The sequence below is a fragment of the Triplophysa dalaica genome, chromosome 20 (genome assembly GCF_015846415.1).
Source record: "Triplophysa dalaica isolate WHDGS20190420 chromosome 20, ASM1584641v1, whole genome shotgun sequence".
Taxonomy (NCBI): domain Eukaryota; kingdom Metazoa; phylum Chordata; class Actinopteri; order Cypriniformes; family Nemacheilidae; genus Triplophysa; species Triplophysa dalaica.
In genome coordinates, this window is record NC_079561.1 from 17938823 (window position 1) to 18227180 (window position 288358).

Sequence of the window (288358 nt, forward strand, 5' to 3'; positions counted from 1 at the left end):
CATTCCCATTTGTTTCAAAGCTATGATAAACAGTTCCGCTTTGTTTAGAAACTTTGTTCCCTCGTCACTCAAATGAACAATTTGTATTATTTGAGAATTAAGTTTAAAAATATTTCACATTAGAATGATTTTTTTGGGGCCTTTTTAGAGTTTGGTTTCTAGTTGTTTCTGTTATTCTAGTGTAGTTCAATATTTGTCCAGTGGATGGCAGCAGAATGTCAACCTATGTTTTAGAAAGCTAGAAGACAATTCACTCCATTAGTCTAATAAAGAAATGCTAATGCTAGGTGTTTAACATATTCCCCCTTTCTTTATTTTTTCAATGTCACATTTTTGTCAAAAAAACAGTAATACATTTCTCATAATTAAATAAGTAAGTTACCCACATACAATAGATCTATTCTCTATTATTAAATTAAATACTAAATTTGAATCGATTTTGATGCCACGGGCAGCTAAACGTTCTTGTTGTGCGTTATTATCATGATGTACTGTAAAGTGAAATAAAATAAAAATAAATGTAGACGTGCTCATGGTCTCCATCGGTGTTTGATTCCTCGCGTCTGTCTTATGGCGACAGAACCCGGAAGTAAAGTTCAGATACAAATGTTACATTTGCTGTTTGTTGGAAAGCCAGCGGCCCTTTGATAAGTGTGCAGGAGTTTGTCTGCTGTCCGTATACAAGAACCATGAGAGTTACAAAAGTGACAAGGTGAGGATGATGCTGATCAAAGCTGCATAACGCCATTTATGGTTTTGATGTCATTTACAAAGCTGTAGCAAAATGACAGAGCATGTGGAGGTCGTCATACTCGGTGTGTATTTAAGCGTGTGTGTTAAAACAAGATTTGAGTTTCTGATGGTTTAATTAAAGTCATTCATTAGAAATGCGACCTGGGTGTTGTTTCGATTCGATGTACTGTCAAATGTAAAAAGTTTGATCCAGTAATCTTGTCTAATACTAACTATTAGACTATTATTACTATTATTACTATAACTATTATTACTAACATTAGTATTCAGTTCAATTTAAATATATTTCAATGGCCCTTTCATAATTTTGCATTATGGTAAAGCTGATTTACAAAGTATATCTTTCGATACATGAGACATGAGTGGGGGAACTGTACAAAAACCAAGTGCTCTGGCTATAAAAGTAAAAAATACATAGTTGTACATATGTGTTTATGGTGGATTTTGTTCAGGTATTTTTCAAAGTTGCCCATTTATGCTTCAGAATCAGAAGTCATGGCACAGAATAGATTCTGTCGGTGAGTTTAAGAAATTCTGTGCCAATCTTTTGATTTGAATAGAAAACAGCTACTTTGTCTGTTGTCCATGAGGCGAAGGACAGAATGGCTGTGCTATTGTGAAGTTGTGTAACTTGATAAATGTGTAATTTGTTAAAGACCACGCTTTGTAAAAAGGCACATGTGTGATCAGTGCAGCCTGAATATCATCCTGTGCTTAAATATTAATCAGACACAGACAATATGAAATATGTCTATAAACTATGATTTCTTTTTGAAGAAAATGAGAACAAACATCCAGGCAATACATCCAATGTAGGCAGTCTCTGCTTTTATTGAATTAGTCACTGTGGAATAAATTGTAGGATCGAAAGTACAAGGATGCAGGTATCCAAGAACAGATCAAATAAATATGATATTTCACTATGTTTCTCATGCAAATCCATTGCATGTCCCTTGACTTTGAATATAGTGCACTTGGCTTTTTATAATTGGTTACTTTTATTTGTGGGTGTGATCATGCATCATTCATGTGAATCTATCTTTTGTTTCCAGCTCTGAGAGGATCCGTGCAGCTTTGACCAGTGCTTCCTCGGGCCTAGAGGGCTTTAAAGCTCACGCTGTCTTCCAGGAGATCAATAAAAAGCTGCAAGAGGTACGAGGAGCAGGGCTCGCTTAATTGATCTGAATTCAAGGGCTATGGTGGTGAAACCTTCCGTGTGTTTGACGTGGCTGCTCTGAGAACAAACGTGCTGCGGCGAATATCTCTGAAGTGTGTTATTAAAGGTTTAGTGCTGTATGCATTGATCCACTGTGTGCTTTCACTCTTTAGTGACTTGTGAAGTTTTATTCAAGCTTGAATTACTGGATGCTGAACCGATTGTCTTTTCTTGTGTATCACAAAATCTTCAGATCTTTCTGTGACATATATATACGTCCGTTTTTACAGTATTTAAAGTACTAAACTTTTATATTATCTTTAAATAATCAACGTGAAATTCTTTACGTCTGTGGTTGATGAGCCAAAATTATGTAAAACATGCGGATAATCTGTTCTTAGAGCTGTTGTGGTGGAACGGTTTTCTGGGGGTGAGAAACTGACGTCTCCTGTGATCTGTGTTTGTGTGTAGGATGGAGAGCAGTTTGTAAAGAAGATCGGAGGTGTGTTTGCCTTCAAGGTGAAGAACGGTCCAGATGAAAAAGAGGCCACCTGGATCGTTGATGTAAAGAACGGAAGGGGCTCGGTTCACAACGACACAGGTGGGTCCGAAAGGGATCTACTGCTTCCGCTGAGATTTCTGCGTATCCATCAGATACCATCACTCTATTCTGTCCTACGAGGTCACTTTCCCTGTAGTGCAGTTATTCTGGTAGTTGTATGAATCTGCTTTGCCTCAGCTACATTTTTATGTGTAGGTGGGCAATTCCAACGTTATGGATGTGACATAAAAACGACAAACTTTGTGGGATTTCTGTTAAATAAATTTCACAAACCTCAAGCAATAATGCCCAACAAATAGAGAAGAGATGCCCCTTTATAGAACATCAAATACTTTATTTTACTTTTTATGTGTCCATTCACAATATGTATCGTATTGGATGTGACAACAATCCTGAAAAATGCACTTCCCTTTAAAATCATGCACTAAAAATAAAACAAAAATTCTTTAAAAACTTGGGAGACCTCACATGGGTATTTGAACCACCAAATGTTAAAGCGTAGGTAACATGCTTTTTCATGCATTCTGACTTCTTTACACTGGTTAATGTGCCAAGACTTCTCACGCTTAACATGGTCAACTTGTCATAAAACGAGTTGAACGTATGACGTACCATTTCTGTGCTCAATTCACTCCGCCATGGATCGTACAGGTTTCAAGTTTTTTTCGAACATGGATTCCTGTTTACGGTTCTAAGTCCCTTATTGGACAATTCTCCCAGGAAAAACACGCCCATGACTCATCCAGCGAGCCAAAGGGCACTCCCATTCGTCACCCATCTAGCATGAGAAAGAGCACGTCCATCAATGCCGCTTCACTCGGCTGACAGAAGTTTAGCTGTGTTTGTTTGGTCACTGCATTCAGTGTTGAATGTTATATAAACGGTGGATATAACTCTGGGTTTGGAGATCTTTTGAAACTGATAGATGGCGCGGTCCCAGCACTAAAAGATGTCGGACATGAACCGCACGCGGTGAGTCAAACTGAGTCATATGTCTTAGTTTTGTTGGCAATCGGCACGTACGTGCATTATGTAAACAATAGATCTTATAGTGAATCAACAGCTATGTAGGGATAATGTGAAGATGTGTTGGGGGCTCCTGCTTCGTCTCCCTTGCATGCCTCCAGGGCTTTCTGGAAATAAACGTACAGCTGTATCTGTCTTTTATAAATCCTAAATACTCTATGAATATACAAAGTATGAAATACTACTGCATAGGTACTCAAGATTAATATGAACTTGACATTTTCATGGAAACGCCCAGGTGTGTGTCCACAGCGTCCTTTGAGGCAGATTTTCAGGATTCAAATATTTTTTTTTATGTGGCTGGATAAAAAAGAAAACAAAGAGAAACTAAGACATGATAGTGTGTTTGTGACCTAATGATCGAGATCATGCTCACACGTCATGTGCCAGATGCCAGATGCCAATGGGAATTCATTACTCAAACGAATTCACAAGTAATTCTCCTCTATTTAAGTTCATTCTTGTTCATTTGCTCCCGGTTAACCTTCTTCTGTGTCTTTTCCCAGAAAAGAAAGCTGACTGCACTATTGCCATGTCTGACTCTGACCTGCTGGCGCTTATGACTGGAAAGATGAATCCACAGACGGTGAGTTCAGGAGGACCAGATGTTCGAACCCAATGTTTGTCTGTTGCAGAAATAAAAAATCCGTCACAATTGCCAGTGCAACAATATTTTTTTTGTTTTGTCTTCCTCAAAACCATCTGTTTACTTGAGAGGAGAAAGTTGCGAGATGCCAAAATGTGTTTTAGAAGAAAATATTGAATTCGGTTATTTTCCTGCTTCGTTGGAAAATTGTGTTTAACAATAGAACACAAGCACATCTCGTGAATACAGTATGATTTTGGACACTTCATTTGTTTATTTCAATGCATTATTTATTTCTAGTTTTGCTTTTGTAAGACTGTTACAGATTTTCACTTCACAGTAATAGTGGCCGTAAATTGTTATTAACAATATTAGCAAAATATCAATATAAATGTTTTTTTAATGAAAAAAATATGCATCAGTCTTGGTTCCAAGGCTCTCTTCATTGTGTTTTTCCCTGATGATGAAATCAAATTATCTTATAGCTTTTGTTGTCTAGTTTTACATTGTAACATGTCAACAAAACGTTTGCGTCATACAGTACCTGAAAGAAAGCGAGACATTGAGCCACATCACCAGCCAGAGCCACATTGGAGTTAAAAGTAGTTTTCTCATTACGCACTTTTTAGTGAAGGCTATCAGAATGAATGCTGGTTATATTTAGCTATAAATGAGTGAGGTAATTGTATGCGAGCAGCTAGCCAAAAAACATTGAAGAGAATTCATCAAGGTCTACCCGAGTGCTTCTGCACGAGGCGGTTGATTTGTGTAGTATTTCATCTTACAAACAAAGCTCTTCTGAGCACCACGCTCCGCATCAGCATTCTGCCTTTCAGGAGGAGTAGATCTCACATCACATTTTTTTACTGTTACATCACAAGGTGTTTTTCTGAAGCCATTTACATTTACTGGGGATCTAACAATATCAAAATCTCAATGCACGATAATACCTGGGTGTGATATCCACTGAACGGTATTTACAATGACAAATGATGACTTGGAAACGTGTCATGAGCATCCTCTTTTCTTTATCCTCTAAACATAACTGTTGCTTAGAGTTATGAGTTATAGCATGAGATGGGTCAAATGACCAAAAAATCCCTTTTATCCAAAAATATCTATTAATTTTTTCCGAACATTCTCTATATTAGGGCCGGAAGACCTATCGTTTCACACGGTCATGTGGCCACGGTAATATTGAGACAATTTTGCTATTGCGATAACACAATATCGATAAGTTGTTACTTCACTAACATTCACATTGATTTAATTAAAGCGGCTGATTGAATTGAACCAAATGAGTTGAGTCACAGCTTAAGAGTTGCGTGTATAAAACCTGCATGCAAAACCGGAATATTCAGGGCTGTTTTAAAGTGTTCATTGTGGAAAAAAGGGCAGGAATGCTTGTCTTCAAATTGTGTGTATTATTGATCAAGTGTTTTTCTTCCGGGACACAGCATGCAGTCATTGAATTAGTTCGAGCGTACGCAACATGTAAATAAATGTTTTCTTGTATTTGATTTGCACAGTTTGTCCTCTGGAAGAGGGATAGGGTTTTGCAATGTGCAGTGATTCATGTCAAAATCCATTTACAGATTGTACATTATTTCAAGTGTCTCTTAAATAGTTTTTAAAAAATATGTCCTTTTTTAAATCATTTTGCTTCATGTTTTAAACGTTTTCATAAGGAACAAATAAAAAAATCTATTACAATTCATGCTGAATCCAATGTGATATCCGCCGTTTTTAAGAACCAAACTGATGATACACATCTTTCTTCTGTCCATGCAGGCGTTCTTTCAGGGCAAACTCAAGATCACTGGAAACATGGGCATGGCCATGAAACTTCAGAATCTCCAGCTGCAGCCTGGCAAAGCAAAGCTGTGAGAGGCGGAGCATCATGTGGGTGGCGTCTAGAAGAGCTCCGCCCACAGTCTCATTAGCGTAGCTGCACGAGCGTCACTTTCTGCGCTGTAGTGTTCAGCTCGTCTCTAACAAGTTAGATGTGAAGCTTTCCCGAAATCAACAACTGCTGTCATTTACTCGCCCTCATTAGTTTCAAGCGGGATTTTATTTTCTGTGTGAATTTCCTGGTTACAAAATTTCCTTTTTCCATATACAAATCAGAAAAAAGACCATCACAGCAAGTCATGTTTCCAGTCTTCTAAAGCTTTACAAGAGCTTTGTCTGAGGAACCAAAAGAATTAAACATATGTTTTTGATTGTAGTTCTTCCCCTGTTAATTTCTTCATTTTTGCTTCTCATTTATTGACAGATCATAGACCAATTTCACAACGTTTTTGTAATAATAACCTCAATTGTACATTTACATGTATGCATTTGGCAGACGCTTTTATCCAAAGCTACTTACATTGCATTAAACTATACATTTGTTTTTCTAATTATGTGCAATACCTCGGGTCGAACCCATGACCTTTTTTGTTGCTAGCACCATGCTTACCACTGAGCTACAGGAAAGCTTATTCCATTATTGTATGCAAACAACTGAGCATTTTTCAAAATAATAGTAAACTGCTGTGTGGCGATGATGTGAGGGCGAGTAAACAGTGATAGGAATATCATTTTTTGGGAAAGTCAGAAAACACTATGAAATAATATTCTTAATATGTTATGTTTGATATTTTTTAGTTGGCCCCCATAACCGTTATCATTGTAAACGCGTGTAAAACTACGTGTTATAACTCAGCAGTACTGTATTGGTCTGAATGTTAAAGTGCCTATGGGTTATTTGGGGAAAATTTCAACACACAACTCAAAAACAGAAGTGTCAACAACACTCGTACTACAGTATTCAACACTTTAATGCATGGACCCTGACTTTAAAATATTCAACAGCAGTAAGAGAAAGTCTATTTAGGATTTTACAGGTGTGTTTACAAAACAGTTAAGATTAACACCATTTATTAATCATTTAGCAGATCAATAGACAGATACATCTTTTATTAATATCCTACAGGTTTGTTGCAGTGCGTTGTCAAAACATTGAATGCTTTCATCTGTCTGTGTGTGTTCATCTCTCATGCACCTCGCTGGCTTCTGCCCACCAGATTTTAAAATGATTTTGTACTAAATAAACTTGAATCTTTCGCATTAAAATGAATGGTGTCTCTCTCAATTTCTCAGTTTCTTTAAGGTCAAGTTTGAGTCTGGCATATTTAGTATTTGCTCCGTCTAATTCTTTCACTGTGCATGTGGGATTATTGCAGATGTCTCTGAACTTGTTTTTATATATCGATTTTTATTTTGGAAGCATTCTCAGAACCTTTTTATGAACTGTGTTGGATCTAGTCTGTATGTTAACGTTAAATATTATTTGCTCTTCTTGTGAAATGATCCAGAGTAATTCTTACATCAGCACATATGAGAACTTCCAAACTTTCCAGACCAGGCTCTTGTCCAACCTGCCACGCTTTTGTTTTCCTTTGAAAACTTTGGTTGAAGCACTAAATCCCTAAAGTTGTTAATGAGCTCTGACCTAGATTCTCTCACTCACTCTCACTCTCTCTCACTCACTTACTCACTCTCTTTTGTAGAAAAAAATTCTAAACTTAAATAATTACTGAAATGCGATCTTACTTTAGAATCTTTATTTTTATCAAACAACAAAGTTAAAATATTTTATTACATTTATACTTTTAATCTTTTATTATTCAATTTATTTATAAATATATGTATATATATATATATATATATATATTGTTTGTATTAATTCATGTATGTATTTATTTATTTTACATTATTTTCATGTTATTTATTTGTACTTATATTTATTTGATACATTATCTATAAAGTAATATTTTCAGATTGCGTTGACACAGCAATGCCAAGTTATTGCCACTGAACGCAGCCTGCAGTTTTATCTGTTGTTTCTTAAAGATAAGCAGACTCTTAGAACACAGACAACATTTATTTCTGCTTATTCAGAATGTCAAAGGCTTTAACATTTATTTGATTCAACAGGGCCATGCTGATAAATCTATATGCACATATTTTTGTGTTTCGAGATGAGTGTCCTTGTTGAGCGTTATTCAGGTCCAAGTGGAGAGATCTCTCAATATGGATAAATGCACGTGTTTTTTGCCAATAACGTTAAACCGTCACTATTTTTACAAGTCTCCTAAAATTCTCTCATCATTAAGTAACTCGTATGTCTTTTATACAGCTAATACCTGTTGCATACTTTCTTTAAGTAATACTAAGAAATGTTTTCATTGTGAATATGCACTTGAGCCTTCGACTGCGAAATGACTGTCAATAGTCTTTCTAGAGGTTTTATATATCATTCATTGCATTCCTTTTCTTGTACTTTTACAGCGAGTTTAACTCAAACGTATATCTGCTGAAATGAATATATTCTGCTATGGTCTTGAATAGTGTTTGTTTCGAGGCCTTAACTGGTCTCCTGTTCGTTTCAGGGATGTCTGTGTTATTTACTGAAGAGAGAAGGTGAATGGGAGCGGCTTGTGTGACCTCCTGGAAATGTTTTCCGCCTCTCTGCGCCTTGATCGCTCATCAGGAAGAGATTTTCTAGGGAGTGCATAGGCCGTAAATTCAAGGCCATCAATTTAAGGGTCTGTTTCTCTCTATCTGACTTAACAGCTACCAGAGCAATAGCAGTAAAATAAGGGAAATCTGCAGATCGCTGCTGGTGTGAGCGGTCACACAAAACGCTGAAGAATCCTAAAGCCCCTTTATTTGATACTAAGTATTATAGTAGCTAAGATTTTATGTTATGCATTGTCCAGACATACTGTATTGTGTCATCTTTCAGGAAAACCTAATAAAACAAGATTTGAGAAAGTCTGTGCATCCTAAAATGACATGCAGCTGTTGTTGTATACTTTCTGGGTCTTGGTTTGATCATCATTCACAATCACTTCACAACTTCAGAGATTCTGCCAAACTTCTGCCTTTGTATTCTACAGAGCAGAGGTCATCATACATCTATAAAACAAACATAATGCTGATAGATTTTTTTCAACAAACTGTTTCTTTAAGAAACAGCAGGCCTCTGGTTTTTGCTCTGTTGCTTAGGTCTTATGATCATTTTTAAAAGGTGCTTTGCTATGTGTATATAGAATCTTTAAATAATTCATTACAGTGTGTTAGGGAAAGCAAGATAAATGTGTCTGGAGTAGGGAGAGGACTATAAGAGTACAAATGTGTGTGCATAAGTGGGTGTGTATTTGAATCATATTATTCCGAGATGCTTCTTTGTGATTGGGCACGCAGATGCAGGTACTTTATTCAATGAAACCCTAGTGCTTCTTTTGTAAAGCTTGATGAGTTATTGATACACTTATTAGACATAAAATAATCTCTTCATATCAATCTTAATATTTCAGGAGAGAGGGAGAGATGTTAATTTCCTATACGTGCTGACCTTTGTGCGTGTAAGCAGTAGGCTTATTCATTATTGCCATATTAATATTGTCACACAGTCATATCGTGACCATGATCCACAGAATGACTACAGCAGTGATAGAGCTCAACTCATACCAAAAGAACAAGGTCGTGTTTATCTTTTCATAATAAAAGAATTCAAATTGAAAATGTCTTGAAGGGGCTTCAGGGCTGTGTAATCTTTAAAGACTTGAATACATTTACATTTAGTCATTTAGCAGACGCTTTTATCCAAAGCGACTTACAGGTGGGGTAAGCAATTGAAGCATTTGGGACAGCATAAGGACAACAAAAAGCATAAGTTCAATCAAAAAAACAGACTGGTCTCATATAACCTAACACAGTATACAGAGCAAGGTTCGTTTTTTTTTTTTATTACGTTCTCACAAACCAAAAAAGCAATGATCATTTCTGCAGAAACTCCTTTTGGATGTCTTGAGACAACTCTTGTGGATTGCAGTATCCTTTAAATGACACATGTGCATTTAAATTATATTAATATATATATAAACCTCTATATATATGTTCTTACGTCCCTTTTTAAATGTCTAAAGATAAATAAAACAAAGATTCTTGAAACCAGCTTCTGTTATTAAATATGAGCGTGTGGTGTAGTGAATCATGAAGAGACAGATGTAAGTTTTAGTTAAAAGGCTTCAGGAGATGAAATGTTATATTTACAACAGAAACAACCAAACAAATGGATATTTATAAAAATATAAGAACCAAACACAGGAGAGAGGGAAAAAAGTGATGCTCATCAAAAATGAAAACTAATGTCAGAAAACAACAGTTATAATTTTTTTTATATTAAGTTATTATTGCTGCTTTAGAATTATTGAGTGACTTTGTGGCGTTGATAATAAAACATGTTAATAAGCCTATAATTAAAAGATCCCCCATGCAACAATCTAGTTTTATTTATATTAATGAGAAACATCTGTGATATCCAAGTTCATGTGAAATATGTTTCTTGTTTTATCATCATATCTCATCTCTGGCAGCATGATGAATTATGTGTTTGTTCATCCTGAACAAATGGAGAGAGTTTTGGAACATTTTGTTAAAAGCTGGCATAACTAATGTTATACTCTTGATGTTTTTCTATGTAAACAAATCGATTTTCCACACATAAAATTTCATTTTAAAAAGGAAACAGGTCCAGTTTTTGTGTTCACTTCAATGCAGTATGTGTACAATCACAATAACAGCAAATAAGAAAAGGTTTGATGAAGATGTGTTACCATGGCAACACGTGAAGAGGTTACACCTGACCTTCAGCCTCCATGTCCAGGTAGAAAACCAGTTGTGGGGGTCTGATGTTGAGGGTCCGTGGCAAACCAAAACACAACTGGGTCAATTCTGATTCCATGGTTAAGTAAGTTCCCCAAAATATTCTTCTTGTTGAACGTCCTGGTTACACAAGTGAAACGGTCGTGTCATTTTTATTTCAGAGAATATCTGTGACACACTATAAAGCATTTCTTCAGGATCTACACCGCACGCAGCTGGAATCAGCACCATCTCAGCAGATGCTCTCTGAAGATAACCGATGCGTTTTAAACCCGAGAGATAAATGAAAACCACATGTTTTACTGGCCTGACCTATTTGTTTCCCACACGAATCACAACATTATAAACTTGTTTATGAAGAGTACTGAACATTCTCAAACATTTCCCTCAGCTACTTCTCTTCTGATGTATCCCAGAAGCTGAAATCTTTAGCCTGATATTTCCACTACAAAAATGCAAAGCTTGTTTTCCAGATTTGAGATTTTTGGCCACGGCACTTATTACCCCTTTCCTGCCTTTCTCTCCCACCCTCGCGCTCCTCAGACATCTGGAAGGTGCCACGGTGACCGTCTCTTTCCAGAACCGCTGCTCTTAGGATGGGATTGGACTTGTTTAGGAGGCTTCGACCCACTTGCCGTCTGCTTTAGATCCTGAACGTCGGGCATTTGGATCCTTGAGAGTGCATTGAGGTATGGAATCTGTTCATAGTTTCTGCTGCACAAATCTCTGGAGACTCTAGTTTTTCCGTCAGATTCATTCTGCTTTTGCCGAATGTGGGAATGTCCTCCAGATGTGTACTGAATGTAATGATGTCAAGCAGGTGTGGTGACTTATCCCATATCATGTTTTTATAGTATGTTTACTACTATTTGACCTGTGGATGTTCTTAAGTTTGTGTTACGTAACAGCAAACGTAAAAATGAGTATGTGTGCATGAATCTGGTTTTGTTTCAGAACACACTGTACATTCTCTTTTTTAATATTAAGGAGTTACCATGTAACACTTAACAATAAGGTTCTATAGCCACGTTCGATAACTCTAGTTTATTCATCAGCTAACATGAGTTTATACGGAACAATATAGTGTAGAAGTTTCTACTTCAAACTTCAATATAGAAGTTTGTTAATTATTTTTAATACCAATCGTTCATTATTGTTCTTGGTAGTTTGTGCATATACACCACAAATCATATCATAATCTCATATACCCATTTATTCACTCTCCTTTTGTTCAAAACCTGCATATGACTCTTTGAAACACAAAAGAAGAAATTTTGAGAAATGTCTCAGTGTATTGTGTTCATACATGTAAGTCTTCTTCAAAATGTTTTATTTTTTGGGTGAACTATCCCTTTAAAATGTATTTATTATAAAATAAACAAAAAATTGGGGATTGTTAGTTCATGTTAATGTTAACAATTAAAAAACCTTGTTTAAAAGATCAGTTTAACTTTTACTTGAAGTTACTCTTGCCGATTTTCCATAAGTACAACACACAACATGTCCATTCTTTTGTTTATAGTTGAAAGCACAATTATTTTAATTACAAATTCAAGTGAAAAGTTGAATTTAAAAATGGATTGTGATCAGTCATTATTAGCATATCTGGTTTGTTTTTTTGACAGTCGAGTGTCCAGATGTTCGAATTGTGAATGTTTGAAGAGCATCTTGTGTGCTTTTATTAAAAGCATAAACATCTGACCTCTTGTAGAAAGGGCTACACTTTAACAACATTCTTATCATTTTTAAGAAGAGTGAACTGATAGTGTTGGACGTGTTTGTTTCTTTGACTGGAATGCGAATTTTCAAGGACCAGCGAAAGATGTTTAACCAGGAACGTGTCCAGTTACGATCGCTTTGAAGCTGTCAGGAGAATTAAAACAATTGTTTTCTGACTGTAATATTTGAGAATGTTGGATGGGATCTTACTAGAAGCTTTAAGCGCTTCAGACCCTCCTCTCCCACTCTGAACATTTTTTTTACAAGACACCTGTTTATCAGGGTGGGAAATCTATCCAGATTTTTTTTCTGGAAATTGACGAACAAGGCTTTGGACAGGAATGCTGTTGTTTTGAGCATGCTGGAGAAAACTTGTCGCATATCAGTAGATTGAAAGTATTTCATGGATGAAGAATCAACCCTTTTAATAAATCAGGATCTGTTTTCACTTACCGAGGTGAAATGAAGCACATAATTATGTTTTGTAGTATTAAATGTTGTTTGTTAGTAGTCACCATCTGTTCTATGTCCAGAGCAAACCTTTCACAAGTAATAAATCAAATCACAGAGTCATGTTTGGATTATAAGAAACTTGTTAAGGATGCATACATCACAGCGTTTTCAAACATGTTTTGTGTGTTATTTTGTTGTGTTCATTTACACAACAATAGCGCTTTGACAGAAAATGAGAAATGTTTTGGGTTGTTTTTGGGGATCATTTTGACAGGGTTGTGATCATTAAGCTTATGTGAAACACGAGGGAAAACGTTTTCTATATTTGATTGCAAACAATGTTTGTTCATCCAGCCAGATTTGGTTTCATTCTTACCGAAGTCTAATTTGATCTCTTGATTTTTTGAAACGCAGTTTTAACTTTATTAAAAGTTTCATTGTGTTATGCCATTTTGCTTGCATTGATCTTGTTTTAATGAAGTAAGAAAATGAGTGAAAATTATTCTTCTCCTCTTGTATATTCATGCAGGTTTCTTTGGATGTCCAGTGGCTGCGGTTTGATTTAGTTCTGTCTGGACCTCTCGACATATTACCAGAAATCCAGAGCTGGGAGGAAAATCCTATTTGGCCCGAGTAAAAGTGTTCAAGCCCGGAAGCGATGGGTCACCGGTGCGGCCTGTTGGAGTTGGTGTTACTGGTGCTTCTGGGCTGCACGTTTGTGCGAGGTCAGGGAGAAACACACCTGGAGATTCACCTGCCTGAGGAGGAAGACGTGGAAATGGACGGAGAGGAGGAAGACTCGACCGGAGCCGTGACCAATCCAAAAGTAAAAATATCTTGTCCGGAAAAGTGCAGCTGCACAGTGGAGGGATCGGTGGACTGTAACGGAGTCAGTCTGAATGAATTCCCAGAAGAGTTATCAGAACACACCCGTCAGCTCTCTTTGCAGGTGTGTGTGTTCTGAATCTACTGCTCTTGTCCTCACCATTTGACGCTTCAATCAGGGGAATGAAGGAAAAATGGAAGATGTTCAGAGGTCTGAGATGTTAAGGCCTTTTCCTGTCATGAACTAATTCATTTTATAACTAAGAGTTCAGCCAACACAATCTTGTTGTCTTGTATGTCATTGGTATGTTAGTGTTGCCAATCAACACCTCATAGTTTTCATGTGTTTCCAGTGTCTTTTGGTCACTTTGGTGCCGTTCCAAACCCACATGCCTTCTGCGGAACACAAACAGAGATGTTGAGCTGTTTGTTCACTTTTTCATACAATGAGAGTGAATGAGACTGATGCTGTTGAGCTCCAAAAATGACAAAAGAAACAACATAAAAGTATCATTAAAGTCGACGTGTAAAGTCATACACAAGCATTGTTTGAGAATTTTTTTCTTTTAAAATGAGCTTTTTTGGTTAAGTTGGAGCACAAAGATCACAGGTTTGAATTCCAGGGAACTGATCAAATGTACTCGCCAAATGGAAAACTATAAAATCAGAGCTACAAAATTTATTTCATGTGTGTGTTCAAGCAATTCCATGTAGAAAATGAGTGGGATTCAAGCTCATTAAAATATCATTGGCTGTCACACCTGATCATGACATGGCAGTGTAAATATTTGAAAGTGTTCAACAGGCAAAGGATTTGGTCTTTTGCTCATCCAAAGTAGCGGTGTGTCCTCAGTGGACTTGAGATATCCTTTTTGGAGCTCGGAAGTGTCCGCTCTTATTTCTCTTTCAATGTATAGAAAAACCATCAAGGACGTTCTGCTGAATTTCTCCTTTTGTGTTCCACAGAAGAAAAGAAAGTCCTACGGGTTTGGCACGTGACAGCGGTGAGTAAACCAGGACTGAATTTTCATTGCTGGGAACTCATAGTTCTTTCAATAAAATCCTCACACGTTCCAAGACCTACTTTTCTTTAGAAATCAATATAGTAAAGATACATTCCAGAAGGAACCTACTTTATATCCATATTAAAAAGTTTTTTCTATGTGTTTTTCCCCCCAGAATAACCTTATCACAGAGGTCACACTGGAACATCTTTCACATCTGCAGCAACTGGAGACGCTGAACCTGCAGAACAATCGTCTTACAACACAAGGTACACATGAGGAGAAAAGAGAGAGGCGGCAATAATGTCCTGCAGATGATCAACATGCGAGAGAGAGAGAGAGAGAGAGAGAGAGAGAGAGAGAGTAGATTAGTGAGAGACGGACGGAGATGGAGAGAGAGCAGGGTGGGGGATGTGTTTGGGGTCTTTGCCAGAAGAGGAACTTGACCGTTTCCTGCATGTGTGGTCAACATGGCTGTTTTTTAGGAAGACATTTTTTAACTACTTTTGATTAATAACAAATCGCAAGTATTTTACAAGGTGCTAAATTTGTATAAATTAATTATAAAACAACTATGGTTATAAGAAAATGAATGATGAACCTAACCATTACTGATGCCAAAGCAGATTGCATTAAAATGTGCAAATGAGATTGCATGAGTTTATTTGAATTGACCACATCGTAAAAAAAAATCTTGAGAATTGCCACAAGATTGTGTTGGTTACACACACAAAACTTTCGACGAGTGTAAATTAACTGCTATGAAAACATCCATAAATATAGTCCAGAATGTCACCATTTCTGACAACTGGGAAGGGTTGAATTTACAGAATATATTTTTGAGTGATATGTTCTTGGTGTAATGTTAATAAACACTGTCTCTCTTACATTCGCTATTTAGGACGTATTCTCTTCATTGATGATAATTGTGTGTGTGTGTTCTTCAGGTCTTGACGACGAAGCGTTTCATATTCTGGAAAGGCTGAGTTATTTATACTTGGCAAATAATAAGGTGAGTCACGAACATGAATTCTCAAGGCTCTCAGAGTTGAACTTCATTAGCCGGTAACGGGTGCCAACTTGGCCATTGCCCTGCAGCTCCCCACATTTCGTGTAGATTGTTCATATGCCATCCTGCCAACAGGCTGGCTGGATGAACCGCGCGAGCTCTCTCTGTTTAATCACCCAGCTGCGCGCGCCAGGGGATATCGCCACTGAAACTCCAGCTGTTTCCATGGAGAGTGCGCTAATGGGCAGATTTGTGGCTGATGGACTTGTAGAAGGATATCAGGAAGAGAGAGAAATCTCACTTGATCTCAGCTTTTTGATCTCTGGCGTGCGGACCACCCTGATGGAAACGCGCGGAACGCAAAGAGGCGTTACGTGTCACGTGACCTGTTATTAAGGAAGCAATTCAAATTAATTTACATTTATGCATTTGGCTTTTATCCAATGTGACTTACAGTGCATTAAGGCCTATGCAAATCTTCAGCAATGTTAATATCATGCAGAATGAATGAGTTACTGTTCACGCACGCAGGACGCAATTTCTCGCAGATATATGGGAAAATGATGACGTTTAACCTCATTGCTGAAAAAACGTCATTGTGCGCTGAATTCCTGTTTATGATGACACACATCACCAATAACCTTGCAGCTCCATAACCTTCATAGTAAGTTCTTTAAAACATACTGTTGTGCTCCGAAGGATGACAGTATGTCCTTTTGTACATTCTGCGGCCCTCTTCAACCCAAAGAGAAATGATGGAGGCCTTGATAGCAACACAGAAATTTAATCTTGAGTTAAAGGGAAACGGCACAGAAGGGCTCCTGACTGTTGGAGCTCTGAATGGCCACTAACTGTCTTTTTTAACAACACATAAAAATAGCCCTGTCACAACTTGTTTCAACACTGTGCTCATTGAAAAACATTTCACTTTGCGGATGTCATGGTGTTGTAAATTGCAGTCTCAGGGTAGCAAACATCCCTGTGGGACCCAATTGGATGTGTTTTGTCAATATTGTTGAGTGATGTTTTTGTGTTGCCTCCGTGTTGATTGTTTTTTATAACTCTGTCACAACCTGTTTCTGTATTGTAGTCATTGGATGCCATTTACTTAAAATACAGTTTTGTGAATTTTGGTCCTTTTTGGAAATAGGTGCTGCATCTATTTCAGTGTGATAAATGTTGCCTGTCACACAGTTGTTGTACAGTAAACAAAATGTCTAACAAGCATTTTAACAGATCAATAATTCCATGCAGACATCATAAGAACAGATTATAAGAATGAATAAAATGTCAATTTGAACAGCTCACAGCCGCTCCCAGACAGCTGCCGGCTTCTCTGGTCAGTGCTGACTTCGCTGCTAACCACCTCACCAAAATCTACCCCGAGACTTTCGGCCAAAAGCCAGCTCTGAAGTAAGCATCGACTCTGTTTTGACATGTATTATGATGTGCTTTATGTATGAGTCAGTCATATGTTTTACATAACAGGTCAGTGTATCTTCATAACAACAAGCTTACGGATGCCGGGCTACCGGAGAACATGTTTAATGGATCCGATAACCTTGAAATCTTCATTATGTCCAGTAATTTCCTCCGCTATGTTCCCAAGGGTCTGCCCAGGGCCCTCTACCGCTTACACTTGAAGGTAAGACCACCACACTACTAAAATATCAAGAAGTTTATTCAAGTGTGCTATGACTATGCTTCTTTTCAACTCAAAATAAGAAAGTAGGTCAAGAATATACTTCTTTAAGTATTTTGACAAAAAAGTCAAAGCATATTTGGTATGTACTTGTTCTTAATTATACTTAGGTATATAGATATTTGAAAGACATTGCATACATGGATTATGAATAGCTTACTTTTCACTTTTTGCTCTATTTTTACTGAAAGTAAACTTTGAATTGTACTTTCACAAACAATTTTTTTGCATACTTAGCCAAATAGTAGCCTACTTGAAAAATTGTAAAAACATAGTTGTATACTTAATGCTTACTACCGTCACACCTAAAGTACACTTAAAAGTAAACTTTTATCAACTAAAGTTACGTTTAGTGTCATGCATTATTAAAATAGTACACTTACAAGTATACTACTAGCACATTGATATACCTTTACATAAAGGATGCTTCAAACATACTTGAACTTATACTTGAAGTATACTGCAACATTCTGACCATCAACAAAAACAATGTAAACATTCAATAATAAATCAGTTATCGTGTAGAATAACAAGTTGGAGAAGATTCCCTCGGGTGCGTTCGATAATTTGTTTCATCTTCGAGAGCTCTACCTACAAAACAACGTCTTGAGTAATGATGGCGTCGACAACGAGACCTTCAGGTAACCAAGAATTCCTCTTTTAACTGCTCGATCTTCTGTGCAAATTTACCCATGCTGTCATTGATGAAACCTATCTTGCTCTCTCGTCAGCCTTTTGAACAGTCTGGAATATCTTGATCTGTCCAACAACAATCTAACTGCGGTTCCCCTCGGACTCCCTCGAAATCTCATCCTGCTCCACCTGGAGAAAAATTCCATCCAGGGCATCGGGGCCAACGCTCTGACGCCCATCCGTAACCTGGAATACCTCCTCCTCCACAACAACAAGCTCCGCTCTCGCTTAATCCATCCATCCGCCTTTCACGGCCTCAAACGTCTGCACACTGTCCACATGTACAACAACCTCCTGGAGAGAGTTCCCCGCGGCCTCCCACGGCGAGCCAAGACCCTCATGCTTCTTCACAATATCATCAGCGAGATCGGACGCAACGACCTGATCACGCTTTACACGCTGACGGAGCTCAACCTCAGTTACAACCACCTCACCAGCGCCAAGCTGCACAGAGAGGCCTTCAGGAAACTCAGGCTTCTGGAGACCTTAGATCTGTCGGGGAACCGGCTGCAGACGCTTCCCATGGGACTTCCTAAGAGCCTGCACGTTCTGAAGGTGAAGGACAATCAGATGACAGAGATCCCGGAGGGGTCGCTGTCGGGGATGAGCAAACTGAAGGAGCTCAATGTAGCCAACAATCAGCTGAAGTTGAACTCCATCTACCAGGGAGCGTGGCAGGAGCTGAGCGCCCTCACGGTGAGATTCAGCGTTGTTTAAAAAAGATGTACTATCTGGAGGTTTGTTGGGATAACATTTCCTTTCAGATTTGGCTCGGCCTACCGGTGTTGCGTAAATACCAAGAAACACACAACGGTATGAAACTCTGGCCCAAAAATAACCAGATGTTTTGTTTGGAAGCCCCTCGAGACCACCCAAGAGCTATCACAGCAAACAGCACCACAACATACGAGTCACATGTTAAAAAATATGAACAAAACTACCATAGTTAAACCATGTTAACTTCAGGTTGGTTTGCTACAGTATAGTTTACCATGGTATTTTTACTGTAGTTAAACTGTGGTTATACAAGTCAGTCTGCTAAAAAAACACGGTAAATTATCGTGATGTCGCAACGCAAATCTCAACAATAGAAAAGGATTATTAGCCAGAACTGCGTCAACATTGTTACTTTGTTCCATTTAGAATAAAAGTTTGTGTTTACATAATATACGTTTGTGCACTGTGCATATTTATTCTGTATTTATAAATTCATACACATGCATGTACCTGTATATATTTAGGAAATATTTGTATGTATGTATAAATTGATACGCATTAATATTGATGCATTGTATAGGTATCTAACATAAGTTGTGCGTGTTTGTGTATCAGACGCTGGATCTGTCAGTTAACATGCTGTCACACATTCCTGCCGACCTGCCCGAGTCTCTGGAGTATCTTCATCTGCAGAACAACAGAATCAGTACAATCACAGCAACAGCCTTCATCAACACACCCAACATCAGAGGAATCTTCCTCAGGTCACAGTTTTCTTTCATCACTTCCTGTTTAAACACTTGACCGTTAAAGACGGTTTCAGCAGCAACAACATAAAGAAACGTTATATGGCGCAAACAAAACTTCTGGTATACCTCCGCAAAGTATCAGCAACTAATTAGTTTTAATTTCATTTGATACAATTAATAAACAAGAAAATATTTAAGTAAATTAATATATATCAAAAACAGAGGAAATCGTTATATTTTAAACAAAAACAAACCGGAAGTTAACTTTGAGCCAGCGCAAGGGTCTGATGAAATGTCTTTAAAAAGTTAACCATATCCCTATTATTTAAAAAAATAAAAGTGTCATATTAAATCATATTAAACTGACTTAAACTGACAGCTAAACCTATATATTTCAACTTCAAAAAGTTGAACAACTTAAGCTTTTGAAGTTTTTATGGTGGATTGATTATAATTTTTAATACTATGGTTTTACCACAAATACTATGGTTACCGTAGTTGCTTTGTGGTAGCCATCCTGTAACCTCGTTATATAAATTGAATTTAATTATTTTTAAAGAAAGCCACTCATTTCTTTGAAAAGGATGAGTTTGTTGTAAATCTATGCGGTTTCACAAGGAATTTTTTTTTTTTAAATGTCATATTCTGGATTATTTTATGCACATACATACATACGTCGTGCCCTAGAGTGATTTGCGAACCGATTTACATCACTAGATATAGTCCGGCCTACATTTTGCTAGGACTGCCTACGAAAACGGCACTCTTCTCCACATATCAAAGAGCATCATTCGCGGACCAATCACAGCAGACTAGACCATCTGACCAATCACATCAGACTAGGCTAGCAGAAAGGAGGGGACTAGACAGATGAATCGCGGAACAAATCATTTGAGAGTCAGTCAAGAAGTAATTGGTACGAAAAACTGCCTATTATTACGACATAATAGTGTTTTTACACCTTTTATGGGCATAAACTTGCTATTGGACACTCCATTAACCAAAGTAGGACCTTAAAAATCCCTACTTATGTATTCTTTAATCATTTTCAAAAATCATGTTTATTTTGTTAGTTAGCTGAATTTTTGGAGTTACGATCAAAACGAACCAACTGCAGTTTGATTGATATTAATTGGAATACACAATAAAAAAACACAGGTTGTCTCATTTTGGAACTTAACTCTTCATAAATATATATATATATGAACCCATTCTCATCAATTGCGTATAAATTCCACGCACGCAATTGTTACATAATGTAAATACACGTAAAGTACATAATGTACTGTCTTTGCTTCACAGACTCAGCAGGTCTGATGAATTTCGACTCATTTGCTCTTATAGAACTCATTCATGAGCTCTTACGCCTGTTCTGACTTCCTCATGAAGCGGTAACATTAACTGCAACATCATAAGTCCAGAATGTTCAGGCCGGTAAATGAGTCAGAGACATTATGAAGCAAACTTAATGATGTGATTTAATAATACATTTTTGACGGATTGCTCAAAATAGCTTCTGCACTCTCTGAAGCGCTCAGTTTCCGGAACGTGACAGGCGCTGGGGTCATCGTGTGATGTTGTGGGGTGAATGACGGACACATGAAGCTCAGCAGGAGCTGCCGCTGACGCAGGTGCTGTGGAGATTAGATTATATTGTTTCCAGCGTTAAAGGAAAAGTTCAACCAAAAACGAATATTCCCTCGTAATTTACTCATGCCATCTCTTTCTTCACCATGAACTCAAATGACTAATTTCATACTGAAATGCTGTTGGAACCAATAGAATCGTTGGGTGAACTGGCCCTTTAAATAGCTTACCTGCATCTTGCGACTTTCTATTAGCTTATTCCATTTTCAGCTGTATCAATAAATACATAAAAAAAGAGTTCAATTGCAAATTGAATTATGTGAGTCATTAAAACGTTGCATTTCATCTTGAGCGTACAACATCCTTAACTCATTGAAAGTTTCCTAATGGATATCCCTGAAGCACTAGAGTCCATGTCAGTGTAACCTTTTTAGCAAAAAGCCAATCTACTTATATAGTACAGAACAATTCCCATCGTCATTGCCCAGAGAACGAGGAAAAACATACTGTACATCAGGATCCATCCACTCAGCTTTTCCACGAAACTCACTGAGAACCGTAAAGTTTCACATGAATCGTTCTTTATATAAACAGACTCTCTCTCTCTCTTTTCAGATTTAATCGACTCTCAGTCCATTCGGTGTCCGAGGAGTCTTTTTCTCACCTGTCTAAGCTTCAGGTGCTGGACATCGGCCACGGCAACATTTCTCCTAATCGAGGGCAGGAAGATGAAGAGGGGGATTTGCCGTATGGAGATGATGAAGAGACGGATGTATGAGTCAGCCGAGAAAGATTTTCCCAAGAATAACAACCAGAGTTGTTGAATGATCAGATTGTGAGCTGGTTATTGCTGCTTAAGGGACAGTTTACTCAAAATGAAAATTCATAGGTGGTTGAGACCGTTCTTTCAGAATCATATGGCTGCTCTGTTGCATACGATAAAAACTATATTTGTGGGTCAATTGTTCTTCAAGCCTGTGCATGTAACTACTGCATTCATTTTTCAACAAGCCACCTGACTCTCTAAAACCAAAGTCTCAACACAACATCCGGTGCATAAGAAAATATCTAAGAGCCCACTTTAAATTGTGCTTTATGCTAATGTGAATTCAGATTAAGGGGGAAAGCTTGGATATAAAAATGGTGCAGGATACCAGAAAAGCATATATTTTGTGTTTTGTTCATGTTTGTTTTGCAGCTCACTCATTAATACTTACCGATGTTTATGCTTCTCACAAACGTCTCCATTAAAGTTTCAGAAAAGTCAATATTATTAAAGATCTCAATATGAACTCAAACATTTCTCATCAAATTGACCCAAATCCATATTAGTTTACTTCTTAATGCATTTTCTCAATTGTTTCATTTGCTTCTTATTTCGTTGTATATAAAGGGCCACATAACTGCAAGTGGAAATGTTCATATTTTGGTGAACTTTTGAAGCATGCTTTATGTTTAGCAAGCTGTGCTTTGTTTTAGAGCTCTTCTATGGTGACGTGCAGGTTTTTCTAGGAAAACCTTAATCAGGAATTCACAGTAATGAGCTCATATGAACCAGCCAGAGTGTTTAAACTTGACAGCTCAACGAGTTCCTGGAAAGATTTTAGTTGAATTCGCTTCATGTCTATACTAACAATTTGTGATGGAAAACACAAATGTGACAGATGCATCCCACAGAGCCAACTGTCATTTGCTTGTTTGTTCATTCTTTAAAACAAGATTTCAAGTTTGCGAGCTTTCAGACTGATCCTCACACAAAGCTTCCTCTAACATGTTTTGAAAGCAGATGTTGTGCTGATAAAAAAACAAAGAGTAAACACAAACAACATATCATTCTGCAGTCTCAGTTGTGCAATCTTCAGAACAGCACTTTATCATACTACTCTTACTATTCTGCAGTATGTGGGTATGTAATGCATAAAATATGGAAATGACCTACAGCACTACGCAGAATACAGTATCCCACAATGCAATGCCTTTCTATCTTCTGCTGGTAAAGGTTACAGTCAACAGCTCTTGTTTCGGCTCATTATTTTATCGCTGAGGCACTTGTGTACAATAATCATTTTGTTTGATTTTACAGTTGACATCTGCAATGTTGCACAATACACATACACATTTTTAAATATGGCAATATTAGATACATAAGAATATCAAAATCTCACTGTATGATAATACATGTGAAATCCATGGTACGGAATTTCTATGACTTGGAAATGTGTCATGAGCATCCTCTTTTCTTAATCCTCTTATCATAACTGTTGCTTAGAGATATGAGTTATAATATGATATGGGTCAAATCCACTAAAAATAAAATATTAAATAAAATCATTGCACCTGATGGACCATGACAAAGGTAACATCTATTATTTTTTCCTTACATTCTCTATGATAGGCCCGGAAAAACGTTTCACACAGTCATGTGACCATGATATTATTGAGACAATTTTGCTATTGCAATAATACAATATCTATAATATTGTTACATCCCTAGGCAAAATAGAAAGTACGTTGTACACTAGAGTGTAAGATGTAATACGAGGAAACGTATTACAGAAGAAAAAAAGGAATGTTGTGAAGTCGGAAATACTGGCCTGTATTACTGTATTTTAATGAGCCGGATGTGTGTGACAGTGTGTCAGTACATGCATCTACACTCAATGGTTGTGTAAAAAAGGAAAAACACATCCGTTGGGTTAAAATGAACCTGTGCTGGATTGTTTTCATCTCATGGGTCAAACCATTTTATTTACATTTTATACCCAAACACAGATTGAAACAACATTTGTTAACGTATAAATGCAACTGAGAAGCATTCAGCTTTTGTACACAGACCCTGTTTTAACATTTATTTTACTACCAAATAAATCAACCCTACCTCAAGGCAGATTTCAGAAAAAAAACTTCTGGAGGGCAAAGTGCGAAAACTGTCATTTTAAGCACTTCACAAAATCCCTTTTGACATCTAGAAACTGCAGTCAAATCAGTTTCCACAGCAAACCCTCAGCGACTGAGACTTCTCAACATGTGTATCAGCGGCAGAAGCTGAGTGAGGTGAATTCAACCTAACTGAGTTAATCTTAAATGAAGAACACATGAATATCAATGAGAAACAGCAGTGAGGCGTGACAGCAGATGTTTACAATCTCTGTTGTACTTCACTATAGAGACATGAAACTGCTTTACATTTTACCCTCCAACATACTTGCTGGAACGTCAATGAATTCTTTGTTAGCAATGCATGCACATTTTTTGATATTCTAGTTGATGTAGTGACAGGTTTGGATGATGCTGCATAAGCGCCATAACATACTCGACGCAAGCCCACAAATACAAATCCTTTAAAATCTTTAAATAAAGTAGTACTTAGGAATTTTCACCTTTTTCTCCAGTTTTGATTTTCTGCAAATAAATGCAAATAGAAACTATATTTTTATTTGAAACTTAGAAGAGAAATTGTTTGTAGTTTAGAGAATGAAACAAAAATCATATTTTTACCTATAACAAATACCTATAAATAGTACATTTTAATTTTTCCCGTGAATGCATACAGTGATCATTGGATCACATTTTCATTTTCTTTTATTTGTATGGATGTGATCCTGTATGATGAACTGGCTATAGCACCTCAAAATGAAAATTATGTCATCATTTACTCACCCCATGTCACGTCAAACCTAAATGACTTTCATACTTCTGCAGAACACACATGAAGATATTTTGAAGAATGTTAGTAACCGAACAACACTGAACCCCATTGACCCCTATTGTATGAACACAAAAAAACACTGAAACATTTCTCAAAATATATTTTTGTTCCACAGAAAAACAGTCATACAGGATATGAACAACATGCGGATTAATAAATGATGGCAGCATTTTTATTCTGGGTTGAACTATCCCTTTAAATGGTTTTCTGAGTGCTTATTGGTTTAATATGGAAATAATTTGCCGAACACAAACAGCGGGACTGACCCAGATTTGATACTAATAATGTCTGAGAAAACATAAGGGAATAATTCTCATTCTCATCACGCGCAGAGAATGACCAATACACCTGACTCAAAATGCTTAAAAATGAATAAGAATAAATTATAAAATGATATTAACTTGAAATAGAAATAAACAGAGTTCATACAGTACAGTCGTTACTGTATTGTGAATTTACAACTGCAAATTCACTCACACTTGACAACAAACCATTTTACAAAATACATTTACAGGAAAAGCTTCGCTCTCAAGGCCATAAATATATTGCCATCTGCCAGCTCTATTCAACCCAAAGAAATGGATTGTTGGATCTCGACCTGCTTTCTATTCTCATTATATCTCATTATCTAATGCACAGAACGGATCAACCAACATGTGCCGCCAATAATGGCATAACTGGGGCACTGGCCCATATGTGCAGACTCTCATCATGTGTAACATCACAATATCTATACTGTGGACTATAACCTTTTTGAAAAGAAAAAAAAATGCTGTTCCCCAAAATATAACAGGATATAATTTACATCCAGACACCCACTCTGAAGTAGTAGCTTGGGTTTTCATGTTGTCCATATGATATTAGTCTTAAATCTCTGAAGGGTTGCTATACGTTTGTCTCCAGACCGTTCATGTCAACTGCACAGTGGTCCTTGTCTCTATGTTTCAGGTGGCGGGGGGGCACCGGGGGCTTTTTCCGCTCAGTGGGTGGTGGGGGAACCCCTTCTTCCAGCTGCATGAGACGGGCCACATCAGGTGGGATGTGCTCCGGTTTGCCCCCTGCTGGAGGGGGCTGGAAACTACCATTGTTCTGTTGACAATTAGGCAGGGTCTGGTTATTCAGGGGCTTTGTTTCACAGATGAGCGGGACCTGAAAGCAATGAAGAATAAAGGCAAATGAAAATTATTTTTTTCAATCAAAATGTCGTACGGTATATGAAAATTCTAAAAACATGCCCAAATTCAGACTTGAATAAGTGAAACCCATAAGCAATCTATTAATCAGAGATGTCATTACAAATGATGAAATGATCAAGTATAGAAGTATAGAAAAATATAAAAGTGTTCAGTAAATGATGAGTGAAATACTAAGTGTAAAAAGACCAGCAATGGAATTACATTCTAATCAAAACGGTCCTTAACCCCAACGGTTTTTGGCACAAAGCTCAAGGACCGATCGATACCCCGTTGTCCAAATCCTCAATGTTTCCTTAGGCTGCATCTTTTATTTGTACGTCACAGCCACACATTTAATCCTGCAACTACATTTTCCCCATTAAACATGAGATGTCTATGTGTTTTCTTAACACGCGCCCGGACATGATTCACACTGCCATATTCATCAAGAATTAAACACGGGCAAATCAGGAGAACATGTTGCTTAAAATACATTTCCGACAATCATTTAGGTATCATTGGGTAGAGAAATTAAATAGGAGATCCATTAACCTACTGTCTGTCCCTATGAAATGACAGGCCATTAACTATAATTCAGAGACTGCACTTATGTAGCTAAACTTGAACGAAGCATAAGAAAACTAACCCCATCTCCCTCTTTGATGAAGTCTTTTCTGCAGATATGAGCCATGATTCCTGTAGCCAGCGCATCTCCCATCACATTGACCATAGTGCGAAATCTGTCGCTGCAAAGAAAAGAAACCAGACATGATTTTAAACCTAAAGTCTTTACGTTAAATTCATTCTCCGTGCCTTAAAGTTTGGTTTTTAAGATCTTTAATAAAATCTTAAGATAATAAGATATTTTATTCAGCTCCTTAAATTGAACATTGAATGCTGAAGTGACACCAAGTGGTTTAAAATAAAATCAAGTATAAGCATCAAACATGTCTTTACTTACAGGGCCCAATCAACAGCGATTATAAGAGTGATGTCATCAGTGGGTAGTCCGACAGATGTCAACACTATAACCATGGTGACCAGGCCGGCCTGTGGGATTCCAGCCGCACCGATGCTCGCCGCCGTTGCTGTGATACTGGAAGACAAGGTCAACAAATCTTGAAACTGGAAAAGAAATCATGTTGACCATTGCATCATGTGACTCATGAGCGTAGGTAACATGCTTTTTCATGCATTTTGACCTCTTTACACTGTTAGACATGCTATGGCTTCTCAGGCTTAACAAAGGTCAACTTGTCAAAAAACTAGTTGAACATATGATGTAGTATTTCTGTGCTCGATTCACTTCGTACAGATTTCGGAAAGTTTTTTTCGAACATGGAATCCCGTTTCGTAGCGAGGGTTCTTAGTACTTTGTTGGACATCCTCCTGGAAAAGCACGCCCAGATACGAAGATACGAAGTATGCAAAAATGCGTGTGTTACCTCATCTTTAACATTTATTTATGCAAACTTTATCATTATTCAACATAAACAGTATATACTCTGTCTCTGTATGTACTGTAGATTATTCAGATAAGTGTTGTGTATGCTAAGGGTTTGATATCAGCTAACAAAGTAAAAGTGTTCTCGGCCAAAATAAGATGCAAATTGGACAAAACCAAAGTGGTGTGAGCTGAATACAGAAAAAGATTGCACATTTACAACATAAGACTGAATTATTGACTACAGGAGTTGAGAGAATAATGTTAAACATATACTTCAATCAACTGAGGGGTTTTGCTTCCCATCAACTTATATTCAAATATGCAATTTTAAAATGTAACATAATTCTTTTTATAGTTGAGAAAAAAAATTATGAAAAAATATCTCAAACTTAGGCCGACAGATAATTATTGAGAAAAGAGATATAAAATCATGTTCTTTTAAATGAGTGTAATCCATTTCTAAAGCTTTTCAGTGGCTCAGTGGTTAGAACATAGCACTAGCAACGCCAAGGTCATGGGTTTGATCCCAGGGGATTGCACATGGTCAGAAACAAATGTATAATACAATGCAATGTAAGTCGCTTTGGATAAAAGCGTCTATCAAATGAATAAATGTATCGTAAATGAGTAGTGCTTTCCGCAGTTGGCATTGTTGCAAAGCACAATTAACGTAAAACAAAAGACAACTAAAAATGAGAAATATGAAAACAAATAATATTGAAAATTGAAAAATTATCTGGTATTAGCAACAATAACTGGGAAAACATTTCATATCAGTCAAATCATTATATTAACATTGATATTAACAATCAAATATAAAACCTTAAACAAACTGTCTTATTTGACAAGTATTTGGAAATATTAAGTCATAAATTGATGCAACAAAGTCTGGCCTGAGCGAATAAAGAGTCTAAAGAGAGTGGAGAGAGAGTTCTGGCGGTCACAGGGATAAAAGCGGGCCGGTGTTGTGCGGGGGGGATGGTGATTTACTCCGTCACATGTCATCTTACCAGAGGATTATTGCCCAGTTCTCAGTTTCTCCCCTCCACCTCTTTGATCTCTGGCTTTCACATCACCACTGTCATTTCATTTCACCTTTGAGCTCGAACCCACTGTCACACCAAACATCAGCCTATATGTTTATAGCACAATATTTGTTTGTTACACACACATACATTAGGGTGACCATACGTGCCATTTTTCCCGGACACGTCCTGGTCAGGATTTGTGGGCGCGTCCTTAAGAGGCCGGATTTGTCCACCGCATACGTTACCGAGGTTTATAATTACAGTGGTGGCTCAAACCAACAATTTCATTAAAAAATGGTTTGGGGCTGCTATTTAATAGCCTTAACCTAGCCCAAGCCTTGACCTTAACCTCACAAATTTTTGTTAGTATTTTAGTAATAGTCACGCCGTTTTTAAATAAACTACATCATGACGTCATATTTCATAAAAAGTGGGCTTGATGGCCATGGGAAAATGTGGGTTGAGAACCAAACCAGTTGAGAAACGCTGGTCTATACTCAGGGTAGTACCGTAAGAATCATACATCCGTAAAGCATTTCATTGACTGGATAATTCAGAAATGGGCATCAGCACAAGATGTCTTAAATAGAATTAAAATGAAATTAAACAAGGTTTTTCTATTGTATGTTGTAAATTGTAAGTGGGGGGGTTTCAAATGTTGTTTTTAGACAATCAGTGGGGCCTTGAAGTCAAGGTTGAAAAGTCCTCATTTAAATGGTTTGAAAGCACGAGACTCATGAGAGACCACATTACTCGGACTGCACACTGAAGTTTGACATTCATTTCTATTCTTCCCCACTGAAGATGTTATCACTGCAAATACAGAGAAACCTTGAGTGGGCATGTGTGAGCTGTCCCTGCACATCCGTGTTTCAATGTAAATGTTTTTGATGTGTGAATGCTCTTAGGTCAAGTGTTTCTGAGTGGGTTTATATTTTCTTCAACTTGCAGCTATGACAGGAATCTGACATTCAGGATTGGTATGTTATGTTTACAATTTGTAATTTCAGTGCATAGAGCTTAGGGCTCTATTACAAAATAATAAATAAATATATATTTAAGTGTTTTACCCATTGTTGGTGTCAGGGCTTTCACACGCCTGGTTACACAAGCGTTCAACTTTGACAATATAGTCACAGAAGGCTGATTTACAGACTCTCTTGACAGCATGTGAAAAGAATACACAGTAAACACAGAAAGCAAAATAAAGAGGAACATGTCTTTCACAACAGGAATGCATCATCAAAGAGGCAAGAAGAAAATATTCTGGAGATTAAAGAAATGGTGAAACTACCGAAAAGCATCAATAACAAATCCATCAACTGACTCTGTATTATTGTTTTGTATTATTACTATGCATTATTTTGAAACATCACTGCACATTTTGCGGGGGGGGGGGGGTTTAACACAACTGACTCAAATCATATGAGAGATTTATGAACTGAAGTGAACTTTACTTGTTTATATGTCACAAGCTAAATAACACAGGATGCAGCAGAGCATCCAGAATCTTCAAACACTTGGGTATTTTCATTTCAATGGTTTTCAATACTCAGATCCATCAATGGACAAAGAGAGCAGAAGTGCTTTTCATATCACTTTGTAGTTCAATCCATGAAGCTGTGATTCTAAACACGGGCTAAATATTAATAAAATAAATCTATCTATCTGAATAATAAATGAATATTTTTTTTATTTATTAGTAATATTACATATCAAATAAATAAAATGAATATTTGTATTACATACAAAATAAATAAATATTGATATGTAATAATTATGTTGCATGTTAAACACATGAATACATATATTTTTTTTTAATCATTTATATGCAGTGTAAGCAAAATAAAAATGTAACACAGTCTTACATTGAAACCTTAACACAGGGAAACATATTTGTGATTGACATTTTTGCTAAAATATTTCTTATTGTAAATAATTCTTATTCTCCACTTTTTTCACCCACTGTATATATTTTTTTCCATATGTGAGTTAACACAAGCTAAATAATAAATAATAAATTAAATTAATATTTTAGTGTTTTATAAATTAATAAAAAATGTTTTATGAAATGAATATTTGTATAACACACTAAATAAATTCATCTTTATATTTAATAATTATATTGCCTGTTAAACACTTTTTTTTAAAATACTTTTTATTTGTTATAATTCATATGCAGAGTGAAGCAAAATAAAAATGTAACACAGTCTTATGATCTGTGTGAAACAGTGAAACTTTAACACAGGGAAATATATTTGTGGTTTTACATTTTTGCTATAATATTTGTTATTGTACAAAATTATATAATTTTTTAATAGTTTTTTTACCTTAAACATTTATATTTATTTAAGATAAGCATGTTTTTTCACCTACTGTAAATCATTTATTTTTCAAGACAAATTGTAATCACATATGCTGTGTTTGTAACTGGAATAACGTGTAACACCGCATCCTAACCAAAAACGATGCAATGAGATTCCAGCGAAAAGCTATTTGTCTGTCCATACTGAATGCGAAAAAGGGTCGGGATGCGACAATGAATCACAAAACACAGCCAATCAGAACAGTTGTTCTCTGTCCACGCAACCTCTAAAACTGCAGCTGAAGAGTGCACATAGAGAGATGCGTCCTGTTCTCATGGCTTCAGTGATGCTTTACTGAACTCTATGCTGTAATTTTAGAATCAATTGTATGTAATCAAAGGTTTATGGCCAGTACTCATCCATGTTTGACGAATAATATTCATGAGGAGCAGAACTTACATCGATTGAGATAGTTGTGTGGGCGGAGCTGTCAGCTGCAGCGTCGCCGAAATAGAATCCGTTTATTAAATAGAAACAGCCCTTGGTCGTCGAAGCGAAGACAAAAGCTCTGATTAACATGGAAAAGATTCCTTTTATCGAGTGTGGAGGCGTGGCATCACGTATGTTTAGGACACGGTGTAAGAAAAAGCTGGACTCTTTCACATTGTCTGAGTAACAAAAACAAAAACCATACAAGGGTTGAACTTTTTGGTACCTGATGGTGATGATTTGGCCGAAATCAAGCTCGTAGTTGTTGACCTGGGCAATAAAAATGGCCGCCACGGCCTCGTAAAGCGCAGTCCCATCCATGTTGATGGTGGCGCCTACGGGCAGCACGAAGCGAATGATCCGCCGGTCGATGTGGTTGTTCTCCAGTAGGCACTTGAATGTGATAGGCAGTGTGGCAGAACTGAAAATAACCAAAGTATACCGAAATAATTGATGTAAAATGTAAACATTGGCATTTTTAGACAGAGGAGTACAAGTAACTATTCATAATTCAGCTATTCATAATTTTCCCCTTACAACCAAACAATCTACAATTGATGTTCACATCCCTCTCACACAACACATCTATCGCAATAACAGATGTACAGCATCATATTAGATGTAAATTACAGATGTGTTGCAGAGAAGCAATTTGTTGATGTGTATAATTCTAGAAAATAGCAAAAATTGTCCTTTTAGTGTGTTGTGTGTACACATTTGTGTGGCACTTATATATGAACATCTGCCGTGAGCTGTGGATGAAAGCACTGCTGTTTGTTTGTGAATGTATAATGTATGTCATGTATTTTGCGTGTTTTGTCTGTAGGCACGTGTTGACCTCTCCAATCAGTCTACACTTACACAAAACCCATCAACCCACACCAAGAAGATCTGGTTTGTTTCTCATGAACAACAGAAACATGAGGTTGGTTGTTTATGTTATGCTGCACCTTCTGAACTTTTGCACCTCTCTGAATATGGCTGTAAAAACCAACTTTCATCATTGAAGGTCATTATAATATTTGTGTCCGTTTACCTTCACCCCCGTGTTCCCTTATTTGTGATACTGTGATAAAAGAGATTTGATTTCCATCTTTGAAATGGTGAATTTTGATATCTTCAGAATAAGAGGATCTGCAAAGATTTATAGAAATGGATGTGATTTTGAACTTTCCATAGGTAAGAAAATCCTAAACATCACTGAGAGCAAATGGGAACTTTTGTTTAAGTCTCATCTGTGTCTCAGATATTTCCCCTGAGAAAAGAGTCAGAAATGTCAGAAATGTCTCCGTCATTATAGTTTTAGTAGAGATCTTCAGATTTGTCAAGTGTGCAATCAAAAGTCAATATTATTGAAGATCTCAGTATGAACTCAAACATTTCTCATCAAATTTACATTTACAAAAAATAAATTACAGCTCCATACTATTCATGGACTTCAAAAATGACTCTTATTTGTTACTCTTTTTATATCTCCCAAAAAAGACACGTGTGCGATTAAACTGATGGGACAGTTCACCCAAAAATAAAAGTTCTGTCTTCATTGACTCACCTTCGAGTTGTTCCAAACCTGTATATTTGATTTGCTCTGATGAACACAGAGAAAGATATTTGTAAGAATTCTTACAACCAAAACCATTCTTAGACCCTTATTGACTGCCATAGTAGGAACATTGCTCTATATATTTCCTTGTTAAACACAAAAGATGATATTTTGAAGAATGTAGCAAGCAGTTCTGGGGCAATTTTGACTACCATTGACATTATACTACTATTGAGGTCAATGGGGTCCAAGAACTGTTGGGTTATATGTATACAGGTTTGGAACAATTAGTGAGTGAGTAATTCATGAAAGAATTTTCATTTTTGGGTGAACTATCCTTTCAAATGAAACACAACTGAGAACTCCATCAATTCTACTGAGCTTTGAAAGAGTAACATCTGAGAAATATACATCTTTAGGATGACCAGGAAACTTATCAATCGCATGTTTTTCCAGGTGGTGAGTGATTTACCTGGAGGACGTGGCCAGCGAGATGAGCAGAGCCTGTAGGATTCCTCTGATGTACACGATGGGGCTCTTTTTGGTGATGAAGAAATACATGCTGGGCAGGATGAAGAGGCCGTGCAGAATGAGGCCCATCACCACGGTGATGGCGTAAAATCCCAGCTTCTTCCCCATCGCAGACGGGTCGCTCATCTCCAGAATCTTTCCGGCCACCAGAAACACGATGCCAAACGGGAAATACCTGCAGAACAACAGGAAGTTTACACACTTGTTTTTATTAAATGTGCTCAATAATTTCAATGGGTGGAGCCAAACATTTTGATTTCTACCGTTACCTGTAAACCTCATACCTTGGTCTACAGGTAAGGTACAGTAACATACCAGATGACTATAGCCACGATTTTCAGCACAGCTTCATTGAGACTTTGGCAAAAGTTCACCAGGGCACTGCCATTAGGACCCATTCTGCCCAACATTATGCCTGATCGGAAAAAGCAGATGAAAAATTTTGTAAAAATAACAAAAAATATTGAAGTATATATAAGAGGACAGTATTGTTACCCATAGTGGCGGAGAAAATCACTATTCCCAGGACGTTCATTCCCTCACTGGTGCCGGGAAGTGTTCGGAACACCACGTCGGGAGGCGGGGTCAGATCCAGCTGAAAGTTCTGGATGTCTGTACCGTTATCATCCTGAATCCCATAGATGAGAGCCCGACGGGTGGTGCTCTCTGTCAGACCCGGGCTCGCGGTGGTCTTCTGAGTCGTCATTATGGGTACGCTGTTGGTACGATACTGAGGAAAAGGTAAGAAAGACATTCATCTGATTTTCTTTAAATTCACAGTCAATAAGCTTGCTATATCTATAGCTCAAACAAATGCAAGAATGAAAGTTTATCATTTTTAGCAAAAAAATATAAACTAAGTGATTCCTTATAAATAGCTGAAATGTTAACGTAAGATGGCAGTTTTACCTGCTGAAATGTGGCCTGAACGAGATTTGCAGGAAACATGTTTCTGTTTGGGAACATAAACAAATTACAATGAGCTACTGCATAGCTACGAGGAGTTAATGAATTTTACGCGGCTCGTCGTTGGAATGCTTGATTCTGATTGGCCAGTCGCGACATTTGCAGGTTCGTATTGATTGTGTGCATCTGTGATGACACTGATTAATGATACACCACACAAAATCTTTAGCTTTTAGTAGAAAAAAAACAACCTTTGGTTGAATAATGCCAAATTCTAATTTTATTTATTTTTTATTTTAGACAAACTTTCTATTTTTGTTACTGAGTTTGAAGTTATGATGGTGATAAAACATCCATCCATCCATTTTCTACCGCTTTTCCGAACTACCTCGGGTCACGGGGCATCAAGGCAGGATACACCCTGGATGGAGTGCCAACCCATTGCAGGGCACACACACTCACTCATTCGCTCACGCACTCACACCCTACGGACAATTTTTCCAGAGATGCCAATCAACCTACCATGCATATCTTTGGACCAGGGGAGGAAACCGGAGTCCCGGAGGAAACCCCCGAGGCACAGGGAGAACATGCAAACTCCACACACACAAGTCGGAAGCGGGAATCGAACCCCCAACCCTGGAGGTGTGAGGCGAACGTGCTAACCGTTATATACCCAGATAACAACCTCTCAAGACAAATAACATACGGTGACCCGGATGCAAATTAAATATAAACATGTCTTTCAAAAACCTATATGACATTATATTGACGAATGATTACAGTTTTTCTCAGTCGCTTTGGTGCATTTCTCACATCACTATTAACATTTGCACAACATTTAGTTCAACCTCCACAACATTTAGTCATTTGTGCACATCATAGTAGCATAGTAGACATGCATCAATTGCTTTGATACAACTCTATGCTGTTTTATAACATTATCATTTGCTTATGTCATGTCAGTCGAAATTAACTAAACTTGTGAATGCTGAATAGTCATTCCATATAAAACGAATAGTCCTCATTTCATTGTTTGAGTCACCACATACAAAAATGTTGAACTAGTTGTCAAAATCTACATAATCCCTGAGAATGAGAGGGGTCTAACTGGAGACCATCTGAATAAGCATGTTGTTGTTTGTGATAATGTGTGTTTTCACCACTCAGATGTTGTCAGACAGTGGTTTGCAGCACATGATAGGATGCTGGTGGAATATCTCCCTCCCTACTCACCATTCCTAATTTCCTGGAGGTGGAAGGTATATGACCTGCATGCACATACCCAAATGGCCCTGCTAGTGGCCATGGATGCAGCATGTGATGACATCACAGCAGAGTCCTGCAGAGGGTGGATTTGCCACTCGAGGAGATACTTTCCTCGCTGCATTGCAAGAGATGATATTCGCTGTGATGTAGATGAAGCTATGTGGCCAGACAGAGAGGAACGTCTGGATGTGCATGAATGATTTACAGTACTATGTATGTTCAGTTCCAATACGTACTGCAATATTGTTTACAGTTGTGCACAGCTCTACCCAAAGGGAGATTATGTTTATTGTAAATCAGGGTGTATTTATTCTTTTGCACAATGCTGTGAACAAATTAGAATTGCAAAGAGCATATGCAGTAAAAATGTGAAACATACATATTCAGTGTCTTGTACTCAGATACCTCACTAAATACAGTAATGTCTAACTTTACTGTAGTATTCAAATGGCTGTGCAAATAGTATATAGTGCTGTCTTGAGCATTTTCAGGAAGTGTCACAAAAATCTGACATTTGAAAACCTTTACAGAGTAAACTGTCATAATGAAAACATGACAAAGCCATTTGACTATCTTGTTTATAAACAGTGGTGTCAGGACTTTTCATCTTGATGACACTGACACTTTCATTGACATGAATACTTGCTTTTGAGGAATGAGCTATCCGTTTTGAGCAATTGACACGCTTTTGGAGGTTATCAACTAGGTTTTGCAGTTTGTAGTAATTGTTTTGAGAAATGCATTAACTGTTGGGTAAATGTAAATAGTGATGTGAGAAATGCACCAAAGCGACTGAGAAAAACTGTAAACCAAATGCCTGTTCGATACATTTGGACGTCATTTCTTATCTTAAAACCAAAAGTAAACATCACCTTCATCGCGGAAGGTCTGCATACGGTGAATATGAGCTACTAAAATATTTCAAATTCACATTTTATGTCCAGTTTTTTTCTCCTGTGGCAAGTAGCCATGTAATAAATGGGATAATGTACAAGCAGCCGGCTGTTATCGTGAATAAGCCGCTTCTCGTCGGGTCCTGATCACACAGGGCTTATTTCTGTGATAACAAACGGCTCCCTGTACATTATCCCTTATATCAAATTCATATGAAATGTCATTCAGGAGGTGTCTGCTCATTTATGAAGACTGAAAAAAAAGACTGAAGGCCAATGACTGACAAAGCACAGATAAATAGATAGATAGATAGATAGATAGATAGATAGACAGACAGAAAGACGGAAGGACAGACAGATCGATAGATAGAAACAAAGAAAGAATCTTACAGAGAGCAAGAAAGAAAGAAAGAAAGAGAGAAAGACAGGCAAATAGATAAACAGAGTAGTTAAGCCTTCTCTTGATGCACATGCACACATTTACAAATTGTCCATCAGGTTGAAGTGCCCTCATAGCAATATGTGGCAATATTCTTTCAATCAAAAACCCATTCTACTGCCTGGAGATCGTATCCGTGACGACAGTTCATTGTGACATATTACTGACCTACCCCGTAGTTAAAGGTAATTCATGAATCAATTCTTTATTCACTGGTGGAGATTTCTGACAAAAAATTTGAGACTTAAAGAACGAGAAACTACTTTTCCGCATCGATTTCCACCATTCAGCTTGTGAGCAATGACAGCGCCATGCCAGAGATTTTTTTCGCGCACACACTCTTGAATAGCACCGGAAGAAATCTCTTTTGAAACACATTTAGACTGTCACTGATGGAAGCCTAGTTGACACTAATCAGAGAAAGACACGTTGTACATGTGTTTCAGCATAATATCAGAAGAGCCGTCTCACCGTATGAGATCCAGGAGGGCATCGGCCGAGCTCATGATGGGTTTTCCACTGTCCTCTGAGTCTTCCTTCTGTGCCATTCCGCCGGGATGAATGATTAACACCATGACGATACCCACCACAACCGCCAAGAAGGTGGTCCACAGATAATAGGAGACCGTGATGAGGCCCAGTCGACTGGAACATTTAGCATCCAGCGCCGCCAGACCGGACATCAAACTGAGAAGACAGAAATACACATTATTGTTTATGATTTATTAAGGTGTGAGGAGGATCGATTGAGATCTATGTCAATATTATCAATTCAAAGATACATTTATAACTCATCTAGAACATTTATTGATTCATGATGGAAGTTGGTGAGAGAGAGAGGCTCGACCAGGTGTCATGCCATCATGTCTCTTGCTTTCCGTGGGAACAGGTAAAACTGAAACACTGAGACCATTAGAAGAGTGTGGGTGGCCACTGTAACCCCGCCTCTTACCTGGATCCATCCATTCATCGCTCCCTCATCTTTACTGAGACCCTTGAATACTCATGTTTATTTTGTTGAATAATAATGCGTGTAAATCTTACTTCATCACAAGCAGTCATCCACACAAAAGCTCATAGATTAGCACGAGAGGAGGTCTCCTTCAAATGACCCGAAAACAGCTGGCCGCATCAGGCCGAAGATTACATATTCATGACAGCAGGACTCCTCGCATGGAAAGGTCAGAGCAAAAATACTGCTTTTTCACCCCCATCCAGAACTTTTATTTCTCTGCCTGGGTTAGAGGTTTTTTAACTCAAACGCAACTTCAAATGCAAAAGTGTCATACAGTCACATAACATTGAGAATAATGTTGACTTTTGGTGGCAGATTTGGCAAATGTGAGCTTAGTTTGTGACATTGTTGAGATCTCTTCTGACATTACAGAAATATGTATTTCTTATGGGAAACGTTAAGTATAAATGATGCCTAAAATGAATAGCACCATAATACCCTAGCTACTGCCTGCCAGTGCCATAGCAACCGCCCGGTATACCACAGTATCTCCTTGACTTGAGTTGCACCGGGAAGGACGACTCACATCGTTTTCTTCAAAAACACAAAATGTTGTTCACCAGAAAGCAGACCAGACCTATGATTTTCGTTTCCTTGTGCATGTATCTTACATCAAATGAACACAAACTGCATACAAAACAGCCGTTTACACAATTTATTGACAAAAACACTCCACGATAACCTTTAGAACTGTGTCTAATTTTCTTAATGAATTCAGCAATTAAACACTTTCATTTTTTATTTGAGATTAAACAGCTTTATACAGAACACCTGCGATACTCCATACGGATGAGCTCTAAAAGATCACAGCGCACTCGTTCATCTTGAGAGGTCTGCCTTTTCAATTGCTCGTGAACCGACCTCATCTTTCTGAACGAAAGACAGCAAAGCTCATATCAGGTCAGTTTAAGGGGCAGCATATGTGCACGGTCTGTCTTCTTGTATAAGATCATGACCTGTATAGCATTGTGGGTAATCCATAGGAAGCTCAATCTGAAAGTGCATGTGGTGCTGGATTTAAGATGTTTTTAACCCTTAGTAGTCTTTAAAGGAGAGATATTTTACAATCAAATATCATACATTTTAACAAAGGCTTGAAGTCAACATTGATCAAAATTAACTAAAAAATACAGTGCAGGATTCCTCAGTGGATTTTACTTCTCATGAACGACTTTCATCAAGACATGATGTTTTATTAAAAAAGTCCGGCAGGAGCACATATAATTAACCCGGCTGTCTAAACAATCACACCAACCATCCTATCCGCTCGGGAGAAAAACCCTACAAGTAGACAAGCCTTCTTAACTTAAATCTCTGCATTTTCACAGCATCCCTCCTCCCCCTGACTCCTCACCATGAGCCTGTTTTACAACAGTATTACGGGGGGAATGCTCTGGGTTCAGGCAGGTACTGGGGGACAGCACGCCAAATACGCACACTATCTGTCCCACTTTATTATCTGCGAGTCGAACTAGTGAATTGCTGTGCAGTTACATTTTTGCCTGACATCCCAAATGCTTTCCTCACCTCACAATCCAATCAATTTCACACAGATCAAATCTAATTCACTCAATTCCCAGTATGCAGTAAAAAAGAATCACAGCGAACAGTAGATGTCCGTTGATAACTGTAATGAAACTGCAAGACGAGGACTGGAGAGATGAGACGGTTGTAAATTTGATGTTGTTGTGGGTGTTGAAGGCTCTCTTTAGGAGATCAGGATGAGATGACCTGATTAATGCACCGCCACAACTGAAGAGACAGAATACCGGAGGAATTACACTCACACATAAACTACATATTCTGTAAATGACCTTCTTTCAGGACGAGTTCATCAATTTGGAGTTGTATTGCTTATATACAGTGGCAAATAACCCCTTCACACATATCAGCAGCAGGCACGTATTTTGACATGATGCACCACACACATGACGGGCTAAATACATGTTTTGCCGAGCTTTGCATTATTGCATCCCTTGAAGAGGAGTCACGGATTGCCACTGATGCATGCCAGTATTGAAAATGAATAAGGACACACATGCATCTTCATCACTATAAACTACAGTATATACTGAGAAATTGTTAAATAAATGTAGGTACATTTTCAAATAAACAATTTAGTTTGATTTACAAGCTGTAGACCCAAAGAATGTCCCCACGTGGTCAAAAATAACTGTTAAATAGGCAAACACACGCGCATACATACTTCAAAGGAATAGTTCACCCAAAAATGATAACCCTCCCGTTGTTACAAAGTTTCAAACCTGTAAACATTTATTTGTTGTGCTTAGCATAAATGAAGATATTTGAATCTTCTACTATCTGAGTCAATGGTGACTCAAAATGGCTTATAGTTAAAAACTTTCTTTAAAGATGGGATAACATGCTACTACATGCGTTCTGAATACTTTACAATGTTAAACGTGCTGGTTTCTCATGCTTAACATGCTCAACTTATGCTCAAAACACTCCCCCAGCACTCCAACATGTTTCGGAAAGTTTTTTATAAGTCTGGATCCCTGTTTCGAAACAGGATTCCTATTCCTTTCATTGGCTATTCTCCCTGAAACGCCCATGCTTCATCCACCGATCGAAACAGCACGCCCACACGCTAGCGTGAGAGAAAGAGCACGCCAACGCGTCAACCAGCCAGAGTGAGAAAAGCAAGCCCATCCACCCCCTTCACTCAGCTGACGGAAGTTCAGCTGTGTTTGTTTGCTCACTGTATTTTGGTGATGAATGTTATATAAACGGTGGAAATACGCTGGATTTGTTGATAGATGGCGTGGTCCCAGTGTTAAAAGATGCAGGACATGAACCGAACGCTGTAAGTCAAACTAAGTCATATGTCTGTGTTTTGTTGGCAATCGGCGTGTACGTGTATAATGTAAACAACACAAAGGGATAATGCGATGATGTGTTGTGTGCTCGTGCTGTATACCCTTCCACCCCTGCATGCCTCCAGCAGCTCGTATTTTCCATAAATTATCGTAAAGCTGTATCTGTCTTTGTTAAATTTGATCAAACCAAATACTCATCAGAGATATGAACTATGCAATACTACCGTATAGGAACTCAAGATACAGCGTTGTAGTAACTGGAGAATCAGCAATTTTTTGGGTGAAATTTTCCTCTAAATGCTTCAAGCCATGTTTGTGTGGCCAGAGTGAAATGCATATGATGAAATGGTAAAAAAAAACAGGAGAAGTTCTTAAATTATTCTGTGCCATTTCTGTATGAAGTTTTATTATAATGTTCAATATTGCACTCCCAGATAAAAATCCCACCAGGGAACTGAATTTTACAGCCGCTGTAAAGCACCAAATGGAGATTTGCACTCCGGTCCGCCTGCTTGTTAAACAGTTTACAAGACCAACAGCCGCATGTCCAGAAGATTATGGAAATGCGTCACATCTGCATGTTTTCATTTGACCCGCTTCACTGCCAAGACTTACTGACATCAGTCATTGACTCACAACATTTTGGGAGATAATTTTTTTTCTCACCACCAAAAGAAATAACACTGAAATCGAGCTATTAATCAATATTCATCATATTTCAAACATGGGCAGATTCTTATGAATTTAACTAATATGACTTTGATTTCCCTTATGAATACAAGCGAGACAACGTTGCGCATTTAATTCATGAGATCTGACTACTGTCTGATCAGACCACCCACTTTCACCCCTTGGGGTCATTTTGATCAGTTCAAAACCCGTAGCCTTATCTACTATATTGATTGTTTGGCTATTTTTCTCTTTTATTTTTTTTCCAATTGCAGGTTTTTGAGTGAATGTCAGAGAGATGAACACACCAGCTGATAAAGAATCATCTATCTGGAAGATCATCTTCCCTTTTCCATTTATATTCAGCCCATCGTGGATAATTCCACCTCGCAACATGCAAAGTTCCCCGAAAGACCACATCACTGATGCTGTCGCATTGACTAAAGAACTCATTTTGGCTCTATTTGTCATGTTTTTAACATGCACATGAGAGCACTCATGCAGTGCTTTTCGTAAGAGAATCTATAATGAAGACAAATAAGAAACTCCTTACGCTGAACGGTAAGAGAGATTTTCAGGCAAGGATGCTACACTAGAAGTAAACTTGAAGTAAACACTTCACTCAAACTAAAATACGCATCGCTGAGAGTTGTATTATTTGTCTAATGGATGGAGATAAGAGCGCAAATGAGTGTTAAACATTTGGCCATTTAGCCTGTCATTACTATCACTTAAATATGAGTCAAACAGACCCAAGAACTAGATATAAATCAGATGCTATTTGAACCCTTAAGAGCTTTCAAGTCATCCTGTCATGAACTCTCATGTGAGACATGGCGTGAGAACCCAAGTGCAGGCAGACACAGACGGTATTGATGGAAAACGAGGATATTTATTAACAAATAAACACTAAACAAGACAGGCAAAACAAAACCCCACGTGGGGGGAAAACAAGACAGGGATATATATAATTTTAACAAGAAACACTGACTTACTAAACTATAAACAAACACTGGTAACAAACACTAAACTAACACTTACTAGACAAGGAGACAGGAACAAGTAAAGACGGGTGCGTGAAGCAAACAGCAGACAGACTCACAGGTACTGCATACAATGCACGAGCAACGAGACAAAGAAACATGAGGACTCTTTATAGGGGAAACAGACAAAGGATAGTTAACGAGAAACAGGTGCTGGGGATTAGCACTAAGGAGAGGCTGACAAGGAACGAGATGTAGGGAACAATGACAAGACACGAGAAAGATCACTCAATCTCACACAAAACCATAGGTTATGCCATGACTCCACTCAAACAACAAGAATAAACATGACATGATAGTGGAATCATGACATAAGCCCCCCCTTTAATGAGCACCTCCAGGTGTTCATCAAGGGGTAACTAACGAGACAAGACTGACTGGGAAACAGACAAAAACCAGACAGACAAGGTGAACATGACAAGGGGCATACAAGATATGATAACAAAAGGGTTGGGGTGAGATAACAAAAATAACAGACATGGGAGGGGGGGCGGGGGCAAACAAGAAAACACAGGAAGTCCAGAAGGGGCAGGGCCGGGCGGGGAAGTCCCAGCCCTGGGGGACGCGCCAGGGCGCGGAGCCCCAGGAGGCTTGACAGGGGTAGTCCTGGGGGGAACTGTCCTAGTCCCCTGCAGGACTGCAGGGCTAGTCCTCGGCTGGAATGCCGGGCTGGACCAGGGCTGGAAGGCCGACTGGATTGTCGGCTGGACAGGGCTTGGTGCTGACGGCGGCTGGGCAGCCGGACTTGACGGCGGCTGGGCAGCCGGACTTGACGGCGGCTGGGCAGCCGGACTTGACGGCGGCTGGGCAGCCGGACTTGACGGCGGCTGGGCAGCCGGACTTGACGGCGGCTGGGCAGCCGGACTTGACGGCGGCTGGGCAGCCGGACTTGACGGCGGCTGGGCAGCCGGACTTGACGGCGGCTGGGCAGCCGGACTTGACGGCGGCTGGGCAGCCGGACTTGACGGCGGCTGGGCAGCCGGACTTGACGGCGGCTGGGCAGCCGGACTTGACGGCGGCTGGGCAGCCGGACTTGACGGCGGCTGGGCAGCCGGACTTGACGGCGGCTGGGCAGCCGGACTTGACGGCGGCTGGGCAGCCGGACTTGACGGCGGCTGGGCAGCCGGACTTGACGGCGGCTGGGCAGCCGGACTTGACGGCGGCTGGGCAGCCGGACTTGACGGCGGCTGGGCAGCCGGACTTGACGGCGGCTGGGCAGCCGGACTTGACGGCGGCTGGGCAGCCGGACTTGACGGCGGCTGGGCAGCCGGACTTGACGGCGGCTGGGCAGCCGGACTTGACGGCGGCTGGGCAGCCGGACTTGACGGCGGCTGGGCAGCCGGACTTGACGGCGGCTGGGCAGCCGGACTTGACGGCGGCTGGGCAGCCGGACTTGACGGCGGCTGGGCAGCCGGACTTGACGGCGGCTGGGCAGCCGGACTTGACGGCGGCTGGGCAGCCGGACTTGACGGCGGCTGGGCAGCGCTCTCTGACGGCGGCTGGGCAGCGCTCTCTGACGGCGGCTGGGCAGCGCTCTCTGACGGCGGCTGGGCAGCGCTCTCTGACGGCGGCTGGGCAGCGCTCTCTGACGGCGGCTGGGCAGCGCTCTCTGACGGCGGCTGGGCAGCGCTCTCTGACGGCGGCTGGGCAGCGCTCTCTGACGGCGGCTGGGCAGCGCTCTCTGACGGCGGCTGGGCAGCGACCTCCGGCGGCTGCTGGGCCGGGCTCGGTGTCGGACGGACCGTCACCTTCCCACAGCGCCCCCCCAAAAAATATTTGGGGTTTGACACCACCGGACTCGGGACCACAGGACTCGGGACCACAGGACTCGGGACCACAGGACTCGGGACCACAGGACTCGGGACCACAGGACTCGGGACCACAGGACTCGGGACCACAGGACTCGGGACCACAGGACTCGGGACCACAGGACTCGGGACCACAGGACTCGGGACCACAGGACTCGGGACCACAGGACTCGGGACCACAGGACTCGGGGAACCCGGAACTGTTGCCGGTTGCTGAACTGGGCGACAGGACAGCAATTTCGGCCTGGGACGTCCTCCACGTGGCCTTCTCCTCCCACTACGGTCAGTCTGGCCCACGGCTGACTCAGCCGGGCCAGTGGGGAACCGAGGGAGTACCGGGAAGGAGGACTCCCGCGACGTCGTCCTCGAGTCTCTAGCCACCCACTCATCTTGGACTCCACCAGAAGGGCTGGCGACCGTGGAGCTCGAGCCAGAGGGTACTGACTCCCCAAGGGCAGCGGCGGCCAGGACGATACCCTCCGCAGCGCTCGACCGTGGGGTGAAAGTCCCATGTGGAACCTCACCCCCGGGATCGCTACGGTTGGCCACGTACCTGACCATGTCCGCAAACCCCAAGGGAGCCAGCAGCCTCTTCTCTGACGGTGTGAGGCGCCGGGTGAGGCAGCAGTTGAAGATCGTCTTCAACTCCGCCTCACCAAACTCGGTCACCTCCGCCACCGCCGAGAATGCCCTGGCGAACTCCTGGTCACCATAATTCCCCTGGCGGAATCCAAGCATCAAGTGGGCCTGGCGAGACCGCAAGGACAACGTCGTACCGTCCATGCTGCCTACTGGGTTCTGTTGTGGCTCGTGCATTCTGTCATGAACTCTCATGTGAGACATGGCGTGAGAACCCAAGTGCAGGCAGACACAGACGGTATTGATGGAAAACGAGGATATTTATTAACAAATAAACACTAAACAAGACAGGCAAAACAAAACCCCACGTGGGGGGAAAACAAGACAGGGATATATATAATTTTAACAAGAAACACTGACTTACTAAACTATAAACAAACACTGGTAACAAACACTAAACTAACACTTACTAGACAAGGAGACAGGAACAAGTAAAGACGGGTGCGTGAAGCAAACAGCAGACAGACTCACAGGTACTGCATACAATGCACGAGCAACGAGACAAAGAAACATGAGGACTCTTTATAGGGGAAACAGACAAAGGATAGTTAACGAGAAACAGGTGCTGGGGATTAGCACTAAGGAGAGGCTGACAAGGAACGAGATGTAGGGAACAATGACAAGACACGAGAAAGATCACTCAATCTCACACAAAACCATAGGTTATGCCATGACTCCACTCAAACAACAAGAATAAACATGACATGATAGTGGAATCATGACACATCCGCTGATATTTTGAGCTTCATGTTAAATCAGCACTGCAATTGAAATAATTGTCTAAATGATCTCCCTAAATGGTATTCATTTAACAGACTACCAAATCTACATTCACATGTAGTCATTTAGCAGAATATTATCCAAAGTGACATATAAATGAGGTAAACAACAGAAGAAGTCAGAACAACATATGGACGACAATGCATAAGTGCAGTAAAACCGGTCTCAGTAAGCCTATCACAGTACACAACGCTAAACACAAGAGGTACAAACATGCTTTTATCTCCTGCATCTCGGATCTTTTTCTACAGAAATCTCCCAAATGTCTCTGTCATCAGATTTTCAGTTGGGATTTCAAAACAACTGAGCTCGGATTTGCCAAGTCTGCATTCAGAAGTCAATATGACTGAAGTCAATATTTAAAAAGTCAATATGAACTCTTACTGTAATTCTTACCTGGAAACAACGAGAGGCAAAATCAACATCTTCAGCATCCTCATCAGCAACTCTCCTGGAAACTGGAAATATTTCACCTCCTGAAGCAAAGCAGAAAATCAGAATAATAAATACAATATAGAGACGCCACAGAACTCAAGACAGTTTTCTAAATATGAGAGAATGACTGACGTATAGGCCAGATATTTCTGTCAAAATAACACATTCAGTATAGTTATGTTCACCAGATTCAAAGCGATTGATGAATATAAATCCGATGTCTAACTGTGTGGATCTTACAACAGTTTAACTATTGAGCCACTCTGCCAGACGCTATATATGATTTGGATTGTGAAAATAACACAAGAATCAATAAGTTTGAGTTTGACAGAACTTTGTTACACAAACCAACTCAAAACCATTCATATACATAAACATCAACAAAATTATATAAGAAGGAAGTGAAAGAGAATCTCATACATCTCAAGTTTTTCTCTTGTAAGAGACTCCAGGAATCACGCATGTCTCTTGTGGAGTTTTTCATAAAGGATTTTGAGAACATATGATTAGTTTTCTTGATTGTCAGTTGGTTTTATTTAGAAATAAGACATTTAGAGACATAGCTGAGTAAATTTAGAGTTGCACTACTTGTCCTGAACTATGAGAGCACGTCTGTGCAATGCATATCGCACAACCTCCCTCTCTCTCTCTCTCTCTCTCTCTCTCTTACTCTCTCTCTCTGTGAAGTTGGATATTTGGCTGGAAGTCAGAGCTCCTCTTTGAGAAAGCCTCTTTGCTTTAAGCGCTGTCTGTTATGTGCTTTCAACTGCCAGAACTGAGAAATTAATCCTTTTTAAAACTCTGACTAGCACTCTATACACTGATCACACACATTCTGAAATGGCATGAAAACACACACGTTTCTACACACTCTGGGGACTTTCCATACACATAATGCATTTTATACTTTACAAACTGTGCCTTCTATCCCCTAACCCAAACACAAACCATTCTAAATTTTTATTTTTTGAATAGGCATTATTGTTTATTAATCGATTTACGTTGTACAATGCATAAAACCTGTGCACGCACAGACACGCACTTTCATATCTCTCAAGCACCGACACACACATACAAACCTCAATAAACATCTCATTAACATATACACACAAACTTCCATGAAAAACTTAATAAGGGGATAAACACACACATACAGACTCTCATATATATATATATATATATATATATATATATATATATATCATGGCCACAAACTGTTAATCCAGAGAAAAATGCAGATTTTCAATTGCGTTATGTGAGAGTTCAATGCACATTAGATTGCAATTCAGTTCAACTGAATCTAAGATTTTCTTCTTTAATTACCTTAAAAAGAAAAGAAAGTAAAACATAAATATTTATTCATATCGCATATTAATTATAGCACTGTGACGTGAAGGTGAATCGCACAGCTTCTAGATAATTATGCAGAATTTGATGAATGAATTCCAGGCAAATTTATAAGCACTGTTTAAAGTAATTGATGGGATCGACGTGTTAACAAGAAACATATCAATGATGTAACTCGTGGAAGATTTAAGTCCTATTAACAGCTGAGTTTCAAATCTACAAACAAAATCTAACATTTCAATATGAATACAAACATACAGGTATATTGTACATTTTTTCAAAAACCAAGCTGTCTGAATAATGCTACACTCATTTTAACTCTCTGTACTACTAATGTATGTCAGTAAATGTTCTCATTGTGTTTATTTTCTCATATATAATCAAATGTGATAATTAAGTGAAATATAACTGAGATGGATCTCATGAGAAGAGCAGGTTTGGATCTAGAGTGTGTGAGAGAGAGAAAGAGAGAGTAATGTGTTCTTTGATCGAGCTGTTGACATGCTACCCAGCAGTCAATCGAGAGGACTCTCCGGACTGATAATATCTGATACCCAATGCAGAGAATGCTATCTGTGGTCATCCAGTGTTGCCAGGAGAACTGTTTCTTTATGTGAAGTGTGTTAGTATAGGAGTATAAGAATCTTGCATGGCAATGTATTATTAAGATGACTTCCAATGAGCACAAAAGAGCTCTTTTTATCTGCTTACAGCGGCTTCATATACTGTACAATCAGTCGTCTTTCACAGACTTTAAAAAAACAACACAATCTTGAATGAATTATTTTATATGTTGGCTTACTGGTGTGAATTTGTACAGTACAAACTTCTTTCACGCAAGTGATGTTCAGGTTAAGGGGTTGGACTTCATTATTGCTTTTTTCAAACAACTGTATGTTTTTCATGCAAATTAGCCATCTCGTAAACTAGTTACGAGTTCCTGTGAGATCACGCTAGATGGGGAAACCACAAAGGAGCCTGCTATCATTCATCAAAAACATCAGGTGTTTGTTGTTACCTTACAAAACTTTTGAGGTCACTTTAATTAGAATGTGCGGCTACTTCATCGCTCAGAAACTCTGGAGAAATGATCAAACAAAAGCCCAGATGCAGAGATTCTTCATTTACAATAGAACAATGATTACCGTGATTTCTTCGTTATTTATGACGCTTCTTGCTTTTCTTTGTTTTTGAATGCTCAATGTTCTCAACAGAACTGTAATGATATGCTTTTATACCCTCAATGTGCTTTGAGAAGAATTGTACAATTGTTAAATGTCCCATTGATTTGTGTGGAAGTGTTTCAACTCATAATGCGCAACAAGGAACCCTTTTGGAGTTGGGTGGGATTATCATACTGTGTGTAGTGTAAAACTATAGAAATGACAGAATTTGCTTTACTGTTTATAAGCTCCAGTAGAAATATCTGCCTGGCTATCAGTGAAACTTATTTACATTATTCACGACTCGTCCAATCCAGTGTGAAGTGAAATTACTTTAAAGGGATAGTTTGGCCAAAAATGAAAATTCTGTCATCATTTGCTTACCCTCATGCAGTTCAAAACCTGTATATGACACTTTCTCCAGTGCAACACAAAAGAAGATATTTTGAGAAATGTCTGGTGGTTTTGTTTCCATACAATGGAAGTCAATGGTGTTGTTCTGTTATCGACATTCTTCAAAATATCTTCTTTTGCTTTCTGCAGAAGAAATAAAGTTAAACAGGTTAAGTATGATATGACAGTGAGAAAATGATGAAAAGATTTTATATTTTTGTTGAACTATCCCTTTAAATCTTTTTAGCCTATGTGTTTTTTGGTTGCCGCTATTACATTGCAACAAAAAATAGAAACAAGAATCTTAATTTAAAAACGCAATTATCCAAAATTCACAAAATAGAACTACTCATACTCCCCCCCCAAAACCCCCCAGCAAAAACAGTGATCTGGTCACATACAGCAAGTTCGACATATCATCCAAGAGTCCAACTCCCGGCTGAATCCATGTCCCCAAACTTTCTGTAATTCTTGCCTGTTTGTGTCTCAGCAGGGTTTTAGTGAGGCCAGGGATGTTTAAAAGCATTAACAAAGATTAGCTTTCTGCTCGTCTCCCCTTAAAAGCCACTTCACCTGGCTTTTGGAATCTGATTTTTCTTTTGCTTTTATACTCTATTAGTCTATAAAAGCTGATTTTGGACTGAGCGCTCCAGTACTTCTGTCCTTTTACATAATTAAAGTACAAAATCAGGCCTGAAAGTATACATGCAGAGTCAGTTTTCCTATAAACCTTTGGGTGCACCTCAGGACATTTCCCCGCATCATGTCATCTTATAAAACAAACCCACTGATTTGCTTGTAAGACGAGTTGAGATGAGAAACAGATGTTAATCAGGGAACATTGTTCCTCAATCAAAAAATGAACAGGGCACCGATATTCTCACACCATGAGGAACTTTAGACCGCAGAGCGGAAAGTTTTCACTATGTGTTCAAAACAACTCTCTTTATGACGTGCTGTAGAAAATGTCCTGAATCTCCTTGATGCTTTTTGTCAGTTACAAAGTGTCCTGGACATCAACAGAGATCTTTGTGTTCTGATACGGAACTAAAGTATTCTAGATCTGAAAACGGAATAAATGGTGAAGGTCGTCCTAAATGTTTAAGATGCTGCTACTTGTTACAGTTTTGTGTAGGTTATATTTTCTTGTAATCCTATTTTTATACGTTTAAGCTTTTGGTTAAACAGTCTTACATTGGCAATTTTTTTAACTGAATTAAAAAAATACAAAATAGGAATTTAAATTCACAGCAAAAATGCTTCGAAATGAAAATTCTTGGCTGAAGCCGAATCATAAATGAGACACTTGGCTGTAGGCCGCATACCAAACATTTGCATTCCTTTTAATTATTTAGCCATTTGTTTCACTATTACATAAACTGAATAATCCAAATGTCTTGCTTTTCAATAAAATACAATACAACTTAAAATAAAAGTGTGCAAAACAAAGTCAATTAAAAAAAAAATGTACCCCTCTCCCTTCATGAATAGGCTTCACGCATTCGGCCGAACGCGAACATGCCTATTTTCGGCTGAACATGTCGGTTGTTGGACATTCGAGGCATCTCGAGTTCGAAAGATTTGGCCAGCATGGATTTTTCTTTTGTTAAGGATTATTTAAATATACACACAAAAACAGCAAAACACAAATGAGTGTCGTCAATGGAACACTTTACATCGTAAGTTATTTTTTTATCTAAAAAACAAAATGTAAAATTTAAACTTTTGTTGAGCTCGAGAGCCAATGATCACTTAACAGCAGGGTAAAAAGACAAACAACCTGACAATTAACATCACTTAAACCTCCTGTTTGCTGTCAGATAGTTTGAGATCTCTACCTATACAACCTTTCAAATGCATGAAGATCATATCAGGTTTCAGACAAATCACAACAAAAATGATGAATTGACCTTAAACCGGCCCAACACCTTTGACATTGAGATATGAGTTCAGCCCCTAAAACAATTACAGAAGGCAAGCAGAAGGCTCTTCAAATATTGAAGAGCATAATGCATAGTGTTAAGGACTAAAAATAACCTGTTAAAACTTAGCATCAGTTCTCACATTAACATTTTTATGTGTTAATAAATGCAGAACAAGAATAAGATGTGAGATTTGAGAGCTACAAAAAAGAGGGATATTTTTAGCTATTTAAATCTCAGTTTCACTCTTCTGTAGAACACAAAAGCAGATATATTGAGAAATGTCTCTGTGCTTCGTGTTCATTCAATGGTAGTCAATGGGGTTCAAAGTTGTTTGGTTACCAACTTTTTTTAAAATCTCTTCCTTGGTGTTCTTTAGACGAAAGAAAGTCAGACAGGTTGCAATGAGGAGAGGCAAAATTTTGTGAAACTTTGACTTTAAAGTCCCAGTGAGATTAAAAATAACAAGCTTCCAGCTTCATTCAAAAATCAATGCAACAGCTGTTTTTACATATTTTACATATGGTTTTACAAAGCCACGCCCACTAATTTTCTCCTTTGAAATTCCTTTTCACTCGGAAATGTAAATAAAACATTCAATGATAAACCTGTGAAATGTGGTAATTATTTCTACAAAATTTTAGCTCGGTATAAATTTGCATCGTGAAAAGCTACATATACTCTAAACTGAACTGCACTGAACTGACTGTCGTTATTCTTTCCATTCTCTTTTGTTGGAAAAGTGGAAATCTCATCCAGGTTTGGACCAGTGAATGATAACTGACGCACATGGTGATGTAACTGATAGTTATACATACATTCCCTGACATCCATTTCAACAGCACTCACGACTTATAATGCAACAACACTTTCTGTAATCAGAAAGATGAAGCATGTAAGATTATGAATCTTACACATCTCATTATTCAGATGGTTTTACATTTGCTGACAAAGGAATCCAATCCGTACTAAAGAGTGCAATAGACATAGCGACATTTAACTGTCACAAAACTTTTTTTTGTTTGCAGAAAAAAATCATGAAAACATTCATTTATGATACAAATTTGTGACGCACAAATAACCCTTACAGAAAAAAACACATGAAGTGAACACACAGAAATGTACACTCTAAAAAACACTTATTTTCAGCCAGCCTTGGGTCAAAAAGGGACAAACCCAACCGCTAGGTTAAATTAAGCTAGAGAATGTTTATTTTTGACCCAACAATCTGTGACCTAACGGTTGGATTTGTCCCTTCTTTTTCAAACAAACGCTGGGTTAGAGATAACCCCGAATTTTCTAGAGAACTCATTTCAAAATCACATTTATGACCACGCGTGTTTTTGCACATTTGATGCATTTATGTATGTATAAATAAGCATTAAATCCATTTGGGTTAGCTATACGTTGTTCAAGTTAGATTTAGCTTCAAGACACTGTTGCTATGAACAATGTCCTCAACAGTAAAAATCCTTCAAAATGCCATATTATTTTTATTATGGATTCATTATTTTCAGGGATGGGCTACATTTTAGGTTATGTTTGGTCTGTTATACATAAAAACTACAAGTGTTTACACAATGACTAGTTAGAAACACATCACCTGCAGTGTGAAGACAAATGATCTGAAATCATTGCGAGGACCAGCCGAGGTTTTAAACATGACATAAAACTAGTGTGCATTTCAGATGAGATAAATTCTTACCTCTTAGCTTAGTTTGCAGGTTGCTTACGCTTAGAAAGTAATGAAGAGACATCAATGTCCTTTATAGAGTGTACAATATGTGTGTGTACTATTGACCATGAGTTTGAAAGAGAGCTCTGTGTATCAGCTTTCAGTACTTTCAAGTGTTTTCTAAGAAGCCTGCTCTTCTATCTAGTGAGAGAGTGAAAACGAACGAGAAATGGGATCAGAACCTCTTGTTCTTTCTTTCTTTCTTTCTTTCTTTTTTAAAAATGGCCCTCTCTTTAAAAACTAAGCCAAGTTTTACTTTTTTTAAAGAGCACATTGTAATTTAGCTGAAATGGCAGACAGCAGGATGGACCTGCTTTAAATGCTGTGACACTAAGCAGCTCTTGCTTAATGTACAATTACTGAGAGCATTTGTATGATTGGACAGTAATCCCTGGCCGTCACAGCAAATGCCTCTCGCTGAGTTTATTTTTAGCCGTATTTCAGAATGATAACAGAGGTTTTAGTGGAAGTGACCGTCGCAAAATAAAAAGGGAAAAACGCAACCTTTAGCTGCCTGTTTTAATCTTAATCTATATACATAATCAAATAAACTGCACTATAGTGTTTTGTGCACAAGTGCGCACCGAATTTCCATTCAAGTGTTTTTCTCAAGTGTTGGATTCATTTCTGAAAACAATCACCCCCACTTGATCTCTGCAAATCTAATCTATAAACCAAAAGCGTCAAAAGTGCTAAATCAAATTTTGAAAATGCAATGAATGGAAAGAACACCCATCTGTCTTACAGTCATTGGAAAACATTGTCATCAGGAAAAATTGGGCTGAGGGCACTGATGGTGGGTGTGTTTCTACGGGAAATATTAAAAAAGGAGACAAAAAGTTTATGCACATGAAGGAGACCTTGAGGAGATGTTTGGACTCTACAGTCACTGAAGGAGGGTTGGGAATGGGCTTTAAGGTTTTGAGGAGAGCTTGTTGGGTGCTGCAGTACGGGTTCTGCTGCATGCGAGAAGTGGTCAGGTGGACTAACCTGCTCCGAGAGGTTCTTGGAGCGCAGGAAAAATCCCAGCAAACATCCGATAACAACGGCCATCACTGAGAGGATGAGCAGGCCGTTCTGCTTACAGACCCCCTTCACTCGCACCCACATGGCGTCCAACGCCACAGCCATTGCGTTTCACAGGCTTTCAACTACACTAGAAGCTCTCCATAAATCCAGCGCCAGGAACCAGTCTGCGGAGCGACCTGAAAAACGTCAGCAAGGCAGAAAAGACCAAATGACAAGATAACACGTGCGGTTTCACTCAGGCCCTGCGTAAAAAAAATAGATTCATGCTCTTTGCATTTCACGCTTTATCTCTCTCCTGTGCTATGCAGTGACGGACTAAGATGGGTATCACACTGTCAGAGCATCCTCGGTTTTTCCCAGCCCATTTGGAGCAGATCGTCTCTGCCCACTTTTTTGTTCAGCCAATGAGATGATGGTGTTGTGCGCAACGCAATCCTATTAATGAAGGCGCGCTGTGTAAATGGGTCTGTGGCAGGGATTACACACACACAGCATTGTGTAATGAGATGGTGTGGTGGTTAAAGGTTGTTATCAAACGTTCATGGAGCAAGCCATGGAACATGTGTTAAAGAGGTTTAGATTGAATCAAGGAATTAATTGTTGGCATGGTTAAAATTGACAAATGTATACACTATTAAATGTTTTTATTTAGCCTCAAATAAATGCTTTTTTTATATATATATAATTTTATGGCTGATAATAATTGTATTTGCATTTTTAATCCAATTCTGTGTCGTGGCAGTAAAATGAAATATGAAGTGAAGTATAAAATATAAAGCGATAAAATAAGAAAATAATGTGGGAAAATATTTGCACATTTTTTACTAGCAAATCATTTTTGTTTTCAATTTAAATAAAACACATACTGCACAAATTGTACACTGCCAAAATAAATTGTCCAGGACACACATAAAAAAATCTTAAATGAAGATATAAATATTGTTTTCTGAAAATAAATGAAGTAAGATGATGCTTGAAAGATGAAAAATATCTCCCAAAAATAAGGTTGATTCTAAATATGAGTTTTTAAAAATAAATATGAGGTTTTTTTTCTTACAGCATTCACAGATATTTGTCTTGTTTTCAGCAAAAACATTTATTATAATACATATTTTTTTTTTTTTTTTAAACATGACTGATTTGTGGTCATTATGCTTCTTAAGTGAATATATCTTGATTTAAGAATTTTAGATATTTGTACTGGAAAACAAGACAAATATACAAATAAATTATATTTTGCTGTGTAGCACGAGAACTACAGAATGATGCTCCACTGAACACAAACAATATAAATCAACATATGAAATTAAAAGATAAGTTAAAGATTATTCAGAGTCAGTGATTTTTAAAGAGAATAAAAAAGCGTGAGATATCATAATCCACAGCACGTGCTCTCATTCACAATTAATCTGAAGACTGAAGGCTAACATTTGTCTCCAGCTGTTTTACTCATCAACGACTCTGAAGGAATTCGAACCCATTCTCCCTCCACACAGAGGGCAACGAATAAAAAGCTTGAAATAAACCTCAAATAAAGGAGCTGAAAGATCTGCTGAAGTGCATCATTAACCGCTACAACCTCCTATACGAAAGAACCCACAGCGTGTCCTCTCTGACCTTGCCTTTCTATACTCACAGATAATGGGATAATGGGACCAAGATAAAGTGAAAGATCGTAAAGGTGCATAGGAGACTTAACATTACCTTCTTGAGTCTCAAAGAAAATATTAGCAATTGACACCCATCATCCTGTCCGAACGTTTACACCTGCAACATCATACAGAACCTGGCTCAAGACAAACAAGAGAATTGTGAGCAACTTCCACAAACAGAAAACTAAATCACTTTATATAAGCGAAAGCATCCGCTTGAAGGCTTTATGGCTATAATCATTTAGAAAAATTATGTCTCATATGGTGCTGGACTTGGTGCTTATAGAGCTGTACCCGTGAAGAATAAAAGCCGATCTCACCGATCTCACTGTTCCGCATCAGAGAAAAAAGATCGTCTTCTTAAGACAATTTACTTAAATTCAGTCATTTTCATCACCATTTGACATTATTATGTACTTTTCCCTAAAAAGGTGAGATGACTGTTAAAAGCGCTCAGAATTTCTGTGTCTGTATCCCTGATCTATATAAATGACTGGATTGCTCATGACGTCATTACACTGAAACTACCACGCCGCCATGTTGGTATGCCCAAATGCTCAAAATGACACTTAAGTATACTTGACTAATCCTGCAGTACCTAAAATCTACACCAAAAGTACAGTTAAGGGGATATTTCAAGTATTACAAAATTTCTAAATTGGAACATAGTAGTTTACTTTCAGTGCAAAAATTGTACTTAAATAATAAGCCTATACTATAAGTACAATGTTAAAGAATACTAAAAGTAGACTTTTATGAACTAAAGAGTCAACAAGTCTTTGCTAAGTAGTCTTGAAATAGTACTCCAGTACAAGAATACAACAGCGCTTGACTTACTGTATAAAATGTACTTGATAATATACTTGAACTTTACTTAGGTATACTGAAATTAAATTTGAATCATACTTTTTTTAAAACAGGACTTGTGCGTCATGTCGTGTTTCAATCTTGACAGTTGCCAGCGGATGGTTACTAGTGTAAGAATAATCCGACACAGTCTGGCCGTCAGACATGTACACCTCTGTTTACCGCAGCCTGAGACAGTACATGATCCCTTTGCCAGGTACAGCGGCAAGACTTATTTCCCAAGTGGACAAAATAAATGCGGACAACCAGAGTAAATGCACATGTGTTGCATTTGCGTAGGTGCCAATGCGTATTTGTCACGGTTTACGTCACAACTCCCCAGACTCCATTCTCTATAATCCCACTCTTTTGCCAATATTTCTGCTCAATCTGGTTTCATCGGGTCAGGATTAGCAGAGATTAGTCAAATGCCCAGCGGCTGGCGCACACATGCACACACTCATTAATGATGTTAATGTCTCTGTCATAAGATGAACAGCACGCCCACTAACATTGTGTTGATTTCACAACTGTCTTTTTTCTAATTCAGTTTATTTGCAGTAATTACACAAACTGCAAATACAATCTGTCTGTCTGAACAATTTTTCCAAGCAATGGGATTTACGTTTCTTGTCTGGTGGATGAAAATATCCAATAGATTTGCATTGCACACAGACCCGATTCTATCTAGAGACCAGCAGGTCCCAGCTGCAATGAACAGCCTGCACCAAAAATCTAAATCCTGTTATGAATTCATCCTTAAATTGTTCCAAACCTGTTTAAATGTCTTTGTTCTGATGAACACAAAGAAAGATATTTGGGTGAATGTCAGTAATTGAGAGTTCTGGGGCACCTTTGACTATCATAGTAAAAAAAAGATATTTTGGTTCTGTTAAACACAAAATGAGATATTTTGAGGATTTTAGAACACATGTACATCTTTCCAAATATCCTTCTTTGTGTTCAACAGGTTTGGAACAACTCGGGAGTGAATAACTCATGACATAATTTTCATTTTTGGGTGGAGTATCCCTTTATGACCATATTAGAAACCAAATGCTAACAGTTACAGAAAGTTATAGGCATAATTTACCAAATCCAGAAATGTTTAAGAACATACAGTATGTAACATATGTGAGTGTATGAGATGCCATAACTTGCTAAACAATGCAAAATTAAACATGTTATATAATAATATTTGAAATTTGTATGAATTTGAACTATTATTTTGAACTAAAATGTATTGTAAAATGATGCAACGTGTATGCACAGACACTGACGTTCATGCACCATTCTCTATACTATTTAATTCAACTACACTATATGAACCACTCTAACATGCACATCTGCAATATTTCGATAATCTTAATATATTGTGCAACACTGTAGTACTGAGGTTTCTGTACAGCAAAAGATAAATACCACCCAGAACACCTTCGAAACCACACATAAAACCTCCCAGACAACAACCTATCACCGGCAACACAATTATTTCATAAAATGTAAACATCTTATTATACAATTCATGTCTCTTGCTTATTACTCTCTTAAGACAATCTGGTCAGCTGCGTCAAGATGATTAAAATAATTGTCAAATCCGGATACAACATAGTGTGCATTGGACTCACGATGGTTCGCGATGATGTTTCAGACCTCTTATTAGCCAACGGTACACCTACACAGACAGCATTTTACAACATTTCACACTATAATGAACATCAACATGTTATTCATAAATAATTAAGACTCATGTGCTAAAAATAATTTATAAATTTGTTTCCTGAATCCATAACAGTTTCATCTTCATCACATCTCTGTTTGAAACATGAAATTGCAGGTTACTTATGTACTGTTGTAAAAGTGACAGTTCAACCAAAAATAAAAAGGTCATCATTTATTCACCTTCATGTCGTTTAAAACCTCTATGTGACTCATTCTTCTGTGGAAGACAAAAGAAGATATTTCGAGCGATTTCTCTGAGGTTTCGTGTTCATCAGTTTCAAAGGGGTTCAGTGTTGTTTGGTTATCAACATTCTTCAAAATATCTTCTTTTTCGTTCTGCAGAATACAGAGAGTCATATGAGAGTCTGAAATGATGTAAGGGAGAGTAAATCATGACTCTCCTACTTACCCGACAGTTCAGTTTTATAAACTTACCAATGTGAATAGTTATACTTGATTGGCAACTGATATTTGTTCATTTTTTAACCATTTCATAAAATACAAATTAAATTTAGACCAAGTATTAACTTTTGTACAAACTTACAAATGAATCAAGATTTCTACGGGAAAACGTCTGCACAGGTTTTACGTACAAAAAATAAATGGCATGTCGCAAAGCTGCATTTCTGCTGATTGTGTGCAACATGGATTGAGTGCAAAGACATGAATCTGTGAATACAGTGGTTGACCACAAGGTCAAGCCGACACCAACATCACTCAACTTCAATAATTTCAATCAACAGCTCTTACCCCCTGTACTCATACACGGGCTTAATGGTCTTTTTCTCGCTGTGACCCTTCTCCAGCAAACATTCCTTGTTTTATTTTGCCGGTAACTAGCCTTGCTCTTTTGCCACCCTTTCCCAGCCCTGCCATGTCCTCGCTGAACCACATCATTTTTTAATCTCTCCACTGAGCACACAGGACCAAATCTCAGCAGGCTCATTAAACGGGTCAGAGTCTATCCGTTGGTCTCAGAACTCAAACAGGTTCTCAGGTAAAAAGAACCAGCACACATTACCAGCCCGGAGAATTTTTTCTGATGTTACTGCTCAACTACCTCTACCCTATAATTTTCCTCTGGATGGCACTTTGGACCCATCCTTGCATGGATGCTGCCTTGTTACCGTGACAACGTTGCATCGTAATGTGGGCTTAAGGTGATAGTCCGGAAGCTTTACAGCCAATCTGTGGTGACAAAACACATCTGCCGCTCCCAACCCCTACAGCATATGTGGTGACACACCACGCCATCAATCTTCTTTGGATTCTAAAATTGGAGAAATACATCAATCACTTTTGTAGACGCTGAAGCTGGAGCAAAAAATCACTGAACTGAACTTTAAAAAACCCAAATAGTTTGCTGTATACAGTTATTTATCAATTATCTTGTATTAAAAATATTTGCCTCTTTGCTCTGTTGAGCACCAGCAGTTTGTTGTCGTTTCCCTTTAATAGATCAGAAAATTAATTATGTATGTCTCTAAATCTTACATTGGGTGTAGTCCTTACAACAGAACCAGAGATGGTGACTTTCAACAGAGGTGGAGAGAGGGAGAGAGAGAGGGAGGGAGAGAGAGAGGGGGGGTCGTTAAGGATGCTTGCAGTCGTTCGCGTGCAGATGTTCGCGCGTCTTCTTTTCAGTCGCCTCAGATGAGTCTCGCATCAGTCGTTGCCGATGGAGTCACGTTAGGCAGTCTGGTGTAGCGTTTCTTAACAAGTGGCAGGTTGAGGGTTCGAATTTCCGGCAGCATGAGCGCGGATTGCGCGGACTATTATAACGCAGAGAACGTGTTTGTCAGCGCCTTCACGTGCCCCAAACCTGAGGGCGACGAGCTCGCGATCTTCTGCTGCGGGTTCAATGACGTCAAATACTGCTGCGACGATCCAAACAGCTTCTTCCCATATGAGTATGGATACATGTGGTGGCTCAGGTAAAATCGCTAAAACTTTATTACAGTTTATATATTTCTAGAAAACACTTACGTTTGTCCACGGCTGTCATTATTAGCCTCCACTGTCGTAGGAAAACTGACCAACATCAGTACATAAACCCTGTTATGAGAAGCGAAGTGTGCAACTTATAGGCTACAAAGTTTTAAAATGTGCATCATTTTTATAACTTCCGGACAAACAAGGGAATGTTTGCAGAAAACTTGCTGTAATGTACAGTATAACAATGTGTCTTTTTGTTCTTTTAAGAATGTGAATGCATTATAGGAAGTGTGCATTATTCATGAGTGACATGCATTATAAATGGACAATTTAAGAGTCGATTCATGAATGGTTTACACAGAGATTTGTATGCACTTCTGTTTAATTCTGAATAAACATTTTGCATTCATCATTCATATTCATGGCTGGAATGAATCACACACTTGGGAGTTCATGTAAAGTGTCTGTTTTTCGGCAATAAACACCTGCCCTCAGGTGTCAAATAAACTGCGTGCACACATACATTGCAAATCTTTATTGTTCTTCTTTAAAGATGGTATGGAATCAAAATGGAAAAATCTGTTTTTTTTTAATGAAATATTGTAGCGTAAATATTCATAAGTGACCTATCTATGCACTTCATTATTTATTTTTAAATTCATGTGCCCCGATAATGTTTAATAAAAAATCTTGAACTCCTACCCCCTCGAAATTACTTCTCATCACTTCCTGTCACGAAGTTGCCAATCGTGAATCGGGAGAGTCAATTGTGTGATCTAGGGATGCACGATTTATCGACCATGTCTGTATGAGATGATATTTGGACATTTAGCAGTATATCGGTTCGATAATAATAGGGTATAATAAAACCTTGTGTCCTGCCATCAGTGTTTTAAAATAAAAGCAGTTGTCCACGTTTTGCCTTTTGTTTAAGTGAAAATTTATATAAATATTTATATATATTGACCAACATATCAGTTATTGGCTCCCAACGTTAAATAATTTAGTTATCCTTATCGGCCAACATTTACATGTCAGTACATCCCTCGTTGTATCCAGAGTATATAGATATATCATTCATAATTCAGAGTTCTAATTATGTTCCTAGACAACAACTTTGATCTCCCGCAGGTAAGGATGTAACAATATTATTGATATTGTGTTATCGCAACAAAAAAATTGTCTCAATATTATCGTGGTCACATGACTGTAGGTTATGTAGGGAACGATAGGTCAAAACATAAAAAATATGAAATAAAAGATGTTACCTTTGGTCCATCTGGTGCAATTATTTAATTTTGTAAAAGGTATTTTTAGGTGATTTGACCCATCTTATAACTCATACCTCTAAGCAACAGTTATGATTAGAGGATAAAGAAAAAAGGATGTTTATGGCACGTTTCCAAGTCATCATTTGTCATTTTAATTATTGCAATAAATATCGTACAGTGGACTTTATACCAAGGTATTATCGCACAATGTTTGCTTGTAAGTGCATACGTGCAGGAATCATATTTTGGGACAGATGATGAGCCGTGGTTTTATTCTTCCATGGTACTTTAATAAGGAAAGGGAAATCTGTGTCTGTTGAACTTTCCATAATGCTGTATTTCATATATGCTCCTGCAGATCTTAAAGGGCAACGTTGTTTAATGCATTCTGACTTATTTAGAATGTTATACATGCTGACTTCTCATGCTTAACATTGTCGACTTGTCAAAAAACAAGTTGGACATATGATGTTGTATATCTGTGCTCGATACACTCCCCCAGCATTCGTATAGGTTTCGGAAAGTTTTTTTCGAACATGAAAATCCGTTTCGTTACAACTTTTCTTAGTCCCTCATTGGACAATTGTCCCGGAAAAGCATGTGGCGTCCACACATCAACCAAGGAGAGCGGGAGATGGAGAATGAGAGAACACAACATTCGCGAAGTTCAGCTGTGTTTGTTTGTTTGCATTTGGGTGATGAATGTTATACACTGCCCATCCAAAATATGTCGCCACCTGGATTGAACTAAGCAAATAGCTAAGAGCCTCCCATTGGATTGGAGGTCTGGATTCAGCAACGTTATGTACCCAAAGAATGAGGTCAGCTGACTACCTGAATGACCATCTTTCCATTAGGCCTACTGAGTTTTACTTTCCTGATGGCACGACCATATTCCAAGATGACAACACCAGGATTCATTGGGTTCAAATTGTGAAGGAGTGTTTCAGGGAGCATGAGACATCATTTTCACACATGGATTAGCCACCACGTAGTCACCAGCAAAGATTTGCATTAAAGAACACAGGAGTACTATAGGAAGAAAAGACATTCATTCTCCTGTGGCAAGATATTTTGTGGAAGATGCCCACAACCTCAGTGACACGAGATTGTGTGATATTCAGAGATTGATCAATTCCAGAAGAGGTGTTAATTGTAATAAGAGACTGGTACAGAGTGGGGCTAAATGGATTTATTATATAAACTGTGTAGTGTACATCCCAAGGGCTTGAATAAATAACGTGTACTATCATGTTTCCTATAGAATAAAGGTTTTTACAATTGTTGTTATTTATAGATGTTAGACCTTGAGACGTTACTTATATTGTATTTTCCTTACTTTTCGTTTTGGAATCGTGTTTGTTAGCAGTAAAGTATGTAAAGAATGCAGACGCTTACTCTTCTGAAATGCCTATCTGTGCTTTCACGCTGTGGACTGCTGGAGGAAAAGAAATGACAGAAACCAAATCTTTTAAACAGAAATCAAACAATTGAAAGTTATAGTCTTATTCTCTTAATGAAATTATGGATTTAATTAGGATGGAAATGTGCATATGAAATATGTGGGTTATTCTGTTTCATTTCCCCATTTTATTCGCTTTTGTACATTTCAGCATTCGCTCTGTGAACTAATAAAAACACACAATCCTACAGACAACTGTTTAAACAGCTATCACTTATACACATATACAGATGTTATTTCTATACTGTTTTTTTACTTTGTGTTCTTTAGAAATAACCTAAATTAAATTTGTGTTTCGCACATGAATGTAAACGCTTTGCTATGTCATACATATGATTTATTTTACAGTATTACTTTGTATACCACTCTGTTCCTCTCGCTCTAAATTTCATCTTGTGCTTTAATTTCTATTTGTGCTTTTAAAGCTCTTCTTCACATACAGATCAACATTTATCGGTATCAAAATTCATTGCTTCCATGGAACACAGAGTTCTGCTTCTTTTCTATGTAATGAAATGTTCCGTAAAAACACTTTTCTCTTCAAGCGAACATGCTTCAGTTATTCAGAAAAAGAGCATTTGGAGTATTTTAAGTAAAACGCTCATTTCAATGATGGTGACCTCAAATAAGATGTCTTTTCCTTTCCATCGCCATCTTTGTTTGAAACAAAAAAAATGCAGCGTACTTTAATACACACTCATTTCAAGCCGATTAAAAACATGTTTTCCTGCAAACTTGACAGCTTAAAAGCTCCAATCATTATTATAAGATGACCGCTGTGATAATAAGCAGATGCTTTCTCTTCTTTAAGAACATCTAAATGTTACTCATCCTGTACGCAATAAAACTTTTGAGTATTTTCTCACTCTCTTTCTTTGTAGTTTGGGGGCTCTGGTGGGTCTGTCGATTGCGGCCGTGGTGCTCCTAGCGTTCATCATAACTCTCTGTGTGCTTTGTTATCTGTTCATTGCCACTAAACCCAGAGGACTGGACAACGGACTGCCTCTGCGAGCTCAAGGTATGAGTCAGACACAAATACACAACCACATCTTTTTTATTATTAGGTAACACTTTTCCTAAAGCTTTCTGCATTTGAGGAAAAAACCCTACGCATTTATATATTTCCTTTTTACTGAGCAAATCTGTCAGACTTTCTCGAGAATCACGGATGAAAAAAATCTGTTCTACTGCAAAGTTCAGCAGGTTCAGAGTCTCTTGGTAGGGGGTAAATGGTTGAAAGGCATTGGTGACGCTTCAAGGATGAAAGAAGAGTAAATGGACTGTTTCTGGTTGAAATGGTGGTCCTGATGTTGTCTCTCAGTCGCCTGGGAAATGGTCTATTGTTGAAGTTTTTTTCAAGTGGCCTCAAACAGAATATTTGTGGCCATGAGGAGATACAGAATGATATGGGAATTAAGGTGGCAAAACAAACTTTCTAAAATGCCAAATCGATCGCTTTTGTGCAAGAAAGGTTCCCAGACCGGCGAGAGTCTCACATCAAAAACCATGATTTCAGCAAGGGCATTCATTTGATGGAGTACAGCTGTTGGCATCACGCATGGTTCATGATGGATGTGTGGCGGATGTTTTTATTAAAGTTGATAAAGTAAACCAACAAATGGCACACAGCACAGGGATAATTAATAGCAGTTGAAAGACCTTTCAGCAATAAGAGGTTGGTGAGTCTGTCTCTGTCAGTGGATTATTTGTCTTTATTTACTTCTCCACTGGGAACATCCCCTGGTACCTTTTTTTAGTACCACCTTGGTTGAGGTTCCAAGCGTACTGTACCGATACCAAAATGTGATGTGTTTACACACAGATCACTGACTGGGCAGAGAGAATCATAACCAGCGTCATTGGACTTGCAACACATGAATATGCATTTTAAAACGTAATATTGGCATTCAATTATGCCTTGTGACAGTAATATCAAAAAACCCATATGATGACTACAATTTCGAGGACCGTGACGTCGCCCGGTATGGCGCAGCCGGGGCCCCACCCTGGAGCCAGGCCCGGGGTTGGGGCTCGTATGCGAGCGCCTGGTGGTCGGACCTTCCCCCATGGGGTCCGGCCGGGCTCAGTCCGAAGGAGCGACGTGGGGCCACCCTCCCGTGGATTCACCACCTACAGGAGGGACCGTAAGGGGCCGGTGCAAAGTGGATTGGGTGGTAGTCGAAGGCGGGGGCCTCGACAACCCGATCCCTGGACGCGGAATCTAGCTCTAGGGACATGGAACGTCACCTCTCTGACGGGGAAGGAGCCGGAGCTTGTGCGTGAGGTTCAGAGATTCCGACTAGAGATAGTCGGGATCACCTCTACGCACAGCTTGGGCTCTGGAACCACACTCCTCGAGGGAGGATGGACTCTTTACCACTCTGGAGTTGCCAAGGGTGAGAGGCAGCGGGCTGGTGTGGGTTTGCTTATAGCCCCCCAGCTCAGCCGCCATGTGTTGGAGTTTACCCCGGTGAACGAGAGGGTCGCTTCCCTGCGCCTCCGGGTCTGGGATAGGTCTCTCACTGTCGTTTGCGCCTATGGGCCAAATGGCAGTGTAGAGTACCCGACCTTCTTGGAGTCTCTGGGAGGGGTGCTGGAAAGCGCCCCGACTGGGGACTCCGTCGTTCTGCTGGGTGACTTCAACGCCCACGTGGGCAGCGACAGTGACACCTGGAGGGGCGTGATTGGGAGGAACGGCCCCCCTGATCTGAACCCGAGTGGTGTTCTGTTATTGGACTTCTGTGCTAGTTACAGTTTGGCCATAACGAACACCATGTTCAAGCATAAGGGTGTCCATCAGTGCACATGGCACCAGGACACCCTTGGCCGGAGGTCAATGATCGACTTTGTTGTTGTTTCATCTGACCTACGGCCGTATGTCTTGGACACTCGGGTGAAGAGAGGGGCGGAGCTGTCAACCGATCACCACCTGGTGGTGAGTTGGATCCGATGGCGGGGGAGGAAGCTGGACAGACTCGGCAGACCCAAACGTACTGTGAGGGTCTGTTGGGAACGTTTGGCCGAATCGCCTGTCAGAGAGATCTTCAACTCCCACCTCCGGCAGAGCTTCGACCAGATCCCGAGGGAGTCTGGAGATATTGAGTCCGAGTGGACCATGTTCTCCACCTCCATTGTCAACGCAGCCACTCGGAGCTGTGGCCGTAAGGTCTCCGGTGCCTGTCGAGGCGGCAATCCCCGAACCCGGTGGTGGACACCGGAAGTAAGGGATGCCGTCAAGCTGAAGAAGGAATCCTAGCGGGCCAGGCTGGCTTGTGGGACTCCCGAGGCAGCTGACAGGTACCGACAGGCCAAGCGGACTGCAGCCCGGGTGGTTGGGGAGGCAAAAACTCGGGCCTGGGAGGAGTTCGGCGAGGCCATGGAGAAAGACTATCGGTCGGCCTCGAAGAGATTCTGGCAAACCGTCCGACGCCTCAGGAGGGGGAAGCAATGCCACACCAACGCTGTTTACAGTGGAGGGGGGCAGCTGTTGACCTCGACCGGGGATATCATCGGGCGGTGGAAGGAATACTTTGAGGATCTCCTCAATCCCGCCGTCACGTCTTCCATTGCGGAAGCAGAGGCCGAGGGCTCAGAGGCGGACTCGCCCATCACCCGGGATGAAGTCACCGAGGTAGTCAAGAAACTCCTCGGTGGCAGGGCACCGGGGGTGGATGAGATCCGTCCTGAGTACCTCAAGTCTCTGGATGTTGTGGGGCTGTCTTGGCTGACACGCCTCTGCAGCATCGCGTGGCGGTCGGGGACAGTGCCCTTGGACTGGCAGACCGGGGTGGTGGTACCTCTTTTTAAGAAGGGAGACCGGAGGGTGTGCTCCAACTACCGGGGATCACACTTCTCAGCCATCCCGGGAAAGTCTATGCCAGGGTACTGGAGAGGAGAATCCGGCCGATAGTAGAACCTCGGATTCAGGAGGAACAGTGTGGTTTCCGTCCCGGTCGTGGAACACTGGACCAGCTCTACACCCTCTTCAGGTTGCTGGAGGGTTCATGGGAGTTTGCCCAACCAATCCACATGTGTTTTGTGGATTTGGAGAAGGCATTCGACTGTGTCCCTTGCGACATCTTGTGGAGGGTGCTCCGGGAGTATGGGATTCGGGACCCTTTGCTAAGGGCCATCCGGTCCCTGTACGACCGGAGCAGGAGCTTGGTTCGCATTGCCGGCAGTAAGTCAGACTTGTTCCCGGTGCATGTTGGACTCCGGCAGGGCTGCCCTTTGTCGCCGGTTCTGTTCATAATTTTTATGGACAGAATTTCTAGGCGCAGCCAGGGGCCGGAGGGCGTTGGGTTTGGGGACCACACGATTGCATCTCTTTGCGGATGATGTCATCGTGCTGGCCCCATCAGACCAGGACATTCAGCATGCACTGGGATGGTTTGCAGCCGAGTGTGAAGCGGCTGGGATGAGAATCAGCACCTCCAAATCTGAGGCCATGGTTCTCAGCCGGAAAAGGGTGGCTTGCTCACTTCAGGTAGGTGGAGAGTTCCTGCCTCAAGTGGAGGAGTTCAAGTATCTGGGGGTCTTGTTCACGAGTGAGGGAAGGATGGAGCGGGAGATTGACAGACGGATCGGTGCAGCTTCTGCAGTAATGCAGTCGCTGTACCGGTCTGTCGTGGTGAAGAAGGAGCTGAGCCGCAAGGCGAAGCTCTCGATTTACCGGTCAATCTACGTTCCTACTCTCACCTATGGTCATGAGCTGTGGGTCATGACCGAAAGGACAAGATCCCGGATACAGGCGGCCGAAATGAGCTTTCTCCGCAGGGTGGCCGGGCGATCCCTTAGAGATAGGGTGAGAAGCTCGGTCACTCGGGAGGAGCTCAGAGTAGATCCGCTGCTCCTCCACATCGAGAGGGGCCAGCTGAGGTGGCTCGGGCATCTTTTCCGGATGCCCCCTGGACACCTTCCCGGTAAGGTGTTCCGGGCATGTCCCACCGGGAGAAGACCCCGGGGAAGACCGAGGACACGCTGGAGGGACTATGTCTCCCGGCTGGCCTGGGAACGCCTCGGTGTCCCCCCGGAAGAGCTGGAGGAAGTGTCTAGGGAGAGGGAAGTCTGGGCATCCCTGCTTAGACTGCTGCCCCCGCGACCCGGCCCCGGATAAGCGGTAGAAAATGGATGGATGGATGGACAGTAATATAGAGAGTGAGAACCGTAACTTATTGCTTAATGCTACATTAGCTTACCCACGTGCGCCATCGAGCAAACAAAATGATCGTTGTCTGATCTTTGCTGTAAGATCCCCAAACCCCCTGGTATTTTTAGCAATATTTAGTTTTTCTGCCATCCGTAATCGATATGCTCCATTACTCCTGTGTTGTGCAGTGGAAAAGCAAACTGAGCCGAAGAAAAGTGAGCTACCGAGCCGAGTCGTACTAACGGTACCATGCAGCGGATAAGGGCCATTATATGATTGGCTGAGGTGCCTCACTTGATTCGTGTTGTAATGCTTTCTCCAGACCTTGCATCTCCCTCATAACACAGTCTCTGGTGTTAACCTTGGTTTCCACTTTCACTGCCATAGAAACCATAACAACACAGTTTCGTGGACAAATGTGAAAGCATTAGTCTGTAGCGTCTATCAAGCATCCATCTTGTTTTTTGCTGTCGTTATGGAACACAATTATTTGTTACTGTTTGCAGCTGGTTCTGTCAAAACAGACATTTTTGCTTGACAGAGAAGCTTATCTTGCATGTATTTTAATTGACAGGTGAGCAGGTGTTTAGATTCCTTTAACGACTGAAAATATATGATTATTATATGGATCAACAATGTTAGAATAATTGTTTTAATGTTTTTACTCAATTTAGCAAGAGTGTCATGTGTATGTTTACTGAACAAGCAGTAATCGTTTTTAGATCATCTGACTAAATAGTAATACATTAATTTAATGAATTACATCTAATTCAGTATAATGAAATATAATCACGTCAACAAACGTGTTTATAAAACTTATTTACTTAATCCATAAACTTGATTTCTCATTTACATCTAATTGATTATTAGTGGTGGAGTTAAAGACTACAGTTCCCATTATTCCACGCGCCTTCACAGCGTCATTAAGATACACCATTGTTGTTGTTTTGAACACACCTGTTTTGAATGTGCGCCCTCTAGCTGGGATGTTACAAACTTGTGTGTTTAACATCAACATTTGAGAAAGGATGCATAACCAACATAATATCCTTTAAAAATGACTCAATTGCTGCTTGTCTGGGGGTTTGTGTTTTTACACCCTAAAGGTTTTTGCACATACAGTCTGAAATTTCAGTGTGCGTTTTTTCGTAATTTTGCGCTCATTTGAATGGTGTCTCTGAATTTTTAAAACACCTCTCAAAATGCTCACTACGGATGCGGAAAAAGCGGAAGAGGATATCAGAGGCAGTGTGTAAGTGATTGATACAAAGTCGTATTGATTTTTTGACGTGCGCAAATTTCAGACCCAAAATTGATGGGCTTGAGTGTTTTCATTTTGAGCCATAGTTAGATTTTAATGCAAAGGTGTAATCTGTATTTTTTTTGCAGGATCGATTGACAGAAATGCAATGTTATATACAAAAATATGTCTTCAGAGGTTTATAAGAGGTTTTTTTGAAACTAGTAACTTGGTATTAGCACGTTTTGAATTATTTCTCCTGAATGACATATCGCTTTATTGCTCCATGAACTCTCTGTAAATCGCTTTGGATGAAAGCGCTGCTAAATGGCAAAATGTAAATGCAAGACCATGCATAATGGAGTGTTATGTTTTTATAACCTTAGAATGTAAGACCTTACATAATGAAGTTTTATGTTTTTATAACCTTTGAATTAGCTATTTTTATCTACATACACCGCGGGTCCCTTACATGGAATTCGCCTTGTTGTTTCTATAGCAGCATAAACGGACAAACTTCTTTACAGATCGCTTTTTGGCAAGGAAGTGAAAAATTTACGACGTCTTCGTGCTGTGTCAGCCACTGTAATGCTTCGAAAGGTAGGGGTGGAATGAGCCGTTGGTTGCAATTCACAACCTCACTGCTAGACGGCGCTAAATTTCATACACTGGATAGAAATGGTTAAAATGTTACGCTTGATTTATTTCTGACTTCTGAGAGAAGTTGAATGTGCCGACACAGATTTGTCTAAAAACATGAATAAAGACCATTTAGTTGTTTCATTTTGTTATTTGGCTTATAAATGACAATGACACTTTTTGATAGATACCTAAAAACTACCTAAAACTAAAATAGCTCTTCATAATAACTTTCTCTATATTACGACAGGTGGTCTAATAATCCTTTTAGTACTGTATGGACCTTATGAATGTGATGTGTTGAATCACAGTTAAAGTGCCATATCAAGCTCTTTATGTTGAGCTGTGATATTGTTCAGAGAACTGAAGTTTAATTATTGCTTCTGTTAACACTTCAACATGCACAAAAGCGTATTTGTGTTCTTATAATAACTTCTCAGAAATGAGAGGGAGAGAGAGAATGACTCAAGCGCTGGTATAAGATGGTTCATTTACAATCGACAGGCTCTCAGAAGATCTTGGTTCACAGGTTTAGGAAAGCCAGGTGAAAAGCGCTGAACAGATTCAGATGCTTTTGAAATGTTTATTTAACATGTTGTTGTAAGGTAGTGAGATTGGGTTAAACAAAACAACTTTCTTTTGAGGTAGTTTCACTTCATGTCTGTTTTTCTATTCAAACTGAAAGCTTTTGCATTGATTTTAAGGACAAGTACCACTTTGACGCTGTGTTTTCAGTGCTACTTGTGCGTGTCGTTCGTCCCTAGTAGTTAAAGAATTGTACCTCAAAGAACGCTTCAATTGCAACACTCAACCACAGTTTCATGATGATGTAAGTTTTTCTCAGTCTGCAGTCATCGTCAAACCTCAATTTGTACATTTTTACGTTTATAAACTACAGAGTTGCTGTCGTAGGAATGCTCAAAATACACATTGTTTGTCTTCCCAAACTCTGAAACGAGCAAACATCTACAATTCATTGCTGAGCTGGGCTGTAAAGATGGGCAGTTTGTCTCACAGGCAAGCTTCTTTTCTCTTTATAGGACAGTGTTTGTTCTGTGCGGCACGATTTGGTCTGCAGTGTCGTCTTTTATAGCCTTTCCCGTCTTGTGTTTTCTTTGGTGAGCGGTGAAACAGTATTATCCCTTCCTGTGATTTAGCAGACACCCCCTCCTTTATGGTTTTCTTACTTTTTGTGTAGGAGATAAAAGGGCTTTTATAAAGGCGCTGCAGATCGATTTGTTAGGAAGAAAGCGGTTTTTCTTATTCGTCTTGCCTTTTTCCAACCTGGTCTCATCAATTTGCGTATTAATAACAGGCTGTTGCATTATCGTCTAATAACTATGCCAAAGTTCGATTTTGCGTGCATATGATACGCCAATGTTTGCTTGTACCTGGGTGGAGAGCAGCCATTTTTAAACGTACATGAAGACGAAACACTGAAATAATTAAAATAATACTGTTAGGTTTAGGCTTTGGGTTAGGGTAGAGGTTAGAATATGCACGGACGATAACATTAGGTTTAGGGGACAGGTTAATGAGACAAATTGCTGTTTAATATGCACACACACTAAATTGGCGTATCATATGCACGCAAAAATAGGCGTATTGTATGCACGCAAAATGGAACTTTGGCGTGTGTATAACACGATATTGCACAGCGAGTGTTATTTATATACGCAATTCATGTGAATGGGCTGCTTTTTCAAAGCCTCATGTGTCTTCCTTTTTCCTGTCTACGCAAAGGCCTTATTTAAAATGACAAGGAAAATATGGGTTATAAAAAACCTGTGTTAGATTTTCATGAAGGCAACAAAACTTTTGTTTCCTCAGCATTTAACCAAGAAAACAGCCTAGACGCAAAATAATATACATGCCACTTTTCCTTTTTTCACAAAGATCTGTTTGTCATTTTTTCCCTTTCAAAGTGACATAATAACCCTCAAGGTTACACTATAGGAGATATACTGGCCAACATTGGGGAATTTATCGAAAGCTTCTTTCATGTGATGTATAGACCATAATTTCTGACGTGTGACAAAGAGACCAAAAATGCCTTTCATGACTTTCATTGTATGAACACAGAACACTGAGACATTTCTCAAAATATCTTCTTTTGTGTTCCACGGATGAAAGGTTTTGAATGAAATGAAAGTGACTAAATGATGACTGAATTACTGTGTTTGAGTGAATCATCCCTTTATTTGCAGTGTTTCGTAAATGCTATAATTTGAGCTTTATTTGAATAAACTAAGAAATCTATCTGATTTTACTCTCAGTTAATCCTTGGAAATAAAAGCTTACAAACACATGACAATATTTCAATGGTTGTAAATGAACACAGGTAAAGTGGATTTTGTTATTATTATTTACATTTACATTTTACATTTACATGCATTTGGCAGACGCTTTTATCCAAAGCGACTTACATTGCTTTATCCTATACATTTTACATAGGTATTTGCAATCCCCTGGGATCGAACCCTCGTTGTTAACGCAAATGCTCTTACCACTGAGCTACAGGAAAGCTATTATTTCTGGTAGTGGCTCTTTTTTATAAAATTGTCTTATGTGACTCTCATGTATGGTAATGTTTGTTTTTTTAAAGAGGTGCTATAATGTGAGCCAGGGACACTGTTGTGTCCTTGAGCAAAATACTTAATGTTGAATTGCAGCAGGTATAAAATGATCAGATGATTAATGAGTGTATCAGTTCATTAGAAACCCGCTTAACTCATCTAAAAGTATGAGTAACTCATCTACATTTCTCTAGATCCACATGCATGGCTTTTCTATCCACAAGTTTCCTACGCCGTGTGACGCTTTGCGCGAATGATGGGAGTAACTTCCGGTTCAATGTTAACAAACGCGTTTCTGCTATATTCCAAGTCATTCGTTTTAAGCAAAATGTAAACTTACACATTGACAGCACTTATAAACTACATCAACATACCGTCCACTACTTAACAGAGGAATGGGATGATGATTTTAAACTTGATGATGGATATTAATGGGTGAAGTGTGTTTGTTTATTGTTTTATACTGTTATATTAGGTCTACTTATGACATTTGCGTGGTTTTTACATCAAAAAACATGAAATTAATTGGCAGTAATTGGCTATTTTCTACACAGGTTTTGTGGACAGTTCTACAAACGCTACTTTCTAATGGCCGTGCCGCATTGAAGACTTTATAAGTAAACGCCCACTGCTTTGATTGGATAGTGGTTTGCGTAGTTGGAGGCTTCTGTGAATTTGGATAGAGACTTAATGTTAGTTTACACATTAGCACCATTCACAGTTTTCGCACGGCATTAGTATTATCTGGAGACCTCCTGTGATTTAAAAATGACCTCCCCTCATCAGTATTTCATGTGACGCAATAGCACGTGATATTGTGTATGTGTGCGCTTACCTCTAAAACACTTATATGAAACGTCCTCTGAAGTCCTGCTTGCAAATGTCTTTTATCCTTTATTATCCAACTCGGGTCCAATATAAAAAGTACAAATACAAAAATCGAATGCTTCTATTATTATTGTTAATTAATATAACCGGTCTGACGCCATTCGGTCCGATGTCATTCCCCTCACCATTGTATGAAAAATATTTGAGATCTCTAACAAAGATTGACGTTTGCACATGCACTAGCAGACCTCCAATACAGTTCGATCGATCCGCATGTTTTTAACTGATAAGGGTGGTTGACGCCATTGTTACCGTTTATTGCTCAAAGCCAAAGTTTATGAATACACATGCACTGAGAGGCTGAAACGGTATGGGTGAGACATCTTCACACACACTCTAAGCGGGGAACCAATAACGACAGACATGGCCCTGTTGGCTGGGCTAAAATTTGCAGTGTTTAAAATTATGCTTTGTTATATGCAGGCAGGTTGATGACGTACTTCCACTAAAATCTCAACCGACTAAGGTTTTGATGCTTGTATTGGTGTGTATAAGAATAATTGTATGTTATATGTTAATGTTAAATCTTATTTTATTGTATTAATGCTTGTGCCTTTCCGAATCTGTATGACTCGTTCTTTTGTGGAATACAAAAGAAGATATTTTGAGAAATGTTTCAGTGGTTTTGTGTCCACACAACTAGAAGTCAGTTCGGGTCAATGTCGTTTGGTTCAAAAATTCTTCAAAATATCATCTTTTGCGTTCGGCAGAAGAAAGTCATGAGTAAATAATACCTTTTCATTTTTTGGGTTTTAAAGTATTATTACTGGTTTATAAATCATTCAATGGCCTAGGACCTCAATACATTGCAGATATGCTCAATGAATATAAACCCAACAGATCACTCAGATCACTAGGATCATATCAGCTAGAAATACCAAGGGTTCACTCAAAGCATGGCGAATCTGCTTTTAGCTATTATGCCAGCCGCAGCTGGAACCAGCTTCCAGAGGAGATCAGATGTGCTCCTACAATAGTCACTTTCAAATCCAGACTCAAAACGCATCTGTTTAGCTATGCATTTAATGAATGAGCACTGTTGCCAATGTTCGTCCGACTGTCTGTACTGTACTGTATTTTACTTTTATAAACTGTTTTAATTACTCTTATTTCTTTTTATTATTTTAATTTCTTCTATGTAAAGCACTTTGAATTGCCACTGTGTATGAAATGTGCTATATAAATAAAATTGCCTTGCCTTGCCTTGCCTTGCCTTGGGTGCACCATCCCTTTATTAATAATAAAATAATTGTGTATGTGAAGTATTTTGTATGATACAGTTAGAATCATTACTCGAGTAAAATTGTTAATGAAATCAGTAAATCTTCAATATCTCATAGTTTTCTTTTAGACCTAAGTTGCTACAGTTTGTGTTTTTCATCTCTAGGTTCTGTTCCAAGTCCTCAAGAGGGTCCAAGTCAGCCTAGTGCACCATCAGGACCTCAGGGGTTACGCAAGCATTTCCTGAGCGGCAAACTGGACTGTGACAACCAGCCACCAGACCCAGACCGCTTGTTCCAGCGCTGCTTCATGGCCACAGTCACCACCATCAACGTAGAGGGTCCTTCATAAATTCAAGTGCCCATACAAAGAGGACATTACCCATAAGTCACCTGTTTTATCCAATGATCAGATGTTTAAACCTGGAAGATGTGGTGTGTTCCAACAAGTGCTGTAAACTGTCAGACAAAGTAAATGATATCATTAAACTGCCTCAATGACTTGCCTTTAAACTCATTTTAAACCAAAAAAATTAACTCTTGTTTCTAAGAAATTTGTGAGACTCTTTGAGAGACGTTCAATCAGTCTCTGAACTTCAGGAGGTAATAATTGTGTGTTGGCCTTTGGAGCTTTGTTACCCTTGACTCAAACTCATGTTAAGTGCTTTCTCAACAGCGGAACAGAAATGAACCAGATGAGAAGTGTTACAGGTTCCTGCTGTGGCCGTCAAAAAGAGTTTAGGAAGCTCATTACACCAGCATGTGTCCTCTGCCTGTTCTAATGCCTTTAATTCAGCTTTGAACTCAAATTCAACTGCAGCAGGAATCCAGAGTTTCAAAGATGTTTTACTTTGTACTGCCTTTCTTGATGTGTTTGAAGTATTGCTTTGTTGACACGTTTGGCACCAGACAGTTAAAAGCTGTTTTTCCAAATGTTACACCTGATGTTAAATGTTAAACAAATGTTTGGTCATTCTACTTTTTTTTTGCATTGAATGTAGAACTGTGGTTTCTTTAAATGAGTAAAGAATATGTGTGGCTTTTAGACCCAAGTGTGCTATCTTCTAGAGTACATACAATACTGGCCAGAAGTGATTTGCGAAGGACCTGATACGTCTCTTATACATTCAAGATCAAAGGAAACATCTGAGATTACCTAATCCCGCTAATCATGATCTGGATAATTTGGTTCTTCAAAAATATTAGTATATCAGCTCACACACTGTTTGAAAAGGCAGCATATATCGATAGAAGAACCATGAGCTGGGCTGCTATTGGCTGGTTGTTACGTCAAAAGATGTGGTTACGTCCATATTATTTTACAGCTGCATGAAGATTATGACAACATTTTAAACCTTATTAAAATGTCAGGAACACTTCAAACGATGCACGGACAGATTACTTTCAGAAGTATTCATTACATTTTAAAGTAGTTGTAAACTGAAGTTGTATAACTGATAAATTAACATTGTTTTTACAAATGATCTTTTGTAGTGGTTAATTGCAACGCGATGGTGTTTCCCATTCCCCCCACACAAAATAAAGTGTTTATACCCATTAGTGTACTGCATAGGATACTGAGGAAAGTGTGTGGAGGTCTTTCCATATCAAAAACATTTCTTAAATTGGATAAACTCAGTAGCAGGAGACCACATCATCTGAAAGGAATTTAACATCTGCAGAGTCTGCACAGAAAAATGGTACAAAGATGAGAAAATGTCACGGTCGTGGTATGACATGGACAGAGGACCCAGGCGCAGACAGCCTTGTGAGGGGTTAACAACACATTTGTTAACAAAAGACGAAACAAAAACCCACGAGGAGGTAAAATACAAAGCACAAGGTAAAACATGGATAAACTAAAGTGGACAAGACTAAAGATATACATTGACATTAGGTATCAATAACTGGACTAGACTTCACTGAACTCACCACATGAAACGAAATAAACCAGCACAAGCCGGAGAATACAGGGGCATTAAGTTAGGGATCAAATCAAGAGGGAACAGGTGTAGAAATAATGAGGAAACGAGGGGATGGGGACAAAGAGGAGACCGGAGAATATGGAAGGCCACAAGGCCCTGAATGGCCTCTCTCCACATAAACATGAGGATCTGCAATTTTGGTGAATCTGATTTTGGTGCTTTTTATTGCTTTTAAGGTATTGTGAATTATTGTTTTCTATTATTGTTTTCAATTTAAAAAAATTGATCCATAAGACTGGTTTTGTTGTCCACGGTCACATATCTCATGATGCTCAGTGTAGTGATTTGGGGTCATAATTAGGCTGCGCCTCCATCAGAGATCTCCTCTCTATTTTGACAGGCGTAGTGTAGCACATGCAACAGTATTCCTTAGATGTTATATGCACTGAAATCCTTCATTCCTATCAGTTGCCCAAAGGTCATTTTATTACCCTGTCCTGGCTAGAACTGCTGTTTAACAGGTTTGGGTCAGGGAATGGTGTCTTTAAACGGAGTCCCATCATAAATCTAAGAGATTTAATCAGTCAACTTCATTATTGATTCAATTCCTTTTTGCTCAACACTATAACTATTCAAATTAATATTACCTGCAAATATTATAATTTATTTTCAGAAAAGAACCTAATGCTGTTTATGATATCAATCACGTTACATGACCATGATCATGACTGCATAATCTTTAGTTCCCTTACATAATATTTATTGGTAGAAAAAAATAAAGTATTACAAGGTTGGGTTTTAAGAGACTAAAATTCCACAAATCTGCAAATGGCAGAACAGACTGGATTGATTGCTTTAATTCCCTGCATCACACATACTTGTTAAATCCACACAACGTTCCCTATTAATCCTGTACCTTCCGCAACAAGTTGCTTTTGTATGAAAGAAGCCGACTTGACTGCGTCATGGCAGCAATCTAATCCTGTTTCCATGAAGTAAGCATGCTCCCGAGCAGGTTTAAGCTAACGGACCCATTGCTAAGACAACCAGTCGAGAATGGGCGTCGAAGAACCAAACAATCCAAGTTCATGCAAAATTCAGATCCAGCTAACTGTGTTAGTGAGATACAAAGAACGGGATCCAGGTTTGATTGAACCACCACATATCAACATATGATATGCATACATAACAACAGCATATCAGGAAATTTAGTTTTTATAGACAACAAAATGCATAGAAAAACAAAAATATGACAGGAAATAAATCAAACATTCATTACAGATTTATCAGTTATTAAAACTGCTCTTATTTTGTCTACAGCAGTCATTCACCTGGGTTTTGCTCATGTGTTGTGTGTTATTTTTTGCCAAGCCTCATTAAATTATACTCAAAGCTGAGATTCAGTTTATACTCCAAGCACAACAACATGCGCACAAAGTTTGCAGACATTTAAAAATATATATTTGCCGTGTTATACAAGTTTCCCTCCTCAAGCAGATAGATGCATGTTCATTAATCGCATGCCCAATGTGAACTATGATGAAAGTGCACCTGTTTCCAACTGCAATATTCTGGAATGAGTGTTTTCATAATAAACTACCGCATTTTCTCACCTAATTTGTAGATAAATATGTGTGTATGGCTTGATAATGGGCACACATACAGGACCTTCTTTTCACGAAATCGGATAGGGATTTTTGGTTTCTGGTTACATGTTGTGTAAATAAGATGAATGATTCCTGATAATCATTTGGCTGTGATTGAAAAACTTGACAAACTCTTGAATAATATTCAGTACAGAACCGCAGCACAACATTTCTTGCCGTGATAACCACAATCAGTTATCTACAAGAAGCTGACAATGAGTTGTTTAGTGGCGGGTTTTGGTGACAACTTACCCCATATGACAAGACGATGTACATACATGAAGTTGAAGGGACAGTTCACCCACAAATCCTCTGTTTTCTGTAAAACAAGAAAGAATATATTTTGAGAAATGTCTCAGTGGTTTATACAATGGAAGTCAATGATGGTCAGTGTTGTCTGGATACAAACTTTCTTTAAAATATCTTCTTTTGGGTTCTGCATAGGGATGTCATACAGGTTTGGAATGACATGATACTTTTTTCATTTGTGTCCCTATAAAACATACATACACAAAGTTTAGAACCAGTTCCCCATAGTCTCTTATATTATGCTGTAAATGTCTATAAACTCATTGAAATACAGCAAGCAGTCTAATTTACTGCAGATTTAACATCTATCTTTTTTTCATGTTTCAGCGAACCCACTCGTGATTCTACTTGAGTTAATAAATGCAACTAAAATATATAATCTAAGTTTAAGAAGTTGCAGTAAGAGTGTATTTCTTAATGTGAGGTTCAAAAATGAAGCAGTTTCAATACTGATAGTCTATCCTTCAGGGTTTGATCAAGTTTCTAGGCGTTTGCTTTGAAGCAGTTTCACCACATCAGACAGAAATTGTATTCCATGTTCAGGAGGTGAAGTTTGTCAGCTAGCTGTAATGGGATTCATCTTAAACCTTTCATGGGACATCGGCCACTGTTTATCACAGGCTCAACACAAGCATGATGGGATAGCCGCTTAAAACGTTTCAATGACAACAGCATGTTTGCCCATCATAAATTCTTATACTGGTTTGATCTATAGTTGGTATACACTGGTTAACCGAGGAAAGCGTTGTCTTTTTTAACCTCATCAAGATGCCTAACACACACCAAACCATCCAGCATCACATATAAGCGAATTTTAAACACGTCTGAAAGATCTAAGAAATTATCAAAGTCAGACCTTGTACTTTAAAAAAAGATATCAAAGTGAATAGAAGCATGCTGTGTCTATGTTTAGTCTTTTCCTCACCTTCCTCGTTTGTTGAGAATGATGCCTGGGGATGGCCACGGGCACAACTCAGTGATTAAATATGAGTTTTCTGCAACCTGTTGTTGCTAAGAAATGGAGATGAGAGACAATAAAGGAGAGAAGATTGTCATCAAACACCAGTTGGCTGTCAAAACCTTCTGCTCTCATGAGCTGACCCTCATCACCGGGACCCGCTCGCCCGCGGGCACATTGTCACACGTGTAAAATGACTCAGCCTTGAACAATACAGTGTTATGAAGGAGCCGTTCGCAGTCATCTAAAACACTGACCTATCATTCTGTGGAGACAGCAGTCTGTTCTGTTTTAAATCAACTGAAGTCAAATGGTATCTTAATTAAGTTTATTTACTGATAAAGCAGGAAAAATGTTGTCCCAGGTTTCTCCTAAAAAGGAAAAATAAAAACAACTGAGACAATTTTTGAAATACATAAAGAAGAGGATGTGTAGTGCTTTAGACTGTTGTTCAAATAATGACGAGGTTTGCTCAATTCTCCACCAAGATGGAATCTATATGAAGGGATTTGGAAATGTAAAAAAATCAATCATGGTAAAGTTATTTTGAATGTACCCACATCACTTGCAATAATACTAGACGGTTCGGCGGTACAGACTTCTTCCGCTTTTGTCTACAACAGTTTCACACGGTTTCTACGTCAGTAATGGCGGTAACAAAGGGTAACACGGACATGACACCGTTGACAGGCGACTAAACGGCCCCGTTCCAACGTTTAGAATGGCGATTTTCTCAGGATTAAAAGCAGTTGCATGACAAGGGCAGCAGTCAAGAATATGAATAGAGGAAAGGAGGTCCGAGGTTTCACTGGGTTCGTCTGGTAGGCATCCTCTATGTTTGGGGGATATATGATTATAGAAATACATTGCAAATTTATACTAGCCTTTCCTTGCTTTTATCAGAGACTCATCTCATGTGTCCGATCCCATTTTCATCACATCCATTATCCTTGGAGAAAGATGCCTTTTGATGAGGTGCTGCTGATAATAGCCTTTGGCTGGTGACACATCGTCAGTTGTACACGTCAGCCTCATTTAGACTCTTGTCACATGACCTCACTCAAGGGAGGCCCACCGTAGGTTGACAAGACCTGGAAAAACAAACCAAAATAACGAGTTTAATCCTTATTCTCTCCTGTCTTGCCTGTCTATGGTGCACGCTCACGAGAGCACTCCGACGCATGCACATTCGGTTTGTGCTGAAAATGCCAAGACCTTGACAACAACTATAACCAGGAGGCCTGGAAATCTCTCGGATGTCCCTAAAATATCTTTATTTGTGACCTGAAGACGCTGGAGGTCTTATAACATGTTGAACTTCTTGTGGGTGAGTAAAAAATAAGGCAAGGGCAATTCAAAGTGCTTTACATAAAATGATTGACAGAAAGAAATAAGCTTTCAAATGCAAATAATTTAAGATCACAATTACTTTTTAAGATTTGAAGAAACAATAAAACAGCAATAAAATGTATTAAAAATGTGAGTATATATATAATAAGAGCAAAATAAAAATAAATTAGAAATAGAAGTGCAGTTGATGTAAACCAGCACAGTGCTCAGGTTGTAAATGCACAGCTAAACAAGTGTGTTTTTAATCTGGATTTAAAAGTAGCTACTGTTGGTGAACCCTTGTTATCTCTAACTGACTTGATCCTGATGATCTGAGAAGTCTGTTTGGTTTATATTCAATAAGCATATCTCAGATGTATTTAGGTCCTAGATCATTGAGTGATTTATAGACAATTAATAATACTTTGAAGTTGATTCTAAAAGTAACTGGTAACCAGTGTAAGGACCTGAGGATTGGAGTGATATGCTCAGATTTTGTGGTTCTGGTCAGAATCCTGGCAGCAGCGTTCTGTATGAGCTGCAGCTGTCTGATGGTCTTTTTGGGAAGACCTGTAAGGAGTCCATTACAGTAATCCACCCTGCTGGTGATGAATGCATGAACTAGTTTCTGAGACAAAACATCTGATTCTGGCTATGTTGAGATAGTAGGCTGGTTTGCTTATTGCTTTGACATGACTGCTGAAACTAAGGTCAGACTCCAAAATGACCCCAAGATTTTTTACCTTACTTTGTGTCTTTAGACCTCTTAAGTCAAGGTATGTGTTTACCTTGCTAGTTTCATCCTTGTTACCAAAAACAATGAATTCAGTTTTGTTTTTATTTAACTGAAGGAAGTTTTGACGCATCCAGCTGTGAATTTCATCAATGCATTGGCAAAGAGAGTCAATAGGCCTGTAGTCATTGGGTGAGGGCTAGGTAGATCTGAGTGTCTGAGAGACCAGGACCAAATGGAGTAAGGGTTTATTATGGCTCTTCTTTTAATGATCCAGACATTTGGCTTTGCCAGGCTATACAGGTGTTAAATAAATGTAGAGTTAAAGTCATCTGGATTCATTGGCGGAACGACAAGTAGGACTTTCTGTCAAAGTCCAGAACGGCCTATGGCCTTGACCAGTGGCGAATTGGCGGACATATTATAAACACAAATGTACGTAACGCGAAGGCATTAGTGAGTCGGACACGTATGCATGTAACCTAATGCGAAAACACCCCGATCCCATCAAACACAAAATTGGTGGAGAGCCAATGTTGCCCAAATTTCCTGGGCTGAATATTCTTCCCAGTCCGCAACTGTCTGGATTTGATGAGAAATGTTTAAATTCATACTAAGATCTTTAATAATATTGACTTTTGATTGCGGATTTGACAAATCCGAGCTCTGTTTGACACATTGTTGACATCTCTTCTGGAACTCTAAAGACAGACACGGTTGAAAGACTTCTGACTCTTTTTCGCAGTAGAATCTTCTGATACACAGTTGAGACTTAATGCATTGTCTCCATTTGTTCTCTATTACATCTTATTGACGCCTAGGATTGCACCAAAGTGCTCCATAATATAAAACAAAACAACAAATAGCATCAAAATAAAAAGCGGTGGACGAATGAAATTCATGCACCCTCAGATTGAATTCAAAGCTAAGGAATAAAAGTGTGTGGAGATTAGTATCATTTCTCATCTTTTTCAGGAGGAATGCCCCAGACATATTTTTGACAGACTTTGTGAGATTTGTGAGAATATTTCCCTTCTATCGTGTTTCTCCTCATTATGCAAATTCATATTCATATTAGATTCTGCTCTACATTCTAATACCGAAGTTTTGAAACACCGAAAATTCTGGATTTTAAATATGCAAAACTTCAACAGTTCAGTAACGTGACATGTTTGCAGATCAGGAAGATTTTATTCATACTTTATTCTTCTGTGTTTTTTCGAACGTCTCCGCTCCCCATAACAGTGCAAATGAACAGGCTGATTTCTTATCAGTTCTATCATCCCTTATGTCTTCCACACTCCCTTTTTTATACACTTTTCATCATGGATTTTGGAGTGCGGCGGGTTAACAGAGCCATTTGTTTGTTCATTTCGAATGCATGCTGTGTTTCCTCTCATGTGTTCAGGGTTTGTGCCTAACATGAAATGTGCTTCATAAATCAATGAACGTGTGGCACTTTTGTGCGTCATCCTGCATACATTAAACCACAATCAGTGCCGTTGACGCTTGAAAACACACAAAAGCAGTATGTGGATATACACATAAATACGGATGAGATATGAATAAGATAAAGCTTCTCGGTTTATTTTCAAATGGTCATGTACCTCCATGTGACTGGGCACATTTGCTTGATGGTTTTAAGTTCAGTCAAACCAATCAAAGGCTGTTTCCTCCAACTGGCTAAAAATAATAAAAGCATTAAAAGCATTTCAAATGTCACTCAAATCTATAATAATTGTGTTTTGAATTGATTTTACCATGTGTGCTTGAGACGGTGCTTTAAAGTATTTGTGTCAAAGAGTATTGGGTGTTACTAGTTACTCAGTTAATAGTTTTACAGTATAAGCCGTTTCATATCCATCCTTGAATCAATTCTAATCAAGGTTGATTAAGAATATAGAATGTAATGAGTAATTAAAAACTTTTTGGAGAGAATCATTTGTTCAGTACTCTAATAACACCATTGAATATGTAATCAGTTAGTAGTTGTTAAGAACTTGAGAAGTGGTACAATAAAACTCAAGAAAGAATCTGTGTATCTAAAATATTAGTTCTGATATTGGAGCAAACAGGGAATACACATTTCATTTTTCAATGTTCATTGTGGACAAAAGATGGTTATAGATGAGAGCTTTACATTATACGCAACTCAACCCATCCTGACATCCTGATTCAAGCCAAGAGCATTTCTTTATTAACTGTTATAATATGGGACTCAAGAGAACAAAATTTTGATGTGGTACACATTAGTACTGGTAAACAGTAACTTGTAACTTATGCCTTTTCACCACTAGTTATCTCAAATACCACATGACTTGTTAGGTGTAGATGACACACTACATAAATAAAAGGGATAGTTCACCCAAACATGTTTTTTCCATCATTTATTCGCCCTCACGTCATTGCAAACCTGTATATCTTTCTTTCTTCTGCAGAACACAAAAGATATTTTGAAGAACGTTGGTAACCAAACAACATTAAACTCCATTGATTTCTAGTGAATGAACACAAAGAGACATTTCTCAAAATATTTTCTTTTGGGTTCCACATCAGATGAAAGACTCATACATAGCATATACTGTACATTCTGAACCTCATAAGGGTTAAAAGGTGATGACAGTTTTATTTTAGCATGAAATATAATTAAAAACATAAGATGGTTTAAGCCCATTCTTTCTGTGGCCTTCTACATTGATTTGCTGTATTTTTCATCATCATTGTATCAAAGAGGATAAAAATTCCCTTTTAATAACTTAAATCTAAGTAACGCATAGTTTAATTAAAAACACACAGATTTCTATAAAACATTTTTCTTTATTTGGCACATTCTTGCAATACGGCAATGTTTAAAGATGTTCGTTCCTTAAAACCTCTGTGCAAGAGGGATAAAAAGATTTGAACCTGTCCTTGATTAAGTCCTTAGCAAATGTTCTGCTTCAAGTGTGCATAAGTATCTACCGTACAGCTAAGCCTTAAAAAGACACAATAGGTTTTGTTTCTCAATTTTGTGCAGATTAGAACTCACGTTGTGCATCTTGCAATGATCAAATTTATGATTTACATGTAAAAAAAGGGCAAACGGATTGCACCTGGGCCACAAAAAATACAAATAAAAGACAAATATAAGTAGTTTGGTTGCTCTCATATTTTGTTGTTCAATAAGTTGTGTGGTCCTAAAGTGGTCCTAAAAAGTGATCTTTTATTGCGGAGTTCCTCAGTGCTTCTTTTTTTTCATAAATCACCCAACACGCCCAAGAAATCCCTCCGACAGTCTCTAATCATTGAATAGCTTGCCCCAAACTTATCTCACAATTTGTGCTTTAAACAGACTTGAATTATCATTTGTTTTTTCAAAGACATCGATTTCTGAGGTCTGAGCGTTGACAGATTTCAGAGTTTCTCGGAAATGAATAAAACACTACAGCTCCTCCTTTCTCTTGATGATAAGCATCCGAACCATATCCGCTATGCGGGGGCGGATTTCCTTCACGGAGACGTCATGACCCCATGCATCCACCACTTTACCATCTGTGTCGATGAGGTATTTCCAAAAGTTCCAGGTTGGCTCTTTTCCTGATGCATCTGTGATCAGAAGAAAGCACAGTAATAAGCAGATCAGATGTACTGTAAAAACAAAAAGTCCTTTTTTGTTGTGCTAAGTAATATAAGGATGCAACAGATATACATAAACAAAACATACATACACGTTACATCTTAAAGAGAACAGATTCTTAAAGGTAAAATGATATCATATAATATCAACTTGCTAGAGAAGAGTAAAGGTAGTTCTGGACAATTTAATTCTGAGAATCGAATTTGCTTGCTTGCTTTTTGAGGTTGCAGTAAAATCGACCTCTTGCTGTGGTTATCAAACCTATAACAACTGTACAGTTCCACTCACCCACGAGATATTTGTAAGCATTATTGGCCCCTGTACCGGTCACAGCGATCTTGCTGAACAATGGAAAGGAAACCCCGTAGACTCGCCGCACATAACTGTCGATCTCTTTATCGCTGCCGGGCTCCTGCTGGCCGAACTGGTTGCAGGGGAAAGCCAGCACGTTGAAATGGAAAGGCCCGAAGTCTTTTTGCAGCTGTTGGAGATCTCTGTAGTGTTCATCGGTGAATCCACACTCACTGGCCACATTCACAACCAATGAGACCTACACAAACACACAACTTTCATTTTTTGATAGATAGATTATGCAAGACCAATTATGGTCTAAAAGCCAAACGAAGCCATTAGAGCAAATCTCCAGCCGCACACTGATTTACAAACAGATGAAACAGACTTGCGTGCCACTGTGCCATTGCTAATGGTGCCCTCATGCTACCTCTCCACCCCCTGTTATTTCATCTCTTTTTTACAACTTCACTCTCCTTTGTTTTCACGATGACATTAGGGTATATAGTAATGTTCATAGTAGTAAGACTAGTTATGATTCTTGTAGGATTGGTAAGACTATTCAAACACATGCTGGGGGTAAGATAAGGACAAACTCAATTGTTGGTTTATACCCAAACTGACCCAAACATTGATTGAAACACAGTATTTGAGATACAATTTTATTTTAATTAGAGCCTGTGTGTTTAAATCAAACGATTATTGACAAATGGGCAATTCCAGCATTATGGATGTGACGTTAAAACTCTCAGAGAATGTGCTTGTTACCAACATACTGAACCCTTTGGTCATATTTTGAAATATCGGACTTTGCACAAGTTTTCTATTTTAAAAGGGAAATGAACATGCCTTATGACAAGGTTTTATGAGACAACAAACTTTGAAGGATTTCTGTGAATTCTAATGCACCAACCTAAAGCAATTAAATCCAACAAATGCAGAAAGGATGCCTCTTCACAAAACATAAAATGGTTTTGGTAAAAACTATTCTTTGACATTTTCACTGAATTTTCTTTTCTATAGACCCTGACCTTCGAACCCTTATCAGCCAATGAGATGCCAGTGATCTCACACTGCATAATGAATGATAGGCAAAGAACATTTCTTTTTTAGTTATTAGTTCTTCATTAACAAAACTCAGGGTTAACAGAACATTTCCACACAAATAATGGGCCTACGTAATAAAATTCAAATCATTAAAACATTTTAAATCAAAACTCGCCACACAAAGAAAAACTTTTAAAGAATAGTATTTTAGCGTTAGTCAACAGCGACATCTAGCGACTAAACATTTAAAATATGCAGTTATTTTACAATCGTTAGACTAGAATTTAAGACTTTCTCTGATTTTTTTAGTTAAGTTAATTAAAATAATAATAAAAGCCTACTTATTTTATGCATGTTCAATAAATAGGCCTACTGTGTTGGCTACATGACGTTTAAACAATAGATCAAGGCATGCATTTGCTATGTGAATCAACGTTTCATGATTTTACCAGCCTTTACATTTTACATGCATTAGCATTATTGTTAACAGTATTTAATGTAGCAGTATCTGCTATCGTTTTTAATGTTGTGAAAAATACGTTTTTTAATTATCACCCAAAAGAAGTAACCTCAGATGCATCGTAAGATCGAGCCTGCCACGTAGACACACCGAAGAACAGTATTGAAGGAAAGCACAACTCCAGAGTTTATTCGTATTTTATTAAAACTGAGGAAATCACACCATGCACTTCAAGTGTCATGAGAAAACCAGAGGCAATATTAGTTATAAAGTCTTACTTACATGCATGTTAGTTGCAATCTCATGCCTGTACCAATAACGTCGTTTCAGTTTTGCACACTTACCGACCCTCTGTATTTTTCCAGAGAGACTAATCTCCCTCTACTGTTCACGAGCTTAAACGTGTAAAAGTCTTTCTGCTTGGCTTCAATCAGACAAGAGAAAGTGAGTATTATAAGCGCCCTTACAATCATCTCCATCGTGCTACAGGATTCCTGATGTAGAAAACTGTACAGAAGTGAACGGGACAGACAGAAATTTATCAACCTGGAACGGAATGCGCGTTCTTGACTCGTAGCCCAAACCAACCAATCACAAACGCTTCCGGTGGCCAGAGGTGCGTCCCAAATCGCGTACTCATGCACTAATCTACGCCGTTTTGAAGTATAAATAGCGTCAGTGGTGCGTTCACGTTGAAATTCTCAAAAAAGTGACATTAAAGTACCCGGATTATGCACTTTTCAGCCAATATATGAAGTGAGGACATTTGTAGCATCTTCCGGTCGAAGATTCGCTACGTAGCTGAAGGGAGGCGGGGCTATCAGACGCTGCTCTCGAGGAAAACTCTCCTGCAGAGTGATACCGCTTCAATTTGATAATTACGACGACGTTTTAGTGCCACGTTAAAAATAAAATCCAAGATTTAGAGAATAAAATCGAAAAGTTACGAGTATAAAGTCGAAATGTTACGAGAATGAAGTCGAAATGTTACGAGAATAAAGCCGAAATGTTACGAGAATAAAGTCGAAATGTTACGAGAATAAAGCCGAGATGTTACGAGAATGAAGTCGAAATGTTACGAGAATGAAGTCGAAATGTTACGAGAATAAAGTCGAAATGTTACGAGAATAAAGTCGAAATGTTTCGAGAATAAAGTCGAAATGTTACGAGAATAAAGTCGAAATGTTACGAGAATAAAGTCGAAATGTTACGAGAATAAAGTCGAAATGTTTCGAGAATAATGTTACGAGAATAAAGTCGAAATGTTATGAGAATAAACTCGAAATGTTACGAGAATAAAGTCGAAATATTTTGAGAAAAATCACAGAATTGCTAGAAACGATGGATGTGGAGGATTTGGTTAAATCCTACTTTAGATTATGATTTAGCAATAAGGAGATTCTTTGTCTTTTGGCGCATCATCATGGAGTTATAATTAGTAAAAGGACACTGCAGCGGTTGTGGAGGAAACTGCATTTATTCAGAAGAAAAAATCAGAACTAACTCTGGTTCAGATGACGTGCTTAAACATAATTTAAACTCTTAAACTACAACTTTCACGTAAACAAAATAGGTGTCACGACGACTTTATTCTCGTAACATTTCGACTTTATTCTCGTAACATTTCGACTTTATTCTCGTAACATTTCGACTTTATTCTCGTAACATTTCGACTTTGTTCTCGTAAGATTTCGACTTTATTCTCGTAACATTTCGACTTTATTCTCGTAACATTTCGACTTTGTTCTCGTAACATTTCGACTTTACTCTCGAAATCTTGGATTTTTATTATTTTTAACGTGGCACTAAAACGCCGTCATAGATAACGACTAAAGTAATGATGGAAAGACATGACAACTACATTAAATTGACAAGTTGATTTTTATTCACACGCAATCTACCGTGCGATTGACGTCATTTGAGCTTGTCTGGGAAACCGATATAACGTTACTATTTAAAAAAATAAACGTCTAATTCTAATTTTTACATGATTTATTTTCCCCCTTTTATTTTGTTTAAGTTGTTTCTTCATGCAAATTTATGAGAAGAAATACATTTGAATTGAAGTTCAATTTATAGACCTGAACAACATCTCAGCACACTGAGATATCTGTCTGAGAAGTCTCTTTAAGTATTCAATGTATGTATTTTGTATTTTATTACATTAACATCAATGAACACTTCTTTTCATGTGGGCCATAGCGCGCCCCCTGCAGGCGCTGCCGTCGTTATGATGCGTTGAAGCGTCAGGTTGGAGACCGCGGTTGCGTTTTTTACAATGAACAAACCTTTTTTAACAAAGTTAAAATGAACCATATAAATACATACAACCGTAAAAAAGGAAAGGGCCAAAAATAAACATTATATATACAATGTATGGGTTTCTGCATCAGGAATACAAAAAGTGACTTTAGGTTTAAAATAACAAACATCTTTAATTCATAGACATGTTTATTAAAAAAACAGTAGAAACTCAGATCATTTGAAGACACATTACATGAAATAAAATAAGTGACAAATGCTTTCATTCTCACTACTAAGTGCATATTTAATCTATATCAAAGTAATATTTACTTGCCCAAAAATTCATTGCAAGGCTAGATTCTATGCATAATTAAAATATGCACTTATTTTATTGGAAAACAGTATTTGGATGGTATTTACCACGCTTTTCTCCATTGGATGACCACTGTTGCGGTTTCGATTTCTCCGCCTGCCGCAATGACGCGGGCCGCGACCCACAATGCTTCGCGCGAGCTGAGTTAACATGGCGTGCGTGCTCGCTGTCTCGAGCAGGGCCGAAAACAACAACAATCTGAGCGCAGCGATTTACGGCGTTTAACGCGCCGCCGAAGCGACAGCGCTCACCAACGCACCCCCTGACGCCCGCGTTCGGCATGTACTGTTGATTGATCGCACGTTAGAGAATTCAGGTAAGAGGAAAAGTCAATAAACGATTTAGGGGATGTGCGAGGCGTATGTAGCGCGACGCGAGAGCTAAGTCCGTATAAATAGACAGAAGTTGTTAAAGTGTTCACAAAATTCTTTTTCGTGAGATGTTAGACTGCTGTAAGTATACATAACTCTCACACAAATAAGTCGTGAATGGAATTAAAGCGACCTGTTGTCGTCGTGTCTATGCATTGTCAATGTTTTCCTCATTGCAAGGTTAACGTAGCGTTACATGAAGCGAATGTTTTTAGCATGCTAGCGGGTAGTCGGTAAACAAACGACACTATTCTGACTGATGAATCTGGACGGATTCATTTAGAAATGCCATCATAATTAATTGGGCAATATGAAGTTTTTGTTTACCTGTAGTTTTGTATTCCTTGGGGCCTACAGGTCTTTACTCTTGCATCTGGCCGGAGATGAACGGATACACATTTGTGCACCTGAAACCAAAACTCAGATGTTCAAAACTAAAGCAAACTCTCAAGTTGAACTCCTAACCATTTTGCTCTTTTAAACCTAATGCTTGATTTTTTGAATAAGTTTGTGATTTATGTCATCTTGCAAAGTTCTAATAATCTCGATTTAGGTCATGGATGGTAATGTTTATCATCCTTTATCCCTGTTTGAATGTTTAAAATTACTAAAAAAATGGGGTTTGACACAGGGTATGTAATAGCTGTCAATCAGCATTACATCATATGTGTAAATGTATAAAATACCTGTACTGTGAGCACAATGCGTTGAATGGTGTATGCAACAATACAATGCATTTGACTCGACTCCTCCTTTCCATTGTGATATCATGAACCGAAAGTATTATAAGATCTAAGATCTGGCTTTCACTCAATGTTTCCATTCTATTGACATGCTTTGCACACATACCTTATTTACAAGAATATACATTCTTCCATAAATTCCACTATTGACCATGAGCTTCTGCATTTGAAGACAACACGACATATGCGAGTGTGTTTGTATATATGCTATTATTTAAATACATTTTTTTTTGTAATTGTTGTCATGAATGTCAGGGCCTCAGATCATGCATTTCAATGTACAAATGACACTGATATCTTGTGCACATTTCGAAAAATCTAAAAACTTCCTGATAATGAGGTCATATAACAATAGTTACCAAAACTGGGCTATTAAGCACTGTATTGTGTTGCTATGTGATACTCTATTCCAAAAATAGCCTGAATTTTAAAGATTCTTGTCCAGTTCTATTTACAATTAAATATCTTGATTGCAAATCTTTATCACGATTAATGCTTTCAACATTTAATTGAGCATAATAGTTGTGATATTAATGTTTTAAAAGGAAGCACAAAAATCCCGATAAGGTCAGAAAATCATCGCAAAGCTTGAATCTTTTAAACTGCCAGTTTACAGGAAATAAAAAAACAGCATTTTCTACTATTTTAATACTTTTTTGCAAAACCCAGAGACAAACATGAAGGGTGAACAATAGTAATGATTTATAAAAAAACACAAGAGATTAAAAATGGAGGTTACAAGATTTAATTCTGAAGGTCACAAAATGTTAATTTTTTGTGGTTGAGTGTTTAAATAATTGATTGCTATGAAATACGGTGTTGAAGTTCAATGGCAGCAGATTACAACGCATTCATCGGCTATAAAGTATAGGCCTCATAAACTTGCTGAAGTGAAATGAAAATCAAAAAGTCAGAATTTACAAAATAACCGTGATTAAAATGTTGAGCCAAATAATCCTGATTTACATTTTACCTAAGATCGTGCAGCCCCATCTCTTTCATTGGTCAAACATTTGTAGTTATCCATATTCTAATTCTTTCCCGTTTCATTGCCAGAAATCTTCAATCCAGAGCCCTTTGGGCTTTTCTTCAGTCTCGTCAGGTGAGTAGTGGAACAATATGGAGGACCCCAAGAGCCCCGTGAAGGGGGTCAAACCATCCCGTTCAAACCGGGGCAGTGGTTCTTCCTCCAAACCACAGAAGGACAATACAAAAGCCCCTCGCCAAAGTAAAGATGCTGTCCTCCGAGTGAAAGAGGACTTTCAGGGCGGCCATAGCGGTGGCAGGACCAACACTGGCAGCACTCAGGAACAGGGTAGGGGCAAAGCCCGCAGGCTCACGGGCAGAACCAATTCTGGGGAGAGGGGGAAGGGGAAGACCCAGCAGAGCGACACCCGTCAGCAAACCCCGGAGAGCAAAACTCCTGGCCGAAACAGTGGAGCGAGTAAAGACGTAGGAGCAACACCACTGACCAGCACACCAGAGGGGAACTCAACACAGAAGAACATCATCATGGCTAGAGGCAAGATGCCCGGTGAGAAAATGAAAGCTGATTCCCTTGTTTTTGTGTGTGTTATTTTAGCCAGCTTACTTAAATTGCTCATACACATTGAAATGTCTCTGGTTTTGTGTCCAAACAATGAAAGTCAATGGGGTTCAATGTTTTTTGAACATGAACATTCTTCATAATATCCAGATAACTTTGTGTTCCGGAGAAGAAAGTTATACAGGTTTGGAATGACAGGAAAATGGAAGAATTTTTATTTAATGTGAGCTTCGCTTTAATGGTTTGCTGGTTCCTTTAAATCTCAGGTGTGGAGGCAGGTAGACAAAGGGGCGAGACTGTAGCAGAGGTCATGGAGGTGGAAGATCTGACCTCTGACCAGCAGCTGGGACTCAAACAGGCTGAGGACAGACTTCAGAGAGACTACATTCACCGCCTGCTCAAGGTCAGACATAACATAGATGTGTTCAGTCATTACTTGAGATGTCTTGTCACAATGTTAAGGTACAGGGTTATAAAATTATAAAACAGATAACACTAACTTGGTCGCTTTAAATCCTGCAAATGGTGCTTAAGGAAAGGACAAGCCTCATACAAGTGAACAGAAGACTACTTTTTAACCTGCTAAATTAGAAAATGTTTGAGCTCGATGTGCTTGAACATAATGACAAGTTGCACATTTCCACTTCTAACACAACAGGCTCTTTTTGCTTCCATTGTAAGTGCTGTTTCTTTGAATGAAACGTCACTTTCTGCCTCTAAATCCTCAAACATTCATTTAAGGTTTTAGGTAATCTGTTATTTGCAATGTTTAGCCGCAAGTATAAGTTTCATTTGAGGGGATGAAGTGGCTACTATTACCAAAATATCATTGTTTTCGGGGCTGCTATCTTTGACCTTTAACTGTGCGTTCAGACCACCAGCGACAGTGTCTCTTGCTAAGAGATTGTGAGAAGGCGTTCCTTGCTCTGGTTGTTCTAGTAAGATTTATAAACAAACCCTGCAGTAACTGACAAGAGACTGATGACGTGAGCTCTTCTGCTGTACGGAAGTCCCAAAAGTCGCTCATCATTTGCATAAAGTTGAGCAAATCTCAACTTTGTCGCGTCGCTTGACAAGCCCACTTCCTGTTGCCAACGGTCACTGTCGCAGGTAATCGCCGTCTCTCCGTTGAAAGGAATGACATCGCCTCGCTTTGTCGCTGGCGGTGTGAACGCACAGTTTGTGTAACTTCATTAGGAATGTAAATCAGCTCAACAGAAAGTATCTTTCAACACTCACAGGGTGATTTGTTTTTGAATGACTTGATCAATCACTTTTCTGAAACACACAAAATCACATCAACGGGCCATTGACACTCTCCCATTTGCACGTCTGCTGAACATTGCATTTCTGATCTCTTCCTTGCGTTTTGATGGGTTTCCGTGTCACTGTGTATTCCCACAGCAATCTCCAGAGTACCCAAATTTCCAGTATCTATGCAAACTGTGTTCAGTTCACGTGGAGAACATCCAGGGTGCATACAAGCATATTAAAGAGAAACGACACAGGAAAAACATAATGGTAAGAACACTGGGTTTCATCTTATCAAGTCTAAACTATGATCCTGGATTGAGTCTTAAACGAATGAGTTTTCTTTAATTATTTACATTGCTCACACGTGTTGTTTAGTTATACATTCTCACTGTGTGATTTACTGTATTGTGTCTCTTTGCAGGAGAAACAGGAGGAGAATGAGTTACGGGAGCTTCCTCAGCCCTCTCCCGCCCAGCTGAAGGCGCTAGACTCCGTCGTGCTGGAGGTGGCAAAGGTACACGGCATCTCAGAGGAAGACTTTCAGCAGAGGCGTGCCGTGGCGCTACGCATGGAGGCCATCATATGTAAACCACTCACCGGTACGCAAAACGACTTCCCTCATGCATGTCTATAAGCTCTATATCTTTTTTCAACCGAAGGTAAGGAATCTTTCTCTTTCTCATTTAGAGTGTTCTCTTCGCCTGTACGGCTCCTGCCTCACGCGCTTCGCCTTCAAAACCAGTGACATCAACATCGATGTGTCTTATCCCTCCACTGTGAGTCTGAACATATATATCACATATATGACCTTTATCTACTGCACATAAATCACTGAATGATCACGTGCTTGTTTTGCAGATGACTCAACCTGATGTGTTGATCCAGGTGCTGGAGATCTTAAAGAACAGTGGTGGGTGAGCCTTCATTTACCCACAGAAACTTTTAGTTTACGTTAGTCAAACATCTCTCCAAACGTCCTAGAGAACCTCACATTTAATCAATGTTTGAATGCACATCAAACAGTCAAATATCGGATATGACTAGTTGCGTTTCTTTATTTAGGAAATGATTCCTTTACTGATGTTAAAAAGTTCTTCATATTTAGCTTGACTACCTATCACTTTACTTGCACAAGAAAGTTTCGAGAGCTCAGTTTAACTCCAGTTTCACTTTTGTTTCCAGAGGAGTTTACAGAGGTGGAGTCTGATTTTCATGCCAAAGTCCCTGTTGTCTTCTGCAGAGATGTGACAAGGTCAGTGTTACAATGGCAACAAAACAAACAAACGTACTTCAGAGGCAGAGGTCTTCCGGGCCTAACATAGAGAAAGTTAGGAAAAAATAATAGATGTCACCTTTGTCATGGTCCATCTAGTGCAATTATTTTATTTGATAAAAGGGATTTTTAGGTAATTTGACCCATATGATACTATAACTCATACCTCTAAGCAACGATTATGATTAGAGGATAAGTTAAAGAGGATGCTTATGGCACGTTCCAAAGTCATCATGTGGACTTTATATACGGTGAGATTTGTTACATCCCTAAAATATTGGGATGGGTGTATTAAAATAGTTGCTCAAAACTGATTGTTTTGTCTCCACAGTGGGTTAATGTGCAAAGTGAGTGCAGGCAATGATGTCGCATACCTTACCACCAATCATCTCGCAGCTTTGGCTACACTGGAGCCGAGACTGGTGCCTCTAGTGCTGGCGTTCCGTTACTGGGCCAACGTATGATTCCCTTACAACCTCACCTAGGATGTTTCTCATTGTGACTGTGGACTAAAGTTTTTTTTTTTTTTGTAGCTGTGTCACATTGACTGTCAGACAGAAGGTGGAATACCGTCATACTCCCTCTCTCTGATGGTCATCTTCTTCCTACAACAGAGAGAAAATCCCATCCTGCCTGTTTACTTGGGATCTTGGGTGAGAACCGGCATCTCTCAAATTCTTCTGCCGATATTACACAACCTTAGTCTCAACACGCAACATCAGAAGGGAAAACGAACTTCTAAATGTGTTTGGCTCTTTTGTGTCTGATCAGATTGAGGGCTTCGATGTAAAGCGTGTGGATGAATATCACCTGACAGGGATGGAATCGACTTTGTTTGTTGGATGGGAACACAGACCCGCTCCTCCATCTGAGGGCCGTGGGGAGAACAGAGGTAAACCAGGTCCCAAGAGCTCAGCAGTTAAGACCGAAAAGAAGGGAGACCACGCGACGGGCAAGGTGACCGCCTTGTGTGATATCTTCCTCATCCAGACTCTTTTAAAGACTCCTAGAAAATGACAATGTGGGTTTCGTTGTAGGCTCGTCTGACACTGGAAGAAGTAGAAAGTGTGTCTTTGGGTGAGCTGTGGTTGGAGCTATTGCGTTTCTACACGTTGGAGTTTGCTCTGGAAGAACACATCATCAGCATCCGTCTGAAAGAGCTGTTGCCACGGGAACTGAAGAACTGGCCTCGCCGCAGGCTCGCCATCGAGGGTAAGAGAGTTGTGGTTAGTCAGTGATTTTCCAAATTGAATGTATATGTTAAAAGAAAGTACAGTTTGTAAATTAGCACATTGTGTGGTTTGATTCTTTTAGACCCATTTGCCTTGAAGAGGAACGTGGCTCGCAGTCTGAACAGTCAAATGGTGTTCGAGTACATACAGGAGCGTTTACGCACGGCTTACAAGTACTTCGCCTGCCCTCAGAGCAGGAACGGTACGAACAGCAGCCGCGGCTACCTGAGGAAAAAAAACAGACGCAGAGCCAGGGTTCCTCGGCACGTTCGCCGTGGCAAAGACGCATCCACCAGCCGGGATGTAAAGAATGCCGGAGAAGAGGAGTATGAGGAAAGCAGTGATGATGATGAGGAGGAGGATGAAGATGATACACTAAGGGCAGGTTTTAGGAAGTTGCTGGCGAATGACGTTCAGACGGATGCAGGGCTGCCGGATGAAGCCCCTTCTCAAGAACTCTCGGCCACTATCATGTCCTCTTCGGCACAGAACGGCCTGATGATGGAAAGTGATGAGGAGGAGGAGAAAGAGCAACATCTGAAGGTTGAGAGTGTTGCTCCGGAGGACATGCATTATATCTTTGACAGGATGATCTTCACCGGGGGGAAGGTAACTACTGCCGACAATATTACAATTATATTACCTTTCGGTTTTTGTTTTGTAATGAAAGAAATTGATATACTATGCTTGTCAAAAGGATGCACTTTATTTATTTTCTGGTAAACATTGGGTGCCTGGTTTATTCCCTAGCCTCCGACAGTCGTGTGCAGCATCTGCAAGAGAGACGGCCACCTGAAGGACGAGTGTCCTGAAGACTTTAAGAAGATTGAGCTGAAGCCCCTGCCGCCCATGAGCGAGCGTTTCAGAGACATCCTTGACGGCCTCTGTCTGCTCTGTTACCGTAAGTGCCCAGCGTTACACCTCGCACCAGATGAAACACACGCACCAGTTTGTCGACACGTTCACATGTGATGCTTATGTGTTTGTAGGTGAGCTGTCACCGTCTATCATGGAGCAGCAGAAAAGAGAACAGATCCTGGCCAGTCTGGAGCGCTTCATTAGAAAAGAGTACAACGGTGTGTACAAAGGTTTTCCTGAACTTACAAATAATCAAAAGATCCAGAGTGTTAACTGATACTTGGACTCTGTTTATCCTCAGATAAGGCCCAGCTCTGTCTGTTCGGCTCTTCAAAGAATGGCTTCGGCTTCCGTGACAGTGATCTGGATATCTGTATGACGCTTGAGGGTCATGACACAGCAGAGGTGCTTAACTGTGGCTTGTTTTTACCCCCTTTGCTCTCCCAGTGTCATTTCTTTGTTAATCTCCATGTCAGTCTGTTCATGTCTCCACTTCCCTTTTTTATGGTCTTGGATCAATAAATCTCTTTCTCTGCCATAATATCCTTTAAACCAGTGGATCAGATTTTCTTTTATCCATTTAGCAGATGATTTTTTCCCCAAAGTGGCATAAAAACCAGAGAGAACAGTAAGATTTTGTCATCAGGTACCCGCTTTGTTAAAATTAGGCATTTCAAATAGAACCCACTCACTCCCATTTAACAACAAAAGCATACTACAGAATAATTAAGTGTAGAGTTCATTTTACTGTTTTGTAAAACTTTTATTACAGCAGAGTTTGATAAGACGGAATAATATCATGACTTTTCCCACACTACTTCAGTGCTGTTGCACATGAGTTATGATTATCCAATGGTAAATAAAAAACTGCATAAAACCATATTGAAATTGCACATTAAAAAATTCTTTCTTCAAACTATTTAAATTTCCTGTCGTGTCACGGACCCTGGTGGGTCCACAAACAACGGATATAACCAAGAAAGTCTGTTCCTGTTTCCAAACAATCAGTTTTGCTGTTTTAAATTACAGCCTAATCTCTAATCTCTGTAGTACATGTTGACATTTTCTTTGTTTCTCATATGTTGCAAAACATTTTTTTAAGGGACACACGATAAATTATTGGCCATATCGGTATCTGCTGATAAATGTAATTTTTTATGTTATCGGTATAGGCAGATAATAAAATGTATGCCAATATATTAAAGCCGATAAATGTTAAATCATTACTTCTGGTAAAACGGTTTCATCTGGACGCTGCTCGCAGTTATAATACAGTGCAGTACTGTATCTCTGTTGTGATCATTCACTTACTGTTATTATCAAAACATTGCTGATGTAGGTATAGTATGTAGATACAATATTTTTGAATGTATAAATTATAGGAACTAAAGCGGATTGTTTGAATCGGACCGCTATCTGAATGATCTCTTTCTTGAGACCTGTTAGACATGTGGCTATTGAAAACCTTTTGTCTACATCTAGAACATTTATAATTTGTTTAATAAATTTACCAGAAAAGTTTGAAGGTTAAAGAATCGTTAACAAGTGTAAGGTAGGCTTGGTAGTTGGTACATGATTTTCAGGGGCAAAAAAGAGAACTAATTGTGACCTTATTTGCCGATGTGAATGTTTTCAAATAAAAGACGTTGTCCACTTTTGCCATTTGTTTCAGTCTTAGGGAATTTTACTTAATATTTAGATACTGTATATCAGCCAATATATCGGTTATCGGCTTCCAATGTTAAAGAATTATCGGTTATCATGATAGGCCAAAATTGACATATCGGTGCATCCCTAATTTTTTTTAATCCTTTGAACCTGCTGAAACTCAGATTTGCTGTAGAAAAACAATTTTCACACTGTTCCATGTCTCCTCACAGAAACTGAATGGTAAGGAGATCATCGAAGGTTTGGCGAAGATTTTGAAGAAGCACACAGGTAACGAATGTTTCTCATAAGATAAACACAGTCTCTAGTGTTTCTTAAACTAAAACTGATCTTTCTTTTTGTGTGGATCAGGTCTGAGGAACATCTTGCCTATCACGACTGCTAAAGTGCCTATTGTGAAGTTTGAGCACCGGCAGAGCGGACTGGAGGGGGACATCAGCCTCTACAATACACTGGTAAGACACACGCACGCTTTCTTAACACGCACGGATGTGTTTACGTAAATCAGATTCTTATAGATGTGTTTTGTTTATCAGGCCCAGCACAACACACGGATGCTGGCCACATATGCGGCTATAGACCCTCGTGTGCAGTATCTGGGCTACACTATGAAAGTATTTGCAAAGGTAAGGCCAGAAATCACATTCGAATTTTGACGTGCCCTTTCAGTCTGTGGATGTTGACTGCATGATAAAGCTGTGATGCTACCTTAGGTTTTTGTGGATCATTTGTTAAACATTGATGGTTTAGTATTGAAAGGTTGTGAGCGTGTGCTTTGTGCTTTGTGGCACTGAATCTGTGTTTTTCTAGCGCTGTGACATCGGCGACGCCTCCAGAGGAAGTCTCTCATCCTATGCTTACATCCTCATGGTGCTTTACTACCTCCAGCAGAGGCAGCCGCCTGTCATACCCGTGTTACAGGAGGTAAACACACCTGCACATCTAAGAAATGTCTTGTGGACGGGTTCAGTTCGGCTCTGTAATGTTCTATTTCTGGTTCTGCAGATCTTTGATGGGGACTCGGCACCTGAGAGGATGGTTGATGGCTGGAACGCATACTTCTTCGATGACCTCGATGAGATGGTGAGTATTGTTTCAGAATGTATGGATCTGAGGGTTTAGTTCACGTTTGACCTGAGTTGTGTCTGTGCAGCGACGACGTCTCCCGGAGCTTCATCAGAACAAGGAGTCTGTTGGAGAGCTTTGGCTCGGCCTGCTGCGTTTCTATACAGAAGAGTTTGATTTTAAAGAGAACGTCATCTCCATCCGCCAACACAAGAGCCTCACCACCTTCGAGAAGCAGTGGACGTCCAAATGCATCGCAATCGAAGGTCGGATCATCTGTTTAGACTGTCTGAGAATTTGGCAAAACTGTATTTTTGTATGTGGATGGCGAACTGACATTTTTGGTTTGTTTTTAACAACAGATCCCTTTGACTTGAACCACAACCTTGGTGCTGGCGTCTCTCGCAAAAGTGAGCAGAAAGAATATTTTTCTCTACACCTTCATCTGTTAGAGTTTAAGATTGTGAGTAAACATGTTGTTTAATGTTGTCTTTTCTTTGTGCAGTGACCAACTTCATCATGAAAGCCTTTATCAATGGCAGAAAGCTCTTCGGTACCCCGTTTTACCCTCATCCCGGAACAGAAGTTGTGAGTTACAAACATGCACATCGATAAAAAAGTTTCAGTGCGAAAAGAGATGTGTAAATGACCTTTGTCTTTAATTCATTGCTCTCTCTGTTTCTGTCTCTCTCTGTCAGGATTACTTCTTTGACTCTCAGGTGTTGACAGATGGTGAGTTGGCTCCTAATGACCGCTGCTGTCGGATCTGCGGAAAGATCGGGCACTATATGAAGGATTGCCCGAAAAGGCGCAGGTGAAATATTTATTTCTATCAAAACTTCCTTTTCAAGAAAAATTAGCCTCTTGAATGCTGCTACGTTGTGTTTCAGAATGAAGAAAAAGGAGAATGAAAGAGATGAGGATACGCGTGAGGAGGACAGGGAGCCCAGAGAGAGACGCTGTTTTCAGTGTGGTGACATGGGTCACGTGAGGAGAGACTGTCCGGATTATAAACACCTGCGTCAGAGGGCCGCAGGTACAGATCAATCATTAGCATTGTTCAACTTAATTTTCCTGTAAAGGTTTTTGGAAATAGTATAGTGTTTTTTTTTAACAAGAGTTGATCTTTTGTTTACAGTACCTCATATGGTTCAGACAATGGCGTCTTCTCAGTCCATCCCCATCCCTCAAGGTGCACCAGGCCAGGACCGAGTCGGTCGGAACAGACAGCCCTCTGAATGTGTACGTGAACAAAACCTTTTGGTGGCTACAAAATTCGATACATGACACGATACCGGGTTAACGCTTATGTATTTCAATATATAGAACAACATTTTTAAATATGAGTCTTAATATTCAAATAGCAAATTTATGTCCAAAACATAAAAAAAAATGTTTTGCATGTTACAGAATTTACTACATCAAAGGTTCAATCAAACTTTCTGAATGTGAATTAATCAATATTAAATAGTCTGTCACTTAAAGGGAAAACTAAAATTTTACATAACGCTAAACCTTAAGAGATAACTTCTTAAACCAGGAAAATCACATAGTTATTAAAAAAACAGTTCAATGCTGGTCACGTGTTAGTAGCTCAAACAATAGGATAAAATATGTCAAGTTTTATATCGACACAATGTCACCACAGCTCTAAAGTAACATGATATTTTTGTATCACAATATATTGTTACTCACCTATATGACCTTGTTTTTCATATATATATTTTATTTATTGTATTTATATTTAATATATTTATTTATGATACAAATATTTGCTCTAAAATGAACAAGTAGACTCGAACCAACATCCACTGTTGTCACAGTATTAAATGTTAAAATGTAGTACATTTAAAAAAACAAATCTTATTAAGGAATTTTTGTTAATTTTATATCTATATAACAAAATCAGGGTTAATATAATGCAGATATTTATTTATCAAACAACCGATGTTAAAACCTTTATTGCATTGTTTTTTAGGAATTGTAAACTCGCCTCTAATCTGTTTTTCCATCTCTCTCTTCAGTCTGATACACGTCAGACTCCTCCATACTCCCCCCAGCCCTCTCCATACAGCCAAGGGTCCGTCTCGCCCCAGAACATCAAGAACTCCCCGTCCTCTTCTACCTCCGCTGGACACCCCAAACCATCCCAATCGAAGAAGGTCCAACCTCACGTATTCAGCTTTGCGCACCCTCACCCGGCCCAGTTCCGTCCTGGACTATCTGCACTGGGTCTGCTGCCCACCCACCCCTCACAGCCACCCCTGATCCCGGGCCCCTGGCCTGTCCACGGTCCTATCATTCAGGGCTCAGGGGCATCGTCCTCCAAACCTGCCCAGCACGCTTCCTCGCCCGGCATTAAGTTTGCCGTGCGGGGCGGGACAGGGGGCGGGACAGGGGGCGGGCAGGCGGTAAGCGCTGCTACCATGAACCTAAACGACCCCAGCATCATTTATGCCCAGCCTTCGGCGGGACGGGTGACTGGGGGGGTGGGTGGTCCAGGCAGAGATAGGGGTCACCACTGGCAAAATCACCATCTCAATCCAGGGCCACTAGTGGGAAATGGCACAGTGGGAAATAAGACAGGTACACGGATGTGGTTCTCACAATAACAGTGTGTGTATGCGTGTGTGTTCAGGTTTATTTATATTTGTGAAGGTTAAATGTTCTCACTAACACCAATTTCGTGACAATCAACTTGTGTGGACATTTCGCTGCTCTCTTCACTAGATAAAGAAAAACATGTTGTGTTCAAGCTCAGGTAAGTCTAACAGGTGTGTTGGGCTCACTTGGTGATATCACCTGTTTAAGACTGAGCACTTTCAACATTGTTTTGGCCCGGGTTTATAATATTGCAAGATTTTATCATCACCAAGGTTAAGTTTAAGTGAAAATGTACCGTTTATTAAACTGTTTGAAAACCGTGAAAGCTGATGGTTTCAGAATGGCTGTGTTTGAATGATTCATGTGTTTGGATTATTTTATAAACCTGTTCACTGTTCTTTTTTTCTGTTTGTTACAGATCCTAATTTCTCATCTCCGTATGGGGCTGTGAATCAGGGCTCTCGGTCCTGGGAGGCAGGCAACGGTGCTCCGTATTCACTATCCCAGTCGTACATGCCCTACCACATGCCACCCTACCTGCAACCGGCCAACAAACCCTTCATCTCACAAGGTACGTTGAAAGAGACAGGCGGGAGATTCAAGCGTAAGTAAACTTTAGTTTGTGACAGTGCGTTTTTGTTTTCTTTACGGCTTATTTTCTGTTGATCTGTGTTGTGTCCATCTGTCTGTAATTTAATTTAAGTACTTGGCAAGATTAAGGATGGAAATTAATGCTTTGGTTTTTGACAGCAGGTCACAGATGCTCTGTTTAAATGCACACACAGTATTTTCCAAGCTCTTCTCTGCTTTTCTTGCAGGTTCGGTGGTGGCGAATCAACATTATCCACTTATTCAACACAATCGGCACGGCAATATGAACTTCATTCAACAGAAGAAATGAAAAGACACTTTACTTTTTAAACCAATGCCCAAGGTCCTTATAGAAAAAAAAAAACTTTGCATCGTTTGGTTTTGAAACTTTTTAAGAAGAATTTTATCATTTTTGTACAGTTTTTATGTTATAGTTTCCTTTCGTTTCTTTGTTTATCATCGCATTGATTTGTGATGCAAAATGTCAAATATTTTAATACCCCTATTTTTGGAAGGGGTCCAAAAAAGTGTTTTATTTTGTGTGTAAAATAAGGATTTAAAATGTATTCGCTTTATTTTTATTAGCTGTATTCCTATTTTGCTTGCATAAGGACAAAGGCTTTAGGTAGGAAAATTGAAAATTACGGCCAATAAGAAAATTATGTAGTGCCAAAAAATCTTCCCTATAGCAAACCAAGAAAATTGTAAAAAAAACAGCAGAAAAAAATCAAGAAAAGACCAAAAAAATAAAGAAAAAGCAAACCAACATGCCAGCGTGCGTTTTTGTGTTGATTTTGTGCCTATTGGTCTTCTGTTTCTTTATTTCAAGATATATTATTATTACAGCATTTTTTTATTAATATTTTAAGTATAAATGCTTTCAGAATTTGTTCACAACTGTCAGATGCAATTCGTTTAATTTTTATTTGTTAAATCTTACATGTATAATTCATAGATATTCGTTTAACATTTTTACAAGGTTATAAATGTTCTTTTGGGATTTATATTGTTCAGACATTTGTGTAGATAAAAAACTGGACCAGCAATGCTCAGGTTTTCCGAAGTGGTCAATACATTGTATTGACAAAAACGTGATTATTATTTTAGTGTTAATACTATACAGCAAAAATAATTTGTTGCCAATATCTGTTTGATACTTGGGACTGCACCCTTGGTTGATTTTGCCCACAATGGATATGAACTCTGTCCACCATATCTCATTTTTTATGAAAAAACCCAGAAACGGAGAAACGGTTAATAATATATAGTAAATTGTTTTGACCACAAAATAGTTTTACAGCCTGTTAGACTTTGTGATGCCAAGGACCCCCGAATAAGACAAACCTCGCGAGGGACTCCTTTTTAAAATAATCATGCATCCATAATTTTGTTGTGAGAAGTAACATTTACACATTGTAAGATAAATAGAAAATATGATATTATTAAGACAACGTATTGTTTCAGATCTTAAATATTTGGCCACACTTCCACTTGTTTGAGGAACTTTGGTAAGAAAGATACCAGAAAGATACAATATAAACAAATCAAACTATAAACATTTCTGGAAATTGTATGTGTTGCAAAAAAGCAGATGAACACTTAGAAATCAAAAAATAGTAATATTCAGTAGGCTTTTTATTGTATGTTATGTTTCCTGAAATGTTCTGGGGGCCCCTTGCAACTAGAGCCCCCCTGGGGGTCCCCGGACTCCAGTTAAAAAACAAACTGACCTAGAAAACCTTTTTGGTTTAATATTTAAGTGTGATTTCCTCTACATACGTGTCACACCCTGTAAACAGCCACCCATCGGCCTTGTTCTGTCTTTCAAAGGTGGTCTTAACGGATGTAGCACTGTAGTTTATCTGTATCTGACTCCAATTATAATACGAATGTATTCAGACAAAATCCGAATCAATTGCTCATCAAAATTTATTACAAATAATTTAGGCTTATTATACAAATTCTCATATTCTTAGTTATCCGTTCATTGGGGACCTGGTGTCGCACAAAGTCTTACGCCGACCGAGCACATGATCTCACGGTCACAAAACTGTCAGTCTGATGTTAGTCAGAGTTTGCCGGGTAAACTAATATCATTAAGTCTGGCCGCCCCACGCTTGCTCAGAAACATAACAATAGTTACTTTAATCACTTGATTTCTGTGGAAATCTGGTTCGTGTGAGCCTTACTAAACGTGCCCCATTCTCTATTAAACATCAATACTCCAGTCCATCCTGACATACTTATTTTGCGCTAACAGCAGGCTCCTCTCAATCTACCACTAATAAGAGTCTCTGAAGAATGCTTAATTAACCAAAAATAAAAATGTATTATGCCAGGCAGCTACAACATCAATAAAAAAAATTGGTTACAATTCTTAAAAATGATCGGCAAGATAGAAAACAAAACAAAGTCATACCTGGTAATAAATACCCAAAGTAATTGTGTGAGAAGTTCTGGCAACAGATTTTCTCCTGAGGCTTTTTCCAATGCACCTTATAAACCCAGATGAAGCGAAGAGTCATAAATTCAATGGTCATTGTGGAGTTTTGTTTGTTTGGTTTCTAGTGACTGAAACGAGCATCAAATAGGATCTCAATCTATCTGTAAACAAGATTACCTGAGAAAGACACACCTCTTAGAGGAGTATGTTTATGTCCTAAAGCTCTAATCCATTCTTTGTTAGGTGTGAAGGAATTAGACCCATCTCACAATGACCTTTAAAATGATACCAAACATCATGTCCAAGTCTTCACAACATGACAATAAATGACAGCAGTAGATGTGTAAGCCCATTTCCAGTGGTCAGGGTCTGGAGAGATGAAGGGGAGGACAGCGGTGTGATTAGAAGAGGGGGTTCAGTTTCTGGGTCTCGGTAACCCCTGGGGTGAGGGGAGGGTTTCATTCCTCAGGATCTAGCAAAGAATGTGGTTTTATTATTTTGTGACACAACCACACAAACAAACTCAGTTCTTACAACTTTTCCAGCTGCCTTACACACCCGCTTTTTTATGTATGTTGTGTATTTTCATGGCCTTGTGTGTTTTGCCAGTATTCTTTGAAGGCTGTCATACTTCACCTTTGCTTTCATTTACTTACTGTGTTTTTCACCCTTACACACCTTTTGCATCATGTCATTATTCAAGGTAAGATAAGACAGCACAATTGTTCATTTATGGTATCAGTGTTACATTGGCAGAATGCCTCAATCATTAACTGAACTTTAATCAGATTTCAGATCAGTTTGAAACAGATATAGGCAGATTTTGTTTTAAAAAGCTGTTCAGTTCAAATATGTTGAATGTTGATAGATATTCACAAGCATTAGCAGACGTGACATGAATAGGCTTGTCAAACTATCTCTTGTTTGTTCCTGGTCTCCTCCCTCTCTTCCTCCGAGGCTTTATAAAGCACGCTGGGAGTTTTACTCTTGTGTCTTGAAGTGAATCTGTCACCATGTGGACCTCTCTGAAGAGTTTAGATGCGAGCTCTGTGTGCCTGGCTTTGATTCTGGGTTTGGTGTTTCTGGTTCTATATGAAATGTTCCGGATTCATTCCTTCAGAGCTCAAACCCCACCCGGACCCAGACCACTGCCTTTTGTGGGAAACCTGCCAAACGCTTTGAAGGACCCAATAAAGTTCATTCAACTGGTGAGTCTTTGTTGTTTACACACAGTGCTTGTTGTTTTAAACCGTTGTTGAGTACTATGGACAAAATTGAACTAGAAAACTATCCGAATTCTGAAAAGAAAGTTTGCGTACCAGTGGCATTGATTTTTTAGGGGGCCTGTCTGTAAATGAGGGGGCCATTATGTATACGTATAGGTTTCTATATATTTTGATATTTATAGGTACTAAGATGATACACCAGTATTATGAGCTTGTTATATTTTGTGGGACAGATGCCTCAGTATGGAGAGATGGCCACTGTGTACATAGGAAGGAAACCATCAATAATCTTGAATACACTCCAGATCACAAAGGAAGCTCTGGTACAGAATGCTTCATCTTTTTCTGGAAGACCAAATATGCCAATTCTAGATTGGGTTACAGGTGGATATGGTGAGTAGCACTTTATTGTCTATTCATGTACACTATTGGTCAAAAGTTAAGAATCACTTAACAAGAAAGTTTAGTTTGATCTTTAAAAACGATTAATGTGAATGTGTGTTTCAATTTGGGCTGTCAAACGACTAATTGCATTCAGAATAAAAGTTTGTGTTTACATAACATATATCTGTTTACTGTGCATATTCATTTTGAATTTATAAACGTATATGTTTAGGGAAAAATTCATGTATTTATTTATATTTGGCACTAATTTAACTGATATGTCATGTTTATTAACTATTTTATATTTTCTTACATACAGTATAAAGTATACATGTTGTTATTATAAATTTTTATAAATACAAAATTAATATGAACAGTTCACAGATGTATATTATCTAAACACAAACTTTTAATCTGGATGCGATTCATTTAGATTAATCCCCTTTTATTAGAAAACTAAATGATTTCTAATGCATTTACCTAGACCAAACAATGAATAAAATGCAGACAGAAAGAGTAGAAATGATTTTAATACCATTTAAAATGAGTTATTGATATTTTTGGGACATTCAAGGCACATCATTTCTTTATCGTGTGTTGTTTGTCCGAGGGTTGTCTAAACAGAAACTTTGAACAGCCCAGGAGAAAATAACTAAAAACCTTTAAAACAACATATTTACAGACAACTTCAAATTTAAACAATGTTCACTGGGTTTTGTGACACCATAGAGTCTGTTTATTAATGATGTTTGTTGAAGGTGCAAAATATAGCATAGGTTATGAAAATCTAGAAAGCAGTTATCAACCTGTGAGGCACAGTCTCAATGTCAGATTGATTCCATTTTGTTCAAGGAGCATGAAAATGTTTAAATGCTAAAAGCCGATACAACCTGCCTTTTCCAGCAAGATCTCAATCGATGTGAATGAGAAGATAAAAGGCAGACCGTGACATAAGAGACTTTTTTTAAATTAAGAAGAGCTTTTATCTCTTTAACTAGAAGACAGCAAGCTGCTGTCACCTTAAAAAGTCGCTCAACGACAGTAAAGTCATACAAAGTAAAGGCTGTATCATTCAAAAACAACGATAGCAGTGAGATTAAAATGCATCTGTTTATGTTTTCATACGTTGTCTCATTCAGGTATAGTGATGGCTCAGTTTGGTCACTCGTGGAGGCAGCAGAGAAGGTTTGCTCTCCACACGCTCCGAAACTTCGGCCTGGGGAAGAAATCTGTGGAAGAACGTGTTCTAGAAGAAGGACGTTATCTGATCGTCGAAATGTGCAAAACAAAGGGTTTCTGAGAATTTTTCTCTTTCTTTAAATTAGTGGTGGGCCGTTAACGGCAGTGAGACTCTTATCGCGCGATAAAAAAATTGTCGCCGTTAATCTATTCTCAAAGTTGGGTTTGGAGCTGGGTTTATACTACGCAAGCTATGATGACTTTCACCTTGATATTTTAGCGCGGATGTATACCAGGTTAACTGCACTGTACGGGGCGAGAACGAGATTTTTCAACTCGCGTGATTCGCGTCATTCGCGGAAGCAGAAGCCGCCTCATCATCTCATAACCAGGGCTTCATTCGCGCGATTCGCGCCGCAAGTAGGTCTATTGGCTCTTTTCATTAACATATAAATCACTCGCGCTTGACACGCCATTCGCGTTTGGTCTGAACACAACATCACGTTACTGTGAAATTACCGCATCAAAAGTGACGTTCTAACATGGATGCAGCTATGAAGCCGCCGGGTTTGCTTCAGGGAATATTCATTTTTAAGAAGCTTCCCAATAGAAACATCGACAAGACTGAGGTTGTTTGCACCTTGTGCAATGCGGAATTGGTTTAAAAAAAACACTTTCTCTCAACAGGTACTGGTCTAGCTTTAGTTGAAACCAGTAACTTTGTATTGGCACCTAATGTATTATGGCTCCTGTATGACATATCGCTTGTTGCTCCCTCACTCTTTGTAAGTCGCTTTGGATAAAAGCGTCTGCTAAATGACTAAATGTAAATGTACTGTAGGAGCTCTTCCAGTCTCAAGTATCACCTAAACGCAGATCATCCCTTAGCTAATGCGGAAGTAAACACAAGTTCATCTTATTGAACATAATTTAATTTTCATCACCAATTATCGTAGTAGAACAGCTTTCTCAAGCACTTTGTGATGCATTTTGGAAACAGGAGATGAGCCCCTGGTCTAATGCGCCACCTGGGTTGAGAAACCCGTTCTCAAAGACTTGCTTTTAGTCATTATTTGGGTGGCACACATATTCTGAATGCCTTCGGCAGAATTCAAATGAGCCATTTTAATCTAGATTAATCTTGGAATTAATCTAGATTAATCTAGATTAAAAAAAATTATCTATGCCCACCACTACTTTAAATACATTCCTCAATGTTCATCTTCCTTAGCCTCTCCACATCCAATCGTGAACATATATATGTACTCTTTAAATGAACCCAAACACTACTGTTAGGATTGCGGATACATTTTTGTTCAAGATTTGCTTAGATTTAGAAACATTTTCCAATATATATACTACAAATATTCATTATCAAACTGTCTTTGGTGGAACACAAATCTAAAGAGACTTTAACATGTTTCATTTTTTTGGAAGGAACATCATTTGACCCTCAGCATGTCATACAGAATGCAGTTTCAAACATTATCTGTTCCATCGTGTTTGGAGATCGCTTTGAATATGACAACAAGCGCTTTGCATATCTTCTGAAAATCCTCAATGAGAACATTGTGCAGGCAGGGTCACTCATTGGACAGGTATGAACTGGTACCATATGTTTTATCTTATTTACAGTTAATAATTTGGCAGATGCTTTTATCCAAAGCGATTTGCATTGCATTATCCTATAGATTTGTTTTCAAGTATGTGCAATCCCCGGGGATGGAACCCACGACCTTGGCCATTTTTTGTTAACGCCAAGCTCTTACCACTGAGTTACAGGAAAGCTTATATAGGTTACTTGTAGCAAAGTCTGTTTACGGAACTCGTGCCAATCGGCGGCCATGTTTGCACCCAAGCTGGCAAGCGCCTCAGAAAATCGTCAGTCTTTACTGATTGCCGATTGGCTCGTTTTACTGGAAGACGGGACTTGCTTCACAAGAGCGGCCATAATGAGCGTTGCATTCCTCGCCATTTATTGTAACGGGATTGGCGTATCTTGTTAATATTCATGTCTTTGCTTGTAGCAAGCCAAACGTAATGCAGTGACACCGACTGCATTTCTTCTGTGTTAAGTTGTTTAGCATAAAACGTTAACACAGTCTGTTTCACTAAAAACTTTAAAATCTTTACCTTAAAAATGACGGCAGGTAAGTAAAATGTATTCAACTTTAACCTGTGCAATAAAATCCAGCAGTTTAAAATAAGCCACATTCTGTTGGGAAACTGCGTACCTGGCAACCTGGAGGTACATTTTCTGTTTTTCTTTTCAGATTTTTAACTTGGTGCCCTTCATCAAACACCTCCCCGGGCCGCACCAGAAAATACACCAGAATGCAGAAGAGCTGAAAGGTTTTATCAGGGAAGCTGTTGAAGAACACAGAATAACTTTAGACTCAGAAAACCTGCGGGACTTCATCGATGCCTACCTGGTGGAGATGGAGAAAGTGAGATATCACCATGATTCTTTATTAACTGAATAGTCTTTGATGGGTATGCAGTTATGCTGAGGTCTTCAGGACTAATTCAAAATACATGAGCGAATTTCTGTACGTCCTGACTGCGTTCTTTTACCATGGAGCAGCAAAAGTCAAACGAAGACTCCACGTTTCACGAGATGAACATGGTTATGTCTGTGAGTGATCTCTTCTTGGCTGGAACCGACACGACGGCGACCACCATCAGATGGGGGCTTATCTTCTTGACTCAACACCCAGATATACAAGGTACACATAAGATTGTCCAGTGTAGCTGACAATCAGTGAAATTAATTGGTGTTCACACCATTGGTAAGACCAGAGTGGTGTACACACAGTCCAAACACTTATGTTTGGTTTAAGTTTTTGTATTGAAATGTTCTGTTTTGATAGAGCGATGTCACGAGGAGATTGTTCAGGTTTTGGGTTATGACCGCCTGCCCAGCATGGAAGACCGTGACAAACTTCCATACACATACGCCGCTGTTCACGAGATTCAGCGCTGTGCTAACATCGCCCCGCTTGGTGGAATTCACGAAACCACTCAGCCCGCAAAATTACGAGGATACGACATTGCAAAGGTAATAACACAAAGGTGGATGTATGTGCATATGTGTGTATGCTTTCATGATTTAAAGCATTTCCAAAACTGTTGTTAATTTGACTGTATAACACGGCGCTCTGGAAAGTTTGATTCTAATTCGCCATACACGCCATTCCAATGTCAGATTTTTTATAATAATGACTGCTCAAAAATAATAATGCCATACTGATCCTTTTAGTTACAGTTAGACATAACACTAAAATTAAATATTAACATACATTTTTAATAACATGAAATTATATTTACAAAGGAGATTTACTGAAGGAGATTAGATATTTACAACACACTCTGTGAAGCAATTTGTCAATTTAGGGCAATTTGTCAATTAACTGTAGAAACATGGCGGCAGATCATGACGAATTCAATGTAGGGTGACCCGAGATGTGTATGTACTGTAGATAGAAATATGTCATTCCAAGGTAATAAAAAACATAACGCTTCATTATGTACACCTCGAAAGACATCGTTATGCATATTATATTGCATTTTTGTGAATAGACTGTCCTTAATATTCCACACTGCCCTTTTAATAACTAAGTAGCTGTGTAATAAGTGGAATAATACAGGTTTTAAAAACAGTTGTTTCCCTAACAAATTTTGTGTCTTTCTAGGAAACTCAGATAATGGTGAATTTAACAGCAATTTTAAGTGATAAGGACCACTGGAAATATCCAGACACTTTTAATCCAGCGAATTTCTTGGATGATAATCAATGTTTCAACAAACCAGAGTCTTTTCTACCTTTTTCCTTAGGTAAGTCTTCATCCCTTCTTTTTTTCCGGTCATATCTACAAATTTTTTAGTCACCATTATTTAGTTGTATACATTTTGCCTTAGCTTTTATTTTTCTATTTTTCATTTTAATCGTTACATTGTTAGCAATTGTTTGCGATTATTTTATAGTTTATTTGGTTTTATACCATGGTCTGTCTGAATACTCGATTCTGATTGGCTGGAAGGTGTGCATTTAAACCGTTAAAAATGCAAGGGTAATTCCAGTCAGTTGGATCAATTTTTAAAATTAACTGACGAAAACGATTAGCTGTCTGATAATAAAATACACTGTAAACATCAATAAAAGCTTAACCTTGGCAAATGGCCATGGTATAAACAGGATAATCCATGGCTAAACTTGCATTAAAGCATATTAATGCACGTTGCGTCGGTTGGTTCTTGGCCTCCTGGGCTAGCCGTGGATTATCCCTTACTTAATATTACTATAAAGTTTTCCATTATTTATTTCAGTTTTAGTTTTGGTATATTTTCCAGTTAATAAGCATTAGTTTTACTTCTTTCAAGTAAGATTAAGGTCTCCCTTTGATAAGATTTTCATCAATAGAAGTAATAGTTTTTTTCTTTCTTGTTCTAATCTTCTTCCTCAGGTCCGAGGGGTTGTCCTGGTGAGACCCTTGCAAAGACCGAGCTCTTTCTCTTCATCACTTATCTTCTACAGCAGCTTCGTTTCTCATGGCCGGCGGATGCACCGAGTCCACACATGGATGGGATTTTTGGTATGGTCCGCTCTCCCCAGCCGTTTAATATCATCTGCTGCAGCAGAGGAGCTGACGAGTGATTATCATTATTTAAAGTCTCCTGTGGTTCATAATTTAATCCCTTAATAGCTTTGCTTTGTTTGCCCATGATATGTAATTTTTAGTTTGTGCCATCACATTTGGAGAATTATTGATGTGTTTTTCTATGCTTCGTTTTCTTGAGTAAACTGTATTTGTCATGTTTTATTTAGGTTAGTAAATCACTCATTTGGTCAGTAAAAATAGCGTTTGCGTATATAGTTTTTAGATAGCTAGATGGTTCCAGAACCATGCGTTTTTCCAATCAGAATTAGAAAAAAAGTATTTGTTCTTACCGTCAGTTTATGTGTCTTCATTCCATTCCATTTTCTACCGCTTATCCGAACTACCTCGGGTCACGGGATGTGTCTTCATTCCTTTAAGTAAAATATTTGATTTATTATGTTTATTTTTTACAGTTTAGTGTTATGTTAATTATTTGCACAAGGCCCCCTCACGAGTTTGCTTAGGGCCCCCAGACGTCTAGGATCAGCACTTCATAAAACAAATCTTTAATCATCAAAATGACATTATTTTACTATACACAATATTTTTTCCTGCCTTAAAATAGCTTGAATGTAACTCGAACCACATTTATTAAACTGTCTTTGGTAAACTTCAGTTTTATGGTGAAAATGCTCAGCAATGGTTTAAAAAGATAAATTTGCACATGGTTTGTCTTAAAAACACCACATTATCCTATAAACAACATTAAAAACTTGATTTTCACTACAGGGGTATTTAAAAACATTTCAAGGATAATGAAGTTCTCCTACATTTAGCTTGAAAATCTGTATAAAAGACTCAGAGGATAAAATGTGTCAAAGATTCTCTATACCTGTTTGTTAAACTGTATGTTTTTTACCACTGTAAAAGACAGGTGCTGTTATATCAGTGTAACACTGAAGGAGTTTTCTCTCTCGTGATTTAATTTCTACCTACATGTCTATACAGATCTTAACATGTTGCTATCTGGAGGTCAGTGTAACACAACCTGATGATGGAGACGAATATTTGCTTCATTTGAATTATTCAGATTTGCTGTATGTGCATTCTCGTTCAATTCGAAAAAAATAAATTTAAATTGTACATTTTGTAATCCATATATTACCTTTTAAAATGTAGGGTGGGTTTTAAATGTGTAAATCTTTGCAAATCCCATTTTACCCTGAAAAAAGGAATTTGTGTAAAGACAACTATGACCTGTTTCACGCCAAAATTAAAAACAAGTGTTGTATTGAAAAAAACGTTTTTTTGTACTCTCAAATTATTTTCTTGACCGTTATAGTAGTTCATCTCAAAATTAGTCCCCATTGACTTTCTATAGTAGGAATAAAAATTACTATGGAAAGTCTACGGGGACAAATTTTGAAGTGAACTTCTCATTTAAGCACATTTACTCATTTGGAATTGTAAACATTTCAAGGTTGATTTTCACTCAAGTAAAGCATATTTAAATACATTTTATTTATGTTAAATCAAACAAGTTCATGTATCACGTGGCAAAAACTCAAAACTACTCTGAATATTGTAGATAAAAGGTCAAATGAAAGCAAAGAAATTGTTTTTATAAAAATATGTTCTTTGATCAATAAAATTAATTTACCGTCTGTATTGTGCTGAAGAACAAGCACCTCTAAACATTTAAACATAACATACTTTGATATAAGGAATGCATTGATAAAATACATGATATTCAAAACGTATAAAAAAAAATTGTTGAGGAATGCGATGTTTGTCATCCAGGTGAGCTTGGATTTCCTGGTCCGAAAAGTTCACATCTGTATTTCGGTCACCTTTGAAGTCTGCTTATGGACTAAAGCATTGTGTGATAGTTATTCTAAACAAAAGCTACTCTGTGGTTGTGGGAAAGAGCATGGTTTGGACCCCAAATCCACTGAGTTTCACCACATCAGGCATGGACTGTAAGAGGTCCCGGACGGAAGTGTGACCATTCAGCACCCGTGGATTGAGGATGATAGGACAGGATCTTCTGACTTTGCTCAAAGGGATGCCGTCAGGATGCCTGGCCAACAGCTCCTCAAGGTCTTTCTTCAGCCTACACCGGTCAGTGTTTACAGCTGAATGAGATGGATACAGAGAAGGGTGTGTGATGTGTCCAAAAGTCACTTTACAAGTCATGGATAAAAGCACCAACCAAACGACAACACAAATTATAATGGTGCCATTACAAAGGTCGAACTATTGGTGCCAATACAAAGGTGTTTTGGGATCCAAATAACATCCCACCAACTCGATATAGTGTCTTTTATGATTCCCCGTATAACCATTACAATCTCTGTGATGTTGTTTTTTTAGGCGAATTATTAAGCAAACTGACATTATCATGTACTCACGTCTGTCTGGTGTAGATAGTCCGACAGATGCGGCTGTACTGTACAATTTCACATTATCCGCTCTTCCGGTGGCGTTTTGTGTCATCTTAACGAGTATAAATTTAATCTTCTCGAAGAACCCCACGAATATAAAGAAGAGCGACACACCTGAGAGATTCAGCCGGTAGAATATAAACAAAATGTTTGACGTGGAACAAACACGCCCCTTCTGGCATTTGAACTTCTCGAAACTTAAAGCGCCATGAATCCGACTCACGTGATCAAATCCACTCGTTCAAGGATCGGCTCTTTTGATTCAGTGAAAGAGCCGATTGGAAGTGTTAAGAGAAGCTGTTTACAGTTCATTTTTAGGTAGACAAAGTAACATTTAAACCCAAGGTTGGTTTCAATTGGTATTTGTTAGACCCTTTAAACGCCTTTGAAGTTGAATATATATTTTCGTATGAAAACATAGCCCACAATTTATAAAAATACGCGTGTTTTTACAATCCAAAAATCATCGAAATGAATATGTATTTTGATGCATATTCAAATATGAATTTGCGGTCAAAGCCTCGTGCTCTACTCATTTAAAACTGCGGTTCAATCGATTCATTAAAAAGATTCGAGGCAAATGAACGATTCTTTCGTTTCTCAGGACAACGCTTTCGTTTTCTAATTCGATTCCTAGGAGGAAGTACGCAAGTGTTTTGATGTTCTGTATTATTTCAGTTTCTTTTCATGGAAAAGAACGGCAGACTTGTGTTAGTTTATAGATTAGTTAGTCAAGATTTAAACAATCCCTCGTTTTGTAAACAGCTGCTGACCTGAATGTGCTATATAAGGCCACACTGACATTTTTTTAACAAACAATCTGATAACTTCATCTGTTTATATTTACCTTACATAAACGTTCTCGAAAATAAAAATATATATATTTATAAACATTATTTTATTTGTTCTTTGGTAGCCTATACAATTTTTTATTAATAATTCAAATTATATTATTGAAGTAGAAATGTCTAAATAAATAAATGTTAATGTTTTAATTAAATCATATTAGGACTTAAGTTTTCCCGAAAATTGTTATACTGTTTGCTCATCTGCAATATGTCTCTGAGATGTCTGCCGTCAGATATTATGTAGATATCTGTAAAATGTTTATGATTAAGAATATTTGAAAAACTGCTCTCTCTAAGATGTTTATCAGATGATTTCACACAGCAGGTGTTTTCCAGATCTTTAGCAGACATCTCACAGACGTACCTGTGCTATTTGGGTTGTGATTATGAATATATCTTATGTACAATATGTGTTTAGTTAAGCTTTGTTGAAATGTAGCATTATTAAAATGTGTGTCATATGAATAAAGCATGAGTTACACCCAGTCAGTCAGATGGCCAACTGTTGCAACAAATTGTAAAATACATGTATTGCATGCGGTTGCATCAAGTAGCAGGGGCGGATTGGGATAAAATTTCAACCCAGGCACTGTAGCCACACCAGCCCACATTACCACACCCACACAGCCCAACCCACAGACACGTGCATTTACTACTTACATTTGTGTACAGATGGTGAAATAAAGTAAGCAATAGCATGTAACAGATTTTTACACATTTATTGTATGTGACTGGCAAACAATGCTTAGTACTTTGCTAATGGTTAACATTTTGTTTTCCGTAAGCTCTCCTGCTTGCTCTGAACTATAAGGTTGGTGGGTACCGTTCCCTTTTTAGCCAGGACCGTTACCAACACGGCACCCGGAATTCGGGAATGGTAGCAAACGGTACCTATTTTCGGTACTTTTCTCTCTGTGTGATAAAATTTCAATTTCAACATTTTTTCATAGTCATTTATTTATGCAGTGTGATAATTCACTCAAATCATGAGGCCTCCACCATTAACAGACCATTAGATAACATAGAAAAACAAAATTTGAAAAGACTGATGTATTGTGTTAAAAAAATTGTACAGGCCGAAACAGGACTGTTGTTTATCGCTTGCACAATTTCACCATGGTTACAATAATAATAGTATTAATAATAATAAATGTTAAGCATTTGGCCCAGTCAGCATCCGCCGGCCTGGGAGACTGGAGTGCCAGTGCAACACGAGCTAATTGTCAGTCAAAGCTAGATAATGGACCGTAAGAAAGTAAAAGGCAGTTCAGAAGAAGTTAGAGAAAGCAAAAAAGGGCTCTTAAGTCCAACCCTGCCAAATGCGTAAAATTGATTAAATAATTAACTCTTTTCAAAAGGTTTATATTCGGCTGCAGCATCATAGGACAGCGTTGTAGAGGTAAGAAAACACAAAACACAGCTGGTAACACCCATTAAGCTTGAATTGCATGTTTTTTGACAAGTACAGAGCTACTATATCGCAAGTAGCCTTAAGCAGTCTCAGTCTGTTAAAACCCTAAATTCCAACTCATCTACTGATAGTCCAGACATGTAATTCAAGCTTAACCTGTGTAACCAGCGTAACCAGTTTTGTTTTCTAAGAGCCCTTTTTTTTCTTTCTCTAACTTTTTCTGCACCGCCTTTCCTTTTCTTACGGTCCATTATCTAGCTTTGACTGACAGTTAGCTCGTGTTGCACTGACACTCCAGTCTCCCTCTGATGATGCGCATGATTGAATGGGCAATTCTGATCTTGTGAGTAGGCTGGTGGATGCTGAATGGGCCAAATGCTTTACATTTATTATTAATATTATTATTATTGAAACCATAGTGAACATGTGCAAGTGATAAAAAACAGTCCCGTTTCGGCCTGTAAAATATTTTTTACAATTTTTTTTAAATCGGGCCGGGCCGGGTGTAAAAAAAGGTCCCGACCCCTCTGGCATTTGCCAGATGTCCAAAACGCACATGATCTGGATCACATCTTGTACTAGTTTTTGCCTCATTCTGATTCTGAATAAATATATGACCTTATGAAACAATTATAGGGGACCTAATTAATAATTAGTAATATTCATGACCTAATGTACAGTTAAGAGTCAAATGTCTGTACATGTAGACACCATTAGGATTGTTGTAAAATGTGTTCCCCTTTAGTTAATTTTAAACCCAAATTACACTTGTGTGTCACTGTTTTTTCCTACCTCTAACACACTCCTTTCTTTCTCTCCTAGGCCTTCCATAGCATCCTCCGTCACAGCACTGGTACTGGAAGACCTGGGGTCTGTGGCTGTACTGATCCTGCAAGATCCTTGTTAATAAACATTACAGCAAAATGTTTTCTCACTGGCTGCTCTCAGAATTGGAATACAAGTGAATTAAAGCAAGTAATAACAATAGCACAAAAGAGAATAGAATATATAGTAAAACCTATAAATAGTAGCAGCAGTAATAAGTGTGTTTGTGCATTTGTGTGTACCGACAGATTTTATAATATACTGTATCACATACATTTGTGAATTCAGGTATGCTTAAGTGTTGCTTGTGTGCTGCATGTGTCATGATTCCACTATCATGTCATGTCTATTCTTGTTGTTTGAGTGGAGTCATGGCATAACCTATGGTTTTGTGTGAGATTGAGTGATCTTTCTCGTGTCTCGTCATTGTTCCCTACATCTCGTTCCTCGTCAGCCTCTCCTTAGTGCTAATCCCCAGCACCTGTTGCTCGTTATGATCCTGTGTTTGTCTCCTATAAAGAGTCCTCATGTTTCTTTGTCCTGTGCTCGTGCATTGTTTGCTGTATGCTGTCCATGTCCATGTCCATGTCCATGTCCATGTCCATGTCCATGTCCATGTCCATGTCCATGTCCATGTCCATGTCCATGTCCATGTCCATGTCCATGTCCATGTCCATGTCCATGTCCATGTCCATGTCCATGTCCATGTCCATGTCCATGTCCATGTCCATGTCCATGTCCATGTCCATGTCCATGTCCATGTCCATGTCCATGTCCATGTCCATGTCCATGTCCATGTCCATGTACCTGTTGTTACCTTGCTCCTGTTCCCTGTATAGTAAGTGTCAGTTTAGTGTTTGTTCCAAGTGTTTGTTTTCTTAGTTTTAGTTTAGTAAGTCAGTGTCCTTGTTTGTTGTTAAAGTATATATATTCCTGTATTGTTTTCCCCCATCGTGGGTTTTTGTTTTGCCTGTCTTGTTTTGTTGTGTTTATCTGTTAATAAACATCCCTGTCACATCTACCGTCCGTGTCTTCCTGCAATTGGGTTCTCACGCCATGTCTCACATTGAGAATCATGACAGCATGTGCAGCTGCGGATTGGCCATCTGGCAATCGCCATTTAAAAATGGTCCCGGGCCCTCTGGGTGTTTTCCAGATCATTAGCAGACATCTCACAGACGTAAGTTACCTGTGCTGGGTTGTGATTGTGAATATATCTTATGTACATTGGGCGTCATTCATGAAACATTCGTAAATATATGAGTAAATTCCGATTTATTTGCACATAAAACAGAACTTCCTGAAATCTTACTTCGTAAACGTCAGATTTGATAGTAAAATTTGTATATGTTAATGAATTACAATCACTCGTAAACAGAGAGCGCATGCACGCTCATTCACAATTAGCATAATCCCCGCCCTATAATTTACAGCTACGCAACTTTAGTTAAGTTTTGTTTAAATGTAGAGTTATAGTGACATATATACAAAGCACGAGTTACACCAATCAGTCACATTGCTAACTGTTGCCACAAAATGTTATATGATACAAGCATTGCATGTGGTTCATCGTTAGTATCACTACACCTTTCTTTACCTTTGGCATAGTTGTACCTAATGCTTCACCTTGGCTCACCTGTGCAGGACATGTGACTAATAAAGAGTAGAGTTCTTGGCTGTTCTAGTGTAGTGAGATAATCATTTAAAAGTTGTTCAGGTTTCTGTAGCATGTTTTCCTTCTTGGTCAAATTCATATGTAAAATATGAAGAATTTTTAAGAGTACATGCAGTATATTAATTTTCCTGCTCCTAGAAAATAAATCAGTGCCTAAATCCTGACTGAACATTCACAGGTCATATTTAAACTCTATCACTATTTATGTTTATGTTATAATAGATGTATTTGTAGGAAGAGACTAATAGACATTTACCTTATCACATTAATGTCAAGAAAGAGTTAACAGATAAGGGTAAGTTTGACACTCCCTCTCCGTAAGTGTCTCCACCCACTTCCTCTAGTACATAAAGAACAAAGCATTTGTGTTGGTTGAATGTGTTGCAATGGGGACTGTTCTGATGAATGTAGACCCAAACTCAGTGTTCCTGGCTTTGGTTCTGGGTTTGATATTTCTGGTTTTGTTTGAAATCTTGAGGATCCATGTTTCCAGAGGCAGAACTCCGCCTGGACCCAGACCTTTCCCTTTTTTGGGAACTCTACCATATTTCATAAAGGACCCAATGGGATCTGCCAGATCAGTGAGTCTTTACTATATTCCTGGTTGGTTTCTTACATCTAATTCACCTCCTGAAAATTTATTTTAAATTTGACAACATAAACTGTATGCATGTATTCAGAATGTGCACAAACATCAGTGTAGTTTAGACTTTAAATCTTATTTCAGATCCATCAGTATGGGGAGATGGCCACCGTGTACATTGGAAGACAACAGGGGATAGTCTTGAACACACTCCAGCTCACCAAAGAAGCTCTGGTCCAGGAGGGTTCAACTTTTTCTGGAAGACCAGCCTTACCTCTTATAGACTGGATAACTAATGGACTTGGTCAGTAACATTTTGTTTGGTTGTTTCGGACATGTGGTTATAATACTGTTGCATAAGATCTGAGTTAAAAGAAATGACTCAAGACATATGGGGAAGAAAATTGAATCCCCTTCATGCACTTAAACGTTCTGTCTTTCTCAGGTATTATAATGGTCACATTTGGTCACTCCTGGAGGCAGCAGAGAAGGTTTGCTCTGCACACGCTCAGGAACTTTGGCCTTGGGAAGAAATCTGTGGAAGAACGGGTTTCAGAAGAAGGCCGTTACCTGGTTGCTGAGATGCTCAAAGAAGGTGTGGAGATTCTCTTGAATGTATGGGTGTAAACTTGTATTTCCTGGCTTTCAAATGTCACAAAGCTTCAAGCAGACACTATCATATTTGACATATTTCACTTGCATTGGTTATAATAGTGCTTTCAGATACACTTGCACTTTTTTGTTGAAGGAACAACATTTGACCCCAAACATGTCATACAGAATGCAGTTTCCAATATAATCTGTTCCATCGTGTTTGGAGATCGCTTCGACTATGATAACAAACGCTTCGCTTACCTGCTGAAAGTCCTCAATGAAAACTTCATATTGACAGGCTCAGCTGGAGCACAGGTATTGTCAGAAAAGTTTGGTGATGTGAATCATTATTAAAAATGAAATTATCTTGTGTCAGACTTTGGATAATGTGAGACTTCCTCAAAATCAGGATCTCTCTCTGCTTTAGATGTTCAACTTGGTTCCCAGCATCAAGCACTTTCCTGGACCGCATCAGAAGATGCTTCAGAATACCAATGAGTTACTGGGTTTCATTCGTGAGGAAGTTAATGAACACAGACAAACTTTGGATCCAGAAAACCCACGAGACTTCATTGATGCCTACCTGCTGGAGATTGACAAAGTGAGAAACACCTGACCACTCAAATCAGACCTTTCATGAAACCCAGACCAGATTTAGGTTACTATCTTTAATTATTTTCCTTTTCTAAGAATCTTAAATTAACCCAACATTGTTTTTTTACCTGCTTTAGCAAAAGTCCCAGGAGGACTCCACATTTCATGAACAGAACATGTTCATGTCGACCGCTGACCTTTTCTTGGCTGGAACGGACACAACGGCGACCACCATCAGATGGGGACTTATCTTCTTGATGGAAAACCCAGAAGTACAAGGTGATATGAGTTGACATTATCAAAAGTAATTCTTATGAGGGTTATGGACTTCAAATTAAATTGCAATTCACAATAAAACATTAACGGGCACAAATGTATAGTACATATTAACACATTTTCTTCAATTCTGATTAGAAGTATAACCTCTCAAATCTTTACCTGAAGCTTCAAATCTTTGTTCATGATATACCTCTTGCAAAGACCATTTGATGATGTCACGGAGTAGAGCTGCCCTTCCCCCTTGATGTCATGATTCTTATATTTAGCTTATGTCATCTTTTGTCACAGAGCGATGTCATGAGGAGATTGTTCAGGTGTTGGGTTATGACGGTCAGCCCAGCATGGATGATCGTGACAAACTTCCATACACACAGGCAACTGTTCATGAGATTCAGCGCTGTGCTAACATTGTACCTTTTGGTGTCGTTCATGCAACCACACAGCCGACCAAACTAAGAGGATACAATATTCCCAAGGTAATGAATGAATGATTGAAAGAATTTAGGTGAGTAACTAATGTATTGTTTGAAGTATACATTAACATTAACCTTTGTGCCAAAATGCTATCTGGACTTTGTGAGATTCATTCATAGACCTTAATAGTGATAGACCAGGTATATTCAGATACGCAGTTTCTTTTGTAGGGAACCATGATCATGACAAACTTAACACGGATTTTCAGTGATGAGAAGCACTGGAAGAGTCCGGACACTTTCAACCCTGAGAATTTCTTAGACGAGAACAGACATTTCTATAAACCTGAGGCGTTTATCCCTTTCTCACTCGGTGAGTCATGTGCTTGTGGTAGTGACAGATTTGATCATAAGCAGAAGTTATTAGACTGATATTGATTGGACGTCTGTGTTTAATCTTCAGGTCCGAGGGTCTGTCCTGGTGAAACCCTGGCGAGGACGGAGCTCTTTCTTTATATCGTCACTCTACTACAGCGGATTCATTTCTCCTGGCCTCCAAACTCAGAGTGTCCAGACATGGATGGAATCATGGGTGTAGTGCGATTCCCTCATCCCTTCAAAATTGTCTGCCGTAGTAGAGATGCCAAATACTGACCGTCAGCTCGATTACAGTTAAAAAAAATAAAAACTTAACACACCAGTAAGACCATTCCAGGTCACGGAAAGCTGTTATTAGGTCATTCAGAGAACTGTCTGCAGCAACATTCAATGAATTTCATTTGGTGCGCAAAATCTGCAGATATGTCTTGTTAAAATTTGTGAAGTTTTCAGACAAGATATATTTTGTATTTACTTTGTCAAGAATACTTTGGTGTTGAGATATTATAAATTTTTGTATTCTGCTGTAATCAGGATTTTTTTTTAATTGAAAGTCCAAAAAATTTAAACTGTGTAATCAAAAATGTATCTTTATATATTAATAACCAATAACATTAAAGAGTAACAACACATTTACATTTTTACTAAAAATAACTTTCTAAAACAAGAAAGGTTCTTTATGGAACCATTCAGCCAAACATTGGTATGCTATGGCATGGTATCCTACACCTTTTTTTTAAGAATGTATACAATCTAAAAATGTTGGGTTATTTCAACCCATCAATGGGTCAAATATGGACAAACCCACTGCTGGGTTCAATTAACCCACGAATGATTTATAGTCGACCCAACAATAGATTAAAACAATCTAACATAGCTTAATTTATAACCCAACATTTGGGTTTTTCCATTTTTGACCCAATGTGGGGGATGAAATAACCCAACTCTTCTTGTTTGTGGTGTCAGGCTCTGTGTTTTTTTATCATTGTTTTGTGTTTCCTGTTTCTCAAAAAAGCCCAGAAACATGCTTATCTATTTCTCAATTTTTTGAGAGATGTAGTTGTTTTAATAAACTGTTTAACCAAAAATCACATGTAGACGTAGGTTAGTTTGGTGTAGCATTAGGAAAACCATGACCCATGAACAAAGCATGATTTACAAATCTCAGTCACAAGCAGAATATGAATTCCCCCTAGCACAAAATGTAGGATGTAAACAAGTAATTCATGAGGTTGAATCAAGTAGTTTTTCAAAATGCTTTCGTTCTTTACCTTTGACATAGTTGTCCCTAACTTTCACCAAATTTCTGCACCTTTAAAGATCATGTGACTAATAAAGGATTAGCGATAGAATTGTTTGTAACTTTGGATTGTTCTAAAGTTTAATATTAAAGCAACACTATGGAACATTTGCTCACGAGTGCCCGCCTTGTGGTTGATAAGCACAATTGACGCTTCGCAAAGCCCGCCCCCTTTTACTATGGTTGACATCAGCCAATGCACACCCATTGCACATTGCACATGTGCATAGAGCAACACGTATGCAGTACAGATCCGTCATGATCCATTGTGCTTCCAGACAAACTACGTTTGTAGCACGCTAGTGTTCCGCATCTTCTGTGTGGTTCAGTCAACAATGGGTAACAATGGGTATATGTTTAATTCTCTGTTTTATGTTTAGTGCAAGTGGTTGACAGATGTATACAGACAGTATATAACAGGATCCACCATAAACTTCCATGGTGTATCCAAATAAAAAAACATGACTTTGACTTGTGTTTAGGACAACACAGAATACAATTATAAACCTTTTCAGGACTATACACAATAGCTGAAAAAAATGAATATTTAAATAATATTTTATATGTAGTTTGATGTTAGGATGGTACTTCAAAACACTTGATGCTTACGTGAAGTCATATTTGTCATGATTCTGCATGCTTTCTTGGTTGTAGGATCATGACAGAGCCTCATGTTTTGTGTGGAGAGAGGCATGTTATTGTTGATTTTGACATAACATGTGCTCCCCCGCTCTCGTCTTTGGCACCGCCCCTCTCAATTCCTCGTTTAGCCTTCTATAAGTGTTTCATCCCAGAGACCTGTCCCTTGTTAATTATCCTTTGTTAATCTTCCTATTTAATGCCCATGTGTTTGCTGCCCTGTGCTTCTTTGTTGCTCTACTTAATAAGTAACACAAAATAACACATTGCAAACTTAGCTTGTATGCGCGTCTTGTATGCACATCTTTGTTAACCTTCATGTCTCCAGAGGCCGAACTTCCACCTGGACCCAGACCTCTACCATTTCTGGGAACTTTACTAGATTCTATAATGGACCCAATGGGATCTGCCAGATCAGTGAGTCTTCACTTTTTTCCCTACATTTAATTCTTGTCCTGAAATTTGACGATTCATTTCACCACAGATATGTGTTTAGGATTCTGTAACATAAATAAATGAACACTAATTTTGGACATGAGAAATAACATGTAAGCAGTTTAACACACATTTTTTACTTAAACTTTTCCACTTTGAGTGGAGATCTGAAAAGAAAACAGTGTATGATGATGCACTAGTGTCCCCTGTAGTGGTTGATTTGGAACTACACCAAAACACCAAGTGTGGTTTCTTATGATCAGATCCATCAGTACTGGGAGATGGCCACCTTGTACATTGGAAGACAACCAGCGATAATCTTAAATACACTCGAGATCACCAAAGAAGCTCTGGTCCAGGACGCCGCAGCTTTTTCTGGAAGACCAACATTACCTGTTATAGACTGGATAACCAATGGACTCGGTGAGTAACACACTGTTCAGATGTCTCAGGCATTTGAAGTTAAGACAACATTGTGTGAGCTAAACATTTAGCAGAATATGCAATGGGCTGGGGGCACGGTGGCTTAGTGGTTCGCATGTTCGCCTCACACCTCCAGAGTTGGGGGTTTGATTCCTGCTTCCGACTTGTGTGTGTGGAGTTTGCATGTTCTCCCCATGCCTCAGGGGTTTCCTCTGGGTACTCCGGTTTCCTCCGGAGTCTTTCCTCCCCTTTCGGTAGTTCGGATAAGCGGTAGAAAATGGATGGATGGATGCTATGGGCTAGTGCTTTTGTTAATACAAAGATAGTGAGTATGGACAGACATTGGACTTCTTTTATTGTAACTTTCATTATTTATTTCATGGGGGACTAGACAGCGAACATCTACTCAACAGCACTTGAATGTTCTCCATTCTTCCCAGGTATAATATTGGTAAATGGTCACTCCTGGAGGCAGCAGAGAAGATTTGCTCTCCAGACGCTCAGGAACTTTGGGCTTGGTAAGAAATCTGCAGAAGATCGTGTTATAGAAGAAGGCCGTTACCTGGTTGATGAGATGCTCAAAGAAGGTGTGGCGATGTGTTTTGTCTATTTAATCTTGTCTCGGAAATTCGTTACACCACAACATTCAATGTAATTTCTAAAGTTGGTATTGCGTATGGTGTAAGACAAACAAAAAAACATGTTGACATTTTGATATCTTACTCATGTCTGTATCAAACAGTGTTGTGCAAGTTATTTCCAAACTGTAATAAATTACAGATGACTTGTTACTGTTATTTAAAAGTAATCCCTTACCTTACAATATTACTGTCTCAGATGAGTCTCAGTTACATGACTCCTGCATTACTTTTGAGTTTCTTTCCCCAACACAATTACAGAAGTAGAACTTAACATTCTAAGAAAATGTCTTTGTATTTTCAAAATACAAAACATTTTTTATTCCAATCAACCTCCTAATTAAACTGCTGATTTTTTAATTAACTAGGCTGTACAAAAATATACTATGAATAAATGCATTTAAATACAAAATAGGCCTACTGTTACAAATTAATAGTATTTTGTATTTCAAATGGATTTATTTGAAACACGACAATCTAATAAGGAGGTTGATAGGTAAAAATTATTTTAGTTTGAAAATACAAAAATACTAAGATTAAACATATTTAAATTAAAAAAAAATGCAAAGGTATTTAAATACCATATAGTCCCATCCCATCACTGAACTAGATTATATACAATTCTAGCTAGTCTTCATGTAAATGTTACCTTACCTTGTCATTGCTGCTGGTCACAGGGATCTTGCTAACTAACTTCCTGAAAGCAGCCCAATGACCCCTCAAATCCCACCCAAAGGGAATGAAAACCAGCCCAATGGTTTTCTGGTGTCAAATCAAAGTTAAGAACAGCCAAAAGACGTTTCTATTGTTGTATTTGCTTATCTGAATGGTTTCCTAGGTATTGTATATATGTTTTATTCTGTTGAACTCAAAAGATGTTTTGGGGGATTTAGGAAAGCAAAATCATCTGGGTCACCTTTGACTACCATTATGATCTTTTCTGCTATGATAGTCAATGATGCCAAAGAATTTTCAGTTTCGAACATTCTACCAAATATATTTGTGTTCAACCGAAAAAAGACATTTATACAGGTTTGGAACAACTAGAGGGTGAGTAATCCATGACAGAATTTTCATTTTTGGGTTGGGTGTCCCTTTAAAAAAGATCCCTTGTGGGCGAGAAACGTGTTTTCTGTTGGTAAGACAAGCAAAAACTTGCTCAAGAAATAAGCATGGTTAAATGTATTGCATATGTATAATGTGTACACGAATGTCAATGTTTTAGTTGTTCTAGACTGCGTACAGCTCTGCTCAAACGTGATATTTGCAGCCTGAAGAATCAAGTGTTGTACACTCACGAGTGATTTATTTCATTGTGCAACGTGACATGCACCTGACGACACATTTGTAAAAACATAATTCGGATGCATTGTCTAATACCACCACTATATTTTTCTCTTTGGTTGAGCTGAGCTCCCGCGTCCCTCCCTGTACTGTAGCCCGCCTTTCAGACACGTTCCCCACACTTTTGAGAACGGGCCGATCCTGGAGTGTCAGGTATTCAGTTTGAATACACATTAAGAATCTCATCAGTTAACATTTATCCTTAGAATATAAATAAATAAGGGGGGCACGGTGGCTTAGTGGTTAGCACGTTCGCCTCTCACCTGCAGGGTTGGGGGTTCGATTCCCGTTTCCGACTTGTGTGTGTGGAGTTTGCATGTTCTCCCCGTGCCTCGGGGGTTTCCTCCGGGTACTCTGGTTTCCTCCCCTGGTCCAAAGACATGTATGGTAGGTTGATTGGCATCTCTGGAAAAATTGTCCGTAGGGTGTGAGTGCGTGAGTGAATGAGTGAGTGTGTGTGCCCTGCGATGGGTTGGCACTCCATCCAGGGTGTATCCTGCCTTGATGCCCGATGACTCCTGAGATAGGCGCAGGCTCCCTGTGACCCGAGGTAGTTCGGATAAGCGGTAGAAAATGGAATGGAATATAAATAAAATTTTTGGCAGCCGCAGTACATTATCAAAGTAGCACAAAAACCTGCAACCTGCAGCTCCATAATTTTTCCCGCAGCTGCATTTTCAAAATAGCCCAATTGTGTGGAAAAGCGGGACCATAGCAACACTAGCGCTAGGTTTAAAGCTTACCGGACTTTTAGAGATACCCCTCGCTGCAGCCTGTAGCGCGGTGACGTCATACATGTTGACGTCATGCAGGCTTTTGCGCGCATGCGCATTAACGTGATGTGGTCAAAAACATAACACACATGTTACTGCACATGTGTGTCCTGTTTACCTTACGAGGTGATGTTTTCACGTATTTTTATGTCATGAACGTGTAAACTCAGACATCGGATATTATGTCGGAGATCAATGCATTCTTGTCAATACCGCGGCATCGGGGCATATTAAAGATAGCCAAAACGATTTGATTTGAATGTATTAAAAAAGTAAACAAAAATACTTTATTCATGTCATTTCGTGCTGTAAAACGTTTACTTCTGGATTTGAGTTCGGGAATTCCCGAAATCCGAGTTGTCTTGAACAATTCGTTAATATAGTAGGCCTGAGTGCGTCTTGGGCAAGGCAAGACAATGCAAGTTTATTTATATAGCACATTTTATACACAAGGGCAATTCAAAGTGCTTTACATAAAATGATTGACAAAGAGAAATAAGACGTTTCTTTAAAATGCCAATTATTTAAGATCACAAATGAGATTTAAAGAAAGAAGGAAACAGCAATAAAATTGAGAAAAAGAGAAGAACAACAGAAAAATAAATTTGAAATAGAGGTGCAGTTGATGTAAAGCAGCAGTACTCAGGTTGTAAATGCACAGCTAATCAATACTAATTATAAAAGCGTTTAAAAAAATGTAAAACCTCTGATATTTTCAAGCCATTATTTGTTTAAGAACTCTTTTTTATACAGATTAAAAATAAACCATGCCATTTCAAATGTGAACACGTATCCCAAAATGTTATAACGTTTTTTAATAACATCCTCTGTGACTATGACTAAGACAGAACAGTTGTAAAAATCCGTGAAAAGAATGAAAAGAATGAAAAGACACAATTGTAAAGACGCCATAAATATGCTCAATCACTTAGTGACATTGAAATCGAATCCATCCCCGTGTTGTTTGAACATGTTCGCGTACACAGAAATATGCAATTTAAAGGCATGCAGTACGTCACTTAAGTGCCTGACGTAGAAATGCATGACGTCACCGCACTACAGTCTGCAGCGGTGACTAATTGACTTTTATATCAGACACGGAAATCATGCCAGCCAGAGGGAGACCAATGAGACCACGCGTCTATTCACGAAGAGGATGCTAGAATTTACTTGCGGGATTTTGGAATTGTTTATGTCTCGCAGGCGAAAAGTTTTTGTAATGCAAGCGTTAATGAACATGTAACGAATAAAATATTACTGAAAATTTATTAGTAATGTCTTACAATACTGCGTTACAGCAAAACGTAATATGTTACTGTAATACATTACTTTTGTAATGGATTACTCCCAACACTGGTATCAAACATCTCATTCACATCACATACTTTTCATATTTTTTGAAGGAACAGCATTTGACCCCCAACATGTCATACAGAATGCAACATCCAACATAATCTGTTCCACCGTGTTTGGCGATCGATTCGAATACGACAACAAGCGCTTTGCATATCTGCTGAAAATCCTCAATGAGAACTTCATGCTGACAGGGTCACCTTTAGGAGAGGTAATTTCTGATTCTTTTGGTGTATTTTTGTATAATTATTTTTCTCATTCTACTGTTATATAAACTGATAAACAAAATAAATAAATGAAAATAAATAAGAAATACTTGTTCGGACTATATGGTTCATGCTTCCTTTGGATTTTTTACTCAGACGTTCTAAAAAAATGATCAAAGTAATTTGTTATTAAGCCGTAATTAACAACCAACATATTTTTTAGATATTCAACATGGTTCCATTCATCAAGCACTTTCCTGGACCGCACCAGAAGATCCTTCAGAACGCCAATGAGTTACTGGATTTTATTCGTGAGGAAGTTGAAGAACACAGACAAACTTTGGATCCAGAAAACCTGCGAGACTTCATTGATGCCTATCTGCTGGAGATTGACAAAGTATGCATCTTTGAATTTGTATACCAGATCTATTATAGCCTAAAAACCTTGTTTTATTTACCTGCTTTAGCAAAAGTCCCATGAGGACTCAACATTTCATGAAGAGAACATGTTAATGTCGACCGCTGACCTTTTCTTGGCTGGAACGGACACAACGGCGACCATCATCAGATGGGGACTTATCTTCTTAATGGAAAACCCAGAAGTACAAGGTGATTTTAAAATCCCGAAAATGTTTGGTTTGTTTAGAAGTTCAATGCAGGTAAATTCTACTGTTATGATGTCATGATTCTTCTTTTAAGTTTATGCCATATTTTAAAAATCTTTTGTCACAGAGCGATGTCATGAGGAGATTGTTCAGGTGTTGGGTTATGACCATCTGCCCAGCATAGATGATCGTGACAAACTTCCATACACATACACCACTGTTTATGAGATTCAGCGCTGTGTTAACATTGTACCTTTTGGTGTCGTTCATGCAGCCACACAACCAACTAAACTAAGAGGATACGATATTCCCAAGGTAACGAAGGAATGACAAATTATGTTAATATGATGGACTGATAGAAGGATTTGTCAACAGGACTGTTACCTAGACTTTGTAAGATCACTCTATACATTGCTCCTCATATGTTCAGGCACATATACACATCTTTTTTTAGGGAATTATGATCTCGACAAACTTAACAAGAATTTTCACCGATGAGACGTACAGGAAGAGTCCGGACACTTTCAACCCTGAGAATTTCTTGGATGAGAACGGACATTTCAATAAACCTGAGGCGTTTATTGCTTTATCAGTCGGTGAGTAATGTGATTGTGATTATGACAGATTTGATCCTAAGCAGAAGTTATTAGAGTGATGTTGATTGGGTGTCTGTGTTTATTCTTTAGGTCCGAGGGTCTGTCTTGGAGAGACCTTGGCAAAGACGGAGCTCTTCATTTTCATCACGTCTCTACTACCACGGATTCATTTCTCCTGGCCACCGAACTCAAAGCATCTAGACATGGATGGAATTGTGGGTTAGGTGAGATTTCCTCATCCCTTCAAAACCATCTGCCGTAGTAGAGATGCAAACGACTGACCGTCAGTGACCCTACAGACAGATAAATGAACAGCTTAAGTACAGTAAAACTCAATAAGATGAGTCTAGCTCACTTAAACGAGTTGTGTATAGGGAAAGCAGTTGTCAGGTCATTCAAAGAACTGTCTACAGCAATGTTTAGATAATTTCAGCTGGTGCTCAGAATCTACAGAAACATATTGTTTAAAAACCTAAATGTGATATGTGATTTATTCCCTAAGAAGGATGTGATTTGTCGTTCTTTTATATTGTGACATTTTAAAACTTAATCGTATGATTTGTGCTGGGTAGTAAAGAATATGTGACCCTGGACAGCACAGGAATATTTCTTAAAATGGCTACATTATATTGCATAAATGCATAAGGTACTAATAGGCTATATGCTTACCAATCAATTAAACAGTGTCCACAAAAGCTATTTGTGCCAGCTAAAACAATAAGAGCTGGTGGCGCCTGAGATGGCTTTGGAGGCACTGCGCGTTATTCCGGAGATGCGTTGGTTGATGTGATTTAGAAAATCCGCAACAGTTAGCCTACTTGTATCTAGTATCTTATTTAAAAATATGACTAATATGAAAATACAGTAGCCATTCATATTAACTTCTGTATGTTATGTATGATGGTTGGTCAATGTAGTGTATGTCCCGCCTCTTATCCACTGTGATTGGTCGGCTGTGTTAAAAAGGACTGCGACGGGCTCTGCGTTTTCCTCAAAGATAAAAGTAAATAAACCATAAAAGACTGGGCCAAAGAAATAATGAAATAGGATTGTGATGTAGTGCATCAAAATGCAGTGTCATCAGTTTGTCTAAGAGAATACAGAAAGTTCCGTCTCTTTGCATTGCGAGAAGCTGCCGCCTCCTTGTCATTTATGATTTATAACAAAAAAAAAATGTCTAAAAGCTGATATGTGACAATGTGTATAGCAAACAAGATAAAAAAAACACAAGAAATACGTTTTTATAAGCTGTCGACCCCAAAAAACAAGCGTTTTAGGACATAAAAGTGGATTAAAAAGAGATGACAGACCCTCCAATCATCACGCAGACGCTCGGAGTCCGGGCCAGCCCACTCCTCCATTCATCCCAGAGACGCTGAGCGTCCGTGGGCGGGACATAATCGCAGCATTATCCAATGTCCGTCTTGTTTCTAAGCACTGAAAAAAAACTGTTTAAAGCAGCCCCATTGAAGTCAATGGACACTGGGCTTCAACAGAGTAATGCACTGTACGCTACGGGAATGAATGAGAAGGAAATCGAGTCAGCCGACCTAAGTAGCTGATTCTGAACGAAATTGTTTTCGTTCGAGATGAACGCGTTTAACACATTTTTAGTCAATAAAATGTTAACATAATAGTACATATATTTGTCCATTCATTTTTTGACAATTATAGGGGAAGCTGAGCTTCCCTTGCAGTCTTAAAGAAATCGCGTCTGGTACCAACTAACGTTTTCAAAATACGAACATTGTGTTAGTTCAGTTTTGTTGAAATGTAGCGTTATAGTGACCTATGTACAAAGCACGTGTTACACCAATCAGTCACATGGCGAAATGTTGCAACAAAATGTTATATAATACAAGCATTGCATGTGGTTGCATCAAGTAGCTAGTATCACTACACCTTTCTTTACCTTTGGCATAGTTGCTTCACCTGTGCAGGTCATGTGACTATGTGCTCGGTATTCCTAACTCTGTCCGGTCAACAACATCTCTCACAACATTAAAAAAACTACTTCAAAACCACCTCTTCTGTGAATACCTGACAGACAAAAAAAACACTAACCCTTTCTCTCAACAGTGGTCTAACTTTTGTTGAGACCAGTAACTTTGTATTGGCACCAAATGTATTATGGCTGCTGTATGACATATCGCTTGTTGCTCCCTCTTTTTAAGTCGCTTTGGATAAAAGCATCTGCTAAATGACTAAATGTTATTCTGTAGCATGTTTTCCCTCTTGGTCAAATTCATATCTGAAATATGAAGATTTTGCAGTATATTAATTTTCCTGCTCCTAGAAAAGAAATCAGGGTGTAAAACCTAACTGAACATTCAAAGGTCATATTTATACTCTATCACTATTTATGTTTATGTTATAATAGATGTATTTGTGGGAAGAGGCTAATAGACATTTACCTTATCACATTAATGTCAAGAAAGAGTTAACTCAATAGGGTTAGTTTGACACTCCCTTACCTGCTAAGATGCTCATAAAAGGTGTGGAGATGTGTTTTCTCTTGAATGTGTGGGTGTCACGGATTTGAAGGATAAGAACACAAATGCATGCAGGCACAGTGGTGAGGTTAACAAAAAGATTTTATTACAATGGAACACAAACGAAAATCCACAATGGGGTGCAAAAACCGGGAACGATGAAATAATAAATCAAAACAAAGACTTCCCAGGAGGGGTCAAAAAACTAAAGCAGACCGACACAACGTCACAAAAAAGGCAAGGTAAGGTATCCACAGATTACGTGACGCGACGCGACGCCACACGACAATGGAAAATTCAACATGAGGACTATTTAAAGGGGAACAAACACAGGATGATTAATAGGGACCAGGTGACAGAGATAAACACTAAGGGAAGGCTTAACGAGACGAAAAGGGCGGGAAACACAGACGCAACTCGGAGAGAGAGTTAGAAGTTCCCTAAGGCCCAAACTCTCTCTCCACATAGATCCTAAGGCTATGTCATGGCTCCACCACCAAGACCAAGAATGGACAAGTCAAGATGGCGGAATCATGACAATGGGTTTAAACTTGTATTTCCTAGCTTTCAAATGTCATAAAGCTTCAAGCAGACACTATCAAATGTGACATATTTCACTTGCATTGGTTATAATAGTGCTTTCAGATACTCTTGCACTTTTTTGTTGAAGGAACAACATTTGACCCCAAACATGTCATACAGAATGCAGTTTCCCATATAATCTGTTCCATCGTGTTTGGAGATCGCTTCGACTATGATAGCAAATGCTTCGCTTACCTGCTGAAAGTCCTCAATGAAAACTTCATACTGACAGGGTCAGCTGGAGCACAGGTATTGTCAGAAAAGTTTGGTGATGTGAAAATGAAATTATCTTGTGTCAGACTTTGGATAATGTGAGACTTCCTCAAAATAATCTATCGAAGAATCCCGGCAAAAGCATCCCATCCATGCAGAGGATGTCCAGGAGAGCACTGTTCCAATCCGTCGGAGCTCTCGCTTGGCAAGCAAATCCTCCAGTCTTCCCAGAATTAATGATTGGCCACTGCCTAAGATATTGGAGACATTGTATAAGAGCAATGTTCCGGTTCTGACGGGAGCTATTCACAAAGATTTGTTCATTCTATTCTGTGAGAATGTCAACATGTCTTCGACAGAATCGCTTATACCTCCTCCTTTATCCAGCAAGAAAAACACCCAAAAGAGAAAAAATTCAGAACCCGCACCCACTCCGGCTGAGCTTATGTTACACCTTAACGGGCAGCTGGTCCCGCCGGTTTAGCCCGAACAATCCACTGGACGGTCCAAAGCAACGACCCAGTGTTGTCAGCATTCTCCAGTATCGAGTTTTCGCTCTCCGACATGAACTCCAGAATTCAGGCTCTAGAATCAGGTTCGAAAACCCACGATCTGGCAGATCCCCGTTTCCACGGTCCGTCAACATCGCAATTCACATCGGCAAGATTGCTGCAGCCCTTGGCTCCTGAGCAGGTTGATGAAGTCAATTCCAACGGCCGTCCTGCGGAGGACTATGGGAAGTGCAGTTCCCGTGTCCACCGGCTCTCCATTCTTTTCGCCGGCTGCTGTAATCTCTCATCAGCTGAGAAGTCAAATCCTAGCTGGTAACGATGTCAACCTTATTAAAATATTACTGGGCTCAGAATCATGCGACAGACGTGTTGTAGATTGCAGCGATGTATCAGTTACGCTTAAAGACAGCGACCCCCGACTTTCAAAGACACTAACTCTAGCTGAATTTAACGTGGCGTTCGGAGCATACAGAGATGTCATATGCGAAGATTATCCTGCTAGTAGGGCAGAGTTGGACACGTATTTTGCCATTATATCCGACCTTGCTCTGACCTATGGTGGAACTCTCTTCTATGAGTATCATAAATCCTTCTCCGCTAAATCCGCCATGTACATTCACCGATTCAATCAAAGACTGGACTGGTCTGTAGTCGATTTGGCCCTTATCAGCAGACATTTCACTGATCACCAAGCTCTTTCCTGCTCGATTTGTGGCTCTCACTCTCACACATCCAATCTGTGCCCAAAAACTGTGTCCCTGCAACCGCCTGGCCAAGTCCCTAGCCTGGCTATTCTAAGGTGATGCCATTATGTCTGTAACCCAAGTCCTCTTTTGTCTGCAATAACTTGCTTTCTGCTTCTAAAGAACCCAAAGTAGTAGATTTATTGATAGAGAAGGAGGTTAAGAAAGGTTTTATGATCGGGCCTTTTTATACATCCCCCTTCACGACCCTTAGAATTAATCCCATAGGAATCGGTACCCGTAAATATTCTGGAAAAAAGCAATTAATTATTGATCTCTCCGCCCCCCACAATGACAATTCTCCAAGTATTAACAGTCTTATTCCTTCCGCTCCTTTATCTCTGTTTTATGCCTCTGTTGACGAGGCAATGAAATTCATTAAGCAAGCAGGGAGAGGTGCTTGGCTAGCCAAGGCGGATATCTCAGACGCCCTTAAAATCATGCCTTTACATCCATCACAGTGGCATTTATTTGGTGTTAAATGGAGAAATAATTTGTTTTTTTCCGGTTAGGCCTACCTTCGGCTGTATTAAAAATATTTAATTCACTGTCAGAAGCGTGGTGTTGGATTCTTCTCAACAACTGCAAATTGCCGTTCGTGCTTCACTTTTTAGACGATTTCTTGCTAGTAGATTGTCCACAACCACACTCCAAGCCAGATTGCTGTATCTCGGCACTTAAACGCACATTCTACGACCTAGGGATTCCCCTCTCTGACGAAAAAACGGTAGGTTCCCTCAAAGTCATCCAGTTTCTTGGCATCACTTTGGATTCAAATCACATGCAAGACTCTCTTCCTATCAAAAAATTTAATCGCATAAGAGAAGTCATCAGAAATGCTTGCGTGTCAACGTCTCTTTCAAAAAGATATCTTCTTTCATTGTTAGACCCCCTCAATTTTGCCATGCAAATTATTCCCCAGGGCAGGTTCTTCATAGCAAGGCTTCTTGACCTCTCAAAGTCTGTCAAGGATCTTAAGGACATCGTTACCTTAGATGCAGGCTGCAGATCAGAAATCAGCTTCTGGTCTTTGCTCATCGACAATTTGAACGGCATCTCCTTTTTCTATAATGACGACCTTGAGTATTCCACAGCCCTTAAATTGTAAACAGATGCTGCAAATAGGTTCGTCAGGCGCCTCACTTGGTCATCAGTCATCGGTAACTTCAAATTTCGGGCAGCTCACATTCCAGGCTCAAACAATTAAATTGCTGATTCTTTGTCTTGATTTGAATTTCAGAAATTCCATCTTCTATGCCCGGAAGCAGCTCAATCCAGCCTGGTCTGCCCCTCTTTCAGCCAAACCGTACTAGATTAGACACGACCCTTCAATCCTATCTGCACTCTGCAGCTCGCTATATGCGTAAAGGTCTAGCTAAATCCACATTAAAAATGTAAGACCCTGCTTGGTTTCACTTCAGTTCCTTCTGTGCCACATTTTCTGTATCTGTTCTTCCAGTTGATATTTCATGTGTCAGTGCTTTTATTGTTCAGTGTTTTGAATCGAGAAAAATGCAGCCTTCTAGCATAAAAAATATGATTGCCGGCATCCAGTTCCACCTGCGCTGCCTGGATCCATCAACCATCAGCCTATTAGGAAATTCATCGATTCGTCTTCTGCTAAATGGTCTCAAAAGAGAAAAACCCCAAGCCAATGATAAGCGTCTCCCTTTTTCACTCTCACTCTTACGAAAGATAATATCACTGCTAAGAGGAGGGTGCTTTTGCCGTTATTCTGATCTATTGCTGGAAACAGTTTTGCTCACGGCATTCTATGGTTTTCTTAGAGGTGGCGAGTCTACTACTCTGACAGATTCTTTCAATCCACCACATGACCAAGATCAATCTATGCTCACCACTTCACCTTATTTTTTAAACATTCAAAAACGGAAAGACACCAGGAAGTAACTGTCATTTTCATCTCTGAAAGTAAGACTGCATTTTGTCCTTTGTCTTCCAAGTTGGCCTACCTGAAAAAACGTTCACACGCTGGTCCGAAAGACCCACTATTTGCAACAGAGGAAGGAAAGCCTGTTTCCAGGCGCTGGTTTGCCACCCATCTTTGTCTGCTTTGCCAATATTGCGGGCTTCCTCAAGACCGCTATACTGCACATTCGCTGCGCATCTGCGCATTCCTCCACCACTGTTTCCACTTTGAAGGCCATGGGTCGATGGTCCTCAGCCGCTTAGGCACGCTATCTTCGACCTGATGCTCGAGCCATCCTCGAGGCTCAAAAAGCTATGAGTGCAGCTCCTTAATTTGTGGCAAAAATAAAATAAAAATTTACAGCTTCAGCTATATCGGCCTGTTTACTAAAGTATTTTATACCAATTTTATAATTATTGCTACACTTCTCATGCTCTGGCAAATCAGTCCACTCCCATCAGATTTATTCATTCAGCAGATGCTTCAATCCATATGAATAAACCCGAGGATCAAGTGATTGTCTAGGAAGGCAGTAACATGAGAAATGCAGTAAATCTAGTTTCAGAGACCGCTCATTTTGTTCCTCTGCTGGCTCTCCGATTTAGTAAGATGAGCCAAGGAGGATTGCCTGGTATGGTTTTGTTTGGGGGGGTTGAGCTGCTGTCTCCCAGCTAAACCGGGAGAGTCACCCCAGATGCTGCTGCTGCTTCCTCATCTTACTTTTCTTGGAGCCCATGAGAAGGATGGGGAATTTAGAACAGAGCCATACCACCAAATGTAAATTAAGCAAATCTTAGATCAGTATCAGTATTACATCAGTAATATCAGAATGGAAATCGCCAAACATCCATGTGGCAGTCAGGTCAGTCTGACTTCAGTACATCAGAAATTAGTTACTTTGTCTGAATTTCAGACAATTGATCTCAAAACCCTGGAGGAAACGGTACAGCATCTTAAGGCATCAACTTGCAGCCTTGACACACTTCCCACATCCTTTTTCAAAAGAGTGTTTAACTGTTTGGAAGCAGATCTCCTAAAAATAGTTAATACCTCACTGCTCTCAGGAACTTTCCCATAGTCCCTGAAAAATGCCGTTGTCAAACCTCTTCTAAAAAAGGGTAATCTAGACAAAACCTTACTGTCTAACTACAGACCAATATCAAATCTTCCTTTTATAGGCAAGATCATTGAAAATGTTGTCTTCAATCAGCTGACCAAATTCTTGAATTTAAATGGCTACCTGGACAATTATCAGTCTGGCTTCCGTCAGCATCATAGCACAGAGACAAGTGCTCATAAAGATAATTAATGATATTTGATTGAATTCGGATTCAGGCAAAATATCAGTTCTGGTTTTACTAGATCTCAGTGCTGCTTTTGACACGGTAGATCACACCATACTCCTACATAGGCTGGAAAACTGGGTAGGGCTTTCTGGATTGGTATTTAAATGGTTTGGGTCATACCTTAAAGGGAGAGGTTACTATGTGAACATAGGCAACCATAAATCTGACTGGACACCCATGAATGTGGTGTTCCACAGGGCTCAATTCTTGCTCCGCTCCTCTTCAATTTGTATATGCTCCCACTTGGCCAAATAATCAAAAAGTACCAAATTGACTACCACAGCTATGCAGACGACACTCAGATCTACCTAGCCCTCTTACCCAATGACTACAGGCCTATTGACTCTCTTTGCCAATGCATTGATGAAATTAACAGCTGGATGTCTCAAAACTTCCTTCAGTTAAATAAAAACAAAACTGAAGTCATTGTTTTTGGTAACAAGGATGAAACTAACAAGTTAAATACATACCTTGACTTAAGAGGTCTAAAGACACAAAGTAAGGTAAAAAATCTTGGGGTCATTTTGGAGTCTGACCTTGGTTTCAGCAGTCATGTCAAGGCAATAAGCAAATCAGCCTACTACCATCTCAGAAACATAGCCAGAATCAGATGTTTTGTCTCAAGCCATGATTTAGAGAAACAGTTCATGATTTCTTCACCAGCAGGGTGGATTACTGTAATGGACTCCTTACCCGTCTTCCCAAAAAGACAATCAGACAGCTGCAGCTCATACAGAACGCTGCTGCCAGGATTCTAACCAGAACCAAAAAATCTGAGCATATCACTCCAATCCTCAGGTCCTTACACTGGTTACCAGTTACTTTTAGAATCAACTTCAAAATATAATTAATTGTCTACAAATCACTCAATGGTCTAGGACCTAAATACATCTCAGATATGCTCATTGAATATAAACCAAACAGACTTCTCAGATCATCAGGATCAAGTCAGTTAGAGATAACAAGAGTTCACTCAAAACAGGGCGAGTCAGCGTTTAGCCATTACGCCACCCATAGCTGGAATCTGCTTCCAGAAGACATCAGACGTTCACCACCAGCAGCTAATTTTAAATCCAGATGAAAACACACTTGTTTAGCTGTGCATTCACAACCTGAGCACTGTGCTGGTTTACATCAACTGCACTTCTATTTCCAATTTATTTTAATTTTTTTCTTATTCTTTTAACATTTTTTAATCAATTTTATTGCTGTTTTACTGTTTCTTAAAAATCTAAAGTTTTTGTGATCTTAAATCATTTGCACTTTAAAGATACATTTTCTTTCTTTCTGTCAATCATTTTATGTAAAGCACTTTGAATTGCACTTGTGTATGAAATGTGCTATATAAATAAACTTGCCTTGCCTTGAAATCTGCCAAATAAAAGATTACTTGTCTTCAATTTTGACTTGGGATTTTCTTGACTTGAAAGGTCCTGACTGAACTACAGATGTGTCTTGTTAAAAGCTCTAAAGGTGAAGTTTTCAGACAAGATATATTTTTGTATTAACTTTGTCAAGAATACTTTTTTGTTGAGCTATTATATATTTTTGTATTCTGCTGTAATCAGGAATGTTTTAAAATTGAAAGTACAAAAAACTTAAAAAAGTATATTTAAAAATGTATCTTCATACATTAATAACCAATAACAATAAAGAGTAAAAACACATTTATATTATTACTAAAAATAACTTGAAGATTCTTTATGGAACCATTCAGCCAAACATTGGTATGCTATGGCATGGTATCCTACAGTTGAAGCACCTTTTGTTTAAGAAAGTATACAATCTAAAAATGTTGGGTTATTTCAACCCATCAATGGTTCAAATATGGACAAACCCACCGCTGGGTTCAATTAACCCATGAATGGTTTATATTCGACCCAACAATAGATTAAAAGAACCCAGGGTAGCTTAATTTATAACCCAACAGTTGGGTTTTTCCATTTTTGGTCCAATGAGGGGGTTGAAATATCCCAATATTTTTTAGAGGGTAGGTTTATGGTTGGCTACCCAAACTTTTGCACTTGTCTTGAAAGGATTATGACACTTGTGTCACAGCATGCATATCCGATCCTGACAAGAATGCAGATCTGATCCTGAAAATTTAGCTCAGTCTTGGTTCTTGTTTGTGGTGTCAGGCTCTGTGTTTTTTATCATTGTTTTGTTGTGTTTTCGGTTTCCCCCAAAAAATCCAGAAACATGCTTATCTATTCCTCAATTTTTTGAGTAATGTAGTTGTTTTAATAAAATGTTTAACCAAAAATCACATGTACCCGTAGGTAAGTTTGGTGTAGCATTAGCAAAACTATGACCCATGAACAAAGAATGATTGACAAATCTCAGTCACATGCACATTGCGAATTCCCCCCTTGCACAAAATGTAAGATGTAAACAAGCAATGCATGAGGTTGAAGTTTTTCAAAATGCTGTCGTTCTTAAACCTTTGACATAGTCTGCAATATGCATTTTAAGTATATATTCAGGATGTGAAAGTGACTCGGAATAAAGTAAACAAAAAATCGTAAAAATATCGAAGCTAACGTACTGTGCTTGCTCTAACGACATAACGTCTGGATAGTGCCATTTGTTTCTGACATGTTTAGGCAACAGGTGTGTAGAAAGGTTCAATAAAAGGAAGGAAGGAGACAGGAACCGGCAGACTTTTAAATAAACATTTAATCAAATAAAATCAAGAGTAAAAAGACAGCCGGCCAACCCTCACGGTCGACGGCCGGCGAATACAACATAAATACAAACATACACATGTTCGGGCCGGTCCTCTCTCTTCGACGGTCCGCTCGTTCTCTTATATGCTCCCGATCTCCTACGTGATACAAGGACGGTGCGCGCACAGCTGGCGCTCATTAACATTTACTCACCAGTCTCGAACCACGGTCTCGCCCCGCCTACTCCACTTCAGGGTGAAACTGTGATTATGTCCTTAAAGATCAAATTTTACCTCCAATATAATTCTGTCAGTGTTGATGAGTGCAGTCCTTCAGCTCGGATGATATGACTGTCAGTCTAAGATGGTAAAACTCCAGCCAAGTCTTCTTGTATGAGTCTGTTTTAAGATGTCTTTATTGTAGAAGTCTTGATTTCACAGTGACATAACTTTTAGCTGGGATCATGTTCGTCCAGTGTGAGGGCCAGCAACAGTCGTGAAGGACTTTTTAAAATCAAAGCTCTATGGTTTGATTGTCGGAAAAAATGGCGAATGGGAACAGGGGACGCATAATTTCAGCGTCATGATTGGTCTGGCTGCCTGTGTTGTAAATACTGTCGTTGCATAAGCTTCCCCGTGGCTGTGGGCACCACAATACACGTGAATTTGTTGACTTAGCTGATGGAACAGAAATGATGAAAGAAATGCAGAAATGTCGTTTGGAAACTCTTCTTCAGCTAGGGGAAGGGTGGTGCTGAGTCCCCGACCTGAACACAGAATTTACAAAGAATGGTTGTAGCCGCTATTAGGCTGCTCAGGTAGCAGTGGGAGTAGAATTTGTTTGGTTAAGAATGGTTCTACCACTGAAATATTTATAGAGACATTATTTTAAGGTCAAAAAACTACAAAGAGTTGCTTTAAAGCAATAAGCCCCAAGAGGCAGTGGGTTACTGTGCATTTTATTCCTAACAACGGCCCTACTTGTTAATCAAATTCATTGTAATCCACTGCATTGCTGGGCTTATTTCGTTTATATTATCCTACTCCACATGTGTAGCAAGGCTTCGTGAAATAAAACACAGCAAATAAGATGTAATTAAATAAATACAAATGTTATTCTTCCGTCAAACAGAGTACTTCCTCAGATTCAGCAACAATGGCGCAGTGATACTTACATCCGATTCATTCATGCTCCGAGTGCAGTGCGTATACGGTGCGTAGATTTACATGTATGCAGTACAGCTCCTTCATGCACCATTGTGCTTCCACAAATACTACATTTGTAGCGCGCTAGCGGCCCGCATCTTCTGTGTGATTCAGTCAACAAAGGGTAACAATGGGTATATGATTAATTATCTGTTTTATGTTTAGTGCGAGTGGTTGAGATGTATAGAGACAGTATATAACAGGATCCACCACAAACTTCCATGGTGTATCCAGCTTAAAATACATGACTTCGACTTAAGTGTAGGACAACACAGAAATACAATTATAAACAGTTTCAGGACGATACACAATAGCTGAAAAAAAGGAATATTTAAATAATATTTTATATGTAGTTTGATGTTAGGATGGTACTTCAAAACACTTGATGCTTACGTGAAGTCATATTTGTCATGTTTCTGCATCATCATGTCATGTCTTTCTTGGTCTAATCGTAGGATCATGACAAAGCCTCATGTTTTGTGTGGAGAGAGGCATGTAATGGTTGATTCTGACATTACATGCGCTCCCCCCGGTCTCGTCTTTGGCCCCGCCCCTCTCATTTCCTCGTTTGCCTTCTATTAGTGTTTCATCCCCGACACCTGTCCCTTGTTAATAATCCTTTGTTAATCTTCCTGTTTAATGCCCTTGTGTTTTGCTGTCCTGTGCTTCTTTGCTTCTTGCACTACTTAGCAAAATAACACATTGCAAACTTAGCTTGTATGCGCGGCTTGTATGGACATCTTTGTTAGCCTGCCTTTTATTGGATTACCTTGTTGTGTTTCATGCCATGTTTTTAGTTAGTCTTGTTCCTGTCATTTTAGTGTATGTCTAGTTTTCTTATTATATCCCCCTCATTTGAATTGTTTGTTTCTAGTTCGTGTTTTGTTATTGTTATCCCCATTGTGGGTCTTTTATTTATTGTCATTAAAGTTTCGTGTATCACTGCCTGCGCTTGGGTTCTTCCACCAAATCCCTGACGCTTAGTCTAGCCTTTTAAAAGGGTTTCAAAATAACATCCATTCCACTGGCAGATGAAACTTTCTTTAGCATTCATGTCTTTATAAAAACAGTCCTGGGGGTCATAAATCAATTTATATTTCTCTACCTTAATAATTGCCCATATTTTGTACATCGCGCTGCCGTCTTGCATTTCTGGACCACCTGCCTTTCACTATGTGCATAAAAGAACCTTCCTCACGCAATATAAATACTGTATATATTTTACTACACATTAATTTAATATTCTTTTTTTGCTTAATTAAACAAAAACTAAATAAAGTAGTAAACTTCCTTTTTTAGCTTTTCTGGTGAAAATACAAAATTTCTATGTCAATTCGTGTTCACAGTTCGTGCTGTGCAGCAAAAATAGACTCGATGCGTAAACGATCGCCGCACTGACGTACCGCACCGCAACAGCGGTCAGCAGCGATCACATCAAACGCAAACAATCGCTTTTCTCGTTCTTTATTACTCTCAAGATAAGTAAGTTATTTTCGCGTTAGTGACTCGAGCGAGTTTGTGTCTATTCAAATCAATTGTTTATTAATATAATTACTATACAACGAAACATATACATTTATATAACTTAGATAGAATATAAATAGATCCATTATTAGCCTGACCGCCCTTACCAAGTCATTTTTTATATCAATTGTTGTTTTACAGATTATTTATTGGCTGGGAGATGGACACAGATACAAATCTAAAACCATTAAGACCAAGAAAGAGTTAACATAAACAGGACAAGTTTGACACTCCCTCTCTGTCTTTGTCTCCACCCTCCTCCTATTTGGTTTCAGTAAGCACAGAGTTCACATAGTGTTTTTGTGTGTTGAATGTGCTGTAATGGGGTCTGTTCTGAAGATTTTAGACCTGAACTCTGTGGTTCTGGCTTTAGTTCTGGGTTTGATCTTTCTGGTTCTGTTTGAGATCATGAGACTTCATGTCTCCAGAGGCCGAACTCCACCTGGACCCAGACCTCTACCATTTCTGGGAACTTTACTAGATTCTATAAAGGACCCAATGGGATCTGCCAGATCAGTGAGTCTTCACTTTTTTCCCTACATTTAATTCTTGTCCTGAAATTTGACGATTCATTTCACCACAGATATGTGTTTAGGATTCTGTAACATAAATAAATGAACACTAATTTTGGACATGAGAAATAACATGTAAGCAGTTTAACACACATTTTTTACTTAAACTTTTCCACTTTGAGTGGAGATCTGAAAAGAAAACAGTGTATGATGATGCACTAGTGTCCCCTGTAGTGGTTGATGTGGAACTACACCAAAACACCAAGTGTGGTTTCTTATGATCAGATCCATCAGTATGGGGAGATGGCCACCTTGTACATTGGAAGACAACCAGCGATAATCTTAAATACACTCGAGATCACCAAAGAAGCTCTGGTCCAGGACGCCGCAGCTTTTTCTGGAAGACCAACATTACCTGTTATAGACTGGATAACCAATGGACTCGGTCAGTAACACACTGTTCAGATGTCTCAGGCATTTGAAGTTAAGACAACATTGTGTGAGCTAAACATTTAGCAGAAAATGCAATGGGCTAGTGCTTTTGTTAATACAAAGATAGTGAGTATGGACAGACATTGGACTTCTTTTATTGTAACTTTCATTATTTATTTCATGGGGGACTAGACAGCGAACATCTACTCAACAGCACTTGAATGTTCTCCATTCTTCCCAGGTATAATATTGGTAAATGGTCACTCCTGGAGGCAGCAGAGAAGATTTGCTCTCCACACGCTCAGGAACTTTGGGCTTGGTAAGAAAACTGCAGAAGATCGTGTTATAGAAGAAGGCCGTTACCTGGTTGATGAGATGCTCAAAGAAGGTGTGGCGATGTGTTTTGTCTATTTAATCTTGTCTCTGAATGTCGTGGTGTAAGAATATCCATGTCATTTCTAAAGTTGGTATTGCGTGTGGTGTAAGACAAACAAAAAAACATGTTGACATTTTGATGGCTCACTCATGTCTGTATCAAACAGTGTTGTGCAAGTTATTTCCAAACTGTAATAAATTACAGATGACTTGTTACTGTTATTTAAAAGTAATCCCTTACCTTACAATATTACTGTCTCAGATAAGTCTCAGTTACATGACTCCTGCATTACTTTTGAGTTTCTTTCCCCAACACAATTACAGAAGTAGAACTTAACATTCTAAGAAAATGTCTTTCTTTTCAAAATACAAAATACTTTTTGCCAATCAACCTCCTAATTAAACTGCTGATTTTTTAATTAACTAGGCTGTACAAAAAGATACTCTGATTAAATGCATTTAAATACAAAATACTGTTACAAATTAATAGTATTTTGTATTTCAAATGGATTTATTTGAAACACGACAATCTAATAAGGAGGTTGATAGGTAAAAATTATTTTAGTTTGAAAATACAAAAATACTAAGATTAAACATATTTAAATAAAAAAAAATGCAAAGGTATTTAAATACCATATAGTCCCATCCCATCACTGAACTAGATTATATACAATTCTAGCTAGTCTTCATGTAAATGTTACCTTACCTTGTCATTGCTGCTGGTCACAGGGATCTTGCTAACTAACTTCCTGAAAGCAGCCCAATGACCCCTCAAATCCCGCCCAAAGAGAATGAAAACTAGCCCAATTGTTTTCTGGTGTCAAATCAAAGTTAAGAACAGCCAAAAGACGTTTCTATTGTTGTATTTGCTTATCTGAATGGTTTCCTAGGTATTGTATATATGTTTTGTTCTGTTGAACTCAAAAGATCTTCTGAGGGATTTAGGAAAGCAAAATCATCTGGGTCACCTTTGACTACCATTATGATCTTTTCTGCTATGATAGTCAATGATGCCAAAGAATCTTCAGTTTCGAACATTCTACCAAATATATTTGTGTTCAACCGAAAAAAGACATTTATACAGGTTTGGAACAACTAGAGGGTGAGTAATCCGTGACAGAATTTTCATTTTTGGGTTGGGTGTCCCTTTAAAAAAGATCCCTTGTTGGCGAGAAACGTGTTTTCTGTTGGTAAGACAAGCAAAAACTTGCTCAAGAAATAAGCATGGTTAAATGTATTGCATATGTATAATGTGTACACGAATGTCAATGTTTTAGTTGTTCTAGACTGCGTACAGCTCTGCTCAAACGTGATATTTGCAGCCGGAAGAATCAAGTGTTGTACACTCACGAGTGATTTATTTCATTGTGCAACGTGACATGCACCTGACGACACATTTTTAAAAACATAATTCGGATGCATTGTCTAATACCACCACTATATTTTTCTCTTTGGTTGAGCTGAGCTCCCGCGTCCCTCCCTGTACTGTAGCCCGCCTTTCAGACACGTTCCCCACACTTTTGAGAACGGGCCGATCCTGGAGTGTCAGGTATTCAGTTTGAATACACATTAAGAATCTCATCAGTTAACATTTATCCTTAGAATATAAATAAATATTTTGTCGGCAGCTACTTTTATCAAAGTAGCACAAAAACCCGCAACCTGCGGCTCCATAACTTCATTTTCAAAATAGCACAATTGTGCGGAAAATCGGGACCATGGCAACACTAGTGCTAGGTTTAAAGCTTACCGGGCGGGGTAAATATCGGACTTTTAGAGATACCCCTCGCTGCAGCCTGTAGCGCGGTGACGTCATACATGTTGACGTCATGCAGGCTTTTGCTCGCATGCGCCTTAACGTGATGTGGTCAAGCATTCGTTACTGCACATGTGTGTCCTGTTCCCTTTCTGTCGGTCTCTCGACGTTGTGTCGAGAACGACAGATGGGGTTCGCCCTTGAGAACCAATCAACTCTGACTACTATAGAAAAGGCCAATGAAATTTTGCGAATTAAATTTGCATATTGGGCTCCGCCCCCGGATATCCGGTATAAAAGAAGCCGGCGTGCAGCATTCATTTAGCTTTTGTTCTTCAGAGCCTTTGCTCATGACTACGAACTGAACGAATTCAATGAATTCTTCTTCTTCTACATCGCCGGATCTACGACATGTTGCAGGGGATCGTCCCTACCTGCAGCGACCTTCCCCTGGGCGTCTCGGCGGTTCCGGAGGTGTTAGAGACTTAAAAAAAAATTCCTTTTCAGGACTGACTGAGCATTCTCCAGCGCGCCATGTCCCGCTGTTCTCTTGGGTGCGGCACCCTCATCGAGGAGGGGGATGGACTCGATCGCTGCGTTAGGCGTCTGGGTGTCCAGCACGCTCAAGCAGCGTTCGTTGACACATCTGCCCACACTGCGGACAGATTGTCATTCAGAAGTTGCAGTCACGGGTGGCTGTATTCCTACGGGAACCAGCCACCATTTCGTCTGCTACCTGGGCTGTGACATCCGTAGCTACGGGCTCACGGGCCGTTCGCACCCCGATTCGCTCTTCTGAACGTTCCCCAACCGGTGGTGGCATACTGTCCGGATTCTCACGCACACACTCGGAAACGATGTGTGACGTAGATAAGATGTCGCTCGCAGCATCGGAGGGAGATTGGCATCCGACACTGACGAATCCGAGCTCCACCCACAGCGGTCGAGTTCAGGAGGAAGCAGAAGTGATGTCATCCATGCTAACCCAGGGATGCGTGGTTCCTGACCGCGCCCACCCCAGGTGCCATGTTTTTCCTGGAGGTGCATGAGAAGCTGTGTAAAACTTTGAAAGCTCCACTCACGGACCGTTCCAGTGAAACCAGCTCCGGCTCCCTTACTTCCCTCGATGGTGGGGCAGCCAAGGACTACATCGAGATCCCCCAGTTGGAACGCTACCACCTGGGGGGAATCGGCCACGCCTACCGCCCAAAGCGCGTAAGACTTCGGCATCACTGGTGTCGAAGGCTTGCGATGCTGTGGGCCAGGCTGCCTCCTCTCTCTACGCCATGGCCATCCTGCAGGTCCGCCAGGCCAAGGCGTTGAGAGAGCTCCACGAGGGTAAGGCCGACCCGGGTATAATCCAGGATCTCCGGACGATGTCCACGGTAGTGGTCCAGGAGAGACACCCCCAGCTATACCTTGTGCAGAAGAGTGACACCAAGGAAGTCCGCTTTCTTGATGCACCCATCTCGCAGGTTGGATTGTTGGTAACACCATCGAGGACTGTGCTCAGCAGTCAAATTTTTTTGTAATGCAAGCGTTACTGAACATGTAACGAATAAAATATTACTGAAAATGTATTAGTAATGTCTTACCATACTGCGTTACAGCAAAACGTAATATGTTACTGTAATACATTACTTTTGTAATGCATTACTCCTAACACTGGTATCAAACATCTCATTCACATCACATACTTTTCATATTTTTTGAAGGAACGGCATTTGACCCCCAACATGTCATACAGAATGCAACATCCAACATAATCTGTTCCACCGTGTTTGGCGATCGATTCGAATACGACAACAAGCGCTTTGCATATCTGCTGAAAATCCTCAATGAGAACTTCATGCTGACAGGGTCACCTTTAGGACAGGTAATTTCTGATTCTTTTGGTGTATTTTTGTATAATAATTTTTCTCATTCTACTGTTATACAATCAGAGTTCTATTGGTCAAAAATCAGAAAATATTGAGAAACTGTTAAATAAAATAAATAAATGAGAATAAATAAGAAATACTTGTTCGGACTATATGGTTCGTTAATGGTTCCTTTAGATTTTTTACTCAGACGTTCTTAAAAAATGATCAAAGTAATTTGTTATGAAGCCGTAATTAACGACCAACTTGTTTTTTAGATATTCAACATGGTTCCATTCATCAAGCACTTTCCTGGACCGCACCAGAAGATCCTTCAGAACGCCAATGAGTTACTGGGTTTTATTCGTGAGGAAGTTGAAGAACACAGACAAACTTTGGATCCAGAAAACCCGCGAGACTTCATTGATGCCTATCTGCTGGAGATTGAGAAAGTATGCATCTTTGAATTCGTATACCAGATCTATTGTAGCCTAAAAACCTTGTTTTATTTACCTGCTTTAGCAAAAGTCCCATGAGGACTCAACATTTCATGAAGAGAACATGTTAATGTCGACCGCTGACCTTTTCTTGGCTGGAACGGACACAACGGCGACCACCATCAGATGGGGACTTATCTTCTTAATGGAAAACCCAGAAGTACAAGGTGATTTTAAAATCCCGAAAATGTTTGGTTTGTTTAGAAGTTCAATGCAGGTAAATTCTACTGTTATGATGTCATGATTCTTCTTTTAAGTTTTTGCCATATTTTAAAAATCTTTTGTCACAGAGCGATGTCATAAAGAGATTGTTCAGGTGTTGGGTTATGACCGTCTGCCCAGCATGGATGCTCGTGACAAACTTCCATACACATATGCCACCGTTCATGAGATTCAGCGCTGTGCTAACATTGTACCTTTTGGTGTCGTTCATGCAACCACACAACCGACCAAACTAAGAGGATACGATATTCCAAAGGTAATGAAGGGATCAAATATTCATGATAAAATACAGCATGTAATTATGGTGGAACAAGAGAAGCATTTGTTGAGGACAGTGACTCCTATTGAGCTAAAATCTGATTTGGACTTTGTGAGATTTATCTTGCTCCTCACAGGCCTTTCGCACATATTCCACATATAAAGTATGTTATTATGATGGACTGATAGAAAAAACTGTTGACAGGACTGTGACTCTAATGAGCTACAGTGTTACCTAGACTTTGTAAGATCACTCTATACATTGCTCCTCATATGTTCAGGCACACATACACATCTTTTTTTTTAGGGAATGATTATCGCGACAAATTTAACAAGAATTTTCACTGATGAGAAGTACTGGAAGTGTCCGGACACTTTCAACCCTGAGAATTTCTTGGATGAGAACGGACATTTCAATAAACCTGAGGCGTTTATTGCTTTCTCAGTCGGTGAGTCATGTGATTGTGATTAGGACAGATTTGATCCTAAGCAGAAGTTATTAGAGTGATGTTGATTGGGTGTCTGTGTTTATTCTTTAGGTCCGAGGGTCTGTCTTGGAGAGACCTTGGCAAAGACGGAGCTCTTCATTTTCATCACGTCTCTACTACAACGGATTCAATTTTCCTGGCCGCCGAACTCAAAGCATCTAGACATGGATGGAATTGTTGGTTTGGTGAGATTTCCTCATCCCTTCAAAACCATCTGCCGTAGTAGAGATGCAAAAGACCGTCAGTGAACCTAGAGACAGATAAATGAACAGCTTAAGTACAGTAAAACTCAATAAGATGAATCAAGCTCACTCAAACGAGTTGTGTATAGGGAAAGCAGTTGTCAGGTCATTCACAGAACTGTCTACAGAAGAGAGTTTAGAGAATTTCAGCTGATGCTCAGAATATACAGAAACATTGTTTAAAAACCTAAAGGTGATATTTGAACCAAGCCATACACGTGTGTTAACTTTGTGAATTAGAATTTAAAATCATATTATTTTGGTCTTTTATATATTGTCATGTATATACATATATATTGTATATGTGTTGTCAATCAGCAGTATAGTCACATTTGAAGAATTATTGAAAACTGAAACTAGTATATTTAGAATGGAATGAAATTATATTCCAATGCAGTTGTATGTGTATAGTCTAAAGTTTTTTTCCCTTGAGCCCCCCTAATATTTCCGTATACCCTAATAAAAAAGTTTTAATAAGTTAAACGTTTTTCTGTTTAGTAGGTTTAGGGGTGGAGTCAAAACTTACCATCACACACTCTACTCACTCAACTTAACAATATTTATATAGCGCTTTTTACAATTTCCATTGTTACAAAGCAGCTGTACAGGAGACATATTGGCTATAAGCAAAACAACTAAAGTCATATACCTGTAAAAACAAGAAAAAAGTGAAAACCCAGAAGACACACATACCCACATACAAATGCTCCACGTACACAATATGCACACAAATTGACACACATCGACATAGACACACACACACACAGACAGACAGGCACGCACGCAAGCGTAAAGTCATTTTACATATTTTTTATTACCTATGAAGGTCGTTTTTTATATTGTGACATTTTAAAACTTATTTGTATGATTTGTGCTGGGTATAAAGAATATGTGACCCTGGGCAGCACGGGAATATTTGTGAAAATCGCTATCAAGACATTTTGTGTATCAGTTTAAAAAACTCAAACAAAAATGTCCAAAAAGGGTCGTAAAAATATTATATATATATTTATCCATATTTCAACCTACTTGGAATGACTTGAATCAGGTTTTATCATAAAAATCAAAAAAATGTGTGTGTGTCGCCGACAGTCGTCCGTGAGGGGTTGCCGGCTGTTTATGTACTGTTATTCGCTGTTGTTTTATTAAATGTTTAAGTGTTTAAGTGTTTGCCGGTTCCCGTCTCCTTCCTCCCGGGTTTCGGCACCAATGTAATACAATTCAAAGTAGGGAAGGAAGGAGACGGGAACCGGCAAAAACTTAAATAACATTTAATAAAACAACAACAAAGTAAAAAGACAGCCTGCAGCCCCTCACGGATACCTGCTGGCGAAAAACAGTACATACAACAAAAAGCCAGGCCTGGTCCTCTCTCAACAATATACATTGCATTCGGTAATATTTTCAATGGACACTGAACATATTTACATGTGACATTTGACAAAATTGAGAAGACTCAATAACTTGATGCTCTGCTTCTGAAAGTCCAACAAAAAGTCGACTCTTATAGCAAGGCCTACACCCATGGTAATGTTGCCAGCAAGCAAATCCTTCCTAGCAGGAAAAACACAATCCTGTCTTCTCCAAATGGGTTTCCTCTTATTACCAGGTGGTGAATGGATCCAAGTAGTCAAAATTATTATATAAAACGCTTTACAGTACATATAAACAGATATGACAAAAAGAGAATCTGAGCTGCACCTGTTCGCCTCAGGTGTCCCAGGCGTTGGAATGATGAGCATCGGGGTTGGCTGGAGGTGGGTCTGTTGGCCTTGGGTGTCCCCGGGCAAAAGACATGGAGACAAAAAGAGGGATTTAGATAACACCTCACAAAACATTGCATTTATTAATTTAGCACATCACAAATTGGTTTATAATGGTGACAATAAACAAAATATTACAACGCTTGGTATTTTATAGTCACTCCTTTGGTCCATGGTTGAAAAGTATATAGCAATAACGGTAATAATCCAATTTTAAACTATATTCAGATTTTCTTTCATTGCCAATGAACATGATACATGTGCAAATATAACAAATAATATGATGAAAACTCATAATGTGCAATATATTAATAAATATAATACTTACATTTTTTGCTGCTCAACTGGAAAATATAGAAAATTCTGAGGAAAATAGATCGAACAGAACTGAAAATGATAAAAAATATTAAGTAACTTACAGACAATTTATGTAACATGGTTGGGGAAACGATTTAACACAAACAAAAATTTGTAAATAAAAAAAATTGCTACATTTACTAAAAGTGAACATTATAGCTAAAAGTGACAAAAAGTCATTGTTTGTGATTTAACTATATTAAATTTAGCCCCCCAAGCTTCATTAGACTCGTAAGCATCTCGGCTAAAACAAGTGCAGTCTACACAGAGTAGTACTAAATAAACTGTTAAAACAGCAAAAACTGCCATACAATAAGACATGTCAGAGTAAAGGCCTACTTGAATATAAAGATAAAGATAAAGATATATATATTTTGACTTTACTCACCTCTAATAGGACAGTCATACAAAGAGGTTGTTGCTTTGTGGAGGTAAAATCCTGCAACAGCTCCCGCAATGCTGGAGAGCACTCGTACCACATACAGATGTTTGATTGCATGCCGATCCGAGTATGGAATAAGAGTGCAGTGACAGCTATTTCTAAACTGACTGCTCCGTAAATGCTAAATGCTTTTCTAATGCTGTATGCTTTATTTTGTCATACGGTGATCGGTCTGCGCATAGCTGGAAAAAGTTACATACACCAACATAGACGCCACATGCATTAATGCTGCTACAATGGGCCAACAGATATGCCATTAGCCATTAGCATTGCGGGCATATTAATAAGCGTAAATAAAAAATAAAACCGTGACTCAGAACAGGTACTGGAGAGGAGAATCCGGCCGATGGTAGAACCTCGGATTCAGGAGGAACAGTGTGGTTTTCGTCCCGGTCGTGGAACACTGGACCAGCCCTATACCCTCTTCAGGGTGCTGGAGGGTTCATGGGAGTTTGCCCAACCAATCCACATGTGTTTTGTGGATTTGGAGAAGGCATTCCACTGTGTCCCTCGCGGCATCTTGTGGAGGGTGCTCTGGGAGTATGGGATTCGGGATCCTTTGCTAAGGGCTATCCGGTCCCTGTACGACCGGAGCAGAGCTTGGTTCGCATTGCCGGCAGTAAGTCAGACTTGTTCCCGGTGCATGTTGGACTCCGGCAGGGCTGCCCTTTGTCACCGGTTCTGTTCATAATTTTTATGGACAGAATTTCTAGGCGCAGCCAGGGGCCGGAGGACGTCTGGTTTGGGGACCACACGATTTCATCTCTGCTCTTTGCGGATGATGTCGTCGTGCTGGCTCCATCAGACCAGGACCTTCAGCATGCACTGGGACGGTTTGCAGCCGAGTGTGAAGTCGCTGGGATGAGAATCAGCACCTCCAAATCTGAGGCCATGGTTCTCAGTCTTAAAAGGGTGGCTTGCCCACTTCAGGTTGGTGGAGAGTTCAAGTATCTGGGGGTCTTGTTCACGAGTGAGGGAAGGATGGAACGGGAGATTGACAGACGGATCGGTGCAGCTTCTGCAGTAATGCGGTCGATTTACCGGTCAATCTACGATCCAACTTTTACCTATGGTCATGAGCTGTGGGTCATGATCGAAAGGACAAGATCCCGGATACAGGCGGCCGAAATGAGCTTTCTCCGCTGCTCCTCCACATCGAGAGGGGTCAGCTGAGCTGAGGTGGCTCATCTTTTTCGGATGCCCCCTGAACGTCTTCCCAGGAAGGTGTTCAGGGCTTGTCCCATCATGAGGAGACCCCGGGGAAGACCTAGGACACGCTGGAGGGACTATGTCTCCCGGCTGGCCTGGGAACGCTTCACTGTCCCCCCGGAAGAGCAGGAGGAAGTGTCTAGGGAGAGGGAAGTCTGGGCATCCCTGCTTAGAATGCTGCCCCTGCGACCCGGCCCAGGATAAGCGGTAGAAAATGGAGGGATGGATGGAGTCAGAACTTCATACACATTTTAAATTATATTTCACAAAATAATACATAAAGACAAAGTTGTCCAAATCGCAAACAAAATAATGTTTCCTTGGTTGTTTTTACAAATTTTTGTGTTCCATGATATGTTCAGCTTGTATTTTTCTATGTATACGTTGTTTTTTCCCTCTTTTTACTTCACGTAGATCCTAGGGCACAGAAATTGTGCTTTCCATCCAAACAAAACTGTAGCTTGCCTATTCATTGTGTGTTTACAGCTCTTTCTTGCACTCCACAATACTGGAGAACCGTGGCACTAAAAGTATTACGGGCATATTTAAAACTATAATAAGCGAATCAAAAATTTTAATTTAGTTATGCTAAAAAAATCATGAAAGTGGAGTGATTAAAGGTGACGATAGGAATTAAGTTACATTTATCCAATAGACTTGTCTGAGGGTAGTTAAAAGGGATAGTTCACCCAAATATTTCTGTCATCATTCCTCACCCTCAAACATACCTCCAAATGCCTTACTTTGTGTTGAGTAGAACAAGGGAAGAAATGTATACAGGTTTGAGGGTGAGTTAATGATGACAGAATTTCCATTTGGGTGAACTATCACTTGAATTTATAGTTTATGCGGTTCTTAATTTGTTATTTGTAGTGTTGGTAGTTCTGGAATGTAAAAATCTACCCCCTGTTAACTTTTTTATTTAATATTTCTATGAAACTGTGAAAGATTAAATTAAAAGTTGTAATTTAAAATTATTAAATGTTTACTTTTATTTTTCTTTCTAAAGAATGGGTAACTGCTAATTTAAAATACAATTTGTAATTTAACTTAAGTCTTTGTTTATCTGCTTTTTTTCTTTATAAATTTTTGGGCCCATTTCAACATTCATATCCGTTATTGCAATAAATGTGCTAAATACACACTTAACTAACAAACATGGTCTATTTTCTTGTCTGTGTAAGCATTGTGGTTTATGTTTGCTATGCATTCAAATTAAGTCACTGTTATTGCTTTTTCAGTATTTTCAGAAGCCTATCTTAACCATGAAGTTAAACGTGCACATCAAGAGGTGTTAAAGTGTCACGTAAGTGGTTCAAAAATGATGGACTTTCTTAGTTATTGTATTTAATATCAAAATAAACTGCAATATATTTGACATAATTAACACAAATAATAAGAATTTAGTTTTGTCTAAAAGATTGCATTTAATTCTCAAAGTGTATTTTTAACCAACGTATAATTTCATATTAATTGCTTGTTAATACATTTAACAATACACTTTAAACATATTTTTCAGACGCTATAAGCAAATTTGAAAGTACACGTAAAAATGTATTAAAGTGCCACTTAAGTTGTTCAAAAAATCACTCAAAAGTTCAGCTTAATGCCTTTAATACAAAATAAAACTAATATATTTGAAATAAATTACAGATAATACGTATTTAGATGGTTGAAAACAATAATTCACACTTAAGCATGCTGTTTTAAAGTACATTATTTACGTAATAAGTACACTTTTAAAAAGTATATTAAAGTGCACTTTTTTTTCACAAGGGGTGCTGTAACTCATTATCATTTAAAGAAACATGCACCAAAACGGTTACTGTTAGCATAGCTTTTATTGACGATGCAAAAAGGGTTTTGTTTACACAGCCATTGAGTGTTTTATGCAAAATATGTTACAGACATTTCATGACGACCCTAATAAATCATACCAACTTATTGAAAGATCTCATTTAATGAACGGCATGACCCTCAAAATAACATAATCTGTTCCCTCACGTTTGGAGATCGCTTTGAATATGATAACAAATGCTTTGCAAACCTGCTGAAAATCCTCAATGAAAGCTTGATTCTGGCAGGGCCACATGTATGTCAAGTCATTTCTAATTGTTGGGCTGTAGCCTGGCATATTTGAAAAAAAAACACAGGATCAAAATGTTAGAATTTTTATTAGGTGCTAAAGATTGCATGTAGTTATTGCCAATCTTCTAAATTCAACTAAATAAAGAAGAAATTCACACCATCATTTACCATCCGGTTTCATCATTTTAATCATTTACTCACCCTCAAGATGTTCCAAATCTTGAAGGTCCTGAAGGTGACATATTTTGTGGCAAGTCACAATAGAGGAAAGGGGGTGTTCTAGAAGTGAATACCATTTGATATTTAATACATGATGTATTGGCAGGAAGATAGACATAGAATCACATCTCATAACATCAATACCAAGAACGTGTTAACATCAAAGGTTTGACATTTCCTCTCTGTCTTTGTCTCCACCCTCTTCCTCTGTGGTTACAGAAAGCACAAAGTTCATGTAGTATGTTTGTAATGGAGTGTGTTCTGAAGATTTTAGACAAGAACTTTGTGGTTCTGGGTTTGATCTTTTTGGTTCTGTTTGAGATCCTGAGGATTCATTTCTCCAGATGCAAAACTCCACCTGGACCCAGACCTTTCCCTTTTGTGGGAACTATACCACATTCTGTAAAAGACCCAATGGGATGTATCAGATCAGTAAGTCTTTATTATGTTCTTATCTATGTATATCTAAATCAGGAGTTCGCATGGTAGGGGTTGTTACCCCCCGAAGGGTCTCAAGGCCAAGGGGGGGTGTCGCAAGAAGATTTCCAGAAATAATTTGTTTTATTATTAGAAATAGCATATTTTATCAATAACAAAACATATTTTATCAAATGTAACAGATATAAAAATCTGAGTTAACACTTGTGTGGTGTTCATATTTTTGTTACGCAGCCAGTGTTCGTGGGTCTTGTGCACCCGCTTTTTGGGGTTTTTAATTCAACACAATCAAACTCTTTGTTAAAATACTTCACAGATGTTTACTTCATCCTAATTACAAGCAATATAAACCGCATATATATATAGTTAATATTTGCCCTGTACTTTTGTTAGATCACATTTATGAATTAAAGTGCTAAATGTTTTTGGAGGGAATTGCAGGGGCAAAAACAGAAACAGAGACCTCACAATTACACCCTCACACACACACGTTTGCACGCATGAACGCACGCACGCACACACACACAAACATACTAAAAGGAGGCCAGGGCATTAGAAGGACACAATGAAGGTACACGGCCCCTACAGTTTCCAAAATTTTAAAAGCTAGTGGACCCGAACATCCTGTATGTAATATAAATGTGATGGGGGTGTTCAGTGTATGTTTATTGAAAATTTGTCGTGATTTATGTTCTTCATTGAAAATAAGCCAAAGCCAACGAGCCTGAATTATTTGTCAAAAATTTATTTTGATCAAAAAACAAAATGGGTCCCACAGACCCGAACACCATACAAGGGTTAAATAAATCAAAAATAGCCATCAGCCTTTCAAATTTCCTGCCCCTTGAATATTGGAGGTATAGACTCCACTCACATAGACCTCCATTGGACGAATGGAGCACAGAAGTATCTCGTGTCTTGGAGTGTCCGATAGTTCCAAACATTGCACTGAAGCCCATTAATTTCACTGTCTCCCAAACACATTTGCTGTACAATGGTGAAATAACTGCCTGCTTTTACATTTTAAAGAGTTGGCAGCTGAAATTAAATGTTAAAATTAAACACAGAGACTGATCTTATATTCATATATTATGGTGATAAAATATACCCCTAAGATAAAATGCGGCTTTAAATGCAGTCAATGTAGTAACGTAGTTATCCGTGTATACGATGGGGTAATAATTAGCAAAATTTATGCGAATACAGTTACTGTTATCCGCCCTGCTAGAATCAATTTATATTGGTTGACAGCACAAATTTTTTTAGAACTTTTGAGGGCTCCATGAACCACATGACCACACGCCGGCGAGATCGAGTGTCATTATTTTCATATACAACGGCTCTGCTTCCCCTCGATCGTGACCCCTTAGGTGATTATCTCTCACTTCTCTTGATATCCTGACAAGATGGCGTCAGTGTGTGTGGCCTGCCGTCTGTCAATGCCTGTGCTGTGTATGTTTGTGCTGTTCGTTTTGCTCCTTGCTCTAGATGTCGACTCTCTGGTGTATGATCGCATTGTTGGATCTTCTGGTGAGGGTCCCGGCTCAACTTTGCTGTGACCCGTCTTGCACGCTGTTCTTCGCTTCTCGGACTGAGATTAGAGCCGTGCCTGGCCTCGTTGTTCCTTGACACTTGCTGGACCCTGTCGACACCTGCCGTCGGCCTGGAAGAGGTGTTACACCCTGCGGCCCGTGCTCTCTTCGCCCCCACTGGCGCGGGGTGCATCACCGTAACTTGTGGCCTCTATGTCGGGTTCCCCGGACGGCCAAGGCCATGGTCCCGCCAGTTCCTGTCAGGATTGGCCTGGTAAATGCTAGACCACTAGCGAACAAGACTTTTGTCTTAAAAGATTTTTTCACTTCCTGAGGATTGGATTTCCTCTCTGTGACTGAGACATGGCTTAGTGTGGGTGAGTCCAGCACTTTTACTGAACTTTGACCCAGTGATTGCTGCTACTTTAACTCCCCATGGACGTCGGGCCGAGGAGGAGGAATAGCGACTGTCTATAACAGTCATTATAGATGTAAGCAGCTATTGCTGTCATCCTTTTTCACCAGCTTTGAACTTAGCTTATTTGAGCTTGGTCGCTTTCACACAGTGTTGTGTTCTGTGGTCTATCGGCATCCCGAGTACAATAAGGACTTTTTAAATGATTTTCTGATTTTTTTGCAGAAATCACCTTAATATGACCATGTTCTTATTGTTGGGGATTTTAATGTTCATGTGTGTTGTCCTGATACACTCCCACTTGGTTCCATACTTAGGAAGCACAGCATTTCATTCCACTGTTATGCAGATGAAAGTCAGATTTATATGCCTCTTAAAATGAAAGATGCATACTCTGTCAAACTGCAACTTAAGTGTCTCAACGACATAAAGGCCTGGATGGCTCTGAACTTTTTAAATTTCAATGAAGAAAAGATGGAAGTGATGGTTTTTGGTGGCACCACTGTGACCCCCGTAGATCTGGGTTCCTGGGCCCAGTATAGTATCCTAGCATCAAAAATCTAGGGGTTAAAGTGGACCCAGAGCTTAAGTTTCGTGTTCAGATCGAGGTGGTTGTTAAATCAAGCTTCTTCCACTTGAGCCAGCTGGCCAAAATAAAGCCACTACTGTCAAGACAGCATTTTGAAATGGTAATCCATGCCTTTGTTACCACTAGGCTGGATAACTGCAATGCACTTTATGTGCGGGTAAGTGGGTCCTCCATCGCCCATCTCCAGATGGTACAGAATGCTGCTTCATGTCTTTTAACTGGCACACGTAAACATGAGCACATTTCTCCCATTTCAGCCGTACTCCACTGGCTGCCTATTCAATTTAGGATACATTTTAAAATGATTTTATTTGCTTTTAAAGCCCAGAACGGTCTTGCCCCGCCCTACCTGTCTGAGCATCTACACCCTTTGTGAGGGGCGAAGCAACGACACGCACACAAAAATACAATTAACCACCCCCGAAGGGTAATTTATTACACAGTTTTTGACTTGAGCTTGCCACTGAGGTGAGATATTTCCAGAACGCGTGATTAACTGGCGTCTCGTCGTCTTCTTCTTCACTTCCCCTCTGGGAAGTGGTGTGAACTGGCCTTCTCGGCTTCAGTACTTCCGGGTTCGCTGACGTGCTCCCGGTCCGGTTTCTAAACGTCCGTTCCTGTAGAGTACAAGCATACACAATATCTCAGTGGCGCTCTAGTCTGCGGGAGATGTCTCTCACCTTCTGCCTGTGTACCAGCGGCTTTTGTAGCCGCTGGTAATTGGTATCTGACCGTGACGAGCGGCAGCTGTGCCGCTCCAATTGCCTCAGTCTCCATGGCGACACTGATAGCGCCAGGGGTGACTCGTCACACTCCCCCCCCCAAAGTGTCGACCTAGTCCTGCGGGGAGACGGAGAGATGTTATGGAATGGAGGGGGAGTGTCACCTGACCGAGATGTCCCTCCTAACCACATCCTCGACAGACCATCGGCATTTCCGTGGGAGGACCCGGCCCGATGTTTCACAGTGAAGTGGTAGTCCTGGAGCATCAGGAACCACCTCGTAATCCTGGCATTGGTGTCCTTGGCTTTACTCATCCACTGTAGCGGTGCGTGGTCTGTCACCAGGGTAAAGCTACGCCCTAGGAGGTAGTACCTGAGCTCCAGGACTGCCCACTTTATGGCCAGGGCCTCCCTCTCCACTGTGGCATAGCGTGTCTCTGCTGGGGTCAGCTTCCGACTAATATATACGACAGGGTGCTCTATACCACCCTTCTGCTGGGACAGCACTGCTCCCAGTCCAGTGTCCGATGCATCTGTCTGCAGGATAAAGGGGCAGTCAAAATCCGGAGCATGTAGGATCGGAGACGACGCCAGGGCTTCTTTCAATGTCTGGAAGGCTTGCTCTGTTGCCGGAGTCCACTTTACCTTATCTGACTGCCCCTTTTTGGTCAGGTCGGTCAGGGGACTGGCTATGGACGAAAAGTTGGGTATAAAACACCTATAATAGCCCGCTAGCCCCAGGAAGGCCCGTACCTGGGATTTGTTATGAGGTCGGGGGGCGTCCCGAACGGCTTCCACCTTCTTCATTTGTGGTTGGATTACCCCGCCCCCCACTCTATATCCCAGGTACTGGGCTTCGGCGAGACCGAGGTGGCATTTCTTGGGGTTCGCCGTTAAGCCGGCCTTCCTGAGGTCCAGTAGCACTCTCCGCAACCTATCCAGATGGTCGTCCCAGGTCCCCGAGTGGATAACAAGGTCATCAATATAAGCCGCGGCGTAGGCTTGATGGGGCCTTAACAAAATGTCCATCATCCTCTGGAATGTGGCAGGTGCCCCATGCAGCCCGAACGGCAGCATTGTATACTGCCAGTGTCCAGAGGGGGTGCTAAACGCAGTCTTCTCCCGGGCTTCTGGAGCTAGGGGCACCTGCCAGTACCCTTTTGTGAGATCCAGGGTCGTAATATACCTTGCTTTTCCTAGCCGGTCCAATAACTCATCCACCCGGGGCATCGGATAGCCGTCAAAGGTGGATACTTCGTTAAGCCGACGGAAGTCATTACAGAAGCGGAGAGTGCCATCTGGTTTGGGAACCATCACGATGGGGCTAGACCAAGGGCTACGGGAGGGTTCTATAACTCCAAGCAGTTTCATCCGTTTGATCTCCTCTTCTATAGCCAGTCGACGAGTCTCTGGCACCCGGTAGGGCCGCTGTCTCACCACGACCCCCGGTGGTGTGCGGATCTCATGCTGGATTATCCGAGTCTGCCCGGGCTTTTCTGAGAACACGTCCTTGAACTGACTGACCAGGGACTGGATGTTTTGTTTCTGGACGGGGGACAGCTGTTCTCCCATCTGTACCACTGGTGCCTCGGTTTCCGCGAACGCCGGCATCTGCATTGGGGATGCCACCCACCTTTTTAGGAGGTTGACATGGTACAGCTGTTCCTCCCGTCTGCGTCCCGGCTGACGGAGGCGGTAATTGACCGGTCCTACCCTCTCTACCACCGTGTAGGGTCCCTTCCAGGACGCCAGGAACTTGGACGTGTTGGTTGGGGTCAGTACTAGCACCCGGTCTCCTGGTTGGAACTCCCTAGGCTGGGCAGGCCGGTCATACCACCTTTGCTGGGCGCGCTGGGCCTCAACGAGATGTTGCTTAACCAAGGGCATCACTCTGTCTATTCGGGATCTCATTTGTTGAACGTGTTCCACCACGCTGCGATGTGGTGCTGGTTGTTGCTCCCAGGCGTCCCGGGCGATGTCTAAGAGTCCGCGGGGCTGCCTGCCAAACAGGAGTTCAAATGGTGTAAAACCCGTGGATGCCTGGGGAACAGTCCCGAAAAGTACATATGGTAACAGAAGGTCCCAGTCACGCCCATCCTCTGCCACCACCCGACGAAGCATCCTCTTTAGGGTTTGGTGAAACCGTTCCACAAGTCCATCTGTTTGAGGATGGTACACGGATGTCCTTAGTTGTTTCACCTTGAAGAGGTGGCAGAGGTCTGCCATCAGCCGGACATAAACGGAGTTCCCTGGTCAGTCAGAATTTCCGTGGGGATGCCCACGCGACTGCACATCAAGAAGAGTTCCTTTGCTACTGCTTTGGCCATGGCTTTCCGCAGGGGTAAGGCTTCCGGGTACCTTGTGGCGTAATCCACCACGACCAGGATATATTCATGTCCCCGGGCAGACTTCGGCAGCGGTCCTACCAGGTCCATCCCTATACGCTCAAAGGGTACCTCGATTACCGGAAGTGGGATTAGCGGACTGGGGGGAGGACGCTGGGGAGATTTTTGTTGGCAGACATGACAACACTGGCAGAATCTCTTCACCTCTGCTTCGAGCCCGGGCCAATGGAACCGGTCCCTGATTCGTTGGATGGTGTTTGCTGCCGCCAGATGACCTGCCATGGGGTGGGTGTGTGCCAACTCGAGGATCGTCACGGTCTTGCTCTTTGGTACTACCAGCAGCAGCTTTTCCTCCCCCCGTCGCATGGCGGCACAGTACAACAGACCCTTCTTAATTACAAAATATGGGAGGGGGTGCGGGCCAGGTTGGCGGTCTTCTCCATCCACAACCCGGACCTGGTTCCAACAGTTTCGCAACCTAGCATCCTCCCGTTGTTCTCGTCCGAAGGAGCCTCCTCCCGTTACCTCCTGGAAGAGGTCAGCAAAAACACTAGGGTTTTGGCACTCACCCTCTGGTTCGCTGTCCGTTGCCATCAGGACGGGATGGGGTTTCCGCTCCCTCCGAGGTTTGGCTCCCCGGGCCCGACCCCCACGGCCGGCCGCCTGTACAGTGCTCGCCAACAGTTGGTCGAACCCGGGCCAGTCCCGACCCAACAACATAGGTACCGGAAGATCGTCCACAATCCCGATCTCCAGCGTCCACGACCCTGGGCCAGCCGACACTGTCACCTGTCGGGCTGGCACATAACGGGTATCCCCGTGGACACAGGTGATCGGGACGGAGGACTTCACCCCGGCTCGAGGACGGACTATCCCGGGCTGGACCAACGTTATCGAGCTGCCAGAGTCTAAAGTGGCCGTTACAAGGCGACCGTCCACCCGCACATTTCGGCGAGTGGCCCCGGACGGCACGGCCTGGTGCACTGCACATCCAGCCAGCCATGCAGGGGGCCCGGAAGAAGCTGGCTCAGTAGGCATCGGTTCATCCACCGGAGTTGGGGTTCCGGGTCTGTGTACCGGCCTCAAGGTACCCTCCGCAGGTCGCCATATCGGATTTACCCTCCGGGGGCCCGCTACCTCTCTCTCTCTAGCTGCCGAGGCTTCGGCCAACTCCACGGCCTCCACGAGTTCTCGGATGGTGGTGGGACCTCGCATGCTGACCGCCGTCCGAAACCGTCGAGGAAGGGCCCGCAGCAGTCGATCCACGACTACCCTTTCGGCCACCTGGAGCGCACTAGGCTCCCCAGTTAGCAACCACAAGTGTCCCAGCCGAGTCAGTTGGGCGGCCAGGGGCCCTCACCGGTACTTGGTCATCGTAGGCCCACTGATGGAATTGTTGGGCCGCACTAACCGGAGACAACCCTATTCTGGCGAGGATCTCCCGTTTTAAGGCTTCATAATCTTCACTTGCTGGAGGCTGCAACGCGTAGTAAGCCCTCTGGGCTTCACCCGTCAGATATGGGGCCAAGATTCTTGCCCATTCGGCTTTATCCCACAGTTCCCTAGTTGCTATCACCTCGAAAGTGTGGAGGTAGGCTTCGATGTCATCCTGTGCCGTAAGCTTCGTCAGCAGGGTATGAGCAGTGGCTCTCCCATCTGGTAGGTGGGTACGAGCCGCTGCCGCTTCCTGCAGCATACTCAGGGTCTGGTTCGTACTCTCCTGCCGTTGCGCCAACTGCTCGGAGAAGCGCTGCTGACGAACCACCACCTCGGCCAAGCGTCGAACCACGTCCTCCATTGCCGGGAAGGGAAAAAAAAAAAGAAAATAGGAAAAAAGAAAGAGAGAGAGCAGGTAGGGTTCCTGTAATGGACAGATAGGATGGTTACTGTCTCCTGTACGTATCGTAGCTCCGTTGCTATGCCCGCATTCTCCACCAGTTGTGAGGGGCGAAGCAACGACACGCACACAAAAATACAATTAACCACCCCCGAAGGGTAATTTATTACACAGTTTTTGACTTGAGCTTGCCACTGAGGTGAGATATTTCCAGAATGCGTGATTAACTGGCGTCTCATCGTCTTCTTCTTCACTTCCCCTCTGGGAAGTGGTGTGAACTGGCCTTCTCGGCTTCAGTACTTCCGGGTTCGCTGACGTGCTCCCGGTCCGGTTTCTAAACGTCCGTTCCTGTAGAGTACAAGCATACACAATATCTCAGTGGCGCTCTAGTCTGCGGGAGATGTCTCTCACCTTCTGCCTGTGTACCAGCGGCTTTTGTAGCCGCTGGTAATTGGTATCTGACCGTGACGAGCGGCAGCTGTGCCGCTCCAATTGCCTCCGTCTCCATGGCGACACTGATAGCGCCAGGGGTGACTCGTCACACCTTATATACCCACCTGCTCGCTCAGGTCAGATGATCAGCTGCTCCTGAGTGTGCCTAAAAATAAGCAGAAGCTCAGAGGGGACCATGTCTTTGCTGTGTCGGCTCCTAAATTATGGAATGGTCTGCCTCTGCACATTAAACAGGCATCTTCTTTGTCTGTTTTTAAATCCCGTTTTAAAACCCATCTCTTCACTGTGGCCTTTGACACCTAGTAAGATGTTGACTTTATTTACTCTAGTAAATTATTTATTTTTTATATTGTTTTGTACTGTGCGGCTATTATTTAACTCATGTATTCTGTCTTTTAAAATTTTATTGGTGTATGATGTATGTAATTTTGCACCTCGTGTGAGTTATTATGTCTATTATTATGATATCTCATTTAATCTTCTGTACAGCACTTTGGTCAATTTAGGTTGTTTTTGTAAAGGACCACCCAAAGGCCCAACAACGGAATCCAATGGTATGGTTGAAGGGATCTCGTGTTCTGCTTCTCCTCAGCGATTTCTACATGAAGTTATTCAAGAACTGTTACAATTTAGTTCAATTTATATGACTCTGTGGTAAAGACCGATCTGACTCCAATTTCAATAAAATAACTTGTATGTCATTTCAAATGTATCTGTTGATAAGCGTTAATTTATCTATAATTCTCCATACTTTAATATTTATTATATATATATATATATATATAGAGAGTTATTCTTTCGATTGGGACCTGCAGTCGCTCAGAGTCTCACGCCGGCCGGGCTCATGGATCTCACGGACACAAAACGGTCAGTTCCGATCTCTAGTCAGAGGTTGCCGGGTAAACAAATATCATTAAGTTTGGCCGCGATATGCTTGCTCAGAAACATAACAATAGTTATTTTAGTCACGATCATGCAACTTGCTAGGCCAGATGATAGGTGGAAATCATGTGAGCTTTAGCAATGCTCCTTTAAAAAATCTAGTATAAACTAGCCCTACCTATCCTGACACGTCGATTTTGCGGTAACAGAACGGGTTCTTTTCAATCTACTTGTAATAACAGACTTTGAAAAATTGAGATAATATCAACAATAACAATTTATTATACCAGGCAGGCACAACATTAATTAAAATCATAAAATGCATATACAAAGAAATTCCTAATTTACTAAGCAAAGATTATCAACATATTAAAAGAATAAAATAAAACCACAAAGTTTATCATACCTGGTAATATCGAGGCACACAGTTGCAGTGTGGAAAGTTCTGGTTACAGATGCTTCAAATTCGAGATGCACAGCTGCAATGTGGGAAGTTCTGGTTACAAAAGCCTTCCCCGAGTCTTTTGCCAATTCACCTTATATACCCAGATGTAACAAAGCCAATGGTCAGCGAGAAACTTGATTTGTTTGTTTTCTCGTCACTGAAGAGAACATCAAATGAGATCACAATCTACATGTAAACAGACTTCTCTGAGAAAGTCACACCTCTTTGAGGAGTGCAGGTGATGGATTAGAGTTAAACAGTATAAATATACTCCATGTTAGATTTGAAAGAACTAGACCTTTTTACCCATCGCACCATGACCTTTAAAACAATACCAAACATGAATCATCAAAACTTCATACTATGACAATAAATTATATACACAGAATAAAGCATAAGCATTTTCCAAGTGATCAGGGCCTGAAGAGATGAAGGGGAGAGGTGTGATAAGAAGAGGGGGTCCAATTCCTGGGCATCAACAACCCCTTAGGGGAGGGCAGGATATCATTCTTCAGAATCTAGCAACAAATGGGGTTTGATTGTCTTGTATCCTAGCATCAAAAACAACCTTAGTTCTTAGAACATTTCCAGCTGCCTTACAGTTTAAATCGCTTAACAAATAAAGTTGGATTGGATAAAGACATTACCAACTGCTTTGGTTGGGTACATCAAGTCAATTTACAGGACCACATTAAACATTCTCATATGTGCACGCAGATTATTTTTCAGGGATTAAGTTCAGTTAATTTTTATTTGTCAAAATGTTGGACAGTGTTTTTTTGGGCTGGATAGACCTACTTACTGCATTTGCTCAGTTGCGTGAAATGTTTTAACCACCTCCGATAATAGTGGGGGTCTCTAGTCACTGGCACTGTTATTTTGGGGGTCGTGGGCTGAAAAGTTTGGGAACTCCAGATCTAAATCACCTTCTGAACTGAGATGTTTGCTTTTACAACAGATATGTTTTCCGAATGCGGAAACATCTAATAGGTCTAAACCGTAAATGTGTGTTCTTGGCGCTTAAAAGTTTATGCACAAAAATATCAATGTACTGTAGTACCTTGAAACCATTTTAAAGTGGAACTTTTTTCTGATCAGCTCCATCAGTATGGAGAGATGGCCACCATGTTCCTAGGAAGACAGCCCATAATAACATTGAATACACTCCAGATCACAAAAGAAACCTTTGTGCAGGAGGCTTCAACTTTTTCTGGAAGACCACATTTACCTGTTATGGAGTGGATGACTAATGGACTCGGTCAGTAACACTTTGTTTGGATGTTTTGAACATACGAATATGATGCTGTTTCAGAAGATAAAAACAATAAAGTTCTTACATAACATCCCATAGGTAGTTGCTTTTTTCTACAAGGACAGCGAGTAAGGACAGAGATTGCACTTCTTTTATTGTACCTTCTTAGCGAGCATCGACTCAGAAGCACCAGAAAATTCTTTGTCATTCTCAGGTATCATAATGGCTCAGTATGGTCACTCCTGGAGACAGCAGAGAAGGTTTGCTCTCCACACGATCAGGATCTTTGGCTTTGGGAAGAAATCTGTGGAAGAACGTGTTTTAGAAGAAGGCCGTTACCTGGCTGCTGAGATGATCAAAGCAAAAGGTGTTGAGATGTGTTTTATTCTGAAACACCCCTGAATGTCTTGTCTGTCTTTGCTTTTTGGTATCAAATGTGTGTTGTTAAATAAGGGCCTTGACTATAATAGTGCTTTAACATACTGATCTACTTTTCATTTGTTGAAGAAACGGCATTTGACCCCCAGCATGTCATACAGAATGCAGTTTCCAACATAATCTGTTCCATCGTGTTTGGAGCTCGGTGCGAATATGACAACAAACGCTTTGCATATTTTTTGAAAATTCTCAATGAGAACTTCGTGCTGATGGGGTCTGCTGTGGGACAGGTATGATGGAAACCCCGATCTTGTTTCTTAACAGATCCTTTTATTGGTTCTTTTGTACCATTTGGAAATTATTTTTCGGAATTTTTTAGATTTTCAGCTTAATTCCCTTCATCAAGCACTTTCCTGGACCGCACCAGAAGATCATTCGCAACACTAATGAGTTACAGGGTTTCATTCGTGGAGAAGTTGAAGAACACAGACATACTTTGGATCCAGAAGACCCTAGAGACTTCATCGATGCCTTCCTCCTGGAGATAGAAAATGTGAGAAACCTTCACTACTCAAGTCTGACACTACATAAAACTCAAACTGCTTTTAAACTGGAAATTTAAATCTAAAAACCAGATCCGCTCTAGCCTTATAAGGAAACCTAACTCTGTTTACGTGGTTTAGCAAAAGTCTCATGAGGACTCCACATTTCATGAAGAAAACATGGTTAGGACAGCAGCTGATCTTTTCTTGGCTGGAACTGACACAACGGCGACCACCATCAGATGGGGGCTTATCTTCTTGATGGAAAACTCAAAAGTACAAGGTGATATGAGTAGTTCATTTGTAAAATCTAGATTAAAATCTTAGACGTTCAGTGTCTGGTTTAACCTGCAGGTAAACTCTACTGTTACGATGTCATGATTCTTCTGTCTAGCTTTTTTCATACTTTCCCATCTTTTGTCACAGAGAGATGTCATGAGGAGATTGTTCAGGTGTTGGGTTATGACCGTCTGCCCAGCATGGATGACCGTGACAAACTACCATACACATACGCCACTGTTCACGAGATTCAGCGCTGTGCTAACATTTTACCTCTTGGTGTAGTTCATGAAACCACACAGCTGACCAAACTAAGAGGATACGACATTCCAAAGGTATGAGCCAAAATGTGTCCGGAGATTCATCTATACATTGCCCCTCATCTGTTCACGAACACACATTCAAACCTTTTATTTTTAGGGAACTATGATCATGACAAACTTAACAAGAATTTTCACTGATGATAAGCACTGGAAGAGTCCGGACACTTTCAACCCTGAGAATTTCTTAGATGAGAACGGACATTTCTATAAACCTGAGGCGTTTATCCCTTTCTCAGTGGGCAAGTCAATTACTTGTAAATATGACGGGTCAACATAACCATAACCAGTTTTTAAGTGTCAAAAAATGTGCATGTTTATTCTTCAGGTCCGAGAGTCTGTCTCGGTGAGACCCTGGCAAAGACGGAGCTCTTCATTTTCATCACATCTCTATTGCAGCGGATTCATTTCTCCTGGCCTCCAAACTCACCGTGTCCAGACATGGATGGAATCATGGGTATATTGAGATACCCTCACCCCTACAATATTACCTGCCATAGTAGAGATGCCAAAGACCGAATGTCAATGACACACAGCTGAAGAAGAACTTCTGTAAAGAAGAACAACAAAGAAAAGCCTTTCTGTCCAGCCTTTATAAAAATACTTTTTCAATGGTAATACATCCGCCGACTGTATGTTTCGACATCCTTGAGGAAAGTTTTGTTTGGGGCATCTGAACCCCTAAATAAGGCTTGATTCATATGAGGAATAGGAACAGGGATAGGGATAGGCTAATTTTCTTAAGAAGTGAAACTGAGCAAGATCAAAAACAGACTTTTACATGTATTTTTTTTTAAAGATTGTGTACACTTCCCACAGCTTCAGTCTTCAATAAATAATAAAGCTTTGTTTTCATTTGTTTAATGATGTTTTACAAAATACTATTTTAATACTATCTGTTTATAGTCATTTTTGTAAGTGTAAGAAAATTAAAGATGGTTGAATATATTGTCATTTATTAAATCATCCATGGAGGTACAAGTCAGGGATTTTTAACTTTATAATGTCAAGGCCCCCAAATGTAGTGAACCTTTTGTGAAGAACCCCCTTCTTAAAATACATGTCAATTTTTATATGTACAGTTTACTGTATATTTTTATGTATGTATTGATAAATGTTTTAGATAAATGCGTGATATTTTAATAACAATGTACAGTTAGAGTAATTGTGAATGTTTAATCCAAAAGAGTAACATTTAAATTCACATTTATTTGACTGTTTTGACCTTCATAGGTAATGCATTTCCATGACAGCTTTATAAAGAAAATTATGAAAAGCATGCATGGGGCAAAAAAAGAGTACATAAATACTTAGAAATAATTATGAATTTACAAAGTAACAATGTTCAGTAGAGTTTTACAATTTTGGCATGTCTTTTTTTCATGAAACTTTAATGGGGACTGTATCAAGATATTACCAAAAATATCTGCTATATGGTCTCCATCAATGATTGATGGAAGAAGTTGAGGACAATATTCTTTATTTTAGTTTGATATTAATTTCAGTCACATGCACAATATGAATCCCCAATTGCACAAAATGTATATTTGAGGCATTGCATGAGGTTGGATCAAGTGGTATCACTAAATATGGTTATTCTTTACCTTTGACATACAGAATTTCACCTTCCACACCTTTACAGATCATGTGACTAATAATCGGAAGTCGTATCATTTGTTCACTATTTACTATTATCTGAAGTTTCTGTATCATGTTTCCCTTTACAGCAAATTTTAACTTGAAAACCTTTGAGAACTTCTCTGTATTTCCTTGTGGAAAGACTAAAGTCACACAGGGAAGGGAGTGTTTTCCTGCTCCAGAAGAGCGCAAGTGCATACATGATGTATTGGAAGATGGAGACTCATAGAAACATGCTCTTTAACACTGATGCAAAGAAAGAGTTAACACAACAGCACACGTTTGGCACTCCCTCTGTGTTTTAGTCTCCACCCTTTTCCTCTTTGGTTTCCGTAAGCACAGAGTTCATTTAGTGTGTTTGTGGAATGTGCTGTAATGGGGTCTGTTCTGAAGATTTTAGACCTGAACTCTGTTGTTCTGGCTTTAGTTCTGGGTTTGATCTTTCTGGTTCTGTTTGAGATCATGAGGATTCATTTCTCCAGAGGCAAAACTCCACCTGGACCCAGACCTTTCCCTTTTGTGGGAACTATACCACATGTTATAATGGACCCAGCGGGATGTGTCAGATCGGTGAGTCTTATAGTTTCTTATCTACATCTAAATCACCTTCTGAAATTAGATGTTTGAGTTCAAAACAAATACGCGTTCCGAAACATCTAATGCATGTTTGAAGTGTTAAGTGTGAGATGAGTTTATGTATATCAAAGTCATCAAGTATTGTAAAGGGTTTTCTGATCAGTTTCATCAGTATGGAGAGATGGCCACCATGTTCCTAGGAAGACAGCCCATGATAATGCTGAACACACTCCAGATCACCAAAGAAGCTCTGGTCCAGGAGGCTTCAGCTTTCTCTGGAAGACCAACAATACCTATTATAGAATGGATGACTAACGGATTTGGTCAGTAACACTTTGTTTGACTGTTTTGAAGAATGTAGATTTGATGCTGTTTCGTGAGAGAAAAGCAATAAAGCTATAACATAATGTGATCAAGACATTTATCAGAATGTCCAATGGGCAGATGCTGTTGTCCTTTCATAAGCCTCGTTCCACCGCAGGAACTCTTCCCAGGAACTAGGGACTTTGGGATAGGACTGGTGTGTTTCCACCACAGGAACCCCGGATCTAACTAAAGTTCCGGATGAATTTTTTTTACCGTTATGAAGTCCCTGCATGTGATGTAGTACTTTTTCAAAGTTCAGGAACTTTCGGAGGTGGGGGTTGGGCGCAGAGTAGGCTTATTGGTTGAGTTCGCCCAGCATTGTACAAAGTGGTGTCACTCAAAAATTATGATTGTCCGTCGTTTTGTATGATGTTATTGTTGTTCTAAATTACCACACCCTTTGGAATTGGACTGTGATGGAAATGGTAGCAGGTCTGGGGGGAAAATGCTCCTGGGAAAGAAGTTCCGCCACAAATTGTTCATCATAGTCAAAAACTTTCATCATTGTCAATGTTACATTGCATATCTACTCAGAAGCATCTTAAAGTTCTCTTTTTTTCTCAGGTATAATAATGGCCACATTTGGTCACTCGTGGAGGCAACAGAGAAGGTTTGCTCTCCACACGCTCAGGAACTTTGGGCTTGGAAAGAAATCCTTAGAAGAACGTGTTTTAGAAGAAGGTCATTTCCTGATTGCTGAGATGATCAAAGCAGAAGGTGTGGAGTGATCCATCTTTGCCTTTCACTATCAGATGCTTTGATAATGGTTCCCATTCCTTTGTTGAAGGAAAGGCATTTGACCCTCAGCATGTCATACAGAATGCAGTTTCCAACATAATCTGTTCCATCGTGTTTGGAGATCGCTTCGAATACAACAACAAGCGCTTTGCAAATCTTCTGAAAATCCTCAATGAGAACTTCATGCTGATGGGGTCTGCTGTGGGACAAGTATGACTTTGGTTCCAGAACGGTTGTTTTGAGTATTTCTTTACACTGTTTAAGATATTTGTTTTACACGTGTCTGTTTTAGATTTTCGGCTTAATTCCCTTCATCAAGCACTTCCCTGGACCACACCAGAAAATCCTTCGGAATGCCGATGAGCTACTTGGTTTTGTTCGTGATGAAGTGAAAGAACACAGACAAACGTTTGATACGGAAAATCCACGAGACTTCATCGATGCCTACCTGCTGGAAATGGAAAAAGTGAGAAACCCTCTTTCACTCAAATCTGACCTTTCATGAAACTATTTCTTTTTGGTTGAACAACTATCAAATATCAACATTGATTCTTTATTAACCTGGTTTAGCAAAAGTCTCGCGAGGACTCCACATTTCACGAAGGGAACATGGTCATGTCAGTAGTTGACCTTTTCTTGGCTGGAACCGACACAACGGCGACCACCATCAGATGGGGACTTATCTTCTTGATGGAAAACCCAGAAATACAAGGTGATTCGAGTTTACATCATCAGTAGATCATTTACCAAATCTAGGCTAAAATCTTTGCTCATTTCATTGTCTGGCTTAACCTGCAGGTAAACTCTACTGTTACGCTGCCATGATTCTTTTGTCTAGTTTATGTTTACATATTTTGTCACAGAGCGATGTCATAAAGAGATTGTTCAGGTGTTGGGTTATGACCGTCTGCCCAGCATGGATGATCGTGACAAACTTCCATACACACATGCAACTGTTTATGAGATTCAGCGCTGTGCTAACATTGCACCTTTTGGTGTCGTTCATGCAACCACACAGCCGACCAAACTAAGAGGATACGACATTCCAAAGGTATGAGCCAAAATGTGTCCGGAGATTCATCTATACATTGCCCCTCATCTGTTCACGAACACACATTCAAACCTTTTATTTTTAGGGAACTATGATCATGACAAACTTAACAAGAATTTTCAGTGATGAGAAGCACTGGAAGAGTCCGGACACTTTCAACCCTGAGAATTTCTTAGACGAGAACGGATATTTCTACAAACCTGAGGCGTTTATAGCTTTCTCAGTTGGTGAGTCAGGTGCTTGTGATTATGACAGATTTGACCATAAGCTGAAGTTAAACTGATTTTTTGAGTTTGTATTTATTCTTTAGGTCCAAGGGCTTGTCTTGGTGAGACTCTGGCAAAGACAGAGCTCTTCATTTTCATCACATCTCTATTACAGCAGATTAAATTCTCTTGGCCGCCGAACTCACAGTGTCCGGATATGGATGGAATCATTGGTGCACTGCGATACCCTCACCCTTACAAAATCACCTGCTCTGGCAGAGATGCCAAGACAGACCGTCAATGAGCCACAGCTGAACAACAACAGCCTTTATTGAATGCTCGGTATTTCCCTCATTTATCCTCCTGGGTGCGCTCATGCATTTACAGTGGTATGACTCAAGTAAGGGGTGCTCATGTTTGTTCTAACGTCATTTCTAGAGACTGATGCTGAAATTGTCACTTACATACAGTAGAATGTAAACATTTTACATCACTCCACCTCTTGTTTGACGTCCTTCGACAAAGCCTTGTTTTGAGGATCTGATCGGATCTGTCTTTTAGATATAGATTTTTAGTAAAGATCGTGTACACTTATTCAATGAAGTCTAAAGCTTGTTTTTAACAAAACATAAAGATATTTTATTTTCTGCCTTAGGTTTAATTTGTTTTATTAAATTAGTTTTATTTCGTTGTCCTTCATTTCGGTGTTCCACTTGCTTCCATTGTTTATCTCATCTGTAAGTCGCTTTGGATAAAGCATCTTCTAAATGACTAAATGTATTTATCTTTCTTTAGTAAAATAACTTATTGTGTGAGAACATTTAAAGTGGGTATAAAGGTTGCATTGTGAATTGTCATTTACAGTAATAAATCATGGTTCAAGTTGTGAGAAAGCCATTGTCCGCCCTCTTGTGTTCATTTCATGTATTGCATATAAAGATAAACCTAAGAACTATTGATTTTTTCTATTTTTTTCTATTTCTATGCATTAAAAGCCACTTTCATTCAATGTAGAATTTTTTTTCTAAGGAGGAAGTGATTTTAGGTTTTTTTATTGTGACATTTTAAAACTTTATTTATTGTGAGGCCGTTCATTTCTACCAAATCATTTTTTATTAAAATATTTTTATAGCTTTCTAGCTTCTTTAGCAGCTGAAGAGCTGAGGCGAGAAAAACTTTTCTCCTTGAGATGTTTGTGTGACCTCATTGATCTTTAATGGTCTCCGATTCAGATGAAATATAAGACTATTGTTGTGTTGCATAGGTTTGGCTTGATCTCTTTCTATGTAACCTGCAAACAAAACATGGGATCGAAATGTTTGAATGTTATGTGGGTGGTCAAGATAGCATGTGGTAAGTGCCAGTGTTCTTAATACAACGAAGACCTAACTTTCTTTAAAAAAAGAACTGTACCTGCAGTTTTATGTGTTTAAAACTAAATTATCTTAGATTGGTCTGAAAATACACACACACTGCCAGTTATCACTGCATTACTGCTTTTGTATTATAAATTCACCATGAAGACAGACTTTATTTCAATGAAGATATTGAGTGTTATACCTGTATTTTTGGTGTCATACATTTTCCTAACCATTTCCATTTTCTGAAACCTGTGAAGCCACGATTCCTGGTCTGCTGTCGTATTGCTTCTCTCTCTCACTGATTCCAGGTCAGTACTGGTGTCCCAGATCTCTGCCTGAGTGAGTCACCTTCAAAAACAAATCAATTTTTTCCTGCCACCTAGCGATTGTAATAATTTAAAACAAGCACTTGTGTGACATTTGTTGAGATAACCCTGATGTTTTTTATCATGAGATTCTCTCTGTATAAACTGCAGCAGTTCTTTATAGTGAACTTGCAATGCAGTGCATTGAGAAAAATTTAAAAACACTAAATAACGGTAACTTGGAATAGTTTTAAGTTTGATTAGAAGTACATAATAGTTAGGAACTATATGATTAAAGTTAAGATTTTGTTTAATTTTTTTTCTATATTGTATAATACTAATGTAGTGCAATGATCCAAATAACATCATTTGTAATATCACATCATTGCTATGAAATATTTTGAACAAGATTCTACTGGATCTCTAGGAGTTTACCTGCTCCGAGTTGGTGATATGGATGAAGGATTTTGAAGATACAGTCAAGTGTTGAGAGTTTCAGAGGAATCTTGTGTTTGAGAAGGAGATAAGTAAGTTCTGACTGATGGATGATTCCCGAATGTGACAGGTCCAGTGCAATTGCTTTCTCCTCGATGTTCGGTGTTATCTGTGATTCCAGACCCTGCAATTCCCCTGAGACGGCTGAGAGGAGACAACTTTCCGGACTTGATTTCATTAGTACCTCTGTCTGAAAAATAAAATGTTTGCCTTAAGGACACTAAGAAGCCTTTTTTCATTCATTGGCTTCATAAAAAGATTAATATAGGTTAATATGGAATAATTAAAATTTGTGTGTCTCCCTCTTATGACTGACTGTACACTACCCTTCTTAATAGGACGATTTGGAAAAACATAAATAGTTGCTTTGAGTTAAACTTATTTTATGTGTAAAGAAAAATCTCATGTTGATATGAGAGCAGTAGGAAATTCTTTGCCTGAGACAACAGTTGTTTTGTGTTTGTCATGTGGTTTGATGTTGCAGGAACTGTCTTCATATGTATGCGGGATCCAGTGCGATCTCCACATGATGCAATCACTCACAGTCTGCCTGGAACCTGGGGAAATCAGAACATTATTTCTATTGTTTATACACGGAAGAGCACATTCCTTCTACGCTCATAAAAAGGTGCTTAAAGGAGTGGAAGAATACAAACTGAGTGTAGTAGAAAGTTTTGATTTCAGCACCACGGACAGTGTTAATATGTAATGAACTGACATTTCAGCACCACGGAGAACGTATCTGTTTAACAACTGACCAACTGGACCTTCAGTCTCACACAATGATCACAGCTTTATGGATGGGTTAAGAACCAGCATACATTATAGCCGGCCTTGAAAATTTCATACAAATATCATTTTGTGAATGATAGCTGAACATGCAAATTAAACATTTCAAAATTGTGATGATGATGATTTTCTATTTGAATCTTCATCATCAATTTGATTTTGAGGACTGTGTTTCTCTTCTGAGCTTTTTAATTGAGTTATAGAAAAACAGCAAAGCTGACGATAAACCCCTCAACCTTAATAAAATCTAAATACATTTGGTTATTTATAATTAAGAAACAAATAGAAATGTACCTGCATGCATCAATGAAATTCTTCATTTGTTTGCCAACAACAATCTTCACCACCAGCTGAGGCATAGCACTCTTTCCAGATTTTTGTACAGACGTGATTTGAAAGAAGTTATTATACACATGAACACAGTCACCACAAAATATATTTGTATTTGAGTCTGAATTTCATTGTTTTATATCAAACTAAGGTGTTGTTCATCACATGATTTTGACATGTTTGTCAAGCGACAAAGTTTCTTTTTACATCTTTGTTGCAAACAGTCGTTGTATTTATATCAGGGAATGTACAGTATAGTGAAACATTTAACTACACATGTATAATAAGTATAAATAATAAAAAAATATTACTAAATATGTCCTTTATATAAAGTACTGTATTTGGACATAAATAAACACAATCATTCATATACAGACACACACAAATTCACACTGAAATACACTTAGCCACTTTCACTGAATCCCTGTTGTCTGTGTCTTTTAGGTGAATGAAGCACCTGTAAAGCAACACTTCTGGTCGTCTCCTGAACTGATATGAGCTGGAGAAGATGTCAGGAAAGATCTACAGAACAAATCTCAACGAATATGAGCACATAGTCTGTTCTTTCCGGGACTTTTGGGGGTTATCTCAACTCCTCCATGGATACCAGTCCAGAACGAGCCCTTTGCACCAGCTCACTTCCAGCACAAATACAGATAAGAGTGATTTATTACACACACACTCATTCAGTCTGACTATACACTGCTAACATCATACTGCTGAGCAAATGCTGTGGGGTCCAAAAGAAAAGGGTAATGTGGCACGGTGGCTTAGTGGTTAGCACGTTCGCCTCACACCTCCAGGGTTGGGGGTTCGATTCCCGCTTCCGACTTGTGTGTGTGGAGTTTGCATGTTCTCCCCGTGCCTCGGGGGTCTCCTCCGGGTACTCCGGTTTCCTCCCCTGGTCCAAAGACATGCATGGTAGGTTGATTGGCATCTCTGGAAAAAATTGTCCGTAGGGTGTGAGTGCGTGAGTGAATGAGTGAGTGTGTGTGCCCTGCGATGGGTTGGCACTCCATCCAGGGTGTATCCTGCCTTGATGCCCGATGACTCCTGAGATAGGCGCAGGCTCCCCGTGACCCGAGGTAGTTTGGATAAGCGGTAGAAAATGGATGGATGGATGGATGGATAGCACCACATAGCAACCATTCAGAACTCCCTAGCAACTGAAAACTTTCCATACCCGATTTATGACTGTGAAGTTTTTGAATGCACTCATTGATTTTGGTAATACCAAAGTAAAAATAGTTGTTCCCTTTCTGTCGGTCTCTCGACGTTGTGTTTTGAACGACAGATGGGGTTCGCCCTTGAGAACCAATCAACTCTGACTACTATAGAAAAGGCCAGTGCCTCCCCGGGCACGGATGCCCTTGCGCACAGCTGACCGCGGGACGTGCGGAAACACACCTTCGCCACCCGGGAGCCTCCTTGTACACTGTGCAAGGTCAGGGAAGAGGAGCGCCAAGTGTTATGGGTTACACCGCACTGGTCTCATCGCACTTGGCTTCAGAGTTGCTGCTCTGGACAGCGACTCCCCCTGAACCATTCCCCTGACAGAGGACATTTACATTTAGTCATTTGGCAGACGCTTTTATCCAAAGAGACTTACAGTGCACTTATTACAGGGACAATCCCCCTGGAGCAACATAGAGTAAAGTGTCTTGCTCAAGGACACACTGGTGGTGGCTGCTGGGATCGAACCAGCAACCTTTGATTTACCAGTTCAGTGGTTTAACCCACTAGAGCAGGTCCCACACAGGACCTGCTCTCTCAGGGGAAGGACACATTCTGGCATCCCAGATCAGACCTCTGGAACACCCATGTCTGGTCTCTAGACGGGACAAGAAGATCCTGAGTTGGCTACTCCCCCTCTACGGCATAGACCATCACCCAGGTTAGGGCCCCTTCTACTAGGCGGTTACACGCCTCTAGACAGTGCCTCTTTTCGTCCTGGTGTCTCTCTCAATGAGAAAGACCCACTGAGGTGCTCGATCAGGATTGTGTTGTCCTTCTTACAAGACTGGAGACTAACATCTCCCCTCCACACTGAATGCGTATGTAGTCGCTATCGCCACTCATCATGACTCAGGTTCCGTTCTTCCTCACCTGAGTATGACGGCCCCCCCTGTTGCCGCTCAAGAGGGTAGGGGATCTCCGAGCATTCTCTGTGTCCCCGGATTGCCTTAAATTCGGCCCTGGTAACTCTCACTTTATCCTGAGACCCAGGCCTGGATATGTGCCCAAAGTTCCCACTTCTCCCTTCCGGGACCAAGTGGTGGACATGCAGGCGCTCCCCGTCGGGGAGGAAGACACAACCCCATCCGTGTTGTGTCCTGGACCGCACGCAGAGCTTCAGTAGCTCTGACCAGCTCCTTGTCTGTGTTGGAGGACAGCAGAAGGGGAAGGGTGTCTCCAAGCAGAGGCTGGCGCACTGGGTCGTTGATGCCGTTACGACGGCATTCTGATCTCAGAATCTCCATCTCTGGCCAGAAGCGCCAGTGCCCAGGAGGTAGCGCCAGAAGCGCTACGCCCAAACACCTTCACAAGGGTTAGCAACCTTCGCGTAAACACGTCCTGCGTGGCGACATGTAGGACTGGCATCCGGGGGGGCGTATGCCTGCGAAAGCACCTTCCCACCCTCCAGGAGGTTGGGTCAGTCTGCTATCTACCTCTCTTCTTACCCAAACATATGGCTACGAAACTAATAGCTCACCCACCTTCCTTCTTACCCAAGCACTGGTTAAGAACAGGCATTCCATCCATCACTAAGCAATTACCCCCTGGAGGTTGGCTGGGCAGAGCAGCCTTCCCCCTTTGGCCGGGATACCATATGAACTATCACAGATAGCTCTAGCCGGACCTAGTGCTGGCGGATGCTGTAACACCCCCTCCTCATGAGAATGGTTCCCACTCTTGGTAACCCATGAGCTTCCCCAGGTGGACCTTCACCTCGCGGTTAACTACTCAGTCCGCACGTTCCATGCGTTCTCCTCCAAGGACTAGACCATACCTATATCCACCAAATTGCTCCCCATGGGTAAGAGGTGGCCTCTGCAGCGCATACCTAATTAAGGAAGTTGCGCTTACGCGGTGTAAACCCGAGCCGGATGGCCTCTCGCCAGTAGAGAGCTAAGGCCCCGTCCGTGAAAGGTTACCGGTCAGTGCTGTACCCATATTTCTTCTAGAAAGCTCTGGAACCCCCCGACCACCACACTGGAAGGTTACAGTTTCGCGAAAGTTTCGAGCTGACACGCCCAGGTCTGTTACCGACGCTTCGCTAGAGATTGTGACACGATGCAGCTTTGTGCCATTTTCCATAGGTAACCCCATCTGTCGTTCTCGACACATCGTAGAGTGACAGACAGAAAGGGAACGTCTTGGTTACGTCTGTAACCTCAGTTCCCTGATGGAGGGAATGAGACGTTGTGTCCCTTATGCCACAAACATGTATCGTATTCTGCTGCAGTCGTGAGAGGCTCTCAAGCTCTTCAGAACAAGAGGTAAATTAATGCTGCACGCCGGCTTCCTTTTATACCAGACATCCGGGGGCGGAGACCGGCATGGAAATTTCATTCGCCAAATTTCATTAGCCTTTTCCTTACTAGTCAGATATCGGATATCCATCCATCCATCCATTTTCTACCGCTTTATCCGAACTACCTCGGGTCACGGGGATCCTGTGCCTATCTCAGGAGTCATCGGGCATCAAGGCAGGATACACCCTGGATGGAGTGCCAACCCATCGCTGGGCACACACACTCACTCATTCACTCACGCACTCACACCCTACGGACAATTTTTCCAGAGATGACAATCAACCTACCATGCATGTCTTTGGACCAGGGGAGGAAACCGGAGTACCCGGAGGAAACCCCCGAGGCACGGGGAGAACATGCAAACTCCACACACACAAGTCGGAAGCGGGAATCGAACCCCCAACTCTGGAGGTGTGAGGCGAACGTGCTAACCACTAAGCCACCGTGCCACATTACCCTTTTCTTTTGGACCCCACAGCATTTGCTCAGCAGTATGATGTTAGCAGTGTATAGTCAGACTGAATGAGTGTGTGTCACAAACTGGAATCTGATAAGAAGCTTTAGCCTACCGCAGATTGATGTTTTAAAATTGTTGATCTGTATTGCGCAAGTGAAAGACTTTTTAAATCACATTTATCATCTAAGTTTAAGATCCCAAAGGCTAACATGTACAAGCTTAAAAACTTCCATTTCAATTTTATAGGGACTTTTAATTTTTGATATCCATCAAAATACAATCAAACAATTCCAATTGGACTATTTAGGATTTGTTCCAAATTAGGACAAGAAAATCAATTAATGAGCTGTATTTTTGATGAGATATGTTAATTGCCCAGAGAAGACTTCAATGCATATGAGTTTCTGGACGCCTGGTGGTCAAACTAAAGTACAGCCTGTGTTGGAGAAATAACACAGCTCTAATAGGTTTCTTATTTTGTTTGATTTGTGCAAATGATGGCGTGAAAGTGGCTGTTAATGGATAAGGAAACGGCTCAATTTGGCACATATCAGTAGTCCAGGCACATATCAGCGTCTCTGCCTTTCTAAACGGCTTAAAGGGTTGAAGTGTGAAAGTCAGAAGCGAACAGAAAGCTGAAAGATGGTGAAGTTCAGAAGTGGCAGATCTGCGTTACTGAACGATTATAAATTCAAACCTGATTAATACACGTCAGTCAGACATCAAAACAAAGAATATGTCCAAATATGCATCGTCTATAAATGTCAGATTTGATGTTATAAAAAATTATCAAAGAGAAATGATATTAAAAAACCTGAAAAGTGAAAAACTATAAAGGTGCTTTTTGTGTGATCGTTTTAATCACGTAAAATTTCAAACCCCCACAGTTCTGAGAGCGGAATTTTACTGTGTTTTCACGACGCGTCATAAATCCAGAAGTCGGCCATGTTGTAACGTAAATAATGCTGTTGAACCGATCAGAAATCGTGAATTTTGTTGGCAAAAAAATGAATCTTCTAAGAATTACAAAAGAATGTGAAAATAAAGCTCTTAAATGAAAGTCGAATGTCTCCAATATAGCCGACTTCCGGATTGATGACGCGTCGTGAAAACACTCTTTAGAGAAACATTTACTGTGTGTAGTACATTTTTGTGTATCTGTGTGTCATGTTTGTACTTTAGCATCTCCTTGTGGCAGAAACAATAAAATGAAGAGAATATTGAATTTGATTTGCTCAAGTTTGTGTTTTTGCGTGTTTACAACAGCATCCATTAATGCTGTGTGTGTGTTGAGACATTTGTGTCTTGATGATGGTCTATTATGATGATGATAAGAGGTGAATTGGTAATGTTTGAGAAATGTGCTGTGTCTCACGATGTTTAAATGATTATGGATATTATAGCATATGCACTGAATTCTTAACCGAAGAGCTGACGTGCTGACTACATGCATTTTTTAAATGTGTTTAAAACTTCTTAAAGAAGTTGCATATTTAAACCATATGAAGGACTGTACATTATCTAATTTGTCTTTTTGCGAGATCAGCCTGCAACTTTTTCACCTTTTTTTTGTCTGTAATTGAATCAGGTCATTCTTGAATTGTGTCAAAAATCTGAGATTTCAAAGTGTCCCGCCAACTTGTATATGGATCGACTTGTATATAGAACAGACTTGTGTATAGATTGGCTACCTCTCGCCATGAATATAGAATTAGACCTTATGAATGAAACACTATATGAATAAATAAATAAAAAGATCAGATCCTCCGTGACAGATTTACTATGTTCAAAGAAGTAAAATATAGCAGACATCAGACAGAAATTAAACTGATATTTTTCTCTTCTTGATAAGGCAAAGAATTAAAGAAAAATTAACTGTCTGCGCTTTGACTATTTGCAGTTTCCGGTTTCACGTCCTTCACTTTAAAGCCCAGAGGCGTGCTGACGTGTCTTTCATGGGACGTTTGTGTGTTCATTGTATAAGTAAAATATAATAGATTAATGTCTTTATCAGTTTGATGTATTCAGTACAAAAGACTCAATCTCTTTGAGTTTGTCAAGTCTTGTTAAAGACACGAGTCACTACGATCAGCCGTTCTGGTCTCTAATTAATCATGTCGACAATTAAACACACAGGAGCCAAAGGAACAACACCTGTCTCTCTGTTTCTCTGTCTCTTTCAAAGCCTGCCAGCCGGCGCTGTGAATCAGGTTATCCGCAGACTGATAATGGATGTAGCCATGCTCCCTAAAGCCTGCTCAATCCCTCCAACAAGATAAAGCCCACAATTACATAGCCAAAAAAAAACCTCTGAAACAACACATCTCATAGAGAGAGAGAGAGAGAGAGAGAGAGAGAGAGAGAGCTTTGAGAAACAAAAAAGGACAGTGAGGGAAAAATATTATTGCTCAGATGTTGCTCTTTCATAGCTCAGGTGATTTGATGGGGTTTTCAGTTTTATTAATAATAATTGTAATTGTTAAAATTTATGAAGAGTATGGAGGTGTGAAATTAATGTAGATTGTTAAGGCAAAATAATCAGGATTTGATTAAATTTGATGGGAAATGTTTAAGTACAGGGGGGTACGGTGGCTTAGTGGTTAGCACGTTCGCCTCACATCTCCAGGTTCGATTCCTGCTTCCGACTTGTGTGTGTGGAGTTTGCATGTTCTCCCCGTGCCTCGGGGGTTTCCTCCGGGTACTCCGGTTTCCTCCCCTGGTCCAAAGACATGCATGGTAGGTTGATTGGCATCTCTGGAAAAATTGTCCGTAGGGTGTGAGTGTGTGAGTGAATGAGTGAGTGTGTGTGCCCTGCGATGGGTTGGCACTCCATCCAGGGTGTATCCTGCCTTGATGCCCGATGACTCCTGAGATAGGCACAGGCTCCCCGTGACCCGAGGTAGTTCGGATAAGCGGTAGAAAATGGAATGGAATGTTTAAGTACATATTGAGATCTTCAATACTATGGACTTTGGTTTGCAAACTTGACAAATCCGAGCTCAGTTTGACATATTGTTGAGATCTCTTCTGGAACTCTAATGACAGAGACATTTGTGAGATTTTTTACACTTATTCTCAGGAGAAATATCTGAGACGCAGAAGAGACTTAAGCAAAACTTTCCATTTGCACTCCTTTTCATCTTGTCATGAAATTAATCATTAATATTTTGTGCAATAACAATCATTTAATAACTCAAGCATCCAAAAGTGTCCAAATACGGTTTCGCTGTTGTACCCTGTACAAGTTCTAATGTTTGCCAGATGTCTGTATGATGAAACATCTGTGTAAATGAGGACAGAAGTGAGAAAATAAATGTGGTTTGAGATTAATTAAAATTTTGATGTCCGATTCTTTCGTCATTAACCTTTAGCGCTGCGCAAATGATGCGTCACTCTGTTTGAGAAATGTTGTCATCCGCGCTTGATGATTTGTGTATCTGCTGTCAATGTGACGGTGTGTGGACACTGTGAGTGTGTAGAAGTCCCTCAGAGCTTCAGAAATCCATCACGAGAGCTTCCCGGCCGTCTGTCATTATTAACGTCCTCCGTGAACAGCTGAGTGTGAGTGTACGTGCATCTTTCGTACTTACCCAAGGTCTTTAAGAGTTTTAAATTAACAGCTAATTCACAACTGAGCATAATGTGATTTTTTTACGATCATGTCATTGTGATTTTACCTCCTTGTGGATGGTTGCATAATGATGAGACACAATGGCGTTTTTTAAGTTTAAGGAGTACTTTAGCTCTGTCCAGGTTTTGCAGAGGAAAGAAAATGAGTAAAAAACTTCCCAAATTGCCTCAATTGTTTTCTCACGCAACAGAGAGATGTTGTTTGAAAGATCTGGAACAGGTCCACTGTGACATAAATATTCAACATGCATTGTGTCTAACCTTTAGAAATGGGGCCGTTCATCCATTTGGAACTTTGCCTTTGGGTGGGAAATGTAGCAGGACCAGGGTTCAGTTTGGGTCCTCGGATGGCAACGAAGCAGAACGCTTCCATCTTCCTGAAGATCATCTGACCTACACCTGCCTCGGGAAGTGCATGTTTTTTCCACGTCTGTACAGATTCATCACTGTCATTTCTTGCAAAATTCCTTAAAGAAGTAGTTCACCCAAATCTGAAAATGTTCTCATAATTTACTCATCCATATGTCATGGCAGATGTACGACTTCCTTTCTTCAGCTCAACGCAAATAATTTTGTCATGTTATTCAAAGTGACCTACAAAAGAGTATTTTTAACAATAAATCCAATCTACAAATATGTCTATGAGCAGGATCAGAGTTGAAGCTACAAAGTTGAATGTCTTCAAGAAGCCTCTAAGTGAATAAAAGGCCAAATGTGGAATATAAATGCGCATCATGTTGTTTCTGGAACATGGCTGAGGTATTTTTAGTTGTTATAGAAAAGGCCATAAATAATAAATTTGCCCCCTTACACATGTCTGGATTTATTATTTCAGATGTCCTAGTAGAGAGGCAGTTGACCTAGAAACAATGGGTGGAACAGACAATAAAAAGCAGAGGATGAAAGACCATGGGTCGCATTGTCACGCTACGCTGAAATGCAATATACTATAAGTTCTGGTTATTTTAAGCTGTGCGGTGTGTGTTTGTAAACCATGTGGTGTTGAAAGTCAACGAAGACTCAAAACATCTCTAACATTCACAACGAATTCTAAAATACTCCACGTAAAATGCACACAAAGATCAGTTCATATTTTCTTCACTCACTGTTGAGTTTATTTTTGTACTGTTTGCGCTGAAAATCTAAAAGCCGAATTCCATTTTTTTAAAACAAATAACTTTTAGGATAGTAAGTAAGTCAATATATACCAGCACACGGACTACAATAGCCATGCAGGTCTTAAAATGAAGTTTGATGTTGAACTGGATTGAGTCCCTGAAATCCTGAAGTAAAGTGTTGGATTTTCAGAGATCCGTGACCCGTGAATGATTGCTTCCCTCTGTGTCATCTCATGACGGCGTGTGAATGTGCCGGTGATAAAGAAGCTGACAGAGAGACTCACAGTTTGAGTAAGACTGTCCTGTGATCGGCTTTCAAACTTCGACTAAAAGGGGTTGACGTTACATTCGCTCTCCTGCATTTCTGTAAATGCAAACCGATGCAAATAAACTTCTTTGTTATCTCTCGATTATGCCAAATTATTAAAATGCAACAACACCTTTGATACATATTGTATGTGGCAGCTGCTCTTCAGATTAGAAAATGCTTTTATGGGCTGACGAGTTGATGTTTTTTTCTGTACAGGTCTTTATCTCAGAGGAAGAGGATGGATAATGGATGTTCAGGGCTGGAAAGCTCAAGGGTTTGCTGGGGACGCCACTCGCCCGTTCCCAATGGATCCACCTGAAGAGAAGCTCACAAACATCACTGACAGGCAATGAATGCCGTTCAAAGCATCCAGAGGCAAGGATTTTCTTTACATCATTCACATTTTTTCCTTGATTGATGAAAAGTCGGCTGGCTGGTGTATCAGGTTTTGGACTTTCTTTATCGTCATTGTGTTTTCCCCAAGTATGCAAAAGCAGACGGCAATGCTTGGTCCACGCATGAACAAATGCTTTTGTTATTCATGCTTTGACACACACACACACACGTCTAGAATTAAAGCACTTTTTGAGGACAGTACCCTATAAGATGCAAATAACAGAGCCACACCAATCATTAATTGAACTAAAACCTAGGTCTGCTCTTCAGACACACAACGTCCATCTCAATGTGTTTGAAAAGAAAGTTACCGGACATTTGAAACAACAGCCACACAACTGATGTGTTCTTTCTAGTGGTGGGCATAGATTAATTTTTTTTAATCTAGATTAATCTAGATTAAAATGGCTCATTTGAATTCTGCCGAAGGCATTCAGAATATGTGTGCTACCCAAATAATGACTAAAAGTAAGTCTTTGAGAACGGGTTTCTCAAGCCAGGTGGCGCATTAGACCAGGGGCTCATCTCCTGTTTCCAAAATGCATCACAAACTGCTTGAGAAAGCTGTTCTACTATGATAATTGGTGATGAAAATTAAATTATGTTCAATAAGATGAACTTGCGTTTACTTCCGCATTAGCTAAGGGATGATTTCCGTTTAGGTGGTACTTGAGACTGGAAGAGCTCCTACAGTACATTTACATTTAGTCATTTAGCAGACGCTCTTATCAAAAGCGACTTACAAAGAGTGAGGGAGCAACAAGCGATATGTCATACAGGAGCCATAATACATTAGATCTCAATACAAAGTTACTGGTTCAACTAAAGTTAGACCACTACCTGTTGAGAGAAAGTGTTTTTTTTTAAACCAATTCCGCATTGCACAAGGTGCAAACAACGTTAGTCTTGTCGATGTTTCTATTGGGAAGCTTCTTAAAAATTAATATTCCCTGAAGCAAACCCGGCGGCTTCATAGCTGCATCCATGTTAGCACGTCACGTTTGATGCGGTAATTTCACTGTAACGTTATGTTGTGTTCAGACCAAACGCGAATGGCGTGTCAAGCGCGAGTGATTTATATGTTAATGAAAAGAGCCAATAGACCTACTTGCTGCGCGAATCGCGCGAATGGAGCCCTGGTTATGAGATGATGAGGCGGCGAGAATGAAGCCCTGGTTATGAGATGATGAGGCTGCTTCTGCTTCCGCGAATGACGCGAATCACGCGAGTTGAAAAATCTCGTTCTCGCCCCGTACAGTGCAGTTAAGCTGGTATACATCCGCGCTAAAATATCAAGGTGAAAGTCATCATAGCTTGCGTAGTATAAACCCAGCTCCAAACCCAACTTTGAGAATAGATTAACGGCGACATTTTTTTTAACGGGCGATAATAGTCTCACTGCGTACGGCCCACCACTAGTTCTTTCACGTATGCATGATTCATAAGGGAATCAATCTGGAGCTTACTGAGTCATGTTTTATCTTTTAATAGCTATAAGACTTTGGCAAGAGATTTGCATATACAAAATAATGCCACACTTAATGTGCACAGCTCTGTTCCACAGTCTAGCCATCTTTCTCAACTTTGCAATGCATTATGGGATGATGCCTCTGTGAAAGATCCAAGCAACTTAAATTAGACTTGAGGCAAATAAAACGTTTCTGCACCACTCACATCATACTGCCATACAACACAGTCTCTTGGAAATTTGTGAAATTGTCACAAACTGCAATCTATTTATTTGTGTCCATAGACACCAGCACGACCCTCAGTCAAACATATTTTAATAAGCGGTATCTTTCATATGTATAAATATATATCAACACAATCTGATAGTGCCATGTCTTCATGAACACGAATAAATAGATTCAATATGTTGTGCCAGCTGCCTTGAGACTGGGTTGCTCGATAAAATGCTTTGTTTCTTTTGTGAAAGAAGTTTGACAATAACATAAAGCAACCCTAACCCTAACACACAGGGTTACTGCCAATCTCATAATAATCTTGAGTATCTATAGAGTAGTATTGCATGCGTTGTATCTTCGAGAATATTTAGTTTGATCACATTTATAAAAGATAGATACAGCTGTACGAGTACTTCCGAAATCATACGGCGTGTTGGGGGGGAGTGGTAGGCTGAACTAAAGCACATTGTCAACAAAACACCGACATCAGTTTCACTCACCGCATACGTTTCATATCCGGCATCTTTTAGCGCTGGGGCGGCTCCACATATCAGTTTCAAATGATCTCCAAATCAAGCGTTTTATCCACCGTTTATATAACATTCATCACCCAAATGAAGTGAAAAAACACCTGAACATCGCGAATGTATGCTCTCTCTCCTGCACACGTGTGAAAGTGACGTCTCCACATGCTCCTTCTCCTGCCCTACATGATGCCGCATGGGCGTGCTTTTCCAAGAGAATTGTCCAATAAGGGACTAAGAATTATTGTTACAAAACAGCTTTAAATGTTCGGAAAAATCTTTCTGAAACATGTACAATCGCTGGGGGAGTGTATCGAGCACAGAAATACTATGTAATACGCCCAACTCGGTTTTTGACAAGTTGACCATGTTAAGCATGAAAAGACACCACATTTAACATTGTAAAGAAGTCAGAATGCATGACACATCCACATTATCTAAAGAACTTGATTTCTGTAGTAAATACTGTAGAATACTTGAATATTTATTAATATGTTAAGTACACTATAATATCTACAGATTTTATTGGGGTTAAATACTGAAACATACTGCAGTAGGATGGACATATTTTCAATAGCATACTGCTATTTAGCGAAATATGAGCATGTTTAGTTTGCATTCAAATTGACTTTAAAACTGAAATTGTAAGTTCAATGTCTACACATTACATTGTGGGATATGCTCTGACCAATGATTGCATACTATACATTTTTGCAAATGTATCATGCTGGTACAAATTTGCTGCTCTGCTATGCAAAGTATACACTCACCTAAAGGATTATTAGGAACACCATACTAATACTGTGCTTGACCCCCTTTCGCCTTCAGAACTGCCTTAATTCTACATGGCATTGATTCAAGAAGGTGCTGAAAGCCTTCTTTAGAAATGTTGGCCCATATTGATAGGATAGCATCTTGCAGATGATGGAGATTTGTGGGATGCACGAAGCTCCCGCTCCACCACATCCCAAAGATGCTCTATTGGGTTGAGATCTGGTGACTGTGGGGGCAATTTTAGTACAGTGAACTCATTGTCATGTTCAAGAAACCAATTGAAATGATTCCAGCTTTTTGACATGATGCATTATCCTTCTGGAAGTAGGCATCAGAGGATGGGTATATGGTGGTCATAAAGGGATGGACATGATCAGAAACAATGCTCAGGTAGGCCGTGGCATTTAAACGATGCCCAATTGGCACTAAGGGGCCTAAAGTGTGCCAAGAAAACATCCCCCACACCATTACACCATCATCATAATTGCATTAATGAGAAATTGAACAGGTGTTCCTAATAATCCTTTAGGTGAATGTACACTGCATACTGTACTCTATTTCAAAAGTTTATGTGAAATATTGACGTTTGTTGTGTTCAAGTCTTGAAGTACACACATGCATGAATTGTTTTCATACTACATTGCAAGGATATGGACTATCATAGCACAGTGTGTAAAACATCCATTCGATGTTTTTATTCAATTTATGAAAAATTGCCTACTATGCACAGTGTGCACGTCTGCTCCTGGCTCCTGTGCAATAAAGGTTAATCATGACGTCTTTTCGCTCCTACAAAGACAGATAGGACTCCAACAGGTCTCCCCGCATGTCGTGGAAGAATATTTCAGAATATTAATTGCATACTTGCTATGCTGTTGTCATATGGCTTTTATTAGTATTCTATCAAGCCAATGAGGCGTGAGACCACCAGATGCGGCTCAAATGTCTCTCGCTGAGGGAGTATCGTGACACGTCGCGTTTGAAGCGTCAGATAAGCTGAACGTGTTTCCTGTTCATACTGACACATGTGAGATGAAGATCACAGATAGAGATAAAAATTAATGAGCTAAGATTTTAAGATCTTTAATTCTGAAGTTTATATCAACATTTAAAGTTGAAAATTTGGTAAGTGCTTTTTACACTGTCTTGATTAGTTGATCAACTCATGAATGAAACCCATGAAAGGCATGGTCATGTTGTTTCTCTGAAGGAACTGATTCTGTCCTTTAGGAGCATGTCAGGTTCAATTGCAAAGAACAATTCCTCACTCTATAGGGTTTTTAAGTCGCTGTGTATGTCTCATTTTTTATTGCATTTTTATAGATTCAACGAGATAAGTGTGTGTAGTGCCACCAACTATTTGGAATTATCATGATGTCATTTCTGTTTGTTTCCTAACGTGTGTGTGTGTGTACGTGCGTGCGTATATGTGTTTTCATCTTCTCTTCCTCTCATCTTTGGCAACTGAGGTCAATGCTTTTGACCTGCTAAAATGCCACAGTCACTGAACGCTTTATCTTCACCACACAAGTGATCATACCTCTCATCTGTATTCAACACACACTATCCTGTTTACCACACAGCTACTCAAGCTCAACAAAAGCATTATCTTGCGCTATCACTCGTGGTCTTTTGCACCATGAAAGTTCAAATGCATGTACAAATATATGTGTTTCCTGTGGATTTACACTCTTATATAAAATACAGTAAGGAAAGCAAAAGGTTTTGCACTGTTGTGCTTTTTGGATGCCACAAAAAAATAGTCTTCTTTTGTGTTCTGCAGAAAAACTGACAGCTTACAGGTTTGGGAATTCCATCAGGGTGAGAAAATAATGGCAGAAATGTCATTTCGGGGGTGAAGTGTGCCTTTAAGCATCTGAGCTCTGGGGGGATTGAAAAATCATTCCCTGTGTCACAGCCCACTCACTATCTCTCTTACTGTAGGCCTATCTATATAACAATAGCCTTCTTTTAGTTGTGGGGTTTATAGTGAACTATTTCCTATATCCGTCGACTCTTTTTACCCATAATGCACTCTGATTTTGAGTGTAGACTGACATTTTTTTACATCATCAGCTTGATGACACTGACAGTAAACCCCTTAAAAAAGATGATTGAGTAAATGTGAAGAAGTGTTTTGTTTTAAATAAAATAAGTCTTAAATTTAATAACGTAACATTATATTAAATAAACACAACTAAACGTTGTTAAATGATTCATATGACACAGCAAAAACTAATGTAATCCATTGTAAGTAGATGTACTTGTACTGACCGGTGCGCCCACCTTACTTGCGTATACATTTAGGTAGTCTTAGTCAAATCATACCACGAACTGACGTAGATTTGTTGGGGTGTGGTTACACAAGGCGTTACACGCAGCTCTGGGTGAGCATTCGCTTTTAGATAGAATGCATCTTTTGTTCCGACACTTTTGTTTTTGCAATTTTACGTGTCTAAAACATGCATGGGCAATATATAACACACCAAAGACACAGAAAAACACCTGTTCACACCATATGACCCCTTTAATTTCCTGCATTTCCTGATTTGCAAGGACTTAAGATCACAGACAACCTCTGCAAGTATTACACATGACTAGGTGTCCCCAGGTAACACTTATCTCGTGTGAATAGTGCTCAGGGCACATCAGGCGATCTCTAACAAAGCAATAGTGACGCATAGTACAACATGTTTTACTCACATAAGATTGCTGCGCCATTAAAAATCACTACACAGCACTGCTTTTTAATTTTAGTCATAATTTTTTTCACAAATCCAGTGTCCTGTGCCTTGTTCATGAAGAAATCCTTGGAGGAATGAAACAAACAAACGCTTCATGTTTTTCCCACATGAGCGGGAACGTCTTTAAAAATAAACTTTAAACACTTTACTAATGTTCGAATCCTTATGCAGGTTATGCAGAGACTGAGATGTAATCTCAGTAACAAGGGCGTTTTCAGTTCTAACACTCACATGATGTTCGCGTGAATACGATTCCCTCTTATAGAACAAAAGCTTGGGTTAAATTGTGAGTTTAATTCGTACAACCTCATTCGTATTTTAGTGCGATTCGCTTTAGAGCCAGTGACGTTGGGTGGGGCTTCAGTATTGCTTTTTTCTGGTAATCCTACGTTTGTGTAAGATTCATAACGTACAAATTAGCTACCTAGTAAAATAGTAACAAATTCACTTTAGATCAGGTTGGAAAAACACTGAATCAGAAACACTGGTTTTGTGGAGTTTTGACAATATCAGATTGTCACTGCGTAGTTATTCAATTCACGATTACAATATCATCGTGATATAATCAGGATTCAGATTCATCTTTCGGTTTCTTTATTTTGTTTCCTGTATTTTCCTCAAAGAATCACACTTAAATTACAATGTTTTTTAATTCCATGATCATTGCCAATATCTTGCCAGTCTTTGCTCAAACACATCTGCTGGAATTAAACCATGTTCTCTTTACATTTAGCAGGTTCCTCCAGCTTCCTCCAGTTCTTCCGGGGGGACACCGAGGCGTTCCCAGGCCAGCCGGGAGACATAGTCCCTCCAGCGTGTCCTAGGTCTTCCCCGGGGTCTCCTCTCGGTGGGACATGCCCGGAACACCTTCCCGGGAAGGCGTCCAAGGGGCATCCGGAAAAGATGCCCGAGTCACCTCAGCTGGCCCCTCTCGATGTGGAGGAGCAGCGGATCTACTCTGAGCTCCTCCCGAGTGACCGAGCTTCTCACCCTATCTCTAAGGGATCGCCCAGCCACCCTGCGGAGAAAGCTCATTTCGGCCGCCTGTATCCGGGATCTTGTCCTTTCGGTCATGACCCACAGCTCATGACCATAGGTGAGAGTAGGAACGTAGATTGACCGGTAAATCGAGAGCTTCGCCTTGCGGCTCAGCTCCTTCTTCACCACGACACACCGGTACAGCGACCGCATTACTGCAGAAGCTGCACCGATCCGTCTGTCAATCTCCCGTTCCATCCTTCCCTCACTCGTGAACAAGACCCCCAGATACTTGAACTCCTCCACTTGAGGCAGGAACTCTCCACCAACCTGAAGTGAGCAAGCCACCCTTTTCCGACTGAGAACCATGGCCTCAGATTTGGAGGTGCTGATTCTCATCCCAGCCGCTTCACACTCGGCAGCAAACCTTCCCAGTGCATGCTGAAGGCCCAGTGCCATTGTCATCGTCTGTAGCCTAATTTAAAAACATTGACTGGAATCTCATACCGTGTGTTTGTGTCATATCCCCACACAGCTGTGAATGAACAGAGAAGGCTGTTTGTGTAATCGTGAGCCTGATGGACTGATAACCAACGTCATTATAACGTCATATGTCACACAACCAATCCAACGGCACCAAATCACATCTCAATCTGTTCGGACGCTCTCCTGAACCATCAAGAGAGAGATACTTTTACACGTGTGTACGTGTTCATCACGTCTTCTGATTTCAGAATGAGGAGCGGCGTTACTGTGAGGTGTCTTATCCTAGTGCTGAATATTCATGAGCGAATACAATCTGTCATCTAGTTGGCCGCCGTCCTGGCGTCTCTATCAGTGTGTGTCATTTTTCTGGCTCTGGCTTGGAAAGGCCTGATTTGTAATTATGTTGTTAGATGTCATGAGGCTGTTGGCCATGAGTTGCATGAGGAGGAATCTGATGGGCAAGGACACAGTCAGGATCAGCTGGAGACATATGGGGCCGTGACACGGAACCTAGCTGTGTGCTTTTTCTTTTCTTTTTTTGACTTGCAGACATTTAGAAATATAGAGAGAAGTTACAACATAAATTTAAAGGTCTGCTTTCATAAAAGCACATTTTTCCTTGTGACATCAGAGAGTTTCATATATGTGGATAAAATTTCATATCTCAAAACTCCACAATCTAAAAGCATTGGTTAAAACTGTGACGCATGTTTTGAAATTTGTGCTTTTGTTCCGAGCCCCTCAAGGGATGCGGGACATGTTTGTCAAAATCTGATAAGAAGCAAGGGCAATAATGAGTTTTTTAAAATGTGTTTCTTAACAGAAAATGTTTTGTGTATCTCACAAAATGTTCTGTCTTTACTCCTACCAAACATGTTACTGTACATCTGGGCCACAAAATATGTTTGCGAGAGAGTGTAAAGTATTGCAGTGATACAAAAAAATTCTTGGGGAAAACAAAATATTTGGGGGAATGCAAAATATTTTCCAAGTGTACACAAAAGATTATCCGGGTTAACACAGTCTTTTGCGAAAGAAAGCAAAATAGTCTTGGCAGATGAAAATGTTTAAAAAAAATAAATCCTTACTTATCTTTTCCCACCTCCATGTGGCTTTAGGGTCTTTGCACTTTTGAGATGTTTTAACATATACAACAGCTTTCAATGAACATACAGTTAACAATCGAACAATCTGCTCAAATCTGTTTGTTTTGGCACATTTCAGTTCAAATAGTTTTTTATTGTGTTTAGTGCAACGTGGTCTCATAGAAAGGCACCTCTGTACACTTTTTTTTTCAGGTAGCCTACATACTACAATGCGTATCACAATGTCCAACAACAGTAACGTTGAAAACACCATATTATTTTATATTGGGGTGTAATGATTTTGTATTCAATCTGACGTAATATTTTGTGTACGTTTATTATTTCGGATGCACAATTTAGACGTATTTGAGCACGTAACCCAACCCGCCTCTAAAACTGCTTTTTATACTATATAACACACAACACACCACGTAAGATTCAGCTACATATGCAGTTTATTCAAAAAGTGCAATTATTCTAAAAGTTCCGAGGCCAAAGAACAGACCCAATATTGATCCCCTTCGCCATCCGCCATTAAACTCTGATCGAGACCGGCTGCGCACAATGACAGAATAAAAAATTGCCGTAGGTGTGTGAACCGTGACGTCAGTGAAACGGCAGTCGCTCTCGTGTGTCTGTCTTGTGGCTGGTAGCATCATTACGCTAGCTTTCCGATTGCGTCAGAATTGCATTTGTAATACTTTTATACAGTTTTTGGTCAGTGTTTACTTCTATCGTTTACCTCATGGCTTTAACTCATTTACCTTTGGATTAAAGCATATGCTACATAACTAAATGTAAAGTGTATGTTTGCTATAAATACCTGTGTCTGACTTCTATTTCCTTGTTCCGTGTTTATGTTGTTGGGAAGTGTAATTGTAGGTTTAGGGTTGGAGCGGGGTTACGTGCTCCAAATTATCTATTAAAGGTGCCGTTTTTGATTTACAGCGCCCACTAGCATTGTATTATAGATTTGCAACGAATCGTTCAGTCCAAACACGACGGTGGCCACCACAGTACAAACAGATGTCGTTCTCATGTTGACGCATTGAAGAGATCATGCGGGCATTAGAAAAACTGTAGAAAGAGCGATGTCTTAGGATAAAAATCAGGCAGGAGCTTAATATTAGGACGTTAATATAATAAAGTCTTTCCACGTATAAGGATCTGTGGTACTAAGGCTTTTAACAGAGATACTCATAGATATCTATGGAGATATCTTCCGGCAGAGATTCTTTGGAGAGAAACTTGGTCTTAAAATCACTCTTGCTTTTATTCGGATAAGTATTTGAGTAACGTTGTTTTTTCTGTTTGTAAGAACCAAGATATGTTGTTGTTTTTGTTGTAATATCAGCTGTGTGACGGAGCAGTTTTGAACGTCATTGTTAATCTGTAACAGCTTTAATATTGTACTCGTCTCTACTGGAGATAGAGAGCGAGAGCGCGTTGGCGCTAAAACTGTAGAGAGGTCGTGATTTACTCTCTTACTCAATGATGAATAAAATTACATTTAATCCCCGGGTTACATATTTCGAATCGTAGAGTATGACATACTCTTGGGCCTCTCTTTATGTAGATGTAAACATCTTATTTGAAGGTATTAGAAACATAACGGTTCATTATGTAAGCTCTGTATACACCTTTGAAAAAATAGTTTTGTGTTATTCTGTCAATAGATCCTGTCACGAATAATGGGTGTGATAGGGAAACAGGACCCAGATGCAGTACAGCGAGTAAAACATATTTAATAAACAAAATAGTGAAAACAAAACCCACGAGGGGGTAAAAATAACAGGAGCAAACAAACAATATCACACGAAGAATACACGAACAATCCCACACGAAAAGGCTGGGAAAAAATAATCCAGAACGTACAGGGGAAATTGCCACACGAAGACTACACGAAAAATACAGATTCATTCTTTACAAGTAGAAGAGTTTTTATTTTTCCTGAATAGAATAAATGAAATTTAAGCTGCAATACCAAACTATCTAATGGTAAAATATCAAAGCTATTGTCATTGCCAGTCATTAACTGGACTTAACTTGTTTTTTTTTGTGTCATTCTAAAGCCAATTGACTTTACATGACCCACCTCATGCTACTGTGCGACCCACATGAAGGTCCCGACCCACAGTTTGAAAACCTCTGCTCTAGCGGAACAATACAGTTCTTCTCTTCAGTCAATACCCTGCCGGCCCTGAGAATCGAACCAGCAACCTTCTGGTCACAAGTCCGACTCTCTTAACATTAGGCCACAAATGTGTACCTGATGGTTCGTATTTTGTGGCTCTGCAAAAAGTGTACAGAGGTACTATGTAGGTTTAGTGTGTTGCAGGTTTTGCTCATATTGAAAAACGGACAAAACAAGGACAGTACTATTTCGTTTTACAGTCAATCATAAGATGTCATATAAAAGTACGTAATGGTCGTAAATCTATTGTAACAATCAGATGGTTTATTTGTTTCGAGTCCGAGACAGAATGAAAATGATCATTTGCAACAAATCACGACTGTAATCGTTTAACTTGTTTTTGCTGTCTCTATCCTTTCTCTGTCACCCATGGAACACGTCACACACGTGCACGCCCGCTGATCCTCTATATGTCAAGACAGAGACAAATTGCAGCTGTACCTGGAACAAATTGGCCTCAGGTTAAGGAGAACACTTGCGTGAGAGCGTACGGCTTTTTTCGTCCTCTACTGTCGTCCCTTCAGAATTGCTGACAGTCACTTCACTTCATCCGGCACATATTTCACTCTCTTCACTCCCCTCAGTGAGAATTTCTCATTTCAAAGCTCATTACCTTGCCTGACAATTAATTAATAACACCGTTCCAGCGCTCTGCTCGGTCCGTGGGGACGGCGGTCACGCAAACCCGATACTCTGAGGGTCGGCTTCACTTCTGACCAGAGTCTCTCGGTGTGTGTGAGCGGAAGATTGGGGTTTGATATCTTCATGGTTTGCTAGATCTGCTGTGATTCGCGGTTTTCAATTATGGTGGTGATTTCTTGTTGGCATCAGTTGGATGGATTAAGGTGTTTTTGCTTGAGCTGTCACATGATTGATCGCGATGAATCACATCCAGAATAAAAGTTAATGTATTCACATTTCTGTGTATTTTGCATATTAATTTTGTATTTATAAAAACATGCCTTTCTTATTTTTTTACAAATTAAGAAACATTTATACATAATTAAACATTTTGATAAATAAATACATGTTAATATTTTATAAATATATTTACATGTGTTTACACATGTTTACAAAATTAATATGCACACTACACAGACATATATTGTGTAAACATTAACTTTTATTCTGGATGCGATTCATCATTTGAAAGCCCTAGTTTTTACAGTTGGTTTGTCCAAGCGCAGATCTCGGTTCTTATGAGAGACGCAAATCTTGACTTCAGTGTGAACGTTCTAAACAAACTCGGACCATAAGATGTGCCTTTTTTTTCACATTTACAATGTTTTATATATGATGCATATGTAACAAAGCAAATGCGTATAAAACTGGATTCAGATTTTGATCCAACTAATGATAATTTGGCACTTCGTTTTATTGTTTTTCAGAAAACACTGGCTTTCATAAAAAGGATTTTAATCTTACACATGTTAATACCAAGTCGATATTGAAGACATCAAGGTTATGTTTATACGTACAGAATGTTATTAAATATGTAGGATCACCACAAAAGTGATTTTGGTTGGGTCTGCAAACTGGTTCACACATGAAATTTCCGCTTGTATTGAATAAATTATGGATTCTTATAAGCGTGTGCAGTTTAAATGACAAGTTCTGTTACAAAGTTGGTTGTGTGTTGTTGCAGTGTGTTGTAATAATGTAAGTAGGCCACATGCTGTGGGGGTGTGTGTAAGAGGAGTGTCGCATTTGATGTGTGTAGATACACACTAGAATAACACAATTCATCGGGACCGTCTAACTGTCGACAGTGATAATTAAATTTTCGAAAATGACTAGTGTCACTGTGACATAGGGTTATCACCTGGAATCTCTCTGTCTCTCTCTCTCTCTCTCTCTCTCTCTCTCTCCCTCTCCCTCTCCTATTCAATCTCTAGACAAACGGATAGTGGAAGAGTGACACAAATGTGTTTCATCAGGGGACCTCATGCCGCAATGGATGGTAAAAAACCCTATTTGCTCTGAGTTGCTCTTTATCAGCACTGCAGCTGAGATACGGGCCGGCTGAGGAAGGTTGTGAAATGACCTAATGTATCCTGTCCAAACTGCATGAGAAAACTCAGTGAGGGCTGATCTGCTTTTACGCAGATAACACGGTAGGCCTCAACAGTCCATGTGAGAGGGTTTCTTATATATGCTGTTTTGGGACACTGCTGAGATCTATCTCACTACATCTAACAGTCATTAAATGCGTGCATGCTGTGTGTGCTTCCATTTCTAAAGCAATGTTCTTATATACTGAACATCTTTTAAAGCAACAATCCAATTTTTTATTTTTTTATTTGTCTCTTTACCTTACTCTGATTAACAACGATAAGCGTTGAGCGGTTGGGTATGACTTCAAGCAAAATGTAAGTTTGACATCCTTCGACTTTAACACACGTGAGAAATGGCCACATAAAACGAATAGTTACAGATTGCAGTTTTAAAAGCTGACAATTCCAAGGCCCTCTAGATCCTATCCCCACCCATCTCCTCCAGGCCATCTCTCCATCGGTTGTGCCTGCTCTGACCCACATTATTAACTCATCTCTAACCACTGGTACATTTCTCACAGTCTTCAAAGAGGCCGTATTACACTGCTACTGAAGAAACTCACTCTTAATCCTGCACTATTAGAAAACTACCACAAAACGACTGCTATCTCTTCTCCCCTTCATTGCTAAAATGCTTAAGCGTGTTGTATTTCACCAGCTTTCCTACTTTCTCACGAAGAACAACCTCCTCTACACAAGTAGTCCCCGCTGAAGACTGTAGAGCGGTATATATATGTGACGGAACGAACCACACCTGCTCCAGGCGGGCTTCGAACCGGAGTCGGGCGCTCTAGCGAGGAGGCTAAAGACCGCAGTCTCTAGCGTCTGTCGCTAGAGAGTCCTTGAGGCAGAGGAGTGAGGTTTACATACTTGCTCAGCACTTCACTGGCTTGACTCTGTTACATATATATATATATATATATATATATTGCTTTTTTGCTCCCTGAATCCTCTGTAAGTCACTTTGGATAAAAGTGTCTGCTAAATGTAAATATATAGATATATCTCGGGCCATTCCCAGACACCAGACAACACAAGATCAGATCAGATAACTGTGATAGCAAGTCAGTGTTGTAAACAAAGTCACATGAAAAAGTTAAACTAAATATATCCTAATCGTCAAATATGTTTGCATGAGGTGTTCTGTTGCTCGGTATTACAGTAATCAATACAAAATTTCTTCCATTCTTCTTCTACATTGTTATGTCAATCATTTTATGTAATGCCCTTGTGTATGAAATGTGCTATATAAATAAACTTGCCTTACCTTAAGACGCACTTACTCTAATAGCAAATTGGGGTTCTTAGTGCATGTCCACGCTGCGTTCAAGAAAACTTAGATTTCGGGAATTCCCAACCTCAAACCAAGAAGTAAACATTTTTAAATCATGAAATAACATGAGTAAAGTCTCTTCTGTAAGCTTTATTAATAAATTAAAATCATATCGTTTTGGCTCTCTTTAATATGCTTCGACGCCGCGTGATTGACAGGAATGCATTTTGGGCGGACATAATATCCGAGGTCTGAGTTTATACATACATGACATAAAAATACGGGAAAACATAATCGCGTAAGGTAAACAGGACACACATGCGTAGTAACAAATGCTTGAGCGCAACACCTTAAGGGACACATGCACAACATCAATATGCATGACGTCACCGGGCTACAGGCTGCAGAGAGGGGTATCTCCCTCTACAGAAACCAGTCTGGTTTCAAGAGTGGTTATTCCACCGAGAGACCAGCCTCTAAATCATTTGTACTCATCCTACTGGATCTATATGCTCCTTTTGACACCATTAACCACCACATCCTCCTCAGGTAGGTCATGTAGAGTATCCTGGAGAGGTCTCTGAGTCCCATCATTAAAAACATGGGGTGCCTCAGGGCTAAATGCTTGGACCGCTTCTCTTTTCCATATACATGACATCCCTGAGTGACATTTCACTCTGCATGAAGGACCATCGCCTGCAGTTGAACCTTGCAAAAACAGAACTTGTTATCCCGGCTGACCCAAAGACTCATCACAACCTCCCATTCAACTAGGCTCATCAACCCTCACGCCTTCCAGAACGGCCAGAAACCTGGGAGTGGTAATCAATGATCAGCTAAACTTCACAGATCATGTTACCAGCACCACATGGTCCTGCAGATTTATGCTCTACAACATAAGGAACATTAGACCTTTCCTGTCCGAGTATGCTATGTTAGTAGTAGTCCAGGCTGTTGTCCTCTCCAGACTGGACTATTGCAATGCCCTGCTGGCTGGACTCCCAGCTTGCACAACCAAACCTCTACAGATGATCCAGAATGTGGCGGCAATAGTGGTCTTCAATGAACCGGAGAGAGTACACATCACTCCTCTCTTCGTTAAGTTACATTGACTCCCTATAATCGCTCTCATCAAATTCAAAGCTTTAGTGGTTCGGCACCCCCATATCTTTACTCGCTAATACAGACCTATGTACCTGCCAGATCCCTACACTGTGCTAATGAACAACGACTTGTAATGCCATCTCAAAAAGGGAAAAGTCTTTCATGTTATACATCATATATATTCATAACTTTTTTAGTCAGGACTGAACAGATCACCTGTGAGCACAAACTTTTTTCTTTTCTCATCTCTCTGTATAAAACTCTGTTTGGATGATTTAATTTTCTTCTGCTACTTTACTGCGGTACAATGTTAATATTCTTTGACCTTGTTTGATTAAAGATTCTTGACATGGGTGGATGGGGAATGGCTAAATCTAAGACTGTTCATTTGAAATTTTTAATTATAATTTCTCGGCTCGTGTCGTGTCTACTCTTCCTTGTGTTTGTCACGATATCTAAAAAGATCTTGAATGAACACTTGCTGTGTCTCTAAGGATGTTTACTTTAATTATGTTTATATATGCACAGAAAATAAACAAGAATAAGGAAATATATTTTAAAAAACTTCAGTTTCAATTAATTTTACAGATAAAGAAGATGTTGTGTAAAGATTTCATTTGAAAGAACTCTGCTCGTAGCTCGACTTTGAAGTTTCACAGAACACAGAGAGTGCCGTTCTCTCGCTTTTCTCTCTTACTTCAGAGTTAGTGTGAATTCTTCTCACTGCTTGTCTGTGCTGCACATTTTTGACTATTGTCACACATACCCGTGTTGAGGTTCACATTTTTCTCTTCCATCTTGAGGGATTCAGGTGGCTTGAATCACACATCAGTCGTACGTGACCAAGCACTGCTGTCACATGAGCGGACTGCAATATTCAAGAAATCTCTAGATGAAATGTTTATTAGTGCTGGGATGAAGCGAAGACAGAATCTCTGCTGGTGGACACCAGGACGGGAGACGAGTGCTGAGTGCAAATGCATTATGGGAGTACTGAGACAGAGAAAATAATATTGAATGTTGTACAATGCAGACCAGTGTTTGGCTTGTGAATATTAGTAAAACTGATTTTTTAACGTTACCTGAACTGTTCATTTAACAAATATTGTGCGTGCGTGTTGAAAAAAACGTGTTTTTTAGTTCCCTTTCTGTCGGTCTCTCGACGTTGTGTCGAGAACGACAGATGGGGTTCGCCCTTGAGAACCAATCAACTCTGACTACTATATAAAAGGCCAATAAAATATGGCGAATGAAATTTGCATTCCGGTCTCCGCCCCCGGAGCATTCATTTACCTTTTGTTCTTCAGAGCCTTCGCTCATTACTAAGAACAGAACGAATTCAATGAATTCTTCTTCTTCTACATTGCCGGATCTACGACGTAGAGCAGCGGATCGTCCCTGGAGAACTGAGCATTCTCCAGCGCGGCATGTCCCGCTGTTCTCTTGGGTGCGGCACCTTCATCGAGGCGGGGGATGGACAAGATCGCTGCATTAGGTGTCTGGGCGTCCAGCACGCTGAAGCAGCGTTCGTTCACACATCTTGCCCGCACTGCAGGCAGATTGTCATTCAGAAGTTGTGGTCACAGGTGGCTGTCTTCCTACGGGAACCAGCCACCATTTCGTCTGCTACCCGGGCTGTGACATCTGTGGCTACGGCCCCGATGACCACCCACGTTAGCAGCGTTAGTGATATGGTGAACTCTGCGAACGTAAACCCGCCAGCCAAGTGCTCACGGGCCGATCGCACCCCGATTCACTCTTCTGAACGTTCCCCAACCGGCGGTGGCATACCATCCGGATCCTCACACACACACTCGGAAACGATGTGTGACGTAGATGAGATGTCGCTCACAGCATCGGAGGGAGACTGGTATCCGACTCTGAGGAATCCAAGCTCCACCCCCAGTGGTCGAGTTCAGGAGGAAGCAGAAGTTATGTCATCCGTGCTAATCCGGGGATACGTGGTTCCTGAGGTCGAAGCGCGTTGCAAACCGAACCCAACCCGGGTGCCATGTTTTTCCCGGAGGTGCATGAGGAGCTGTGTAAAACTTGGAACGTCCACTCAGGGACCGTTCCAGTGAAACCAGCTCCGGCTCCCTTACTTCCCTCTATGGTGGGGTAGCCAAGGACTACGCCGAGATCCCCCGGGTGGAACATCCGCCCGCGGTGCACCTGTGCCGCGGACGGCTACCACCTGGGGGGAATCGGCCACGCCTACCGTCCAAAGCGCGCAAGACTTCGGCATCACGATGCCGCGGGTCAGGCTGCCTCCTCTCTACGCCATGGCCATCCTACAGGTCCGCCAGGCCAGGGCGTTGAGAGAGCTCCACGAGGTTAAGGCCGACCCGGGTATAATGCAGGATCTCCGTGCCCAGGCGGCACCCAGGAAGCAGAGGTCGAGGGGGAAACCTCCACCCCGTCAGCAACCTTCTCACGAGAAGGGACAATGACGGGAAGACCCCAGGGAGAACAACATCGGGCCCAACCTTCACAGCCACGGCTCTGATCGCTCTGGTACGGGACGACTCCTGCCTCATCACCAAAGCCGGGCCCTTTTCGGGGCCTGGCGCCCACGTACTCGCAGACTTTTTCTGTTCTCCCCGGGTGTACTTGCAGCCGATCGCACACTCCACTGGACTGTGCTCGGTGAACTGACCTCACACCCTGGCGAGGCGTGAGGTCGTACACATGCGACAGCTCTCACCACTCTCAAACCGACAGTGCATGCCGTTGTCCCGCCAAGCAAGCAAAAAGGCGGAGCCAACCTTCCCTCCGGGGACCCCCGCGATAGACGGTTAGCTCCACCAGCCGACGGACTTCCCCCCTGTGGGAATGATGAAGCAAACCGACCCTTGGTCACCCCGTCACAGTCCCTGGGAGCTCGAGAGCTGCCCACACTGTCTCGCTGGCTAATGAGGATGGTCCGTCTTCGCCAATGCCGTTGTAACGGCATCCACGACCCAGTGCGCCAGCCTCGGCTTGGAGACAGCCTTCCCCTTCTGCTGTTCTCCAATAAAGACACGGAGCTGGTCAGAGCTTTTGAGCTCTGCGTGCGGTCCGGGTAGAGACGCAATGCGCTGGACACAACACGAATCGGGTTGGATCCCCCGGGGGTTGGAACGCAACACGAACCGCCGAGACGCCCAGGGGAAGGTCGCTGCAGGTAGAGATGATCCGCTGCTACAAGTCGTAGATCCGGCAGGATAGTAGTAGAATTCGAAGAATTCGAGTTTGTAATCATGAGCAATGGCCCTGAAGAACAAAAGGTAAATGAATGCTGCATGCCGGCTTCCTTTTATACCGGATATCCGGGGGATATCCGGTATATCCGGTATATTTGGCGAATGAAATTTGCATGCCGGTCTCCGCCCCCGGATATCCGGTATAAAAGGAAGCCGGCATGCAAATTTCATTCGCCAAATTTCATTGGCCTTTTCTATAGTAGTCAGAGTTGATTGGTTCTCAAGGACAAACCCCATCTGTCGTTCTCGGCACAACGTCGAGAGACCGACAGAAAGGGAACCTCAGTTCCCTGATGGAGGGAACGAGACGTTGTGTCCCTCATTCCACAAACACGTATCGTATTCTGCTGCAGTCGTGAGAGGCTCTCAAGCTCTTCAGAACAAGAGGTAAATGAATGCTGCATGCCGGCTTCCTTTTATACCGGACATCCGGGGGCGTAGACCGCCATGCAAATTGCATTCGCCAAATTTCAGTGGCCTTTTCTATAGTAGTCAGAGTTGATTGGTTCTCAAGGGCAAACCCCATCTGTCGTTCTCGACACAACGTCTCGTTCCCTACATCAGGGAACTGAGGTTACATACGTAACCAAGACGTTTTGCATAGGACCTACTCCGGAGCCTCTTACGCCGTAGGTTAGGTGTCGGTTTTCATTTACACTTCTGCATCGTTGTCTGCTTTGACAGGCAATGACCACTAGGCGTCCGTGCCCACGTGCATCTTACTTGTGTAACCATGACAAGAACTGAAGATGAACGAGCTAGTTTGAGAAGCATTGAAGCGTTTGAGTTGACGCTTTGTTACATTTTTGGAGAGGTGCGCGTTGGGTACGCATAGGGTACGCGGCTCTGCGTAGGTTACGATGTAGGTCCCACGCATGACTATAACTTGTGAGGGACATCTGGAACAATCACACTCAGATACATTTTGCCACTATGAAGTCTAGCAATAACATTTACATAAATGAAAGTTATTGACATGATTTCACCAGCTGCTGATTGGACAGATGTGACTCACATGTCTCATATCTATCCAATCACCGGCTTATGTCTATATTTTGTTTACTCTGAAGTAAATTTAAAATAAAATGTAATTCTAGCCTATCAAAGGCCCCTAAAGAAATGGGGCCCTAGGCTTCAGCCTAGGCAAGCCGGTGCGTTAATCTGCGCCTGGTGATCATGACGCTACAAATCACACCAGACAGCGATGCCTCGGCCCATTACGGTCATCTTATTCACCGCATTTGTGAGTCCTCTCACTTTTAATCTTTGTCCTCTGGTTTATGTACTGCACTTTAATTCCCTGAAACCCCTTAGGCGTAAAAAATACTTTTCGGATAACCGATGAATTCGCTGTTCATGACAGGACTGGTAAAGTCTGATGTGAGTAGCGGGGGTGGGGTTGCCGGGACCAGCACGCGCTGTCTCATCAGGACCGGATGTGTGGAGATTCAGCACTCGGAGGGGATTGTATTGTTCTGCGGTAAAATGAGGTGATAAATTCACCCAAAAATGAAAATTCTGTCTTCATTTACATCTAGTTGTTCCAAACCTGTATACATTTCTTTGTTCTGTTGAACACCAAGAAAGATATTGGAAGAATGTAAACAACTTTCAGTTTTGGAACATCATTCACTACCACAGTAGAAACATATTGAATGTTTTTGAGTTCTGTAAACCACAAATTAGATATTTTGTAGATTTTAGGCAAACAAACAGTTCTAGGGGAAATTTGACTTCCATTTAAGATTTTCCTATTATAGTCATCAAAGATGACAATTCAATGTTCAGGTCATTTAAGGTCTGCTAAAATTTTGTAAAAAAAACGAAAGTTTGGTGATGTTGTGTTTAGGGGTAGGAGATTATATAGTCTGTACAATATCAAATACAAATCTGGTTTGAGTGCCGCATAGTTTCATCTCATCTGGAGAGACAGAGTCTTCATCACGTCGGGGGGACACGCATCTCTGAGTCACACCGGCTGCACGGCTCTTCGGTTCTGCTGCATCACAGAGAGTCGCCGTCATGCGCTGGTGAGTTGCGTCTCAGCTGTCTAGCATCACTGTGGTACGTGAGTGTTTCCTCGTGTGTTCTGTAAAGTCTATTCATATTAAACTGTTTATTTAGAGAGAGGAACGAAATAGACTTGCCAATGCCATCACATGATATATTTGTATATTCAGACACTACAATGAACATAGTCTGCTCCGAAATCTTTCTACCTTCTGCCAATATTTATAGTGATATGGTGCGGCTTACGCTACAAAGCACTGGTCATGAGAACTCAAATACAAAATATAAAGCACACACACCAAAAATGGGTATTGATCTACTTTTTTCATTAATACTTTAAATTAAATACAACACTGGTTATCCTACAGACAGTTTTTTCAGACATGCCTGACTCAAGTTAACTTCCGGTCTAACTGTCATGGCTAGTGGTTAATATTATAACAATTTATTTTATATTTGATCAATATTAATATTAAAATACATTTTATTGAATTTTAACTGTACTCAGCAGTAATTGATTCTTTCCGGAGGTCAACTGGAAGTAAAGTTGGGTCACATCACATTTGTATGGGTGGTTGCTACTGAAACCATCTAATTGTTTTTTAAAGTTTGTATCAAAGCATTATGGGAATGATTACTGCATGCAGGCAGTACTGTTTTTGGTCAAATCACTTTGTGCAGCTTTAAGGAGCATGCTTATAATGATGCTGCCCATATAGGCAACTCAATAGGGTTTTGGGGCAGCTAAAAAGTTTACATTTTCAATTTGATTACACTTTATTCAGATTGTCCACTTCAAACTCTGTACATGTCAACTAACTCTAATTTTACATTTTTTAATAATTTGACATAAGATACTTCTAGTGAGTAGAACAAGTTGTCAGATATTAAGCAGTGATTCTATCAAAGTAAAATGCAACTTTGATTTTATATTTCACTTGTCTTTAAACACATAATATAATTTCAATCGAAATAAAGTGGTGAAGTTTGTCATTTCCTTGTTAAAGGACTTTTTTACTGTTTATACTGTTTAAAAGAGGTTTCCAAAACCCCACACCACAGTACCCCGCTGCACTTTCTGATAAGACATTCAGAACAGTTCATTAGCTTTCATCATTTTTTGTATTCGTATGCGATTGATGTGGAATTACACCTTCATTTTACAATCACCAGTGCAATAGTGAGAAATAATGGCGCCCGGCACACACGGAGCGAGCAACCCCACGTCTCCTTACTGTCACTTCATAAGCACTTAAGAGACGAGAGAGTCAGAGCTAATTAATATCCAATTAATATGCAAAGCATCACTTCAGCCACTCTCATTGAATGAAAATATACAGTTTAATGTTTCTGCTGGAGGGCTTTTAAATCACCACTTCATGTTTCATTAAGAGCGACGAGATGAAACACGTTATTATTGAAACTGAAGCTCTGCAGTGTCGCCTTAAATACATAGTCTCTAGTGTTTTGTGTGTACACTGTTATGTGAAAATAAATACAGTAGTGTTGTATTTGTGTGTGTTTGTGCTTGTGCTTGACGTATGTCCTTGTTCACTTGCTGAGGAAAACAAATGTGTGTGAGAAAGAGAGAGAGAGAGAGAGAGAGAGAGAGAGAGAGAGAATATATAGAGTTTGTCTGACTGATTGAACGTCTTGCTTAGAGGTTTTTCACAGAAGACTGACAATAAGCTGAGATTCATCCGCAGTGTTCTGCCACCTATATTAAGCGAAACGTGTTCGCTCAAAATGAACATTTCATGTTTTCTTAGTCATCACAATATTTTGTGTTTGCACACAGGCGATTGTCCATAAGCCCGGTGGAGCAAGACAAAAGCTAAAGCAAATGTTTGTGATGTTTCAGTCATATAATTTATATGAAAGTTTCTTTATGTGTGCATAAGAAAACACACGTTTGAAATAAATGAGCCAAGCATTCAAGAAGAAGTATGACATTGTTGCTTGACTTGACAATATGTTTGAAATTAATAAAACTCCTCAAGATAAAGCAAAAATATAACCCAGTCTACCTACACTACCAGTCAAAAGTTTAGGATAACTCTTTATTAATGTTTTCCATATATACAAATATTAAAATTTTATATTAATATTAAACACATCAAAATCACGAAATAACACGCATGTAGCTGTGGTATTTATCTTGTGACTAAAAACTTCCAAAATAAATGAACCCTGTGTTGTATTTTAGTATCTTTAAAGTAGCCACCCTTTGACTAGAATCACACACTTCTCATTTTATCATCCAGCTTCTTGAGGTCTAAATTAGGTTTTCTTATAAAAATAATTAATATATTGGCACAATATTTTTGTCTACAAAAGTGATTTCAAACATAGAAACAAACACCTTCAAATTATTAGATTATTAGAAAATTTTCATTTAAGTGATTCTAAACATTTGTTCCTGTAATGTACATGAAAATTACTGTAGTATACTTTAGATCTTACTGTAGTAAACTGTCGGAATTTTAAATCGAGTTCTTCACCTCATCGAGTAAATATAAAAGTATACAATACAACAGTATTTGGTCAGAAGAGTGTGTGTGAAATAGGAGTGTATGTGCGTGTCTGTGTAATAAGTCTGTGCGTGTGTGTTGTAATAATGACCAGCGGGTGTTGGAGACCAACACAACCAGAGAAAATTCCCTCTGAGGCGTCTGCTCTGCCTCTTTTCTCATCATGGCTCTGATGGTTCTTTCTCTTTTTTTCCACAGGGATCGAGTGACGTTTGGAGACGACAGTAGCTGAAATGTGCGGAAAAAAATGTGTGTGGACCGGAGAGCATTTTCCATCAGCAACAGATGGCCTCCTAATGAACAACCTCACAGCCAACAAATGCGGGATGAGCAGAACCCTGTCAACAGCCGCACATGAAGCCAGCAGGACCACCAGATGAGTCAGCAGGCCACCGCTTACCCGTTTCACTCGCCTGGGGTTCTTTATCCAAAAGAGAAGAGGTGAGACAAGGAGTCACTACAGGTGAACGCAGTAGGTGACCCAAAGCCACCTGTCCACCGGGAGCGAATCACTGTGGTCACTCGTTTCTATGGTAACAAAGAGGGGTGATGGGTCACGTCAGATTAAAAGTGCCTTAATTCTCACTTTATATCCACTGAAATATTGCTCCGGTCAGCTTAGTCTGACTTAAAGCAATGTTAAACCATATGTTTTTTATAATAGTTTACATTTATGTTCTTCCATTTCCAGGGCTTTCCCTATTTCTCTGGAACAGAAAAAGAGGCTTTATTCCTACATTGACAGCATACAGTGCCCAGGATCTGCCAAACTCCATAAAAGACACAAAACTATCAAGAAAGTACCATGTACTTTTTCGCTATATTCAAATTTTGTCAAATAAATATACAAGCAGGTGGGCCGCCAGAAATATACAGTAATTTTTGTTTTCTAGTAAACACGGTTTTATGTTTTCGTAAATATGCAGTCTTTGTCATTTGTAATTTGACGGTTTTTGACCGTGTCTCAAAAATATTTTAAATCTGTAAAAGAAATGGTAAATGTAAAAAGATTTGCCATTATACTGTATACCATAAAAGCCATAAAATAACATACTGAACATTATGATTATTATATTAGATGGATAATACTGGTCTGACCATTGTGTCTGTTATTCTGTTTTGAAGTAACATTTGACATTTGGATACTGGACACTTCATTGAATTTCAATAATTTACTGTTCATTCTTACATTTTGCTTATAGTTTTTAAGAAGTGGAATAAAATGCCAGAGCTGAGAGCAATCCATAAATTATCACTTAGGGAATGTCATTCCTGTTTGCTGGCACAAAGACAATACATTTAACTGGAATTCATTTGGAGTTCATACATGGTAACTGTATTGTAGGCCCAGTTTCACAGACTAATAGGCTGACTAAAATGAATGTTTGAGCTGTCTTACCTGAAAATAAACTTTCCCTGACATATCTTAAAATGTAATAGTGGCAATATTTTGCATCAGTATGTACACTAATGTGACTTGTATACCCTAATTTAACTAAGGCCTAGTCCTGGCTCAAGCTAAGCCTTGTCTGTAATACCAGGCCGTAATTACTTTGGGAAATGCTTATTTAATGCCTTTAAGCTCTCTTGAAATCTAATTTTGAGTTTTTTTTAAATATAGGCTTTATGAATATACGTATGCATTAGTCTTAAGGATATCTATAAACTACTGTTTTCTAAATTCACATCTAGATTAAAGTCTCATTTACAGTCGTTCACTTTTACTTTTTATATAAGTTTTTTTTTAAAAGTGCTTTTCATCTTAATCATTTTATTTCAGGTAGAACTGGCAAACCCAACTTGCATCACAGTAATGTCCATCAGTGTAGGAATTTATCTGTAAAGTAATTTTAGAAAGATGATTTTAAATGCCTTTTGGTGAATTACGTGGTGGCGTAACGTGTCTTCTAGTGCTCTCAGGATAATCTTCTTAAAGCGAGACTGTCTGATTTGATATGCTTTACTATACAGAGATGAGACTCTAGTGTCTGGTCATTAGTGGAGAGGATAATGATAACTTCTCATCCAGTGTGTGTGTGCGTGTGTTTTTGAACCTCCACGTGTCTGTGTCTTTGACTTTGACCTGAAGAGGCTCTCTGATCTAGTGCTCTAATCAACTGTAACCTTCAGAGTCTTAATGACTTAACCAACATCATCAGTCTTTTATCATGTCTTCCCTAAAGCAAAACTAAAAGATTTATAAAGAAACTGTTTTGCTTTTGAAGTTTGACCTAGACTTGCTGAGGTTTTTCTTGCACACCTGACAAATCAGAGCTCTGTTTGAAACACTGTTGGGATCTCTTCTGAAAGACATTTGTAAGAGTTTTGCCTCACTAGAGATATCTGAGACACAGATGAGACTTAAGCAAAAGTCTTCATTGGCTCTCCATTTAATCTCTTTGATGTCTAGGAGAAATAATAAACAAGATATTAAAGAGATGTCACCTGATTTTTTGCTTTGGTGATACAAAATGCCAGGAAGGATAAATTCCTCAGAAGTTGTGCGAGACCAATTGGAAGGAGCTGTCTGCATCCATTAGCACCGCTTCAATCCCATGATTCACAGTGCCATAAAAAACAAACTGCTAATGAGTTAATCCCTGCAGCTCTTCATCCTTCCAAACTTCATTCCCTCAGTTGCCAACACTAATCCACCTGAAAAACTTTTGGATTTACAGCTGCTCCCCGAGTTGTATCTGGAATATAGAACAGATGCAGTTCACCTTCTGCTTCATTGTAAACTCTCAGGACCTCCTGTCAAACCCAGAGGAGGTGCCGAGGAAAACGCTCTCGATTTACAGCTTTCGATTTTCATATGCAGTGAGGCGGTCACTGTCTCTCATGCTTATTTTCTCATTATTACTGTCTTTGCCGTAGATCATATTAATCGCTGGCTTCACCTTCAATTCCTGACGGTTTCCTTCTCATATTAATTTTTAATGTTCAACGACCTCTTCACAAGATGTAGATACGGGTTCAGAAGCACTTCCGGTTTCATTTTTATTTTTGAATCTTGCATATTTAATTTAATCCTAAAGATATTCATTCAGTTATGAATCTTTCGTTGGTTAGCTGTTAAATCGTTTTGTGTGGTGTTAAAAAACTGAAACGGGAAGTTCTTCTGGATAAGCGTTGTACCAATGTTGCCTTTTCCGAAATGGTCTGTATTCGTTTTTTACATGAGGTCACAAATTCCATCTTTATGCATCACTTATTTCCATCCTCTGTTAACTTTTTAATAAATTTACAAAGCAAATACATCTTTGCATTTTTTTATTGTTAGCAAAAAATACCATATTATGAAAATACTAGTCTTCTTGCCAAGTGAATTATACAAAATCAAATGAATAAAAGAAAAAGCAGAACTGAACTTTTTTTCTTTCTTGGGAACAACAATCAACATTGTGAAAAGCACTATATACATATCTTCATTGAATTGAAAGCAGAACCTCACCACAGGGGAGCAGATGGGATATTTCAACTAAGGGGGATCAGGCTGTCCAAATAAACAAATAAATAACAAAATCTGCCATATCTGGGAAGTCAACAGGCATTGGATACTCTTCTCGTTTGGCTCTCATCGGAGGCGGTCGCATTTTCACTCTCCCCGTCCTTGCCCATATCTTCCCTGCTTTGTCTCCTGTCTTGTCTCGTCTCATCTATTGAGAGACTCTCTCTGCACTGCTCTCGAAACTTGGAAATTATGGATCTGATCAACTGGTCACTTAGCGCAATTGACACAATTTTCTCGACGAGAAACAAAGGTTCGGGTGAACCTGATTGCCCTGATGGAACGTTCGCAGCTGGCTACACGATGGACGCGTGGGAGAGATGGCGGATCGTGTGTCTGGCGGCTCTTTCTGTGGAGGACATTGAAGATATCTACCTTTTCGGAACCATGATAACAGGTATTATGCTGATTGGATTATGCTTTGCCCTGGGTTATCGAAAAATTCTTAAAACGGGAACAGCTGTCCAAAGCCTCACAAAGCTTCCCGTTTTGACGGAGGCCGTGGGAAGAGCGGTCAGCACTGAGACTGAGACTATTAATCGCAATATGGATTACATCTTGAAAAAGCTCACGGCTATGGAAAGGAAAATTGATGATGTTAGAGACCAGAATGGACAAAGAGAGTAGCCGTGGAATTGGAATGCGGTTTACTCGCCTCAAGACGAAACAACTGCAATCTTATCTTTTCGGCCCCCCTTGAACCAGGATTGGCCTTGGCCGAGGCGATACTGGAGAAACAACCCTGAAGGGCAATGTGGCGAGACGCTCTTGCGTTCCCTCCCCCATCATACACTCACACACAGACTTTTGGACCTTATCGCTCATACAGACACACACACAAACACTGACTCTGACCAATTCCAAACCTCCGTAGCTTTGACCCGCCAGCTTGGCAAGCGGGTCTGTGTTAAGCGCCGTAATGGCTGCAGGACCGGATGGCTGCTTGCCTGAGCTGGATTATCTTACCCTGTTGCAAGTCTTGTCTATGGTGTATTATGTGTATCTGTTTTTCTCTCCACTTCCCTCATGTTTGCTGTATTCTTCTTCTTAAATCCATTTCGTTACACTGTACTTGTTATATGTGTAATGACAATAAATTGAATCCAATCCAATCCAATCCAAATTGTTTAGTTTTTGAAAAAACAAGGTGATTGTTTTTTGTCTCTTCATTGCCTTGTGTTGCAGTTATGCAATCAATTTATTTCAATTCACCAACTCATCAAAATCACCAGCTCAGTCATAGCTGATGGCATTTGATCACTATCGTTACCATTATGTGCTTTCCGAAACCTGTACGATCGCTGGGGGAGTGTATTGAGCACAAAAATACTATGTAATACACCCAACTTGTTTTGACAAGTTGACCATGTTAAAGATGAGAAGACGTACAGTATGTTTAACATTGTAAAGAAGTCAAAATGCTTGACACATCCTTGCAGCACCCCTTTAAAGAAATTATGGTAACAATATTACACAAATAATTTTCAAGTACTTTTTAACCCAATATTCCATAAACAAATCAAGTAGAATTATTTTAGCACATATCACTCGATAAACTTAAAAAAATCAAGAAGAAATACTAATTTGAGCATTGGAGTTGACTTATTGATATTTTTTTACTTCAGTTTAACATTTATTATTGTTTACAACATATATGATTTGCAAGTAAGCTGAGAGTTGTCTCAGAACTGGCATTAGCACTAATACTGTTCACTGAGTGAATAAACACACAACATGAGCTCTCACAGAACCTAGGCACAAGCACCCCTCTTCTGAACGATGGTAAAAAAAAATGTGACTTAAAGACAACTGAACAATAAACAATAGCCCCTCTTTCATTTTCTTGTTAAGCACATAAAATAGCACTTTTACACAAAAATTACTCTCCTAATGCTGTCGCATCCAAAGCATACTGGGAACTCTAAATTCACTGCTCAGTCAGGGAAATTAACTTGAAGAATTAATTAAATACAAGTTTAAGTGGGTTGAACATATTCAAATTAAATTCACTCAATAATTTGTACATTTATAATTCAGAGTTTTTTCTATAATTTTAACTTGAATTTTGGTTAAAAAAAAACAAGAACTGTATAAAGTTTACTCAATTAGTTTCATGATCTACTACAACACGGAATAATTTTTTACTGTGAAGTGCCGTGAGATAGTGTTGTAATAGGAAAGTAAAAAGGCATGTGATGTCAAGTCACATCTTTCAGTGTTAATATTATGGTTGTTTATTTCCACCGGTGTGGCTGCCTCATCTCCTGTGGAATAATGTAAGTGTTGAGGTCACCTTGTGCTGTGTTCTTTAAATCACATTAACCCATACAAGAGCCCCAGATCTGCAGCAACATGCACAGAATTACTGATAAGTGAGTTGCTGACCCTCACGCTGAACTCAAATACATCTCTGTGCTGTGTCTTCTGAGACTCATCAGGCAATTTTCTTTTATTTACCTTCATTCTGCTCTGTGTTTGTTTAGCTGTTATACAGTATATGTGTGACAGTGTACTCAGCGGCGGCTGGCAACACTTGCAAAACTTAAGCATGTGTTAGATAAATAAATTAAATAAAACGATGAAATTCTTATTCTTGGTAATACAGGAAATTATTAACACGTGTTTTATGATCAAATTAAATGCGAATTACAGATGAAAATACTGTTTTGCTTCACATTAGTCGCTTGTGTGATTTTCTAATACCCAACTAGATTTTAACGTTTTGAAAAGAAAATGATTGACATTTACCCTGTGTTATATAATTGATGGTTGCGAAGGCATTAGCCTACGAGATGGTTGCTAAGCATACTTGAGGGTTTTAGGATGTTGGTGAAGCATTGCTTTTCTTGGAAATACTTGGGTGCCAGTTTGTGTGTGATTAATTATTGTTGTTTATAAAAAATTCTGCCAGTGTAAAAAGTTTGAGACACGGTCAGTTTATATGTCACACCCTGTGCACAATAAAACCTGAAAATCACACTTTTAAGATCTCAGTTGTCGTTATTGACAATAAAAATAATAAATATATATGATAGATAGATTATGTATATATATATTAATCTAAAAACGCTGGATTATTTAAAACCGTCATTGGGTCAAAAATGGACAAACCCAACTGGTGGGTTAAATTAACCAAGAGAATGTATATATTTGACCCAACAAAGGGTTTAACAGTATTTGAGTTGAAACTACCCAGCAAAGGTTGATTTTTATAACAACTGTTCGATTTGTCAGTTTTTTGTCCAACTATGGGTTGAAATAACCCACATTCTACTAGAAAGACTCAAGAGATGAGAATACTTGAAAATAAACATTTATTAGACAACTGATCAGCGACAAGGTGCGAATATGGTCAAATTATATATTTCTTTGGCGTCCATAGCTCGCATCCGGAGGGTCAAGAATTCCTGCACTTCCTGCCTGATGATGAAGGCAGGGGCATGGCCAACCCCCCTGGGGTTAATGGACGGGGGACCATCCTGGTGGTGGTGGGGATGATGGGGGTAAATATTGGCTGCTTCAACTGTGAACGCAAACAAAGGGTAAGTGGCGATCATATATACTCCGAGTGTTAGGTGATGATAGGTTATTGGTCTATATGTAGTAAGTGACGTGAGATTGAGTCTTCCTGGCAGAATTTATTTCTTTAGGGTGCAATAAAGACAACTGAGATTTAAATGTTGTGTGATCAGGTCATATTTTTCAGGTTTTATTGTGCACATTTTATGTAAAATTGCTTGTCATGGAAATCATGTGACATCATGTCCGGTTAGGACCTGGATCTCCTTTTGAGCTGTTTTTCAGGAGCAATAAGATCAAATGAAAGGCAACTGCTTATCCATTCTCCATTCCAAATTCTTATTTGCATTTTAATATTTTGAAATTTTATATTGAGATCAGTCAAAATCTATAATAAAGGCAAATGGTTTTCTGGTTTTCAAGAATGTTGTATAGCGAGTGTTTCAATGAGGCAGACATTATTTTTGTGGGTTGTGGAAGACAGCGAGGATCTTTGCTTACGGTGAAAGATTGCCCTCCCACACAGATGAACTGGGGGAATTGAGTAGAAAGGAGGCCCGCAAAAAACTGATTGAACGTTGAGTGGTTGTGTTACGCTGTGAGGTCATTCTCATTTCACCCGCGAGGAAAAAAATCAAGAACGTTGAGCATCTTCTCTAAACCTTTAAATAACAGGTGGAAAACACAAAACACAACGCTTCCGATTTCAACAGCTTCTTCTTCAAGAAACCTTTCAAATGTGTTTTAATGTGTACGATTTTTATATTAAAAATGAAATGTACATGTTAGGGTTGCTAAGGCATTCTAAATGCTTACCATAGGCAGTTCCAGAGAGTTTCAAACTGGCCAGGAAAAAATACAGCCAAATCCATATATTCATATGTTCTGATTCCTAAACATAGACTGTTTCATCGGACATTCAAGCCGTGCTCGAAGTTAAAGTGTTAAAGAGCAACTTTTTGACCTTAAATTAATGTCTCTAAAATTATTTTAGTGGTAGGACAACTTTTAACTGGACGAATTTTACTGCCATTGCTTCCTGAGCAGCTACCTTTCAGCTGAAATTACACTTGTTACTTTGGTGATCGGGACGGTACAAGCCCCACCTATCCCCTGTTTTACGGCATACGTCACGTTTTACTTGAACCCTGGGATAAGTTAGCCAACCGCTAACAATAAGACGAAACGATCTAGTTCAACGTAAGTCTCCAAACCATCACTATGGCAGAGCCAGCAAATAAATCAAAGAGGAGAAGATAGAGAGTGATCGGACACGAATCAATATCTGATGAACTTACATGTGGCAAAGTGAGCTGCAAGAGGCAATGGGTTGCAAAAGGAATGTAGACCTAACTTTAGCATTACTGCCACTGGATTTGAAAGTCTTATACGTACATTTTTTCTTACAGTCCTGTACTTTCCAGCTAATTTGTGATTTGGCTGTGCTTAGGCGGTTTATTGGCGCACTAACATTATTGGTTCACAATTTATAACCCTAAAGTAGACTAGAGATAATGTAATGGATAATGTTCTCAATAGCTACGTAGCATGATTGTGCCCCATCACGAATTTAGTGATATGCTTGTAAAGGATGACTACTAAACCACAATAAATGTTTTATGGTCAAAAGTTGCTGATTCCTTAGTTAATGCAGGTAGACTAATGTTATCGGTATCTATAGTTACTATGCTAGGCACCATTTCCATAGTGGGTTGAGTGAAAGTTATTGATTGCACCCATTACACAAAGCACAACGCCTGGTCACATGTGTATTTCCAAAAATATAACTACAGAAAATGATTTGTGTTGGTTACTAAACACATTCACGTCCATTGTGTTTTGGGTGACTGCAAATGTGTTATATAGCTAACGTTAGCAAGTATGCTGCTATGTAGCTTGACGCTATGCACTAACGGCTAACAACCAACTGCTGCCTCAGAAGTTTGAGCTACTAGTATTGTAGAGGCCAGTAGTATAACCCGCATGAACCAAAAGTGCATAAGTACATGCACAGTTTATGAAGTAGCATGATGTAACAGCGATCTCTGCCTAGTCAACAACTTCACGTGTGTTGCGCTGCCCACATGGAAGCTTATACGGCGGCAATATTTACAACATTTATAACAGACAATTGCTCTTATCAACCACATAGGGGAACCAAAATGACTCGTTGTCGCTTTAACTTCCGGTCTGTGTTTGTTGATCGGTCTTGCTAGTGGTATATTATAACTATTTATATTAATTTATATTAATATTTTATTGTATAATGATTTATTAAATAAATTTGTTTTTGAATGGGTCGTTTAACTTTGTCACATTTAAGTTTAGCCAAGTAACAGTTCTTCTACTGGTCACCCAAAATAGTACTGGCTAGACGTACTTTTAACTGGCTAGCTAATATCGTTTACTTGTTATTTGTTAAGCTTGTTTTCAGAAATAATTACCAGGCACTTGCGGGTGTGTTCTGGAATTTAAGCTTTGGCTGCAAAAGCATACATTTATGTTGTTGTTGGTAAAATCGTCTTTACTGTAGCATGGGTCCCTTGTTCAAAGTGGGGATTTATAAAAAATATTCATCTCTAACCCACAAATAAATACAGTAACCAAACAGAGAGCGTTTACAGTATGCAGCGAATTCATGCTGTCAGCCCTGAAGGACAGAACGTTGGCCTTGTATTCAGACAGAAGGTCTCAAAAATAGTTTAGGAGAATGTCATCATTTCTGACAGCTGCTTTGATGTATTTTAAATTTACGCCACGCATCGCCTTACCTTGAGGGGGACAGCAGTCTGACGCAGGCAGTACAAAAAACAGCAATAAGCAGGGTATTATAAAGCCAGAGGGATATTGATAGTGGAGGACTGATGAATGTTAACACGGCAGTGAGAAAGTGGCCTGCACTAGAACTTATTTTTTGTCAAGACAGAGGCACTGAAAATGCAGTATTAAGAAAGAGTTTTTCTGAGAAGGTGTAATTCATTTAGATTTAAACATTGCATCACAACCATGTTTACTGTTGACTTGCAATAGAGTAAGATATTCAAAAATAGTGTTACTTTATATTCTACATATAGCCTATGATATCATATTTTAAGAAAGTATTTTTATTGTTTGTATAGAATGTTTAATATATAATGCTAAAACGCACACGTCTCACTGAAGTGCCATTTACTGATAAGAGGAGCATGTTCTAGTTTCTCGAGCGCTTTGATGTTGAAATGAAAGTTTTAGAAGAGCTTATACAATATAAATAATGTACAGATGTACTTTTGATCCTTTGTGTTGAAGCCAGCGGTGCCTCACAATCAACGTTAATAGCTTTATAATTTCACAGGTAAATCCTAATTTATTCCATGTGAAATGAGGAGGGTTTTAAATATGAATGTTGTCCTTGCTTTTGGGTATGTAAGGCCTCCGTTACCTTCAGTTTAAAGCCCGCTGTCATGTAATATTTTTCAATAGATTTGTGTAATTAATACATGAAAAGTGTTTACAATAACAGATCTGATCGTAAGGAAACAGTTTGTTCAATCTGATCTCACAGAAATTCCTACAGTGACAACATTACAAGGTGACTAAATCATATGATTCGATTGATGTTTAATTATAGAAAATCATAATTCGCATTAGTCACCTTGCATAGTAGACACAAATTGCCATAAGGTTTTGTTAGTTCTAATGCACTTGTAAAATGAACCTAAATTTATTTTTTCAAACACGAGGAGGAGGATTCTGCTCTTTTTTCTTTCCTCCACGCCAAACAAATGAGTTTGTTAAGTCTTAACGGCTAAATATCACCACGACAGCATGTTCCCACAGACTTAATCCCTGTCAGCCATTAAAACTATTTCTGGACTCCTCTGGGTCATTGTGAAATGAACGTCTAATGGAGACGCTGGACAGGAGGGATTTTAATGCCGAGCTCACCTGAGGACTCACAGAATTAAACAGAAACATTACAGAGGGATAAAAACAAGCACCAGATATAGCTATGTTGCCTCACGTTCATCCAACAATGGAAGAGATGTGAAAACAGAATTTGATTTGCTTTTCCTAAAGGAAACGGCACATGTTAAAGTGTGTTGAAACAACCTTGCTGTGAAAAGTTAAAGGCTTTTGTGGATTAATGCTGTGAAGTGGAGATCTCTTTGAAAAATAATGTAATGAAAAGATTTCAAGGTATGTTGACACAGTTCTTTGGAGAGAGTTCGGCCGAAAGAAAATTTCTGTCATCTTTTATTTCCCCTCATGGTTCAAAACCTGTAAATTAAACTTTCTTCAGTGGAGCACAAAAGAAGATATTTTGAGAAACGTCTCAGAAGCATAAATGCTATACAAATTTATACAAATATGATCACAGCATTCTCTTATAATTAGCATTTTTAATAGTAAATCTGAATCTTTGAGGAACATTTACATTTATGCATTTGGCAGACGCTTTCATCCAAAGTGACTTATATTGCATTGTATTGTAACATCAATGCAACCCTGCATTGCACGGCATGTAATGAAAGATTGAAATTAGTTAAATACTGTCATCATTTACTTACCCACAGGTTGTTTCAAACCTGTATACATTTCTTTGTTCTGTTAAACACAACGAAAGATATTTGTAAGAATGTTAGCAATTTTCCGTTCTGTGACATCATCCACCATAATAGGGAAAAAAAACTTTTTTGTTCTGTTGTACATTATGTGAGATATTTTGAAGAATTTAGGAAAAGTTTAGGGCACCTTTGACTACCATTAAATTCTTCTTTAACGGCAGTCAATTATTTCGCAAAATTGAAAATTATTAACATTCTTCCAAATATCTCTCTCAGTCTATGTTCATCAGAACAAAGTAATTTAAATGAAATGACATAATTTTCATTTTTGGGAGAACTATCACTTTAAGATCACTTAAATATGCACAAACAAATTGCATCAAAAATGCGTGTGCATTCGGAGAGGAAGGGAAAACAAGGACATGGACAGGAAAAGAGACAGAGAGACACATGTGCGCCACAAAACATGCCATGTGCCACGAGGTCATACCTGATTTAAAAGAGAACGGAGCAATTTTCATCAGAGATTTTTTCATCGCAGATAAGCGCCTCTTCACGACCGCGACTGTTTATCATGTACTGTCGCCGTGATGATGGAGAGGAAAAGAGGAAAACTGCTCTACCTCCATCCTCGTGTGACTCTGCGCTGATTACCTCTGATTGGAGAATCACAAGCACCTACAAACGCTTCACTTATAACTTTAATGAATGGGAAAATTCATCACATGCTGATGTCGAACCTGCCACAAACATTATGCCTGTGTGAGGTGGGTACTGCAGAATAAAGCACAGAAAATGTATGTTTACATTTACATAAACGTTTATCCAAAGCGGCTTACATTGCATTATTCTATAAAATTGGTTTCTAAGGATTTGCAATTTCTGGGATCGAATCCATTACCTCCACGTTGCTAGTGCCATGATCTAACCACTGAGCTACAGGAATGCTGAATGAGATTATATTTGTACATACAATCTAAATCTGTTTAGCTTAATGTTGTCAAAATATATAAATACCCTTGACTTACATGGTGAGCTTCTGTACATTACTTCGGTATAGCACCCTCTGGTCGGCCTAGACTTACCGTGGTTAAGTTAAATGGTCATATCTCTTCACGGATGCCTTCAATTTTCTCTTTTAATTCAAATGATGTTCGTTTGTTAACACCTCTTTTTCCTTTTATCTTGCTTCTTAAGGCCAAGAGCTGAAAAAATAGCAACGCTGACATAATGCCAGTGTGGGTCTGTGTCTAACGTCTCCTTTGAGGTCTAGGATGATGAAATATCTGGCCTAGATCTACAAAAAACCCAGATGTGCTTTCACTGCAGGGACAAAAAAGGTTATGAATTAAACACAATAAACAATTGTGATAAACAAAAGATCAGATCAGAAAATCAATGAATGGACCTAGAAGAAAATTGTATAGCTTAGAAAATTTGAGGAAAGTATGTTTATTCAACACTCAATGTACGAGAAAGAGAGTGAGAGAGAGAGAGAGAGAGAGAGAGAGAAAGAAAGATAGACAGGAGCTTTGGCATTTCAACAGCTCTCCAGCATCTGAGATAGCTAATTTAATTAATCTGATCATGTTATGACAAAAATCACATTTAATGTTACAGTTTTTCTCAGTCGCTTTGGTGCATTTCTCACATCACTATTTACATTTACACAACATTTAATGCATTTCTCAAAACAATTAGTACAAACTGCAAAACCTAGTTGATAACCTCCAAAAGCGTGATAAAAAAAAGTATTCATGTCAATGAAAGTGTCAGTGTCATCAAGATGAAAAGTCCTGACACCAGTGTTTATAAACAAGATAGTCAAATGGCTTTGTCATGTTTTCATTATTACATTTATTTTTTCTCTGTAAAGGTTTTCCAATGCAAAAAAGTCCGATTTTGGTGACACTTCCTGAAAATGCTCAAGACAGCACTATATACTATTTGCAGAGACATTTGAAAACTACAGTAAAGTTAGACATTACTGTATTTAGTGAGGTATCTGAGTACAAGACACTGAAAAACTGTAATCATATTTTACATTTAGCTCAAAAGAAAGAAAAAACAACAGATGAGGTCTCTTATTACCTAAATTATTTCTAGACACCAATAAGATTAAATGGAGAGCACAAAAAAAGCTTTGGCTTGTGTCCTGCATCTCAGATATTTCTGCTGAGAAAAGAGTCTTGTCTCTGTTATTAAAGTTTCAGAAAATATGTCGACAATGTGTTAAACTGAGCTCAGATTTGTAAAGTAATCAGACGGCAATATTATTTAAAATGTCTGTGCTCTCTGGGTGAGGAATTATAATTTAAGAAGTTTTTTTTTTACAAGAAATAAGACAAAAATGCTTAGAATGAATGTCCTTTTTTTTGTCATGTTGGTGTGGTAATTCCAATAATGAGACCAATCTCTTCTTGCTCGTTTTTAATCTCTAAAGTCAAAGAGTTGTAATTTAGATTTTAGTAAAGTTTAATCAAATTGAAAACAGTACAAACAGCAAAGTATAGTTGTAAGTAGTTATTAAATCTAAAATAAGTTACTGCCAAACCAGCTGGCAAACTACAGCAAAGTTTTACAGTGTACCTGGTCATTTATGAGGTTCATTTCAGGATTAGTTTTAACTGTCAGCAAAAAAGTTCCCAAAGAAACCATATTAAGAGGGACTTCACAAAACACTTTCCAGGCATCCAGTAGACATTACATACTGGAAAACAAATCAATAGTCATCGTATTAAAAATAACCTGTCATTTACAACACCGGTTGGATGTTGCCACGTTCTCCCCATCTTGAATGATATTTAACATCACACCTGCAAGCTGTAAAATCCATAAAATGTTGTTCAGACTCTCCCCAACAAAACCTGATTCAGCCTTTCGCATTCTGAGGTCACTGTCTCTCTTCTGTTCTTCCAGAGACCCTTCTTGAAAGCGCTGATACGCACTTAAATGAGTCGACTCCATCAGAGACTCGCAGATGCGGAGGCCGCCAGACACAAAGGTGTGCTAGATATCACAGGAGGTAATTGACAAGCGCCGACTGGATGACCTCAACCTCAGAGGAGGGAAAAGGCTTGAGTTTTGCTTAGAGAAGGAATTCGAGGGGTCATTGATGGCAAACTCTTAAGTTAAATAATGGATTATTTTTCAATTATAAATCGCCCATTTTGTATAGTTGTAAAATTCCCCTTTGTTAATAAACGCTCACAACATTTCTGAATATGCAAGAACTGCCCACAAGAAATGTAAAGTTTGCTAAATAATCGTAAAGATTTGGCCAGAAACAACAATGCAATTTATTAATATGCAACATGGCCTAATACAGGCGTCTTCAACAGGGGGTCTTTAAATTGGCCATAAAGTAATAAATAATTATTAATTAAAACATATTAAAAATATAGACGTTAGGCTGTTCAATGCGATAACAGTATTTGACTATTTGATTATTTTAATTTTCTAAGTTTGAATATGCAAGCATTATAATAAAGTATCTGAACTAATTTAGTTGCTTGTGGTAACATGTCTAAAATGTTCAATGTTATGCAATATATACCCGGGATCCATCTCTCTATCCATAGCGACATCCTTGACCATATAGGATTGTGTTCCTTCGGTGCTGGTTTTTAAAAGGTTACAGACATAAAAATTAAACCAAAATGTGAAAATTCATGCTGAAGAAAGGATGTGGAAAAGGACTGCACAATGTCTTCATTTATACATAATTCATATGAATAATACTCTGTGTTTGTTTCTAAAATATTCTGCTATCTCTTTCCACAACAAATATTTCTTCTTTTCATCTTTATTGAGCAATTCACGTTCTCTCAGATTGCAGAAAGAGTGAGCAGACTGAAAATATGAAGGGAAAAAAAGCATTTCTTTGAAGTTGTTTGGAGTGTAATCCAAAATGTGTGGTATTTTGTTTCATATACTATATAGGGCAGCTGAAAGGAAACATTTGAATTCACCTCATACCGTTTGCTGGTCTCAGGTGGTTTATTTAAACTCCCAGCGAGGGCAATATGGTGTTCAGCTGGTTTGGCTGTCTGGCCAGCTGCTTTTTCATCCTGACCAGAGGCCAAAACCATGCTAAAACAATCAAACAAGGTCATCCAGACCAGATTTATGGCCAGCAAACCAGCAAAGTATAGCTCAAAATACAGTTAAATAACTTCTTGTTGTTTCCACAACACTATGATGAATATCTCATTCCCTCTCTGGCAGCCGTGCAGCATGGCTCCATCTCCTCTATCAGCACAGGCTGGAAAATATCTGGAGACGTGATTAGAAGAGAAACACGTGACCATTGTGGCACACAATGATGCTTGTAGAGTGAGTGAGAGAGCGAGCAACAGACTATTCTTTCGTGGTGGGTTTTGAGGTGCCGGACAACCATCACTACCCTTAAAGTGTTGGTGATCACATTATGGCTAGTTGTCATTGAAAAATTATGACCATGGCTATATCTCCAAAACTTGCTGCATGCTTATTTCTATAACACTTTGTATACTTTATGATGATTTTTATGGCCAAGTGTTGTTTCCTTTCAACATGCCCAGTATCCTTCAATTAATGAATAAATGAATGCTTGAATGTTGCTTTAAACTCCAGCTGAATGCCACCTATGAGTCAGCCATGTACTTTAAACCTCACATTAAACGCACAACAAATCACGCGCAAGTTCATGTCTGAAGAGTCGTTCAACTTGGATGCGTGGATTGCACAGACCGGTTTCGACTACCCTCTTTATGATCGTGAGCGTGACTGCGTGCTGGTTGCGGGAGCCCGCACGGGTTCGAATCCTCCCCGCGTGCAGAACTGTTTTTGTAGCTCGTGACGCGTTCATGGCATACGGAGACGTGTTTGACGCGTGGGCTATTACGACATTGATGTTTTAGACTTTCTTTGTTTCTGAGGATAGACTTCATCGAATCGTTTTGTATGATCCACAGTGTACGACATTTTATGTGAGGGATTTAACGCGGTAAGGTTTTTCTTCTAGTGACTTTGTGAGGACGCAAAGATCTTTACGCGGAAAAGCAATCTTGGAAAACGCCAGTGATTTCGGGAATGTTTGGATACGACGCCTCCACTTAAAGCGATGTATGTTTTTTCATTATGCTTCGCTGATAATTTATTTATTTTAACATCTTGCGTTTTTGTAGCTCAGCTGATGAAGCATTGCGTTAAAACGTAAAGGTCATGGGTTCGATTCCAAAGAATGCAAATAAACAGAATACACTGTACAGAGTCTTTGGTTTAAAGCGTCTGTCAGATGCATAAATGTAAAAATATGGTTCGATGTGCTTCGTTACTTACAAGGGCATGAACGTTCACCCCACAGCGAACTAATCGTTTCGTACTGATGCCCGAGGAAACCAACATTTGGATAAATTGAAGTTTTGAGCAAACGCACCCACGGTGATGCCGGAGGTCACTTCCAACAGAAGCGGCTGGAGTCCAGAAGCATTATGTTTTTATGCAACACCACAGCCATCAAAGACTGGAGCTTTTTTCTTTCACAAATATTGCCTCTTGTGAACAAATCCGGGGGTTTGGTCCATCAGAGCATGGGTCGGGTGGAGGCGGTGACGAGCACCATGGTGACCGCGCTGGAGCCCGACCTGAGCGGCGTAAGCGCCAGTCACCCGCCGCTAGACACTAACCACACGTCCGGGATGGAGCACGTTTTCCAGTATTCGTACTCTGAGAGTGACCTCCAGTTCACGGACAACAGGACCCCGCCGAGGGGCTCTATCCAGCTGCCCAAAGCGGTGCTCTACCTGGTCATGGCCGCGCTGGTGGTGGTGGCTGTGGCTTACGCCATCGTGGGGCACCTGTTGAAGGACCTCGTGCATGAGTTTGTAGGTGAGTGCATTCTGAAAATGTGTTTTTTTTGGGGGAAATCTTACTGCAAACCTTGTAAGTTACACATATTTTTTAGTTACACGGTTTTTCTGGCTACATGTGAAGTTGATGCGTGTTTGGTGTGTTGTTTGTTACCATTTTGTACGTCAGAAACTTTGCTATGAAGTCTCATTCATTTATTACTTGGATACACTGACCCGACTCATAAAAAATGCATTTAATTTTAATGTCATTATTAATGCAACCTCATGTTTTTCCAAACCTGTATTTCTTCAGAAAATTTAAAAATATAATTTAATGGTTGTTCAAGCACATTATGACCTCCTATATGGTTTACACTTCCGTCAGAATGAAAACTACATGTTGGTGACAACCAAATGAAAGCACTTCTTGTTTTTTTCAAAGACCTTGACATGTAGCTCAAGCACTCAACAGTCCGTAGGGATTTCTCCAAAATCACTAGATACAACACGCACTCATGTTTTCTGCATGTGCTCTGTGCATTTGTGCTCATCCTGGGAGGTGTAAATGTGAAGATATTTTTGGTGAGATCCTACTGGTTGTATTTCTCTCTCCAGGGTCAGACAAAAAAGCTCTTTCTCGTGCTCTCTCTCTCTCCATATGCCATGGCAAGCATAAGTATTACTGTTACACATTTTTACAAATACAGGTTTAAGTCTTGGACTGATTTCTCAAATTATTTTTGCTTCTTGAGAAGATGTTTGTACACGATGTAGGCCATAACCATGCAAAAATAATTGCCTATATTGGAGGAAAGCCTGATATTTTCTCTCTCTTTCTCTGATTCTCAAAATCTGATTGGCATTAGCTCATGTGCGGGAAGTTTAAATGACATCACAGTTCTCTGCTTATCATTCACTTTGTTTTGCACATGCCCTTCAGTCTTAGTTGGAGCTTGGAGGGGCCGAAGGCTGCTCTCATATCAGCTCATCTTAATTCCAGGATGCTGGAGCTTTCTGAGTCAAAGGCAAATGCGCTTACCGCAGCCTTTGGCACAGTGTTGCTGAGGGTGTCTGTCACGGCTCCAAACAAATAAAGGGTTCAGTTTGATATCAAACTGGATGATAGGGATTAGACTACTCCGATAATACAAATAATTGCTTTAATGAATAGATCAGCTAATAATGAAAATCTTCATAATTTGTTCACCCTTGTGTCGTGTCATGTCATACTTTATGTATATGAAGTCCTTTAGCAGAACACAAACAAATAATTTTATATTAAATATCTTTCTAACGTAGATCAAAATGGGCAAGCTCCAAAAAGCACAAGCATCCATCATTGAGGTAATCTGGTTTATTATATGTCTTCGAAAGCAAGACTAAATGATTTTGGAAGAAAACGATTCATATTTAAATCATATTTAGTGGTTGAAATATCAATATACAGCACACTTAGTATACAAAGTACAGATCAGCATGGCTAGTTGTAATATGGTGCTACATTGGTTGTCTCATTGGCATGTCACGTGACTAGTTGTCATATCGTTGCTGTCCTTCTGAAACCTCGTATCTCCATATTTTATATTTTTTGCCATAAATTATTATTATAAGTCAGAAATCTAAGGAATAAAAGTATTAAAAGTGATAATCAACTTTTGACAACATAGTATTTAATCATTTAAAAAGCACAATGTTTTTTCCACTTCCGGAAAAACAGCTGTAGTGGAGTAGGCGGGGCGAGACCGGTGAGTAATTGTGAATGAGCGCCAGCTGTGCGCGCACCGGTCTCGAATCCCGTAGGCGATAGGGAGCATATAAGAGAACGAGCGACCGGACCGTCGAGGAGAGAGGACCGGGCCCGAACATGTTTTATGGTTGTATGTATGGTTTACTTCCGTGTTTTTGGTTTGTGATTTGTGATTTGTTTTGTTCGCCGGCTGCCGGCTGTTTTTGTTTATATTAAAACTTTATTTAAATGTCTGCCGGTTCCCGTCTCCTTCCTTCATTTTAATGAACCTTGCTACAACAGCGTATTTGGACATACCAGGTTATAGAAGGACAGTGACGATATGCATGTTTTGTTAACATTTTTGTATTTTGGTGAACTAGTCCTTTACTAAACCAAAATAAAGGTTTTATTATCAGACAACAGCATGGGGTCAGAAATACTATTTATTGTGCTCTGCAATACTCAAGTTAATTATTTGAATATTTATATTCAACTGTCTCCAGAAAGCTTCATATAACTTTTTTTCAACTTCTATTTTTTAAAAATGGACACATTGTTTGAGCCACAGTCCTGCTTTTCATTAAAAAGAAACTTTAAAATAAGACATGGCTATTTATAACTTACTTTGTCCTTTAATGATAATGTGTGAATAATTCTAGAATATTTAGGTTAAACTCAAAGTATTTGCATGTCATTTTATTGGTTATCAGTTAAGTGTATGTCTAAATGCATTACGTATGACTACATTGATTATTGTGACATTTCTCTATACTGTCCTACATCAACAGATAAAGTGTTGTTGTTTATTGATTTTGTGACACATAACGTTTTGAGTGCCTATAAATTTATATTAAATAAATGATAATCTGTGTCCATAACAGAATACAGTCTTTCAGACAGAAGCTCCTTTTTCATGATAAGGAAAAGAATTCATCAATTTATCCTCTTTCCTATATGAACCATAATCTTCATGTTTGTCTCTCACCAGAGTGGGTGTTTGCGCCACGTTCTAATGACAGACAGAGCAAGAGTGAAGTAAACTGCATTAGTATGAATGAAATGAGTGAACTGTCTCATCCGGTGGACTCACACTGCATCACTTACAATCACTCAGAAACCCAGAGAACCCTAAAGCCAGAAGAACTGGTGGTCACCATTAATGAAACCTCACAACCACCACGTGAAGCTCAATCCGGAACATAATAAAAGAAAAGGATCTGTTTGGATTCAGTCTTTATGATGAGGAGAAATGCAGATTTGCTACAGGTTGATCAGCGTCTGTGATGTTGAGGGTCATCACGTTGAAGTCATGTGATCTTCGGCAGAAGGTTCGTCATGGGATAAAGAAACGTGAGGAATGCGACTTTAAAGGAACTTAAACCATTCACTAATAACGTACTGTATATCACACACTCTATGAACTTCTGACAACTCTTTATTGGAGTGCTGAGAGAGACCTTACATTTCCAAAAGGATATGGACATGGAGAAAAGAGACATCCTTCAGTCTTGTCACGTAATATTGTAGATTTTTTTCTTGTTTTGTGGAGACACGCACTGTGAATCTGTAATAGTGTTCCTCTGTTATCCATTTCATACTACTAACTGATTCCTTCCACTTTGCAGATATTGAATGTTCTGGACCACTTTGTAGTTCTTGCAGTTACTCACAAATCACTTTTAAGTTTTCTCGAAAAAAGAATGAAAATACTACTGAACTGCTGGCAAAGTGTTCCTTGAAATGTCAGATATAAAGATCACTCAGACAAATGGAGAAAACAAATATTATGTGTTCTGTAATTAAAGTAAACACCACACACTCAAAATATAAATTTCAGTTAGAATATAACAGTTAAATACACACATAAATTATATCTATATGCCGTCATATTCTTTTAAAGATTCATTCATTTGTTTACTTCACAAATAAGGGCTATAAGTTCAGGTTTCATTGTAAATAGTTTCTTCTCTGCTTTTGTCAACAGAGATTTGAATTTGTTAATCCTTACAATATTTTGTAAATCAAAGTAGATTTGCGAAATGGGTTTGTTAACATATAAACTCAATTGTTTTCAACTTGCAAAAGAAAGGGTATAAAAATGACATCATTGTTAATTAGATTAGCACAGATTTACTGAAACAATATGTAGTTTTCTCTGTCCACTTTTCCATGTACTTGTGTTTTTAAGGATTGTTTTGATCTCTGTTGCCAAACTGTAATGACCTGTCACATACAAAACACAATGCAAACAAACTGTTATGTTGTAATACATTTGTCTGGTTAAGTCTCAAACGTCATGTAACAATAATGGAAAAGATGTTCAAAAGATGTTTTTTTTTCCTGTTATGTACGTTCTAAACATTACATAAAAACACACTTTATAAACGTGTGACGTAATATTTCTCTAAAAATGAACTTGCCCGAGCCCATCAACATTTTCCCATTTATATTATTCAATATCAAATTAACACAAAACCGAAAAAATGCTCTTTACAAGTCTTACGCATATGAACTAATATTGAAGTATATCTGTAGGCTTTAAGGAAAGACACACCGACCTATTTTTGTAGTTACACTGAACTTTTTTAAATTAAAGCGCTTCCGACGTGTAGTTAAGAGCACGGGTCGCGTGACTCTTTTTTAACCAATCACATCTCAGTATGTATAAGCGCCACCTACTCCAAACAATGTACATTTTATTTTAGATTATTCTTCATTAGTTAAAATCTACTCGCTTGCCCGAGAAAACCTGCTTACACTAGTATTATCAAAATTACACGTATTAACTCGCGAAATGTCCTGGTTGGACTGAATAGGCGGAGTCGAAGGCGGGGTCCGGGGATGTTGTTACGTCAAGACAACAATGACATTCAGCTTTACATTATTTGATCGACGTTATGTACATACAAAGCAGTAAGTACAAATCTGGACTTACATCTGTGAAATAGGTTGTAATTTGACAAATCCTGGGTTTGCTTTTTTTATTGTTGACTTGTAAACTCTTTTTAGTTTTAGTAGCTCTCTGCGCGCATGTCTTTAGGTGTGTGTTTGACTTTATGACATGCGATACTGCGCATGTATGATTTCTAGGCATCGCGTGCGATTCGGCATCATTGCTTTTGAACAGTCAACACACGGTTCTCTTGTGCTATTGTTTACAGGGCAAATGGGAAATAAAGAAGTTCATATTGCTTTACCCGACGAACACTCACTTGCAAACAGTCTATGTTACGTTACATTTTAAAGAATGTCGAACGCTACGTGTTATCTATTGCATGGCATTGATAGCTGAAAAAAAACCAATAAACTTTACTGCTGTTTATCCTATAGCCTATATTGCGTTGTATATAGGGTAGATGCTGATGAATGTATGCAAGCAATGGAGAGCAGATTAGATGTATTGTATAAACTTATTATATGAGTTTTATGTTGTTTAGTTGACGTGGTGCGTGCGTGCGTGCGTGCGTGCGTAGACAGGTTTAGCTGTAACTTATGTATTAGGGCCAATGTCCTCCTCACTAACAATGCAATATAATGACAGCCTCACCCAGTAGATAAAACGGATCATAAATTGACCAAATCATATTTTTTGGGTTTAGAGCAATGCAGTGGTCACTTCACCAGCCACGTAAATAATAACTTGTAATCTTAAGTTTAGAATTTTAATTATACTAAAAACATAGTCAGTTATTCAATTCTTATATATCGATTCCTTCGGTTTGGGGTTTTATTTTTCTGATGTTTGAATGTATAAAATGTATAATACATTTCTATATTTCATAAAATGCCACAAAATCTGTGGCCCCCTGGAACCATCTTGGGGTCCCCCCAGGGGCAGTGGCCCCCAGTTTGAGAACCACTGGTTTAGAGGATTGAAAATAGAAGTCAAAGAGATGACATGTTTAATGTTCAAATGTTTAACACATACTTGTTTATTTGAGTCCAGTCCACTCCACTGTGGTCTAATGTAAAGGAATGTAGGCGAAACTGCTAGACCAAATGAAGGGAAGATTCTGGGAGATCCACATATTAAAATATATGATAGACATGTTTTTTTCCCAACAACCATGTTTTTTACCCAACAACTTGTACTTGATAATACAGTTAAGGTATATAAACAATTCCAGACAAAGAGCTAAAGTGTAGTTTCCTTTAAATATTTATCTAAACATTGATTGTAGGAATCTAGACCGTTGCCATACATGCATATCAGGTACAATAGATGCTGTGCCAAAATTCATAACATATAGCGTTTAAAAGCTCAAGGACTTTGTATAATTTCTCACGTGACTTGATTTATTAAGTATGAGTTCCTCATTGAGACCTGCATGATTAAAAGTGTTTCCCTTCTACCTAACTCGATGTCCTGGTTATCCATGAAAGGTAGGTACCTCAGGAATATTGTTCTTGAATCTTATAAACTGAGAGAGAGGAAAACACTTTCCCAGATTTACCAGGCATCATTAAAATGATTCATAGATTCCCCAGACACACATAATTGCCTTCTGAATATAATATGTGCAAATGTTATCTATGCTATAGACATTCGCATGATGGTCATTCAAAGTTCTTCATGAGTGTATTATTTCTGACGTTTGAATCAGCCAGGATGACATCAGTGTTGCAGACCATGTCGCAGCTGATAGGCGAGTGGTTGGATGTACAAGGAATCCTTATATTTCTGTGTGTTCTACTGTTCGTGAAACATCTGCGTGATGTTTACTTGAGGAACTTGCCGCCCGGTCCCTTCCCTCTGCCATTTATTGGAAACCTGCTGGATGTAGGCTTTAAAGATCCACTTGGCTCCTTTCAGAGGGTTTGTATCTGTGCTTCACACTACTGTGACCTCAAAAAGTATTGTAATGTTGTATCATATGTAATGCAGTTTTATTTTCAAGCCAGCTTGTGAATATGAAATCGTGAATTTACAGCATGTGTTTTGTCAGATATCTGAGCAGTATGGAGACGTATGCACGGTTTTCTTCGGAAGCAAACCTTTTATTATGTTGACTGGATACAAGAACTTCAAGGAGGCCTTTGTGGAACGGGCAGACATCTTCACGGACCGGCCGTCGTTCCCTATAAGCGAAAGGCTCAGTGAGGGAAAAGGTACAGAATGGGTTAAAACCGCAGCCTTCACCACAATATTCACACAATCTCAACAACTAATTTTAATCTCCTTCGTTTCCATAGGTCTGTTCATGACTAGCGGGCACATGTGGCGTCAGCAGAGGCGGTTTGCTCTGTCCACACTGAAGTACTTCGGCGTGGGGAAGAAAACTCTAGAAAACGCTATCTTGCAAGAGTGTCGCTTTCTCAGTGATACCATACGGACTGAACGAGGTCAGAGAGCAACATTTCACTACCAGACACCAGATTTCTTTTTACTAGCTGTGATAGTAATTTACCAAAAAAAGCTGATCTATGGAGATGTAATTTTGCCTGTTTTGAAGGGTCGCAGGTGCACACTGACCTCTACAGTCCAACATGTGCATGTGCATGTGCAAGTGTCTTTTATGAAGGTCAAATATGTTAAGATGCCATGGGTTTTTTAATCCCTATCGGTTCAATTTTAGCTTCTATTGTATTGCTAAGTGTTACTTTATATATAACATTTTAACAAACATATCTCTTCAAGTAAAACGGATTTAAATATGAATGACTCATCTTGCAGCACATTGATTTTCGCTCTGTGATGAGTATGTCATTTTGAATACCATATGACTGTCAGGTCACTAAAGCCTTTTTTTTAACCTGCATACATGAAGAACATTGCACTTATCAAGCCGTTTTTTAAAAAGCCACCTGACAGTTGATATTTTCCTATGTTTTATTAATAAATATATTTGAGAACGTCCTGTAAGTTTAAAGCATGTCAGTTTTTTATCATTTTATTTTTTATATTTGCATATTTCTCATAGCATTACAGAAAACCCTTGTTGTTCTAGGTTTGCCCTACAATCCTCACCGTGTTTTGGTCAGCTCTGTGTCCAACATTATCTGTGGCTTAATGTTCGGTCACAGGTTTGAGTATGATGACCATAACTTCCATTTGATGCAGAAGTACATCGACGACATCCTACAGCTTCCAATCTCTACCTGGGGTCGGGTATGATTTTATTTTATTAACCCAAACAGACCCTCAATCTCGATATGCCAGTCCAGAACCACTTACTTAAACTTTACTATTACTGGATGTTTTTAGAATATGTTGTTGTTGCCGATTGGATTCAGGTTTGCTTTTTTTTTTTTTTACAGTTATATGATCAGTTTCCCACCCTGATGTCGTTGCTGCCTGGAAAGCATCAGACTGCATTTGCCAGCATGTCTAAACTTAAGCCCTTTATTCAGGAGGAAATCCGGAAACATAAAGAGGATAGAGATCCATTTAACCCCAGAGATTACATTGACTGTTATCTGGATGAAATTGAAGTTGTGGGTTTGTCCACTAGCAGGATATCATCACGTATTTGAATTCCTTTAGGAGGGTTTTTGGGACTTTTATCAGTAGCAAGGACACCCTTTTGTTTGTGCATGTCCGTGACCTCTTTTATAAATAATTGTGTTGCACATTATACACCAGATTTGAAGGGTTATACATTTACATACTGTATAAAAGTGTCTGCACAAGTCTAGCAGCATGTTCATGTTGGAGGAAATAGCATCTGCCTAATGCACAAATGAGACCTGTAGTAAGGTTTAAAGGAAACGAAGCAGGCCGAGGTCGGTTTTAACTGGGTTTATTTCAGTTAATCTCACGAACATAAAAAATCATGAAGCCACTTTCGTGCCGAATCTCTCGCTCTCTCCGAGGTTTGATGCAGTTCCCAGCAGTAGTCCTTCTCTCTCTCCTAGTTTCTGCTTCCCAGCATGTTTTTATGCTCCCCAACGCCACTTACTGCTCCCCAACGCCTAATCACCGCTCGTCTCCCAGCTCTCTCTCCGGCTGTAGACCTCGCTGAACCATGCCCCCCTGCCACAAGACCATTTATGTAATTTAAAGTTGTTGTATTTAATTTGTTGTTTGCTCATGGTGTGAATAAGCCGTCAAACATTGTGCTGTGAAAAGTTAGTCTAAGTGTAATCTTTTTCTGTTTTATTTTTCTACAGTGTAATGACAGGGAGGCCGAATTCACGGAGGAGAACCTGATCTACTGTGCGGTGGATTTATTTGCAGCGGGGACAGAAACAACCTCCAACACTCTCAACTGGGGTTTACTCTTCATAGTTAAAAATCCAAAAGTGCAAGGTGGGATTTGATTTTGATCATTTATTTTTTGAAAGACAAAGTGATATGTTAAGGACTTGAATAAAATGGCAGCATTGTTATTTTAGTTGCACACAGAGTTTGGTAAATCTATCGAAATTTAGATTTAAGCTGCATCTAGCGGTGAGGTTGTGAATTGCAACCAATGGCTCAGTCCGCCACCCACCCCTCCCTTAGATGTTATCATGTTTTCGCTTCTTTGCAGCAGTAACAGTTTGTCTGTTTAGCTCTAAGGTAGAAACATCATGATGAATTCAATGTTAGGGGACCTGCAGTGTGTTTAGATAAAAAAATAAAGCTTCATAAGGTCTTTATACACCTCTAAAGTCATAGTTATGTATAATATATTGCATTTCTGTCAATAGATCATCTTTAATGTTCCATACTGCCCCTATAATATAGTCTGTTGACATAAGCAGTCCTTGTTGCAGTACTTGGTAAAAGTAAAAAGTATTATATATGTCCCAATGTCGTTTCAGATGTTAGTTTTGTTTTTGCAATCTACATTTTTACATCCTTTATATTCTTCTAGAGAAAGTCCAGTCTGAGATTGATCAGGTTATCGGACAGACGCGGCAGCCAGTGATGGATGACAGGATACACCTTCCATACACGTACGCCGTTATCCATGAAATCCAGAGGGTTGCAAACATCATTACCATCACTCCTCCACGAGTGGCCAACAAGGACATTAGAGTGGCTGGACATCTCATTCCTAAGGTCTGTACAATGTTACGTATGCATTTTATAGGATTTGTGGGACTGAAGGTCATTGTCGTGAATACATTCTCTGACAGGGTGTGGTAGTGTTTCCCTTGCTAAAGCCAATCCTAGAGGACAAGAATGAGTACAGCACACCACTCGAGTTCAACCCCGCACACTTCCTGGATGAAAATGGCAAATTTTTGAAGAAGGAAAACTTCATACCATTTTCAATAGGTAAGATGAAGAATGCACATACTGAAGTATTTAGAAATTTGCATCTTTAATCTCTTACTGTGGTTAATGATAATAATAGGTATGAATATGTTTATCATATTTTACAGGTAAGAGGATGTGTCCAGGTGAGCAGCTGGCACGTATGGAGCTCTTCCTCTTCTTCACCTCTCTGATGCAGAATTTTACCTTCCTGCCTGTTGAGGGTCAAACACTGAATGTGAAAAGAACGATTAGTGTCTCGGTCGCACCTGAACCCTTCAACATACGAGCTATTCCTCGATGATGTCCAGTTTTTTATTATTCAAGACTGCAGAATCACACGAAGTCTTGTCAAACCAGTAGATGGCGCCATACGGTTTCTCACAGACTCATTATGATTCCCATTTCATCTACTTGTATCATGCACTAAAAGGACATACTCGTTTTTGTTTAAGGAAATATACATACTTTTTGAGTATGTAGCAAGAGGACAAACTAACTTGTAACAGAGGTGAACCTGGAAGGCGCATCAATGTACAACTCAGACTTACATTTCAGCTTTTCGTCATTTATTATTTGTCACCCTGGATCACAAAACCAGTCTTAAGTAGCACAGGAACATTTTTAGTAAAAGACAAAAATACATTGTATTGGTCAAAAATATAAAATTTTCTTTTATGCCAAAAATGATTAGGATGTTAAGTAAAGATCATGTTCCATGAAGCTTCCATGAATTTCCTACCTTAAATGTTTTTAACTTTATTATGGTGAGTGGATGGCCTGCCACATTGCCCCTGATTAACAACTTCAAAGGCCATTTTCTCAATATATATATTTTTTTGCACTCTCAGATTACAGAGTTTTAAATGGTTGTATCTCAACCAGATATTGTCCTATTCTAACAACTACATCTTCAACATACATCAATAGAACCTTTATTTATAACGCTTTCAGATTAGATAAAAATCTCAATTTCGAAAAATTGATACCATAAAATTGCTTTTGTTGTACAGGGTCACATTTCAGTATATTTGGGTTTATCAAATTTATCTCATGAAATAAAAAAACTTGCTTACTTTTTGCCTGTGACATTATCAATAGACAGTGAATTGCCCTACATTACATGAATACGTTTATAAACGAAACAAAACCATTTTACTGCTTAATGTACATCAGAAACAATTTTCATATATTGATGAAATGAAAAAAGGACACACAATGGCAGCAAATCTCATTACAAAGGTCAGAAATCCAATGAACACACTGCTACTTCTATACATTATGCATTTGACCGCCATTGCTGACCCTCATTTATGCAACGCTCTCACGGCAAGCAAAATGTGATGATGGGTACAAAGGTTTCCCACATTTCCTTTTGTTAGAGTGCTGTAAAATAATGAAGCAACATCTTAATCAGTTGTAGCCGACTTGAGCAGTTTGATGCCACTGCTTAAATAACCCGATGAGATTATGGAAGTCCTCTGAGGAGCGATATCATTTAAGTAGAATTACTGTATTTTAAAGGCTAGTGAATTCGGAGGACAAATCAGGACGTCTGAACTCGGTGCTAAGTGAGTACATTTATTTGTTGCGTTTTATCTTTATTAGAGGTCCTCAAGTATTGTGAACAATAAATGAACAATTATACCTAGCTGAACAGAAAAAATGTATGTAATAAAGTAATGAGATTTTTCCGCTGGTTTATAAACCCGTCTTATTTAAATATCAGTAAGCTTTTTGACAAAAATGGCATTTTATTGAAACCGCATAATATGTCGTGTGAAGCTATTGGTATTTTTATTATAAAGCAATAAAAAATCAATGTCAAAGCTATGAAATCAGCTGGTGTATCTGAGATAGTGTAATTGCTTTATCTGTAACATACTATCATTCAAGTCATTTCCCAAGTTAATATATCACTTATTATAATTAATTTGTTGCTTTATGTTTATTGCTTCATTTAGTCAGTTCATATATTACTTATTTTATTTGTCTTATTTCTGTAATGGTGTATCAGGGTCAGATAAGTTTGTCTTATAGCTCTAAGATTCGACAGCCATGGAAATGAATAATTGCCACAACCTACTTGTTGTTTGTTTGGCAATTAATTTAAATAATGTTTTTATTAAGTAAGCTCAACAGTGCCGGTCATTTCACACAAGGTGGAAAGTACCAGTTTAGGGCTAAAATACACACACAAGAGACTGTTGCTCAGATTTAGCCCAGATTTTCAGTCTGGACTTGTTGCAGAAAGTCTGTGCCGGTCTGCAGATTTGATCAGTTACTGTGTTTCTATCTGAAACTTTCAAAAAGTCTGCAAGTGTTTGATGTCTATATTTGAAAAACTCTGTTCCGATTTAAAAGTCTTGTACTGTATTCCAGCCATTAGCTCTAATATCAAGCTTTACAAGGACGTGAATGCGGTTTACACGTTGAATTGAGGGGAGTTTTTGACACATTTCTTCTATCTGAGAAAGTGTATCCTTTTTAATGCTCATTTTTAGAATTAACATGTTTCCATCCAGCGTCACATATAGCACCGGTAGGCCTATGCCTGTAAGATGTCTGCTTAAAATCTGGAAAACATCTGCTATGTAAAAACATCTGATAAACTTCTGGGAAAGAGCAGTTTTGCATATACGTTCTAAATCATGAAAGACATCAAGATTCTCAATTTAGAATTAAACGAGACGTCCTTCGTATGACATACTGGCAGAAAAGGAAACAGGAAGTAGAACGTTGCTATTACAACACGTTGCATGGGCACACCTGTCAAATGAATTAAAATGATTTCTATATGAACTTAAGAGGTGAAACGTTGGTTACTTTCAACCCTGAACAATGCCAAAAGAGTTAAACAAACTTAAAATGTTATGTCTTACTTTTTAAAACGTTTAAAAACCACTTAACACTATACCTATTTACGACATACAGTTGAAATGCAAACATATTTGACGAGTAGGATATATTTAGTTTAACTTTTTCATGTGACTTTGTTTACATCACTGACTTGCTATCACAGTTATCTGATCTGATCTTGTGTTGTCTGGTGTCTGGGAATGGCCAGAGATAAATCTATATATTTACATTTAGCAGACACTTTTATCCAATGTGACTTACAGAGGGTTCAGGGAGCAACAAAGCAATATATATATATATATATACAGTTGAAAGAAAAAGTATGTGAACCCTTTAGGCTTACTTGGATTTCTTCATAAATTGGTCATAAAATGTGTTCTGATCTTCATCTAAGTCACAACAATAGAGAAACACAGTCTGCTTAAACTTATACCGCACAAACATTTACTGCATGTAAACATTCATAGTGCAGGTTCTCCAAGAGCTAATTGGAGCCAGGAGTCAGCCAACCTGGGGTCCAATCGATGTGATGAGATTGGATGTGTTGATTAAAGCTGGCCTGTCGAATAAAAAACACACCAGTTTTGAGTTTGCTGTTCTGAAGAAGCGTTGTCTGATGTGAACCATGCCTCACACAAAAGAGCTCTCAGAAGACCTACGATCAAGAATTGTTGACTTACATAAAGCTGAAAAGGGCTACAAAAGTATATCTAAAGCCTTGATTTCCATGTGTCCACGGTAAGACAGATTGTCTACAAATGGAGAAAGTTCAGCACTGTTGCTACACTCCCTAGGCGTGGTCGTCCTGTAAAGATGACTGCAAGAGCACAGCGCAGAATGCTCAATGAGGTGAAGAAGAATCCTAGAGTGTCAGCTAAACACTTACAGAAATCTCTGGCACATGCTAACATTTTTGTTGACAAATCTACAATAAGGAAAACATTAAACAAGAATGGACTTCATGGGAGGACACCACGGAGGAAGCCACTGCTGTCCAAAAAAAACATGGCAGCACGTTTGAAGTTTGCAAAAGAGCACCTGGATGTTCCACAGCACTACTGGCAAAACATTCTGTGGACAGATGAAACCCAAATTGAGTTGTTTGGAAAGAACACACAACGCTATGTGTGGAGAACAATAGGCACAGCACACCAACATCAAAACTTCATCCCAACTGTGAAATATGGTGGAGGGGGCATCATGGTTTGGGGCTGCTTTGCTGCCTCAGGCCCTGGACGGATTACTGTCATCGATGGAAAAATGAATTCCAAAGTTTATCAAGACATTTTGCAGGAAAACTTAAGACCATCTGTCCGCCAACTGAAGCTTAACAGAGGATGGACGATGCAACAGGACCACGACCCAAAGCATAGAAGTAAATCAACAACAGAATGGCTTCAACAGAAGAAAATACGCCTTCTGGAGTGGCCCAGTCAGAGTCCTGACCTCAACCCGATTGAGATGCTGTGGCATGACCTCAAGAGAGCGATTCACACCAGACATCCCAAGAATATTGCTGACCTGAAACACTTTTGTAAAGAGGAATGGTCCAAAATTTCTCCTGACCGTTGTGCCGGTCTGATCTGCAACTATAGGAAACGTTTGGTTGAGGTTATTGCTGCCAAAGGAGGGTCAACCAGTTATTAAACCCAAAGGTTCACATACTTTTTCCACCCTGCACTATGAATGTTTACATGTTGTGTTCAATAAAAACATGAAAACGTATAATGTTTGTGCGGTATTAGTTTAAGCAGACTGTGTTTCTCTATTGTTGTGACTTAGATGAAGATCAGAACACATTTTATGACCAATTTATGAAGAAATCCAAGTAAGCCCAAAGGGTTCACATACTTTTTCTTTCAACTGTATGCCTGCTTAGATTAAAAAAGCATGACACAAATTGTAAAATGTTAACATTTAAACACCACATATTTGATTGTGCATCTGCTGCTGTTTGTTCAAATAACAGACATGGCCGACAAAAAATTGTGGGTTATCTATAGCAATGAAGAAAACACAAGGCCCTGTCCCAAATGGTGCACTCCGGTCGTGTGGACCTCCTTTGAGTTCACACTTAGTGACGTTAGGAAGAGCAGACTTATAGGGCACTAGGCACGAGTCCACAAGGGAACAGGGGAGTACATTTTGGGACAGACTTGATGTCATTACGCCGGAAAGAGCAAGGCTTGCATTCTAAACACTCTCACAGTTCTGTAATTCCGTAATCTACCTCTTTACTTTTCAAACCTGCATGACTGTTTAATGTGTAAACCGTATAAGCACAAAAGAAGATATTTGAAAGAAAGTAGTAACAGAAAACCCTTCGTCCACATTGACTTTTCTTCATACAATAGAAGTCAATGGGGACCATTGGTAAATGATGACAGAAATTTCGTTTTAGAAACGAACGCCTGGCGGAGTTAAGAAATCGGCATTTTAATTAATACGGCGATCCAAAGCACGCGAATTGTGATCCTGTTGGCTTTCGATAGTTGGCTTTCGATACATATCGCATTAAAGTAACGCGAGAGCGATTCAAATGCGTACCGCGGAATCTGCACTTGAATCTCTTTTGCGTTACTTTATACGATGATAGATTTGCGCAGGACCGCATTCAGATGAACGCATCTATTCTAAAGACGCTGATTAGCTTGTTCAGGTGTTTTATATTGGGATAAATTCTGAATGAAAATGGATCTCGCGGGCCAGAGTTGAGAATCACTGGCCTATAGTCTGTGAATGGTATTAACCTGTTGGCTTAATGTCCATAGTGAAATAAGATAGCTAGCAACAGACTAGTGTTAGCCTACATTTAATCACCATTTAATCAGTGCAGGGAAACGCTTAGCACTATAATAACCCTGGTGTGGAAATTCCATTTTACATGTCCACTTTATTTTCTTGTTGACATATATGTGCAGCTAAGTAAAAAATCTGCCGTTTTCATTGTTTTGAGAGGATGATGTTATTTTTAAGTTTGTTCGTTTTTCTTTTTATAAATCTTTCATAATAATTATAATAATAATTAATAATCATTTTGTTAGAGCATTTTCCATTTTGTCAAATTTTATGTAAAACATAGCCTTCAGCACATTTTTATGGTTGATTTTTATCTTGCATCAAATAGTGAACCGCATACTACACTTGCATGCATGTACAAATCACCAGCAGTAAATATTGTGCTAGTACTAGTATTGAACTACAAGAAGCAAGACAGTTGCAAGCCTTAAATTAGAGTTATGTGAAGCTTTTGATGGGACTGTTAGGTCCTAGAGATGTGGTGACGAGCTGCGCAGAGGGGGGCCAATCAAGGCCGTAACCAGGGTTTGAAAATTAGTGAGGTCCAAAGTAAGGTGTTAAGAATTGTGCTATAATAACACCCACAAATGCACTCCTAAACTTCAAAATAGACAGACATGTTGATGATTGCGAAAGTTTTTTTATTCAAAATAATGTTTTACATTTCACAGACGTGTGTGTGTGTGTGTGTGTATATATATATGTGTGCCATCTGAAAATTTCTTCTAGAGTGGTCATTTTTATCAATATTTAAGTTCAGTCATTTTTATATATATATTTATATATATATAAGTAGATAGATAGATAGATACACTGTATGAATACCGTATAAGTAACCTTAGGTAAGGTAGCAGTTCCAAAATAGTTTTTGTTAATAGTTGGTATGTGTGACGAGACCACAGTCATTTAGAAATACATTACAAAAACACAGTGAAAATAAAGTAGCATTTTGAGGGTTAAGGTCTGTTACCATGGTAAATTTGCGCGCAACGAGCACAGTAGCCTATGACTGACAGGACTGGAAAGTTCGTTTTTTTTTAGGTGAGGGAATTTTTATTTTATAACAAGTTATAAAAACGTTAGAATAATGACACCGATATAAAACTTGACAACATCTCATTTGACCGTAAATACTGAATGAGGAAAAAGCGTTTTTGATAGTCAACCGCTTTCACGCACGTCTGTCAAAATAAAAGTCTAGCGTCAGAAAAAAACAGAATTACGTTTGTTGTTTCTTTGAATGCACACTCCGCAATCCACTCAAAACGTTTTTGCGACCCACCAGTTGAAAACACTGCTTTAATTTATGTTTTTTGATGACTTAAGGTTAACTAAAGAGCATGAGACGTCATCCTGCTGGTCAGTAACGTTATTTGGCAATGGCATAGCCTATTTCATTCTGTAACAAACATATTTGTATTATGCTATTGTTTTTGTTGGTGTTAATCATTTCTTTCAGATATTAACGATGATCACTGCGTTTGTCTTACCAATGGTGGTATCTTCCTGTCAGCAATTAAGTTACAGTTTGTCTGTAAGCTTTTTTTTATTAATGTACAATGTTGCCAGATATTGCTATGAAAATCAAGCAATTTCAAAAAGAAAGAAAAAGATATCCGAAATAAGTTCAAAGCTTGTGTTTTGTGAATGAGATTAATATATCACTAACACTAACGTTCAACTTTACACTTTATAAACGTCCCAAGACTCCCAAAGTGTCACAATAAATTGGAAAAACGAGTAAAAACACGTATAATAGGTGCATCTGGCAACAAATGGAGGCATACCCGCGCTCTCACTCAACGCGCTCTCAAGCCGCGTTCACTGCGCTAGCTTCTCGCAGCAACATGATGAATTGCAAACACTCATATGATATGGGGTGGTTTAAATGGCAAAATAATCATTCAGAGAGCTTGACATTTTATTTTTGAATATAAAAAAATGACCGAGGTCCGGACCTCGGTGACCTCATAGCTGGCTACGGCCGTGGGGCCAATTTGATTTTTTGTCATGGGGCCCAAACTTCCTGGCGGCGCCCCTGTGCTGATCAGTCTGCTTATTAGTTCATTCATTTCTAATTTGATCAAAACATAAATTTAAAAATGTTTATGTCATCTTTTCTGCTTCTATCGGTTCTGTGATTAGGCGTTCACAAGGACTTCAGGGTTGGTAAAGTGTGGAGCCTGCAGCAGTGCGGGCTTCGCCGAAGACCGCATCAAGGGTGCAAAGGGGGCGCTGATGAGCACACTTCATAGCGTACAAATGACAGATGGGACACAATCCGGAATCGTGCACTAAGCGTGAACGCGCAATTTAAGGCCACGAGACCGCAAGTCCATGTGTCACGTTTTTTTTATCTTAGCAGGCATTTGTAGTAAATATGTTTACAAGTGTTTACTGATTTTTAAACGTTTTAAAAGGCAATGAGGATCAGTCCATTTAAACCTCCTGTCGTGAAGTCGAACGCACCCGGCGTTGAGAATCCTTCGTATACAGGCTCGTGTATAAACAGGCCTTTAGAAGGGTGCATACGGAGTGTCCTACATGCTTTTATGAAAAGAGAAAGCCACGATAACGTTGCAGAATTCAAATGAGACCTCCGAATGCGTCGCCTTCCGAAACGAGACTCAGTCATAGGTAGATTAGATAATTAGGTTGTGGGTTAGGGTACAAGTTTCATAAGACTAGACACAGCAAGAACGTATCCAAGTTTAAAAAGCCACGCCCATGAATCTGACTCGGAGCTTTGTTTTTCTTCAATGGTGTGCATCTTTCCTGAAATACACCATTCCTGAATTACACCAAGTAAGATCGATTATAATACTTTTAATTATTTTGGTCCCATGTAATAAACATGACATTTTGATATGAAAAATGCATAAAAAGGTCAATAACCACCTGACGGTGTGATCATGGGTTCGCTTTAAGCTTAACCACTCTAAATTAGCGTCAAACCAAAACAATGAAATGTCTCAAAAGCAAACCGTAACGAAGCTTGTTTTTATTTTCATCTTATGACTAAGGACTCGTAAGCGAACACCACGAGTATAGATCACATGGTCATACGCAAACGAATCGGTTAAATGTAAAATTGTTTGTTTTGTGCGCGCTTCTATATTAAACCTGTAACATCACTAGGTAGCAGCATTACAGAGCATCTATAAAGCTGTTGCACTGATCTGTTTGTTTCAGGCTTGAGACTTGGATTCACCTTCTACTGTTGGTAACGTAACAGCCTTGTTTATTTTCATCGTATCCATGTGTGCATGTCTTGAATATTTCTAAAACATTGCCATGGCGTGAGCATGCATAGTCATTATTACAGACAGTTTTTTTAAAATAATTAATAATTATTTCAACACACACTTTTTTCTTTGATGGCTTTGCTTTAAGTAAAAATATAAAGCCTTGAATGTGTTTTATCACAACAGTTTTGATTTGTGTTTTATATTTTTTTGTTTGTTTTTGAATGTCCAACTCTTATTATAGTAATGTGCCTTGTTTGGTTTTTGGCAAGTTCTTGAAACAAAAACACAAATAAGTAGATTTAATAGCTTTAAAGTTTTTCATGAATGTAACGGGTTTGTGTATCATGTAACTTTTTATCAGCAAACATGACATCAGAGATTATATCACAGCTGATGGGAGCGTGGATGGATGTGCAGGGAATCCTGATATTCCTCTGTGTTCTGCTGTTGCTGAAGAACATGTTTGATTTTCGATTCAGCAACATGCCCCCTGGTCCCTTCCCTCTGCCCTTCATTGGAAACCTGATGAGCATCGGTTTTAATGACCCAATGGAGATCTTTCCAAAGGTGTGCTTTTGTGTGTCATTGTTTTATAATATTGTTTCACATTTTTTGGGAAGTTAACTTCACGTTTGACAGATTGCCGAGCGATATGGAGGCGTGAGCACGCTGTACCTTGGAAGAAGACCCTGTATACTGCTCACTGGATATGAGGCTTTCAAAGAGGCCTTTGTGGAACAGGCAGACGTGTTCATGGAACGGCCGTTCTTCCCTGTAAATGACAGAATCTGTAACGGGAAAGGTAAGGAACGTTCAGAAATACGATACACGCACATACATATTTATGCACGCACCTAAAAAAAACTTTAATGTTGTCGTATTTTATAAAAAAAATATTGGAAAGCACCACAGCCGACCATTCCTAGAATACTCAATTTAGCGCAGCACAACTAATCGCAGTGAAATTATCTTCAGCAAATGTTCATGACGTACATTATTTGGCTCTTGAGTTGTATTCACAGGCGTTGTGGATTTCTAATATAAAGCGAGCAAACGGACGGCCACATTTTTATGCATTTTTGCTGTTTGGGAACTTTGTTCAGTTACAATGGGGTCATGAGGTTCTAAATGCCGGAAGAACCGAAATTCGGAAACCAAAAATAAATAAATCAGTTTGCATGGCACATTTAAGGGTGGATTGCTTTGTGAATCTGTTACAAAGACAAAAACTTAAGTACAGACTATACTATATTGGTGAGAAAACATAAGAAAGTCGATATGCCAAACATGTATCCCTCTCTTGTGTGGAACACAAAAGAAGATATTTTGAGAAATGTTTGTAAGGGTGGTTTCGCTATAGTGGTTCAGGCTAAAGGGATGCCAAAATGACTAAAGAAACGTTAACGGCAAGATGTTATAAAACTCTTGTCAGTTTCCACCCTTCTGCAACCTACCACGACAGAAATAAGCACATTGATTATAGATATATATGTGGGAGAGCTTTGCTATAACATGAATTTATTGTATTGCAATATGGAGCGTTTAAATATGTACATTAAACCAACACTAGTCTCCAGGTTTGTAAATGAAAGTATTTAGTAACAGACTTAAATCGATGTTACATGCAAAAATGGTTACAAAGTAAATGCTTAAAATTGTAAATTAACAACTAACTTTTTCCAAATGTATTCGATATTACCTGAGATGATGGGAAAGAAAGAGAGAAAGTATAAAAGAAGAATAAAAGCCAGAGAAGGAGAGACAGAGCTCCAGGAGAGGAACTTCCAGTGAGGAGACGAGTATAGAGAGCCCAGAGCTTATTTTACATTTCCCTTTTATCCTATCGTTGACCATGTGACTAAACTAACCTGATACATATTAAATTGACCAATCAGTACCACCTTTAACCCCCACTGTACTGGACCCACAATAAACCAACATCTCAGGCAAAAGTGGTTGATCACTATCTCAGCACCCCTTTGATCTCTAGAAGAGCAAATTGTGCCTTTTGGAAGAAAGGGGGGGTTGTGGTACAGCAATTAATTTCTGTTATTTTTCCAACCCTACATGTTCATAGAATTTAAGTCAATTGGGGTTAGTGTTATTTGGTTAACGTTCTTCAAAATACCTTATTTTTGTTCTACAAAAGGAAGTCATACAGGATTGAATGTAATGCATTTCACCTCCAAGAGACTCTACACATAGTCACTAGGACAGGCAACAATGCTCCATTATATGTGAAAGTAAGAAAGAGGGTGGGAAATGAAAAATATATTATGACCTTGACTAACAGTATAAGTGGACCACGGGAAAAAAAAGATTTAAAGGAATGATAGGATGAGCCACTTTGACAACCAGAAACAAAACCGGTCATTGAGGATAAATGTTCAAATGTCCATAAAGGAGATGGCAATAATCCATTACATGTTCATGTCCTTATACATTTATGTGATCTTTCGGTCTCATGTAGGTCTGATCTTCTCTGGTGGCCACATGTGGCACCAGCAAAGGCGCTTCGCGGTGGCGACGCTGAAATATTTTGGTGTGGGAAAGAAAACCCTGGAAAACTCAATTCTGCAAGAGTGTCAGTTTGTTTGTGAGGCTCTGCGGGTTGAACGAGGTCAGTTTCTCTATAATTTTACGAGTATATCTTTAAAAAAACTACAAATGTCTCGAGCAGATATTTGATTTTTTTTGTCTCTTATGTTTTTAAGGTCTGCCGTTCAACCCTCATGACCTGTTGAACTGTGCAGTGGGGAATATAATATGCAGTTTGGTTTTTGGCTACAAGTTTGAATACGACGACCAACGTTTTTATCAGCTGTTGAAGTACTCGGATGACACCTTTAAACTGCCTATCAATAGATTTGGTCGGGTACGAGATCAGCATAAAATATATGAATATGGTTTAGATTCCTAGATTCCTTTAGTTGTTCCTTCCTTAAAGTCCACCTCTAGTCCTGAATGCAAGTTTCTGTCCGCTTCAAGGGTTATTATAGTTCATTAAACCAAAACTCAAAACATTTCTGTTCATTGAAATCAAATCAAATATAGGCCAGAATATTATTTGAAAAACACCAACCATATTGAAAAAACGACCTTACCAATGCAATAAACGTAAAAGTAAAAGTAAGTTTATGACACTAAAATTAATAACTGTTATTAAATAACTAAATTGAATAAAAATATATAAAACACATGGAGCAATATAGAAAAATTCCAAGAACATAAAAAGTATTAATCACTTTCCTATCCTACATGCATCCATAAAGGATGTTCTTGAAATGCATATAGATTAGTTTTGGTATGATGTTTGTGATTAGCTGTGACCGTCCGATGCCGCGGCGATCTTTTACGCATTGCCGTTTCCAGTCTGGCAGCTGTGACAGTCGCCCTGAGCACATTAACCGTTACCGATGTGTGTTACGAGGCTTTCAGAATAAAAATAGCCCAACAGAATACATGATTTGTCTTTTTAGAGTTACGACATCTGTGAAAATGACATTTCCTAAAGGTTTTATTTGTTTCCTAACGTGTGCAACTTCCGAGATGTTATTTGGTGCATTTCTGAGAATGGATCCAAAATAAAGTAATGGCAACTTTGAGGTCTGCATCTCTTTAATGCGGTACACTAAATTGCTCTTTTCAGTAAAATGTTTAAAGTGATGTAACATACCGATAAACAATATATTTTCGCTCTTTATAGCTGTATAACGAGTTTCCAACCCTGATGTCCTTTCTGCCGGGGCAACATCAGACGACGTTTGCCAACCTTTCCAAGCTTAAGGTCTTTTTTCAGGAGGAAATTCAAAAACACAGAGAAGACCGAAACCCATCCAGTCCCAGAGATTACATTGACTGTTATTTGGATGAAATTGAGAAGGTAACCTTTTGAAGCCGGTCAGATTTAACCTTAACGCAACTACTTGGCTATTTTTTGTGGCTTCGTTGTCTGCATACACTTGCATTGTGATGTGATTATGATGTCACCCTGGCAGATTTTCTGTCTGGCGAGCTGATGTTTCAACTGACGGAGTTGACACCATCCCGTAGTCACAATTAAGTCATTGACTTGTGTTCATTTTGAGCAATAGGCAAGAAAAGTCTGAAAATGGATGCCTCTGAACCTAATCCAAAAATGATCATTTCTTTGTAAATTAATTTGGGAGAAGATCACGAGTCAGGACTTGACCTCAAGTCGCTTATTATGTTTAATGTTCTGGAATTTCGAAGCTCAGACTATCTGTAAACTTGTTTCTTTGGATCTTTTCCAGTCTAAGGACAGCGAAGCGGAGTTCACAGAAGAAAATCTGATCCACTGTTTGCTGGATCTGTTTGGAGCGGGAACAGAAAGCACCGCTAAATCACTCAGCTGGGGTTTGCTCTATATGGCCAAGTACCCAGAAGTGCAAGGTGAGGTGATGGATGTCCAAAAACCTGTCTGCTTGTAAGACAAATGTGTACATGTTTGCTTTCTGTCACCGCAGAGAAAGTTCAGGCAGAGATCGATCATGTGATCGGACAGACGCGTCAACCGCTGATGGAGGATCGGACGTACCTGCCGTACACTTACGCTGTGATTCATGAGGTTCAAAGGTTTGCAAACGTTCTTGCCTTCATTCCGCCGAGAGTCGCCTGCAGAGACACAACAGTGGCCGGATATCTCATTCCCAAGGTGAGAGATGCTGCTTTCAAAGTTAATGCTTTTTGTAGCGCGTGCCCAAATCTCGCTAGAATACAAACAGTTCACAGGTCAACTTCAGTCGACAAATAAAATATAATATTAAAAAAAATATGACGTTTGTGAGACATTGTTTTCTAGATGGTTAAGCGAATTTTCCCGAATTTTCATAGATCATGTCTAAATGTCTAAATGTAAATGTAGATCAGCAACCCAAAAAATAAAATAATGCAACATTAACAAGCAGAATGAGAAAGTGAGTGAGCAAGATAAAAGATTAATAGTTTTTTTGTGATATTATAATTTATCATGACATTTGAAAACATGATTTAAAAAAATGTATAGAAAGGTAACTCTCACACCAAATCTAGTTGTGACCCCATGTTGGGAATTGGGAACCACTGTTATAGATAATGTTTAGTTTTTTTTGTGATTTCATTCAAAATTGGTGACCTGAACATCTTGTTGTGTATTAGTGAGACAAACTTCTTTTCTGGTAGGGTGTGATGGTTCTTCCAATGCTGAAGCCTATCCTAGAGGACAAGAAAGAGTACAGCGCTCCACACGAGTTCAACCCAACGCACTTCCTAGATGAAAATGGCAAATTTCAGAAGAGAGAAAGATTTATTCCCTTCTCAATAGGTAGGTCAGAAGGATGAGGCTGTATTTTTATAATCCAGCACCATCAAGTTGTGAACAGTTTTATTGTGTTTCACAGGTAAGAGGATGTGCTCAGGTGAGCAGCTGGCTCGTATGGAGCTCTTTCTCCTCTTCGTCTCTTTGATGCAGAATTTTACCTTCCTGCCACCTGAGGGAGAAACTCTGAGTCTGAAAAGGACGGTGGCCATCGCATCTGCTCCTGAACCCTTCCGTATACGTGCCATACCTAGATAATGAACCTTATTTAAAGTGATAGTAAACCCAAAAATTAAAATTCTTCTGCAGAACACAAAAGAAGATGTTTTGAAGAATGTTGGTAACCAGCACACATTCACATGCATTGGTTTTGTTTCCCTACAGTAGAACTCAATGGTTGCTGGCGCTGTTCTGTTACCAACTTTCTTCAACATATCAATTTTGTGTTCTTTGGAAAAGAGAAAGTCAAACAGGTTTGAAAGGACTAGAGGGTGACAGAATGATGACAGCCTTTTTATTTTTGGGTGAACTATCCCTTTAAAATAGAATAAATGACTTAACACAATAGATCCTTTTCAAGCAGTTTGTTTGACAAGGGGTCTGCCAATCATAACGCCGATATTATGTTCCCAGTGACTGACTGCTATTTTGTCCAACAAACAAACCAGTCCAACAAACCATGCGTAGTAGAGCTTTGGGGCCAGTTGCACCAGCTGGTAGTACAACCAGCCGTAAAACTAGTCTGGACTTTAGTCCTGCGTAGAATTTACACCGATTGCACCACAAAGGCATAGTTTACATCAGATACTAAACCTTACGTCTAGTCAGAGGAAGCCGCTGCCGCGAACCGACCGTCATGGACCAGAATGCATTTGCAAGTGGAATTCTGCTTTTACCTCTTTGGTGATCTGACGTTTTTTGTCGTGGCGGTTTTTAAGATGGTCTTTCTTTTTGTTTGTCCTTAGGAAGTGCCACTTGCACACAGTTAACAAGTGGAAAGTTAGGTTCCAGCTGTTCACCTGCCACCTGCCATGTGTCTGCACAGTGTATGTGATGACGTAAGGTGTCTGTGTGAACAGGGTCTGCAGTGGGATTCAAAATACGTTGACTGAGAATGTACACACTATCTATCATTGCGGTTCTCCAATATAATGATTGGGCAACATTATTTTGGTCCTACATCTTTCGCACACCATATATAAATATAAAAATGTCCTCGGGGATGCGCATTGTCTAAAATTAGCGTAGCTGATCCTGGTCGTAGTTTTAGATGGCGCAACATGTTTAAATATTTATCACACGTCTGGTCGTAGTTAAGTCAGACATTGGACTAACCAACTTTTTATGTCGAGCTGGTGCCATCAGCCCCAGTTGATTAATATATATATATTTTTTTTTTTCTGTGCTAATATTTTATCGTTTAGAATTGTGTGGAAAAAACACTGAAAATAAAACTCAAACTTATTGTAATTGCAATGTATGTTGGAATCTGGTTGGCTGAATCCTGGGGATCACGTTAGACACCTCAGCCAATAATAAAACAGCCTCTAGACTACTTTCCTGCTTTCCGTAGAAGGTTGCAGACTTTCCATTTTTCTCAGTTTCTTTGGAAATGTGGATATGACGCCATTGACAGACGTGTCAATACGTCCAAAAAATTTACTTGTCATTTGTTAAAATGCTGATTTTCTCACAATTTACAAATAGTTGGAAACATTTGGGATATTGTAAGTACTCAACTGAACAAAATATATAACATCGGCCTAGTGGTTTTTGGATATTTTACTGCAAAAATGTTACATATTGTACCTTTAAACTAAATGCTTGAATTGTTTGAATCAGTTTTCTGCATTATCATTACTTAAATCTTGAAAATAATAATGCATGTCAAATAGGGAAAGAATTTGGTAACTGTAACTAAGAAACACATTTTAGTGAATGTATGTGACTTAAGCAATTGTTTCCCAACATTTACCACACCGCAAAGAGAAAAAAGAGAGAGAATCTACACAATTTATACTTTGCAAAATCTTTATTTGCTTTTTTTGTACACTGCCTAATTTTTCCAACAACATTAAAAGATCAAGCTTTTGTAATGTCTCATTCTTGACTTTTAGAAGAAAAGAACAATATCACTCATCACAATTCAACATAATCATGTCATGATGTGAGTTACTGGCAGGAGTTGTGATCATAAACTGATTTTCAGGACGTCTTCAGATTGATCACTTCTTTTCTTCATGGTCTCCTGCATCTGCAGTCATGTTTGATGTTGTCATGATGATATGATGTCAGGTTGTTACAGACCGGCTCACAGGACGTCTCCTTGAAGCAGCCGTGCAGATGTTTAGCACACGCTTCACCACGTTTACAGCCATCCTGAATGACCGCAGCTTTACTCCCGTGATGATGGCATGATGGGACGCAGGAGTTACTGCAAACAGACTTGCAGCACACAGCTTCGTGCAAATCCTTCTTACACCCATAATGAGGACATGAAGGGACGACGTTGTTGCAAACATCACCAAAAACAGACTTGCAGCACGTCACTTTCTTGCAATCGTCCGTCTGCAGTTTGATAGCTGTGAAACGGCCAAATTTGCTGCAGTTGATGGAGGATTGCTCATAGGCCATAGTGTGATCTTAACAACACAAAAGAAGTCAACAACTTTCTCAAGCTGTAAATATTTGAAAATCAAGCTAAGAAAGAGAAGATGCTTAAAATATTGATGTGAGTACTTACATGTTGTCAGATATTTTTCCTTATTGTGTTTGAGTTGTGTCTTGCTGGAAGCAGCTCTTCTGTTGCTCTGATGTTTCTCCTCTGAACAGTTCCTTATATATTCACCTCTTCTGCATCTCCACCCAACAACATCTCATAGCTGAAGAGTGTCAAAATATTCACAAATGTCTCATTAGGGTGAGTTAACAGTTTATGATGAGTATAGCAGCTGACATTATACACGCCACCATTGTATACACTAATACATACACAATTACATCACTTTGTTAATGTGTCATTGTATGACGTGGCCAGATTTACAGATTAACATAATAACAGTTAACTCTTGTGCCATTATCACGTTTCGTATTATAGGAATTCATCTGAAAAATGTCAACCTTGATACAAACTGTGAGGAAACTCATAATTAATAGAAATGTTTGTGTAGTTAACTTTTTTCTATTTAATTTACAGCTTGGATTTGCTTTAATATTTTTAGAATCAATTATTTAAGTAATTTTGTTTTGTGTTAATTTATGTATTTTTAATTCTATAAATGTTTGATTTATTTATATTCGGGTCTAGTTTTAGTTAATTTTTTACTATTAATATTCGAATGATTGGTTTATTTTTATTCGCAGTAAAACATTGTAGTGCAATATGTAGTAATTTCCATTCGGTTTCTCAAATATTATTTAGACCTGTATTTTATTCAATTTAAATTAACAGAAATGTTTTACTCGTTTATATTTTACTAAACTCTAAACTGGTGTCAGTGTTTGCAAACTATGAAAATTGTAGCCTAGAGACGAAAATACAGCTAGTGTTAAAGCAATACATTAAAATCTTAAAATATAAATGAATTAATATGAAATAAATTATTAAATTAATTAATTAATTATAAAATAAACATGTGTTGTATAAATATTTAATTTATTTGATAAATTAAAAGAAAATGTCAATTGTTATAGTAAATTGTTTTCATCATTTTGGATGATGGCTCTAATGCAAAACCATTAGACACTCTGTCCAAGTCTTACATATGACTCAAACTCCAGAATTACTGAACCATGGCAAAGTGAAGATGCTGAACGCATGGTGACAGGAGTGAGATTTTGTAAGCATACATGTACATATGAAACCCATTAAATAATGATCGGAAGTTTCTGAAGACGTCTTCAGAAGATGTGCCCATATGTCAACAGCTCTTATACAGTATGTTTATAACATGTGCACAGACATATGACTACTAGTGAGTACTGCTGTTTATTATGAAGATACTAAATGACATCTGTCTCAAGAAACACATTTTAATTGAATATCTTAATGAGTCTGAACATCACAGGTTGTAATTATGCTATAATCTTATTACATCATGTTAAACCTTCTTTCTCATCCTAACTGAAACAATATTGTAAAGCTTAAATAAGCTGTTATGATTAAAACTTTTTAAAACTTATGACTAAAAAATGTTGACACTCGTTGACTGAGCTGTTGATGGGTGGAGACGCAGATGAGGTGAATATATACCGGACCGTTCACAGGAGAAACATCAGAGCTTCAGAAGAGTTTCAGCAAGACTTACTTTGAGGACCAGAACTGTTAACCAACAGAAAAAAAACATGTAAGTAATAAACTCACACATTCCTTTAAACATCTTATGCTTTGTCTTGTTATTCCTCTCATACAGTCACTTCTCTTTTGTGTTGTTAAGATCACACTATGGCCTATGAGCAATCCTCCATCAACTGCAGCAAATTTGGCCGTTTCACAGCTATCAAACTGCAGACGGACGATTGCAAGAAAGTGACGTGCTGCAAGTCTGTTTGTGGTGATGTTTGCAACAACGGCGTCCCCTCATGTCTTCATTATGGGTGTAAGAAGGATTGCAGTGAAGCTGTGTGCTGCAAGTCTGTTTGCAGTAACTCTTGCGTCCCATCATGCCATCATCACGGGAGTAAAGCTGCGGTCATTCAGGATGGCTGTAAACGTGGTGAAGCGTGTGCTAAACATCTGCACGGCTGCTTCAAGGAGGTGTCCTGTGAGCCGGTCTGTAACAACCTGACATCATGTCATCATGACAACATCAAACATGACTGCAGATGCAGGAGACCATGAAGAAAATAAGTGATCAATCTGAAGACGTCCTGCAAATCAGTTTATGATCACAACTCCTGCCAGTAACTCACATCATGACATGAAATGATATATTGTTGTGTGTGCTATTGTTCTTTTCTTCTAAAAGTTAACAATGAGACAGAATCGTTTCGTTGAGCTTTATCATTTAATGAAACCAAAAGAATGAGGCCTAAAATTCAAAAACAACAAATGGAAAATAAAGATTTCATAAAGAAGGTCAATGAGTGGTTTGATTTTTCTGTAGTAGGAAACCTGTGCTGTGTAAAGATTTTTTTAAAGTTCATAATTAGACATTCATGATGAATCAGGATATTTAACAAAAAAAGGTTGATTTATACCAAAGGTAGAGATGGGTCAGAAGAAAAACAAGTTGAAGAGGTGAGAGGAGAAAGATATTGGTTAGATCTAATTTGATTGACGACTTCAAGTCTCATTGCTACACAGCACCAGATTACAGTCTTGTACATTTTAACATAAACTCAGGTGTACTCTCTCTGGCAAATCTATAATTTGAATATAATAATATACAGCTGTGGAAAAAAACATTAAAGGTAGAGTTTGTAAGAATTTTGCAGTAAAATATTCAAAAAACACTTGGCCAATGTTATATATATTTTAAGCTGAGTACTTACAATATCTCAAATGTCTCCAACTGCTTTTAAATCCTGAGAAAGTCGCCATTCTAAACAGTGGACCGGTGCCGTTTAATCGCCTGTCAATGGCGAAATATATCCGCGTTACTCTTTGTTACCGCCATTACTGACGTAACAACCGCGTGACGCTGTCGTAGACAGATGCGGAAGTAGTTTGTACCGCCGGTCCGTCTCAATAGTTTGTGTCGCTACCCGATCCGTCCCGGAAACACGATTTGTTCCGCGCATGCGCGAAAGTGCGTCTACTTCCGGTAATTCCCATTTTCACGACAGTCGACTCGATGCGTTCTAATTGGCGCCACTTCCTGTTATCTTAGATGTTTTACGACAGTCTGTTAGTGGCGATGTTGGAGAGTACAAAAATGGTTGACAGCGCTATGGATTCGTTTGTGTTTTATGAACGACTTCAGAAATTTCTCTAATCAGTCCTTCAGAGCGTCGTTAGGTTGACTGAGTGGGTGGGTGGGGTTTGGGTGGTTGTTTGGAATAACCAAATGTGTAAATAAATGTAATAAATACATAAATAACTTTTTCTGTGTGTTTCTTAAATGCAGACATTTGTTAAAATATTAGAAAAGTAAGGTCAATGCCCTGTTCCTTAATCAGCAATTTAAGTAAATGAATAGATGTTTGATTGTGTGACTGAGAGAGGCTGGGTGGGAGGTTGAGATTTAGTGAATGACTAAAGAAAATAAGGAACAAATGTAAAAATAAATTGGATGAATTCTGAAAATCCTGCTTGTCAAGGGCAACCATGTAAGGATTTCAATAATCTAATTAGGTTATCAATTTGTGCCACATATTAACCTTGACATATTTTGCCAAAAAAAAGGTTTTAAGAGAATCACTAATAAACATATTAATTTTAAGTTTTATAGTTTTTCTATAAATAAAGCAGTATTTTTATATATAAAAATCAGTTTCTCACTCCTGACATATAATATTTTGTCATATTGTATTTTCTTGGAATCAAAAAATATAATAAAAAGAAACATAAAGATTATTAGAGAAAAACTACTTTTCACTCTTTACAGGATTCCTTGTGTATCCCTCCGTACGTTTCACCAAACCATTATCATTTGTAATATGTTTGATGTCTTTTGATGTTAATTGCTCTTTTTTTATATAGAGTTTATTTTAAAAAATATTTCCGGTATGGACAAACAACTTTTTTATTAAAACTGCCGTAAATTGTTTCGAACAGAAGTAGACGGAGTTTCACGCATGCGCGGAACAAATCGTGTTCGCCGTAAATTATTTCGGCCGGAAGTAGACGCACTTTCGCGCATGCGCGGAACAAATCGTGTTTCCGGGACGGATCGGGTAGCGACAGTATGGAAGGCCGGTGGGGCTGGCTACAGCCGCTGGGGCGAGTGGAGCTCCACTCAAAAGCGGAGATTCGTCACCTCCACTCGAAGCTCGAGCGGATATACGTCCTTAATTCTGACCAAACCCCGGAAGTAATTTATGAAACGGCACACTTTAAATGGCCATAAATACTTGTTATGTATCAATGCTACAAAATTATTGTTTAAGTCTTATTAAATACATTTAATGTTACTAAATACAGGCATTGCTTCCAGGCTTTCAAAGTAAACATTATAATAGTTAGCAGTCAACAGTAAATGAAACACCAAAGAAATTATTTTTCATAAAAATGAAAAATGTGAGTACAAATAATTTGGGAATTTAACAAAACAACATACAAAACAACCACAGTAAAATATAACATAAGTTCCACAAATTAAGTTTTGTTTTGAGTAATAAAACAAACTATATTGACAAAACACATCAACTGCAAGTAACACTCGCACACACACACGCGCACACACAGGTCCATCATCACAGTAAAACATTGAATAATTAAAGAATTTAAATGAGAAATTACATGTGAAAACAACCTCCTTATATGACGTTATAACGTTAACGAACAGTAAAAAACGATCAACGAACGTGCTTTTGGTCCTTTCCTTTTAATGGTGGGTCGCAACCAACATGTTGAGGTGTATATCGCCACCTACGGTAAATATATAAATCCATCGTGTTTATTCATCCTTTTTACGTTATTTCACGAAAGCAATATGCGTTGTTTTTGAATTGCACGTTAAGACAGCGTCAGTCTGCAAGTAGTGTAGGGATGTTGAAATAAAACTACCTGAGTTAAAGTTCGAACTTCGGAGAGCTCACCGACGCCATTTGTTAATGCCATTTATCGCGTGCTTCTGAGCGCACGTGGATGTGTTGATTATGTTCAGTATTACCTGCCATCTGTATTTTGTATCTTGCAACTACTGCTTAGTACGTGTATAAACGTAGCATTGGTCGCTGATATGCTAGCTAATTTATTGCTCATGTATGCAATGTTTCAGATAGCGCACAGCCCGTCTAAATCCTTTAATTATTGTTACGGTTTAAAGTGTATTTTCCAATTATACCAAAGGGTGGCAGTATAATACAATGTTGATGTTAATGCTTGTATTTTGGTTTCTTTATTTTTTTTCTCAATATAGCATGAGAACTTCTTTATTGGTGGCTTGTTATTTTAATCATATTGTGTAATAATGCTTACTACATATGTTAATATATACCTTCATTTTTCCTTTGCAGACCACACACAGACAGAGATTTATGCAACTAGCCTGTGTACTGCTGTGTTGTGTACCTCCCAGTTTCTCAAATAAACCCCCCTTTTTCATGGAACTGATCGGATTTATTGTGTTCTAATCGACACCCCATTGAGGAATTCTAGATACACACCTTCACCTAATACAGTCCAACCTTCACAAACTTTGTTATCTAACAAAGGTCCTTCGAGCCGGATCTGGCGATTCTCATTGTCAAAGCATTTGATCAGCGTCCAAAATGCAACCTGAAAGAGCATCAGAACAGATTGTTAGACCCAAACGTCAAGTTCACCCTCCTGCCTACCTTAAAGACTTTGATCTTATGACCAGGCTTCCTAGAACAGTCAGCCAGATAGCATCGCCTTTCACAACACAGCATGCACAGGGGCTGGGAGATGTCTCCGAGAACATTCTTTCACCTTCTACCAGAGAATCAATTCCCATAAGTCAAGGTATGGGATGCATTGGATAAATGGTCCGTGGTCGGTGAGAGGGCTTAATCCTTTCAAGTAAATGATAACTCTGGTGCCATTGATACCACAGTGCAGTCTGTTTATCATCCTCAGTGTTCACCATATCATAGACCGTGGGAAGAACATCAGTCTACACCATTACCTCTGACTAATTGTAACCCAGCTAGGCTCACCACACATCGTGAACAAGCATCTTACTTTCCACCGAATATGTCATCATCAGCCTTGGCCACACATACTTATGGTCAGCGACAACAGACAGCCCACAAAGTACCAACCCTAATGCCTCACCAACCCAGCAAAGGAGATAACGGTAGAGCCTCGAAGAGATACTGACATGCTAGTCGTTTTGGGAACAATGATTGGGGAACTTCAGATTATGAAAGATCAAATCTTGGCTGCTGCAATTACTCAATCGCAAATTTATCCAGGTGAACGTGATTACCACAACTTCCAACATGGGCAGCCTCCTGAGAAACCTGATCACCCTGTTTACACCAGAACAATTCAACCAAAATCAGACCTTTATGCTGATATTCCTGTCCCTCACAGGCAGTCAAGGACATTGTACAAGTACCCTAACGAGACGCTAGGAAATACAGATCAGCAGAGTCATCGATATAAGCAAACCACCGCGCTAAAGTCAGCACCAAGACCTCCCTATTTCTATTCTTCAAATCCTGATGGAAAAGAAAGTAAATACCGAGGTCCAGTGCCAACGATACCTAACTTCTGTACTAAAGACCCCAGCGAGTTTAACCGGTTAAGGATAGCCCTCGAGAACCTTTTACCGCCAGATGCCACAGAACTGTTCCGGTACCAAATCCTGCTGGATCACCTGAAGCTAGATGAAGCTCGTTTAGTAGCAGATTCCTACCTCAACTCACCATTCCCATACTCTGATACAATGTGTGCTTTAAACGAAAGGCTTGGCCAGCCACACAAGTTGGCACTCAAGAAAATCGCCAAAGTGATGGATTCCCCAGATATCCAAAGGGGAGATATCGAGGCCTTTGACAGATTTGCCCTCCATATAAGGGCTCTTGTTGGTATGTTGGACACTCTCGGAGATAAAGGAGAAGCTGAACTGAGATGTGGGTCAAATGTAGAGAGACTGTTGAGTCTCACAGGGTTTCGAAGACAGATGTACCAACGTCCTGGGTCTGTGTATAACCTTTGTGAGTTTTCTGAGTGGCTCCAGTATGAAGTCTGGTGCCAAAGTAGTGAACAGCAGATCAGTTACAAGAGCCAAAGATCAGAACAGAGACCGGAACGCAGGAGAGAAACCAAACCTACTTTCCGTTCAGCCACTATCCTTCATGGAGCAGATGACGCTGTCCAAAAGGTACCATCGGCCCAAGTTAAGGGGAACCCCAAAGTCCCTTTTAAAGCTTTGTGCCCATTCTGTTATAAAGATGACCACTTTCTCAGCCAATGTGAGACCTTTTAAGTCATTTGATAAACAACAAGTGATTGACTGGATCCAAACCAATCATCGTTGCTGGCGTTATGGACATACACACCGAGCAGCCCAGTGCACATTGGATATGAACCCTGTAGCATCTGCAAAGGGATGCATTTGCAAATTCTGCACAAGGTAAAAACTAAGAGTGCCAGAGAGGGTTCCTGCCTAGTAAGTTCAACCACGGAGACACTGTACTTGGATAGACCTACTGACTGCAGACGTGTTCTTCTTAAGGTCATCAGGGTCCTCCTGCACTATGGAGACAAGACACTCGACACTTATGCTGTTATGGATGATGGATCGGAGCGAACAATTCTACTTCCTGATTCCGCCCGTGCACTCGGCATACAAGGTCGAGCTGAAAACGTAGCCCTGCGGACCATCCGCCAAGATGTGCAGACCATCAGTGGGGCTTCAGTTAACTTCCACATTTCTCCCGCAACTCAACCACAGAAGACTTTCAAATTCAATGCAGCATTCACTGCCAAACACCTTGGCCTAGCTGATCACTCATATCCGGCGAGTTTGCTGGAAAAATACAAGCACCTGAAGGATCTCCATCTGCAAGCCTTCATTCGAGTGAGTCCTTCACTCCTTATCGGCGCCGATAATACTCACCTAATCACACCGATTGCACCTCTCCGAATTGGTCCTCATGGTGGTCCGGCTGCCATAAAGACGAGGCTTGGATGGACATTGCAGGGACCAGCCAAAATCCTGGAGACTCAATTTCAACCACAACAGTGCCTTTTCCTGTTTTTTACCCCAGCTGAACTGGAACTCAAAAGAGATGTTGAAAGATTATGGCAACTTGACATTTTGCCTTTCCGATGCGAGAAGCAGGTGAAAAGGTCCAGGGAGGATCAGGAAGCCATTTGTCTCTTGGAGGCCAAAACAACCCGCGTGGATGTAAATGGAATCTTCCGCTATGCCACACCCTTGTTGCGCAGAAAGGATTCACCTTTATTCTATGCCCCCAAAGAGGCTGTGGTGCCGAGTCTCCGTAGCATGGAACGACGACTAACCCAAGATCCAAAGAAGGCAGCAGTATACAATGCGGAGATCAAGAAGTTGGTTCTAAATGGCGCAGTTACCAAAATCTCACCGAGCGAAAACAACGTAACAAGAGAGACTTGGTATATCCCACATCATCTAGTCAGCCACAATGATAAGGACCGCATTGTGTTTTATTGATCCTTTCAATACAAGGTTCTGAATCTTAACGATTCTTTAATGCCTGTGTCCAGCCCTAAGCCCCTCTCTATCCTGGGTGTCTTACTTCGTTTCAGGGAGCACTGTGTGGGGATAAGTGGTGATATACGTGGAATGTTCCACCAAATCCTACTCCTACCTGAGGACAAGCCCCTCCTGCGCTTTCTGTGGCATGATCTGAGACCAGAAGACCCACCTGATATTTACGAATGGCAAGTACTGGCATTCGGAACCACATGTAGTCCCTGCTGTGCAACCTTCGCCCTCCAAAGGCATGTTTCATTACATAGTACAGTGGAAGAAGATGTGATGCATTCTGTTGAAAGATGCTTCTATGTGGATAATTGTCTACAGAGCATGCCATCTGCCACAGAAGCACGACAACTTCTGGACAAAATTTGTAAGCTGCTGGCATCTGGAGGGTTTGATATTCGTCAGTGGGCCAGCAATGCACCAGAGGTTGTCAGTGACTAGCCACCAGATCTTCAAAGCTAGAGTTTTGGCTCTCACATGATGGAGCAGACTCACGTGAGTCTACCCTAGGGCTGAATTGGCACTGTGAATCAGACCAGCTAGGATTCCGACACAGACCTGTAACTTACCATGCTGTTACGATGTGGAACATATATCGTGTTCTGGCAAGTCAATATGACCCACTTGGTGTCATTCTTTCATTCACCACACGTGTAAAGGTGATTGTTCAACAACTCTGGGCTAAGCACAGGAACTGGGATTATCCACAACTTCCTGAAGATCTTCAGAAGGCATGGAACGCAATAGCACAGGAGATTCATGGGGTGACAGAGCAGCATAGCTTTCCTCCAGCAAGTGCCTACCAAAGGGCAGGGCTGATCGCACTAAGACAAGTTCAGATGGGCAGTTTATCTGCAGAGTACCAGCTGTTAAAGAGTAGTAAGCCTGTTTGCTCTGGTAGCCGCTTGCTTTGCCTCTCCCCAGAGTTCGATGAAACCAATGACATAATACATGTTGGAGGACGATTAAGACGGGTGGAAGGATTGCACCCAAGCACAAAACACCCTATCGTATTGGACCCCAATCGCCCTAACACTCGGTTGCTTATAAAGGATTACCATGCTCGCCTTTGCCATCCAGGACCAGAGCGAGTGTTCGCTGAAATTCGTCGCAAGGTATGGATAATCAAAGGGAGAGAGGCATTGCGAAAGCACCAGCGAGCATGCCCTGAATGCTGCAAATGGAGGTCGAAGCCTTCCTTCCAAAAGATGGCTGATCTTCCCCCACCTCGGCATCGATTGTTCAGGCCTGCTTTCCATTCATCCGGAATGGACTGCTTTGGACCTTTTATGATCAAAGTAGGACGTCCGGCGGGAGAAGAGATGGGGACTTCTGTTCAAGTGTTTGACCACTCGAGGCGTGCATCTTGAGGTCCTGACATCCATGGACAGTGATGCCTTTCTCATGGCACTACGCCGATTCATTGCACGCCGTGGAAAACCGGCGGAGCTGTACTCGGACCAAGGTACCAACTTCCGAGGGGGTGAAACGGAGCTTAAAGAAGCCTTCCGTCAGCTCAATGGTGATTTGCAGCAGCAACTGGCTAAGCAACAATTAGCTTTCATTTCAATCCTCCGGCAGCTCTGCACTATGGAGGGGTGTGGGAATGAGAAATTCGCTCTGTTAAAGCTGCACTCTACCTCACACTGGGATCGGAAACTGTGACCGAAGAAGTGGTTTGAACTGTCCTCATAGAAGTAGAGGCCATCCTAAACTCCAAGCCTCTTGGGTACGTATCATCGAATATCGCTGATTTAGATCCTGTCACTTCTAATTGCCTTCTGATGGGGCGGCCGGATGGTACCCTGCCTCAAGTGGTGTATCCAGTGTCAGACCTCTTGGGAAGACGAAGATGGAGGCATTCGCAGGTGTTGTCTGACAGGTTCTGGACATCCTTTATAAAGCACTACTTGCCTGAACTTCAGGTCAGGTGAAAATGGCAGTATCCATCCGCAGACATCCAACCTGGCACAGTTGTCATGCTAGTTGATCCCCAGTCACCCCGCTCATTCTGCCAGATTGGGAAAGTAGTAAAGATTTTCCCTGGGGCCGATGATCGAGTACGATCGGTAGAGGTACAGATAAAGTCTATACGCGACCTATAACCTGCCTGATTGTCTTGCAAGAGAACCGAAATGAAGAGGAGGACATCCACACATAAAAGTAATGGTAGGCCATATAGTGTCAGCCTTTCAAAGGAACAAATTTGTTATCAAATTTGGGGGCGGCTGTGTTAGAAAGGCTGTGTCCTGTGCGCATGCACGGTTTACGTCAGTCTTCTTTGTCGGTTAGTGACTCAGCATTGGATGCTAACGGGACTGTGTGAGCAAAGTGTGCGATAATGAACAAATGTAAATTTCTTGTTTAATCAACGGAAGATAAATATTACTGATGTTGTTTGTTGAGCATATATAGAAAGCCATCCGGTTTCAGACTGACGGTTATTTATGCGTGTTGATGCCATTTATCGCGTGCTTCTGAGCGCACGTGGATGTGTTGATTATGTTCAGTATTACCTGCCATCTGTATTTTGTATCTTGCAATTACTGCTTAGTACGTGTATAAACATAGGATTGGTCGCAGATATGCTAGCTAATTTATTGCTCATGTATGCAATGTTTGAGATAGCGCACAGCCCATCTAAATCCTTTAATAATTGTTACGGTTTAAAGTGTATTTTCCGATTATATCAAAGGGTGGCAGTAAAATACAATGTTAATGCTTGCATTTTGGTTTCTTTATTTTACTCTCAATATAGCATGAGAACTTCTTTATTGGTGGCTTGCTATTATAATCATATTGTGTTATAATGCTTACTACATATGTTAATATATACCTTCATTTTTCCTTTGTAGACCACACACAGACAGAGATTTATGCAACTAGCCTGTGTACTGCTGTGTTGTGTACCTCCCAGTTTCTCAAATAAAGCCCCCTTTTTCATGGAACTGATCGGATTTATTGTGTTCTAATCGACACCCCATTGAGGAATGTTAGATACACACCTTCACCTAATACAGTCCAACCTTCACAAACTTTGTTATCGAACAGAGGTGATGTATTTCCTGTTCGAGAGTGAAGCACCACTCGCCCCATTTGCTGCAGACAGACCCCTCTCGTCCGTAGCATCATTGCAAATGATGTGGGTACATTCAAAATAACTTAAACTATGATTGATTTTAACACCTTACATTACTCTGGTTTAATTCATTATAATGAAATAAAATGATTTCATCAAACGCAACATTTATAAACTTTTATTACTTTACCTCTACAGCTAACATGATTTCTCGTTCCTGTCTGATTGATGTATCAGCGGTACCATCAGCGGTGGTGTTGAAGACAATGTTTCCCATCATTCCACGCTTCTACACCGTGTCATCAAGCTACACGATTGTTGTTGTTTTGATCGTGCGCCCCGTAGGGGTGATTTCTACAAACTGTACCTTTAAGAGACAACTTCAAAATTATTTTCAGTTTATTTAATTTACTATTCATGTGTTTTTCTCCAAAATTCCTAATGACAATAATTTTTTGTTGCATTTATCGGCAGAAAATAGAAACTGGTCAAAATAACAAAAAGATACAATGTTCGCAGATATTGCATACTGCAAAGAAAATATTACATTACATTTAGTCATTTAGCAGACGCTTTTATCCAAATAATGTAAACAATGGAAGCAAAACAAGTTCATATTCAAGTTTAAACAACACAATACTAACATTGTGACATGTATTTTGGGATCAATAAATACATGATGAAATAAGTCTGTTTTCACAGCTTTCCTGCAACTTTGCATTTGTTTTTCCCATTGCTGTTGGGTGACTTTGTCAATCCTGTGGTCTGTTTTTGTTGCAATTTAACAGACACTGGACTGTGAAATCATTTAATTTTAGATTTCAAGAATAACAAACCGAATAAAAGATAAAAAAAGAAATATAGCCAGTTATTATAAAATAAAAAGATAAGTCTAGCATTACACTTGCGTTGATTCACATTATTTATGATATGCTTTATAGTCTTGAAAATGTGACATGATGTTTTGTGTTGTGCCTTGTGAGGTTTTTAAATATGATAAGTATATCTAATCCTCACCCATTCTTGTATTTATATATTTTTTTATTCATGTGAGCGAGTGAATAAGGATAATACATGTAGGAGTGGTTGTCAGGACATGGATTGGTTTAAGACAATGCTAGTTAAATTAGGATATTTGAGCTGTGTTAAATAGGATACATACAGTATGGACAAAGTGGAGATGTTGTTGTGTCTGTATTTATTTTTAAAGATTTAAGCTTTCTTGTTGTTCAGTGGGATTAAAGTATATTGATCATAATTGCAGAAGGACTGAATCATTCAGTGGTGCAGCTTCACGTTCAGTCTTATCTGATGTACTGTGTCTCAGTCAGGTGTTTGGCCTGAAACATTAAAACATGCCTCATTGTCTAACAGAAGAAAAGCACAAAAGAGGAATCATGAGTTAACATGTGTTCCTGATGTTTAACATGTCTTAGTAACTTCAGGCTTGAGTCAATAATGCTGACGGCTGAGACATATGAGTCAAAAATAATTATAATCTTATTAAAGTCATTATATTATTATTGAGTCTGTGTTAAACCGGCCGGTAAATGATGAGAGGTAAACATGTTTGTAATGATTATTTTAAGTTCTTTGATATGTGCTCCAAAAAATTTAATTTTTATAGTGTATTATTATGCACATGCAGGGTGCGATATGTCATCTCATCTTAAAAATCATCATAAGACTTTGTTGAGAGGTTAATTTGTCAAATTAATTCTCTCAATGAGTAAAAACTGTTAACATTTTTCATTCTGCCATCATTTTGTTAAATGACACCCATCATTTGTTTATGTAAATAAATATGTATAATATGCTGTGGATTGCAGTGATGTAATGCAGTTAACCCGTGATACTCATCTTAAACAGTGATCTCTCCCTTTCATGAGACATTCTTGAATATTTTCTTCAGCGATGAGCTGTTGATGGGTGGAGACAGAGAACAGGTGAATATATACCGTAGCGCTCAGAGGAGAAACATAACAGATCAAGAAGACAAGAAGAACTGTTAAACAACAGAAATAAATCAGGAAAAAGACAACATGTAAGTATTGATCTCACTTTATTTTCAACTTCTTGTGTTGTTATATTTTGTTAATTACAACATTCAGATTTCTCTCACAAAAATAGGCATACTTCATGTTTATTTTATTATACTAAAGTTCTAGTGCTATTTTAGTGCTACTTAGGACTAAATATGACTTTAATTTATAAAAGTACTTTTACCAGCCACTATGTTATGTAATGTTATGTTTTATTTAACTACTGTATACTACAAATAAAATTATGACTTTATTGATAGTAAAACTTGTAACACATATTTAAGTTTAGGAAAGTTCATTTTGAAGTATATATTCAGGAGTGGTTTATTAGTTATGAATAGTTTTTAAATTAAAATCAATCTTATAGTTCATACATTATTTGTGCTCTTAAAGTACGCTCCTATTTAAGTTTTTTTTTTAGTTATACTTACATAAATATACTGCTCAGTGTACTTAAAGTAGATTTGAACTAAATTCCTACAGAATTATTGTGTACAAAGAACATCAGCTTTAGTTCTGTTCCATACATATTTTATTTTATTTATAGTATGTTAACCTTTAATTATCTACACATTTTTTAAATATATATATTACAATAATAATCCACATATAAAATTATTATAAACATTATTTATTATGGTATATCTTCTTCAAAAGATTGCCAAGATAGGCCAAATACAATTAGATTTTAGGTTAGTACCATTTAGGGATACTTTAAAAGTATCTGCTCATAAGATAATATTATTTGTTTAAACCTTTTCGTGAAGGTAAACAGATCATTTGTATTTCATGTGTTGAGAATAAAGTTTTAATCCATAATCCATTGTTTCTGTCTAGTGGCACTTATTTAACCCTTTACCTAAAACACTGAAGCTGTACAAAATGTATAAATGAGGTAAAGTTTAATATTTTGAAAGCTCTTATGGATGAAGCCTCTACAGGTTGTACATTGTCGTCTTTTTCATTTGTTGCAGCTCACCAAATGTCTTGCAGAAAGAAGTGTTTTGGCCGTTTCGCTCCCATTCAGTTTGAGTCTGACAACTGCAGGAAGGGGAAGGAATACATACCTCTTTGGAAGAAAGATTTCAATGCCCCGTGTTTTGATGTCTGTAATGATGCTGGCAGAAAAGAGGTTGTGTGCAGGAAGCCTTGCAGTTACCCTTGTGACCCTGTGATGCCATGCCATGATTGCACCTGCAAAAAAAACTGCAAAGTGGCGTCCTGCGTTCCAGGTTGCGGTTACCTTTTCAGTAATCCTTGCAGGTTTTCACCCCCATGCTATGACAACGGTTGTGTGTGTAAAAGCACAAGACCATGTGGAAGCAAGACAAGCGGCCATTTTCCAGAGTTGTGTTCTGGGGCGTGCGGCAGTCCCTGCAGTCTTATGAAACCTTGCCATGACATCAAGAATGTTTTCACGAGGATTCGTACCGACTGCAGAGGCCTGCAACCCTGTGGAGAAGAGTCCATCGGACGCTTTCCATTCTCTAAAGTCAAACCGGATGGGGCATGTTGCAAGCCGGAACGTGAAGACTTCTGTTTCAACTAAAGTCATGCAATGATCAGTTTGAATCATGGTTTGCATTGTGATGTTTGTAATCCTCATGTTTCTTTATCAAGAAGTAGAGAATAGTTGTTGTTTGTCATTTATTGAAACACAAAAATTGATTGAAACCATAAACAACAAATAAAGATGTTAAAAATGAAGTGTGAATGTTGGTTATTTTTATAGTAAGGAAGTAAACAGGTGATGTGTTCTGCATTATTAGGGTCATCGAATGGAATTATAAAAACAAGGTCTCTATTTGCTATTGGCTGATATGAATCATTTAAATGTTGTAGGCTACTTAAAGTTGTTCATGTTAAGTTAGAATAGACAAAATACACACTTTAATTTGAAGTTAAATATGATTTATATTACAGATCTGTACATTAAGCATTGTGAACATTAAAGATTACCAATAAACATAACCATTTTGAACCTTGGTTGAATAATAAATGCTCACAAAGAGGATTCAAGTCAGGGAAGATGGTGTTCTCATAAAAGTGGTGTGATGTTCATGGATTGGCAAACGGAGGGAGTGGTCCACGCGATCTAGGGGCGGAGTCCGGGTGGTAGCGCCGTGACGTGTGACGTTAACAACGCGTGGCGATGTTTATTTAACCAGCGGAGTTTAGAGAAACTGCGACTACACGTTTGGATTTTTAACACAAAAATCTGTTTAAGTTAAGACTCTTTTCTCTTAAGACCGAATCATTTTGTGAAGCTGTTACACATTCCGTTTTTCTCACAGTGATGTTTTTGTGTGTGCAGGGGATGTTTATAGCTTAAATCTTGAACTTTATTTCTTTATCATTAGTAACGTTACATAATCAGGTATTATCTTAAAAAGGCAGCAGCGGATTAACCATATGGGCAATTGGGCGAGTGACCAGGGGCACCAAATAAACAAGCATTACAAAATAAAAAATGTATAAATGTACTTAATTTTAAGATTTAAGTCATGCATCTGCGCTAAAATTAGGCGTGGCACCATGTGGTGGAAACCCCCCCTTCTTTCAGATCAATATGGTTTTGTCCACCTCACTTTTTCGACACACCTCCAACAATCTCGCCCATGTTATCTGCTAGCCTATAGATCACTATAGATTTACACCTGTTAAAAAAAATGTAAGGGATTTTTTTCCACTACATTAAAACAATAAATGTAACATTTCAACAGAGATTAGGTGCCCCTTTACTACAGTTGGCCTTCTTTTTAAAAACGCTTGATGGAAATAGTTGTTTTTTGTTTTCTATTTCACAAAAGTCTCATGTTAATGTGTAATTATTGTAAAATAGTGTATTGTAAATTGGTGAATTTCATTCTTATAAAATCTTATAATATATACTTTAATCTTTTAATGAGTGCTCTTGGGAGGCACCTCTTGGGCTGTTGCCCAGGGGGAATCATGACGTCTTAATACGCCTCTTCCACTAATCATATAAATGTTTGAATGGAATTATTTATGATGCTTTTACCATAGGCCCACAATTTTCACATTTGTAAGGATAAGGAAATGATGATAGGAGGAAATTGAATCTGTAAGAACCTAACTTTGACTATTAGGTTTGTGTTGTATTGTCATCTCTCAGTAAATCTTCATTCTTATCCCTTTCTGAAAGAACAGACACATTTGACTTGTGTAATGCTGTCTGTAGATTACATTGATGCAGTGTTTAAACTGTCACAATTAACTGTTAATAGTCTTGTAAACAGTAAACTCTTTCTCTCATGAGATTGAAGATGTTGATGGGTGGAGACGAGAGGAGGCACATCAGAGAAACTTTCATTTGCTTTCATTCAACCTCTCAGTTCGAGGAGACAACACACAGAGACAATATTTAATCTATATTTAATCATCAAGCTTTCTTGTTGTTCAGTGGGATTAAAGTATATTGATCATAATTGCAGAAGGGCTGAATCATTCAGTGGTGCAGCTTCACGTTCAGTCTTATCTGATGTACTGTGCCTCAGTCAGGTGTTTAGCCTGAAACATTAAAACATGCCTCATTGTCTAACAGAAGAAAAGCACAAAAGAGGAATCATGAGTTAACATGTGTTCCTGATGTTTAACATGTTTTAGTAACTTCAGGCTTGAGTCAATAAATGTTGATGGCTGAGACATACAAGTCACAAATAATTATGATGTTATTAAAGTCATTATACTATTAGAGATTTTGTGCATTGTGTCAGTGTTAAAACTGGCCGGTAGATGAGAAAAAAGTGGACAGTACACAATCACAGAGGTGGTTATTTAATATGCGCTACAAAAAACATGATTTTTAAAAGTGTATTATTATTGACATGACTATAAAGTGGTATTATGTCATCTTAAAAATCATCATAAAACTTTGTTGATAAATTAATTTGTCAAATTAATTCTCCCAATGAGTAAAAACTATTAAATTTTTTTATTCTGCTGTGATTTTGTTAAAGGACACCCATCATTTGTTTATGTAAATAAATATGTATAATATGCTGTGGATTGCAGTGATGTAATGCAGTTAACCCGTGATACTCATCCTAAACACTGATCTCTCCCTTTCATGAGACATTCTTGGATATTTTCTTCAGCGATGAGCTGTTGATGGGTGGAGACAGAGAACAGGTGAATATATACCGGAGCGCTCAGAGGAGAAACATCACAGATCAAGAAGACAAGAAGAACTGTTAAACAACAGTGTCGTGGAGTAGGCGAGGCGAGATTAGTAAGTAATTGTTAATGAGCGCCAGCTGTGCGCGCACCGGTCTCGAATCACGTAGGAGATCGGGAGCGTATAAGAGAACGAGCGACCGGACCGTTGAAGAGAGAGGAACCCGCCCGAAAATGTTTGTGTTTGTATTTATTCCCCGGCCGTCGACCGTGAGGGCTGTCGGCTGTCGGCTGTCGGCTGTCGGCTGTCTTTTTACTTTTGATTATGTTCGATTAAATGTTTAAATGTTTGCCGGTTCCGTCTCCTTCCTTACCTACTTTGAATCTTTCTACAAACAGAAATAAATCCACTGTTTATCAGGAAGACAACATGTAATTATTGATCTTACTTTTTTCAACTTGTGTTTTATTTTGCTAATATTCAGATTTCTCTCACAAAAATAGGTATACTTCATGTTTATTTTATTAAGTGTAGTACAAATTTCTAGTGCTTTTTAAATGCAATTTAGGATTAAATTAGTTTATAAAAGTACTTTTGAATATGTTTAATGAAAACGTTGCGTACCAGATAATATGTTATGGTTTATGCAACTATATTGCCGGTGAAATCGTGACTTTATTGAAAATCGAGCACATATTTGAGTTTAGTAAAGTACATAATTTTAAGGAAATGCTCAAGAAAAATGTTGCTGTTTTCCCAATAACTGAGATTTGGCTAAAAAGCGAATCAGAAAAAAATGTTGTGCACGCCGCCACGTGAAATGAGCTCACGCTCACCCAAAACGTACTTCGCGAACACCGCGATGACGTCATATTTGGCGCGCGCACCTAAGCGATTTTTTTTTAACATTTTTAATTGAAATGATCAAGATTTACAAACAAACATGGCTAAATAACATCCCTTTCTTCATAATATAATACAGACAAGACATAGCCAGAGGGAGCAGCTCTTAATACAAACAGGAAATATATAAGCAGTCTAAGAAAAAAGAAAAAGATGTAAATAAAATAAGATTAAAATTTAAGAAAATTACAACATGACATAAGGGGAGAATTCCGTTATAGTTCAGCTATAAACCTCAGTGGGGAAGTATTTTAGGGTATCATATATTTTTTGTGCTTTAGGACCTTTCAACATTTTTAAAGACTTCATATACAAAAAAAAACAAATTTGGGAAATGATTTCACAATTCTACATTTCTGGATGAAGAATTTAGCTAGACATACAATTGTATTAGTAAAGAGCTCATCACCCTTGTTTTGCAATATCAATCCAAATAATATAGCGTCCCTTGAGAAAGAGGTTGGGAATGAAGACATCTGTTGCTTTACCCATTTATATACATCACACCAAAATGTCTGTATCAGATTAAATGAGAAAAACTGTAGTTTCAACATAATTTTCACAGAATGTACGTGTATTGTCATCTATACCAAAGCGAAGACTCAGTAAATTTTTAGAGGGATTAATATTGTCCATTACTTTGAAGTGTGTTTCTTTCACTTTAGGAGGTATAGGGAGTGTTAGATACATTGTTCTTAGTTTAGTGATTGAGTCTTTATCAAATTTTTCTAGGATGTTATTTTTGTTTTGGCTTTTAGGGTAAAGATAATCAGTAAAACATTTTCTAATAAAGTTGTTCGTGCATTTTTTATCCAGAACAAAGATCCCTTGAATTGATATTGGGGCCAATTGTGGTTGCATCATATAGTATGCTGTAATCTTTCTTGTTAGAAGGAGAAAACCATGGGGTAGTGCTTTATGTAATTTAGAAAAGTCTGATTTTGAGGGTTTGAAATTATGTTTGATGCAAAATTGTTCATAATTGAAGAAATGACCGTTGGTATCCATCAAGTCGGCCATGGACCAAATGTTTCTCCCATACCAATCCTCAAAGTGCAAAATATATCTGTTGTTCCAGAGTACAGATGTATGGGGTGAGAAGCTATGTACGTATAACATTTTCCAATACAAGAGTATTGTTTGTGAACTCTGACAATGATATGGGTAATCTGTTAACATTAAAGTCCGCTCAAAGAAGAAATTCTAATCCTCCGATTTTCTTGAATAAGTCCTTCGGAATACAATACCGAAAGGAGTTTTTGTGTTTGATCCAAGATTTTAACCAATTTATTTTTAAGGTTCCATTAAGGCAGTCAAAATCCATTACTTTTAGTCCTCCATCCTTTCTGTATTTAAGCATATTGCTTTTCTTCATATAATGTGGTCTGTTTCTCCAAATGAAGTTTAGGTTGATTTGGTTGATGGATTTAATCAATTTGTTTGGAATGGCATTGGAATAGGCTGGGTAAATACATCTTGATAAACATTCCATCTTAGTTAGGTAAATTCGACCTAGTATTGATAAGTCCCTCTGTAGCCAAATATTTAGTCTTGCATTCTTTAATTTTATTTTCTACATTCAGAAGTTGGCTTTGTTTTTGGTCCCTGGAAACGTAAATCCCCAGGTATTTGATTTCTGATTTAATAGGGTTATTACAGATGTTTTTCAGTAAAGTGTTATGTACAGCAAGCAATTCACATTTTTTTAAGTTTAATGTTAGACAATAGGCAATAGTTGTTGAAATTTGGTTTCTATCTTCTAAGAATATTGTTGTGTCATCCGCTAGTTGGCTGATTATTATGTCTGTGTCAAGTACATTAAGTATTTTAATACAGTTTTTAATATAGATTGCTAGCATTTCTGTTGCTAAGATGAACAGGCATGGTGAGATGGGGCAACCTTGAGAAATACCCACATTAATCTTCAAGCTTGGAGTGTCACCACTAGGTAATAGGACACAGCTACTAATGTCTCGATATAAACCACCAACCCATTCCCTAAATTTGATTCCAAATCCAAAGTGCTTGAGCACCAAAAGAATAAATGGCTGCTCCACGGAGTCAAATGCTTTATAGAAGTCTAGAAAGAGAAGGAAACCATCATCCTCTATTTGGCTTCTATACTCAATAATGTCCATATATTATTATGGATCGATCTTCCTTTTAAGAACCCTGACTGTGTATCTGCAATAAGATCTGAAATCCCTGTTTGGAGACAAGAAGCAAAGATGTAAGTTAGGAGTTTGCAGTCTGAATTTCTGAGCATAATGGGTCTTCTGTTATCTATAATTCTGGGATCTTTCCCGGGTTTTGGGATAGAGATGATAACTCCATGTCTCATTGTTGGTGGAAGCACACATGTTTCAAATATTTCAGTAAAGACTTGTAGCAGCAGGTCTCTTAAATATTCCCAAAAATGTCTGTAAAAATCACCTGTGAGACCATCGGAACCAGGGGCTTTGTTAAGAGAGAGACGACATATTACTGCTTCAAGTTCTGTAATTGTTATTTGATTATCACATGTTTGTTTGAGGCGTCCTCTATTTTTTTGTGAAGATGGTGGTCTAGTGGGTTAAAACCCTGAACTGGTAAATCAAAGGTTGCTGGTTTGATCCCAGCAGCCACCACCAGTGTGTCCTTGAGCAAGACACTTTACTCCATGTTGCTCCAGGGGGATTGTCCCTGTAATAAGTGCACTGTAAGTCGCTTTGGATAAAAGCGTCTGCCAAATGACTAAATGTAAATGTTTTGGAATATGTTCTGCAATATACTGAAAAAAATTCTGACAGTCCATGCTAGAAAATTTAGAGCTATAGAGCTGGCTATAGAATTTTCTGAAGAGATCAATCTTTCATCTGTGACTTTATTATTAGTAACCATCAGTGATCTGATGCTATTTTTTTCCTGTCTTCTTTTCTCAGACCACAGAAATACGATGATTTCCCCCCACCCTCCTCTATCCACTAAGTTCTGGATCTAATAATCGCCCCTTGGGCCTTAGGACTGTAAATTTCATCTAGTTTAGGTTGGAGGTTTAAAATCTTCTGTCTATCATCCTCAGTTGGGTTTGGTCTATTGCAGTACATATTTAAGTGATTAATAATGTCGTCTAATTGTTTTTCACTATCATTTTTAATTATTTTACTGAATGAGATGGTAAATTGGCGTATTTTGTATCTTAGGAATTCCCACTTTTTGGAAGCAGTTTTTAGCTCCTCAGAATTGGCATATTCTTTAATTAATAATTGGATTTTTTTGGCAGTAGTCTTTATTTTTGAGCAGACTAGAACTGAGCTTCCAATATGTGTGTGAGTGGACATTGTTGCCATTGGGTTTGATCTGTAGTAAGATAACACTATGATCTGTTAGTGGTGCAGCAGAAATATCAGAGCTTATATTATAAACTAGCAAATTATTTGTGATTAACCAGTGATCAATTCTGGATTTATAATTGTGGCTTGAACTAAACCGGGGGTATTTAAATATTTCTGGATTAAAATGTCTCCAAGCATCAACCAAATTTTGTTTTCCGCAAAAGTTCGTGTATATTAATGTTCACAGTATATAGCCTTCTGTTTATATTGTTCATAGTACATACCGACTGTCATATTTTCATAGTACATGCCCATTGTATAGTATTTTCCTAATATTGTATTCTGTATTTATTCACACTGTATATCCTGCACTTGCTAATTGCACTTCTGGTTAGACCTAAACTACATTTCGTTACACTGTACTTGTAAATGTGTAATGACAATAAAGTTGAATCTAAATCATCTAAAATATGGTGTTTGGATGACTTACAGAGTATCTGCAAGGATATTTATCAAGAAATTCATTATGAACTAGGTTTAGGTCGCCACCAATGATGATGTTATCAGTCGAGTGTGTTCATTTGAGATAGTTTAAATCTAAGCCAATTTGTTCAAGTAGGTTTCGGTTTTCTCTACTGGTGTTATATCCATAAATGTTGACTAGGATGAATTTCAGACCATTTATGTTTATGATAAGAATCAGCCAGTGACCAAATTAATCTGCCATATGGGACACGATATGACCTTTGAAGTTATTAAGGAGGATGGCGACACCTGCTGACCTTGAAGTGCCATGGTAAGCTTTATCTCCCCATTGTTAAGACCAAAATATAACATCACCCTTAGAATGTGTTTCCTGCAAAAAATATATGTTTGACTTCTCTTTACAAAATAAAAATAAACTTTTTCTTTTTGTCATGTCTCTTAAACCACTTGGATTAACAGAAATGAGAGAAATGTTACTCTTTAAACTGAACATAGAAAAAAAATAAAAATAAACGAACATTCTCCAATAACGGATTGCTGAACTTATTCAAAACAACATTAGAAATTTCTAAAAAAAGAAATTTCAAAAATCTAATTTTGGTCTTTTTTTGGTCCGTCGAAACATGGTCGAAATTAGTCCAAAAATCGACGTCGAAATTTGGTCTTTTTTGGTCCGTCGAAATTTGGTCGAAATTAGCCCAAAAATCGACGTATATTACTAATATTGACATGAAAAGAAAATCACATTGCAGTAGTTTTTTGATAAAAACGTGTGTTGCGACTTTTCTTAAGATATAATTTAACTAGTTCAACAATGTGGCTAAAGCACACAAATATTTACATAATGAGCCGATATGCTTATAATGGAAGCCGTAATATTCAATATAAAATATCCATAAAAATAACGTTGTGACTGCTAATTCATTTTTATAAAGTGTTTACCCCGCTTCTTCATGATGCACATACCTTTCAGACGATTCTTAAGGTTGGTCAATTTGTTGTTAATAGTTGCTCATAATTGCATTCGTGAGAGTTTCCCTTATTTATCACGCAACCGTTCTCCGCAATTTACAGCGTGCATTAGTTTTTTCCGGTTTTTGTCATACAAAATTACAGCTTTTACAGCGCCAAAAACAATCATTAATGTTATGCCTGATCATCATTGTCAATCAATATTGACAAAGTCGTTGACCAAAGCACAAAAATATTCTTTTCTCTACCAAAAGCAAACTCCTGCTTTTCAGTTGCTGCACATTAATGAAACTTTACAATAAACTGGGTTCTATGTTTAGATGAAACTACAAAATTAGTTTATTTGAGGCAAATTCAAAATAGTTAATCCAAAAATTATGATTCTGTCATAATTTACTAATAGTCCCAAACCTGTGTTAATGTCTTTGTTCTGCTGAACACAAAGGGAGAAATTTCGAATAAGGTTTGTGACGTGGCCACGATTGCATTGGATTTGAGAAAATGAAAACTTGATCTTAAACAAAGTTCATTTCAAATTTCAAAACCAATGCCTTCATTCTGCAACAAGTAAATTTTGATGCCATTGAAGAAAAAGATCATTGGGTCAGAAGGTTCTTCCCTGCACATCTCATTGAAAAAAGGGAAACAGGTAAGATTTTTAATCTCATATTTAATAATTATAAATGTTTTCGTTTACTTAAGGAAATAAATTTTTATTTAAGGTCATATCTATAAAATGAACATAAGACAATTATACAGCCGGGCGAAGGACTCATTGAGTCCATTTACGATACCACAATATTTTTCAAGAAGTGTATATGATAAAAACTAAACATTATTTACTGAAGGTTAAAAAATACATAATTTAAAATGTTTAAATTAAAAATATATCTAGCCTAGTCAGAAGATAAAATGGTACACTTACATTATGTACTTATAGTGCTCTCCTTTTGTACACTAATTTTATAATTTTTAGTAATTATACAATTTGTATTAAATGTATTACTACTTAAGATAATCTTAAAAACATAAGTGTACTCAGCCAATCTAAAATCTTGTCTAGGGCACAAACACAGGCTGGGCCGGCCCTGTTTTAAGACACCACGAATATGAAATGTGATCAAATTGTATTTAGTTAGCACTTAGTTACAGGTGGTAATTAAATACATTTTAAATATGCCTACATGAATAGTATGTTAAAAGCACATAAATCAATAAACAGGAAGTTTGAACTACAACTTCTCCCAGAGCAGGAAAGCTTCAATTTAAGAGTTTGTCTCTGAGGAACTAAAGCAGAATTTTTGGAATTCAACTATTAATTTAGTGTGCGGAAAAAGAGCAATTTAAGTACATTTTGAAAGTGTACTTTTTAGCAAAGAGCCACACACACCACTATAGTTAGCCTAGGCTTACGGAGCCGCACTGCAATTTTTTTCAAATCTATGTATTTTTTTTGTCATAAGGTAGTATAACCCAAGGTATGTTTCCATAGATACACATTAAAAATGTCATATATAAAAAATATATTAAAATAGTACTTCTTGGCTGCTTGCTCGTGCCAACCCCGCGGAACCTGGAATATAAACTGTGGTCTGTGACCGTCACGCGCAGTTAATCCGACTCAATTCTTAGTGGACCACACTACAGCCGTTTTTCTGAGGTAAAAGCTTTTTACTAACCGTTTTATTTAAACTCAACCTATAGCATAAGCTTACAACAAAATAAAATTACATATTATGAAGAAAGTAATAATAATCATATATTATGAAGAAAGTAATAATAATCATAGTAATAATCATCGAATGGACGCAGACAGTCTGAGGGGAGTTTCTTTCACGCTTTCACACAACAGTTGACGGACCGTCTTTTCCGTTAAAAGTATGCTACTGCATTAACTGCTCACACATGGTTTCCTGTCTTTTATGTGCTGTTAACATCTGAACCGTATAATGTTAAAGGCCGCTGTCGTATAATGTTAAATATCTTTGCCGGGTCCAATATTGTACGGAAGGCGCTGTAAATCTATATTCTTAAACTGTTAATCGAGGCATTTCATTTAGGCTATATGCGAACCATCTTTACAACAAATTAATTATTCCTTTTGAGTAACAAACTGAGAAAAAATGTGTTTTTCTTTGTCATTGCAGATGCAGTCAAAATGTGAAAGAGCAAGGCTACCGATCACATCATGCTCAAAGCCATGGGAGACGACACATGCCCCTGGGCGATCTGGCGGTAGCGGGCACCGTGCAAACTAAAGTGTTCTTATTACATTTTGTTATTCAAATGTTTCGATCATTTGTATGTTATGTAACTGACAATAAATGTTTCGTAGTACTTTTAGTCAGTTGTCTTATTTTGAGATATATGATATAATATTGAATGCATAAAAATGATTTTATGCTTAAAATGAAGTTAAATTCAAGTCTGGAAAAAGACAAAACTTTGTATAGACGTCTTTCAACAACCCGAAAAAGACGTCTTCTCAAAGACCGGAAAAATACGTCTCATCAACGACGCGAAAAAGACGTCGATTCACCTTTTAACTTTTCAACCACATTTCGACGTTGTTTGGACGTCTGGCACTGACGTCTTTTCGACGACTTTTTGCTGGGTGGGTCACTTGTTTTCGGGATTCGAAAAACCCTGGACAGTAGTCACTTTGTCCATTAATGAAAGAATGGGGGCCCCGGAACACTGTCTTTAGACCTGCCTTCCTCAACTTTCGGCCACACAGCCCTCCGTGCCTCTCTGTCTTCCTTAGTGAGGTCTTCTGCGAAGCGGATGTTGAGATCCTTGCAGACGCTGTGAAGTTTGGTGATCCGCCAGAGCTCGTCCCTGAAGTGGCGTCCTGTGAACTGCATGATGATCTGACGAGGGCGGTTGGTGTTGCTCGGCCCCAGTCGATGCACTGAATCCAGGATGAAATCCATCTTCTCCCGCCAGTGTGGCACAATCTTTCCGATGATATCAGAGATTATTTGTCGTGTGTTTTCGACTTTTCCCTCCTGTAATCCATTTAATCGCAGGTTCCATTTTCTTTTATAACGCTCCAGCTCTACAACACTTTTTTCCACTTCTGCCACTCTTTTCTCCAGATCTATATTCTCCCCTTTCAGTTGTTTCACCTAGACGTGCAGTTTTTGGCACTGTTCTTTACAATCTTTGATCTCGGAGTTAAAATCTACCGTTTTCGCGATGTTGGCTATGGTCAGCGTGTTTTGCTCCGTTTTGAAGTCCTGCATCATGTTTGAAGAGTACCGATATCAGCCAATATCGCAGCGTTTTTAGAGCGTCTCCAGCACCCGTTAGCACAATTTTTTTTGGTTTTTTCTTTTTCTTTGGTGCTGATGGCTTTTTCAGGGTCATTTACAGGATTCTGAATTATTATGATAAGTTCCCTACGGTTTTATATGTGATATTTCAGGATTTTGTTGAGTTAAAAGTAAATTCCATTGGTTTTCAAGACTTTGCTACTCTGCGCTGTTCACAATGCGTCTGCTCCGCCATCTTGAGCCTCCCCCCACCCAAGCGAAGTAGCGAATGCGTCGAGTATAACCAGCCCTTGAGAGCGAACAGTTCGCGCAGCGCCGCAGTCAACATTATACAGCTTTGAAGATATACAGGTACGCCTGTACAGACATCTTTTATGATTAATGTGTCTATTTTATATTGTATTCAGAATAAAACAATATTTATCAACATTGCTCTTTTGAACTGTTCTTATATCTTCTCATTTTACATAACAAAGACATCCAATGGGTTAATCTATGGCAATGTACATTTAGCAGTCCCTAACCAACAATATGGAGATTTGTGTCTGCATTATGCACAGAAATGAAAGAGTGAACATAAAGTTTGATGTAAAAATGTATTCAATCAACAAACAATAGTTCGAAATGCATTTCCACGTCCAATCACACGCATCTGCTTCACAAGAGCGATGTATTCTAAATCTCGTTTTGTGGCATGCAGTGGGCGAATATTCCATCTCCTTTCCCCCACTTTTTTTGATAGTAGCAACAACACAAAATTTCCTACGTTTCCTTGTCGAGCAGGTGCTCGCAAGACGCCGTTCTTAATGATCTGACGTAATTCCGGTAAAATTCCTACCTTTCTTCTACTTCCTGCGGCTATACAGGACGATTTCGTTTGTGCGCCCCCTGTCGTTTCAAAGAATATCTCAACGGCGAACGCGTCAAGTATAAACTTCTCGTCCGTTTGGGGAGCTGCGTGCGCGGTCAGCGGAGGCTCGCGAAGCGGAGACAGGCTCGTGTATAAACAGGCCTTTAGAAGGGTGCATACGGAGTGTCCTACATGCTTTTATGAAAAGAGAAAGCCACGATAACGTTGCAGAATTCAAATGAGACCTCCGAATGCGTAGCCTTCCGAAACGAGACTCAGTCATAGGTAGATTAGATAATTATGTTGTGGGTTAGGGTACAAGTTTCATAAGACTAGACACAGCAATAATGTATCCAAGTTTAAAAAGCCACGCCCATAAATCTGACTCGGAGCTTTGTTTTTCTTCAATGGTGTGCATCTTTCCTGAAATACACCATTCCTGAATTACACCAAGTAAGATCGATTATAATACTTTTAATTATTTTGGTCCCATGTAATAAACATGACATTTTGATATGAAAAATGCATAAAAAGGTCAATAACCACCTGACGGTGTGATCATGGGTTCGCTTTAAGCTTAACCACTCTAAATTAGCGTCAAACCAAAACAATGAAATGTCTCAAAAGCAAACCGTAACGAAGCTTGTTTTTATTTTCATCTTATGACTAAGGACTCGTAAGCGAACACCACGAGTATAGATCACATGGTCATACGCAAACGAATCGGTTAAATGTAAAATTGTTTGTTTTGTGCGCGCTTCTATATTAAACCTGTAACATCACTAGGTAGCAGCATTACAGAGCATCTATAAAGCTGTTGCACTGATCTGTTTGTTTCAGGCTTGAGACTTGGATTCACCTTCTACTGTTGGTAACGTAACAGCCTTGTTTATTTTAATCGTATCCATGTGTGCATGTCTTGAATATTTCTAAAACATTGCCATGGCGTGAGCATGCCTAGTCATTATTACAGACACTTTTTTAAAAATAATTAATAATTATTTCAACACACACTTTTTTCTTTGATGGCTTTGCTTTAAGTAAAAATATAAAGCCTTGAATGTGTTTTATCACAACAGTATTTGATTTGTGTTTTGTATATTTTTTTGTTTGTTTTTGAATGTCCAACTCTTATTATAGTAATGTGCCTTGTTTGGTTTTTGGCAAGTTCTTGAAACAAAAACACAAATAAGTAGATTTAATAGCTTTAAAGTTTTTCATGAATGTAACCGGTTTGTGTATCATGTAACTTTTTATCAGCAAACATGACATCAGAGATTATATCACAGCTGATGGGAGCGTGGATGGATGTGCAGGGAATCCTGATATTTCTCTGTGTTCTGCTGTTGCTGAAGAACATGTTTGATTTTCGATTCAGCAACATGCCCCCTGGTCCCTTCCCTCTGCCCTTCATTGGAAACCTGATGAGCATCGGATTTAATGACCCAATGGAGATCTTTCCAAAGGTGTGCTTTTGTGTGTCATTGTTTTATAATATTGTTTCACATTTTTTGGGAAGTTAACTTCACGTTTGACAGATTGCCGAGCGATATGGAGGCGTGAGCACGCTGTACCTTGGAAGAAGACCCTGTATACTGCTCACTGGATATGAGGCTTTCAAAGAGGCCTTTGTGGAACAGGCAGACGTGTTCACGGAACGGCCGTTCTTCCCTGTAAATGACAGAATCTGTAACGGGAAAGGTAAAGAACGTTCAGAAATACGATACACGCACATACATATTTATGCACGCACCTAAAAAAAACTTTAATGTTGTCGTATTTTATAAAAAAATTATTGGAAAGCACCACAGCCGACCATTCCTAGAATACTCAATTTAGCGCAACTAATCGCAGTGAAATTATCTTCAGCAAATGTTCATGACGTACATTATTTGGCTCTTGAGTTGTATTCACAGGCGTTGTGGATTTCTAATATAAAGCGAGCAAACGGACGGCCACATTTTTATGCCTTTTTGCTGTTTAGGAACTTTGTTCAGTTACAAGGGGGTCATGAGGTTCTAAATGCCGGAAGAACCGAAATTCGGAAACCAAAAATAAATAAATCAGTTTGCATGGCACATTTAAGGGTGGATTGCTTTGTGAATCTGTTACAAAGACAAAAACTTAAGTACAGACTATACTATATTGGTGAGAAAACATAAGAAAGTCGATATGCCAAACATGTATCCCTCTCTTGTGTGGAACACAAAAGAAGATATTTTGAGAAATGTTTGTAAGGGTGGTTTCGCTATAGTGGTTCAGGCTAAAGGGATGCCAAAATGAATAAAGAAACGTTAACGTCAAGATGTTATAAAACTCTTGTCAGTTTCCACCCTTCTGCAACCTATACCAACGACAGGAATAAGCACATTGATTATAGATATATATGTGGGAGAGCTTTGCTATAACATGAATTTATTGTATTGCAATATGGAGCGTTTAAATATTTACATTAACCAACACGTCTCCAGGTTTGTAAATAAAAGTATTTATAACAGACTTAAATCGATGTTACATGTAAAAATGGTTACAAAGTAATTGCATAAAATTGTAAATTAACAACTAACAATTTCCAAATGTATTCGATATTACCTGAGATGATGGGAAAGAAAGAGAGAAAGTATAAAAGAAGAATAAAAGCCAGAGAAGGAGAGACAGAGCTCCAGGAGAGGAACTTCCAGTGAGGAGACGAGTATAGAGAGCCCAGAGCTTATTTTACATTTACCTTTTATCCTATCCTTGACCATGTGACTAAACTAACCTGATACATATTAAATTGACCAATCAGTACCACCTTTAACCCCCACTGTACTGGACCCACAATAAACCAACATCTCAGGCAAAAGTGGTTGATCACTATCTCAGCACCCCTTTGATCTCTAGAAGAGCAAATTGTGCCTTTTGGAAGAAAGGGGGGGTTGTGGTACAGCAATTAATTTCTTTTATTTTTCCAACCCTATGTTCATAGAATTTAAGTCAATTGGGGTTAGTGTTATTTGGTTGACGTTCTTCAAAATACCTTATTTTTGTTCTACAAAAGGAAGTCATACAGGATTGAATGTAATGCATTTCACCTCCAAGAGACTCTTCACATAGTCACAAGGACAGGAAACAATGCTCCATTATATGTGAAAGTAAGAAAGAGGGTGGGAAATGAAAAATATATTATGACCTTGACTAACAGTATAAGTGGACCACGGGAAAAAAAAGATTTAAAGGAATGATAGGATGAGCCACTTTGACAACCAGGAACAAAACCGGTCATTGAGGATAAATGTTCAAATGTCCATAAAGGAGATGGCAATATTCCATTACATGTTCATGTCCTTATACATTTATGTGATCTTTCGGTCTCACGTAGGTCTGATCTTCTCTGGTGGCCACATGTGGCACCAGCAAAGGCGCTTCGCGGTGGCGACGCTGAAATATTTTGGTGTGGGAAAGAAAACCCTGGAAAACTCAATTCTGCAAGAGTGTCAGTTTGTTTGTGAGGCTCTGCTGGTTGAACGAGGTCAGTTTCTCTATAATTTTACGAGTATATCTTTAAAAAAACTACAAATGTCTCGAGCAGATATTTGATTTATTTTCTCTCTTATGTTTTTAAGGTCTGCCGTTCAACCCTCATGACCTGTTGAACTGTGCAGTGGGGAATATAATATGCAGTTTGGTTTTTGGCTACAAGTTTGAATACGACGACCAACGTTTTTATCAGCTGTTGAAGTACTCGGATGACACCTTTAAACTGCCTATCAATAGATTTGGTCGGGTACGAGATCAGCATAAAATATATGAATATGGTTTAGATTCCTAGATTCCTTTAGTTGTTCCTTCCTTAAAGTCCACCTCTAGTCCTGAATGCAAGTTTCTGTCCGCTTCCAGGGTTATTATAGTTCATTAAACCAAAACTCAAAACATTTCTGTTCATTTAAATCAAATCAAATATAGGCCAGAAAATTATTTGAAAAACACCAACCATATTGAAAAAACGACCTTACCAATGCAATAAACGTAAAAGTAAGTTTATGACACTAAAATTAATAACTGTTATTAAATAACTAAATTGAATAAAAATATATAAAACACATGGAGCAATATAGAACAATTCCAAGAACATAAAAAGTATTAATCACTTTCCTATCCTACATGCATCCATAAAGGATGTTCTTGAAATGCATATAGATTAGTTTTGGGATGATGTTTGTGATTAGCTGTGACCGTCTGATGCTGCGGCGATCTGTTACGCATTTCCGTTTCCAGTCTGGCAGCTGTGACAGTCGCCCTGAGCACATTAACCGTTACCGATGTGTGTTACGAGGCTTTCAGAATAAAAATAGCCCAACAGAATAGATGATTTGTCTTTTTAGAGTTACGACATCTATGAAAATGACATTTCCTAAAGGTTTTATTTGTTTCCTAACGTGTGCAACTTCCGAGATGTTATTTGGTGCATTTCTGAGAATGGATCCAAAATAAAGTAATGGCAACTTTGAGGTCTGCATCTCTTTAATGCGGTACACTAAATTGCTCTTTTCAGTAAAATGTTTAAAGTGATGTAACATATCGATAAACAATATATTTTCGCTCTTTATAGCTGTATAACGAGTTTCCAACCCTGATGTCCTTTCTGCCGGGGCAACATCAGACGACGTTTGCCAACCTTTCCAAGCTTAAGGTCTTTTTTCAGGAGGAAATTCAAAAACACAGAGAAGACGAAACCCATCCAGTCCCAGAGATTACATTGACTGTTATTTGGATGAAATTGAGAAGGTAACTTTTGAAGCCGGACAGATTTAACCTTAACGCAACTACTTGGCCCTTTTTTGTGGCTTCGTTGTCTGAATACACTTGCATTGTGATGTGATTATGATGTCACCCTGGCAGATTTTCTGTCTGGCGAGCTGATGTTTCAACTGACGGAGTTGACACCATCCCGTAGTCACAATTAAGTCATTGATTTGTGTTCATTTTGAGCAATAGGCAAGAAAAGTCTGAAAATGGATGCCTCTGAACCTAATCCAAAAATGATCATTTCTTTGTAAATTAATATGGGAGAAGATCATGAGTCAGGACTTGACCTTAAGTCGCTTATGTTTAATGTTCTGGAATTTCGAAGCTCAGACTATCTGTAAACTTGTTTCTTTGGATCTTTTCCAGTCTAAGGACAGCGAAGCGGAGTTCACAGAAGAAAATCTGATCCACTGTTTGCTGGATCTGTTTGGAGCGGGAACAGAAAGTACCGCTAAATCACTCAGCTGGGGTTTGCTCTATATGGCCAAGTACCCAGAAGTGCAAGGTGAGGTGATGGATGTCCAAAAACCTGTCTGCTTGTAAGACAAATGTGTACATGTTTGCTTTCTGTCACCGCAGAGAAAGTTCAGGCAGAGATCGATCATGTGATCGGACAGACGCGTCAACCGCTGATGGAGGATCGGACGTACCTGCCGTACACTTACGCTGTGATTCATGAGGTTCAAAGGTTTGCAAACGTTCTTGCCTTCATTCCGCCGAGAGTCGCCTGCAGAGACACAACAGTGGCCGGATATCTCATTCCCAAGGTGAGAGATGCTGCTTTCAAAGTTAACGCTTTTTGTAGCGCATGCCCAAATCTCGCTAGAATACAAACAGTTCACAGGTCAACTTCAGTCGACAAATAAAATATAATATTAAAAAAAATATGACGTTTGTGAGACATTGTTTTCTAGATGGTTAAGCGAATTTTCCCGAATTTTCATAGATCATGTCTAAATGTCTAAATGTAAATGTAGATCAGCAACCCAAATAATAAAATAATGCAACATTAACAAGCAGAATGAGAAAGTGAGTGAGCAAGATAAAAGATTAATAGTTTTTTTGTGATATTATAATTTATCATGACATTTGAAAACATGATTTTAAAAAATGTATAGAAAGGTAACTCTCACACCAAATCTAGTTGTGACCCCATGTTGGGAATTGGGAACCACTGTTATAGATAATGTTTAGTTTTTTTTGTGATTTCATTCAAAATTGGTGACCTGAACATCTTGTTGTGTATTATTGAGACAAACTTCTTTTCTGGTAGGGTGTGATGGTTCTTCCAATGCTGAAGCCTATCCTAGAGGACAAGAAAGAGTACAGCGCTCCACACGAGTTCAACCCAACGCACTTCCTAGATGAAAATGGCAAATTTCAGAAGAGAGAAAGATTTATTCCCTTCTCAATAGGTAGGTCAGAAGGATGAGGCTGTATTTTTATAATCCAGCACCCTCAGGTTGTGAACAGTTTTATCGTGTTTCACAGGTAAGAGGATGTGCTCAGGTGAGCAGCTGGCTCGTATGGAGCTCTTTCTCCTCTTCGTCTCTTTGATGCAGAATTTTACCTTCCTTCCACCTGAGGGAGAAACTCTGAGTCTGAAAAGGACGGTGGCCATCGCATCTGCTCCTGAACCCTTCCGTATACGTGCCATACCTAGATAATGAACCTTACTTAAAGTGATAGTGAACCCAAAAATGAAAATTCTTCTGCAGAACACAAAAGAAGATGTTTTGAAGAATGTTGGTAACCAGCACACATTCACATGCATTGGTTTTGTTTCCCTACAGTAGAACTCAATGGGTACCGGCGCTGTTCTGTTACCAACTTTCTTCAACATATCAATTTTGTGTTCTTTGGAAAAGAGAAAGTCAAACAGGTTTTAAAGGACTAGAGGGTGACAGAATGATGACAGCCTTTTTATTTTTGGGTGAACTATCCCTTTAAAATAGAATAAATGACTTAACACAATAGATCCTTTGCAAGCAGTTTGTTTGACAAGGGGTCTGCCAATCATAACGCCGATATTATGTTCCCAGTGACTGACTGCTATTTTGTCCAACAAACAAACCAGTCCAACAAACCATGCGTAGTAGAGCTTTGGGGCCAGTTGCACCAGCTGGTAGTACAACCAGCCGTAAAACTAGTCTGGACTTTAGTCCTGCGTAGAATTTACACCGATTGCACCACAAAGGCATAGTTTACATCAGATACTAAACCTTACGTCTAGTCAGAGGAAGCCGCCGCCGCGAACCGACCGTCATGGACCAGAATGCATTTGCAAGTGGAATTCTGCTTTTACCTCTTTGGTGATCTGATGTTTTTTGTCGTGGCGGTTTTTAAGATGGTCTTTCTTTTTGTTTGTCCTTAGCAAGTGCCACTTGCACACAGTTAACAAGTGGAAAGTTAGGTTCCAGCTGTTCACCTTCCACCTGCCATGTGTCTGCACAGTGTATGTGATGACGTAAGGTGTCTGCGTGAACAGGGTCTGCAGTGGGATCCAAAATACGTTGACTGAGAATGTACACACTATCTATCATTGCGGTTCTCCAATATAATGAT

General features: G+C 39.2%; 15 protein-coding genes and 1 pseudogene across 25 annotated transcripts; 14 read left to right on the forward strand and 2 right to left on the reverse strand.

Moving 5' to 3' along the window:
- Positions 1 to 573: 573 nt before the first annotated feature.
- On the forward strand, positions 574 to 7200 carry scp2b (sterol carrier protein 2b). Its single transcript, XM_056734067.1, has 5 exons — positions 574 to 712; positions 1806 to 1905; positions 2381 to 2510; positions 4004 to 4083; positions 5875 to 7200. Exons 1-5 carry the CDS (start codon positions 690 to 692, stop codon positions 5968 to 5970), a joined length of 429 nt encoding a protein of 142 aa, XP_056590045.1. The 5' UTR covers positions 574 to 689; the 3' UTR covers positions 5971 to 7200.
- A 4034-nt stretch (positions 7201 to 11234) lies between these two features.
- Positions 11235 to 23468, forward strand: podn (podocan). The gene is made up of 10 exons (XM_056734054.1): positions 11235 to 11489; positions 13502 to 13921; positions 14977 to 15070; positions 15749 to 15813; positions 17114 to 17223; positions 17299 to 17455; positions 18038 to 18153; positions 18244 to 18901; positions 19538 to 19686; positions 21874 to 23468. The coding sequence occupies exons 2-10, from the start codon at positions 13631 to 13633 to the stop codon at positions 22034 to 22036; spliced, it is 1803 nt and encodes a 600-aa protein (XP_056590032.1). The 5' UTR covers positions 11235 to 11489; positions 13502 to 13630; the 3' UTR covers positions 22037 to 23468.
- Positions 23469 to 25052: 1584 nt separating this feature from the next.
- Positions 25053 to 59155, reverse strand: slc1a7b (solute carrier family 1 member 7b). 3 transcript variants are annotated; one of them, XM_056734058.1, is made up of 11 exons: positions 58782 to 59155; positions 46184 to 46263; positions 37465 to 37680; positions 34396 to 34438; positions 33982 to 34216; positions 33802 to 33901; positions 33428 to 33661; positions 31639 to 31833; positions 27104 to 27238; positions 26789 to 26888; positions 25053 to 26116 (listed from the first exon to the last, which is right to left on the reverse strand). In XM_056734058.1, exons 2-11 carry the CDS (start codon positions 46225 to 46227, stop codon positions 25853 to 25855), a joined length of 1566 nt encoding a protein of 521 aa, XP_056590036.1. In that variant the 5' UTR covers positions 46228 to 46263; positions 58782 to 59155; the 3' UTR covers positions 25053 to 25852. The 3 variants fall into 3 exon arrangements, with proteins under 3 accessions (XP_056590036.1, XP_056590038.1, XP_056590037.1); XM_056734060.1 differs by lacking the exon at positions 58782 to 59155 and adding an exon at positions 53773 to 53928; XM_056734059.1 differs by lacking the exon at positions 58782 to 59155 and having other exon boundaries at positions 46172 to 46186.
- Positions 59156 to 59565: 410 nt separating this feature from the next.
- LOC130409835 (protein shisa-like-2A) lies at positions 59566 to 75428 on the forward strand. Of its 2 annotated transcripts, XR_008904906.1 has the most exons (4): positions 59566 to 59965; positions 63581 to 63717; positions 74579 to 74846; positions 75088 to 75428. XR_008904906.1 is itself a non-coding variant. In XM_056734066.1 (3 exons), the coding sequence occupies exons 1-3, from the start codon at positions 59784 to 59786 to the stop codon at positions 74761 to 74763; spliced, it is 504 nt and encodes a 167-aa protein (XP_056590044.1). In that variant the 5' UTR covers positions 59566 to 59783; the 3' UTR covers positions 74764 to 75428. The 2 variants fall into 2 exon arrangements, 1 of the variants encoding a protein (XP_056590044.1); XM_056734066.1 differs by having other exon boundaries at positions 74579 to 75428.
- Positions 75429 to 83989: 8561 nt separating this feature from the next.
- gpx7 (glutathione peroxidase 7) lies at positions 83990 to 87314 on the reverse strand. The gene is made up of 3 exons (XM_056734069.1): positions 87070 to 87314; positions 85216 to 85477; positions 83990 to 84896 (listed from the first exon to the last, which is right to left on the reverse strand). Exons 1-3 carry the CDS (start codon positions 87202 to 87204, stop codon positions 84733 to 84735), a joined length of 561 nt encoding a protein of 186 aa, XP_056590047.1. The 5' UTR covers positions 87205 to 87314; the 3' UTR covers positions 83990 to 84732.
- Positions 87315 to 89482: 2168 nt separating this feature from the next.
- Positions 89483 to 103318, forward strand: tut4 (terminal uridylyl transferase 4). Its single transcript, XM_056734053.1, has 30 exons — positions 89483 to 89658; positions 91513 to 91990; positions 92269 to 92405; positions 93407 to 93523; positions 93678 to 93855; positions 93944 to 94032; positions 94115 to 94166; positions 94439 to 94508; positions 94861 to 94987; positions 95063 to 95182; positions 95301 to 95486; positions 95567 to 95741; positions 95844 to 96370; positions 96512 to 96662; positions 96751 to 96837; positions 96921 to 97024; positions 98500 to 98557; positions 98639 to 98742; positions 98824 to 98913; positions 99098 to 99211; positions 99293 to 99370; positions 99441 to 99618; positions 99715 to 99762; positions 99858 to 99940; positions 100051 to 100166; positions 100243 to 100388; positions 100491 to 100594; positions 101377 to 101938; positions 102375 to 102527; positions 102775 to 103318. The coding sequence occupies exons 2-30, from the start codon at positions 91576 to 91578 to the stop codon at positions 102855 to 102857; spliced, it is 4452 nt and encodes a 1483-aa protein (XP_056590031.1). The 5' UTR covers positions 89483 to 89658; positions 91513 to 91575; the 3' UTR covers positions 102858 to 103318.
- Positions 103319 to 105950: 2632 nt separating this feature from the next.
- On the forward strand, positions 105951 to 113520 carry LOC130409831 (cytochrome P450 2B4). Its single transcript, XM_056734061.1, has 9 exons — positions 105951 to 106198; positions 106450 to 106609; positions 107740 to 107892; positions 109217 to 109377; positions 110053 to 110226; positions 110364 to 110505; positions 110650 to 110837; positions 111472 to 111613; positions 112243 to 113520. The coding sequence occupies exons 1-9, from the start codon at positions 106004 to 106006 to the stop codon at positions 112431 to 112433; spliced, it is 1506 nt and encodes a 501-aa protein (XP_056590039.1). The 5' UTR covers positions 105951 to 106003; the 3' UTR covers positions 112434 to 113520.
- Positions 113521 to 119966: 6446 nt separating this feature from the next.
- Positions 119967 to 123053, forward strand: LOC130409832 (cytochrome P450 2B4-like). Its single transcript, XM_056734063.1, has 9 exons — positions 119967 to 120161; positions 120308 to 120467; positions 120609 to 120758; positions 120912 to 121072; positions 121185 to 121358; positions 121489 to 121630; positions 121919 to 122106; positions 122275 to 122416; positions 122507 to 123053. Exons 1-9 carry the CDS (start codon positions 119967 to 119969, stop codon positions 122695 to 122697), a joined length of 1503 nt encoding a protein of 500 aa, XP_056590041.1. The 3' UTR covers positions 122698 to 123053.
- Positions 123054 to 124707: 1654 nt separating this feature from the next.
- On the forward strand, positions 124708 to 130957 carry LOC130409302 (cytochrome P450 2B4-like). Its single transcript, XM_056733209.1, has 9 exons — positions 124708 to 124777; positions 125059 to 125218; positions 125659 to 125805; positions 129377 to 129537; positions 129756 to 129929; positions 130000 to 130141; positions 130265 to 130452; positions 130592 to 130733; positions 130824 to 130957. The coding sequence occupies exons 1-9, from the start codon at positions 124751 to 124753 to the stop codon at positions 130955 to 130957; spliced, it is 1275 nt and encodes a 424-aa protein (XP_056589187.1). The 5' UTR covers positions 124708 to 124750.
- Positions 130958 to 144204: 13247 nt separating this feature from the next.
- On the forward strand, positions 144205 to 151067 carry LOC130409093 (cytochrome P450 2B4-like). 2 transcript variants are annotated; one of them, XM_056732731.1, is made up of 9 exons: positions 144205 to 144459; positions 144741 to 144900; positions 145129 to 145206; positions 148734 to 148894; positions 149156 to 149329; positions 149400 to 149541; positions 149665 to 149852; positions 150162 to 150303; positions 150394 to 151067. In XM_056732731.1, the coding sequence occupies exons 1-9, from the start codon at positions 144265 to 144267 to the stop codon at positions 150588 to 150590; spliced, it is 1437 nt and encodes a 478-aa protein (XP_056588709.1). In that variant the 5' UTR covers positions 144205 to 144264; the 3' UTR covers positions 150591 to 151067. The 2 variants fall into 2 exon arrangements, with proteins under 2 accessions (XP_056588709.1, XP_056588708.1); XM_056732730.1 differs by having other exon boundaries at positions 144206 to 144459; positions 145129 to 145275.
- Positions 151068 to 156898: 5831 nt separating this feature from the next.
- On the forward strand, positions 156899 to 169939 carry LOC130409092 (cytochrome P450 2J4-like). Of its 3 annotated transcripts, XM_056732727.1 has the most exons (9): positions 156899 to 157094; positions 167419 to 167578; positions 167787 to 167939; positions 168080 to 168240; positions 168330 to 168503; positions 168634 to 168775; positions 168919 to 169106; positions 169192 to 169333; positions 169420 to 169939. In XM_056732727.1, exons 1-9 carry the CDS (start codon positions 156903 to 156905, stop codon positions 169629 to 169631), a joined length of 1524 nt encoding a protein of 507 aa, XP_056588705.1. In that variant the 5' UTR covers positions 156899 to 156902; the 3' UTR covers positions 169632 to 169939. The 3 variants fall into 3 exon arrangements, with proteins under 3 accessions (XP_056588705.1, XP_056588706.1, XP_056588707.1); XM_056732728.1 differs by lacking the exon at positions 169192 to 169333; XM_056732729.1 differs by lacking the exon at positions 156899 to 157094 and having other exon boundaries at positions 167462 to 167578; positions 167672 to 167939.
- Positions 169940 to 171066: 1127 nt separating this feature from the next.
- LOC130408972 (cytochrome P450 2B4-like) lies at positions 171067 to 174604 on the forward strand. The gene is made up of 9 exons (XM_056732516.1): positions 171067 to 171299; positions 171469 to 171628; positions 172236 to 172388; positions 172459 to 172619; positions 172702 to 172875; positions 172980 to 173121; positions 173273 to 173460; positions 173546 to 173687; positions 173771 to 174604. The coding sequence occupies exons 1-9, from the start codon at positions 171105 to 171107 to the stop codon at positions 173968 to 173970; spliced, it is 1515 nt and encodes a 504-aa protein (XP_056588494.1). The 5' UTR covers positions 171067 to 171104; the 3' UTR covers positions 173971 to 174604.
- Positions 174605 to 225583: 50979 nt separating this feature from the next.
- On the forward strand, positions 225584 to 230595 carry LOC130408973 (uncharacterized). The gene is made up of 2 exons (XM_056732517.1): positions 225584 to 226525; positions 229206 to 230595. Exons 1-2 carry the CDS (start codon positions 226129 to 226131, stop codon positions 229418 to 229420), a joined length of 612 nt encoding a protein of 203 aa, XP_056588495.1. The 5' UTR covers positions 225584 to 226128; the 3' UTR covers positions 229421 to 230595.
- A 317-nt stretch (positions 230596 to 230912) lies between these two features.
- On the forward strand, positions 230913 to 237531 carry LOC130408970 (cytochrome P450 2J4-like). Of its 3 annotated transcripts, none has more exons than XM_056732514.1 (10): positions 230913 to 231130; positions 232826 to 233033; positions 233164 to 233326; positions 233411 to 233560; positions 234166 to 234326; positions 234476 to 234652; positions 235328 to 235466; positions 236017 to 236204; positions 236282 to 236423; positions 236531 to 237531. In XM_056732514.1, the coding sequence occupies exons 1-10, from the start codon at positions 231081 to 231083 to the stop codon at positions 236704 to 236706; spliced, it is 1554 nt and encodes a 517-aa protein (XP_056588492.1). In that variant the 5' UTR covers positions 230913 to 231080; the 3' UTR covers positions 236707 to 237531. The 3 variants fall into 3 exon arrangements, with proteins under 3 accessions (XP_056588492.1, XP_056588493.1, XP_056588491.1); XM_056732515.1 differs by having other exon boundaries at positions 231075 to 231130; positions 232822 to 233033; XM_056732513.1 differs by lacking the exon at positions 230913 to 231130 and having other exon boundaries at positions 232658 to 233033.
- Positions 237532 to 242958: 5427 nt separating this feature from the next.
- On the forward strand, positions 242959 to 252716 carry LOC130408946 (cytochrome P450 2J4-like). Of its 3 annotated transcripts, none has more exons than XM_056732471.1 (11): positions 242959 to 244865; positions 245253 to 245283; positions 245670 to 245875; positions 245948 to 246110; positions 247779 to 247928; positions 248023 to 248183; positions 249015 to 249191; positions 249583 to 249721; positions 249796 to 249983; positions 250490 to 250631; positions 250708 to 252716. In XM_056732471.1, exons 3-11 carry the CDS (start codon positions 245675 to 245677, stop codon positions 250881 to 250883), a joined length of 1497 nt encoding a protein of 498 aa, XP_056588449.1. In that variant the 5' UTR covers positions 242959 to 244865; positions 245253 to 245283; positions 245670 to 245674; the 3' UTR covers positions 250884 to 252716. The 3 variants fall into 3 exon arrangements, with proteins under 3 accessions (XP_056588449.1, XP_056588450.1, XP_056588451.1); XM_056732472.1 differs by having other exon boundaries at positions 242959 to 243101; XM_056732473.1 differs by lacking the exon at positions 249015 to 249191.
- Positions 252717 to 281434: 28718 nt separating this feature from the next.
- Positions 281435 to 287474, forward strand: LOC130408948 (cytochrome P450 2J4-like; annotated as a pseudogene).
- Positions 287475 to 288358: the final 884 nt, after the last annotated feature.

What these genes read in the sequence shown, in the direction of transcription:
- LOC130408973 (XM_056732517.1), top strand. Translation starts at nt 226,129, where the DNA reads ATGTTTTTATGCAACACCACAGCCATCAAAGACTGGAGCTTTTTTCTT. An exon ending in CCTCGTGCATGAGTTTGTAG is followed by an intron (nt 226,526 to 229,205) that starts GTGAGTGCATTC and finishes GTCTCTCACCAG; the next exon opens with AGTGGGTGTTTGCGCCACGT.
- podn (XM_056734054.1), top strand. Translation starts at nt 13,631, where the DNA reads ATGGGTCACCGGTGCGGCCTGTTGGAGTTGGTGTTACTGGTGCTTCTG. An exon ending in GTCGACAACGAGACCTTCAG is followed by an intron (nt 18,154 to 18,243) that starts GTAACCAAGAAT and finishes CTCTCTCGTCAG; the next exon opens with CCTTTTGAACAGTCTGGAAT. An exon ending in ATCAGAGGAATCTTCCTCAG is followed by an intron (nt 19,687 to 21,873) that starts GTCACAGTTTTC and finishes CTCTCTTTTCAG; the next exon opens with ATTTAATCGACTCTCAGTCC.
- LOC130408946 (XM_056732471.1), top strand. Translation starts at nt 245,675, where the DNA reads ATGACATCAGAGATTATATCACAGCTGATGGGAGCGTGGATGGATGTG. An exon ending in CAATGGAGATCTTTCCAAAG is followed by an intron (nt 245,876 to 245,947) that starts GTGTGCTTTTGT and finishes CACGTTTGACAG; the next exon opens with ATTGCCGAGCGATATGGAGG. An exon ending in GGCTCTGCGGGTTGAACGAG is followed by an intron (nt 247,929 to 248,022) that starts GTCAGTTTCTCT and finishes TATGTTTTTAAG; the next exon opens with GTCTGCCGTTCAACCCTCAT.
- slc1a7b (XM_056734060.1), bottom strand. Translation starts at nt 53,913, where the DNA reads ATGGCTGTGGCGTTGGACGCCATGTGGGTGCGAGTGAAGGGGGTCTGT. An exon ending in GCCCTCCTGGATCTCATACG is followed by an intron (nt 34,439 to 37,464) that starts GTGAGACGGCTC and finishes GTTCCCAAACAG; the next exon opens with AAACATGTTTCCTGCAAATC. An exon ending in ATCGTGGCTATAGTCATCTG is followed by an intron (nt 33,662 to 33,801) that starts GTATGTTACTGT and finishes GTTGTTCTGCAG; the next exon opens with GTATTTCCCGTTTGGCATCG.
- LOC130408972 (XM_056732516.1), top strand. Translation starts at nt 171,105, where the DNA reads ATGGGGTCTGTTCTGAAGATTTTAGACCTGAACTCTGTTGTTCTGGCT. An exon ending in ATGGATGACTAACGGATTTG is followed by an intron (nt 171,629 to 172,235) that starts GTCAGTAACACT and finishes TTTTTTTCTCAG; the next exon opens with GTATAATAATGGCCACATTT. An exon ending in GAGGATACGACATTCCAAAG is followed by an intron (nt 173,461 to 173,545) that starts GTATGAGCCAAA and finishes TTTTATTTTTAG; the next exon opens with GGAACTATGATCATGACAAA.
- LOC130409832 (XM_056734063.1), top strand. Translation starts at nt 119,967, where the DNA reads ATGGGGACTGTTCTGATGAATGTAGACCCAAACTCAGTGTTCCTGGCT. An exon ending in CTGGATAACTAATGGACTTG is followed by an intron (nt 120,468 to 120,608) that starts GTCAGTAACATT and finishes TGTCTTTCTCAG; the next exon opens with GTATTATAATGGTCACATTT. An exon ending in GAGGATACAATATTCCCAAG is followed by an intron (nt 122,107 to 122,274) that starts GTAATGAATGAA and finishes TTTCTTTTGTAG; the next exon opens with GGAACCATGATCATGACAAA.
- LOC130409831 (XM_056734061.1), top strand. Translation starts at nt 106,004, where the DNA reads ATGTGGACCTCTCTGAAGAGTTTAGATGCGAGCTCTGTGTGCCTGGCT. An exon ending in TTGGGTTACAGGTGGATATG is followed by an intron (nt 106,610 to 107,739) that starts GTGAGTAGCACT and finishes TGTCTCATTCAG; the next exon opens with GTATAGTGATGGCTCAGTTT. An exon ending in TCAACACCCAGATATACAAG is followed by an intron (nt 110,506 to 110,649) that starts GTACACATAAGA and finishes CTGTTTTGATAG; the next exon opens with AGCGATGTCACGAGGAGATT.
- scp2b (XM_056734067.1), top strand. Translation starts at nt 690, where the DNA reads ATGAGAGTTACAAAAGTGACAAG. An exon ending in TCAATAAAAAGCTGCAAGAG is followed by an intron (nt 1,906 to 2,380) that starts GTACGAGGAGCA and finishes GTTTGTGTGTAG; the next exon opens with GATGGAGAGCAGTTTGTAAA. An exon ending in CTCGGTTCACAACGACACAG is followed by an intron (nt 2,511 to 4,003) that starts GTGGGTCCGAAA and finishes GTCTTTTCCCAG; the next exon opens with AAAAGAAAGCTGACTGCACT.
- LOC130409092 (XM_056732727.1), top strand. Translation starts at nt 156,903, where the DNA reads ATGTTTGTAATGGAGTGTGTTCTGAAGATTTTAGACAAGAACTTTGTG. An exon ending in GAGGATACGACATTCCAAAG is followed by an intron (nt 169,107 to 169,191) that starts GTATGAGCCAAA and finishes TTTTATTTTTAG; the next exon opens with GGAACTATGATCATGACAAA. An exon ending in GTTTATCCCTTTCTCAGTGG is followed by an intron (nt 169,334 to 169,419) that starts GCAAGTCAATTA and finishes TTTATTCTTCAG; the next exon opens with GTCCGAGAGTCTGTCTCGGT.
- LOC130409835 (XM_056734066.1), top strand. Translation starts at nt 59,784, where the DNA reads ATGAGCGCGGATTGCGCGGACTATTATAACGCAGAGAACGTGTTTGTC. An exon ending in GGATACATGTGGTGGCTCAG is followed by an intron (nt 59,966 to 63,580) that starts GTAAAATCGCTA and finishes CTTTCTTTGTAG; the next exon opens with TTTGGGGGCTCTGGTGGGTC. An exon ending in ACTGCCTCTGCGAGCTCAAG is followed by an intron (nt 63,718 to 74,578) that starts GTATGAGTCAGA and finishes TTTCATCTCTAG; the next exon opens with GTTCTGTTCCAAGTCCTCAA.
- LOC130409093 (XM_056732730.1), top strand. Translation starts at nt 144,265, where the DNA reads ATGGGGTCTGTTCTGAAGATTTTAGACCTGAACTCTGTGGTTCTGGCT. An exon ending in TGATGAGATGCTCAAAGAAG is followed by an intron (nt 145,276 to 148,733) that starts GTGTGGCGATGT and finishes TATTTTTTGAAG; the next exon opens with GAACGGCATTTGACCCCCAA. An exon ending in GTTTATTGCTTTCTCAGTCG is followed by an intron (nt 150,304 to 150,393) that starts GTGAGTCATGTG and finishes TTTATTCTTTAG; the next exon opens with GTCCGAGGGTCTGTCTTGGA.
- gpx7 (XM_056734069.1), bottom strand. Translation starts at nt 87,204, where the DNA reads ATGGAGATGATTGTAAGGGCGCTTATAATACTCACTTTCTCTTGTCTG. An exon ending in TGGAAAAATACAGAGGGTCG is followed by an intron (nt 85,478 to 87,069) that starts GTAAGTGTGCAA and finishes GTGTTTGTGTAG; the next exon opens with GTCTCATTGGTTGTGAATGT. An exon ending in TGCTTACAAATATCTCGTGG is followed by an intron (nt 84,897 to 85,215) that starts GTGAGTGGAACT and finishes TTCTGATCACAG; the next exon opens with ATGCATCAGGAAAAGAGCCA.
- tut4 (XM_056734053.1), top strand. Translation starts at nt 91,576, where the DNA reads ATGGAGGACCCCAAGAGCCCCGTGAAGGGGGTCAAACCATCCCGTTCA. An exon ending in CATATGTAAACCACTCACCG is followed by an intron (nt 93,856 to 93,943) that starts GTACGCAAAACG and finishes TTTCTCATTTAG; the next exon opens with AGTGTTCTCTTCGCCTGTAC. An exon ending in TGATCTTCACCGGGGGGAAG is followed by an intron (nt 96,371 to 96,511) that starts GTAACTACTGCC and finishes TTTATTCCCTAG; the next exon opens with CCTCCGACAGTCGTGTGCAG.
- LOC130408970 (XM_056732513.1), top strand. Translation starts at nt 232,734, where the DNA reads ATGTGCAAATGTTATCTATGCTATAGACATTCGCATGATGGTCATTCA. An exon ending in CAATCTCTACCTGGGGTCGG is followed by an intron (nt 234,327 to 234,475) that starts GTATGATTTTAT and finishes TTTTTTTTACAG; the next exon opens with TTATATGATCAGTTTCCCAC. An exon ending in TAAAAATCCAAAAGTGCAAG is followed by an intron (nt 235,467 to 236,016) that starts GTGGGATTTGAT and finishes ATATTCTTCTAG; the next exon opens with AGAAAGTCCAGTCTGAGATT.
- LOC130409302 (XM_056733209.1), top strand. Translation starts at nt 124,751, where the DNA reads ATGGACCCAATGGGATCTGCCAGATCA. An exon ending in CAATGGGATCTGCCAGATCA is followed by an intron (nt 124,778 to 125,058) that starts GTGAGTCTTCAC and finishes TCTTATGATCAG; the next exon opens with ATCCATCAGTACTGGGAGAT. An exon ending in CTGGATAACCAATGGACTCG is followed by an intron (nt 125,219 to 125,658) that starts GTGAGTAACACA and finishes CATTCTTCCCAG; the next exon opens with GTATAATATTGGTAAATGGT.